The sequence below is a fragment of the Anabas testudineus genome, chromosome 19 (assembly GCF_900324465.2).
Source record: "Anabas testudineus chromosome 19, fAnaTes1.2, whole genome shotgun sequence".
NCBI classification, from domain to species: domain Eukaryota; kingdom Metazoa; phylum Chordata; class Actinopteri; order Anabantiformes; family Anabantidae; genus Anabas; species Anabas testudineus.
The window spans coordinates 12,495,282-12,783,639 of record NC_046628.1 but is presented as its reverse complement, the minus strand read 5'-3'; the positions used below and the strand labels follow the sequence as shown (position 1 = coordinate 12,783,639).

At 39.8% G+C, this 288,358-nt stretch overlaps 9 protein-coding genes and 1 long non-coding RNA gene across 16 annotated transcripts in view; 5 read left to right on the top strand and 5 right to left on the bottom strand.

The window, feature by feature from the left end:
* LOC113156457 (proteasome activator complex subunit 4B-like) overlaps nucleotides 1-15,731 on the bottom strand; it is a 28,270-nt gene extending 12,539 nt beyond the window's left edge. The window contains exons 1-23 of the mRNA XM_026351616.1: nucleotides 15,532-15,731; nucleotides 14,840-14,980; nucleotides 12,428-12,544; nucleotides 11,473-11,517; nucleotides 11,129-11,278; nucleotides 10,373-10,436; nucleotides 9,767-9,841; nucleotides 9,530-9,652; nucleotides 9,337-9,429; nucleotides 8,867-9,045; nucleotides 7,923-8,009; nucleotides 7,138-7,324; nucleotides 6,673-6,762; nucleotides 6,236-6,300; nucleotides 5,860-6,010; nucleotides 4,521-4,619; nucleotides 4,040-4,109; nucleotides 3,144-3,208; nucleotides 2,437-2,640; nucleotides 693-850; nucleotides 403-498; nucleotides 249-304; nucleotides 65-121 (exon numbers count right to left, since the gene is read on the bottom strand). Of these exons, the coding sequence (XP_026207401.1) occupies nucleotides 65-121; nucleotides 249-304; nucleotides 403-498; nucleotides 693-850; nucleotides 2,437-2,640; nucleotides 3,144-3,208; nucleotides 4,040-4,109; nucleotides 4,521-4,619; nucleotides 5,860-6,010; nucleotides 6,236-6,300; nucleotides 6,673-6,762; nucleotides 7,138-7,324; nucleotides 7,923-8,009; nucleotides 8,867-9,045; nucleotides 9,337-9,429; nucleotides 9,530-9,652; nucleotides 9,767-9,841; nucleotides 10,373-10,436; nucleotides 11,129-11,278; nucleotides 11,473-11,517; nucleotides 12,428-12,544; nucleotides 14,840-14,980; nucleotides 15,532-15,725 (2,566 nt within the window). The 5' untranslated portion in view covers nucleotides 15,726-15,731. The remainder of the gene's footprint in view (nucleotides 1-64; nucleotides 122-248; nucleotides 305-402; nucleotides 499-692; nucleotides 851-2,436; nucleotides 2,641-3,143; nucleotides 3,209-4,039; nucleotides 4,110-4,520; nucleotides 4,620-5,859; nucleotides 6,011-6,235; nucleotides 6,301-6,672; nucleotides 6,763-7,137; nucleotides 7,325-7,922; nucleotides 8,010-8,866; nucleotides 9,046-9,336; nucleotides 9,430-9,529; nucleotides 9,653-9,766; nucleotides 9,842-10,372; nucleotides 10,437-11,128; nucleotides 11,279-11,472; nucleotides 11,518-12,427; nucleotides 12,545-14,839; nucleotides 14,981-15,531) is intronic.
* Nucleotides 15,732-17,939: 2,208 nt separating this feature from the next.
* Nucleotides 17,940-28,677, top strand: LOC113155848 (thrombospondin-2-like). The gene is made up of 22 exons (XM_026350562.1): nucleotides 17,940-18,231; nucleotides 18,362-18,427; nucleotides 18,585-18,718; nucleotides 19,220-19,322; nucleotides 19,494-19,597; nucleotides 19,969-20,062; nucleotides 20,162-20,326; nucleotides 20,637-20,813; nucleotides 20,891-21,064; nucleotides 21,297-21,427; nucleotides 21,750-21,884; nucleotides 23,213-23,431; nucleotides 23,520-23,627; nucleotides 23,731-23,890; nucleotides 24,388-24,506; nucleotides 24,639-24,873; nucleotides 25,254-25,481; nucleotides 25,571-25,701; nucleotides 25,879-26,019; nucleotides 26,200-26,297; nucleotides 27,674-27,813; nucleotides 28,074-28,677. Exons 1-22 carry the CDS (start codon nucleotides 18,012-18,014, stop codon nucleotides 28,079-28,081), a joined length of 3,090 nt encoding a protein of 1,029 aa, XP_026206347.1. The 5' UTR covers nucleotides 17,940-18,011; the 3' UTR covers nucleotides 28,082-28,677.
* Nucleotides 28,678-29,024: 347 nt separating this feature from the next.
* Nucleotides 29,025-34,000, top strand: LOC113156526 (potassium channel subfamily K member 1-like). Its single transcript, XM_026351741.1, has 3 exons — nucleotides 29,025-29,513; nucleotides 30,160-30,564; nucleotides 31,475-34,000. Exons 1-3 carry the CDS (start codon nucleotides 29,162-29,164, stop codon nucleotides 31,774-31,776), a joined length of 1,059 nt encoding a protein of 352 aa, XP_026207526.1. The 5' UTR covers nucleotides 29,025-29,161; the 3' UTR covers nucleotides 31,777-34,000.
* A 43-nt stretch (nucleotides 34,001-34,043) lies between these two features.
* entpd1 (ectonucleoside triphosphate diphosphohydrolase 1) lies at nucleotides 34,044-48,911 on the bottom strand. 3 transcript variants are annotated; one of them, XM_026351737.1, is made up of 10 exons: nucleotides 48,758-48,911; nucleotides 41,375-41,496; nucleotides 40,856-40,973; nucleotides 38,091-38,241; nucleotides 37,651-37,810; nucleotides 37,341-37,544; nucleotides 36,966-37,223; nucleotides 36,405-36,518; nucleotides 36,169-36,306; nucleotides 34,044-34,669 (listed from the first exon to the last, which is right to left on the bottom strand). In XM_026351737.1, exons 1-10 carry the CDS (start codon nucleotides 48,771-48,773, stop codon nucleotides 34,463-34,465), a joined length of 1,488 nt encoding a protein of 495 aa, XP_026207522.1. In that variant the 5' UTR covers nucleotides 48,774-48,911; the 3' UTR covers nucleotides 34,044-34,462. The 3 variants fall into 3 exon arrangements, with proteins under 3 accessions (XP_026207522.1, XP_026207523.1, XP_026207524.1); XM_026351738.1 differs by lacking the exon at nucleotides 48,758-48,911 and adding an exon at nucleotides 42,510-42,884; XM_026351739.1 differs by lacking the exons at nucleotides 40,856-40,973; nucleotides 41,375-41,496; nucleotides 48,758-48,911 and adding an exon at nucleotides 40,629-40,812.
* On the top strand, nucleotides 34,676-62,090 carry LOC113156527. 2 transcript variants are annotated; one of them, XR_003298307.1, is made up of 4 exons: nucleotides 34,676-35,432; nucleotides 58,793-58,962; nucleotides 61,664-61,800; nucleotides 61,955-62,090. It is a non-coding gene; the product is annotated as an uncharacterized LOC113156527 (long non-coding RNA). The 2 variants fall into 2 exon arrangements; XR_003298306.1 differs by lacking the exon at nucleotides 34,676-35,432 and adding an exon at nucleotides 54,939-55,169.
* Nucleotides 57,523-101,410, bottom strand: ptprea (protein tyrosine phosphatase receptor type Ea). 4 transcript variants are annotated; one of them, XM_026351733.1, is made up of 22 exons: nucleotides 101,303-101,410; nucleotides 80,947-81,233; nucleotides 69,166-69,246; nucleotides 68,545-68,638; nucleotides 68,016-68,089; nucleotides 67,118-67,162; nucleotides 66,054-66,190; nucleotides 65,314-65,404; nucleotides 64,474-64,550; nucleotides 63,732-63,768; nucleotides 63,548-63,645; nucleotides 62,905-63,024; nucleotides 62,419-62,582; nucleotides 61,972-62,107; nucleotides 61,646-61,795; nucleotides 60,715-60,808; nucleotides 60,494-60,570; nucleotides 60,266-60,400; nucleotides 59,900-60,025; nucleotides 58,787-58,938; nucleotides 58,521-58,656; nucleotides 57,523-58,407 (listed from the first exon to the last, which is right to left on the bottom strand). In XM_026351733.1, the coding sequence occupies exons 3-22, from the start codon at nucleotides 69,239-69,241 to the stop codon at nucleotides 58,333-58,335; spliced, it is 2,094 nt and encodes a 697-aa protein (XP_026207518.1). In that variant the 5' UTR covers nucleotides 69,242-69,246; nucleotides 80,947-81,233; nucleotides 101,303-101,410; the 3' UTR covers nucleotides 57,523-58,332. The 4 variants fall into 4 exon arrangements, with proteins under 4 accessions (XP_026207518.1, XP_026207519.1, XP_026207520.1 ...); XM_026351734.1 differs by lacking the exon at nucleotides 67,118-67,162; XM_026351735.1 differs by lacking the exons at nucleotides 68,545-68,638; nucleotides 69,166-69,246; nucleotides 80,947-81,233; nucleotides 101,303-101,410 and adding an exon at nucleotides 68,225-68,382.
* Nucleotides 101,411-102,393: 983 nt separating this feature from the next.
* On the top strand, nucleotides 102,394-103,662 carry LOC113156712 (clarin-3). Its single transcript, XM_026351968.1, has 3 exons — nucleotides 102,394-102,622; nucleotides 103,013-103,198; nucleotides 103,391-103,662. Exons 1-3 carry the CDS (start codon nucleotides 102,394-102,396, stop codon nucleotides 103,660-103,662), a joined length of 687 nt encoding a protein of 228 aa, XP_026207753.1.
* Nucleotides 103,663-122,490: 18,828 nt separating this feature from the next.
* Nucleotides 122,491-124,295, bottom strand: foxi1 (forkhead box i1). Its single transcript, XM_026350610.1, has 2 exons — nucleotides 123,627-124,295; nucleotides 122,491-123,452 (listed from the first exon to the last, which is right to left on the bottom strand). Exons 1-2 carry the CDS (start codon nucleotides 124,222-124,224, stop codon nucleotides 122,920-122,922), a joined length of 1,131 nt encoding a protein of 376 aa, XP_026206395.1. The 5' UTR covers nucleotides 124,225-124,295; the 3' UTR covers nucleotides 122,491-122,919.
* A 10,840-nt stretch (nucleotides 124,296-135,135) lies between these two features.
* dock1 (dedicator of cytokinesis 1) lies at nucleotides 135,136-287,012 on the bottom strand. The gene is made up of 52 exons (XM_026352157.1): nucleotides 286,778-287,012; nucleotides 269,468-269,551; nucleotides 269,015-269,055; nucleotides 268,129-268,184; nucleotides 267,391-267,487; nucleotides 267,000-267,148; nucleotides 266,268-266,403; nucleotides 264,531-264,688; nucleotides 263,787-263,868; nucleotides 261,973-262,108; nucleotides 260,853-260,925; nucleotides 258,797-258,876; nucleotides 257,219-257,344; nucleotides 256,866-256,990; nucleotides 254,245-254,343; nucleotides 253,621-253,693; nucleotides 250,822-250,925; nucleotides 250,083-250,266; nucleotides 245,068-245,165; nucleotides 242,831-242,920; nucleotides 241,499-241,599; nucleotides 241,284-241,412; nucleotides 239,280-239,388; nucleotides 236,269-236,339; nucleotides 233,819-233,925; nucleotides 229,213-229,340; nucleotides 226,900-226,995; nucleotides 186,362-186,463; nucleotides 184,912-185,006; nucleotides 173,222-173,300; nucleotides 172,092-172,192; nucleotides 168,347-168,405; nucleotides 167,589-167,737; nucleotides 166,433-166,518; nucleotides 165,920-166,076; nucleotides 165,167-165,207; nucleotides 164,735-164,825; nucleotides 162,725-162,844; nucleotides 161,398-161,487; nucleotides 161,061-161,165; nucleotides 156,647-156,788; nucleotides 156,141-156,222; nucleotides 154,114-154,198; nucleotides 152,911-152,997; nucleotides 151,130-151,306; nucleotides 149,749-149,832; nucleotides 142,772-142,909; nucleotides 140,265-140,407; nucleotides 139,660-139,858; nucleotides 138,498-138,678; nucleotides 137,335-137,486; nucleotides 135,136-136,008 (listed from the first exon to the last, which is right to left on the bottom strand). Exons 1-52 carry the CDS (start codon nucleotides 286,818-286,820, stop codon nucleotides 135,913-135,915), a joined length of 5,616 nt encoding a protein of 1,871 aa, XP_026207942.1. The 5' UTR covers nucleotides 286,821-287,012; the 3' UTR covers nucleotides 135,136-135,912.
* On the top strand, nucleotides 196,121-221,313 carry insyn2a (inhibitory synaptic factor 2A). Its single transcript, XM_026352164.1, has 4 exons — nucleotides 196,121-196,593; nucleotides 205,671-206,898; nucleotides 211,508-211,579; nucleotides 220,310-221,313. The coding sequence occupies exons 2-4, from the start codon at nucleotides 205,676-205,678 to the stop codon at nucleotides 220,491-220,493; spliced, it is 1,479 nt and encodes a 492-aa protein (XP_026207949.1). The 5' UTR covers nucleotides 196,121-196,593; nucleotides 205,671-205,675; the 3' UTR covers nucleotides 220,494-221,313.
* Nucleotides 287,013-288,358: the final 1,346 nt, after the last annotated feature.

Sequence of the window (288,358 nt, the reverse complement as noted above, 5' to 3'; positions counted from 1 at the left end):
GTGAATTACAAACAGAGGGAGAAGTGAATAACTGGAGTTTAGTGGAGTTAAAATCTTCACTTACGTAGTAGTAGTCTCATCGTTTGGCAGATGGACTCTCTGTAGTTCTCCCGTGCATCATCTGGAGGGGAGGAGACACACAGAAGCCTTGTATGGACACAGAATGCAGGATGAGCATCCTAATCAAACTGCTGGGAGATTTGTGTGTATGTGCGTGTTTTGCAGCTGCTTGCTTGTTTTCCTCTTACTGTAGTCAACACCTATATGCAGCTTGATCTCCCCAAGATTCACCATGGAGGATACACTGAGAGGGAGCAAGATGTAAGGGGTAAACACGGCAAGCTTGCATGAAAATTAATGTTTTTAAATGTGTGTGTGTCTGTGTGTATCTGGAGGACTAACAGGTCAGATACGTGTGGTCCATCCAGAGGGGGCAGCATGCTTCCAGCTCCAAGAAGGCAGTGCTGCACAATAGCAAGACTCTGCAACAGCTCCTCCCTGTGAACCAGGTCACACATTACAGTCATAGGAGTGTTGATTCCTCTACATCAAAGGGCCATTATTAAAAAGAAAAAGTTAAGCATGAAGTTTAATTTGTCAGTTATCAGTAATGGAAGACTGTAGTTTCCTTTGTGTTGTGTCTGCACCTGATTACATCTAAAAATAGAAAAATGAGAAACAGGATAGCACACCTGCTCATTGGCTGATCTCCAGAGATGTGGTCCTTGATTCGCTCAAGCTCAGGGTGCAGGAGGCGGGACAACAGTTGGAAAACAAAGTTCTCCTCCTCCATACTAGGCACGTGCCAACATACAGCCAACGCTGCCACATCTCCAGCTCTGCCCCAGTCCTGGAGAGAGAGAGAGAGAGAGAGAGAGAGAGAGAGAGAGAGAGAGAGAGAGAGAGAGATTTGCTGCCAGTGTTTCCATTGGAACAACTGAGCACAACAGCATAACCAATCAGCCTCAGAACCAGAGGACAGTGTCATCTTCTGGTATTTTAGCATCTGAAACACACGTAAAGGGTAAGGACACCACACAAAGGAGAGAGGAAAATAACTGATCTACTATCAGATGACACAATAGCAAATGAAGCCGACTAGCAGCATACCACAAAATGAAAGAAAATCAAATCCAGAGAATCAGCGACCATGAACTGCTGATGAAAAGAGATCGTCACTTGAAACCGTGGAAAGCAGCAGAGGAATGTAGCTGTAATTATCACCAACTAGACATCAGACAACAGAAACACATTTCCCCTGCACTCATGCACAAAAACCGCACAAAATATTACCAAGGTTTTGAAAAAAAAATTCCCTAGAGGAATAACAGGAGGCCAAACTTTTTAGTTTGTCTCTTGCTGCAACAAAGTAAACTAAACATAAGAGAAAATGACGTAAGCACTCTTAAAGTTGGGTTATGCACCTTTTAAAACGTTCATGATGGCTAAACTTAGCTAATGTTAGATAACGATCGAGTCATTGACTTTTCGCCACTTGTGCTATTTTTACACTATTTGTCATTCTCCCATCTGTCATAGTTTGCTATAGGAAGGCAGGAGCAGAAGAAAAGCAGGGATGAGAGCATTGCAACTGTCCAATGTGTCCGTGTGCAGCGATAATAACTCTTAAATGCCCCTAGCAACACCTACAGGTACAGTAGATCAGCTCCCATGTCAACAGAAAATGGCACTGGGTGGCAGATTGATCATGATATAGCTAAAGAAAGCAAAATAATTCCCCTTCCAACAAAAAAACAGCTGACATGGACACAATGTCAGGCTGAATGAATGAAGTAAAAGGCAATTCAGCCATATTATTAAGCAAACAGTGTCTGCTTCTATTAATCACCTTGAAACTCTTCATATTTATTTAGTGGACCTTTGGAGGGTCCCATCCACTTGAGCTGGGACCACTGTCTGTGCATTTGTTTTCCAATGGTAGGAAGGCTGTATTACTCGTACACTGTATTATTTTCTTTCTTATCCATATTTTTCTTTGCACACTTACAAAGACAATGTGTTTAGTGGGCACCCAAAAAAAAGCAGCTTGAAATTAAGATTGTGATCTAGAGAGCAGTACCAGCCAGTGTTTAATCCAACAGTGTATTTATTTGTGGTTTGATAAATGCTTTCAAATAGGGTTCTGGGAAATCTGAAAAGCTGCACTGTAATTACACAACCAGTAACATCTCATTTAAGAAAAAACATTTTCAAAGGTTCAGCCCGTGGTATTTTGTGTTTCCAAGAAAATCTTATACTCTACTTAAATATCTCTGATTTCCGCCAATTCACTCCTGAGGGGGTTGGTGAAGAAGATAGTTGAAGCTATGCACTTCAGTATTTTCTAGCATAATAAAATAACAGTGGTCACAGGTTCATCTCATGAAGTAATCTTCTTTTGTGCTGTAAAGCATCAGTATGTGTGTATGTGTTTACCCGTATAGGGAGGTCAGTATCAAAGCCTCCAGAGGTACTGCGGTACTCAGTGGGATAAATGAGAGACAGCGACCGGAGAGTGTGTTCCAGCAGACTGCAAGCGAGTGTGTACGCCCGTTTACAGCGCAGACGCACGCACACACACAGGATCCGTTCCAGGTCCCCCTGGTATTTTAACAGCTGTTCACCATCCACACGGGTTACCTAAAAACAACATACACACAAGAGCACATGCACGCACACAGCATGTTCAGTGGAGAGCCGTGTCTTAAATATCGAGATCCTCCAGTAAATCACAGCATCTGGCTCGCTGCTGCTCACATTAAGCTCCCAGGAGTAATAAAACAAAACAGAATGGGTGCCAATAAGTTCTGGTTAACGACAAAGTGCTTTGATATTTATGACTGCATGCAGCTTGCACGCTGAGAAAAAAATCTATTGGTCATCTAAGTCACAACAAAAGTGAAAATGTGAGATGTTTCTCCCATTTTAAGTGATTCTTTTGATTCTGAGGATGTGTAAAAGCAGGAGTTGACTCCTCTGATCAACAACAGGTAAATCACTACAGTGTTAGTGAGGAAACGATGCCTGGCCTGAACTATTCCTTAAACAAATTGGTTTGTAATGAAATCAGGATGCAGACTAGTTAGTGGGATTCATTTCTTCGAGTGCTTAAGCCGTTGGGACATGATAGATTCTTGTCTCACCTCAGAGAGCAGCTGGAGATTCCACAAAAGCTCCTTATCCAGATCGTCTTCACTCTGTAACTCATCTACACATGCACACATGTAAAGAATCTGAGTAATGTACTGTATTCCTCCTCCGACAGGCTGAATTTAGGACCATTTCATTTTCACAGCTGTTAAGATTACACTGTCTGAACACCTATTGGATGATTGCCGTGACATTTTGTACAGCTATAGTCTCAAGAGGAATAATTCTACTGACGCCCTATGCTCTTTTGACAATATGGACTTTTTCTCTTGTACCACTATGAGGTAGAACTATCTCAACAATATGGAATTAATTGCTACGACATTTAAAGGCATTTATGAACTCGTAAGGATGAATTGTAAAAACTTGTTTTCCATTTAGAGCCACAATCATGTTAAAACTTTGTCGTTTATGGCCAAATATCTGCAAAGCTACAGTGTCAGTGTCAGCTGTATTTGATTTAGTGTACAATACCTCATGTTCTTGAGGTTTATTTAATTTTTTTGTTCTACTGAGCCACCACGAACTGCTGATAAGCTGCTATTGCTAGGTAGAAATAATGTCTGATCAACAAATTATTCTCACTGAACACACTTGATTTTTGTTTTGACTATTCTAATGATTTCACACTGTGACTAATAAGGTCTCTTAATTGTTCTGGGATCACAGCAAACTGATAATGTGATAAACCTGAAGAAAGATGTATTTTTACTCTGCAAACTGCAGGTTTCCTTTTGCAGTTGTGAATGAACTTGTGAATGAACTCATTAGCTCATTAGATTCTAGGTGCCTTTGACAGTTTTCATGCAAACACATCACAGTCCTATCTACTCCTCAGACACAGTAGGCTGTTATACACAAACAAACACACACACAGTGTGGTACTGACTGTCAGTAATGCGGAAAATGATGCTGCAGCAGTGAGGGACGAACAGACGGAGAGAGTCAGCGGGATGGCACTGCAAACACAGACGCACACATGCGCACAAAGAACGCATGCACGTAAATACACACAAACGTAAGCTTGTAGAAACAAACACATCAGTAGGAACTGATTTCTCTAAAAAAAATGTGAGTAAAATAACCATACATGTTAAAAATAGTTAAAATAAAATACAGGATGTAAGGACGATGCAACTACAGCGTGAAGTGCAAGTGGAGGTTTTAACTGAAAAAACTATAAAACTGCAAAGTTGCATCAATTATTTTTATCCTCAACTTTATGAGGTTAAAAATAGAACTTTTAACCTCATAAAGTTCTATTTTCTGCTACTACATTAAAACCAACATATGACAATGTTCTTGATTTTGACAAATAAGGATGCATCAATCTGCACCACAGGCAGATACCAACAGCGAGACATACACACCTTTGCTGTGGCTCTGCACATGTCAGCCACCATCCTGCCTGAAACACAGGTCTCAAAGATGTTGGAGGTAGCAAAGTTATACACCTTCTGCAGCGCCACCTGAAATAAAGATTAATGTTTAGGAACATTCAGCACAGGTTCATGTCCATTTTTATTTATTAGAAGTTGTTTTTGACCACATGCTTGTAACTTATCATATTCATAATTGAACGTAACTTAAATATGAAATATATGTTTTATGCTTTTGTCAGTTGGTTTTAACTGTTAATAAAACACTGCTGTACTTCCTAAACAGAACAGCTGCTACTATACTTCAGGGTTTATACAATAGGAGGCTAATACTGTGGAAAGGAAGATGATGTTAGTATTAATTATATTCAAAGCACTAGGTAATATTATGGGAAGTGTGGTGGCTAAATCTGTTGTAGTAACAGCAGTCACATCAGTATAATAATATAATCACTGCTCAATCAGCTCTGCACCTGGAATGTATCTTATTTTGGCAATAACCATTATAACCTAGTAATAACTATTCATCCAGCTTTGTTTGCCTGTTTTTAATCACCACATGCACCCCAGTCGTTCCAATAGGCCCATTTAACAGTGGACATTACTATTTTTCATAGTGGAGCAGCTCTAATTACCTCTTTTTTTAATCAACTTAATTAATTCAAATAATTATCTGGCAGACAATCCAATGACCTGTGAAGTTCACATTTCTCATTCTCCCGCTTGCCTCAAAATGCACTTGACCCATTCAGGTCCATTCAGATTCACACATTCAATAATCGCGGCAGCAAAATGAAACAAAGACTGAGCAGAATCTGTGTTTCAGTGTGTATTATGAATGGACATTTTAATCCTATGAAGATATGGTTTCAGAACTTACAGGTCCTCTATTATAGAACCATGTGACAACAGGTCACAGATGTCCACTAATGGTGTCTGTAAAGTTAGACTTAAAGTTAAACCAATTAGATCAGGGTTTCTGGCATGTCTGGAAATGTGTCTAGTACAAGATCCATGGAAATGACCGAGATACCGCCAACGGCACTTTATGGGAGCATCTGTGACATGTGTGAACTTCCCATCCGGCACTCCTCTTGTTTCCGTGGTAACAGGCAAGGGTGAGGAGGGTAGGGTTGGAGGGCGGAGGTTGTAGAATATGCACCAAACAGGTGTTATTGGTCCTTTTTATATTTTCATATCATGATTTTCTTTCTTTAGTTTGACATTGTACAGAGATATTTATGAATAACATATTCACGGGGTTACATCTTTCTGCCTAGTGCTCTAGGTTGTGTTGTGTTCGGGTGTGTGTGTGTGTGTGTGTGTGTACCTTGTATATTTCCATGGAGCACTGTGTTAAGATGGTGCTAACAGTAGAGGACAGGCCCAGCTCCACCAGGCTCTCCAGATGAGTCTGGGTATCTGTCTCTGTCTCGTCTCTCGTCTGTTCCAGGGTGCTGCTGTCTATCAGAACAAAACACCTGCACAAGCACAGATACACATACAGTTCATAGTGTACATAAGAACACACTAATACAGCTGCCAGCAATAAAAATGTCAACTGTGTTATGGTGAAAAAACAAAGAAAAAGACGGTTTCATGCAGAGTGGTGCATTTCAAAAAGAAAGAGGCACGTTTAAAGTCTACTCCTACACTGACAACGAGGCTTTGGTAAGTGACAGTTTGACTTGTTAATTGGTCTCTACCTGTCCAGGAACTGTAGAACAAAGTCTTCAAACTCAGCTGAAGCAAAACACAGATCTTTCTCAGTCTGAAAGGGAGTAATAGTGAAGATCAGTTAGTGTGTTTCATACGATGACTGTGCTTTAGTTTATGTGAGCTGGTGTTATTCCAAAAGTAAAGAAAACATTTCAGAGAAATGGTTTGACACTGTGGGGAACATGGCTATTTACTTTCTATGCAAAACTAAATGATAAAATGTGTTAAATAATGAGCTTTAGAGGCGCTGGTAGACTGAGCTAGCTGCTTTTTCGCTGTTTCCAGTCTTTGTCCTGAGCTGAGTTTACCAGTCAATGTCAATTAAGTCTGTATAAAAAAGAAAAGATCCCTGTAAATTAATATAAGTGCTTAGAGATATAATGTTTATTTAATCTCTTGTGTGATTAAATGGCTCTGTGTGTACCTCTGTGAGATCACTGTGCTGAGAAGGAGCAGACGAACAATCCACTAAAGGCACCAGCGTGGTGAAGGTGGCGATGAACTGGAAAGTGATCTGCACAGATCAACACAGCAGGAAACAGATCAATTTACATCATCCGACATAAGTTAAATAACTTACCAGATGTCTGTGGTATCCTTTTTTATTTTTTTACTTCAATGTATTCATCTATTCTGGTGTGTGATGGATTAATGTAGTCTGGAGACAATGAGCACACATAAAGAAAAAACCAATCCATTTTACAACCCAAGCAGAAACTGAAGATTAGGCCACATTAATTGCAAGTTCTTCAAACTGAGATATTCATAACACTTTCAGGAATTATTAATAGGACAGACCAGAGCACGGTAGAATTTAATCAGCAAGAGCTGCATTGTCTACTTGTCTAGCAATTCTTCTTCACTACTAATCAACACATCCATTACTCACCATGCACTTGCTGAAGTCGTTGGTGTCCACCCCTGGCAGAGAGCCCATGAGCAGTGGGAGCACGTGCGCACGGCCCTCTGGGTAATGGTTGTTAGGGGAAACCAGGCTGCGAGCCATGCCGATCATACAGCTGAGAGTGGCGGTGAGGGTGTGCGGCTCCGTCAGGGTCTCCATCGCCGCGTAGGTCCTGTTATACACAACAAAATAAGATGATGGCAACATTGAGGTGGCAGAAAGGAGGGAGACGTGACACTGTGTGAAGTGAAAGGCGCAGGTGCACGTTGCTGCTCTGAAAGCAACTGGAAGGTAATTATTAGTTAGTGTAGTTTGAAGGCTCGTTTGCCTGCTTCTTAACACAGTCAACTTTTGCAGTAGTTGCGCTCACGGGTGCAATTAGGGGACTTTAAAACCCTCAGCATGCCATAGCCGCAATTTGACAAAATTCAACCCTCTCAAATCTCAACACACACACACACACACACACACACACGTGCGATACAGGTACTTTCTGATTCAGTACAACTTTCACTTTTTATCCATTCTAAATAAATGTCCATAAATGTGTTTTCAGAGATCACAGAAAAAAAGATGTAACTGTCGCCTGAGAATCGCCACATCTGTTGGTATAATACCTACCGGTACTGCTGGAGCTAATTAAGCACATTTTAAATGGTGCCAAAATGTAAACAATGAAACATGTAGGCTAGGAAGTGTGTCAACACATTGAATTCAAGTTCCAAAGTTCAAAGAATCCATCATGACAGCTATCTCACACCAAGACTTACTTTTCAAGCACAGGTGGTATTGCGAGTTCTGGCGTAAGGAGAGCCAGGTTCTGTAGCGCGTAGGCTGCATCCGTGCTGCCAGTTTTACTGCACATCACCAAAAGAGGACATAGATACACACAACAAGGTATAGTACAACATCAAGAACAACACACAGAGGCAGATAATCGCAAATTACGCTTGTTACACTTCAATCAGCGAGACACAGCAGGGTTTAGACATAAATAACTGGCTGGAGCTGGTTCAAAGGTTCAAAGTCAAAACCAGTATAATGTGAAGCAGCTACTAATAACTCTAAAAAGAGTAATTGAAATTCTTTTGTACTATAGACAATTTAAATTGTACGCAACCTAACATATATATGTCTGAAAACATTCATTTTCTATTCAAATGTATTCCTGCCAATCCCTAACAAGCTTGGAGGGAGTTGGTTTAAAGCTGAAAACTGGGACATGGAAAAAAAGATACAGTAATAATCTAATAATAATTTACAATCTAGCTCAAAAGATGAAGGTCTGAAAAAAATTTTGGTCATTAAACGTGGGTTCCCAGGACCACTGATTGGCTCTGAGAGTGCAACAGAATGCTCACACCTACTCCCACAGTGACACCTGTGATTTCTATTTCTGCCTTGGTACAAAACAGTTTTGGTCTTCCCACTTTGCATGAGGTTGACTTGCACCATGTTAGTTTTTAAATGTCATCCAATTGCCTATTTTTACCTGCTAATATGTTCTATTTAAATCTGAATCTCGGTTTTGTTTTTTTCCTACATTTATATGTGACACTGTGTAAATGCACAGGTGTTATCTTCCTTATGCAGTAATAATGTGTCTGACTATGAAAATGTTTTGATGTTTAATATTATAAGTGCAACAATGAAAGAGTACATACACAAAAACAAGATTTAGTCATTACAGTTAATTACCACCGAAGTGCAGTACCTGAACATAGCCAGCAGGGCGGCTCCAATGAGGCTGCGAGTGAACTCCTGCAAGTCCGCATCGGTCAGCCTTTGACACTCAGGGACCAGAGGGATCCAGCTGGGGGCGGCGTGACGTTCGCGGTGCACGCGGCATACAACACTTGCCGGGAGACGCTGAAGCAGCCGCATCAGTCGAGACTACAGGCACACACACACACACACACACACACACACACACACACACAGTCAGCGTTATCATCCACAGACACTTTCACCCAGTCTGTGGTAAACAGATCTGCGATATCATTCTTCTCTGGCAGTTGTGCATTTTATTATTGTGTTGTTAGTGCGAATAGAGGCGGCCAAGTCCTGAATGACAGGTTATAAATCAAAGAAATGTTACAGCAAGCAGCTGAAAACACATTCACAGCTTGCTCACAGCATGTGTGTGTGTGTGTGTGTCTCTGTGAGTGTGAGTGAGAGACTTACCTGCCAGCGACCATGATTGGAGGGATGGTAGAAGGAAGCAATGCTATTGAAGAGGCAAGTCAGCTCTTTCTGTGCAGGGTTACCTGGCCCTCCCTGTTGGGGATATCATCCAACAATTAAATAAACCCCACAGTTATGTATATGTCATTTAATATATTTGTATATTTGTATGTAAGGTCTGTTTTGTTTGTACCAGAAGTGCTGTGATCCACAACACCAAGTGTCCGATGTCGTAAGAGTTAGTAAGATACCGTGGTGCTACCATCTGACTGACCCCAACTGGAAGGTTGAGACTGCGCAGGATCCTAGTGAAGATCTACACACACACATACACACACACACTGCAGAGTTTCACCTCACACATATGGTGCCTAACAAAACACATTAACAGACACACTTGCGCAGCTACATAATTCTGCAAATGACTCACTGTGGGAATATAAGGGGTCCAGTCCACATAGCCGATGTTATCGTTGGCAAGTCGAGCAAACAGGTTCACTAGGTGCTGCAGAACAACACGAGACAAACAATCACTACAAGCGCAAACAGCATTCCCAGAAGTGAAGGCTGTCATTCCAAGAATTAAATTTAGCGACTTTGAAAAAACAGAAGGTGCTCTCGAAGAGGGGAAGTGTGCAAAGCCGGGCCGCTTTGGGCCAAAAGGCTGGAAGAAAGCAGAGCAGAGGGAGAAATGGAAAGTCTTATCTCCACACTGAGTGGAAACTCTTGTTGCTTTAATACATTTCAACATTTCAATCATAATCATCAGGAAATGTAGAAATGTGTTTCATTACAAATTAGTCTATCCATTCTGGGGAAAATGGAAATTCATATGATCCATTGCTCCATAAATTTAAAAGTAATTTAAAAATCCACCATTTGCTGTTACAGATTTCTAAATGAAATGTGAAAAGTTGGGTTTTCATTAATTTCAATGTATAACTTCCATCAGCAGCAGCAACATGTAGACTTTTGCTTAATTGCCTGAGAGCAATTTTGAAAAATACGTGTCACAATATTTAAAAAGAGAGCTCACCCCTTCCCAGCTCGGCTGATTTTGCACTGACATCCAGAGATTCATTAATTCGTCAAACCACAACCTGCAAACACAAACCAAAAAAAAAAAAAACATTATACTTATACCCACTGCCATTATCCACACACCTGAGGCTGAATCCCCCTCATTTATCTCTAATTCCCCAAAATATGAAGTCATATACTCCACCATAGATTCTGGAAGGGAAAGAGAAAAAGTGAAATGGAAAAACAGAGTATAAAAGATGATGTATTGTGGAAATTGTGTGGAAACCGCTGATGAATCCAAGAGTAAATCCAGACAAATTGCTTGTGAAAGAGTGAATACACTGAATAATGCAATGAATGCTGTGAAGAGGCCTGGCAGCTGGAGCACATCCACGAAGGGTGCAGAGAGAAAGCGCGAGAGGGAGATCGGCAAGTGTTTAACGAGGAAGCAAAATATTATCAAAACAAAGAGAGGGGAAGTACTGCAACACCTGAAAGGAACACTTATTATCGAAGCTCACAGGTGCACTGAAAATGTTAAAGCAATGCATTTTAAAGGAAGTTTCAGCCAAATGATTTCATAAAAGTATCCAACAGAAAGATTTTGACGACCTACTGCTATGTCAGGACTAAAAAAAGGCACAAAAATGCATTATAGAGTATTTTTCGTTTTCCTACAGGTATAATTTATTGTGCTGTGGCTTAGACAAGCTGCGCTTGGCTTATAATCCTGTGTCTAAACAAAGCAATTCAAAGTTGGCCCGCTTACTGGAAGCCCTGGCTGTGTTCCTGCGGGGGCATGATGGTGGGCAGGAACAGCTCCATGTTGCTAACGGCCTTCTGCATAACCACGTCAAACACACACAGCAGGGGGCGCCACTCATCCAGCATCTCTCTGGTGGATGACGCCGGGAAATACCTGGGAAATATCACAAGAACGCACACGTACAGTACACACACACTCAGGAAAGACAGACATTAGTACAAATAGATGCAGACATGCAAAGACAGCGGCACAAAAACAACTCGTTGATCTACAGAACACGGCACAGCTGGAGATCAAAGCAATGAATTATCAGGTGCATGGGTTTCATTACAGAAGATGAGACTTACAGTCTGCAGCTTTTGATCAAAGCTTTCAAAGTGTGGTCCACTGAGCTGCAAACAAGCAGAAAGAGGAGGTGTGTGAGCGTGTGTAGGACTTCTGCTTTAACAATCTTCAGCAGTCAGGGTGCAATTATAGGATTAGCATTTCATGATCAATTAATCTGTTGGTTTTATTTCTCAATTAGTATTTTAGTCTATGAAAAATCACAAAAAAAATCTCGAAGGAGGCATCTTAAAATGACTTGTTGTGTCTAAAAAACAAAAAAACAACAGAGATTGCTATCCATTATTTATTGAAACGTGTTTTATTGAAAGAAAGTCTTTCTTTTGCAGGAATGCCGTGATCACACATTCATATCTGAAAACTGCACCCTACAATCCGTGGACACACAAGATGGCACCCATTCATCTGAATGAAAACACTGCCCGGTTCATGAGGCAAAGATGATTTCTCTCTGTTGTCCAGCCCACTGCACATGTTTATTATTGTTAGTCTCGCTGACCTTGCACAGTCTTTACACTGGGACGACATCTCATCAAAATCACTTTTCTCCATCTATTTTGAGATAGATTTCTATGGAGACCACAGCGCTGCCTTTCTTGCATCCATGGAGCCACTATAGTCTGTCGGCCACTGGAGCAATAGGAGACTAAGGGCCTTTCTCAAGAACAGTTCACTGACGGCAATGTATGAATGGTAAGCACTACTTTTCAACTTTTCCGCTAAGAATTACCCGAAACATTTGAATTTTTGACTTCTAGACTGGCACCTAATCAATAATCAGAAATTAATTGACTAACTGCTACTATCTGACATATAATTTGACATGTTCGCTTTCTTTAGGAAAGCTTAATAAATATGAATCAATAGTAGTTGGAGGAAACAGCATTTAGCATATGCATGAAAGTCTCTTCTCATCTAAATCTCACAGCAGGTCATCATAAAGGTAAAACTACATACTTGGGGAACCAGATGAGTCCAAGGTGCTCCGTTTTGGAGTAGACAACCCTCTCGTAAAGATTATATAGTGGTCGCCATGACAGCTGAAGGTCATCCCTTGACAATAGCTCCTTCTTCCTGTTAAAAACAAAAAAAGTCAATTATCATCTGACAGGCTTTTAATAAGGGCTTTGCAGGACTTCAGCCAGGTTATTTGAACAACTGATGAAAGCAGAGTGACAGCAATAATATTATACTGAAGAGAGAAACTATAGGTTGTCTGAACAAGTCTGTAATCACAGCGTCAACATAATGACTGCCAGTTTCCAGGCATGTCTGCAAACACGACAACGTGATTCTTTATAATCAATAAGGCGAAACTGCACTGACAGTTGCAAACAGTAATAATTTACAGGTGTCACAAAGCTTCTCTCCTATAAGAGGAAAATGAAGACTTAAGATCTGAACATAGACAGAATTGTCTTTCTGCAACCATGCAGTGAACCTTTTTCTATGATCTTTTGATTTTTCAAACACCGTGTTATGCTTTTAAATTGCACAGTAGCTGGTGCACCACTGATGAGTACTTTATAAGCTTTAAAGCTGAGCAGTTTTTTAATCCTCCAGAGAACTTTCACATTGCCGCCTTTGTTCCGTATTACTTAGTTGTACAATCACAACTTTTATGGGATTAAACCCCATTGAAAGGCTGAGAGTCCCCGCACTGGAGAATATGCACAATTTCCACAGCCTCAGATTCCTCTTGTCTTCTCTTTCATTCATCTAACAGCTTTGGAACAGACTGTCTTTGGGGAGATTTGAAAAATGATGGAAAGAAGAGACAATCGGGGAAAGCGTATATTAAGACCTGGCACTTAATATACGATCTATTGCTTTTCATCTAATAGAAAACACTCAGACAAATGACATCTACATTAAGATGATGTTTTGTAATGGATGTGAAAATCATGGCAACAACTGGAGAAAAATAAGAAGTGATGAATGTGATCGTGTTGGAGAATATCCTGCAGTCACTGGGAGGTGACAGATCTGATTTGAGAGACAAAAACAGGGATCTGAGCTTAAAAAGTAATAAATGTACTCTTAGGCCAACATAAGTCACTGTCCTCCTTCATCTTCTAGTATCTGGATGAGCGCGTGTGTGTTAGTGTGTGCTAAATAAGTGCATTTACTCAAATACTGCAACTCTGGTCTTGCTTTTTACAATTGTAATTAAATTGTGTTCAAATATTTCCTTTTTGGCGTTAATCGACTACATTTAAGAAGGAAGTACCTTCATTCCTCCACATTTAACTGGAATTCAAGTTTAAGTTTCATTTCAGACTGAGATTTTAAATAAACAAAAATATCAGGCTTCGAAAAACATTCCTTCTTTGACTTATTATACAAAAAAAAGGCATGTAGCTGGGGAACCCTGCCACTTTTTTTTAGCTTTTGAGTTTTTTGCTTAGTTCACCAAACTGAGATTTGCCTTTATCCTTCTCACATGGTTTCGTTTAAAGTATTGAAATAAATAAAATACCCAAAGAGGTACAAGTAACCAACACTGATCCAAAAATCCTCAAATTAGAAAAAAGGACAAATAAGTTCAACCCCTGTGTTGAAGACACAGGGGTTTGTTTTTCTTTTCTACCACATTAATCAAATCATGACAACACAGATTAACTGCGTGTCCCGATGGAGGTGGCCTGACCCTTAATTTGGGAACCACTAGATTAAATTACTGAACTTTATACTAGTTAAAACTAAATCAAACTGTTTCTTATGCACCAAATTACCTTTATTTTGGTTTCTCAACACTGCTGAGGTAGTTTTACATTCCAAATGGCAGCGTTGCAAATGGCAGCGTTGCAAATGGCAGCGTTGCAAATAGCAGCGCTACAAATGGCACAGGGGTAAGTGAAAAATCCACTTTAGCACATCATGTGACTTGCCATCAGTATAGTGATGTTAACCACCTGGGCTGCTTTGTGATCTCATTAAACTAAAGAGTACCAAGGACAAGAGGGCCAGCTTTCTAGGTTCCAGAGCTCTCACTGCTATAAAAATGTTTGACTTTCATTGCTTTTCATAATGGAAATTTACATTTCTGTATGTTTCATTTGTAACTGTGTTCTACTGGAAAGCAGATCTCATTCATCCAGCAGCCTTATCTCCATGTCCTTCAGATCCTCCTGAGGGGATTCTGAGGCATTCCCAGGCCAGATGGAGTGTATAAATCCCTCCAGCATGTCCTGGGTCTGCCCCAGGGTCCACATGGAGGCATCGGTGGGGGAATCCCTGTGATCGGAAGCCTGAACCATCTCAATTTATTTCTGTTAATAATAGTAAGGAGCCAAACTCCATCCAGATGTCTGAGTTAAGTTATCATATATGAATACGAGCGATTGTGTGCGTGCCTGTCACACCCACTTGAGAAGGTGAATAAGCAGCCTGGCGAAGCTCTGCATCATGTGAGGCTCCAGGTTCGGCATCACGACCAACTCATACAACAGCTTGATGAAGAGAATATGGTCCTCCTTACTGAACCTCCGGCCATACAGCTTCAGAAACCTGAGGGTGAGAGGTGACCATCACAGAGCCGCTGATCACTTCCTGCTTCCTGAATCTGACACACATTCCTAAATTAGGACATGAAACCTTGATGACCTCTCTGAGTGAATAGAGCGACCAGGTTAGTGGACAGAACATGATGAACTGATGCTCTGTTGAGGCAGAAGTTCAGAAACGTCAGAAACACCACATGGTCGTGGCTTTAAACATGACACTGATATTTTTGTAACTCCATATCCTGTTATTGAAAGCGAACCAGACTAAACATCTAGTAATGAATGTGTTACTGCTTTTTTAAGATGTAAGGAGAATAATATTGCATAGCTTTGAATACTGTATATTTGTTTTTACTGGACTAGTGAGGTGTTGGCTTACTTGCAGGTGTCACAGAATAACTTTCCTATAAAGGTCACCATAGAGAGAAATGAAGATTTAACTGTAACCATTGAATAACATATAGTTTGTGGATTGATGGTAGGTGACAAAATAAACACAGTGTCCCCAACAATGACTAATTATGAGTAAGAAGTTTGCTTTGCTCCAACACTTACGAAAAGAGTTTCCTGCACCAGAAAGTAACCCCTGGCCACAGCTCTCTGAGGAGAACAGCTCTGGACAGGTTCGCTTTAATCTCCGCCAGCAGCTCCGCGGCCTCCTGGTCCAACCGGTCGGAGTAAGGCAACAGGCCGTTATACACGATCTCCTTCTGAGGGACAAACGCAGCCATATCTCCATCCACAGTCATAACCCAACAGACAGCCGGGCCACTTTTACGCAAATGTAAAGAAAAGCGCCCCTGTTCATTCGGTGCGTACTGAGCCCTGTGGGAAAAGCGAAGTAAGTGGGACTAATCCGCTGTGTCCAGCACACGGGCGGAAGGCAGGCGATCACCAGGGGAAAGTATGTCACGCTAATTGAGCTGTGCAAAGCCCCGAGCGCACAGGGACGCTCGGTTCCGCTCTGATCTGCAGCGTCAGGCGCTGCGTCACCTCTCGCTTCACACCTCGCTCACAGAGACGCGGCAAGGTGCTGCGCTGGGGATTGTGCAGCGAGGAAAATGACTAGCCCACAGGTTGCTAGAAAAGGTACATTTAGGCCGAGGCCAGGCTTTGATTTCAGCACCACTGAGCCTAATAGGAGAAGGCTTTGTTATATGAAGGCTTTCATGTATGGGGACTGGGTCGTGGACAGAGTGGAGAATGGGAAGGTATTAGTGTGAACTACAAGTCCCAGAGGTGCTGCAGCCTGTGTGCGATCTGAAAGCTTCTCTGCAGAATATTAACACGATCTGATAACAGGATTAATGCCCCTGTTCTACTGACCCGCAGTGGTTGTTACTAGGTTAAACAAACGGATGCAGAGCCTGGCTGTTCAAATGGAGTCTTCCTGCTTGGAATTGAATTTTTTTAACTCTGCATAGATGCTCTTGCCTAATGCAACAGAAGAATTTATCTGCCCACTGAAGTGTGCCAATAAATGCCAGTTCATGACTCCTCTAACTGTCTTATGCCACCTTTTTCACTCTTCTATAGCAGTGCACACTTGTAAATCATTTTACTCTAAGCTGGTATAATTGTGTGCTTAGTGTGGTGCAGCAATTGCAGGATATTGTCTGGCCTGCCTGGCCATGAGGTTCCTGCTCACGCCAAGGGCTTAGAGCCTAATGAAAGCCCTTTGCGTTCTCTGGCGTAGTTACTTTTAGAGAAATGGGGCAAATGCTGCGACTCCACCTCGGCCTTTTCTTAAGCTGACTGATTGCATAAAGTGCCCTGTTTCTCAAACCTGCCTCAACCTCACTAGAGGTCTTCCTAATGCTTTTGCAGGTCTGACTAAAGCCCATGATAGCCCTGCAGACTTTGATCAGCTTCTCCTTTCTGAGACAGCAAGAAGAGTACCCACTTTAAAACTATTTTATCTCTATAAATACACGGGAAGAAGGCAGACTTTGAGAGCGATCCCAGAACAGAATGTGCCTTCCATAAGGCAGATCAGTCCAAGAGTGTCATGCCGGACTCTGCCAAGCTATCTCACCCAAGTCTTTACCTTTTCTATTATCGCAGATTGTATTACTTCTTTGAGCTTTTTCTGACTCTGCGAGCGGTGACAGCATCTGCCGTCGCTGTCTCCACCGCTGAACCACATCCAAGAAGAAACATGGTGTCTGTTCCTATTTGTTCTTCGTTGTGATGTTTCTAGGTATCTGGAAAGAGAGAATTTGTTGGAATTTGGTCTGTGTGGATGTGTTTGTGTGGGCACAGGAGTTTGCGTGCGTGCGGACGCATGTGCACACATCTGTGAGATTCATTATTCCACAAGTGGAGTCTACAGATGGAAACTATGATTCAGGATGATGATGCCTCTTTGACTCAGCAGGGACAAGTAGAGAGTGAGAGAGAGAGAGAGAGAGAGAGGAGAGAGAGAGAGAGAGAGGGATAGAAGTGATGGAGGAAGAGAGAGAGAGAAAGAAGATGAGATGAAGATCCCTATGGAGGTAGATGTTTTTGTATGCCAGCAGCACTCTCATCTTTAGTTCACCATCTTCTGCAGAAATAAAGAAAGTAATCCCAAGGACACACACACACACACACATCAAGCTTCTTATTTTTACCAGCGGTTTATGGCGATGCCAGTTTTCTCACTCTTAAAGTATTGGAACACTTGGGCAGCCAATAAGTGTGTGTGTGTGTGTGTGTGTGCGTGCGGTTTTATACAGTGCATGCAACATTGATTGCATATTTTTGTGTGTCTCCGTTTAGAGGACGAAGAGTGGAAATGATGTGTCTGGGAAACCTGCAACGAGATGTCAACACACACACACACACACACAGATACACACACACATGCACACTCACATGCACAGAGTTCCTTCCATCCAGCTGTGTTTCTTGCTGGGAGATATGCAGCCTAGTTCATCGCCAGACAGATGGATAATATATGGCCCCTGCTCCTGCCTCACACACACGCACACACACACAGCTAAACACACTCTCAAACAAATACATAACCACATTAGAACTTTGCAACAGTCCGCATGTTCCTCGCTCAGATTTCTCTCTCACCAACTTGTTCTTTATTTCTCTTGGATGCTTCAAATTACCGAGGAAGCTGTGGTAAAGGAGAACAAGGAGGCAAGGAAATGAAGAAAAGGAGACAGACGTTCAATCACAGCCTCTTTGGAGCTGTGGCAGGGATAAGCCTACCAGCTGTGGTTTCTAATCGTGAAGAAAGGCAGAGCGGCGAGGGCTGCGCAGGTATGCAGGGTTAAGTCCCTGTTTTTCTTCTTTATCTCCTCGGCTGCAGTCCTTCTTGTATTGTGCTCTGATGTACCACTATAGTGGCTATATTTCATGATGACTACCTACATAATTTATGTGTGTCCAGGAATGAGTCCGCCGAGATGTTTCCCCTGGCTTTTGATTTACCTCTGTGCAGCTGCGGTGTGTGCAGGTACCACATGGCGCTCACATGCGTACTTGCTCAGAGACACAAACAATCTACATGCATTCAAATTTCTGTCACGTTTCTCCACCTCTTTCTGTATCGCTAATGCAAACTTAAGTATAATATCCAGCACAGACCACCCACACTTGTACCTCCTCTACAGGTGTGGGTGGGGCAAAAGTTGACAATGTGTCAGAAACCTGTCGCTATCCATGTGATGACCTGCTGGATTTGCTTACTGAGATCCATGGCCTGCGTCTTGTGACCAGCAACTTACTTGAAGACCTGGAAAGAGTAGTAAGACACACAAATACATGTATCTATCACATGCAAGCTGGAATGTGTTCAATGTATTTAACTTTCTAATTACTTTTTCCTCCATTATGAAAAAGAAAAGGATAATTTCAGATATGTATTTATTTCTATATAAAAAAAAAAATACATGTAAAAGTCCATTTGAAAGATGTAGTTTATTGTGAATTAATCACTATAAAATAATTGTTCCTTTTTTAAGTATACATAATTTTCTATGCACTTCACATTAAAAATGAACGGGTTGAATTTTGAGGGACATATGTGTAATGAAACCAATAGTTTGTTCTTCCAGTACAAATGGAACAAGTCCTTTTCTGGCAAGTATCAGTGTGGTTTGTGGTAAATGTCTTGGTAATTTTGGGGAAAAACATGCAGAAAGAATAACATCAGTGTTAATATGTTGGCTACTAATCACCTCACCACAGTTCTGGCTTTATTCATCAGGTCTCAGGAGCACTAATAAAAATGCTGTTGTGTTCTCAGTCTAGAGAAAATGAAGAGATGCGTATATCTTTGACTGAGCTGAGCAGCAGCAGTAGTAACAACAACAATAGCAGAAGCAGCAGCAGTAACAACAACAACAACAACAACAGTAGAAGCAGCAGCAGTAACAACAACAACAACAACAGTAGAAGCAGCAGCAGTAACAACAACAACAACTACAGCAGCAGCAGCAGCGGCGGCAGCAGCAGCAGCGGCGGCAGCAGCAGCGACGGTAATGACTATGGCAGTGGCGATGGCAGTGACGACAATGAACTTGACAGAGACAGAGATGGGGAGATCTGGTGTGTGCAAGACGGGCGAGTGTACGAGCAGGGGGAGGACTGGGAGGTTGACAGCTGCACCTCTTGTTCTTGCCAGGTCAGTGTTGAACAAATCTATTGCTGTGAGACTTAAATACCTTGATTCTATAAAAACTCAAGTTAGCCTGGCTCTTTCCAAAGGTAAAAACTTAAATAAATAACTAAAAAATCTCTTCTGTGTATATTTATTCTTGTTCAAATATCCGCACATAGTCTTGTCTTCCTCAAACAATATCATTAGTTTTGTCAAAGATGGATTGAGGGGGTAACTATCTTAATATGACTCATGACAACAAACCATTTCTCTGCAAGTACTGGAAGAAGGACAAGTACTGCAAGTACTGCAAAACATCTGTCTCAAATAATATGGTTGACTAATGATACTGTTATAATGTCTGTGAACATCTATGTCTCCTTTACATCACTTAGGAAGGTAAGGCGGTGTGTAAGCAAGTGTCTTGCCCTCCTGTATCCTGCATCAATCCATCCTTTATTGATGGCAAATGCTGCCCTGAGTGTCTCAGTGAGTTCCATTTGTCTGCAGCTATGGTTTAATGTTGAAAATGTGAGATCGTATTATTTTAACAAGAGGATACCAACATGTATGTGTATGTATATATAGAAAATGAAGATGGCTGGTCCCCCTGGTCTGAGTGGACTCACTGTTCCACCACCTGTGGACGTGGGGGACAGCAAAGGGGTCGATCCTGCAATGGGATCATGCCGTCCTGTGCTGGCCCGTCAGTTCAAACCCGCAGCTGCACGATGATGAAGTGTGACCGCAAGGGTAGGACATCGCTCTGCACGTCTGGTCTGTTTTTGATTTCATTTGTTTTTCGCAAGTGATTCAACATAGTCGGTCCGAGGGAGTGTAGTGAACACTCTTCACAGAAATATGGAACTTCGGACAAACACATTTTTGAGATTGAGATCATAATTTGAAACATGCTGTTTTGGTTCTGTGTATGTATACACAGTGTGAAGCTGTGGTAGTTGCCAGTGTTGAATGTTACGGTACTTACTGTAGGGACTTTTCCAGGCTACTACACTGACAACCTGGGCATTTTACAATCTGCGTGTGCTTGTTTACTGTGTAGTCCACACTGGTGGGAACTGGGGCCTTTGGTCTCCTTGGTCTGCATGTACCACCACATGTGGAGGAGGCAACATCACACGGGTGCGTCTCTGCAACAACCCTCCACCAAGGAAGGGGGGCAGAGGGTGCATAGGCAGTGCCATAGAGACACAGTCTTGCAACAATAAACCCTGTCCTAGTGAGTATGAATCTGGCACAAATGGATAAATAAACTGCACTATAGCACAGCTAGCTCACAGTAGTGTTTGTGTGTAGTTGCTGGAGGCTGGACAACCTGGACCGTATGGTCACTGTGCTCAGATTCATGTGGGGGAGGCCTTACAAGTCGCCAGCGGAAGTGCTTGAACCCTGCTCCTCAGAATGGTGGGAAGCCTTGTGCTGGAGATCCAGTGGACTATGAATCTTGTAACAAACAACCATGTCCTATAGGTAAACCTAACTCCACAAACCACAGCATATATGCACATTTCCACTGTGTAAGCAGATATTATACTTCAAGTAGGCCAAGCCTCACATCCGTGAATAAATATTAATCCTGTTTTATTTAATTTTATAAGAAGAAATGTGTCAAATAAAAATAAACAGTTAATTTATTGTTTTCCTTGGGACTGTGTAATAATACTCATTCACTTAATATGTAGGCGCGTGTGTGTGTTTTCAGACTCGTGTTTGCTATCTAATCCATGTTTTCCTGGGGTGAAGTGCACGTCACATAGTGATGGATCATGGGAATGTGGCGGCTGCCCGTTGGGTTTAAAAGGCAACGGCACTCACTGTGAAGATGAGAATGAGGTAATGACCATGCAGCTCACTCCCTTTAAAATTCGTAGATGTATCAGGCTGTCATGGCGGGCAGACACAGGATCCGACTACACAACATTAAACCAGAAATAGCACATTGTCAGTCTTCATGTCAAAGTTCACAGGGGTGCTGGAGCCAATTCCATCTGTCACTAGGCAAGAGGCAGGGTGCACAGTCATGAATGAGCCTTGTCTGATGTAGTGATCATGCTGAAAGTCATTAATGCTCTGTGGTCTGATCCTGGCAGAAAGTTCTTCTTGTACAAAACACCTATAACACATTAGTATTTATAGTTTATGTATATTTCTGCAGTGTGAGGTGGAGGGTGTGTGTGTTACAGAGTGTGTGAACACAGACCCTGGGTTCTACTGTCTGCCCTGTCCTCCTCGCTATAAAGGCACACAGCCGTACGGTCTGGGGCTGCAGGAAGCACAAAACACCAAGCAGGTATGTTTTTGAAACTAAAACCTAATAACTATTTTTTATAATGGATTCCTATGGGAGAGTCTCTTCAGCAACTCTTCAACTTCTTCTTCTTTCAGCTTTAACTACTTCAGCATACTTTCAGCTACAGAAATCATTCAGGTATCAAAATGTTCAGCTATTTCTGCTCTTTTAATCTTCCATTCAGTTTTTTAATATCTTTTATAGTTTTTCTATAATTACAGTTTTTGTGACTTGATGTTTTTGGCTGATTTTGGACTTTATAATGGGAGTGAATGATGGAACGTTGGTGCAGCTAGAGTGGATGACGTCACAGCTTAGAGTGGAGAGGCCGATTTTTTAAAAACAAAATCTTTGTCAATAAACTGTCAGCACGGCCACAATTTTTACTCTTTCTGAATAATTTCTTCATAATATTGTAGATAAACTTGTCCTGATTCTGATAAGATATTTGTCTAAGCTCAGAGACAAATCGTTTTTTCCCTGTGAGCCTCAGAGTGACGGGAGTCCCCCTCCGCTCTCCCATTAGCTCCAATGTTAAATTCGGTCTGAGATTCTGTCCGACAAGCTGAAGGATCCACTTGGATCTCTCGCTCCTGTGACCACAATTTTCAGTCCTCTAACATAAAATTCACACTAGTGGTTCATTAAAGTCTTAGCTCTCACGTAGTTAACTTTTTATGACGGTACCTATCGTAGTTTTGCTGAAAAAAGCCTGTTTGTAAGGGCTCCAAATCAGTTTTCACGAGTGAAAATCTTGGCAGTTGAAGTTTCCCGCCTCTCCCCTACAGTCTCCGTGGCAACGGCTGTGTCGGGTCACGTGATCAGGGCTGTTTATAAATCAGCGTCAGACACTTGTACAGGCTCGTGTGTAGTTAGCATGTTTATGCTAGCGGCTCTTTGCTAACCTGCTTCAGTTTCTTCTACTTTCAGCTCTTTTTAACAAAACTGTTTAACTTTTCTTTTAACTTTTATATTTTAGATAAATTCAGCTATGTTTTATCAACTTCAGCAAATTTATTTCAGCTTTTTTAACTAAACATTTAACTTTAAATTTAAATGTTTAGATAAATTCAGCTGTTTTATGAACTTTAACAAATCTATTTCAGCTTTTTTAAGTTAACATTCAGCTGTTTTATCTTCTTCTTCATATGTTTATCTCTGTTAAAACACTTCCTGTTTCTCTTCATCAACTTTCAGCAGTTCTTCATGAATCGATTCAGCGTTTCAGCATTCACAGTGCATTTTCTTCAGGAAATGCTTTATCTAGTTATCTTTGAGCTATAAACATAAATCACTGTAGAACTCTGAAAGAGCTGCTTTGGTTGTAGGTGTGTGAACCGTATAATCCTTGCAAGGACAAGACGCACACCTGCCACAAGTATGCTGATTGTGTGTACCTGGGCCTAGCGTCTGAGGTCCTGTACAAGTGTGTGTGCAGTGTGGGGTTTGCTGGTGATGGCTTCTTGTGTGGTGAAGACTCTGATCTGGATGGCTGGCCCAATAACATACTGCCCTGCAAACAGAATGCAACCTACCACTGTGAAAAGGTAAAAATACACTCACACAAAAGCATTAAAGATTGCTATAAACGTATTTGAATGGTTGGATCTAATCCCATGTTGTGACTGTCCATAGGATAACTGCCCCATGCTCCCAAACTCTGGACAGGAAGACCTGGACAAAGACGGACAGGGAGATGCCTGTGATCCTGATGATGATAATGATGATATCATAGATGAGAGGGTGAGACTGTGGCTGCTAGAAACATTAAGGTTGCAGTGACTGAAAAGAGATGCTCACATCCCCTTTGTCTGTGTGTGTGTGTGTGTGTGTGTGCTTGGCATAGGACAACTGCCCACTAGTGTACAACCCTCGCCAATTCGATTCTGACAGAGACGGGGTTGGGGACCACTGTGATAACTGTCCATTCGATAGCAACCCTCTGCAGACAGACACTGATGACAATGGAGAGGGGGACGCCTGCAGCTTTGACATTGATGGAGATGGTAGCAGATACTCAATTAAACTTGGCCAGAAACATGCAATTAACTATCCAATTACTGTATTTCAGACTAAGTAGAGCTCTCCATAAATATATAATGATTCATAGCTACACTAAGATCATTAATTAATCATAAGATTTCTGGTGCCATGTTTCTACCTGTCCAGCACAGAGAAGTGATTAAACTTTAAAATCTTAACACCTTATTTTAGCTTGAACATGCAAATTAAAAAAAAATGCATTTAACCCTGGACTGGGTGGCGGTGAACATTCTTATAATTTGGGGGAATATGCCACAGTGTATGTCATAGATTTTTCACATATTTATGTGGACGGGTCTAAAGTACAGTGGAAATGAACTCCACAGATTCACACTAAGTTTGTATTGTAATAAAAGTACTGTGCATGTATTGTGATAGAAGTACTGTGCAATTTACTAACCTAAAGAAAGTGAGTTTAGTTAGTTAATTTACACAGTCTCATGGATTTTATCTCTTTCAGAGATTCTGAATGAACGTGACAACTGTCCTTTAGTCTACAACACTGACCAGAGGGACACAGATCTGGACGGTGTTGGAGACCAGTGTGACAACTGTCCCCTGCTACACAACCCACTGCAGGTTCCTGAAAAACACTTTATTAGTGTTATTAGTCGATGTCAATCAGTGTTGGAAGGATTGGTGATTTTAATACATTAAACAGAAGCCCAGAGACTGTGATTCAACACTATTTGCACGTGTGTGTTCCTGTAGCGTGACTCGGACAGTGACCTGGTCGGGGACATGTGTGATGATAACGATGACATCGATGAGGACGGTCACCAAAATTCTCTAGACAACTGCCCCTACATTGCCAACAGCAACCAGGCGGACCATGACAATGACGGGAAGGGAGATGCCTGTGACCATGACGACGACAATGATGGTATCCCTGATGACCGGGACAACTGTAGACTGGTTCCCAACAGGGACCAGGTGGACTCTGATGGTCAGTGTCAGGTTTAACTCTACTGAAAATCTATCAGCAGATGTCTGACAACATGATACAGATGTGAGCAAAAGCTAACTAGTCTGTGATCATACTGGGAAACTATTTTGTTGAATGATAAATGGATAAATGATTTTGCAGTGATATAGTAAAACCTTTTGACTATTCAGGTCATGTTTATTTTGGACATCCACATAAAGCGTTTATGCCTCTCTGTAGTGTGACTAATCATACTTTAAAGATTGTTTAATCTATTCACCATCATACAGGGCTTTCTTATTGCATTTGCACTTTATATCCTTGGGTCAATTTTTATTTCCCTCTTGACAAAGAGGAAACTACATTGTTACATTTGCTTTACTTATTGCTCTCTTTTGCAGGTGATAGCAGTGGAGATGCTTGCTATGATGACTTCGACAATGACAGTATTCCAGATGCGTTGGATGCCTGTCCGCTGAACCAGGATATTGGGTCCACAGACTTCAGGAAGTTTCAGGTTGTTTTGTTGGACCCTAAAGGCACCACGCAGTCTGACCCTCTTTGGGTGATCCGCAGCCAGGGTACAGAGCTGCTACAGACGGCCAACTCAGATCCTGGGATCGCTTTAGGTGAGGTTGTCATCAACCCCAGAAAACTTATTCAAGTATGATGAAATTTGCTATTGTAGTGTAAAAGAAACGAATATTTGTATGAACAGGATTTGACAAGTTCAGCGCAGTGGACTTCAGTGTGACGTTTTATGTGAACACAAACCGAGATGATGATTACGCAGGCGTTGTGTTTGCCTACCAGTCCAGTCGACGCTTTTATGTTGTCATGTGGAAACAGGTGAGATAATAATGCCGAAAGCTGATGGAAACTCCTACTGGCTTCACTAATGATAGGAGAAAATTGGCTTTCAAAACCTTTGATTTTGGTGTTTCAATCCAAAGTTAGACTGTATATGTGCCAACTTAACCTTCACACTCCTTTTATCCTCCGATTTCTGCCCGTCAACATGAGCAGGTGTCACAGGCCTACTGGGAGAAAAAGCCATTCAAAGCTTTTGGCTCGGCGGGAGTCTCCATCAAACTGGTCAACTCCACCACAGGACCAGGGGAATATCTACGTAATGCCCTCTGGCACACCGGAAACACCAGAAACCAGGCACGGATGACTCATCACATACCCTCTCTGCCTGTTTTTATTCTGCTTGTTGTATTATATTTGGCACAAAATGCCTTTTTCAAACAAGTAAACCATCCTCTGCTAAACTGATGCTGTAGATCAAACTAACACTAACCTTAAAAGATTTAAATAAAACAATGTTGGTTGTGTCTATTTCAGGTCAGAACACTGTGGCATGACCCCAACAAAATTGGCTGGAAGGACTACACAGCGTACCGCATGCACCTTATCCACAGGCCCAAGACCGGGTTCATCAGGTACAAACTTGCAGGAACATTTCCCTTAATCTTACTTCATCTTTTGGCTGGAAATATGGCTCTGGTAAATGGTGATAGATATCAACATAGACACGGATAGTCATAAACAGGACTATTGATATGTGAACTTACATGTATTGAGTTGAAGCATTTTTTCTTTCGTCGGTTTGTTTTGACTAAATTTATATTTTCATATTTAGCTGTCAGAAACCACGGTGGAATCAAGATAATTTAAGTCGCTTGACTTTTTAACTTATAAAAATAAAATCTGAAGGCTTCCTTAGGGAAAGAACAGATGTTTCTCTGTCTTGTAAAAATAAATCTGCAACAGCAGGAATGTTTATTTTTACAGTATTAGGTATTTTAGACTTGGCTTTTAAAATAGTGTTTTAAAGTTTATATTTTATCTGGCCACTGATTTTTAATTAGTGTGGACATGACAATTAACTTACAGGAACTTAAGATGTACTTCTCCATTTTGCTGAGCATCATGCCTGTGTGTTTAACTTATAGATACCCAGTTGTGTCTACTTTTGCATCTACTAACATGAAACTACATTAAATCAGCAACAATACAAGTTCAGTTGAAGTAGGTTTTAATGGTGCAGCAACATTTGCTGAATAACTTCTTGAATTTGTGAAAATCACATTCAGCACCAACCTCGAAGGAATAATTAACCCTCAAGTGTCCTATCATCAATCTCCAAGACTTACTTTATGATAACAGTGTAATTCACTTTCTTTGTTGTACCCAGTTCTCCTACACTTGCCACATATACTTCTACTTAGTCGTACTTCTCACTAATGGACTTTCAAAAAAACCTCCAGGCAATGAGTTCCCTGTGCTTTCTGCAGTTTATGTGCAGATGCAAAGACCAGGAAAAGTACTACAGTGATGATTTCAAGCTGAGAAAAACTGAGGGGAAAGAGAACAAAGTTGTTATGTGCCAAGCACTGTTGAAGTTCTAAAAAAACTCTTGGTGAAGACTATTTTTGAAGATGCAGCTATCGTCTGTGTTGCATTCTGGGCATTGAATGATCGCACTGACTGTACAACTGCACACGTATTGAATGTGAGCCTGAAAAGACTTGCTTGCTCTTTGATTATGAAGGACGGACTCACATTGATATTTTGGATCGCTGCTGTGAAGCTCCATTGTAGCTGTTTTAAATATATCTCCATTTGACGTCATGTCCTCCTTAAAATCGTAACCTTCAAATGAACCATAGCTGTAATATAAATGCAGTGAAAGTGACTCAGAATTGTACTTTTAGTGTTTAAAAGTGTGTAAAAGTACTTAGTGTAGATACATTATTTTCTACCAGGTACCCACAGTAAATGGCTTTCTTTGATTAGTGCGTTGTTTCCAATGCAGGGTGGTGGTCTATGAGGGCAGAGAGATTTTGTCCGACTCAGGTGCGGTGTATGACCATACCCTGGCTGGAGGCAGACTGGGACTGTTTGTCTTTTCTCAGGAACACGTCCTGTTCTCAGACCTCAGATACGAGTGCAGAGGTGAGACTTTCTGTCCTTTCAGCAAAGATTATTAATCTGTGCTGAAAGAAACACGTGGATCCTTTAATTTGTAATAATGCGTTGTATATTCACTTTAAAATCCTATGTTAAAAATACATTTTACATCTGAGATGTTGTGGAGAAAAAGAACGAGGTAGCAGAAAACAGAAGTAATCAAGTAAAGTACAAGTATGGCTAAAAAAATCACTGTGCTGTGTCCCTGATGACTGCATCTGTGTTTTTGTTTACTGTTTCTGCAGATAACTGAATTATTTTGCTGGGATATTCAGAAAACTCTACAACGACCAACCAGAGATGCACAATAATTTTATAAACTTTTAATATGCATAACCTAGAGAGAGAGAGAGAGAGAGAGAGAGAGCTCCAGAGGATGTGCCAGACTGATGCTTTTGTCCAGCCAAGACTATTAATTAGTCAACACCATCTATCTATCAGCTTTTAATGCAGCACTATTGATTTCAGACTGACTCTTTCGCTGTATATTACTGTAGAACTCTGATAGCATCCCTAATGACGAGAACTTCTTGTTGCTTTTCATTAGTGCTTTCCTGACGGTTGTAAATAATAATTTATTGCCACATGCCAGATATGAAAGGGAGAGGGATGTGAGGATAAATTGATGATGGAGCACTGTGCAGATGCCTGGTGGTAACTTATCAATAAAAGACCTTTTTTCCAAGTGTTCCTTTTTCTTTCCTTTTCTTTTCCTTTTCTTTTCTGACTCTGATTGAGGCGACATATGGAAACATAGTCTCTAGCGCCTTCAAGTGGTGGAATGAAGCATTACAAATAATGAATGGGATAGATCAAGGTTAGTTGGTGACGCTGAATAAATTGACTTACTTGACTGCAGATAATAACACACTACAAAGACATTACATCTTAATAAAAGGTTTTGTAATCAAAACTGTATTTGTCGGTAATTTAATAGTTAGTAGGTTTACTTTTCTTTATGTGTGATGTCATTGTTGCACTGTTTGAGTTCTGTCACCCTAAAAAAAACAAATCTGGATTACCAAAGTAACCAGACCCTGAGCCTTAATGATTAAACCTGTTAGACCAGCTGGAGAGGAAAGTGCAGCAATGCGCACTAATGACGCTCAGGTACACGCCTCTCTCTCTTTATCTCCATCTCTTACCTGTTGCGGTGAGTGAGCGACGTCACATCCCGCCTCCAATCAGGTGCGAAGAATGAGGAAGACGACTTTGCCATAAGCTACAGTAGAGAAGAGAAAAGTCTTCCACACAAGTTCAGTCTTTCTGGTTAATTAAACCTAGTTGGGTGTGAGTTTTACTCCAAGTCGTTCGTGGATCTTGGGGGGGGAGGATGGCGCGCAGTTTCACCGCCGGCTGCTGCGCTCGCTTTGTGGAGGGACGTCAGTCAGCGCTCAGCTTTGCGCTCTTGGTTGTCGGATACGTCGCTTACCTTATAATCGGCGCCGGGCTCTTCTCCGCCATCGAGCTGCCCTACGAGCATGAGCTTCGACGGGAGATGAAGGCGGTTCGGATGGAATTTCTGAGCAACAACACCTGTGTGTCCGAGGCGCGTCTGGAGGAGCTCCTGGCCCGAGCGCTGGAGGCCAATAACTACGGAGTGTCCATGCTGGGAAACAGCACCAACCGCAACTGGGACTTTGTGTCCTCCCTGTTCTTCACCAGCACCGTGCTGACCACAACAGGTGAACACATTAGTTGTAATACTCCTCCTATATTCAAACACATATTGCACATATCTCCTGCTTTAATGAAAAGTTCATTCTTAGTGTGTAGTGTTTCATATTTCACCAGGATTATGACACAAATCATGTGTATCAATATCAATGTCTATAATTATGTGGAGCTACAAGCAGCAGGAGTTCATCTTGTAACTTAGGTGTTGAAATATTAATGTTGACAATATTAACATCTTGTTTGTTTTTAGCAGTTTTAATGAGAATGCACAAAAGTTGTTTTACATTTGCAAAGTGTCTCAGGACAAAACACTGAAGCTGTCAAAAGCTTTGCACAAGTCAGTGCACGCTGAGGCCCAGCAAATAAGGGAGGGTTGCCTCAAGAAGAACGAACCTGTGTGAGGTTAATGTGGATCAGACTGTTTGCTTTGGCAAGCTGGGATAAGACAAAGAAGAATTAAGAAGAGTGCATTTCTTATGTATGCAGACTATTCTTCATTTTTAAAAATCCTTCTGTCTTGCTGTCCTTCCTAACTTCTAATTATTTTTATGTATGTGTAAATCTTCACAGGGGCTAAGTGGCTCCTGCACGAGTCCCTCCTCTAATTATAATGCTGTAATTAAGGCTGTGCTGCATGTCTGGATGTGTTTTCAGGTTATGGCCACAGTGTTCCTCTCACAGATGAAGGGAAGGCCTTCTGTATATTCTACTCCCTGTTTGGCATTCCTGTTACCCTCTTCTTCCTCTCTGCTGTGGTGCAGAGGATCATGGTCCTCGTCTCTCACCGTCCAGTGTCTTACTTCCAACATCGATGGGCCATGTCTAAATCGAAGCTAGCCACCATCCATGCCGTCTGCCTTGCCATCATCGTCACCACTGTCTTCCTCATCATCCCTGCGTGGATTTTTATCACCCTGGAGAAGGACTGGAACTTCCTGGAGTCTTTGTATTTCTGCTTCATTTCTCTGGCAACCATCGGCCTTGGGGATTATGTCCCCGGACAGGAGCAAAGTAAAGAGAATAACCCACATCCACAGCTTTACAGACTGGCCATTACAGGTGAGTAACTTGAAATGGCTACTACCGCTGTTGTTACACAACATGTACAGTGGACCAAAGTGGTGTAGTATGCTGACATAAACAGTTTAGAAAACATAATTACAGCTCTGAATAACAGAAAAGCCTTATTGCTTAGTACTGCTGCTTCACAACAAGAAGTACACAGGTTCAAATCTACAGCTCGGCCCATGTTGACTGTAATTTGTCCATAGTTGTGAATGTTTGTCTGTCTCTACATGTCAGCCCTGTGATAGACTGGTAACCTGTCCAGGGTGTACCCTGCCTCTCACCCAGTGACGGCTGGGATTAACCTTGAGAGGAATAGCAGTAAGGATGATGGATGGATGAACTGTCTCATATTAACATTTATTAACCCACCGTGTTGGGAGTCACTGCTGCAATGTAAACACCTCAACTGATATGAAAACCCTCAAACCACACATACACTTCCTGTACAAATAAATCTCACACTCTAATGTTTCGTTGGAGCGCCTTTAGCTTTGATTATGGCACACAACGGCACCAATCCATTGATTAATAACCTGGTCATTCAGTATGTTCAGGTCGTCAGCTGACCTCATTCTTTGGACACATAACGTTGCTGAACCTAGACCTGACCCACTGCAGCAGCCCCAGATCATAACACTGCCCCCACAGGCTTGTTTTCTTTGCTTGATGCATGCCAGTAATTAGACCCTTCTGAAACAGATTAAGACATGGATTGTCATGGTTGTAGTTACATGCAGTAATTTTTCAATAAATGTATTAGGATACCATTTGTTTTTATGAACAAAGTTAAACAAAGCATTGACTGTTAACCACCACATCCTTTATTTGATCTTAATAGTCACAATCTGTTGGACTTTGTTTGCATTGCTGCCATTGTTTGTGTGTGTGTTTGCTCTTCCAGTCTACCTGCTGCTGGGCTTGGTGTGTGTCCTGGTGGTTGTGGAGACGTGTTGCGAGCTTCCCCATTTCAGACGCCTCAGACAGAGGTTCTACCAAGAAAATGTGCGCGAGCTGGACTCAGAGACCACCCACATCATTGACCAAGATCACCTGAGCGACCAGCTGAGTGACCCCTCGGAACATATAGCTGATCGCCTACCGGTCATACCATCTGTGTCAGAACAGGCAGCGTCCCTAAGACAGGAAAGCAAGTCAGTTCCTTACACTCCAGCATCAGGATCAGCTGTTAATAAAAAACAATGATGACAGATGGTCTGCCGCATACAAGTTTTAAAGGACTTGTTTGTGAACTTTTCTCCCATGTAAGACTGTTCAGGACTCAGTTACTGGCTAATACATAACTAAACGTGCACAGTAGTAGTCAAGTAGTACTAGAAGTAGTCTCTGTGTGTGTGTGTGTCTACATTTAAGCTGACTCAGTCAAAGTAATTTCTGCCATTGCCAAACCCAACACGTTGTGGTGTAAGAAGGGGAACCACCCATTGATATCAGGATGCTATTGTTGCTTTTTCTCCTGTTGTTCTATTCCCTGCACATAACCACCATATCTGTGACACAGAGGAAAGGCTGGGCGTCTGGAAGGAGGGAAACTCCATGAGTTTCCACTTCCTGTCAAATTCTTGATGCTATAATCCATCATGGCACAGTTTTCTCTAGAGGATTTCACAGTCACTTTAGCACATTATGCAATCTATGATAGCATTTGCATATGAAATTTGCCTTCTTGGAAGTTGTAAAGCAGCAGCAGGACAATGAGACAGTAGCATCAGATAGCCTATTGTGCATTATGTGCAAGAAGTCCGAGTAGAACAAGAACAAGTAATGGCAAAGAATAAAATGCATTTGTTCCAGCGTCTTGCAGGTAATTGTTGGCCTTCAGTTCCTGCCAGCATGTAGAAGTCTACTGTGGAAATCATATTGCAATATGCACTCTCTCATCACTAGAGGGCAGCACTTTCACTTTATATGCAAATACTGCATAGGTTTGGATTTCAGTGGGGATGTATTATTGTAGACTTACTTATAAATACTGTATAATGTTACACCAATATGTATTTGTTACAACTGAAAGTGAGGGAATGTTTGTTTAGAAGAAACAGTTTTTATTAGTTTTTATTATATATACACTACTGCTCAAAATTTGGAATGACTTAGAAATGGTATTGTTTTCCAAGGAAACACACTGAATAGGCAATATAGCAAAAGAGCAGGACATGCAGAAGTCAGAGTTAGAAACAATTATTTTAAAGGAAATTATAAATGACTTCTTTAAACTTTGCCTTAATCAACAAAATCTAACAAACCAAATAACACCTTTTGCAGCAATTACAGCCTGGCAGACCTTAAGCGTTCTACCTGTCACTGAATCTGATGATATTTCAGCCCATGCTTCTTGGAGCATCTCCCACAAGATGAATTGGATTTAAAGAATCTTCCTCCATACCATATGCTCAATAGGGTTCAGATCTGTGACTATGCTGGCCACTCCGTTACAGTTCTGACTGTAACGGAGTGGACTGCTTGTTCTTCAAATGTTAATGACACATTTTGGAGGTGTGTTTTGGGTCATTATCCTGTTGTAGGATGAAATTGGACCCAATCAAGTGCTGTCCACAGGGTATGTCATGGTTCACGCTGCCTCCACTACACTTGACTGATGGCATTTTCCACTGTTCTAGCATCTTTTAATTTGCTCTGCGTTTCACAAATGTTCTTCTGTTTAATCCAAATGCCTCAAACCTGGACTCATCTGTCCACAACACCTTCTTCCAGTCTTCCAGTGTCTAATGTCTGTCCTCTTTTGTGTTTTGTTTTTTTGGCCAGACTGAGATATGGCTTTTTCTTGGCAATTCTACCATTAAGTCCAGCATCCTGAAGTCTCCTCTTCCCTGTTGATGCTGACTGATTTGTATTTGCTGTGTACTATTTAGTGCAGCTGCCAATAGAGGACTTGTGAGGCGTCTTTGTCATAAACTACACAGGACATGTTGCTGATGTTCAGATGCTACACTAACCTAAAGAATGCCATGCTCCCTTGTTTGCTCCATTATTACAATGGTACTGTGCAACACAATTGAGAAAGGGTTTTATCACAATCAATTAGTCCTATAAAATTGTTAAAAATCATGTGATTGTTTGTGAAATGGATGAATGAAGTGATCCCAAACTTTTGAGCGGTAGTGCAATTTGTCAAAGATGTCCCCTATAAACTAAACAGAATATATATCTAAGTACAGTATGGATGTTTGGTGGATGTTTTAGGTCTGTAAGTCAGACTCACTTTTATTCCTTTGCCGGTTCAAAACAAAGAATATGTCTTCCAACAATAATATTTTCACAGCAATTTTTCTGGTTTATGGGATTTAATCAAGAACAGATCTGTCATGGTAATAAATAAATCATTAAAATCCTTCTGGAAATGTGGAAAAGTGTAAATAAATCATGCATTAATAAACATGATATCATAGGTTATGTTTTCACAAATGTATAAATGACAAACAAATCAAACATTTTATATAAACATGTTATTTTATTTGTGTCATTTTCACATTATAATTAAAGACACATACGTGCAGACTGATGTTGGTACAATGACACATTCGTGCATGCATTCAAATTCAAACATGAAGCACAAACATACACACTCATGCACAAACACACAATCTGTCCTTCACCCAGACAAACAGAGGTCCCTCCTCAGTGAGAGAAAGCATTCATCATTCAGAAAAGTCCTTGAGTTTAGGAGCTGCAGGAGTGTTGATGTGCAGCAGGTGTTGACCTTTGAACTCTTCACATAGGCTGGAAAATGTACAACTATGTAAATCTTATTCACAAATGAGTGAAATAGTCCAACATAAACTCACACAACTTTTACAGCGTTCTCTCATCACCAACACTCATACAGTGTAAACACAGTACGCTTGTTTGTTTATATAATCCGTGGATGCTTAGAACAACGACGCCAGAGAGGGCGCAAGCTAACAAGAAAGAGGATGAAGAGAAGTATAGCCATGAGAGTGACTATGGAGACGTAGCCAGCGTGGGGCAGAGGGGGGGTGTCAGGAGCCTCAGCTGGAATCATGTTAGTCAGATTCAACATGTAGCCCAGCGTCCAGCCTGCATCACTGCCTTTTATCTGGATACAACACAGGATGAGAGGAAACAATGGCACAAATCATTTACTGATGTACTACAGGTCCGTACAGTTTACAGGCATCCACATGTCATTGAATACAGAAAATTCAAACCTAAATAGGTAAGTGGAGAAACAGAATCAGCCCTGTATACCAAATTAAATGTAATGTGTAAAAACATTTAATACCACATAAAATGTAATTTAGTACTTTTTCACAGCTGTACAGTTTCTGTAGGGACAATGGGAAATAGAAGACATTCAAAATCCATTTTTGTCAGCAACAACAATTCTTTGTTACATAAATAATCATTTAATACAACTTGGATCCAGATGATTGTGGGAAAATTGATTGATAATCAACTAGTTTTGCTAATTTAATGATTTTAAGACCTGACATTAAAACATGAATGAAGTCCGTCACATGATACGCTATTTCTTTCTTTCAATTCAATTTCAAAGTATTACGTCATAACTGCTGACGCCACACCTGGAGTCCTCCAGACAGTCGCGCTCGTTTTCACCTGGCCACGCGGACAACCACGTGACGCTCACCGTCCAATCATATTCATGGAGGTGCGCAGCGCGGCCATTCCGACCGGAGAACCCAGAGCTGTCCTCACTGCAGGAATGTCGAGTTTGTTTTTACTCGTCTGTTAATATTCACGCACAGAAGAAGCCGGGGTTTCACAATATTTGCTGTTTTACTACGACCCCTGTTATCCGGCTACTCATTGGACATCCAAGGCCTTTAACCCAGACCACGGTAGGTGTCTGCTGCTTCAGCAGGTTGTTTTACGCACAACCTTGGTGCAGTTTGTGTTGACAGAAGAATAGTTTGGATTTAATTTCTAGTCAATATTGTTAGATTGCTACTGTGAGTTTCCTGTATTACTCCTAAACAAATAATTTATTGTAGCAGATCAACTAATTTCCGGTTTGGCTTTGGAGCTGAATTCATTTTAGTCATATTTTACCTCATGGTGTCATTTTTAGGGGGTTCCTATTGACTCGCTGCATTTCAATGTCTTTGAGCAGGACATCAACATCTGATGGTTAGGGTATGCAGCAGTGTATGTAAATGTCTTGTATGCATCAGGTTAGGTGTAGGAGTGTGTGTGGGATTTGGTGCATGAGTGTTGTCTAAGGTAGTAAACCTTATACAATACATCTGAATTTTAGCCTATTGAATAGACAGTGTTTGATTCAGTATAGAGTAACATCTCTAGAGACAGAGGCTTTGTTAAAGAGAGAGAGCCAGCCTGAAACCAGTTTTAACCTTAATCAAATCCTAAAACCTTGAAAAAACATTTTAAGTAAATGATAATCAGTCATAATCAAGTATTTTTTCCACCATGCCTGTGGAGAAATGTGTAAAAAAAAAAAAAAAAGCTAACCAAGGTGAAGAAGTGCATTAAAAATCAATAGGATATGACATAAATTGGGTGGGGGCTCTGGAGTGTATACAATAGGAAAGGGCTGGACTGTGACCTTCTACTGACCTTCTTGATGAATTTTATGTTGGAGTAGCTCTCTGAGGTGAAGTTGTATCCCTCTGTGAGCAGGGTGAGGATGTATGTTGCACCAAAACAGTACTCTTGCAGATAATTTACTTTGACATCCGGATGCTGGGCCATTACCTGCAGTTCAAATGCAGTGAATATATTCAGTTTTTTGTGCTGTGTACACAGGATTAGAGCCATACTGATTTTTTTGTGTATGTAATTAATTCCCTGACCTGTTTCCAGGGGGTAGCGCAGTAATCTTTTATTTTTTGCCTGACTGCATCCAGTGGGATGGATGTATTGGTCAGGTTAAGGAAATTCATCACAAAGTAGTAAGCTGAGAAAGCCTGCCGAGAGAGAGAGAGAGAGAGAGAAGGGATGAAGCAAGAGGTAATGAACTTGCATTAGTGTATTTACCAAATGAAGTAATCACTTTATAAATACAAAAGGTTTACTATCATCACTGACACTGTCTTTGAAAGTAATTCCAAGGAAGGCAGAAGGTTTGTGGAAAGTGTTCACATTTTCAGTGTCACTCACCTAACAAATAAAATTATAACTGTATGGCAAGACATTATACGATGCAGATTAGTAAAGCACTTGATACTTCTACTGTCACTGACCAAAAAGACAAGTCATGTCTAAAACTGAAGTTACTTTGTGGACTGTGACTATCAAAGCTTACAACAGAGAGCTCTGCATGTTTTTTTTAACACCCGTGGGTGCACATTGCATCCTGTGCATTGCCTGTACGATAAGCTGACAGAGAAACTGTGATATCGGTGTTAGATTACCCCAAATGGCCCCTGCAAAAGTGGCTGGAAGACCCCATTGAAAGAGCATTGGCTGTATTTGCAGGAAGTAAAGTCGAAGACTTTTTTGACGACTTCCTGGCATTGTTGAAAGTTTCCTCGCCCCATGTGAGTGAAGGTTGCAGGCGCTCCCTGGGGTTTCCTGTTTGACACGCAGGGGCTGTTGTAGAGATCTGAGTAGCTCTTTGTCTCATTGTAGCCAGGGTGGAAACAAGGGTCTAATATTGTTTCTGGACCTGACTAAAAGATTACAGAGAAGAGAGGAAGCAAATGTAATTAATACAGAATCCCCTTTTTTTTTGATTGGATTTGAGCAGCACGCTAATGTAAACACAGAAACTTAATTCAGAACTATACCTTAGTCTGCTGTGCAAGCATCAATTTCATTGCTTGGTCTTTCCCGTAGCACAAGAAGCTGTGAGTGTACAGGTTATAGTTATTTCCGTAGAGTCGGAAAGTCACTGAGTTGCTGGGTGACTCAGAACCATTGTAATTACTCGACACAAAGCTAATCTGAGTGGAGGCCCCTCCAAGATCAAGAGCACCTGTGGTTTCCAAGCCCTGCAGTAGAAACGGTGGGCAATTAAGTCACGCCAAAACAGGACCACAGAGACACGCACAAAAGACATCTAAAAGAGAACAAGTTTACAGACGTGTGATTACAGACCTGTTTGAGACGATCATCTAAGTAGTTGACTGTGACCCAGCCGAAGGCGCCCTCCTCCTGGCCACTTAGGATTCTTGCTCCTTGAAAGGAAAATGGGAATTTCTGCAGGGCTCCCTCCACAGCCTGAAAGACTTGATCTGATGCCGAGCCGTTTTCCATACTGCATGCACACACAACACAAATTCATTAGATTGATTCATGTCCATAATGCAGATCAATACAGTGCCACATAAATACTAAATGGACTGTGTCATATTTAATGGATTTGACAGCAACATGTTTGCTATTCCAGCAGTAAAGTTCATGGGGAGATGAATCAAAACCAGCTAGTGGAAAGTGCTACTGACAGCACTTTGACTGCATACACAATTACAGAGTGGGGTAGGTAGTGGGGCAAATTCTGAATATTAGGGGAAATGTGCATTTGTTGCATGCCATACTTAAGCAATCTCATTCCTGCAGTAGCCCCCAGATAAAGAGGTGTCTCATGGTGTCTTTTTCCCGGCACCTTCATCTCAGCCTCCTTCATGCACTCTTTCAGAGACTCTCCTGCCTTCCAGGGATCAGATGCATAGCTGGAGATACCTGGACCTACAAGAAGTGCAAAATGTCAACAGGAGGGTTGAGCATAAATTTTGCGACCGTAAAATATAAATGGAGCCTTTTGTTGAGAGGTTCTAGCCTGCTTCAGAGCTAAAGGTTAACTGAAGAAATGATTAATCCCTGGTTGAAAAACATAACCATAGTATCATTGATTTGGATTTCCAGCATGATTGTGGTCTCTGGGTGTTTGCACAACCCCATGAAAAGACCAAAACCAGCAATGTGTTTGCAAGGTTTCTAGTTGCTTTAGAAGACGTAATTAGTATTTAGTATTGGGCTATTTTCAGTGGTGGATTAATACACATTTGATGCTTTAATAAGTGTTTACTGGAGAAGGATAGTCTAAGCGGCAGTAGACTGAAAATAAATTACAATGGCTTTGTTCAGGGCAATGTCACCATGGGTGCACTGATGATTATCGAGTCGTTTTGCACAACAGAATACAGTGGAGTTAGCTACAGTACTTTTACAGTACAGATTTTTGATAAACACCCACTTTAAGCTTTGGCATTGCTGTCGGTAAACGCACCTTTTCAAAGTTTGGCCCTCTGTCCCTGGCTTAGTAATAATTAAGTAAATGAAATGAGGGAATGAGGAGAGATTGACAAGAACAAATTAAATATAAATAAAAAAAAATGTTTTCTGATTGCTTCATAGCGGGTTTTTTTCTAAAGCTCAGATAAACAGCTACAGCTTTAGACAACACTGCGGGAAAGATCTGTTTTGCTTTCCTCTCTCTGCTCAGAGCAGTGTGTGTGTGTAACCTGCAGTCAAACAGACATGGAACCAGATGCATGTAATGTTTACAATGCTTGGAGTGGAAGAGAGCCTTAACAGCAGCTTGGTTTAAAGAGTCATAGCCCATCTCTACTGCATCTTTATCTCATGCAAAGCTTTGCAATCTCTTGATGCATACAGACGTAGCTGCTACCGAATTACTGTTAGCTTTCACTTCCCAGCAAGTCATTAAAATTGGCATAATGAGCACCATTCGTGTAAAGATAAAGGCTATTGGCGAAGTGTTGAATCAACAGTTTGTGTATTGATTCTTCAACAGCTTGATCAATTACTCTTATCTCCATCTAAAGCAGTTTTTTGTTACATGTATGATTAATGAGCCCTGTGATTCCCTCAGGTATAATATATTCTTCTCTCTTCTTCCCTTCATTGTTTGTGAGCAGCTTATTCGGAACAGGGAAGGAAGGGCCATTCGAAGGAAAGAGGGAGCGAGAGAGAGTCATACAAGTACTACAAATCCCCATCTACAAAAGGATTTGCATTTCAGCTTTATTTTGATACCGATCCAATAAAATATACCTGCAGCGGTCACGATATTGTTCCTTGGGTGAATGGCTTGGGACGTTCTAGAGTCGGTTTAACAGACTGTTACAGAGTGTGGCATGCTTTAATAATTCAGCAAAACAATTAGCTGCCAAGGATGGCTCCTCTATGGCTGAGTGACTTTAGATATAAACATTTGGATCAACATTGTAGTTCCAGGAAAAAAAAAATATTGGCTGGATCTCCATGTCCTTCTATTGATTGTTCCTCAATTCGCTCTTGACCCGGAAATTGTTTGACACCTTCTTTTTGAAGGACATCCCAAAGTCTCTTATTTTGCTCTAAGAAGTGAAGAGTGGGGCTGTTTGGGGAGAGATAAGCGAGGATACACAAGACCATGCTTGGCAGAAGTCTCCTACCAGACAGGTACACTCCTTTCTTAGGAAATGCTCTGTGGTTGGGACAGTGTAACTGATTGTACTGATCTGAAATGGCTTCACAGCACTAGCACATTTTATACTGTACTGTTTATAAGTACACTGATAACATTAAAAATAAAATAAAACTAAACTAAAAACACCGAAGTTTTTAATATATTGTCTTCAGATTGATCCTCTAGCTTGTTGATCTGTGGGTCTTAGTTATAAGGAGCTTTATTTGGACAAATACATTTGTTGAACATTAGTTTGATGTATCCACGTAACTTATCTTGGTATAAAGAAGCATGGGTTGGCATTTTGAGAACATCTATTTGTTTTGTTGCATGACAACCTCTGGAATATTTGCTGACTAGTTTTTATTATCTATATGACAAATATATGTACAACCTCTGGACCAAAGTCCTTTAATCACTAATTTAACTTGATGACTTACTCAGTACTTTTATGCATCTTATCATTAAGTGAGTCATTATTCGCGTGTTACATTATGTTTTTATTGAGCCATGATGCAGCCATAAATGTAAAGAAATAATTGCCTAGAGTTTCCATTAGTTGTAAATATGAATACATTTCTAATAAATTCTGTCTGTAAGTGGTGAAGGGGCTAAAATGATTTAATCAATTGAGTTGTTTGTTGCAGACATCCCAACTCACCTAGAAGCTGTGGGAGTCTCATGCATATTCATAGCAGCTTCCTGATGTTCTCTCTTTTTGTCTTAAGTGGACCAAGTACTTTTTGTGTAGAAGACGTGCCTCAAAAACATTTAATGTTCATGTGATTATTCTTTCATTCAATTAAATGTACAACCTCTGTGAAAAATTTAGTGCACAATGCATACGTGTAGTGTGTGTGTATCTATGCATGTGGCAGCATACTGTACCTTTGACTTTGCAGGAATGTGTCTGTTCAACTCTTCCAGTGTTGTTATCTTTTTCTGCTGGCCACTCATAAATATAAAGAGCTGTGTGGGAGGATCCAGCATCCAGCACGATCCCATACTGAATTGGAGATAAGAGGAGGAATTCCAGTTCAGTGCTTGGTGGTGTTAACTCAGGATGAATTTCATCAAGACATGCACTTGAAATATTGAGTGTAATAACTGTAGAGCCCTCAGATAAACTTCCCACTACTGTATCAGCCATGTACTGATATGCAGGCCTAGTTAACATATACAGTAGATAAGTTAACTATGTTCTGTTAATTAGGTCCACGTGTATTACAAAAACGTTGATAAGGATTCTGAATAACAGCCCTTGGCCTTATTTGGTGCTGGGTTTCTAAGGGCACAAGAATTTGAGGCTACAGTATATTATCAGGAGGCCATATTAGGATAGTCCGTACTACAGCTGCCTCCCTTACAAGACGCAGTCAAAACGTTTTAGTATTTTCTTTACCATACCTTGTACTTTTGGGAGAGGGGCATATTCTGCAAAACTGCTACCGTCACCAAGGCAACAATCGCTATGACACCAATCACAATGATGATGATGGTCACAGGCCAGGGGTTCTTCTCTTTCATCTCTGAGAGCGGGGGTGGAAAGACAGACAGGAAGGGGAGGTGAAAGGATTGCCGGGCAAAAAGGGAAAACATGGAGGGGGGGTTAGCAAGTCTTGCATCCAGATGTTTGTGACATCACAGCATGTGTGCGTTTGTATGTATGAGAAGCAGACTGTCGATGGGGGTTCCGGAGACTGTTCGAGTGTTCAGTTGTGTTGTTTTGTAACTAAGGACTACAATTAGATTTCTGATTTAGTGTGTCTGAACTCATGCCAGGTGTTTCATTGATTCTAGGTGGGCTGTTATTTCAGCCACAGCATGTTTGAAAGAGTATTCCCTTCTACCAGCACTAAAGTATTTAACTAATGTGGAAAGATCAACAAGATTTCCACTTGAACAATGATCCAAGGAAACCCGTATCAGGTTTCCTGTTAACAGAGAACAAATGGCTTCAATCAAGTTAAAATTTTGTGGAAACGCTGAACTATTAGAGATAAATCTATCAGTGACAACATCCAATGTCCAAGGTATTTTTGTAATCCTGAATATATTTGGCTGTTCCCAGTTTGTTAGGTTCCCATTCCTTCCTAAGTACTCATTGAGTTGCGACTGTTTACTAAAGGGATTTGCACCACACGTACACACAGATGCCATTGCTGATAATATGTGCTTATATGTTCAGTTTATAAAGGAACAAAAACGCTCTGTGTTCACAAACCTATTATTATTTAAAGGACTGATCTAAAAGATACCAGTCTGAATAGTCACGCTTTCACACACTCTTTCACACCATTTCTCTTTCTCACACACCCTACGAACACATGCACTTTGTGGTTGCTATCTGAGTAAGCAAACTGGCACACACTATCTAGGTGTACATGACATCTGAAAGTACGGTACACATTCATGAAAGACTAACACACACAAACAGCTGTGTTTCCACTGCAGTGATCGTAAACCCTGTACTGTGGGAAAACGCACACTGAAAGTTAAGGCTAATTAAAGCTGTGAAGAGCGAGTGGAAAAGAGCACTTACCTCTGTTGTGTTCTACAATGAACCTACCACTGACAGAAGAGGGAGAGCGGCAGGGAGATAGCGAGCGAGACAGAAAGGGGGGGAGTAAGGGAGGGAGAGAGAGAGTGGAAGTGGAAAGGAGAGTAATGTGGGTAGGACAGAAAGAAGAATGAATGGATCAAGCGAGGTAGCAGAGTGATACAACGAGAAGAGGTTTTTCCATCGTGGCCAGACAGTATTAGAATAGAACTGTGTGTGTGTTTCTGGTGGAGTGGCCCTGCATTGAGTTTGGCATTTCCTCCCCAAGCCGGGGCAGCAAACCCAGTCACTATGGAGACACAGCTGAAGTGTGTTTGTGCGTGTGTCAGCGCACCCTCGTGTGCGTGTGAGCGCTTTTAAAAAGGAGTCTCTCTCACTAACACACACACACACACACACACACACACACAGAGTAATGTGAGTTATGACCCCAGCACCGCTCTGTTCATTCTCTGGGATGTGCAAGAGGGAGGGAAGTGGAGACTCCTGTTTGGTTTTGTTTTTTGTTTTTTTTAGGCTGTGATGTCATCTCTGTGACAGATTGGAATCCCCTGTTCTCCTCTGAGTCTGTGTATAATAGCAGTTGCTGAAGAGCTAGTGTGTGTGTGTGTGTGTGTATGTGTGTATGTGTGTGTATATGTGTGCGTGCAGACTCAAAACATGACTCGCATGCAAATGTGCTGATCCATCCTGGTATTTCCGTCTCTTACACGCTATTTATTTTGCACCAGTATTTGATGATGTGTAATTTTTATTATCCCTTAACCTTCTTCCTTGTTGTCAGATATGTGATTACCCACTGCACACATGAACACACACACACACCCACTACACAGTATTCTGTGATTGATTGACTGACTGTTACAATTTCTTTGTAAGAAACCAAAGTTCATGTTTTGTTTTTTGTTTTTTTCTCTTGTTACTTGAGCAGATGCAGACCGCTGTTTATTTATACTGTTTGTTCAATAAACAAACATCATTTCATTTCGTTTCTATCTTTCTGCAAAGTTGGTGTAGCATCCTTTGAGTCATATAGGGAAATTACACTCAGACTAAAAGTACAACTTGCTGGAGCAGACATGACAAATGTTAGTTGGATGACTGAATTATTGCTATTGAGTAAATTCAAAAACTGATGTTGTTAAATTGCATTTACAGAAACAAGAAGGGGAAGTGGAATTTCATGGATCTTCATCCAAGAAGGCCAGATTACACAACACAATGGTTCACTTACTTTTTCTTGCCACGTTAACATTATAGCTCTTAGAAAGAAATGTTTTAGTGTTGTTAAAAACATTAGTATTCCAAATTTAGGAATGATAAAGCTAGAATGTCAACAGTCAACAGAAAACACAAGACAAGATTAGAGTTGGCTTCACTTTTGACGTAGCCACATTAGTGTGTAGTAGAAGACCAACCACTAATTACTGCCCGGACTACATTATAGTATGAGGCCAGCATCTTGCTTCACTGGGATTATGGGATTCATCAAACCTTTCCTAGAAGACCAGCAGCCACATTAAAGTTAGAATGAAACCACTTCTGATTACGATGTTTACTTGTTTTATGATGTCTTCACATGCTATGATTTTATACCGTCATTACTGGAGCTCTTTGTCCAACACATAAAGAATATGTGTGAACATATGTTAACCTCACTCTTCCTTCCGGTTACTGTGAGGTCTCAGAAGTGTTTTACAATAAATGGAACATTTTGTTTCCACTTAAAACCAACCAGCCTTCAGTGGAAACTCAGACCCTCCTTGAATTGCTTTCAGACAACAGTGTGACATTGTATGCAATCACTTACTGATGATGATGTTGTTGGCAGCCAACTAAATATAGACACAAACACACATGTTGAGACAGAAAACAAGACTTACCTGAGCAGCAAATTAAGTGCATGAAATCATAGAGGAATTCCTCGCATGTACACAGACTGCAACACAGGTTTTTAGGTCGCACAAAGGTTTGTGCGGTTCTAGTAGGATTTCTATTGACATTATGCATTCCTTAATGATTACAATTAACTTACCATTCCCCTAACCCTTTAATGTATGCCACAAAATGGAGCAGCAACCAAAATGTCCTCATTTTCCAAAGCTGTTGTCTGCACATACACAGGCCTACACATGCACACACAGACATACAATAACTGATTCACAGGCAGAAATATGCACAAAAACGCATGTCAACACAGACACATTTCACACACACACACACACACACACACACACCAGTTTTTCCATTTTGGTTTTGTAATCACAGATTACAAAGATAGATTATTAGTATTGTCAAGGTAAGGCCAGGATGGTTCAGCCAGCTGCCTTAGGAAAGACAGTGGTGGGAGAAAGAGGGCATGTGGAATCCAATATCTGTTATTGCACAATGAGTTTTTTCTTGATGAGTTTATTGAAATATTTTTAGAGATTCTTGGCAAACAAAATTAATAAAAAATGCTTTAGACACATGTCTAAACTGACTTTTTTTATTTAGAAAATTGCCAGTTAAAAAGCATTACAGGAGGAATATTTGATCTTTATTAATAATTTCTAGGGTGGAAGTGTTGTTTAGCACAACATTTCTGACTTTTATCTTGAAAATGTTTTTATTTTTTACTGTTGACAGAACATGAGGGCCATCGACACTGATATTAATGTTTACCTAAAAGTCTAAAGTTCACAGGTTTAAAAGTAGCAAACTGATTTGAGAGTTTACACCTCTCTGCCTTATGCATCACATTGTAAAGCAGCACAAGCTGCAGCCTCTAAAATGATCATTAAAATAAAAACTATACTTATTGTGCGGCATGTGGACAGGACTTCAGTATTTCTTTCGGACTAATTTTACACATTATGTTGACATAAGGATGAATATCAACATTTTGTCTGGTCACTCTCCTACGTCCTCCTGTCTCATCGTTTTCTTATGAACTGAGACACACACATCAAGACTGTGTCAACAACCTTGCGTCAGAGCATAGGTGATTAAACTTCCTGTTAATACTGTTGTTTATTGCAATTATTTCTGGGGCCATATATCACCCGACAAAGGTACATATCTTGACGTACACACATGCAGTATTTATCTTTGGTCCAGTTTTGTTTGCTTTGTACATGCTGTCTTCTGGGCAGATACTAAGTCACTATAAATATTTTTCTTATCTCTACATCTTAGCCTATCTTACCTTTTTTATAAAGATGATTTAACTTTTTTTTTTCTTTTTTCATTTAAGCCCAAAATTTATAATGTTAAATTTAGTTAATGCAAATGGCCTTTTAACTGGAAGGAATTGAGCTTTTAGTGATTAACCTTACTTAAAATGATGATTCATTTGAAAACAAGTGTGGTCCTGTAATCTATGACATTTGCTGTTTGTGGGTTTAGTTAAACAGCCACACCAACACGTCTGTGTCTCTCCATATTAGCAAGTTTAGTCAGAAGTGCCGTGTGGTGGGCTGCTTCTGTCTTTATTTGCACCTTTTGCATGTTCAGAATTCACTGTATTTATTGAACAAGAACTTAACTAGTGTTTTGCCCTGCACATCTTCCTTCAGACCAACAATCCTCATATGTTGTCGTTGACTTTATGTTTTCCATGTAGTCAGTGCCTTCTTTAGCTGGACCTCCAGTGCTGCTACTGTGATAGACACATCCTCCAGGTCTGAGATGTGATGCTCTATTTTCCACATCCTCTCAATCAAGTTACCAAACTTGTCTGAGAGCTGACTAACTGGTTACTGGTTACTAATTATGTGAGCTAATTTACAGTACTGTCTACCATCTTTGCTATGTTAATTGTTGTCTTGTTGGTGTCTGTTAGGTTCCCTCCTTCTAATTTACAACAATCTTTTAGGGAGACAACATGTTTGTCTGCTCAGGTTCATCCATCACAAAGTCCCTCATATTTTTTTTATTTATTGTGAAGGACCTGTTGAAAACTAACTCAACTTGCTCACTTAATATATTTAAATGCCATGAAGTATAGTTCAAAGCTGGGTTAATACTCTATCCTCACACAAAGAAGCTCACAGCTAAGTTTACAGTATGTAGTATGTTGAAGCCAGTCAGTTCTTTGTTTAATGTTTATGACATAACCTCCACCCCTGTTGATCTAAAGCTTTGTACTCATAAATCTCCCCACATAAAGAGATACATACGTAAAAGAGGAAAAGTAAGACAGTAGTAGGAGGAGGGTAAGTCAAATCAGAAGGTCTCGAGAGGGATTGTCTCTTTACACCTAGTCATGAGTCAAAGAGTGACACAGTTGGTGATCCACTGTGTGATTTCATAATGTTGGCAAGGTAGGAAAACATCCTCGTAAGGCAGGTCTTAAATTTGTTATGCTCTAGTGGTTAGGCTCCAACAAATCACAACCCTGTGTGTCAACAGATGTTCAGAAATGTAGAAGATGTAATGTTACATAGGCGTAGTCACAAGAACTCGAACACAAAACAAGCAGTTAAATCCCCTAGTTATGTAAAACAAAGTTATAGTTTAAAACATAACTTTGTTTTACTTACAGTTCTTTACTTATAGAACTGTAAGTAAAGTGTCATTTGAAGTAAATGTAAGGGATCAATCCAAATGTTTAGCACTCATTGGTGAAGATTTTAGGACAGTTTAAAATGAGAAAGAAAGAAGTGATGAAAGACGAAAGCAATGAGGCAAGAAAGCAAAAATGTAGTGAAATAATTTTAAGATGAGAATGAAATCAGAAATTAAATACTCAAAGTATGATATTTTATTGGCTGTTTTAAATGTAATATCAGAAAAAAGTACAACTGTCTAGAAAGAAAAAGTGTATATGAAGTACAGACTGTCATATTTTAATTCTTTTAATTATAGAATTTTTGTACTTTAGAGAAAATAAAACATGGTTTCCTTTGCTAAAACCTCATTCATATTCTCCCACTTAGGTCAAAAAAATAAGCCGCCACCTTGACCATTGTGTCTTAGAACAGTGTCCTTGAGTTGACATAGATGTCAGAAATGTCGAAGGACAATACGTTCTCCTTTGTTAGCTCTATAAATATCGTTTAAGCTATTGTGAAACAGTATGTCTGTCACTTCCTGAAAAGGGGAACCTCTTGCACATAATGACATGTGAGGAAGTACCACCACAGGGAAGTAGTCTGTCAAGGGGTTCAGGTTCAGTGACACCAGTCTATTCTACCACAATGTTTAGCAAAGAGATAAATCTCACGGCTATTTCAGTCTGAAGTTAGTTGGACTAGTTGGAATGAAATAACCAGATTTATTTTGCTGCTACAACAGCAATGGGGCCAGTTGCCTTATATTCATATTCTCAATATCCCAGTTACTTAGCATAAGCAAATTGTACAAGTGTTTTTAATTGTTTAAACATTCTTCAATCTAAATTGTTTAAAACAAAGTACAATTTCATTTGGTGGTGACATAGCATAGATAATTACTGCAAAATGTAATGTATACATTGTACACTGAGACATGTATCCAGAGACAGATGTTAAAACCTCAGCAAATCTAACTATATAATTGTAATGTCTGTAAACCAGGCTTTTGTCTTTAAATCTGCATAGAGCACCACATGCCGTATCTTCACATTACAGATAAGATATTGGTCAGTTGACTTCAGCAAATTTGACTTTTGCATATATTAATTGTCTGGATAGTCTAAACAGTCTTGCATTCAATTATTTCCTCAGAGCCTAAAACAACACATTATATGCATATAATAACATTAGGCTCAGCTGAAAGCTCTACTGTTACAGCTATAGTGACAATTAAACCTTAAGCAACCCCCTTCAAATGCATTCAATTAATGAGATAATGTTGTGCAATAACCCCTTAGTCACATGCACATGCACTGCCTGATAAACTACCATAAACGTCACATGATCTTATGAGTACATCTGTGACACGGTGTATCCTCAGCAATAACATCACATGGACAGAAACTCAAATCCCAGCTGAATCTCCCATCCAAAACACACACGGGCACCTGCTTACGGTGCCCATACACGCCACCGGGCACATGCTATGGAAAAGTCACACATCTGCCCCACACTGCAACACGCAGTACAGCAGATCACACAGCTGGAAGAGAACACACATTCACCTGATACTTAGTTCTACAGACACCTGGTATGTGCGGTACTATTGCTGGATACACTGGTTGTAAAGGATTTCCTACTCTTGTGTTTATTTGTGTGTGTGTATGTGTGTGTCAGTCATAGCAGTACACCTACCTCTTTGTGCAGACATGGGTTCTTTCTCAGCAGCAACACAATGCTCTTTCTATTCTTTTCCCTCTCTCTCTTTCTCTCTAACTCTCTCTCTCTCTCTCTCTCTCTCTCTGGTAACACAGCTCTCTGCTCAGCCTGACGTTTATCAGCACCTCCTTCCACATACACTCGCTTTATTAGGAGAAGAGAGCTTCCCTCCTCCCTCCCGCTCAGCCCACTCCCCTCCTTCCTAAGCGCCTTTTAGCATTGCCTTCTGTTTACCCCTTTCTTATTCCTCTCTCTCTCTACACACATTTTTCATTCTCTCTGTTTCTGTCACTCTTTTGCTCAGTCTTACTGTGTTTCTCTCCTTTCCTCACTTTCTGCATTTCCCTCTTAATCTGGTTATCTGCCTCAACTCTCCCTCCCTCTTCCCCATTTTCCTCTGCTGGTGTCTTTTTTTTTATATCATTTTCCTTCTGCCTCTCTTTCTCTATGTCATGGTCTCTGTCTCGTAAACTGGGTCAAACATGAAAGCAGTGTTACATCTGTATGAGTGCTGGGGTGGGTATGAGTGAACTTAGTTTCCTGTTCATCCTCAGTAACCTGATATCTTGTTCTTACAGATGTAATCTTAACTATATGACAGAAAGGTCTCTTAATGGTTTTCCCCTCAAATACAGAGCCTCTAAATGTAACTCTAAGAGCCATTATGTAGGATTAATACATGCAGAACAGCACAACGCTTTCAGTTCAGGAAATATAAAGATAAAGAAACATTGGATTCAGGGCTATGGCATTAACATTGTTACCTGTGTGTCGGTATGTGTGTTTGCTACACACTTTTACCAAGGCTGAAAAACAAAGCCTCGTCTGTTTTTGAAGTGATGGTCACAGTCTAATTTGGATTCCTACACCAGGATACACTTTAACCAAAAACCACCAGTCTCGAACAGTGCTGCTTGTATGAAAGAACTGCCACTATCAGCAAAAAATATATAATTTGTAGATGCATAAGCACATTAATATGTGTAGTGCGGGTACAGGTAGTATTGGGAGAATGCTTAGGTTGTTTTGTTTGTGGCATCCAGAATATTTTTTTGAAGACGTGAGTAATATACTGTTTGAGTCTGTAAATGCTCCATCCTTCTCTCACTAAATATGAAAATCATTGTTGGTAATAGTAGATCTCTATCTTTCTAGTGGTTTGCACAGTGTTGGGACAGTGGCACACTGCTACTGCTCACTCCCCTCAGGTATCCATTTGGTCACTTAAAGGTGTCTGTAGAACTAAGTATCAGGTGACTGTGTGTTCTCTTCCAGCTGTGTACTGCTGTACTGCGTGTTGCAGATGTGACTTTTTCATAGCATGTGCCCGGTTGCGTGTATAGGCACCATAAGCAGGTGCCTCTGTGTGTTTTGGGAGATTCAGCTGGGATTTGAATTTCCGTCCATGTGATGTTATTGCTGAGGATACACTGTGTCACGGATGTTCACATAAGATCATGTGACGTTTAAGAAGAACTTTGTTATTCCTTTAAGTTTGGGGACATGAATATACTTGTTTGTTTGTCGACAGAAGATCAATATCACTCACATATATTTACAACTTTATTTTAAAGTCCACCATGTTATACCTTATATCTTATATATGTTAAATCCTTATGATACCCAGACTGTAAAGATGTCATGTTGCATTTTATGGCCGATTATTATCCAGGCCATTTCTTTGGTACCTGTAAAACAACAACAACTTACTTGTAGTGAGCTGTTTGTGTACTGATTAAATATATTAGATATAATGTTAATTTGTAAGCTTCAGAGTTGTTGGTTCAGAAACAAGATAGCTAGTGTGCAAGTTTATGCTAAAACAAGAAAATAAAGCTGCTGGCTGTAGCTGCAGCTTCTTTTCTCTTTGGAAAGCAGTTCCGTAGTTCTTATTTTAAGTCTTATTTGTCTTGTTGGTTATCACGACACTAGTGTGGTTTGGAAGGAAGTGCAAAAGCACTAGGGTGACAGTTTCAAAAAGACACTCTAGGCCCACATGGCCACGCATGTCAGATGCAACTGATCAGCTTTGATCAATGCCTATAAAATATACCTGGAATTGGCCCAGCTCAAGGACATCTCTAGATATCCTATCATATGCTTCACAATATTCACTTATTATCTATAGTAAGCAAAATGTAGATTATCTAAATAAGCAATCAGTGCAGCTTTGCAAGTAAGCATACATAGTCTGCTGACTTGCTTGTTCTTGGTTTTGATATGGGATTGCTCTAATGGATTGAACATGCTTACTGCAGAGGACTATGTACAGACACCTCTACAGGTGCATTCTGTCTGCAACAATCAATCTGTTCCAATTTAGCATGAGCCAGTGTTGGGATCTTTAGGACACATATCAACAGAAGCCAAATGCATTATTCACAGACATTATCAGGGTTATACAGAATAGATTGTGGTAAAAGCTACTGCATTTAAAGATGCTTTGAGTACTTTCAATAAAGCATTACCACTGAATTGCTCTCAAAGATCAAACTTTGAGTTATGATCTTATCATAACTCACAACGTTATGGAAAAAATAGATCAGTCTAATCTATGTCACTTAACATTTCACCTCATCTGTCTGTGTTGTCTTTAGAAACAGAAATCACTTCATGTTTAAAGTGCTGTTATTCTTTTTTTTGTCCTTTGCAGCTCCCATAGTAATGATGGTAGCTTTCCAGAAATAATGGAACATGTTGGACAACCTTCTCAAAATGTATGGCCACAATTTGGAGACAACAGATGCTTGTGATCCTGGTATTGTGATCACTTGGCTGGAAAGGTTTAAGTAATCAAAACATGAGCCGTATTTTTAAGTGTATACTGTAAGTTTTGTGAACCGTAGGCTGCAATAAATGCGAAACTGAAAATTGCTGGTTCAGATAGTTATCTTACAATCACAGCTCAAACTGCAAATGAGGTTTACTGAGCATTTAAGAACAACAAAGTAGTTTCCAGATGTACAAGCAACGTGATGTATTCTAAATTTTAAGCTGTAGACCGGTACAAACGTTATATGTGGTGCAGGTGTTAATTATACTAAAAGATAAAATAACTGAAAACTGTATCTTAATTGCTATCCAAGTGTTGAGAGCAGAACATGTAGCTAGAATTGTGTAGCTTTACACAATTCTCATTGTTTCCTCATTTTGCAAGTTGCTTACTAATGCAACATTCACAGTTGCACAAAACATTTAGCAGGGCAAGTGACTGACAAATGAGAAAAAGGAAATAATGGAGGCCAGGCAACGTTTGTGATATACATACAATGCAACCATCTATCCTCACCCTGCACTAAAGCTTTACATCATTCTGCATTTTCCCATTATCTCCTACTGTCATCATCACACAACAACATGACTGATACATATAAGTTTAAATTAAGAATGGCCGAACACAATGTTCTGCACATTACTTATCAACCCAGATGTTTTTCTGCACAGTAGCTGTTAGATACAGATTCCACATTAATGTAGTGAAATCATGGCTGTGTTCCAAATGAGTCCAAGGCCATCAAAGCTGTGGATATATTTTTTATGTATTTATGTTTTTATATTTCTGCAAACACTAAAAAAAGACAACAGACTGTAGGCTTAATAATAAAATACAATTTATTGTACTCAGTCTTTACGGGAATGGTTGTTTCAAGTTGTAAACAGTTTCCTTGGAAGTGAATTTGGTCTCTGCAGAATCAACAATAGAAGGCCTTTTGCAGTTTTGCAATGCGCTTACTGTATATACTATATTTTGTATGTTTGTCTTCTCACAGTTGCACAGCATTTTCAGAAGCCTTTGGTTTGCTAAGACTTAAAGCATGATTTGTTTTCATTTTTACCCAGTCTGTGTTCAACAAACAATGAGTGAAATTGTTCCACATAATTTTCCCCATGAAAGTCCCTGAAAGGATCCAGTTGTGGCTGATAGCTTTGAAAATGGACTTAAATGTGTCTTTCTGTGAGAAAATTACATATATGTGAAGCTGTTTATCAGAGGACCAGGAGATTTGCTGTGAGAAATGGTCTATAACGTTGGGATAAGGCCTTATGATTACATTACCATCAGAAGCTCATCTATACAGCATTTATGGTAACATATTTATCATATTTTGCTTAGTTTTAGAGATTAATCACTTTAGTTATTAATTTGCCCTTATTCTGCCTTCTTAATTGAAATCCTGACATGTCTGTCCAACAAAACTATAGTTGGTTTGTGCCATCTGTAGTAGAGATCCCTTCACTGCAGCACTGCGTTTGGGTGGGAAAATTGAAATGGTATCTGTAATTGACATTGTATCTGTAGTGACGAAACTTAAAGTAACGTCTCTGTAAAGGCCTTATTAAAAGATAATAAGATAAAAGAATACATAGTAAAAGATAATTATTAAATTATTGTAAATACTGCATTTGCCCGATTCAGGCGATTGTCCATCAACTTCCAGAAAGCTATTCCAGTGTTGTATGAAGTAATTCTATACTTACTTAAAACAATAACTATTTGGGTTAAGACCAGTAAATTGTCTTTAGGGAATTCAGTGTTTTTCAGTGCAAACTGTTTTTTTTCCTCCTGAAATTAACAGTTGCTTCATTGAAATTACCAATCAATATGTAAACAAATCACATCAGTTTTTGAAATTCCCAATACAATGCAGGTGAACAGAATTTAGTTTGTTAGTTTGTTGAATTAGAAAACTGCGTTTAGAAAAAATCTAGAAAATTAGTAAGATATTCTACAAATAACATGGTTCCTTTGGAAAGTGTTGACCATTTGATATGAGGATACATCACCCACACAAATGCTTCATCCCTATTGAACAAGGGCATCTTTTTTCTGCTCACAAAAGGAAGTCAAGAATATTAATATTGTTGTTATTTAAAAAGCACATTGCAGGTCATTTTCTGCAGTGGTCTAAAAGGTTTTGAGTGGTTGAGCAAGTATTGATTCACTTTTTACCATATATGCTCTTGGTCAAGTGAGCTAGGAATGTAATTATGAGGAATGAATGTCATGTGAGGAGAGAGTTGGACAGGGTGGTTCATACAGCATAATGACTAAAAATAGTAATTTCTCTTTTGTGGCATATGCATCAGAGAGATCATGTAATGTCAGACCTCCCCATTATAGTATGTGTCATGCCGCTGTTTGGTTGTTTAAGGCACCTTAAGGACTGCAAGTATCAACCGAGCTTCCTGAAAAAGGCATATTCTCTTGATAGAACAATGGAGGAATAGGATAACAGTTGTGATGTATTCTTGGGGGCATCGTGACACATTAATGTTTCAGTAAGAGCTGTCTGATTGAATCAAGTCTTAGAGCGTCTATTAAGAATGATTTTAGTGGAGCAAGGTACTGTGTTGTGAAGGAGACGAAGAGGGTGAGAGAACGACAGGCAGGATCTGCAGTTCATTCTTAGGATGCTAATTGTGCAGTTCTATCCTGATTAACAATACAGCTTTGTAGGTGGTAAGACCTGGCAGCCGTTCTTCTTTGGTCCAGTCTGAAACATCTCAACTACTGTACAGTTTATTTTGGATTGATAGCGGAGGAAATTGGTTGAGACATTCTTGGTTACCAGTGGATATATGTTACGAATGTTGGTGACACCACGATTGAAGTGTCTTGACTGTTACAAAACTGTAATAACCACATCATATCACATTAATACTCTGTCCAGTATTTAGTTTCATCTGCAAAACTCAAGCTCTCAAAGCTAAGATGGTGAACACGGTTAAGTTATTTTAACTGCATTTTAGTAATGTTCAAAAATTCTCATGTATTCGTGTTGCTTCTTATTCCATTCAAGAGAGAGTTGAAGAAATAAGTCACCTGTTTGGGATAGTGACAGACTAAATAAATTAAAAGACTTAACATAATGGAATATAATCTAAAATTGGTTTCCTAAGCCACACATGAAAGTATTTAATCAGAGGGGTCACAGCTCAGGCCACCCTGCCAATGAATGGCTCATGTTCCATATTACATTTGAAAGAAAATGGAAAGCATTGTGATTGACAAAATATAATTAGTTGGAGGTCAATGAAAATAGGAGAGACACTTAAGGTTATAAATAATTCATATGACCTCTACACTCGTACTGACCCACAGCCCCTCCCACTGGGTAATGTTACCATGGTGCCAGGTCCCTGAGGAAGTGGAAATTGTCAACAAAGAGGCTTTTTGTCGCTTGAGTTTTTCTGCAAGATAAGAAACATGATTGTTTGGCAAAAATAGCTTAAATGTACTGCTCCCTGTTATTGACTGGGTGATGACAGTCAACTGGATGAAGGCTTTATGTAGGCACAGGCTTCTATGGAAAAACGTCAGATTGTTTTTTCGTGACATATCATTTTCTTCTAATGTCAATCTGAAAGAGGAACAATCTTATTCTGAGTAAGTAGAATTGAGACTTGGTGGAAAGCAGTTTTTCCATACAGTAGAGGTAGTTTAGGATTAAGTGGATGTGAAACTAAAAGGATCTGCTAAGGTCATGTTACTAAAGTCAATTTGTAATGTAGGAGGAGGATTGACTTTATCGTAATCTGTCGAACATCTGTCTGAACATTTTTACAGTGTTTGCAATTAATCCTCAGAGGAGCTGGCACTCTTTGCTGGTCAGTTTAAGAGCCCAACACACTGAGGTTACAGAAATGAACAAGCAGTTATTGTTGAATTTCTCCTAATAATAGACCTTGTTCTCAGGTAGGTAGATTGAGGTACACTGCCCCCTGTTGGATGCAACTTGTGCAGATCAAGAAACTCAAAAAGTTAATTGCTGATTGAAGTTGTAACTTTATGTCTTCAAGTAGAAGATGATCATAATGGAATCTGGAACGAAGATTTGGAGACGGGGAAAAAACAGAGCCTCTTTCTTACTCTGCATGTTTTTCTGTTGGTTGTATGATGGCCAGTTGTGGTTTGAGTTGTTGTGCATGTAAGTCGTCTTTCCTTGCTTGTAGTGAATTTATTCACGTTTTCATTGTCTTGCTTGGTAGTGATTTAGTTTTTATTAATATTTTATTAGTTACAACAATGAATAAGCTAAACTCAGGTGACCAGCAGATTCACAGTGAGTAGTCATTTTGTAAAGGAATCTGTTGACAACACCACATCTTTTAAGCACGATATCTGTGTTTGAGTTTTGGCCATAACATAATAGAATTACTTAAGGTCTATGATGGGCAAATTTAGTTATTTATGCCCTGCTATAAACAAGCTTAGTCATTGAAAATTAATCATAAAATTAGCTGTAGTTGTAGCAGCTTGAGTTATCCTGTCACTTCCAAACTTGAAATTACACTGTTGCTAAATTATTTAGATAAGATCACTATTTGTTTGGGTGTAGATTAAACTCAAACTGATAAAATTTACATTTTGGCCTATTTATTACTGAAGGCCCATGTCAACAAATATTTTGTAATTTTTTACAAATTGATTTTAAATCAAAATATCTTCTTCAAAGTGTTCAGACCCTTGACAGTGATGTGCAGCCACTTTTAGTTGTCTCTGAGATGCTTGTAGACCTTGATTGGAGCACACTTGTGATGTTGGACATAATTTAGAAAGAGACGTGTTTTCCTAGCATTTTGTTTTTGTGAAGAAATCCCCTACAGAGGCTAAAATAAACAATAAATTGCGTCTGCTCACCATAACATCTGTGATTATTGGTTTAGTTTACTCTTCAGTGCCACAGATTTCCATTGTGGTCCAAAGATTTCACATCAGTGAAGCGCACAAAAAGAAGAAGATTTCCAAAAGAAAACGGCAAAAATCCATGAAAGATTCCAAATTGTAACTGCGGCCAATAGTAATAGATTAATGGGCAAAAATGTGAATTTTATCTGTTTACACAGTGTGCATAAAGTGAAAGACTCTATGAAGCCACTGTGTGCATAATGTGTTGCATGGTGTGTTTTTTTTTTTTCTTCCCCTAAATGGTAGCAAAGATGGCTATAGAAAATGTTCATTGTACACCCCAAAGCATTTTCAGATGAATTTAATATTGCAACTTGCATTTCAAAAACACTGAGAATCCAAGCAGGGATAGACCACCCACAGAGAGAGCAAAGGCAAAGAGCTGCTGTTTGAACAGACCCTCAATATTCCTAGAAGAAAAGCAGCCATGAGAAAATAGTTGCTTTTCTAAAGTCTCCTCTTTTGCTGCAGCTCACATCTCCCACAGACCAATAGCACACAAAATATGACCAGTCATTTAACGGCTGCTTGATGCTCAGTCACTTTCACAATGTTAGCACTTTGTCCTGTAGTATTTACATACAGCATCGACAAAATTACACTTCTCATTGCGCATTAACGCAGAGCTGGGACAGCAGTTAAACCAAATGTTTGGTTACGTGTTGGAGTACCAGCTGGATGATGAGTTACCATCTCATCTACCAACTACCACTAGATTTTTGTATTGGAAACATTCAAGTTCCTCATTTTGACCTTTAGCAACTGAAAACATGTATTTGTTTTTGTTGCTCTGGCAATAAGCAGGCACTGAAGCACCACATTTATGTAGTGTGGCTTTTGCCATTACAGGCCTCCTGTATTACATTGTTAAAACGGGCTTGTACTAGCTACTGCATTTAGCGACCACACTTACCTTTTCCCAGCATCACCTGTCAATGCTTAGTTTACACTTCAGGGTTGTTCTACTTTTCCGTGTAAATATGGCACAGGTTTGTGAAAAATCTCTTATTATACAAATAAAGCAATAAACATTACTTTTGACTATTGCAGGTCATTTGCAAAAAGCTTAATTATGTGCTTTTTTTTTTAATGTGCAGTCATTTTAGCAAAATACTTTTTGCTGTCTACAGACAAAAGGCAGACTGTAGTAATGTTACATTTCTGTTAAATGCAGCTGCATAACACTCTTTGATAGAAAACCAGTAAATGGTCTTTCATGACCCTGTGATACATCTGTTGTTGAAACTTGGAAATATTGTCACCTCAGTATCTGTTGCATAATTTTACATTTTCCGCTCAACAGCTGAAGTAATTAATTCTGTCAGTATTTCCACAGGAAAGAGTATCACATTCATGGAGGGCATGTAGCTCGAGGACAAGGAAACGGTTTAAATATCGCTTCTAATCTCAGTCATCAGTAAATGAGCAAATGTAACTTTACATTAAAAACGAAACAAAAAATATCTTAACATTCGTTATGTTCTTCAAAATCAACATTGGAATGTCATTGTCAATACATAAATACATTTACAATAACTACAAATTTTCAAAATATTGCATGGTCAATCCAAAATAACACTTAAACATAAAGTACAATATTATACAACAAAACTAAAATAAAAGACCAAATTTGAAACACATGACAAAATTGATACATATTGTGAAATATACATTATTAACCTTTTTTTCATTTACAATTTTCAGTCACCAACATACAGTATATTACAGCGAGGATGGAGTCTGAGTTAATGGTACGACAAGTGCATAGCAAAATAGATCATTTGACCAAGTTAAAGAAACCCATAAAACTGACAAACCAGCTTTAGAAAACAACATTTAAAATCCATTAAGGCAAATCTCGTCACTTAAAATTGGCATAGTCTGAGAAAATGTCAACAAAGTCTTGTACCACCCTGTAGCAGAAGTCATATTGTTCCTGTGGAGGGGAGAAGCAAAACAGAAACGATGGATTAGGTAGAACACTACATCAAGAATCAAGAATAAATTGTATTTTGTTAGAAAATAGGATCAACAGCTGCTAATACTTACCACAGTTTGGACCATATGAGGCCTCTGCATGCGTAAACTCTTCACAGTTTGGAACACATCCAGTAGGCCTTCTGCCTTGACTCGCTCCAAGATATTGCTCAGTGCGATGAACGTACCTGTTCGCCCTGCACCAGCACTGCAGCACACACAGAAACGTGTGGACGTTAATGAAAGCATAAACAATGGCTTCCAAATATAATATGTTCTGTACATACAAATATGACAGCAAACATATAAAATGGCTTAAATGTGTGCTTCGATGTTACCTGCAGTGTACGACGATGGGATGGTTTCCAGACTGCTGCTGTTGTCTCTGCACTGAGGCGATGATGTCGATCATGCCTTTCCCCTCAGCTGGGATGCCGATCTCTGGCCAGCCGTGAAAGTGGAAGTGCCTGATCACCCTTGTCTGCTTCTCCTGTGAGAGGAAATGTAGAGTCAGGTGAGAGATCATAATACCATTCAAATATGATTTATTAGCAGGATAAAAAAGCATAATAGCAGGTGCAATGTCAGTCTAGGTTAAGTGTACACTGGATGAGTGGTGGACTGGTGGGTGCTGCTCGGGGGAAGCAGAAATGTACTACGGAGCCTCTGAGAGGTGATGTGGGTCGAATTTAATGAAATCTACTTGTACGAGATGGGAGGCTTTCACTTGATAATCACTTCCTACACGCCACATTGCTCTCTTGCAGCCAGGAGAGTTGGGGGCGTTGTAGTTGTAGTTGTAGTAGTTGGGGTGGCTGTGATTCAGGAGATAGAGCGGTCAGCTACCAATCATTGGGTTGAATGTTCGAGTCCCATCTCCTCCTGTCACATGTCGAAGTGTCCTTGAGCAAGACACTGAACCCTAAGTTGCCCCCAGTGAGTCAGGTCAGCTGCATGGCAGCTCTCCAATCAGTGTTAGCAAACAGGCGAATTAGACGCAGTGTAAAAGCGCTTTTAGAGCAGTAAAGTAGGAATGTGCTATTAAAGTGGAGACTATTTACCAAAAGAGTTCATGTACTCAACTGTGTTTTCGTTTTAAGAGGTAAGGTCCTGTATCACTTCTAAAGTCAGATGTAAAATACTTCTAAAATGTAATACATGCATATTAAAAAGGTTTGTTTGCATTATATATATCCAACTGTTAGATAAAAATATACAAATTAAAATTGATGGCTTAGATCCTGTATAGTTTGTAGAACAACACTTTATTATAACCCAAATATATAATCTATCACTCATTTTAAGTATTTTATATTCATTGGGAAATAACTAAAACTATTAATGGAATTACATGGAAAGGGCCAATAAAAGGCTTATTATCCTGATATGCAAATGTAATTACATTATATTACATTCACAGTTGTGTGATAATCCTATGTTAATTTGCTTACCGGGGTAAAGGTGAGTACCAAGTCTCGTAGACTGAAGGTGTCACACAGAGTGTCTCCTTTCAGTTCTACTGTGTAATCGCCATACGTGACCGAGTTCTCAATGGGCCAGTATTGGCAACATTTGTCCTGGACAAAGCAAAGAAAAACAAATGGCAAGAAGGTAAACAAAAAACTGTAGGATAACATGAAATGTAAATATTTTATTGTGCAGTAGTTTTTAATAACAGCACAACCATGGACTGATACCAGACCACTTTAGTGACCGAAACAGGAGAGGGATTTAATGGGGTTTAGTTTGCAGTCCTGTAGTGGTCATTTTAAAGGTATCAGCCAGTTTGCCTGCAGTCAACAGCTATCACAGCTTACCTGCTCCCTCTCCTGGACCTCAGTGAGCATTACAATGGAGTGACATTTCCATTCCCACACCATTCTCCAAAAATCCTCTACAGTGTGTTGCAGAGGGCCCTGGGTGGCAATGTAGTAGTCCTTTTGCCTATAGCCCTGAGTCAAAACAAATTTACATGTCAAATTATATACATTACTAGAAATGCCCACAGTGCAGATGCAAAAAGTAATTAGGAAATAAAATCTTACATCAATAAAGGATGCATTGATGTAATCTGTGAATTCTTGGCCTCTTCTCATGGAGAGAATAACTCTGTTGAAGTCATCTGAAATTAAAGGAAACATCTCAGAACAGCACAAACATTTTAAAATATCAGACAGACGCATCCTGGGAAGCTCTGATAGCAACTAGATACTGAATGCCGCAGAGAAGAGAATAAGAGAAAAGTGTGATTGTCCCTCTTTCTTACATGGAATGATCTGCAGGACTCTGTTCTTCTTCATGTTGGCAGGGAGGTTCCCAGTTCTCATGTTCTCCTTCATTATTCGCATATTGGTCAGTTTCTGTGTAGAAACAAGCAAAGTTAAAATGATACAAACCTGCATGTGTTGAATGCTCTTTTTACTTACACATTCATATGGTGAAATGAAGGAAGTCACACGTTGACAACAGTTCCCTTAGTATATTTAGAAAATCGAAGTCATTGTATTACCAACTCAGAGTAAGGAAATGTTTATATCAAAATGGTTTGTGTTGTGTTTCTAAACTACTTTTGTAGCTTGTAGTTTAGATGGTTTTTCTTCTAACAAAACAACTTTTTATATTATTGATAATAGTGCTAACTAAAAAGTTTTATTTTATTAAAGTTTAAAGAAAATAGTTGCAAAATATCTTGTACAAGAAACTACATTAAGACCATGAATAACATGTTTCAACAGGTTGGGCTGTAACATTATCATGGTGTCATAAGCTGTTTTCAAACATGCCCGGAACCCTCAACTTCTCTAGACTAGACTTTAGGAGGAGGGAGAGCATAAACTCTGAGTAATGACTAGACCTAATTCAAAATTTTAAGGCATTGTCTAGAGTTCATATGTGGCAATACACACAATTTCACGTCAGTATGAGTTGCACAGGGTTCGATCTTCCGTGTGGTTAGAAGGGGGTGCCTTATTTAAAAATATGCTGTTCTGTGCGTCCCTCATCGAAAGCATTGACAGAACCTTAAGATAAGTTATTGATTGAATCTCTATAAAAAAAACTAATTATGAAACTTTATATGTAGTAGCTTTAAATTAGTCTTAAAGCTTGTTTTATTAGTATTTGTTCTTAATAATAAAAACTTTCTATAACTCATTCTCATCAACTCATCACAAAGGCCAGAATGTAACATTTCTTACCTTAAACTCTTCCTCTAGGCCGACCCGGTCACCAGTTGCAAAGGTGTTGTGCAGTTTGTGCAGGTGTCCTTCCAGAGACGACACATCCAGCTCCGTGTCTCCATAGAGGTAGTATTCTAGCAAGGCCTGGTAGATGAATGAGTACTGCATCTGGGGTGAGAATACACACACATACTCACTATGCATCATAACATCTGAACATTTAAAGAATATTTAGGGGTGTTTAAAAGGAACATTATATGCATGTTTCACATTAACTGAAAGTTTTCATGTGACATCCTAAATTAAATTTTATATCAATGTCAATAGGAACGTCTCTAACTCACATCCGTCTGAATGAGCTGTGAACGCTGTTCTCGTATCTTGGAAACAAACCCAGACACATCAACTTTCTGCTCTGCATGCATCATGTCGATCATGGCATCTATTACGATGAAAGTTCCCGTCCTCCCAACACCAGCACTGCAGGGACACAAAGCAAACCACACACTCGATGAGCAACAATCCTCAGCTGACACTCGCATTTTAATGGACAACAAAAGAAAAACAAAGGGACGACTGTGTTTGTAAATGCATGCATTACTATAGTCACGCAAAATGTTTCCTGCCTTAGTTTGCTTATACACACAAAGAGGTTATTTAAACGTTAATGTATTTTTCTCCGCAGAAACACATTGAATAATAAAACCATTACAAGTAATGATCACTTAACAAGACTGGAATAGTTGGATCCTGGTAAACAACAAAACAATTAACCCTCTGTTTTCTGGTACCTGCAGTGAACCACTATAGGTCCAGAGAAGGCTGGATTCACCGCCTTGACCTTTTTGAGGAACTTGAGCATGCCGATGGGGGAGAAGGGAACGCCAAAATCTGGCCAGCTGGTGAAGTGGAGCTGGGTCACCAACCGGGTGGTTTTGGCAACATCGGTGGATTGCTATGTGCAGAAACACAGTGTCAACAGCAACTGTTAGCTACTGTTAAGGATAGCAGACATGATCTGGCTCCAGGGCAAGGCTTTGATACAGCTAACTATTATCAAATTTGCAGCAGCACTTATTTACTGACGTAGCTATACCACAGAGCAGTTTCCTTTCCCTTCCAAAGACTATGCAGAAGTTTAAAGCTACTAACAGTGTAGAAGTTTCTGGTTTACTATTACGAAAAAGGAAATGCATCATACAACACGGCAAGTCTCTGTAATCTTCTATGAATTTCTATTAATCAATATAACAAAACAAACAGTTCTTGAAACTTACATATTGTACACAGAACTTGCGAATGGTGTAGTCCACCAGGACAGTGAAATCTTCTACAGCCACCCTCACATTCCCATAGGTCCAACAGCCCTGATCTGGCCAGTACTGGAAACATTTGTCCTGTGGAGACAAGACAACCATGATGTAAACAGATATGTAAAAGAAAAGCACTCAATGAAAGACTTTGCTGGGTGATTATGATACTGCCTTAGAGAATGTATTGCACATGATGAGGCCATTGATTGAACCTTTCCACATACTGATTTGAATCTTCAGCAATTCTTTTGTGTGTTTTTTTTTTTAAGCCTTTGTCCTGTTCTGCTTTTTAGTGAACTCTAGCTGTTATTGTTTACAATGAAAACTTTGCAAAAAGGACAGATTACAAGCGTAAAACTAATATTCCATGGTCACTACTGACCCTAACGAGTGTAATCTATTTGAAGCACATTTCTTCATAAATCTTTTATTGTGAAGCTCCAGAGATCTGACTTTTCACTTCTTCCCCTTCACAGGAAAGTTGGAGCAGAGACTTGGCTGTAGAAGAAACCCTGGAGCTCACAGGAATTCATCATTATATTCAGGGACACTTAAGCTGGGCAGTTGAGACACATTCAAGAAATAAACAAAGCTGAAAAGCACTTACCTCTTTTCTTTCTTTGAGATTTGTAAGCATGACAACAGTTGCTACTTTCTGCTCCCATATCATCCTCCAGAAATCTGCTACAGTGTCTTCTTTTGGTCCTTTGTGGGAACAATAGGATTACATGATTTATTTCAACATTCACAAATGAAGCATAGACATATTTCCCAAATGCAGTGTAGCTTACCTTGTGCTGCTATGAATTTGTTTTTTTCAGTGTAACCCTGTTAAAAAATATATATATATTATTAAAGCTGTAGCACATCTATTATTTATAGTGCTGCTTAATTAATCTAATCACAGTCACGATGTCAATTGTAAAACCACAAATGTAATGTGCCTGTACCATGCTGCTAATAAAGAGATGACCAGTAAATCTGTGTTCAGGCAGCGTGTATGGTGGTAAGCTAACAAAACATAATTACAGATGTGTTTAAGTGTCGCACCATGCAAGTCCGCATGGAGTTGGAAAGAAAACCACGGACTTCGTAAAGAGCTACTTTGCAAGAGACATGGTGCACATGTACATCATTAACAAAGAACATTGGAAGGAGGTAACAGCTGCTTCTATGTTTGAGTTGGGGAAATACAAATTTTAAAAGAGTAATTATAAAATAACTTTTTAAATCATTTAATAATCTGTGTACTTTCATTACCCAAACAGGTAGACTATTATCACAATAACAAGTGGCAGTCGTTTCCAGTATGACTGACCAAACTGTGCAGCTGTAATCACTAATAAACTTTCACAATTCAACTTATAAGACCACTGACGATCATTTTAGTCAAGAGCTCACAGAGCAGAACGTTCACAGCTAATTACTGTTTGAGTGTTTGTTATGTTGATACAGCTAGTGTTGAAATTTGCACTTTAACGGTAATGATAATCAGATTTGTGACAAAAAGATGAAACTTAAAACATAACTCACATTAATGTAAGAAGCATTCACATAGTCTGAAGAGGGATTTCCATCCAGCTGAGTCAACACCACTCTGGAATGATCATCTGTTGGAGAAAATACAGTTGGAAAGAGTTGAGTGTTACAGTGGAAAAACAGCACACAGTGTCTGTGACTTCTATATGCATAAACATTAATGTTGTGCACATACGTGCAACCAAGTTAAACAATAGCGTGACATTTGGGAAATATGATTATTTGCTTGTGTGCAGACATGTCTGCTTGGTAAATGAAGCTGTAGCCAACAGCTTAGCTTGTTATAAAGCCTGGAAAGCTGGGGAAACAACTATCCTGTGTGTTCAAACTTAAAAATCCCATAACAGTAACTTCCTGGAATCACTGCTGCTCACCTGCTTTTAGCCAAGAAATATTCCAGCTCATAAAAAAAAAGAAGCTCAAATGACAAACTGTTGTTTTACACTTCGTGTCAGTTTTATGCTTGTATGATACCATTTCCCCCAGGTTTCTACAATATATGCTGAGCAAACCATTGCTGCTTTCAACCAAACATTTCCTATACACCCTCTATCAGCACCCAAACTGACGTTTCCCAAGATTTTTAACTATTTGACAATTAACAGTGAGTTGTTAATGAGACAGAGATAAGCGATAGGAAATGGAAGAGGGAAGTTTGAATGCTGAGGTGTGTCATTGTGAAGGAATACGTTAGTTGCTAGGCAGAATCGATGCTATCTAGAAGAAAAGGCATATGAAGACACAAAAGCATGTGCACACGCATACAGGAAGCTGTGAGGTCTCTGCATGAGTCAAATGAAAACCTATTTCCTATAGAACAGAAAGTACACTCACAGGGAAGGATGTTGGGGTATCGGTTCTTCTCTTTGTTGTCCTCCTTGTTGGCCTCTTCGTACGTCCCTTGGGCATTACCTCCTGGTAAGGACTGCAAAGTGAAATGAAATCAACAGTGTTGATTTTCAGCAGCACACTACTAATGGATTGTGTTGCTGCATGTACGTTTTAGTAGAATCACTTCCTCTGTTACCTAGAGTGCACAACACTAACAGTTCTCAATTAAATGTAGAGAACTTCAAGTTCCTCTGTCTCTACTGAGAAAATATGTGTATACTTTCATGTGTGACATGAATAATGAATCACTCTTTATATCGACTCACATCCCCAATCATAGGCACAAATAGCTACAAGGGTATTTTTTATGTGTCATGTAGTTTGCCTTAAATACTCACATGCACAGTAAGTCATGGTGTAAAACCTCAGAGCTCTAATTTTAGATTTTTTTAGGTGTTTTTGTTATTACAACGGAAGGACAAAGACACGAGAGGAGACAGGCGTAACACACTATTATTGTGTGTTTTCTAAAGAAAAGACTGCTCTTCACACTTCGTAGATACAAAGTTAACAGTAATGACACTTCGTCATAGACCACACAATTCAAGCCAATATTTGAGTAATGCTATAAATGACGGAGTATGCACACGACCCAACCCAGATGCCTGATGGGAATATTGCTTTTAGCACTTTAGTACTGAAAACAGAACACTTAAAGATGAGGAACAGAGGAGGGGGCTTACATTGTACTCCTCCCTGAAGAGCTTGCCATCATCAGCTGAGCGGAGCCTGTACTCCTCCTCGAGGTGGTCCACTGGGATGGGGAGGTAGGTCTTAGAGGCTGAAGGGGATCTCGGCAGAAGAACCACGGTCTGTTGCTCTGTGGGGAAAACAGACAGTCAGTAGGGTTTAATCAGCCCTGCTGGACTAATAAAGTTTAATTTGATTGTGGATTATTTGACTACAAGAAGGAAAATTACTGATTTAACTTTGCAAATCATCTCAGAGTTTCACAACTCTCCAATTTAATTATATTGCTGTTGTAAATGAGCAGGCCAAAGAAACAGGATCGATTTAATTAAAACAGTGCTCCCAACCTTTTTGTCAAGTGCTTTTAAAACAACACCCACCAAATACATGCATTTGAGTTCATTTCCAACTGAACTGTATTTTAATAAGATGATATTGAGAAGATATTTTATATAATAACAGCAAAACTATTATATTAAAGTAGATATTGTGACACTATTGTCACAATATCCAATCTATTAACACAACGTCCAGTACAAAATTTTTTTTGTCATGTTTCATTCAGACATTAATATTATAATATACAACAATATTTATCATTATTCAAGTCATAATTTCTATTTTACTTTTAGCATACAGTACCCTGCGGGGAGCTGAACCCACTGGAATACAAGTGCCTCTGGTTGGGAATCACTGAATTAGACAATTAGCTCATCTACTCACTACTTCTATGTCTCACATTATCAAGAAAACTATCACTAACAAATTTCGAATATTACAACATATTGCACGTGTTTGCCAGTTGAATTAAAAAAATACATGAAGATGCACAATTATTTAGTGAACAAAACAAAACATCAGGTGTTAGTGAACCAAAGGAGCCCAGAGAAAAGTCACTTCCATCACCCAGTAAGCATCTTTTCAATTAAAACCTCTCCTAAACACCCAACTAAACATTTTGTTAGCGATCGCAATTTGGGAAATGTAGGTTACACAAAAATCACTGAGAAAGTGTTAGTAACATAAAGTCCTGATACCGCCACCCTGTATACCTGACCTGGTGGTACAGTGGTGTATAATGACTCAGTACTGTATCCAAACTCTAAAACACAACACATACCAAATCACATACAGCGCACACACATTTGGAATCAGAGAATCAGTCATTCGAACAGCATCTGGTTCATTTTGACACAATGCACCTTGGACTTGTGAGTTAAAAATATCAACACAGGTAGGACGTCACTTTTAGTAAGTCCGTTTTAGGAGGTACGTATTATTTCTTTATAATGAAGTGTTGCTGCACGGTAAGAATTCTTTCAGGGTTTTTTGAACAAAGTTAAAATTAAAACATAATAAATACTGCCGTGTTCTCCCAGTTTGTGTGCTTTGTTCTACAATTACAGGCATAAGCAGCTCAGCTAATATCTGTGAATCTGCCCATAAAGGTTTGTAGCAGCTACTTGAGGCTGTATAATAACTACAGTAGGATGACACAGTATGTCACTTTTTAAAGAACACTTCAATACATGTTTGTTCCTGTGAAGTCCACAAGTTGCTCACATGTTTCACACATTGGCTCTTAATAAAAAATATGTAGCTGACAGTTCAGTGACAACTACTCCCTCCTTTAAATGAGTAATAGGGTATAATAATTTGACATGCAGTGTCAAAAAACTATAGAACAGTGACAACGGTGTAGTTCATATACTAACCACAGGAAGTCTAACAACCACACAGCAGAGGTGGGACTATCTGCACATAGTTACAAACATCACTTTTATGTATTCTCTTACACCTCTCATGTGCCTTTACCTTTCTTTTTCTCTTGTTTCTGTCCCTCTTTATTGTTCTCACAAATTTTATTTTGGCCAACAGCAAACAACAGCTCTTAAAGTCAAAGTCTACAACCAGTCTGTCTGTTTATGTCAATATTTAATTAATTACAATATTACCTTGTTCGTCCAGGATGCCATTTGGTATCTTCTTGTCAACTGTTGTGACGATTGGTTTTTTCTGGCCTTTTAACCTGGAAAGAAATATAGATTTAAGATCACAACATTAGATAAAGTTGTGGTAAAATAAGATTAAGATTAGGACTAAACTTTTCCACTCAAAGGATCTAGTTTACAGTGAACAAAAATTATATATAGACCCATCCTACCATCTGAAGCTTGAGAAGTTATTCTTTCTCATTAGCTGATGTCTTAGTAAGACAGAAGTCCAGTCTGAATTTATTAAAGATGTTTAGTAAAGATGTTAAATGCTCTCTCGTGTTGCCTCCTTATGTCCACCGTCACAGGCTGTTCGCTTCTTACTAAGCATGAGAGGGAGTCAGCTAGCAGCACTTCCTGACTGGGCTCCACCTCAGTAACTTAAAGAGGAAGTGTTACACTGAGCTCTGCCCCCGAGCCTGGCTCACAGCCAGTCGGTGGCGGGGGGGGATTGCAGTGGGTGAGTTTTTTGCAGGGTGGGAATTTTTACCTTAGGAAGTACCAGGCTAGCAGTCCAATGATGACCAGCAGCAGCAGGGATACGACCAACACGGTGGGGAGGATGTGGGGGCTGCTGGGACTTTCTGTGAAAGAAGGAGAGGCAGACCAAGGCCATTGATATATTTTGCATATATTTGGGGCAAATTCACATTCCTAAGCCATGTGTATATCACACATACTGACAGAACAAAACAGCAACGCACCTCCCATGTTCCCTTCTGGCAACCAGCCTGATTTAATAACTGGCTTAAGCAGTATTTTATCTACAGAGATAAGTATCAGACCATTTCATCCTGTCAGTATGTCTAACAGTAAATGAGAGCCTGTAAGTAGAGACCCAGCCAAGAGTCACAGCCACACAGCCAGCTATTAGGTGTGTTTATACAGACGCACAATAAGCCGTAAATTAATGTCCAGGGTTGCTGAAGTTCATTGTGATCCGGTAATAACATGGCTGTAGAAACGGCTGCATGTGCTGCAAACCATACATAATAATCATGTCTTAGGTAGAAGTGATGACTGCAGTGATTCGTAATGGCATTTTGTTGTTTGTTTGTTTCAGTGTTACTCAGTCTCACACGAGGTGCCATACTCTTGTTATTGTTCTTACCTGGTGTTGATTGGCTGTTAGTGACGGTGGAATTGGGCGCTACTGTGGTTGCCACCCAAAACAGAAGTGGGATCATTGTGACTGCAGAAAAACAAGACGGATATTAAATTTAGTGCTGGACATGCCTCCAAAGTTAAGAGTCATGAGAACAACGCTGGTTGGATAGTATCACCATTCAGGGAACACAAAAGCTTTTGAGAGATGTGAGGCGAATTTCTTTATTCATAATTGTCGCTTTCAGGAATGTGCTCATCGGTGCAAAGTTCATGGAGACACAATGGAACAACACACTCATATCCTGGTCATTCATTTTGGAGCCCTGTCATAAAGCTCCCAGTGTAATTCCTAACACGTCCATATGATGGCGCAATAGTCCTGTTTTTGAAAAGTCAGGCTGCACATGATAACAGCCTTTCTCAGCACCCATTGAGAAAATCATGCACAGATATCATCCATTTTTAAATGGATCTCTACATGTGTATCAAAAGTAAAAAGAATATTATCAGAAAAAGAACAGAGAGCTCGAACAAATACCTTCTACAGCTGATGACAACAGCTGATGTCCTTTATTTCTGTGGTTTTATGGTACGATTTCCAAAATTTAGGGCCTTAATGCGCTGTTTCATGGGTCCCACATACAACACGCAACACGTCCATCACTTTATAAAGACGTGTTTAATCCAAGCTGGGCAGAAAAAGGCTAACACCAACAACCTCATGCTCTGCTTTTTGCCTCCATCACCCCTCTCCTTTGATAATATTACCCCAACACAAATGCTCATTCACATGCACACAAAAGACATGCTGAAGGCAAACAGGCTGACATCTTAATCACCGGGAGCTCCATCCACAGCGCCTATACACAGCGATATCCAGGAGTCTCAGCTGAATGAGTGATCACTCACATGAATGCAAAGGAGGGAGGAAGACGACACATCTCGACAGACCAATTCTTGTATTTGTGCATTCAGAATTGCTCTCACGCCACACTGATTTAAGCACGTCTTTTCTTTTTAAAGCAACCCATTAAAGCCAATAAGCCTCCGAGATGTAGATGCAGTGTTAAAGGTGTGTGTTTTATTTTCTTCATTTTCACTAACACACTCTCAAAGTTGGAATCTCACCAAAGCGCACCTGCACAGAGCTCTTCTCAACCCATAATGAAGCAAAGTGTTCTTTGTCTCCCCAAGGCTGCAGGTGTGTGTGTGTGTGTGTGTGTGTGTGTGTGTGTGTGTGTGTGTGTGTGTGTGGTGCTTTGCAGCTGCAGTGAAAAGAAGCCCAGGCCAAGTGCATAGTCAATGAAGACACTGTGTGTTCAAGCCTCCACGTTGTGCCGCAGTGTCCTGTAATGTGTCCAGGCAGGACACCAGAGGAATGTGGAGGCAGCAGAGCAGAGACACTGACTGCAGCAGGGAGAAAGGGAGCAGAAGGTCCAGGTCAATAATATTTCCTAGAGCAATTAATAAACCCTGACATGTCAAGCCCCCACCCCATGGGGAAGACTCATGAGAGAATTCTAATGAGAGAGGATAGGAGGAGCTCTCCAACCCTTCTCTAGCTCTCCTCCTCCTTTATGGCCCCTCTTTAAGTCTCTCTCTGCAAATGTCAGTAGATGAGGGGGAGAATATTGAGCCGAGTTAATACAGCCTGTGAATCCTTAGGGTAGGACTCTGAGGTCTTTGTGATGTGGAAATTTACTCATGGTGCCATTTGGGATGTTACACTACACAAGCTTCATTGAATTCTATGTATTCTTTGCCCGTTTGTTTGTTTGTGTGTGTGTGTCTGATGGCTCAACAGGGACACCCTGGAGAATGCTCACAGTTAGCCCTAAGGTTCGGTCTTGTGGTAAAGTGTTGCCGCTTGCTTTAAGTGTTCTCCAGCTCCTGACTTCCTCTTCATCACCTTAGGAGATAATACCCTGTCACATTTTAGCCTCCAGCCCGTGAATGGTTCAACTATTCCAGGGGGACCACGGGCTTTTCATCCGCTAGCTTTTCCCACCTTGTCACTGCAGTGGTTTCCAGTCTGACCTCTTCAGCAGCCTGACCTCCTTCTCCTTCCCTCTGCCTTTGTTTAGGCAGAGGGAATATAACCATAACCATAAATAAGACGTCTTTGTATTCCTCTATATTTTCTATTACCCTCTCTATTTCTCCCCACTCAATATAAACCAGCTAAAACCTCTATTCTCAAATTAGACTTTTAATGTTAGTCATCGTACGCTCGGGTCAGACTCTGGGCAAACAGCTATCATCACATTGTGTGTGCACTCTTATCTGTGTATTGTCCTTTCTCCATTTAGCACTCCGCAGCTAGTCACCAACCATCAGCCATAATGAAAATAGGTCATGGGAGATGTCAGCTTGGGGGAAGTTCTGAGGCGTCCTTATTTTCTGATAGAAGACATTTGCAAGTAGCCTTGGGGAAGGGTATTGTCTTGGCCAGCAAGTTATTTCAGTGGTATGTGTGTCCTGAGTTACCCAGGCAAAGAGTTAGCTCTGTCTCATGGTGGCTCTGTGTACTGGGCCACAGAATCTGAAGCCTCAGCTGCTTTGACAATAGAAAGGCAGAGAATGAAAATCATCCTCAACTTAAAGTAGTGCTCACTGAGTGAAGATAAAAAACATCATCACTACATCACAAAATAAAAAAGATATTAAATTATTATAAAAGGAACATCAACTGGAAGAGGCTGCGATGAAAGCCTGGAAAAGCATCACAAAAGAAGAACGTAGTTATTTCAAACAAAGGATTTGCAATTAAATATTAAGTCTTATTGACGTTAATGCATTTTAAGTCTATCTGTTCCAATACTTTTGCTCACATAAAAAATGGGTGGGTTCAAACATAAGGTGCCATCTTCTAAGTTGTGTATTGGATCCTGATGTAAACACCTAGAATTGAAAGCTGAAATGTTGATCTTTTATCTCATAATTATCTTTCCATGTAAAATCCAAATGTTTTCCTCACAGTCACATTACCAGCTTCATCTGAGTTCATTAAAACTCTTCATACTTCACTATAGAATAAAAGATTAGAATCAGACTGATAAATCAACCACATAGGCATATTTAACAATATCTCTAACAACTTTAAACTATTCCCATTAACCTCCTGAAGTCCTAATGTGATATTATGAAACCTCTTTCAACTATCCACCCAGCCTTATTTCTGCTTACATACTGTCTATAACAACATCTCAGCAACTTCAAGACCTCCAGCACCTGGTTTCCACTCACAGCTCTGTCTCATCTGATTACAACCTGCCCCGTCTGAATACCTGCATACCTCAAAGCACGCCTCGAAGCACACAAACCAAAATGTGGAGACACACAAACAAATATTAGCATGTCACATCACACAGACAGACATGCAACAGGGAATACAAGCAGGCCAGTACAAGGCTTCCTTTCCTACTCAAGACTCCTTCTGTGCATACAAGGCACTGCGGGGTTTTTGACTTATGAGGAATCGTGTAATTTATATTCCCAAACCATAAAGCTAGTAAATGTCTTTCCCTGACAGTGTCTTGTTTTGGAGGATGAGCTATCCCTCTCTGTGGACTTGTGTTTTGTTGCTCTGTCATTCTGTCAGCTTGGATTTAAAAAACAAAACAAAACAAACAAAAAAACTAAACAAAACAGACGTGACATAATGATGCCCCTGCAGCTCTCAACCCATTGTCTCACTAATTAGTCCCAGATACCTAACTATCTGAATGAACTAGCTTGTTATATATAGAAGATACGACAGACAAAACGTCTATCTTTGACAGGAAACATGGTCTTCCTTGGCGTAGTTGTCTTCGCAGAGACAGAGCGCTGTCAGTTCCACTGAATGTGGTTTCTCTGGGCACAGAGTCTCTCTGTCTCTTCAAATACATCAGCTGTGGAATTCAGAAAATGGGAGGTGGGTGTAAGGGCAAAGTGACAGGGTAAACGGGCAGAACGTACACGGTGTCCGCTGAGCAAGAAGCTGACAGATTGTTCTTAAGGTTCTTTAAAACTGAAACCTGGAGGATAATGATGAGTAAAGAGTACAATCTGTTTTTGGGGGACAAAGGTGATGACTCTTCTCTAATATCAGTCTGCAGGGCTCCAGGTACAGGTATACCCAATAAAGTATGATTATTATAGAGTAATTATGAATTACACAATGCACAATTATAAATATTATTACTATGCAGCTATACTAGAAAGGCTAAACAAAGATATTGATAGAATTTATATATTGGTGATCATGTATAAATTTTACTGAAGTGAAACTACTGTATCAATCTTTTTTCGTGTGATGCCCAATTAACTTGCACCTTTAGTTGTGGCATATAACGCTTCAGCATGCTCGTTTTAATAACGGGCTCAATTTAAAACCTGAGCATGTGACTTCTTCATTGCTGAGCAAAACAGAGAAGTTTTATTAATAGAGCAAAGCTGCACGAGCTATAGCACATGAGTCATGTTGTGGCTGGATGCTATATTTTCTTTGTTACTGTATCTAGAGTAACAGAGGCAAACAAATTTGTTGTAATGTTTGGTAACCAAGATTCAAAAGGTATAAAAAGAGGGGCGTAAAGGGTGTGTGCGTGTTTCCCTTGCGTGCTGACACTGTGTCCGTTGGCTTCAGCATACTAGAGGCTTAGAAATGTATTTAATGTGGTTTGTAATATTTGACACAGCAAATCTTCAACCTCAACCTCTAATGCATTAGTTTTGACCAGTATCTTATTAGTTAACAATAATCACAGAGTAGTTTTATATTTGTCCATTTTGACCAGAACACTGCGGGAAGTTTAATATGTGCATGCCGTCTGTTTGAGTAGACCATCGTCATATCGCTGCATATCCACCTCTGTGCTCTCTGCGTTTGGGGAGCTGCACTGTGTCAATGTTGAACAGGTTAGCTATTTAAAGGAAAGTGCAACACAGGTAAAGTCTTCACTGTCTGAAATCAAGCTACGCTGTTTCTGATCACAGAAATATACAAGCGCTTCTCATGCAATGTAAGCTAGTTGGACAAGGAGTGTTGGTCTCTCTAAACGCTATCAAGCATTCTTCCTGATTCTGTAGATAACATCCACAATCTAAATTTAGACCGGGCGACAGTGCAGTTCATGCACGCAGTTTTAATATTTAAAATGAAATTGCAGCAGCCATTTTCTTTGGTTTGTAGCACGCCATTCATTATAACTTTTTTCACCACTGTGAAAAACAGATGTGTATACCATTATTTCTCTGTGTTCCCATGGTAACCTAAGCAGAAGTACATGAGTTTTATGTAAGAAAAAAAAAAAAAACATACTCATTAAAATTCTCATAACTTGATATGAGTCTAGGCTTTTATGCGAGTTAACAATTCCTCAAGTACAGTGACGTTTGGTAAAAAAGAAAAGGCAGAAGAGTACAATAGAGTAGGATGTAAAACTAAAAAAAAACTAATAATAACTGGTATTTGGCAAAGTTTATGTCCTTTATGTTAATTGTATGGACATTAATACAATACATCCAACATGCTTGACAAATGGATTAAGTAAAAATGATGATTAGAACTAGCACTGTCCTATTTTGTTACATGATTTAACTCGTTTACTTCAGCTAATGCTGCTTATTAGTGTGCATATGCAATTTAGTTTAGGCAGTAGGTGGTGCTATTTAAAAGGGAGGCTTGTTAAGTTGAGCAAGAAACAAAGCTTGGAAGCTTTATTAGAAATACAAATGCTTTGTAACTTTGTTCAGGTTAAGATGTATTATTACTTCTACTACATGGAATTTGCCCTAAATTCAGGCTACAGTACAAAAAGCCCAAACACACAGACACACCGGGACAATTCAGTACAGTTATTCTGTATGTTTTATGTTCTCTCAGGGTAAACAGTAGAAATGCTGCATTCACGGTTATTTATTAGGGGCGGTTGCACTAAGAGGCTACGTCTTTTTTGCAGGAACTCACATTCATACAATTACACTGACCTGCCGGCCACCAAGCAGCTCCAAGGGCGCTGAAGGGCCTTGCTCAAGGGCACCACAGTGGTGTTGATACCAGAGGGGCTAGCACTGCTTTTTCCCCCTCACTTGTGCAAACCATAATAAATCCTGCTGGTCTGGGGGATTGAATAGACAACACTCCAGGTCCACAGTAAATACTATTCATACATTTTCTGGTTTAATTCTCATTCTTTCTAATTATGAAAGAGTAGATTACTCTTGTTATTTCCATCAGGAGTAGTTGTAGTATTGTGTTATACTGCAGAATCTGTCACTAGTACTATCTATAGCACCATTTTACAGTAACTCTACCTCTGCAGCGCTGCATTATTGCCGAACTTGGTTCCTTCCCGCCTGCGCTTCTAGCATTGTCATTAATCAATTCCTGCCTCCTTCCCAGGGCGCCCAGACGCTGTGGCAGTGGTAATGACCTTGGAGACCCGCTGGCTCTGATCTGCAGTGTCAGCTCTCCACCTCTATGGGAACAAATGCGGCATCTCCCGTAGAGAACATGTGAGAAAGTGTTTATGGATCCTAGTGTTACTGTATGTTTGCGAGGAGAGAAGAGAAATATCTACTTAATAAAAGCCACGTTAGCCACTGGCAGGAAAAGAAAGCTGTGGTTGTTTGTCAGGTTCAGACCTAAACATCCTGTAGACAGGGGCACGGCAACTAGTGCATCTGACCTTGTAAACACAGTCATTATAGCAGTTTTTAGCTGCATATTAGTTTAAAAAATAACACATTAATAGATGAAAAGTGATCATTGATAATCTGACCATAAATTTAAGTAATACCCTTAATGACGTCTGCTCTAAAATTTTTATCTTAGTAGTATTATTATCTGCCTGGGAGTCAGTAGGTGTTTTAATCACTTCTGATCCACAGATTTACATGCCTGCACAAACACACTACTCACATACGTTTCTGTGCTAACAATTGGCATGCAAAGCTACACTGTCTTCCTGTTTGGCATGAAATACACACACATGGGTTCACACACATAGCTACAAATCCAAATGATGCAGCAGGAATCCTTGGGAAACACATGTGCCAGGGACTGTTTGAGGATCAACGTGCCAAAAATTGTTCTGCTAGTGGTCAATCATTCACAACATGCCTGAGTGTAGGGGGGGCAGTCTCCCTGTGAAGGTCTCATCATGTCCTCCCAGCTCCTTGCACCTGCTGAACACAGAGGCATCCATCTTTTTTCCCCACACTGACACTTATGGGATTTACCTCCTCCCCTCTTTGAATTACTCAGAGCCAGAGCAATTATGGCCTAAAATCAGAGCCATCGATAGCCAGCGTAATGCACGGCAGCTGGGCCGAAAATGAAGAAACAATCGTTCTGACATTTCTCATTATTACCCAACACTCCGTAATTACCAGCTCAGTTCAGAGATGAACAGGTATTAGTGTGAGGGACATGTAGAGAGAGAGAGAGAGAGAGAGAGGAAAAGACAAGGTGCTGTGTTCAACTGTGCATAGAGGTGTGAGCCTGACAACATGGAACCTAATTTCAATTTTATTTAGTTCTTGTTTCTTGACATAAATATTTTCTTACTTAACAAAAATTGGATTTAAGCAAATTTAGCCCATTTTGGTTAAAATATTAAACTAAAATTAGATCAATTTTACATATTTATATCTCTCATTCATCCATTATCTTTACCAGTTATCTTGTTCACGGTTGCAGGGGAGGGCTGGAGTCAGGCTCACGGGCTGAGAGGTGGTTAACACCCTGAATAGATAAAACCACTCTGGTTAGCGGAGTCTTTTTCTTTTGCCGTTTGTAGACAAAAACTATCTCGTTGTGTTAATGCCACTCAATCATATTTAAAAATACTTTGTTTTCTTGGTGGAGTAATAATCAACTAACAAAGTCACATTTACCAGCAGCTGTTTTTGTTCCACATCCACAACATCATCAAGTATCTTTGTCTCAGTTACATTAACCACTTCTATATATTGTTCAAACTTGTTGTCTTAGTATGATCTTGTAAGTCTTACATGTGGAACTTCAGAATAGCTCATCTTTTACTCATATCTGCTCTCTGACAGCTTTTATTAGACCGTGCTAAAATATAAAGCTGCTGTATTGTTTTCAGAGTGGACGGTGCTTTCAAAGGTGCAGGTAGGCTAAAACTGTCTGTGTGTTATTCTCTAGCAGCTAAATAGCTAATTGCTGACTAACTCACTAACTAACGCTTTCATTTATTGGAGAAGTTATATTCTGCATGTTGTGTTCCCTTGATATTTACATTTCAATATTTTGGCTGCAGATTCTAAGTTGTGTGGTTACTTTCTAACTCTTCCAGTGCATTTACCAGCAGACAATAATGCAGAAGGCCTCAGCCATTCAGGATTGTTAACCACATCTTTTGTGAATACAAGTCTCTGGAATGGCTTTAATTCAGTTTAGACATGACGGCAAATCTATAACAGTAAACAAAATGATTAGTGCTGGTCACTTTGTGGCCAATCGCCTCTTTAACTGACCAGAATTATGCCACAGGTCCTTTTGAGAAAGTCTGATATCAATAAAAACAGACTAAACAGATTAAAATGGAGTTCTATGCAGAATCATAAGAGGGAGCCTGATTTTATGGAGCTTTATAACCAGCTAGATTGTCTCCCCTGAGAAAGTGTGGCTTATGTTTTTGTCATGTTATTCAAGCATTGAAATAACAGGCAATTGAGAAATCCTATGGGACAAAGAAGCCCACTTCACTCAAACAAATTAAAATAAATTGCAGTGTCAGTGCCTGTTATGATGACAAACCACAAAGATTTTCTACTGGCATGTGATTTATTTAACATCAGCGCTTGTGCAGGGACAGGGGCTAAACAGATAAATCTGCAGAAAAAGACCAAGGCAAAGAGTAGCATCTAGTAAAGAACCCCCTTTTTCAGACATATAGGGAGACTGATTACCACACTCCTTTGGGATCTACACAAGAAAGACAAGATCTACCCCCCCAAATATCCTTTCATTGCATGAGAGGAGGATGTGGTGGAGGGAGGAGGCCAGCAGCGGAGAAGCAAGTGATAAGCACTGCTGCGGAAGAACAAAAAGCCACTTGATTCTCAGAGAGAAAAACAGGAGGAGAAGAGGAGCTGTGGTATCAGAAAGAATAAGGGACCAACCCAAGCTGCAATTAAGAGGAGCATGCGTCTGCTGCTCTGCAAAGACCTGGCTGCTTGGTGCAGATGTAGACTATAAACTCTTACTGTAAGGCTTTACAAAGAGGATATGAACACTCTTTTCAGTTGTTTGTTTTTTTTGACATTTCCCCAGACTGCCTTCTTGGGTACCTAAGTTTAACATTATGCAGTCCTGGTTGCCAAACCACACTACTGCACGTAATCTTACAGAATATCAGCCTCTCTATGCTGCCTCATCACATACCCAGTGACAACAGGTTGGACAAACAAGTAGAAATACAAAACCTGCTATTTTTTACTCAGATTCACAGAGAAAACGATTCTGGATTTGAGCAGCAGCAGAGAAACTAGAAGTGAAACATTCTCCAACCTAACACAAGGTTTCCACAATCCTCTTTTGCAGGATCACAGCCCTTGCACAGCATATTATGAGGATCACTTTGTTGATTGCGATTGTGTAACCCTGTTGTTTGGCCTTTGCCTGAATTCTATAGGAATATGAGTCATTCAGTGGTGCCTTGGGCGCCATAGTGTGCCTCATTGTCCTCTTTTCCTAAGCGGCCTTGTTCCAGAAATGAGGAATAACACATACACACACAGATACCATACGGAGAGCAAATGACTAGTCTAAGTCGAAGGCCTCTCGGAGAACTCGCTGCCCTCTTAGAAAAAGGAAGTGCAACATCCAGTCCTCACACTGCAGACAAAAGCTCTGCATGATAGGCCTGCATGCTGGGGGAGACCCGTCCTCTTGCTAATAACTTTTGACAGGGGCATGGCCCATCAGAAATTATGAAGAAATGTGTCAGGCAGAGGGCAGGGTGATGACATATTGTGTATTACTAAATCTCAACAACAACCAAATGTATTCAACCTTTAGCCCAAAGAGGTAACCCAAGAGTCAAAGTCTCACTTCTGCTAATGTATAAAAGAGCTTAATCAAACTGTGCAAAGTGTAGACAGTATTTTAAAATTATCATATCTTACATAATCTGACTTTTTTGAGTTTGGTGAACAAAACCCTGCCAAAACTCTAAAGCCAAACAGAAGCCTGAATGCAAATAGGTTTTGACCCGTTTGTTTTTTAGTGTTGAATAGAAATGTGAAGGTTACCGTGCCGCAGGGGACTGCAGCGCTACATGAACTTTAAATACAACGAGGGTGCAAAAAAAAAAAAAAAAAAACATAAAATAAAAGCTGTGGCAGAACTTGAAAAGACAAAACAACCTTTCAAGCTAGAAAAAGTCTCATTGCTATTATTAAGAAAACAACTCGCTAACACACTATGGAAACTTAACAGTCCCCACACCTGACTTTTGTTATGTGCAATGTGGGTCACATTCCTAATAAAAGCGACTGTAGTACAGTACTTTGTGAGTGTAGGATGTCATGTGTGCGTGCCTGCTTGTATATGTGTTTCTGCAGTGTAAGCACATGCTGTCCTCCATCTGTTGTTTGATAGAGACTGTTTCCTTTCCTGTGCAGCCAGCCTTCCTGTACCACTCTGCTCCAGAGGGGAAATGGGAGCAAGACTGCCACACACTCCTGACAAAAACTCTGGATAAGATACGTACACAGCTGGACAGACAATGCCCGAGCCACACATTAAAACAAAAACATACAAAGATAGTCTACTCTTCTTTCTCTTTCCTTCCGTCTTAGACTTTAGGCCTTGTTCTCCTTTCTTCCATATACTGTAAGTCATTAAACAGCTTGGTGGGGACTAAAATATTAGAATTATACAACAATGAGGACGATTGTTAAATCCATGAAAAGCAAGAAAAAAGGGGTAATAAGAGACTTTTTCAGCTATTGAATCTCTAAATATCAATTCAGTGAAATTTCTATTAGCCACAGAGCAGGGGTTGTAATAAGTACATGAATCTCACTCATTGCTTTAGATTTAGATTCACTTCTGTCTCTCTCTGCATCAGTTCCCGCATTATGTCTCTCCCTGTAAGTTTACACTCTCATTTATGCCGGCACTTAAATGTCACAATACAAAGCAAAAAACTCATTAGCATTATCATGTTAACAAAAATAGAAAGTGTACTATCAGGAGAATGGTGAAGCCAAGACTCGAGTTAAGGCTCAATGTCTAAAGAAAGAAATATAAAAAGACTTTTCAGAGGTCATGATAATAAAAATCAAACCAAACTATTAACAAGTTCTTTGTTTGTATGTTTGTGTGTGAAACAAACATACAAACCATCATATTTTATATTCCAAACCATACCACTGGATTGAATAAGCTGCATCGTGCACAGTTAATGCCACAGCTAATAGCATTTTTACTGCTGCTCACTATACAGGGCACACACATGCTCTTGCTACTGTTTCACACCACTGGTTCACTTCCTGTTTCTTGGTTTTTTTACCAGCTGACACCGAGTCGGAGCCATGAATCTCCAGACTGAAGAAGTGAATGAAAGTACATAAATGCGCCACATATAGATCTTTGTATCAATATACAAAGAAAACAAAATGTAGTCAAAGCCAACTGTGTGTCCAACTGAAATCTTGAACTAATCTCAAGTGTCTACACACAAGAAACATATCAGCAGTAGTTACACTCAATACATTTATGCACTGTTACAGTATATGTGCAGGTCACACTGTGCTGAATTACCTGGATGAGTGCTGATTCAATGTATACTGATTCTCAGTTCCATAGTAGCAGGTCACATGGTGCCAACCAAGTCCAACGGTCACATTGTGGTCATCATCTTCAGTGGGAAGTTAGACACAGAGTGGAAGTGGGGTGAAAAAAGGTCTGCTCCCACAGCCCAGTAAGCAGAGCTAATCCCAGGTTCCTGGCGGAGGTGAGGTCTCAGTCCTTTACTTCCAGCAGCTCACAGAGCAGCAGCCAGCCTGAAGTTTAGTGACGCAGCACGGAGACAGGATGGTGCTCACCACCTTAAACACAAAGTGAGAAGGATGAACAGCATGTTTATGCTCAATTAAGAACACAGCACAGACAAAGAGACAGATGAAGAGGAGAAACTGGAAGACGGGGAAAGTGTCATGCGCTTCCTGGCTTAAGCACAAACTGTATGTAGCAAGAAGAGCACAGTGTCGTTAAGACAGAGGACAGCTTCCCCAAAGGAGGTGGTGTGGTGTGAAACAGCACGAATATCCTCCTACAGGCTGTCCTTCAATCATGATCATGCAATTTAGCTTTGAAGATAAGTCAGTAGAAAGTATGAGAATGTTTTTTATTTAGCAAAACAACTGTGCAACTTTGTGAAAGACTTCACCATTGATTTCACAATGTACCTGTAAAGCAAATTAGTCTGTCAAATACACTAGAGCACATCGCGTTATATCCAGGCTAACCTTATTAACTAAAGAATTTGGGTTTCCCTGATTTTTTTATTCCGCTATAATCTACTGATATAAAATGTGCATTCAGTATGAGCCTAGTTTTACATAAAGCCTCTTTCTGCTTTGTGCCAACACATTTATTTTGATCACACAAATGTCATGTCACAGATTTTCTGTTCATTTCAGTCTGTTTTTATGACAGAATACTGATGCAAACTGTGCATAAGCTGTAGCGAAGCTTGCAGGTTGGTGGATTCTAAAATACTGTATAATCCCTGCTCTTACCCAGGGAGGCCTGAAAGAGAGGAAGGCATGGGAGGGGGAGTGTGAGAAAAAAGGGGACACAGAGCACAATTTATCTACCTGGGAACATAGAGCCGCTAAAGAATCTGTAGCCGGTGATTTTGTGTGGAAACCTCATACGTGCAGTTTTACTAAAGCTGAAAAGTGCTGGATGAAAACCTGAATTCTGTCGAGTTACATTAAAAAATGTGAAGTCTTAAAAATATAAAACAGTTTCTAAAACAAACATTTAAAAACTACACAATTACTATTTTGACATTTTGGAGATACAGGGTTTACACCTGACAATGGCAGGGAGGCATGCTGACTGGTTGCCATGGTAATGTTCTCGTCTAGCCGAGCAGGAGGGAGGCGGAGAGGGGGATTCTCTGTCTCTCGCTCTCTCCGGTTCTCTATTTCTAGGCTATAAAGATAAATAAATGGACACATCTCGTACAGCTCTGCATGCCATTCCCACTGGTGCTCAAGGAAAACAGGCACTCAATATTTGCTCTATGACATCCTGGAAAATGAGACGTTGTGCTTGCCATGGCAGCCAAATAGCGGCACAAGCTAAAGAGTCCGTGCTCAGAGACCCGGATAAAGTAGAACTTACATGGAGACAACTCTATATCATGAAAAGAGATTATATTGGTATTTCTGTGTAATATCATTTTAGATTAAATTTACACCTACGTTCCTGGAGAGCACAGTGAGGGAGTATAGCAAATCACATATCATCTCAAAGTTCATAAATAAATAATAGAAAGGTCTGACAGTGTGGAATCAGATCAAGAAAACTACTGAATAATAGAAGAACCTTCCTGTAATGCAATCAGGTGCAGAGAACCACCTTCAACAATATCACTGGAAAAATACTGTTTCTGTGTAAAATGTATTTATGTCCCTTCGGTCTGCTATAGTCTACGTAAATATAATTATATCATATATAAACTCAAAGTAAACTAGTTATAGTTATAGTTGTATGACTCTGTGAATGTGAATACACAAGAGAGAAAAGGAGAGAAACTGAACCTGGGGGAAGATAAAGGAAGGTGCTGCTATTTTGCAAGACAGATGTCTCCAACAGCTCCTTATATCTGCAGCTAGAGCACGGTTAGTATGTACTAAAAATGGACTGTAAAAACACATTCACTGTGTCAAATTATGAGGTGAAAATTTCACATTCAAAAATACATAGGTTTTCACAGAAACATAAAACAGACACATCTCCAGTCTCTAAGTTGTTTTAGTGTATGCACCAGCTTCATAGAAGCAATGTTTCATTTGGTTTAATAACCTCCCTGTGCTTCATCTACAGGTCTAATGGCTTGTCCAAATACAGCATGGGCTTGCGTAGGCATAAGATTTATAGCTGCAGGCTTCACACAGGTTCACAAAAACTGTCACACAGCTGTTATTTCCCTAACAACCCCTGAGCATAGCTGAAAATACATAGTACCCAGGTGATGAATACCAGCTAAAGGCAGACAGACAACTCACACACACATACTTTATATGCACACACACACACACGGGTGCACACAGACAGACACAAACACACATGGCTCTTTGACTTATCCACCTCTCCAGGGTTGTGGTCAATCAGATTAGAGCATCAAACAGAGATCACAGAGTGCACCAACACAAATCCATTTATAGGGATAACCACTGCACACACGCGCGCACACATACGCAGAGATGTCACTTCACACCAACTGAGTCATGCTATCAGACCTCAGCATCAGTGCGGGTGTGATGCTTACAGAGGTCCTCTCATGGCAGGTCAGAGCATTCTTAGCTTTTAGCTTTTCTTTCACCCTTTGTTCATCCATTGCTTTTTAAAAAACACATTTCAGGATAAGAAATCAGATCAGAGATTCATACTCAGGCAGTAACGATAATGTTTGTAAATGACTACTTTGTGAAATCTGTGTAATGGAAAAATAATAAGATATACAGGAATGGTGTTAAATGTTTAAAGGTTTAATTAAAATAAAGCAGCAGCTCTAGCAGCAGCAGTCTGCTAAAGCACCGGCTTTACCAAGTGAGTATTAAAGAGATGTAAAAGTGAGAGTGGAAAGCCTCATTGTGATTAATGGTATTTACAGCCAAACCTGAAATAGACAAAATCAGCAAACGAAAACTGCAGCAGCAACAAACAAAATAAATGGTACTGCAAGAAAACAAATCCATGCATTTGGACTTTATATGATCCGATGTGAATAGAGACATGTTCTTGATGACCAGTCCACACATTATCTGCTTATAGGTGCAGAGCAAGAGGACAGAGAATGACAAGGAGCGTAATTCTGTTAGCAGAGACTCTTGTGCACGTGTGCCTCATTTCCAAGCATAACTGGTGTGTCTTGGCATCCAGGTCTGAGTGAATGGCCCTCAGCCAAAGGCACCAGGATGTGAGTGTGATAATATCATATAGCAGCATTTCTAAACTTGGCAATTGCTGTTATAATTAAATATGTGGATGTTTCCTAAAGGACTCAAGCAGCACTAGATCATTTACAGACTGAGTCAATGCAGTTATTTATTTAGTGTGCAGCTAAATGAGTAACCTGGTCAATAACCAATAGAATGATGGAATAAGCCACTGCAATATAGGAAACGTCTATCCATCAAAAATAAAAGTGAGAAAACCACTGCTGGGTCAGGTATATGTAATTTTCATAAGCTTCATATGTTATGCTAACATCATGACTGTAATCATGCTGTGCATGTGAATGATATACTGCATTGATATATGTACGGGAATTGTTGTTGGACTGCTGCTAGACTGGGCTTTCAGTGCCTGGTCCAAGGACACCTCAACATGTGGGAGTCGAACCACTGAGCCTGGGGTCGATAGGCGACCGAGTTTGAGCTGATTTTACCACTTTTACATCATAGCCAGTGGCTCCAGTATAAAGATGATGTTTACTGTATTGCTTGATTCATCTCTGAAGAAGGTGTACAAGTAAAATGCTGTCTCTTTACTCAATAATGTGGAAACAATGTGTGGAGTCCACTGCATTTAGTTGACATTTTAATGATTCAGTCACTGGAGCTCTGTTTAACTTTAGCACATCTAATTATTCTGCATTCTCTATTACAGAACGAGAATGCAGCTGACAGTAACTACATATGTAGACAGATGATTTGTGCAAAATCTGTTATCTTTGTGTCACTTTGCAAGTGGAGCTGACTGAGTGTTTTGCACATCTCACTGGAATCGTATCATCAGACCAGTCATTCTGCAGAATCCAACTTTCAGTAGAAACTGCTACAGTCTGGGTGAGTTTTAAAGTGGGGGAAGACTCTGATCAGTAACAGAGCGTGGTGGTTTAAGTGTACTGCTAGATATGAACGACAGGCATCAGAACAACAACACTAAAGTTAGCATAGGCTGTGGGTATGAAACGAGGGGGGCTAAATACGGGTCTGGTACCAAACTTTGTGGTTGTGGGTATGCAAAACTGGTCCCATGCAAAAGACGCGACAGATGCATTGACACGGAGGGAAAGTTGATATTCAACGTTCCCCTCAGTGTTGGTGTCTCTCTTCCCTTCCTCCTCTTACATCCTTTCCCAAAGCTTATTCTCCCAGGTGCCTGGCAGCAGCTCAGACAGAACAAGGGTAGGATTAAACAGGTCCCCAGCTGAGGATTCCCTGCACCACTTAAACTCCATGAAGCCCATCATAGTAAATATTCAGGACAGAGAAATAGTGTTATTCTAGGACAAGACAGGAGAAACAAATACATCTCCACAGATCTCCAATACACACAAGGATAAACTCTCACATAGGGAACAGCATTAATGAGCATGTAATAAACATGTACACCCACACTAAAGGAAAAACGAGCGCTGTGGATTTCTCAGCCTATCTGTGTGTGTATATCTGGCTACAGCCCAAGGCTACATGTCTTGTCTGTCTGCACAACCTTGTCTGCGAATGGAGACGTTTAACATGTCGACAAGCGAGCCACAAACGCCTCCACTTCTTTCACAGAGCACTGCCAAAAGTAGAGACTGGGTAAGAAATCAAAACACAAAATAATACATAAAAACAGGAACAGGTTTATTATGGGCTCCATTTGTTGCAACAGAAAAGTTGGGCTGTTTATTGGATGATTAACGTGTATATATAAAAAAGAACAACAACAACAACAACAACAACAACAACAACAAAAACTCAATCCCACTGGTCGCCTTATACCCAGAAATCAAAAGTCTTTGGCTACTGGTGTGAGGAAATCTTTATTTGCACACTTTATGCATTTTATCATCGCATGACACTGCCTCAGATAAGTTACTGTTAACAAGAAGGAAGAGAAAGAGCTTAGATCATATCCTGTGTGTGAGTTGTGGTTTACAGTCAAACACAGGGAGGTATAAAATTAGCTGGACTGTGAGAACTAGAAAGAGACAGAGAACATAGGGACAGACTTAACCTCCTACACACATAAGAAAAAAAAGACAAAGGGATACACTGGAACAGCGCACTGTCTTCCTGTCGAGTGTAACTACTGACTACACTATCGCAGATGTCATCGTTTGCTCTACATTGGCTCAGCTTTGTGCCATACTAAGCCAGATTAGAGAAGGAAATGGCACACTAAAACTGCATATGTGCAAGCTATGACCTAGAACATTTATTGTGGATGTGCCCCACACCCATAATCCAAGTATTAGTTTTCTAAAATCACTCATTCGGTAATCAACTTTGAAAAACACCAGACCAGAGCTGGACCCAGATCAGTAAAAAAGGTATATAGCCACACACTATAACACTTTTTATTCCTTAACTAGCCAGCCAGGGTACGATTCGGTCCTCATACATCAAACTTTCCATTTGCAGCTGAATTCAGTGATTAGTTTTAGAGGTAACCTGCAGTGCAGGCAATCATAAAACCTACTTTGAGTGCATGTACAACCTTTAATTGCAATCCATAAAGCAGTTGAGATATTTCACTCTGGAGCAAAGCAATGAGGGCGGATGTATCATCTCCCGTCAATGCAGTCCCATGAGTTACACTATAAACAATGTCTCCTTATAATTACTATATGAGAAATATTATAAAACACGGATTAATTTTGGACAAATCCAGAATGTCTTTTACTGTTGTGGATCCTAACACCATGATATTGATGTCATGAGTCATTTTAATGTTTTTACTTGACAGCTCATTGTGTTGGCTGAGCTAGTCTACTTACAGCTGCAGGAAAAAGTATATGAACCTTAACATTAATTTTTCATAAAACAAGAGTATTCATATTATTATAATATTATATATATTATTAATATAATGTGCCTAAAACAATAACCCAAAACTATTCTGATCTCTCATGACTTTATTGAGAACAACCATAAGAACCTCAGTGCTAGTGGAAAAAAAATATGTGAAAGTGAGCTTTCAGAGGACTTACAATTAAGAATTGTTGATTTACATAAAGTTGGAACATTTGTGTTCGTGTACAGTAGGTAAAACATTGATGCAGGGTTTCTATAGCAGGACACTATAAGGGAAGTTGCTGCTTACTAAAAAGAACATTGCTGCATGTCTGAAGTTTGTGAAAGAGCATATTAACACTCCACAGCAGTATTGGCAAACATTTTGTGAACTGATGAAACTAAGATTGAACCATGTGAAAAAAACATAACACTACATCATATGGCATAAAAAGGTCACTGCAAATCATCATTAAAACATCATGATTTGGGCCTGAATTGCTGCAGCAGGATTGAGGGGGAAGATGAATTCCCAAGTGTATCAATAAAGTCTTTAGGATAATGTGAGAATGAGACAGCTGAGGCTCTTGTCGGTTTGCATGAGTGACCCCTCTCATGTAAGCCACAAGTAGTCATGAGATTAATAAACAAGATACTGACAAATATATAACACTTTCCACACTAGTTTCAGACTGGTGATTGGTGAGATAAATGTTATAGATTTCACCAAAGCTGAACATGTCTGTTACAGAGAGGGGATAAAGTGAAACCCTCATACAGTGCTATTCCTAGGACAGGAAGTAAGAGCTCACTGCAAGAGCAACAGGATATGGATGATTTACAGGATGACATCCACTGCACTCTGGAGCAGTGACCAGCCACAACTGAAATACAGTTCTCAAACCTCTTTAAATCCTTCTCTTCAAAGACATCACTTCATCTGATCTGCAGGCAGAGCTGTGTGTGTGCACGAGTAAACACTGTAATCTAGTCATCAGCCGGAGGAACTAGCACCCCACACCCTACCCCTCTTCCAGGAAGCAATTGTGTAAATACTGTAAATTCTTCTGTGTATGTCCAGATGACGTGTAACATGAGGGCTGTAGTTTCAGATTAGATTTGCGAGGTTAGTGGGAGACACACTTACAATTTTAGTCTTTAGAAACATTTTAACTCAGATTGAATTTGTTGCAGACATGCTGTGTATTTCATGAATGGGCCTTAACATATTAAGTCCTGTTCTTCAGGGCATTATATTACTGTCTGTCACACTTCAAACAATAAAAAAAACAAGATTTGTTTGTGGTTTGCAAATTAGATTACAAATTATTAAGGGTTTGTGCCTGAAATTACAGAAACAAGTACTGCTGTGTGTTATTTTAATCTATTTCCTAGCAGCGTTAGAGCAACACAGAGAGAAATCATCAATTTAAAGAGCAAAGAGAGAAGCCCTGTTGTGGTAATATCTTTTACAGGATACAGGAAATTGGCCATTCAGCACATCATCTACAGTAGCTGCTTAAGTCAGCCAACAAACTGATGGATGGCAAGTCACACTCAGGCTGCGACACTATTGATTTTCTTCTCATTCAACCAAAGACTGCTGATTCAAATTCAGGTTATGTTTTTAAAGGTTTTGCTGTGATATCGTGATGATACATTCGGCCCCTGAAATTAATAAATTATTTTGGGCAATGCTGATAGGCGAAACTTATTTCCAGGGCATTGATTTATTTGTCTAGTTGTGTATATTGTTTACAGCCATTTATTAAATTTGTTCATTCATTTCTGGTGTAGTAGTGCAGTTTGTGCACAAGCAGAGCGGGATGACGTTTGAGAGAGAAACTTTATTTTATCTTCTACATGCTTAATATGGGAGTTTGCAAAATGTTTATTTTCTCCTGCTTAGGCAGTTCAGTGAGGACAAAATCTGCACGGACACAGTGTCTCAGCATGGAGAAAGTCTTTTTTCTAGCTCTAGTTCAGCTATAGTCTTGGTCATCTCTAAAAGTATGACAGGTTGGAGACTTCAGAGTCATGCTGCCTGTCATGGGGATTACTAGTATGGATAACTGGAAAGCACTGTAAACAAAAGACCCATGTTCACAGCTCTGAGGAGAGAAGATAAGAAGGTGTAGGAGGGAATCTGATGGGGGGAGGGTGGCGCTCATCATTGTGCCAAGCTAGCAGCTGTGTGATGGATTTCACACACATCAACGTGTCTATCGCTGCATCTCTTTGTATCGAACAAAGAGCAAAAGAGCCTCTTCTGAGTGCACGCAGTAGAGGATCACCATTTTGCCATTCATGTCATTTGCCTTCACTGCATGTTGTGCATGGTTGAGCAAATACACCCCCATGGTCCTTCAGCACGCTTAGCATTACAGGCATGCAATTATTGTGTTCATCAACCCCACCGGTCTCAGGCTACAATATTTTCATGACTGGAATGCCGACAAACACAAAAAAACACAAAACTGCCAGCAGGAAAGCTGGTTAAAGAGAACGGAGTCTGAGGATATATCTGACAAATCCAGCAACGGCCCAGCATTGTCTGTGCTGGTATCGGACAAGTGCAGCATCTTTGCCACATGGCACACAAAATCTGGATATTATCCCTCGTGGCATAAACCAAAAGCAACCCCTTTCATTTTTAAAATCACTGACATCAAACGAGCAAACAAAAAATTTGCCACGTCAGCCTCTCCAGAGGGTAAAAAATGTGCAGATTAGACTGCCATTAATACTGAATCTGGATTATAGCAATCCTGAGGCAGCTCTACAGATTAGTTCTATCCCAGCCACACCAATGAAAGACAATGGCACTTTTTGTTCCCCCACAACTGACAGTACCGCACAGTAACAAAGGAGGACTCATTTCTAATAGGGTCAGGAGTGATTAGACAAGCGGCAGCCCTGCAAGCCATAGGAGAGGCCCAAGATCCCCCAGAATCAGACCGGATTTGTCAGATTATAACTTTACCAACTCCAATTAGCCTATTACTTTTGTTAGCTATTGTACAATGGGTTAAAATGGTTGTACAGTGCCTTGGATGTGAATGCATTTCACTATAATATAATATGGGCCATTAGTAAAAACAGATCAATATATAGAGAACAGGAGAAATCAGAGTTACAAGCAACACTTGAACCAAAGTGCAACCAAACATTTATGGCACCCAACTGTCTAGACATCTTCATATATATTGGCAGTCTATCTATTGTGGCCATGGGAGCTCCGCTGTGCTTTTGATGTATAATTTATAAGCTCCCCACAAAAAAAGTCTAAGATGTTACACTGAGACCTCTGAAATTGCACCAGTTGTAAGTACTAAAGCAGATCACAGTGTTATTTTGGTATCAGTACTTTAGGTAGCATCACTGAAATTGTTTATTCCACAACAACAAGGAAAAACTCAAGATATAGTAAAGGAAAACGGATCTCCTGCTATCTAAGACAGTTTTTAAGACAGGGTTTTTCCAGAATTTTGCAGTATTGTGTTATTCAGACACAAACAGTACCTGTTTTGTTTTTGTGTTTTTTTGTTTTTTATATTCAAACCCACGATACTAAAAGACACAAAGTAGAGAGACTGGATCTGTGAGACTCACTATAAACAATAAGTGAAGACAGGAAAACACTGGCAAAGACTGAGGAGGTGGAGGGCAGGGCTGAGCAGGGCTGAGAAACCAACAGAGACAGAGGAAGAAAGAGAGGGTACACAGATCAGCCAGCGTGACCTGTCTTTGCCCCACAAAAACAAATGACATCATAATAGCTGCCAATCAGCTGACGTGATGCAGAGAAGGGCTGGAATTCACTCTAGCTTTTTTTCCTGACAGTCCGCCACAACCCTATCAAAATAAGAAAAACTGCTGCATGAATCAAATCTCCCACAATTCACATGAGGTTTAATACAGAAATCACATTCTTCATTGTAACACACAACATGTGCATCCTATTATTCTCCATTTCAAAATGTTCTGTCCATAAAGTGATTCTACAAGACAGTTCAATTTTATTTAACTCCAGACACATTAAAGGGAATCAATTTAGAGAGGGGAATTTAATGGCAATTACAGTGCTTGATATGGAACATAATTAGATGCATTTCTGGTGACAAGGAATAAAGCATCACAAACAGCAGTGCTACAGGCATTTCCACTGACTGCCATTTGGAAGCCAACAATCTCATTATGCCCCTTTCTGAGTGTAGCGCCGTTTGTCATTAGAGCAAAAAACATAATAAATCTACAGTCTGCACTTGACCCAATTAAATATGAAAAACCAAACAGTCCACATCCAGAAAGCCTTTTGTCTCATAATGTTACTACTGAAACTATTGGATTGGAACATCTGGGGAACCTTAGGTTTGCCAAGAGGGGAGAGAGACATGAGGTTGGGGCCCCATTTATGAAGTGCGTCATGTCTGTAAGTAGTTTCTGTTTTTAAAGTCACACAGGGGGTGGCTGGGTTTAAAAACATAATGTACACTACTTCATTAACAAACACAATCTACATTATTTTCCCCCAGCTTGTAAATGCTAGCAATAACATATATAGTGGTCAACAAAGGCCAGCAGGTGTCTGCCAACAGTGCAGAGTGACAGACACTAACTGGGGACTCAAAATTGGTTGATAGCCAACCATCGATTTTGCGCATCACTGAATTTAGTTTAAAGACTGAAGAAAATGCCCATTAATGCCTGAATTCTGTGGCTTTTTTGGGCTTTATTTTTGTTTTATATTTACATAAAAGACACAGGTACTCTTGCTCAGAAGAGATTCAAAAACTGGAGAGTGTTGACAGAAAATCATTATAAATCTGGTGAGCCTCTAAAGGTCGACGGCAGAGTGTTCACCTGCTAATTAACTCTCCTGCTGTTCCAGAACGACAATCTAAGCACTGCGTTTAATCACCTGTACCAATACTATGGCATTAAAATGGGCTGTTAAGGTGCTTCTCCATTACATTCTATGTAGTACTGCACTAGAAATAAAGTATCAATAATAAGCATAAACTAATTTCCAGCAGGTTTTGTGACAGTAAAAGTTTAGACAGTGAGTGAGTGTCCTTGCACACTGTCATCAAAGGGGATGAGTTCTCTAATGACACTCAGTGTGTTTGTCATAGATATGGCTGTTAAGAGATGACAAGTTACAGGGAAGTGTTCCAGACAAAATACTTATAACAAAGTTTTGCAATGAGGCCCAACACAGTAAGAAGCTGAGCTGCATCTTAACCAGGAGCGCACATAGAAAACGGGGACATTATAATGCACTAGATCACTTTGGACAATTGCAGGTTTGTCTCAGGGGCAGCGAGATAAAAAGAGCTGAACCAAGTGCTCAACAAAGCAAATTGGTTTATTCAACATTAGATGATAAAGTATTCCCCTTAAACATCACTGTCATACTTTCATGTGGGGTTAAAACTAACAACTTTTAGCCATTTTCAAGTAGCAAATTCTCACATATAAGAAGCTAAAAGCAGCCAATGTTTTGCTTTTTTTTTTTTAAATAAACAGCGCAAATAAATATTTTCTGTCAAATTATTTTATCAATACCAATTTGCACAATGACGATCGTCATTTCCAAGCTTTAAAGGTACATTTTACAAATAAATAAGTCAGGGACAGAGCTGTGGTTTCACGTTATCACTGCATAAATTACTCCCAAAAAACGACAACAAACCCAAATGTAGCTACGCTGGCTCAGCCATGTCACCTCTGGCAAACATTGTCTGCTTTAGGAGAACAGATCCCACAAGCAGACACCCTCTGCCACCATCACCCCAGCAGGATCTGAAGAAAATCTAATTGGACACATGCGAATGAAATGCAAATGAAAGATTCCTCAAAATTCCTCTTCATCATAGGGGTGGGAGGTGGGAGGGGGAGTATTTTGGCATCAGCAACCAAAAGCTCCCTGTTTCATCTTTTCCAGTGGTGCTTGTGGTTGGATATACTGTACACTCACCCACCCCCCATTTTCTCTCCCTCTGTCTCTTCATTTCCTTTCTACAGCTTACACCCAACCCCCCGATGTATTTCGACAATAACCAATTACAGGCACAGGAATGCAGGGTGAAATGTGTGGCCTGGAGCATGTAGGATTTTATATCACACTCCACACTGATATGATAGGAACAACATGGGTGGGAAAGCTATAAAAACAACCCTCCACTTCACCTCTCCCATATTTTCAGGGCTTGTGGAAAATGACAACCATGGTGGAGGGTGGAGGTATTATTAGTCTGCCACCCGCAGACTAATGAAAACAATCAAGCAGAGTCACAGGACCTCGAGCACTGAAGGACCAACTGCCCGTCGGTGCAGCCACACGTGAGAAAAACTGTGCACGTCAAGCTGGACATGACGAAACATGAGCTGAACATGAGGAAAATTAACTCCAAATAGTGTACACTAATGAGTTTTTGCAATGAGACTGTAGACATCTCTCTGGCTATCTAAGCGGCTAACTAGTCCCCTGCTGTGACACAGCTGCTGAGTGTGATAGTATAATAATGAACTGGTAGTACTACAGAGCCCAGTATTTATTTCCTGTTGTAGTTCATCCAAGTCAAACAGGCATCACTGATAGCTCAGAGCACCGTCCATGTGTCACATTGTATTTAAAATGCTGCCTAGGACACAACAGATTTAACATTTGCCTCGAATCCAATACAACCCAGCACATCAACAGCATAGCAAAACAAGCAGGTCCTCGTTTGGAGACAAAATCCCAGAAATGATGCGCTTCTAAATAAGCCAGCAGCCCCGTCATCTACTGTCTGGCTCGTCATCTTACACTGGTGCATCCAAGGCTGTCATAAAGGACTTCAAACGAGGGAGTGTCTCAGTGTGTTCAGAGAGCAAGGCGTTTTCCCTCCCCAGGGAGAACAGATCTGATGATCAAATCCCTTCCTGTCTATTTGCTGAGCCCCTCTGTGCAGCAAACAGAAGGTCTATTTTTCCTTTTCTCATGTCAGCCATGTGTCCACTCTGTTGCCCACCAGTTTTGATAAAAGTATGCACAGCCCATAGAGAGAGCACTTTCAATAGGTAAACAATAAAATATGTAAATAATTAAATACAAATTCATCATTCTGTGCAGCAGTGCCACTCAGCTGACAGGTCGGATACAACCAGTTATCATTTCTTCGCTTAGTGGTTTCTTATGTTCCTTAAATGGAGAAGAAAGTGATCTGATTTACACATTAAAAAAACACAAACACACAAATGGAGCTATCAGTGGTTGTTTTCTAAAGCGCTTATGTCATTGCTAGCAGAGTAACAGTCATTTTACACAGACACACCAGAGGACAAAGTCCCCAAGGGGGGGCACAGACTCTAAGCATTAAAAATACATTTCTCATAATGTATGTTCTTCTGCTGTTTAATCTCTAAATGCAAAGTAAGTGAAACTGTGGAGGAACAGGACTCAAACTATCTGCAGTTCACCTGTGATAACGATTCATTATTAGGAATATTCTGACCTTTAACCTCTTTCGCCACTGTGTTTTAGTTGTCTAGGAGCAGCAGAAATAACACTCAGGGTTTTTTGACGGCTGCTTGTGATCCCTGCTCCTTGTTATCTCACACACACCCGTCTCTCTGTACAAGGTGCTGTGAAACATGAAGGCTTAGAGGACAAGTGGGCAGATATAGAATGAATTAGACTGTTAGGACACAACTACAACTATTGCTACTAGTTCTCACAAACAAAAACAAAAAAGGGAAAGGATGAATCTCAAAACTGATAAATGCTCCATCATTGTAGGTGAATAGTGTGGACCTGACATCATCTCTGGCTGAGCACAAATAAGGCTGTGTACTTCCCAGTGGGAAGACGTATAGTATGACCAAACGTTTCACTGTGATCACAGACGCTGAAGGTCAGTGTGGCAAAGTCATGGTATGTATTTTCTTACATGCATGAATCGATCCAACCCTCCCCAAGAAGACCGGGCCTATAGTGTTCTCTACTACAATGATTATTGATGACTTTGCTTTAGATTAAAGCAAGATTTAAGATTTATTAAACTATGAACAGGAGCAGGAGCATAATAACATTTAACATATCTCAGTTGTGAAATATAAGGATTTTATTCGAGAGATGACAACATCTCTGATCAGCATTATCAAAATGAAACGCCCCGTTTCATCAACCAGTGTCATTACAGTAGCCACAAAAATCTGCCCTCAACGATGTGAAGGGATAAACAACAGTAATGCCATCCAGTCACTGATCCGACAGCTCCTTATGTGTCAAGATGAGATATTTATGAGATATTCAGACAACAAATCATAGCTAGAATTAAAGCCTGAACTGTTTTTGACATATTGGCTTTATTGCAGGCATTGAAAAAGTGCTGCGCATACGTTTTGATGGCTCTGTCTTAGTTCCGTTACCATTAATACTCTAGTTTGATTAGGTATTTATTTAGCACTAGCATGATATCATCTGATTTATTTAGCACAAAACCCAGCGCAGCAGATTTCACAATGCACGAAAGTACCAGGCAAAATTTGGGCCTTATGATGGTGTTTGATAAAAAAAAAAACTAAGGCCATGGGTTTTACAATTCATCCCAAGATAGACAAATGAATATGTTCGCACAATATTTCATGACAGTCAACTGAGTGGTAGTGAAGACATTTCGCTCAAATCCAGAAATAACAACCATGTTCCTGCTAGGAGTCGTAACGATTCATACTGTGATTCACCTCAGTACATCCAATAGATGTTAAGTCAAACAACACACAAACACAAAACACCTCTGTGCATCTGTTGGGCTTCATAACAATTAGAAATCACAGACAAATATAAAAGTTGACAATGCCTTTATCACTGTTGGCCAGCAGTCAAAGATGCGATATTCCTGCTTATCCCTCCATCTCTAGGCTGTTGTGTTTTGTTTAATCTAAACCACATCCTCTGTTTTTTCTTCCTTCCCCACACAAATAGTTGTGCAATACCATCACATAACAACAGCTGAAATTACATCTTTAAACACTGACAGGAATTCAATAAGATGAAGCATGTTCAAGGTTCTTCCCCTCATCTTATTTCCAACATGCTCCATGATTCAAACTGCCTTTAACCTTGGTCATTTATATCATCCACGACAGCTCTGATTATCTTCCCATACATTAGCACTTTCTGGTGCTTGTCTGAGACTTACATGCCTATAAGCATGCAGGGCATGTTAGCTAACCACTGACCGTGGGCTCACTGCGGCATCAAACAGCCTTCATTTACACTCATTCATCACAGTAAAAAATAAAAAAAAAAGGCTTCAACACTATAAAGCTTCTTAAGTGTCAGAAGTTAAAAGGTGCTTTTAATAAAACAGATTTGACCACACGAGCCACATCGTTTTTAGCTCAACACAAAAAGTGACAACCCAGACACTCAATTAATGCTTGTACTGTAGCTGTCACGGCAGTCCTTTGTGATGTGATCAGAACAGTGGTAATTATTACAAATCTCAAGAATATTGATGTTAAAAGAAAGCTTTTGGCAGAGGAATGAATTAAATATAAGCAGAACTGGACACTTTCTGTTTTCAGTGAATCTACAAATAACTGGTAGTGTGTTAAAAATTGTTGGTCTGTACTTATTTGGGATAAAGATCAAATAAAATGAAAGTCTAGTGTGAAAATGTTCACTGGACTTACTCCAGCACCTTCCAGCAGCATCATGTTACTGAAAACACAATGAAAATATTGAAGTAGTGACATGATAATCGCAAACAACTCCCCGTGTAGCCGTCTTGGAAGAATGGATAGGAAATGGGCTGCTTTAGTAAGCATCCATTATTCATTAAGCTCTGTACTCATCCATGTCAACAACCTCTGTAGTGACACAACCAAACCATTATTCCTCCTTTCGCTCTCCTCACTCACTGTTTCTTTAACACCCAGCTTTCATCTCATCTCATCTCTATATGATCCAACAAAACATTTATAATCCAGCTGCATTCGATATCAGACTTAAAACAAAATGTGATGCAACGTTAACATGGACAGGAGCCGGTGCAGCAAGAAAAATCAATGCATGCATGCTGACACGCTGCACAGAAGCGGCCATCTGACTTTACACACAGAGACTGAGGACAAAAGTCACAAGACTAAGTGTGACCTTGATGTACCTCCAGCCAGGCTTCAGAGTTTATGGTGCTGCAGAAATTCTTCCTTCGCCACTATAAGCAGCATCGCTATGTCAACACAGTCACACACCTGCTGTTTTTGGATTCAATTAAAAGCCACTTTACGTGTTTGTGTGCAATCAAGAACATTAAAATTCAATGCTGTTTCAGAGGCACATTTTAGAGGGATGTTACACAACAGAAAAATGTAAAAGACTTTCAGAAGACAACATTAATTATATGAACAAGTGCAAACGTCAGCTTCTGATTCACACTATTTGCAACATCTTTCAAAGACATCGGTTATCGAGGAACGAGTGGGTGTGATGTCTCATGTGCCTATGAAATAACTGCTTCTGAAATTCACACTAGGATCAAACAAACAGTCTTCAATGAAATCCTCAACAGTTCAATCCTCTTTCTTCCTGGCTGTCAAAGCAATCTTAACCATGTTCCCAGCCTCCAGGTTGCCCTTTGTTCCCCCAGAAAGACTAATATTTGTTTTTCCAAGTAATTTATTCAGATAAAGTAAAGTGGACTCCAACATATTCTAAGCCAGGTCTGGAGATGTTTGCTTTCACTTCACTTAAATCAGGTCACATAGCACAGGGAGTTAATCTGTTCTGGGCTCCACCCTGCTTTCCCTGAGCAGGTCACTAAATTAGGTTGCCATATTTTGACCTAAGAAAAAAAAGAATCTGAGCTTAATACAATAAGAGATTTTATATCAGAAATCACATCTGTCAACACACTGTTCCCACCAGAAGCTCATGTGAACTATGGAAATGTGTGATTATGACAAACGAGCTTTGGCAGCCTGCTGCTTTTTTTTTTTTTTTTTTCCTGAAACCAACTTTTACAGATCTTCAAAATGTGTTTTCTCCTTTGGGACACATGAGTTCAGCAGTAATCCAAAAGTTTGTATGTGTCATGGAACAAAATAAACAGCTGTTCGACTGATTGTACATAAGTGCCAGTGCAGCTGTAGTAATCTGACAACTTTATTGAAAAATTTATAAGACATTAATGGATCCTCGTGGATAACAATGATTGTTTTTATTACCAAATAATCTGCTGATTGTTTTTTTTGATTATTCATTTGATCTACAGACAAATTTCCGTCCGCGTAAAAGTCCATGCTTTAGTGTCTGAAGTTATCAGTTGCTTGATGCTGATGGTGATGATTCTTTAGGGGTTGTAACAATATTTTGGAACGACAGTTTAAAGTTCCCCTAAAAGATTCTCTGTGTTTCGTGTCTCATGTGATTGGCCTTTCTGTTATCTCAGAGGAGCAACTCACAATGCCTCCTTTGAACAGACTGGGGGTGAGTTCAGGGAGAACCTTGATCTCTGCCCAGCTGTTTCCATGCTACAGTAACCCAGCAGTGTCCTAAACACAGCTGACTAAAACACACAAATCTGCACAGCCTCAGTTTGTACATGTATCGGTCCTGCCCTTTCACAGCGACATTAGTGCTGATCCTGAATCTAACGCTACAGTTTGCACAGCTGTACTTGCAGCAGCCGTGTGTTTAATAGAGCCTCCTCTGGAGACACACCCACTCTGTGTCACTGTGTGAGGCTGGGGGGTTTTCCAGAGAGCCAAACGTCCTCCATATTTCTGTTTTCCCTGATTTCTTTATGGTTGATTGTATGAATGTTGCTTTTCAACCACGTCTTCACACATTTTTCCAAATCTAGTACAAGTGACACAAACAACCCGTCCATTGGTAATTTCACTGCCTAATTTGACGAGGGTTAAATTTTAATGTCCTCACTCTGCATGACTTCTAATATTTTTTTAAATAGCATTATTAAAACATATAGGAATGACGCCAAAAGGAAGACTGCAGGATGTGCAGTCTGTAGCCCTAGCCACAAGCACAAACAAGCCTTGGGTTGCACCATACTGCAGCTTAATGTGCTTTAGCAAGCTTGTACTAAGGCGGCGAGAAAATAACAGCTAGGATAGGAATTCTGTTTGTATCAAAAGAAAGATCTTACTATCACAAATCCCGTGCCTAATACATGAGCCCTTCTTCGAAGCTGGCTTTAACTATTTCTGCCGGCAAATGTCTGACAAGTTCCAGGTCAGACCAGACTCGTCTCTAATTGTCGTGACTTTATACCAATTACTTCCTTCTCTGCCTATTTGAGAAAAAAAGCATACCTTCGAGCGTAGTGTAGTTAATGTGGTTACAGCCTCAGAGAGAGAGAGAGAGAGCACAGTGTAGCACGCAGTCTCACCGTGGCAGCTCAAAGTAAAATGGGAGTATTTCTGAGACTTACAGAGAGGTGGTGGATAGATATAGGGTGGCTGAAACCCTGAGATTAACTGCAGGGCTGGCAATTTGAGGTTCATATCCAGCAAACTGCTAGAAACTCCAGGTATGCAGAACATGTTCCCATTCAATGAGGATTTCATTAATCATCACATCTGCTCATTTCACAAGGCACACCCACACTTCTATAATGTACATGTCAATTATGCCAAGATGCCGTTTACATTTCCAATTATAGCTTAAGAAATGCAAAAGAACATTTAAAAAGTGTGAAAAAACTGCAACAGAAATAGCTGCTGTCGTCCTAAACCTGTTGAGGCTTTGCACCACATCTACTGTTGCACGTGAAATATACATAAAATAAATGGCATCACCTGGAGAGAGTTAACAAAAAAGGAGACGCAGAAACTAACATTTACAGGCAAGTGGGCCGAGTTACTTTGATTAAGATCAAGATTAAACTTGGCACAACCACTGCAGGTTTCTTTATTTACGAAAGTAAAAATGTAATCTCAGAGAACTGAATTCAAACGTGAATAGAACTAAAATAAAAGCCAAATCAATCTACAAACACTACTCAGCAGTCAAACCTTATATCTCCCTGGTCTTATTTGTATAGGGGAGCACTGACCAAGGAGTAAAGAAATAAAAACAAAGACACCAAATGTATCTGTAACAGACAAAACAGGAGGCAAAGACAGTAAAATCAAGCAGGGGGGGGTGGGGGGGGTGGGGGGGGGGATTAATCATGTGTCTGCTCTGTGAATATGAAACTAAAAGAGAAACTCAATAAGTAAAATAAGTGTGTTGTGGAAAATTTTGTCTTTTCACTGATTTTTAACAACTGCAATCAACAGTTTAAAGTCAGCAACTGATTCCAGTCAGGAGAGGGTTGACATGTTTGGTCTAAGTATTAGAGTAAAACTTGTGTCTCTGAGGATGCTGATGTACAGATCCAAGGAGGATGATCTGCTGCTGCCCCTGACCTCTGACCTGCCCGAGGAGAGTCCTTTCCTTTGGTGAATAACGTCACGTCCTGTGATTCTTACATTACAGACCACAACTAAATTGTTTTCGCAGCCACCAAATGTATTAACCCAACATTAAACTGTAAATCTCAAGACACCAAAAAATAAAAACAGGACAAGCTCCCACCCACAGAAGCAGGTCTCAGCAGATCTCAGATCCATCCGTGATGTCTGAAGCACCAATATGCTGTACCCTCTGTTCACTGGCATGTTCAAACTGGCTCAGCCCACACACACAAGCAGTTAGCTATCGGATTTAAAGGGAAGAATGCTAATCTTTATAGTGATGTATGCAAAACACAGACAAGATAAGCGAGAGAAAGCACGGACTCAATGGGAGACGAGGGCAGAAACTCCAAACGCGTGCTCCAGTAGCCTAAACCACACTGACGCACCGGGTTGATTTAAATCGCTGCAGGTTGTCAAACCCCGAGCTGCCAGAATACAAGCAAAAGATGAACACTGCGAGTTAACGTGGCATCTAATCACTGCCACATTACAGAGGAGCGCGCACCTGAAATGGACGGTGAACAATCAACCGTGCGCCGCTGTGCGTAATGGGCAGGTAACACGGCGTGGTGTGTGACTGAAAAAGAAAATGACTGAAGAGCTTGACGTTTTCTAGTCGCCAAATCCGTGTCATCACGCAAAAGACGGCGCGATAAAGTGGAGTGATCATATCAACTCACCTTAATGGCTTTAGCAGTAAATCCTGAGCGCGGATTGTCTCGGAAAAGGCGAGGCGATGTTTCAGCGTTGTCGCCTGTCAGTGAGAAGGAGGAGTTTGTGTTTACTCCAACATAACAGAGCTGGCTGTCAGCGAGCGCACACACACGCACACACACACACACACACACTCTGTTTGTAGCAGGGAGGGAGCCACAGTCTGGCCGCAAACTTTATTACAGCATGTGTGCATCCACAGCACTTCGTTTTCATCATGGTTTTATTGAATAAAACGTTCAGTGCGTCAGGATCCGTGTGTGTTAATGTGTATGCTATGTACCTGTATAATGTAATAATGTAAACACTGAAGCTCCACTGGTGCTGGAAAATGATACACTCTTCCTGTATTGTCACTGAAACAGCTTAATTTTGGGTCATAAAGCAATGGAACCAGTCAACGACAGTGTTCAATGGTACAGTTAAACAGGTCCTTTTCTTTTTATATGTAGCATGAACTATGGACCAAACATATTTCTCTGTGAAATGATTACAATCCCTGTCATTACTGTCGTGCTTCCTGGATGACGCACACATTCAGAATGTGCAGCTTGTCATCTTCCTGTAATTCTTTTTAGTGAGAGCGGTAAATCATTAATCAGCAATGTGTTTTATGGGCCTCCAGTTAAGATCACCTAGATCACGGTCAGGACTTTGAATCCAGGGTTGTGAAAAGGCTGTTTCTGATGTGGCTTTGTTCAGTTCAACTCAGTAACAGCCGTTAATATTGGCCCTGCAGAAAGGTTCACAATTTTCACAGTACGTGAAGTGACCTGCGACTCTGTGACCAGCCATGACACAGTTATCACGCTTAAGCTGATGGGAATAACCGGTGTCCCTACCATGACAACTGTCCCTGTCTTTGTCTCCCAAACCAAAGGTCACATTTATAATCAAGAGATTTTATGACCAGCTATCCACATTTCACTCCACCCAGGAAGGTAGCTCACACACTCAGTCTTTAGAGGATCAGAGGGTCCTACCAGGCTTCGGAAATCATCTGAGCTTTAGAAAACAGACACAGGGATTTAGGTTTGACTTTTGGAATACAGCAACAATGCCTTCCATTCAGAAGATGCTATTTTTCATATCCAGTGCGCTGGTCACTGCCGTATCTGTGGGGCTGTTGGGGTACGGCATGTCAGCGAATTGGGCTACGACAACCATCGAATGTGCAAGAAGTGGAAGTGGCCACTTTAATGGATCTGCTAAAATAACTATGACTCTTTTCAATGGGACTGTATTAAGAACTTTTTGCCCCTTTGGAGGCAGTGACAGATTTGATGGTAAGGCCTCAAATGTTGTCAAAAACCCTGTTCATCCAAATTACTTTCTCATTTACATTATCTCTAGATGGGAACAGCTTTAAGATTTCAATCTCTAATACTTCCTGTCTTAAAACATCTCCACAACTTTGTGTGAACCATTTTTGTGTAAGCCTTGGTTCTGTTCATATTGTTGAATATCTGGAAATAAAGTAAATACAGCCACACCTACCTGCATGGGTACAACCAGAGGTAGGAAGGAAGGAAGGAGGAAATATTGCTTGTTTGTTTTTGGGAGGTGACTTTCTCCTTTAAACCAGGCATAATAATTTGCCCATTATTACTAGACATAATGAATGTAAGCTATTCAAAATCACAAACACCTAATATTCCTGTACTGTGTGTGTGTAGTGTTTCCTGCGTTGACAACAAAAGGAGGTACCCCGATCGCCCTGCACGGTTTGGTTTTGTGCCTGTTGGGTCTGTGTCTGCTGTTTTCTGCCTGCACCATCCTTATCTCCCTGTACAACAGTGTCAGTAATCCTTATGAGACCTACATGGGGCCTGTGGGCATCTACACCTGCAGCTCACTCAGTGGTAGGTAAATCACAAAGCACAAAGCACCTGTGAGTCAGAAAAAAACAACATATTTTTTTGCATTTGGACAAATGAAAATCACCAATGAATACGTTATTTATTATTCAGAGTTATTGGAGTAAGTAAACAGAGTTTGTGGTATAGTTCTGTCCCTGTGGTTCATTCGTGACAGTACTGTGCTTTCTCCCACAGCTTGCTTTTCCTTTGCGGTCCTTATCATATTTTTCGTCAATGTCACCGTGACCAACATGGCACAGGATGTGGTAATGAGCTTCGCTGGTGTTGTAGACCTGGGGGACAAGTCTTCAAACATGCTGCAGGGATACTACTTTGTCATCCCTTACACAGTGTTGGCGCTCTTTGACATTGCCTTGATCTTCCTGTACGACCACGCAGCTTACACACATAGGAGAGAACAGCAGAGGCCGACTGAGGATGCACCTAAGGAAATAATGATGTATTAGTGGCAATGGAGAGAATGTCCGTGATGAATTGCTCAACAAGACGTCTGGAGTAACTTACTGTAATGGGACAGTACACACAGGTATTATAGGTATGTATGTAAAAAAGAAAGTACAATAATGTATTGCTTGTTCAATGTACAAAGAGTGGGATTACATTAGTAGAAATTTGTGTTGACATGTTAGAAAAATAGTCCGATAAAATATGGCGATCACAAGATGATGTTTTGAATGTCGTGAGTTTAGAATTCCACTGTTCAAATCTGAGTTTGTGAACATATAAATCATTTTATCACTATCATTTCACAAATCCTTTCTTTAAAGTCAACTTATTGTGAGGTTTAACGTCTACTGGTTTTATATGCTAAATATTTTTCATAGTGACTCTGACAACAGATCTTTAAATCTTTAATATACCAAACTGTCATACTGGTACATTAGTCCAGCCAATAAATAAACAAGGAAACAAACAGATGCAATGTGTTTGATTTTAAATGATGGTCGTGTTTGTATTGTAATGTCCCAGATTTACTGGAAGGATGGATCACAATGTGATAAGGCAGCAGAGGTGTGGTTGAAGAGTGTAAAGGTCAAATTTGACTTAGACACGAGAAAAGTGTTGGAGAATAAAGTGACACAGGGATTAATTGATCTCTGCTGCCCTCTATCGCTGAGATTGTGTAAATGCAAAGTCCGAACAGATTCCTGAAACACAAGTAAAAGAAAATAATTAGCTCCTCTTTACATCATCAGTCATTGTAGATCATTGGAACATTAAGCTGAGAGATTGTTTTAATATTATGGTTTGTCTGTGAAACCATCTGCCTGAAGAAAAAGACATAATGCTAATGAAACACATTTAGTCAAGACCTCCAGGAGGGAGCATTGACACAGCACTCAGACGTTTGGATCCTCGCAGATGTTCCCATGTGTGGGATTTGGTGACGTAGAGCAAGAGAAGCTGGATGTTTGAAGCATGTATTAATTTAAATAAGGTTTTTAATTATTTATTCTACAATTTTATAACTGCAGACTAGGAGAAGCCAGATGTTTCAGCTATCTATTCACGTTCAGCTATTTCAACCATTTATCACTTTTAGATAATAATTTCAGTGGGTTGTTTGTTACTTATAGCTGTGTCAACAGATTGCCTGTTGCATCTGGTGCTAAACATAATGAATAAATGACTCAATAAGTAGATACACTTTTAAATCCACTAATCGTTCCTTTTTCTTTTTCCTTTCCCTTTTCTTTTTTTTTTTTTTTTGGTTGTTGTTGTTGTTTGGTTTTGTTTTTGTATGAGTTGAACAGCTCTACAGTTTTACCACACTGTGTCATGGATTACTTTACTGAGTTTCATCCACCGTGCTTCATGATAGAAGCAGTGCTTTCAACTCAAGTGATGCATTGCTCCTTGACTGTATCCTCTTCCATGTGGGATCAACTTGAAACAGCCTTGATGATAGATAAAGATTAATTACAGATCTGTTTAATCCATTCCAAAGGATTTCCTAAAAAAACATGCTATGCTGACAAATATGGTGACTGAAACAGAGCTTGCTGATTCTGTAGAAACTGAAACAGATCTTGCTGAGAGCATACATCTATTGTCTCCTGGATCTTCAGACACTCTTACAGCTGTGATTCACATGGCTGTGTTGACATGAGAGCAGGAGCGAGGTGTCCTGTTACCGTTTCCCGTGTCCCATCACTCAGGGCCTGAAGTCTGTTTGGACATGCCCTTTCCAGCACCTCTCAGCCCCGCAACGCCTTCTACCTGCCTTCAAAAGAACCACTCTTCCTTCAAGTCTCACACTTCAAGGAACTTGTGGAAGGATGCAACAATTTGCTTTGTGGTGTTCAGTGTGAATATGGATTAAATTTCTGAGAATGCAGTTTTCTACAATGAATCAAAAGCATTTCACGTCCAAGAGACATTCTTTTGTTGAGCAGAAAATTCAACCTCAACTTCAGAGTGACCAAAGTTTCATGTGAAGTCAACTTTATGCTTTTTAGCTTATGGATAGTGTTTATTTATTTTCTAACCTGACGTCACTGAACGTCTTCTGGCATTTTATCAATGGTGCTCAGTGGTTGTGCTTGATTTAACCCTGGAGCTCTGACTGATCAGTGTGAGCGTGGGGCAGGCTGTGTTCTCCAGAGGAGGCCTCGTAAAAAGCCTGTTTCAGTGAAATTGATAAGCTCTTCACAAGAAAGCACAGATCTGTCAGTCATTAGAGACCCTCTGCAATTGACCATTTAAAATTCATCAGTGTCCCAGTCTGACCTCTAACAGTCCCCAGCCACTCATTAAAAGACAATTCTCACAACTCTTTCATATGATTTAAAACATGTAGGCACATACACACAGCCTCGTTCTTTACTTTCTATGAAGGAAAAGAAAGATAAAGCTCCTTATTATCAGGGATAAATTCATTTTGAATTGCTGTAGGATCCATCAGTTTTCAACATCAACCTGTTTAACAGCTGCCAGAGCAGATTTTTTAATACATCCAACTACACTGATCCTCTCCTGTGTGCACTGAGCTGTGAGATAGTTGAACTGCTATTGAGATTGCTCTCACCGTTTGCTGTGCAAACATTGATTAAATAAAATCAGAGATGGGCTGTAAGCACTTCCTCTCTGTAGCTCTCTGTCGCTTCGCTCACCAGAATGGCTAAACCTGGGATTATACAGAAGCTCTGAGCCCTGACCACTCACCCTGTGTGATGGGATTAAAGCGGAAACTTTTGTACCTGTGAAACCTTATCCTTCCACATCCCGCATTACACAGGCCTGTGAAACAGACACCTCCAGCTGCAGGGCAGGGGGGGGGGGACACACATTCAGCCATGTAGAGTCCACTCTAGTGGGGCATAGCGGTTTGGGGGAAGGGTCTGGTCTTCGGATATATTTGCGAGTTAATTTCACATTGATAACTGAAAGGGTTGGGGGGGGGGTGCACGTATGTCTGCAACACAATTTTTTCCACTTTCACAAACACAGTGCATGCACTGATCCACTATTGGAAATATTTCAGTCATGCCCAACAGTCTTTTCATTTAATGTCCTTATCACTGACTGAGTGACCTTCTCCCTCCACAGTGGTGTAAAACATAGGTGTGTGTCTCTCAAGGCATGCTGTTCTATGAGGTAATGGACATTTACGGCATGACTACTGCCCTGTTGTGATTTTATACTTTAACAACGGCTGTGATACAGAAAGTTGCAAGTTTTACACATTCCATCCTCACTACGTAATGTTAGCGGTTATATTCTTTGCTAAATGTTTCGTTGTTGTACAGTATGATGCCTCCTTTATATTGTTTTTGACCAGTTTAAAAAAATAGAGAAACAAAATATAAAATGATGTATGTTGTTGATGGTTCCTTGTTTTTAAACAATTACTACTACAACCCCAATTCCACAAAAAAAGTTTTGACACTACATGAAATCTACATAACGAGGCAATGTAATGATTTGCAAATCTCATAAGCTCATCTCAAAATGAGCTTGACAGCCATGTTTACTATCAGGCCATCCTGTTGTCATAGATGCTGTATGTGGTTTAGCATTGCTCTGCTGAAGTATGCAAGTCCTTCCTTGAATGCTATGCTAATCCTATGCAGCTCTAAAACCTGGATACATCTTTCAGCATTGATGGTGCCTCTCCAGATGTGCAAGCTGTCTATTCCAGAGGCACTGATGCGCACTCCCTCTTGTCTTTATGCAGCTCCCACAGTTTCCAAAAGGAAAGTCAAATTTCAATTTGTCTGACCACAGAACAGTTTTCCTATTTGCCACAAACGATTTTAAATGATCTTTGGCCAACAGAGGCTGGCTGTGTTTCTGAAACATGTTATAAGGCGTCTTCTCTACATCATAGAGCTATGAACTATGTTCACATACAGTTATTTTGGAAGTATTCCAAAACCCTTTCTTTTTAAGATTTGAATATAAAGTATTAGAAGGATTTATGCAAGACAGGTTACAAGAGAAGAACCCAGAGTTCTCTCACCCTCAACATGACCGTGTGATATTGGAAGGTAAGCAGGTTCCTTTACTTATCCCCATCATTAATCTTAATTTGTCAGTGAAGGCTCAGGTGAAGGCAAAGGGAAGGAGAGAGGAGGAGGGCGAGGAGGGCTAAAAGGTAATTGCACCCCTGCTGCTCCATTATGGTGTCATTCCTCTGTTAACAGAAGATAAGATCTTCTCCAAATCACCTGAAGCCAATTCTCCACTTTACCTGGATGAGGCAGAGAGACGGCGAAAAGAGAAAAGGACAGACAGACAGAGAGGCGATCCAGTCTGGGCTCACACAACTTGTTATGGAGACGAACTGAACTAATCGAACTGCGCAGAATCTTACTGGTCAGTCTGTTGGTGTGGTAAAAAGCAAGTATGGTAAAAAAAAAACAGAAGACAGTTACCTGCCAGAGTGATGGATTGAGGGAGGCCACAGCACTTTCTCTGCCCCATGCCGCTTGACACCATTGTTGATTTATGTGCCCCCTGATTGGCAGGTGTGATAGATATCAGAAGGTGCAACATGTAGGGACACACAGTTAACCTACTGACACAGTACACAGCTCAATTGTATTGGCACCATTTGACCTGGACACTGACAGAAACATCAACAACAGTAAATCTTAGATTGCATTAAAAAAGCAAAACTGTGTGTATGTTCAAATCTATTATACTGGTTTGTGGAATAAAACAATGAAATGGGAAAAAGAATCTAACATGAAGTGATAAAGAAAGGTAGCTAATAAATTGCCTAATCAGCAGATTGTAGTAGCATGCAAGAAGTTACTCTGCAGCATAATGTGTTTAAGTTATTTCATGGATGTCCTTGACCCTGAGTCAGTGAGCTGTGATGACAGATTGAACCCAAGTATACCTGCTACCAGACCTAGTTTTAAAATGTTAAAGACTGATATAGGAAGGTTACTCCAATGTTGCACCAGGTGGCACCACTGAATCAGCTAAATTAGTAACAGTAGTTCAGTTGGTGAGGACGTTGTCTACAAACCCCATGATTAGAGGTTCGATTCCCCGTTCCTCCTGGCTATTGTCGAGGTGTGAAGACATCAATACCCCATACTAGCACCAATATGCACTGTTTGGCAGCTTTCCAACCACAATCCTCCCAAGGTGATCAAATAACTCCCTATATCAAACCTGTAGTTCAGTAATAGTTGAAGTTAAACATTTTGGTAAATAAGGCATCAGGAGGCACTTTACATTTTAAGGTCAAGATCTTACAGAGTTATATAGAGAGAAACAATCTCTCTTGCACACACACTCGGTTACAGTGGAGAGGAAAATCTCCCTTTAATGAAAGTTGTTCCATACTCAGGTGTGTGGCCATCTGCCTCAGCTGGTTCGGGTGAGTGGAAAGCAGTGAGGGAGCGAATAAAGAGGAGCAGACAAAGACAAACAGACAGAACAGGTATCTCTGACTGCACAATTTGTTCAAATTCGAGGCCAGCATTCGAGCACATATGACTGTGATATTACAGCTTATTTAATACGCTTACTTCATAATTTTACTTCACATACAAGTTCATATCTTAGTGTTTTCAAGGGTAATTTGTGTCTCCATGAGATAAAAGGCTCCTGTGTGAAGGAGGAGCTCAGACTGTCACAGGAGCGGGACACAAATCCATAGATCACAGACTCGACTGTAACCGAGACACTCAGTCACAGACTGCAAGCTGTTCAACAATCCATATGGCCATAAAACTGCAGAGATTCCAGAAGTCTGCGTTCACGGACAGCACATATAAATTCTAGTCTGCAATGTACAGTGTTTCCTTTGCCCTTGTTTGGAATTTAACAACATGTGCTAATGTTGATGTGTTGATTAAAAATCGGTTTTAATGTTAATCTTAGGGAATGCCATATTTAATACTATGTACTTAGTGAATTTCAGTGATGAAATGTCAGAGCTCTCAACTCTGCGTGTCATCAGCTCCTGTCAAGGCTCTCAGAGCATCTGATGGCACCGAGTGTCTTTTACAGAAGCCAGATGGGGAGAGGTGCTAGAATAAAGTGCATCAAGTGCCCCCTATTGAGCGTCATGAACGGATTAAAGGATTTGCAAAGCTCTGTCATAAGGCTGTCAATCATTCTCACACTCACCTAAAATTTCCAGCGCTGACCGCAGAAGAAAAGAAAAGCCTCGGGGGTGTATTCATGAAGAGTATTACTTCATCTGTCAAGCCATGCACATCAACATCAACACTGGCTGATGACAATAAAAAAACAGAGACTGGAACCACGACACAAGACACTACAAATTACCAAGCATCGCAATACATGAAGTTTACCTTCAGGAATGTCGCTGCAACTCAATCCCTCCATGCCTCTGCTCCATTTATCGTCAGGTTTTCCACTTCTTCTGTGAGCTGTGCCTCTGTGGCATTTCAGCCTGCGATGCAAAGGCCTAAAAGCTGCAATCACCTGTCGTTCTAATAAAACACAGGATTCTTTGAATAGAGCAGAATTTGATATCGACTTTCTAAATCCTGTATGAGAAACAATGCAGCCTCTCTACAGGAGGCAATGTTCAGTGTCATTCAACATAGACGTGGAGACACGGTGTCTGCTGGAAGGATCAGAAGTGCTTCAGGCCTGTTTGCATGTGTATGAAACAATTTGTCAGCCTTTATAACCAGATGACCCCTAAATCACCTCTGGCCTGAACTCGTAACCAGTATTTATTAAATGTGGGTCTTATTTCAGGAGTTTTGGGAATACTGCAATATTGCTACAACAAATAGGACAAGAACAAAGTCAGCAAGTAATTAAACCAGTTTAGTCACATTTGTTTGCCTCAACCTGACTAAAACCAAACGAGTGCTCACTGACAAATGTACACTGTAAGTCAAAGTTAAACCTGAAGTAGGTCTGTAAATGGTATTAGCATGTATCATTAATACTACAAAGACTAATAATACATTGTTTAGAGTCAAGTTGAGAGAACCAGCAGGGGAATGCTGGTGTGATGCAATGATAAAAATAAAGTTTGTTGAAACAAAACAACTCCATGCATTAAAGGAAAGATGTTTCAAAAGGTTTTAAAGAAAAATTAATGCAAAACCCATGATTGTGTTTCTCCTTTTGTCTGGATTCTTTTTAGTCACCTGTTCCCAAATCGCATCAATTAGATTGGCCAGTGTTTTTAGTATTGATGGTAACAGTACTTAAAAAATAATTATTTATTTAATACAATTCAATTTAATTCTGCATACATAATTAGAGCATCACACAAAAAAAAAGATAGGGAAGCTCCGAGGAGATAAAGCTCCCACACTTGTCTTCACCCTCTGCGTCAACTCATCACCTCCTGGTTTGGTGTCAACGAATGGAGGAAGAGGACAGAGGGTTGAGAGGGGAAGGAGGGAGAAGGGGAGCGGCTGGCAAGAGATGGATGGGGGGTGGGTGAAGGGATCACCTTGCCAAATCCGCTGTGAAGGGCTCTGCTCGGTGCACTTAGTGTAGCGGCTGGAGCCAACACGTAGCAGGGTGTAGGTCTCCCTGAGGCGACACTCAGGCCCAGGCCTCCCTACCATTGTCATCTGTCCGTCTCTCACCCTCTCCATCCAGCAATCTGCCTGGAGGAAACTTACTTCCTCTGTCCACATTCTTCCTCCCTCCATTACCCCTAGGAGTAGCAGGGGAAGTTGTGCCGAAGGGGACTCCCAGGAAGGGTCAGGGGAGTATCAGTGTCGGAGTGTAAATGTTGGGGTCTTGCCCCTAATTAGATCAGCGGTCAATTACTATCATACATATAGAAGTGAAATCCTGCACATGGCCTTTGAATAAATCAGATGGAGGATGTGTATGGTTTGAGATGCTGGAGGATGGTGATAAGAGAGTGATAAGCTGTTCACACACATCACTGAGTGGAATGGAAAATATGTCATCATCCCGAGACAGGGTCTAGGCGGACCGTTTCAATGAGTGCACCCATGTCAGGGTGATGTATGGACACAGTAACACAACCTGTGAGAAGGCATAGGGGGGAAATGCAGTGCTGCCAACCAGCCTCTCACATTCTGAGCTGAAGAATAGGGGCAGCATGTAAACATTTGAGACGTGTCACTCATTTCTCCTCTGGTGATTTAGAACAAACCTGCACAATCTGCCTGCCACAGTCATGTGTGAAAATCTGACAAGTCTGACAAAATGGATTTAAATGTCAGATACATTTATCAGTGACGACAAAGAAGACAGACATCAGATAGTTCTGAGGTCAGCCACTCTTCTCTTAACACTATGGATTACAACTTCAGAGGTTTGTCTGACAAAACCCTGCCCTTTGGCTGGTTATACATTTTGTGAAGCTTGTGAAAAGCCTGTTCCAAGTCTCTTAATGGAAATGGCTTGGGAATTCATTTGCGACGAACAGTGAGAAAGACACTAAGTCTTGGAGGAATTTCTTCCCCTGGGGATCCCTAAGTGTTGTCCATCTCCCCTCAGTTACTCAAAGCGCTGAAACTGGAGAACATGACTGACACTTTGAGCTCCCTCACTCAGAACTGCTTAAACGACCTGTAAGAATCCAGTTGTACTTTCGAAAACATATTTTCTCACTTGTCTCTTGGGGTTTTGGGCCAGACACAATGTAAATGGGATTTAGTTTCAATTTTGGTGATGAAAACACTGAAAAGCTACGATGATTTTTATATAGTTTTGTATTTTTAAGGTAATTCCAGTATTTTTAAAACAAAACCATTATGCACATTAATCCTCAAAGAAGAACTTGTAACTCCACATAATATAAATAATGTTAATGTTAATGTTGCTGCTCTATATCTGCTATCATTTCTTGTTTGTGACTGTACTACTCTGTGTGCCTCAAATTGCCACAAATAAAGTGTTTTGAATTGAATTGAATGGAAAATGTAAGATTTTAATGTTGAAAGAATGTTATTGTTTTATATTTTAATTTAATTTTCTATTTGTGTGACACTATAGACAAGAGGTTATAAGATTAAATATATAAGATGTCTTATATTGTATAGATGCATATTTTACTATTTCCTATTACTATACAAATTATTTTATTCTTTCAATCAATAATATTTAATGTTCAGTATCAGTGCTGAAGTGCCACAACCTGCCCAGCAGAGGCCCTCAGTCCCTCTCCTACCAGAAACCAAAATCTTCTGTCACCACACCAAAGTCACATGAAGACAGAGGATCCTAAGACACAATAAAATCGGAGCTGTATGGGAACCATCGAGGTAGAAATGTCTGCAGTGATTTATCCCAGCACGGCTTTCCCAGTATAGAGTCAGACATGCCTACATGTGAAGATTTAAATGTGAGATACAGGTGATGGGATTTGAAAATGACCCTGGCAGAAACTATGAAATATGGGAACATAAAAGTACATTCTGTCAAATGGGTAAAATATTATCTGGGTAACACACACTCTTCTATACAGTGAACCCCTGCCAGCTCCTGGAACATTGCCCACGCATGGATTCTGGAGCTACTTGCTCACTGTAAACTGGTAAAGTTGCTAATTGTACACCATAAACAAATTTGCGGTTCACTGCCTGCTTTAAGGCAATTTCAGGCAGTAGAACTATTCAGTAGGTGATTCCAAACATTATTGCTTGTGCTTTTCAAATGCTTTCTAATCCTTTAAGTGTGACACAAACACTTAACAAAGGAATGCTTCTCCTTGTGCTTAAGCGCAACCTGCTGAGATGAGAGTTCTCCTTGCCATAAGATGTCAAAATAATCAGATCAGAGTGTTCAGGAGCTGGCACGGCCTCAAAGAGGCGGCCATCGTGTATGACAAAGGCTCAGTCTGCCACCAGGACACGGTGGAAAACAAGAGCATGTCTGTGGGTGCAATAGACCAGCAGAGACAAAACAAACAGTGACACGCAGTCACTTTACATGTGAAGGTTAGTGGTTCTTCACCAAAATCCTTATTTACATGACACAGTATAAGACTTTACTTCATTTAGACAGGTCAGCTGTAACGGGAAGGTGAAGGTCACCTGTCTCAGTCAGTAAAAAGCTGGCTGAAGCAAACTTGAAGAAGACTTTGTTCTATGCATGTGTGTTAGGGAAAGCCAACAAAGGCTTAAATATGATATTAAGAAATAAAGAAAAATATTCTGCTAATATTTTGATCAATCAAATCATTTTTCAAGTTTTATAAAATGCCTAGAATTATCTGTCACTAACTCATCCGACAAAAAAAAAAAAAATAGTTAAAACCATCGTCCTGTAATTTAAGAAATAAGCTTTTTTTATTTCAAACACTTTAGTTGCCTGACATAATAATATTTTTAGATTTCATATTCATTTGTTATTTATTAAGAATGCTTAGCGATTTGGATTTTATTGTTTTATTGACTCTGTGACAGTTTTTGTATTTGCACACACACAAATGATAATGTAACCAACGCTGACACCGACTTTAGCAGAGATAAAGTGAATCCAAAACACAGTCTCATCACAGAGATAAGAACAACAATAATGTAGAAATCCTTCATTTGAGGCAAGACATCCCTAATATATTCATTATTTAAAAATCGTGATCTATCCCACATGTGGATGTGCAGTGCTGTTGACTGTAAACAAGAGTCCAACCTGAGCAGCAGGTGCCTCCCAGGAAAAAAAAAGTGAGACAAGAACAACCTGAAAGACAGTGAGGTGTCCTTATATGTCAATGTACAGTAAATCCGTGAAAGGAAATATGAATAAATCGTGTACAAAACGTGTTGAGCTATTTCAAGTGAGTGCCAATTCTTCCATTTATCATTTCCACTTACACGAAGCATTTATTTCCTCATTCATATGAGCTCATTCCCACCCCCTCTCACGTTAGAGTAGATGGGGCTTTGTTAGAAAATGCTGGGTCATTTGATACGGACTTTGGAAGAATAGTCTAATGAAGGATGCATTGTCTGTGAGAGCTGCCTTTTTTCTGTCTTACAGAAACGCTGACAGCTTCCCTGGCTGTGGCGTTAGCTTGGTTTTTAAACAGAAACAACACAGCACACCTGATCAGTCTGTTTACACCATAACCAGAACAGCCTCATGCTGTTACAATGTCACTATTATCTCAGAGATCCTTCTTCCATGAAGTAGCGTAACATAGTTTTGTGTATTGTTTTTAGATATTTGATTTATTTTATATTCTCTATAAATAAGAAACCAGATTTACATGTCAGAAATGACACCAGAAGCTTATCAGACAAGATGGAAAATAAAATTAGGCTGTGCTGAGAGAGAGAGCGTGCTTTGAGCAGTGACATTACACGTAGGGCTTTCATGCATCTGCTGTTTAAAAGCACATTTTATTCTAGTATCTATTATGTCCACAGTAGCATGATTCATCTGAGCTTCATTTGAAACAGTTGATTGTCTCTGAGGTCTCCGTCTGTGCAGGTGGCTCTTTTCATTAAACCTAAATGCTTTATGATTGTACTCTTCATTAAAGGCTGTCCAGTAATATAGGTCTGAGATGATTGCCCCTGCAGTGGCTAAACATAGTGATTGGACAAGGCCTCTGCCGCAGCGTAATGAGAAAAGCCAACAGAGTCAGGGCTATTACGCTGTCTCGTACCATTACATGCCATTAAAAACGCCACAACTCTCTGATTCATCCTCATTATGTTTATTGGATAGATGGCCTGATCTAATTGCAGGAGTAATACAGGCCCTGCGTAGGTCAACATGCATCATCATTTTGCAGCACTCTGCAGGCACCTTTCTTTATTTAACATCAATGAGGGATTAGTGAATTCAGGATTTATAAAATAAAGGTTCAGGTGGAGGAGGTTTGAACGTTTAACTTTATTTTGAACTTGCTGTAACTTTAACTTTTAAAAAGTGCTTAGAGAGGATGATGAAACATCTTTTTCTCTTCATTCAGACAAGAGCACCAAGCTGTAAACTCAGTCATTAGTGAGTGACCCATTAAAGCTCCCAGTGTTGACATGTACGCAGAGGGCTGTGTGCCTGGCTTATTTAACAGAATGGAAATTAACCACTTGTTATCCCCCTCCCTCCATCCCCCTACCCCCCGCCCCGCTTATGAAATTCTTTCTGCAGTGTCCACGGGGTCCAGATTTGGCACAGTTGAACACTCACTACAAAGCCTCTTAGGTACAGTGACAAGACAAAAAGGGGAATGACAACATCCGAGCACACAGACACAGACACCAGTGGAGACGAACAAAGCGTCTTCTCTCTGCTCATTTGTGAGCATCAGTACTGTCTAATCATATTCAAATGGGAACGGAGGAGGCGTCTGCGCAGCCCACCAGTATGCAGATGGAGGTCTTGCCCTCTAGGACTTCTCAAAGCAGCGCTCCCTTCCTGGTTTGAATTCCCTATGGGCCTATGGACATGTCATGGCCCATCACCCTGCAGACAGACAAGTCTCTGAGTGGAGGCATCCACCAGACTGGCAGACTTGCTTGATAGCTACTGTTCAGCCCCATTGTGATTTAACTGCTGGTCACAAGGACCATTAGCATAATGATAAGAGATAGCAACACCTCCCTTTGAATTCTATCAGGTAGCCTGAAAGCTGAGTGTAATGAAAGGGATAATTACACAATTTATATAGGGAGGGGCACTGACAGTTGCACAAAGCTATCTGGCCGAGGCCTGACCCACCTAATTAAGACAGTGTCTCATCAATCTTGATGTCCCTGTCAATGAGCTGGTCCTTGGCAGTTCAAAGTAAATAAAAAAGTGTGTCTCCCAAGAATAATTTTAGCTGTTTAGGCTGCTTTTTAAAAGAAAAGCTTTATAGAAAAAGGTAAAACAGCTTTCCTGGGGTGACAGAGAAACCAAAAGAAAACCTGATTATGCCTCCATAAACATTTATTCAAAAGCCATTTGCCACTTTTTTGTTGCAGTAACAGAGGTTTAAAATGCTGCACCATGCTGAGAACAACACAAGTAAGAAAACCAAGGCTCCCTAATTTGGAGCCTGGATTCTAACAGAAGATGTCTGAGAGGGACAATGTGAATTATTATTCAAACGACAACGTGAATATTTTATTTACCCAAATACAGGCTGCATCATTATTAATGCAGACATGTTTTGTACTGGGTTTGGGGTTAAAACTGTTATTTTATCTTTCTTTACTGTGTCCCTCTATTTTGTATCTTCTTTAAATGAATGCAAGTCAACAAAGAGAAATGAGAGTGACTCAGCGAGTCCCACAATAATCAGAGCGCCTTCTCCATTTCACAGGCTAAACACAGTCCTGCCCTCTCGGTTTTAATTATGCCTTTGTGTACCTCAGATTATCAGAGGCTTGTAAAAACCTATTCTCCCTCTTGGCGAATAAAAAAGGGCCTCTTTGTCAAGTGGGGGCATGTCAACACACTTCTGTGGAGGATGTCTGCTTCTCAGCTGTGCTGTCAGCATCAGCACAGAGTGGATACACACACACACACACACACACACTCACGTATATATATATATAAAAAACATGCATGGGTGCACATGTGCATCCTGATTATGTCACAGCACTGGAATGCATCTACATGACAAAGAGGAGCTGACTGCTTTAAATGAGTTAGAGTGACATGGAACTTGTTTTTATCACGAAAAGCAGCATGAGTAACACTGGCGGAGTGAACGCAGCTCAGAGTGTTAACAGAGGAGCTTTTGCGGCTGCAGTGAGCCTGGAAGCCGGTTTCCCCCGGACAGGGTGTACGCATGCGTGTTTATACTTGACACACAAGCTGTTTGTGGGTGATAGACTCCAATACGAGAGTCATCACATAGAACTTGCTGCGTGCTGTTTGTCTGGCAAATAAGCATCTCCTGTCCGTTTTCCGGGCTGCTGTCGCACAAACCGGGCTGATTTGCAAGTGTTTGCTGTTTTTTTTTTATTCCTAAAATAGCCCCTGTGCTCTACAACTGAATATTAAAAACTGTTATAAAAAGGTGGAACAATGCCTGTTGTGCATTTTTTACAGTGTAGAAAATCCATCCTGCTAATTATTCTAAGCAATAAAAGAATGAAAGACATGACTGGTGCTAATGTTAATAGCTGATTGTGATATAATGACATGCTTAAAGGGTTGATCAGCTTGTCATAGAATTACATCTTCTTGATTAAAGCTTTAAAGTGCTGCCTCCCCTCCTCTTTAAGATGATAGCAGCGGCCTCAGAAGTGAGCCAGGTCATTGAAGTGCAGGCTGGGATTAGTGGCAAACACAAAAGGAGCCTTTGGAGGGGGCATGCCTGTCCCTTTTGAAAAGCCATCATTTAGAGCCTTCAGCCATAGATCATCTGGGGCTTACATGGGGAAAACCTAAATGTTGATCAGGCCCATTATTTGACTCACTGTGGGATGTGTGTGTGTGTGTGTGTGTGTGTGATGACTTAGACTGAGGAGGGCTCCAGAGGTTTCTGAGGTTCAGTCTGTCTCCCCTCTCCTGTCTCTCTATTGGTATTCATCCCTCATAATAAAGGCAGGAGGTAGGGGGTCTCATTAGGGGCCAGTGGAGTGTTGTTTTGGGGAGGGCAGCGAATGAATTCCTCAGGGCAGATGCACCAGCATCACACAGGGCTGAAACTGAATAATGCAACATTGGAGCAGGTGAAACGGCATAAAAAAAACCCACATAAGACCAATTTTTGTTGTCATCTATGATGCAAAACAGCTTCACAACTGTTTCCAAATGACGTGGATCAAGTTGTGTTTCACACAGTACAAAAGTGCTCCAGCTGGGATTCGTCTTTTGACGACAGGAACTTCACCCGACGTAACGTTCACACTGAGAGATAGCTTTAGAACTACTGGCAATGACTGACAAGTGCTACAGAGATAGCTATTTTCAGGATCCCCTGAGTACTGAATGATCTCCTCGCTTCCTTTTTGCCACTAAAAGTCCAGGCTGCAGTGGGGAAAATGGATTCCCTCTGGGTAGTTACTTCCTCTGTCATCTGTCACCACTTCCTGTCTGTGATGAGCAGGTAATGACAGCACGCAGGTGCTGCAAGCCGGGTGGTATCACTGCAAGGCGTCAACAGCACAAAACATGCTATTTACCCCAGAAACGTGTTCTAATGTTTGGTTGTCCTGTTTATTCTCACATTATATAATTAAATTGTTTGTCTCAAACTTATAGTAGTAGAGAAATGACCACAGTGAGATTTCATGTGCACCGACAGGTCAACTGCACCATCATGAGATGTAAGACTTAAAGAGGTCCCTGAACCGCGCTGAAATTATTACATATTGGCTGTTACTCAGATATTCGTTCTGCTGCACTGCACGTTGAAATTGATGTTCTGTGAACCCTGGATATTGTTAAGGTCACGGTTTGGAATTTCATGTAGATGATGAATGGCTGTCGATTTATTAAGGAGCGTATGAGCAGAAGCCTTTCAAGAGAGAATATAGATATAAAATAATATTTCACTGTGATAATAATAATGAAATCTGAAAGATTTTCTTTACATATTTGATTTGATTTTTTTCACAGAGGGTTCAAGCGACTCAGAATGACCCATAACTTGTTAGAAACATCAACCTGGTTTATCTGAATGTTCTTTTCTGGCCTCTCAGCAGTGTGTAAAACCACTGCCATGGTTTGTTATGACAAAGGTCACGGATAACGGATGATCTGCCTACAGTTCGCTAATGTGAGAACAAAGAATTTGTCAAAATATATTCCAGCAATAGGGTGAGTAGGGGGATGAATTACATTGTTCTGGGGATAGGTTTTCCAGACAAAGCGATGTGAAGACAGGCCCTCGCTGAGGATTTACTAGGACTCGTTCTACTCCGTTAATTCTCGTGTCTCTTTGACTCTTTCAGCAGGTTCCTCAGCTGGAAAGCCTCACACGTTTTTCAAGTGGCCTCCCTTCCTGTATCCACTGATCATTTCTAGCCCTGGTGTTCAGATGAACCTGGTTCTACTCCTAGAATAGAGTGGAGATCAAGCTTAACACAATTACTGCATGTACACAAAATAAAAAGAGCACTGTGCTGAATTCAGTTGTACTCAATTATTGAGAAATAACCTAAATGATTCAACTAAAATTGTGCTTTTTAGTTTTTATTTTAATTTAAAATAGAAATAAGATAAAGAGGAGTGGAAAAAAAGACAAGTGATGTAGTAAGAGGTGTCTCCACATTTTTCACATGCTCTCAACAACCAAGCACTTTGCACTGAGTTGGCTCCTGTTCTATCTAAAATAATCCATATGGCTGCTTGTCCGGAGCAGCGATCCCATGCTGTTCCTGGGCCATACATTAGGCTTTTTATGTGCCTTGAATGGGGAGTGATGAAACCAAATCAGGTCATGCGAATTGATAGACATTCTCCTCAGCTATCATGTGCATACACAATCCTTTTAAAGTGCAGGAGAAGAGAGATTGCTCCCCCCCTTGCAGCCGAATAGCAGCTTCCATAGAAGCTGTTATCACATTGTTCTCTTAAATATTGAACTTGCTCACGAGTTCCTCCCTGTAATGCCCACTGACTGCTACAAACAGATGTGAAATTTCAGGGTAGACTCAGACTGTAATCAGCCCCCTCTATGGCCAAGCTATCATGTTCTTCACTGGGGTCAGTAAGTCTCCCTTTTCATATTACCCCTCAGATTTGTCTGTAAGGTGGTGTTATATGGACTGTGAATAATTATCAGGAGCTGGATACATCCTTTTATGTAAAAAACAGAATACATCACTAATTCATCACTGCTGGATGAGACGGAAGCTTTATGTGCCAAACTGCAGATAATTGCTCTCATGTCCTTCTGAACATTAATCTTATTCCTGTGTTTATTTATTTACTCTCTCTAGCAGCTAGATTTGTTCTCTGTCAATAAAATTCACTGGAGATGAACAAAATACACATGCCTGCTTTCCATGGCATCAGATGACTTGCTTAATGTATCTGCAAAGAGAAAGAGGATTAAAATAATCCAGTTCAGAACCACTGTCTCCTACAATCATGAGCCAAACTCACCTTTGGAGGGATGACCCTTTGAGGCTGAACCCGTCATTATGGGTTTAGCCCACCAGGCATATGGCTAGGGACCGGGGCCACCCTCATGATGGAGCTTTCGGCTGGGACTGGGACTCTAGCCCTGGAGGCATGGGCCCTCAAGCAGGTAGCACAGAGACATGGTGGCCCTGACTGATATTCATGTGGGTTGGGTAAACGTGCCCTTCAGGCACAGGGCACTGGAGCGTTACATTTCTGAGAACTGAGAGGCCTGAGTCAAACTGGGAAAGCAAGTGGATGTTCTCTTCTGTTTGCTTACATGCAGGCTTCATTGTACCTTGATATCAGTGGTGGATTCCTACTTAGGGCAAAGTAATAGTAGTAGTGTAGAAACGGCCTGTCACAAGTAAAAGTCCTGCATTCATAACTTTACTTAAGTTAAAGTACAAGAAGTAGAATTGAAATATCTTTGATATACTTGATTCTGAATTGACGTACTGTATCTCGACAATTCTACTTATAGGGAAGGATTAAGAAACGACAGTAATAAGAACATGAACTGAATATGAAAGTGCTCCATTCAGTGGATATGATGAGAAACTGAACAGAAAACGTGTTGCTGTGAGAACCTGCTCCTGTATGACAAAAATCCTCTTTGTCTGATCCGTGGCCCTGCTCCACAGATAATAGCGTAAAATGTGGCCTGAGGGAGATAATTTGTTCCCAGATCTTCAGATCGCAATATTTTCATTTGAGCCCAGGAGGGGATCCCTTGAATTGCCAGCCTCTATTGTGTTCCTACAAGAGGCACAAAAGTCTTATCAATTAATTTTTTCTTTTATTCCAGACCATGAAGCGCATGAGTGAATTCAATTATCAACCCATTAAGAGGTGTTTCCTTTTATTTACCCGCTTTGATTCCGTGCATATCCATATTGTTTGAAAATAAGAGTGGAGAGGGGTGTTAAATCACTTGAACATTTCCTCAGCATGGGCTGTTTAATATTTTCTCCCCAGTAGCATGCTTTCTGTTGTGTAGCCTGGGCTGGGCTGTTGAACTCTTGTCAATTGTTCAGTGGATGCTCTTCCACTACGGTTCCCAATAGAAAAAAAAAAAAAAAGCAAATCCCATTAACAGGATTCACACTCACACACACGGAACAGCCAGTGTTTTGCGTGACAAGACTTATAAACGGAGACAGGTGGAATATTCACAAACAGGTTAACATCCAACAGGCACAGTCTGAGTCAAACCCAGCCAGACAAAACGCTGAACTTCTGAACCTCGTGGAAGTAAGTTAAAGGTCTGATTGCTCGTTGAAATTGGACAATCGGAAGTGACAAGCGGAAAATGTCTCTGTCTTACACACTTTACTGTTTACAGCCACTTGACTTCAGATTTCCTGACAGGCCCCAGAGCATTTATACTGGTTTATTTACTACTTAGAATGCTAAAACATTTTAAAGAAATTAATCTGTATATGTATAAGGCCTTTTTTACCTAAGACTAAGTGAGGATGAAGGGACAGATAATAGAGTGGGGTGTGTATAAAATAGTTATAGGCTGATTTAAATGAAAATATAAAAATAGGTTTCAAAGTGGGGCGATGTGCTTTAAATTAATCAAAATAAATGCACAAAATAAAGCAAATAATATTGTCTTAAGGGTTAAGTGAAGGAGATGATTTATTATTAGTTGTATGAGCTCACAGTACATTGTGTTGGTCCCAATAGGAATATTGTAAGAATAGGATTTTTTCATTTAGAAAGTAGAAGGTAGGTATATAATGGTGTATTGAACTCCTTTTTCCATCCAACACTAAAAAACATAAACAGGAAAATGACACAAAATCAGTCAAATCCATGAGTTCAAATAAATGACTTTTATTCAAACATCCACATGAGTTTAAATAAAACACAAAACACAATTCAGTCTAAAATACAGGTCGTGTTTCTCCTTATGAAAATAATTTCTGTACATATGTCTTCTTCTTTATGGAGTCACCCAACCAAGCAGCTAACGTGAGGATTTCAAAATAAGTGCACCTCCGTCAGTTCAGGACGCATCTCCGTGGGAAGATGAGTGTGGAACCAGGACGGAGGAGAGGCACTTTGGGATCCATTTCTAATACCGACGAGTGGATTTGTCCCAGTTTGGAAAAGGTGAAAAAGACCAGTTCAGTCCCAGTGCAGTTTTACAACGAGGCCTGTCAACCCAGTACATGAGTAATAATAAGCTACATAAGAAAGGAAGGCTAAGAAAGAGTGGTGGTTACTTCAGGCTCCACAGGCTACACCTCTGTTCCTTCCCGGCTGTAGATGAGGTTATTTACACTGAAGTGGTTGGAGAGGCTCTGTACTGATGTGTAGTAGTTCATTCTGTTGTTGTCAGAGTTCAGAGGAGAGATTAAAGTGGGGGAATAGGAGCCCAGTCCAGACATGCCCTCTCTGGTCTGAGACAGTCCCCCGAGGTGCCCGGTGCCGTATTCACGCTCCGCGCCCCGGGACGCGTCGGTGCCGCCGCTGCCCGCCAGGATGGAGTTCACACTGGACACGAAGTTGCTGAAACACGGGCTGTGCTCCGCCGATGGCGGCGGCGACGACTTGGGCTCCGTGGAAGCCGGGGATCCGTGCAGGCTGGGCGGGGAAGAGCTCAAGAGGCTGGCGGTGTCGGACAGCTTGTGCGGGACGTCTTCTGACTTTGCGGGGGGAGACGTGCTGTCAGCTCCGGTTATGTCAGCTCTCCTTTTTCTCTTCCGCCTGAAATTCCCATTGTCGAACATCTTTTCACAGTTGGGGTCCAGAGTCCAGTAGTTCCCTTTACCTGCAAGAGACATAAAAACAAGAGTTAACAAGGTGAAAGACAAACTTTCTGAACTTTACAGCTCGTTTCTGAGTTTTAAGAAATACCAGCTGCCACAAGATTCAAGGAAATCACTGAAGCACATTTAATAAAAATACGTCTGAACAAAAAGTGTCTGCGTAAATGTTGACTCACCGGGGTCATCCTCGTCCCGGGCCACCTTCTTGAAGCAGTCGTTCAGTGACAGGTTGTGGCGGATTGAATTCTGCCATCCAGCTTTGCTCTTCTTGTAGAAGGGGAAGTTGTCAGCTACATACTGATAGATCTGACTCAGAGTCAACTTCTTGTCTTGTGCGTTCTGGATGGCCATCGCTATCAGTGCTGAGTAGGAGTAAGGTGGTCTGACCATCTTGAAGAGTTCCTGCTGGCTGGATATGGACAGCCAGCCCAGGTCTGCTCCACCAAAGCCGGTGGGAGGCGACAAGAACTGCCTCTGGTTCGAACCGTATCCAGACTGAATGTAGGACGCGCCATTGTTCCCGGGAAGATAAGGAGAGGAGTTGATGCTCGGTCCATTCAGCCACAGGTACGGGTTGGTGGACGGAGACGTGTACTCTCCGAGGCCGTAGCTGGAGGGGTGCGTCGGCGGCCTCTGAGAGTGATGGTGGTGGAGGTTCTGTTGGTACACCCCGTAGTTGTCGCAGTACACGGCCATGTCCAGGAGCTCCTGAGCGCTGTGGTGCTGAAGAGGGCTGGTCTGCTGGTTAGATGGTTGGTGTCCAAAAGCGTTCATAATCCACCCTCACCAGATTCCCCAAACCTAATTTCGTCTCTGTGTCTCTCCCTTAAGACTGAGCTCCTCTTCAGAGGGAGGAGTATTTATGCGCGGCGCCCGGAGCCTCAGGTAGCCCATTGAAGAAAACTTTTGAGATGGTCACACCTCTCTTTACTGCCCTGTATTGATCCAATCTCCATATCAATGATGAGCACCGATACTGTCTTTAACTGCAGTACCGAGCTTCAGGTTAACTTAAAAAAACAACTATTCACATTAAGGCACGTTAGTGTTTTATGTCAGTGTTGACCCTTATGCGTAATTACGCAATTAATTTGTTTTAAACGAGACTCTTTAACACGTATGTGAAGTACAAATGAGTCTGAGTCCAGGTTATATGACTTAGTAAATAGAAAAAGAAACAATAAATATTTGTTATAATATCTCAAAAATGATTTTAGATGTTTGTTTGTTTTTTTTATTATTTATAGTTTTTTATAATTGTTCTCTGTTTTGAGGTGGAGTGATCGAAACTTCAAGTCCCTATTTGAACTGAAGCCATGACAGAGGTTTCATGCATCAATAGCGAAAATGTTGTTCAAACTATCAGCAAACAGCACATTATTAACACTGAGTTGGATCTGAAATCCATTCATCTACAGTAAATAAGGGCTGTAACAGCTCTTTAAACCTGAAGCTGTACCACACGCTACATGTTGCGCACTGATTCTCAGCACCGTGTCTGAACTCGCTAGATTTTCTGCAGGACAGTGTCAAATATAAACAAGGAAGAGCTGCGTGTTTGCAAAAAGGCACCTTCCCTGAAAAGAAATTCGTTTGCAATAAACACCTCCCAAGTGCCAAAAGTTTAGTGTCAACAAATGACTCGTGGAAAAATTACCCCCCCCCCCCCCCCCCCCCCCCCCACCCCCCAGCAGACTCCTGGAGAAAAGCACACATGTAAAATAAAAGAAAGTCATACTACGGCATTAAAAAGCCAAATCAAACAGGGTGCTCCTACTTAAAAAATAATTTTAATGTTAGATTTGAGTTTAATAAGTTTATTTGAATTCAGAAAACTGAAATATTTAAACATTTAATAACTTTTCTTTTTTAGTTTAGTTTTTAGTTCATTTTTAAAATGAAGGCAAAAAAAAGGTGATGTCACAACTTTAGCGTCACTTCAGTATGTTTATATTTTATAAGGTGGTGGAAGGATTGTTTTTGTGAGGATTTCATATATTAAAATAACTATATGCCTCAACAGACCTCCTCTATATTTATTTGAGGCCTTTGTTCTGGACGAACCTTCACCAGGTGAATGAGGGTGAAGTGAGAGGAAACTCCATAATAATCCACTGTTACTTCGTCTCTCAGTTTGTTGCAGCTCCTTCTGATATGACTGGTAAACACACGAACCACTTCACTAACTACCCCCTGTTTGGACCTCTCTGGATCTTGCAGCAGGCCTTTAGCTGCTCAGGCTGTGAAGTTATATGAGAAATGATTTAAAAATATTCTGCTGTTTAAAAAGAGCTTTTCACTTTAATACAGTTCCACCAATAGGCCCCAAACAGTTCCGTGTTCCAGGTCTCACGTATCTTAACGACCCAAAGCAGTAAAGTGATGGATTTTCGCCTCTGTCTTTGCGTCTGTGGACTCGGCAGGTTGCTCCCGGACTCCTGCTCCTCTAATCGGCCGCGCATTCCTCCTCTCCATGACCTTGATGTAATTGTTTGGCTCCAAGGTGTTGTCCCGACCAGAGGCGTTACAGCAGCAGCATCAGCAGCAGCAGCAGCAGCAGCGAGCAGTGGGCTCCATGGGAGGGAAGTGGCATTTAACCTCCACATGAAAACAACACAACCTGTCAGGTGTCTAACACTCAGTGCAGCTAATTACTGCTGACTGCACATCTGAATCTAAACTAGTCAAGCAAACATGATGATCCTCCTCCACTTGATCCAAGAATCTTCATAATCCATGATCTCTTCTGATTTAGTGAAATTCAACACTTGAGTGTTTTATGGAGACAAACCTTTTAGTTCTGAGACGAGTCAGGCTATAAATCAGGAGTCGTTCTGTCCGGAAACAGCCACCAATCAGTTTTCCAATGAATTCTACCCTGAGATTAAGTTCACAGATATCAAATGTGGCTCGACATGGCCACCTCAAGCCCCCGTGTCGTCGTAAAGTAATAATTCAAATAACACAAAGACTGTGTGAGTGCGCGCTCTGCGGCGTCTGTCCTCACCCCCTGTTTCCAAAAAGCCTTTTCGAGGTCATGGGAGCTTTTCTGTGGGAGATCAAGTCAATCAGTGCGAGTTCAGAGGGCCTCTGCAGGCCGAGAGCAGAGGAAGACCCCCGCTGCAGGTGACAGGAGGCTCTCCCACACTGCTGCTTGTCCATTTGGTGGATATGAGCACATTTTACCGCTGGATTCAACCCTCAGGGTTGTTTTCTGAAAACAGCTCTGGCTTTAACCGTGCGCCCACATGAGTTAGACATCTGCTAAATGTTTAATGCTCAGACGTAATTACTAGACAATCAGATGCACTTGAGGCAAATAAAGTGATGCGAGGACCAGATAAAATAATTAATTTTCACTGTGTAAACAAAATAACTTTTGCGCAGCCAGAGGCTTGTCCGACTCACAGTCTCCCCCCAGTGGAGGAGAAGAGCAAAACAGACAGCACAGTTTCAGTGCTACAGTAATTACAGCAGAGCCTGGATGCAGAGTGGGGTGTGAAAAAAATAAAAACTGGTCCTGATGAATACTTACAAAGTTAATTCCAGAAAACGCTCTGGCTCTGTGCAGGAGATTAAAAACACTTGTAGTGGTGTGATCTGAAACTTGGCAGGCAGGATCTCAACTGTCTGGTCTCAGGGCATCAGTCATTTCCACACTCGATGGTCTTTATTCTTCAGGGAGACAAAGACGTACTAGAAACTCCAGCCGAGCTTTGCAATTTCCTCCACATATGTGAAGAGTTTAAAGGGATGAATGATGTATATGAACAACAACAACAATTAAACATGTAATAAAAACTGATTATCAATCAAAAATCGGGTAAAGGTACAGTGAATGCGTGTTTTTCTTTCATTAAACACTCCACTTAGGTTCAAATTTTTAAAAGACATGAACTCATTCTCATAATTGAAAGTAATTAAATTAATTGCAGATATTGATGCAGGTGAGATCATGTAGATTTCTCAGTTTGCACAATGAGATCCAAACATCCAGGCAAAGTAACAGAATGAAAAGCATCTTAGAACGAAGGGGACTTTGCTCTGAGGCATGTGGATGTGCAGCCTCAATACAAATAGCAAAAATCATTACTACAAAAAATATCTCAAGGTATTCACCTACCTGCGAAGCTCAAGGGGGAGAATCTGTTTCTTAGTAATTAGATGTTTGTGTCTGTAGTCCCCTCTGACCAATTACTGTTTGGCCTTGACGATCTGTCTCCAAGAGCTAAGGAGGCAGCCCTGCAGACAGCACACGCCGACCGAGGGAGAAATACAACCAGCCAGGCCTTCTGCTTTACTGCTGGTGGTTGTGTTCGTTTCATTCTCTCCTCTGCTGGGTAGATTTACTCCTTGGCTTCTTATTACATCTTTGGAGAGATCAGATGTTTCTGGTCTGTATGAACCTAAACCACACTGTGTTGGGCTTACAGTCCGTTGCAGAAAAGTTACACATACAATATGATCTGTCTCCTATTGTGATCTTAATATACAGAAACTTGGCATAGTCATGAAATGAGATTCTGAAGAGGAGATATCTCAACTTTAAAATCACCCAATAAATAATAGTTGCTAGAATTCACTATGCTATGCTATTCACCATGCAGCAGGGTGCTTGTAGTAGTGTAAAGACAAGAATTTGACCTTAAAATTATACATACACAGGCCAAAGGTCTGTGCCACCTTGGTAATTACTCATGTTAGCACTGTGGTGGGGCAAATAGGGTGCACTAACAATGTTATCCAGATGAAGGCAGCATTGCTTTAGGCATGATACCTTCAGCATTACTCAATAAACCACCAATCCATCCTGCATGTTGTGCAGCTTTCTGGGAGGCGAAATATATTAAAATCAGATCAGTGTATCGATTTTAATCAAGCCGATTTGAAGAACTACAGAGGCTTCAGAAGTTAAAGTAAAAGTGATGAAAGACAGCTTGAAATGAACAGAAGCATCCTCTCTTCTGCAATGCACTCTGCATTATCGTACTGTTTAAGAGTACTGTATAATATTATCTAATACAATAAATACCACACAGCTTTGAAGGATGCTACCATAGTAAAATGTCAGATGTAAGCATTGGTGTGTATTAGTCCCATTTTAACTTTTCACCATTTCAACTGCTTTTAAACAGCCCTTCACTCTCAGTAGAGTTAGGAATTTAAGGCCATATTGGTGGGAACTTTAAAATCTCCATCTATTTTACAGAGCTACTTCTGTAGGAGCTCAGAAATATAGACATGAGATCAAAAGACCAAATTACAAAGATTTAATAAACCGCTGCAAATCAATATTCTGCTATTGAGACAGCATGCCTGTGGCACTTTTTAGTTATTTCCCTGTGAAGCTGAAACTAGCAGGGAAACTCTTCCTCATCAAACCAGTTCTCCACCCCCGATCTCTAGGTATGTTTCCTAGCAACACGTCTCACTGACTGCCTGGGAAAACCCAATGCATCATAATAGCCTCTGCTAATGTAGATCACCACCACTTGGCTGTCTCCCTCAAACCAAGATAATAAGCCTGTGCACGGTGTACATTTTCTATTCAGCACAAAATAACATCTGCTCTAAGTCAGGCTCATTTTTAAAATGCCAACAGTTCTCCTTTGCTTCATAGTCCGGTGTTGATAGTTTCTGCGCTCATAAGAGCTGCTTGTGACAGCCGCTCGTGATAAGACAGTGATGGAGTGTCTGTCTGGAGTGCTGTGAAGTTGGAGGCTGTACAGAAAAACAGCATTAAGGCGTTCAATCAAAGACTTGGCTCACAGCTACCAGTGCAGGTGTTCAGCACAAAGTCTGATTACAAACACGCTCAGGACAGGTTGCTATGTGTAAAACCTCCCCTTTAACACTGTAAAGACATTTTAAACTTCATTAACAGTAACTCAAAATAAGCCCAAATTGCCCATTTGGAGTCCATTTATTATAATCTGTTAATTAATCAGTCAGTGCATTGATTTATTGTGAAATATAATCTAAGACGAGTTCTTCGTTACCCAGCCCATCACTTCTTTTAGTACTTTAGTATTACTGTTGCACTCATGAGCACATCTCAATACAATTTTGTTTTACCTTATATCCTGCGTCAACAGGGTTCCAAATATTTTCTGGACGCTCCACCACCTTCAGGCTGTCAACAGTGGGGACGTGATCTTTATCAAGCAGTAGATCCCATAACTTCAGAGCTGGACCAATCAGCCCGGGATGAAAGAAGCAGCTCAGAGAGAAAGGATAATGGATGCGGTGAGCGGTCAGTACTCTGGCTTACATGATGTTGCCCTGAATCTTACAACTCAGCTTGACAAGGTCACGGCTGGATATACAGCTCACATATCTGGGTGATGCTGCCAAAGACAAGGGGCTGAAAACATCCACAGATGTGGCAGGATTTACAGCGAGGCTACACCAACAGACCAGAGAGCTTTTCAGAGAAGCAGAAAGGTTTGAAAAACTTTGTCTTTTCCTGCCTGCAAAACATCTTTCACAACGCTGAGATTTAAAATGTGGATAAGAAGAACCATGACTCAGAAAAGACTGCCACATACGGCCCTTCAAACATGTCCACAGTGAGATACAGGACATGCTGGACAAAAAATATGTTCCCGTGTGCATTTGGTCATGTTTGTCCAAGATCCACATAAAATCAATAAGTCACAGCTACTTACATTTCAGACCCTTGGACCATAAAATATGAAAATGACTCATTGATTATCAAAATAACAGCAGATTAACTTTCAGTTGAACAACTTATTGATGAATCAACTAATCTCTGCAGCTCTAGTCTAGAATCTCATTAGAGACTGAAACTGTTCCATCACATTAGTAACCGTGCTAATATTGCTTTTACGAGCACAATGTCCGCAATTATTCAAATGACGTGTTGTCCCTTGTGTTTGTAGAGAAACTCTCTGAATGATCATCAGGAAGTGGCAGAGAGTGGTATTAAGGCAAACTGTCGAACAGACGCAGTGTTTAGTGTCATTTTCCTGAAGAGCGATGCAGATGCTCACACAAAAGAGTAAAATAACACAAGCCCCGTTCTCTCCACACAAGTGATGTTTGCTCTGTCATTGAACACAACTCACTGAGTCAGTTTACTAAACTACTCAGTGACATCTCTGCTCAGATAGTAAAGGGTCTTATGGTCCCTGCATGACACTATCTGTGACAGCTACACACAACACTACACTGTCATGTTGACACCTACTGACTGCTGGTGAAGGCCACACGTTCGTTTACAAGCGGCAGCTGTACATTTAATGGTAATGGACGATGTACTGGAAATAGTTTTTCATTTCCATCCAGGTTAGACGGGTAGAAAGTCAAATCCCATACTTCAGGCTAATGTTATCGTGCTTTATGAGACAGTTAACTGTAGGAACAGGACGAACGAACCATCACACTGTTACCACACACATGTAGCTTCAATATTTCATAGCCTCGGATCTTGGCTGTAGCCCTGTTGAAGATAACACATACTATACATTATTATAACCTATATGAATCTTGTTCAGACATTTCTACCTGCATTTAGGCACCCAGCAATAAATCTAAACACACAAACACTACACGAGAAGAGCGTGTATTGATATATCAGACAACTTAAGTGAGAACAAGCCGTGAACGTCAGCCATATTAGAAGTACAAAGCCAATCACTAACCACATCCATTACTGTGAACTTGCAGCGGGTCTCCATTTGGACAGAAAAGCCTAGAAATCCTGATAGACAGCGGTGACTGGATATATGCACAGCTGTTGATTAATGGAAATATCGTCTTCTCCCATTATGCTAAAGAGACATTTAAATAGAAACATGCACATTTGCGAGCCTCCCAGCAAATGAAAGCATGTCAAGAGGGAAGGGAAATATACATATTACTCCAGGCTGAAATGACAAATGACATGGGGATAGAGTGTGTTGTAAACACATTTCTCCAGGAAAGAAGGAGCTAGCTCACAGCTTCCCTCTCACAAAGCCACTGGAAATCCTCTCAATTAAGAGATGCATTTTCCTATGCTTTGAGGAAAGAGAGGGAGATGTGTAATGCCTGAACACAAATCACCGAGAGCCTATTGAAATAGCTGCCAGTTAACTGTGTAATATTACCACCGCTGAAAGGCTTCTCCCTTTATCCCTTTTCAATTGGAAGGCTAGGTACTGGGTATTCTTGATAAGTGAATTATGCCATTGATGAAACTTTTTATTCCCACCTCACAGTTTGGAGAGAATGAACTTATCATTGCAATGCAATAAGCAGGTTACAGTGACGATTAAAAAGTATTTCAACTCCCAGGACTTACAACTTTAAATCGCTATGGATGTAATAAAGCTTTGAGCTCATCACCCTAAAAGTTTTTAATGTCTAGGTAAAAAAAAGAAAAGTATAATGGATCTAAATTAAGCCCAATTTATTTCTTAAATGTATTCAGCACCGTCAAGTGAATATTTACTACAGCTACCATTTGGCAGAAGTTGCAGTCTTAAGTCTAGCATACAGTATGTGTAGTGTGTATTTCTGTTCTAAATTAATCCAACCAGGAGCTTTAGTAAGCAGCAGTTTTCAGCTCTTCTGCACCTTCGTAGTTTTAAACAAAATGTATTTTCGATTTTGACTTTTTTATTGTCCTGTCTTGCTATCCCACACTTTCCGCATATTCAGCTGTTTACTACCACTTAATTGCATCTTCAGTGATCTTTTGAAAAGAGCTGGAGCAAAAGTTTACTATTTTTATTATTATTGCCACAAATATACTGGAATCAGGTCTGTGCTCGACAACCCTTTTGCCTTTCTATTTGCCTAAGCTTCACATTGCTGCTCTTGGTGAATCACAGGTGGATCATTTCTTAAATCTAGCCTCTCCTTCTCCAGCTGTAGCTCCCGTAGCTCCTAAGAGCACCCCCAGACTGTGCCAATTTTTAATTATGTGGGCCTTACCATTGTCTGTTCTTCTTGCAGATTTGTTTCTGTCCATGATGTAGTTTTTGTGAGGACACTGGCTGAGCAGCTGTTGCACATTCAGGTGTTTTTAACTTTGAAATTAAAACCACAAAAATCAATCTTTTTCTAATTATGCAACAACAAGCACCAGGGGTGTCACAGTAAAAGAAGATAAACACTGTTCATATCGTAGAGTAGGAAAAATTAATCATACATAATAATCAGATGAATTGTGGATGATATGTCTGACTTTTCATTCCATGAAAATACTTTTTCTTCTTAAAATTGTAAATGGCCACAAAAAGTCGGGGCAGGGCACGGTGTGTGAGATAATCACTTAAAACTCCAAGAACCATCTTGCAATTTACTAATGTATGCTGCTGATGGCTTTGGTTAGCCATCTGTGTGAGGCAGACACAGCAAGAAATTGCTCATATTTTAATCATGAATTTTCTTTCCAACAGATATGTGAAGATAAGAGGGCGTAAAATAAAATAACTCGTCCAGCAACAGACATGAGCTGCGATTTCTGACAATCACTGGATTTTATTCTTTGATAGACTGAAATTGAAGATAACTGAAAAAAACATAATGAGCCACAAATGTAAGCAAGTAAGAAAAATAAATTACATATTACACAAAAAGGCCTCATAGATAACATGTGATGCATTCTCACCCTTTCCATTCACCCTCAGGGAGGCGCTCTAGACAAGAGCCACCAGAAGTGTATATGGCAAGTCCTTCTTGCTAAACACTATCGGGATGCTGGGTGCATAATTTTGTTTTTAATCATTGAAAAATCAAACCCTTCTCTTGTTGTAATCCATCATTTTTTCATATTTTACATAATTTCAATGTGAAGCTCATCATCATTCTGTATTGGACTATTTTTTTTTTTTAGAATAAAGACAAAGGAAAGTTCCCACTCTACGATTTCTCTCTAATTAAATCTCTAATTAACTACATATTTTTTTTATATCCGAGGTAAATTTGTAAAGATTTTGAAATTAGTTTTTTATTTAATCACCAAAGGAGAATAGTTTTTATAGGCAGCAAATAACTATACATATTTTCTAAAATTACATTTTAATAGTCAGCACCTAGAACTCCACATTTTGCCTTGTAGCCTCTGATTAGCTATTTAGAGAGATGGTCAGTCATTAATCTCATGCTGCATCCTACACACTCCCTTAGCTTTCTACATGGAATTACTTCAAACCATAAACTCCCCACAGTCTGGTGTTCAAGTTACCATGTGTCAACGTGCATTCGCACTAGGATAAAAGATTTTTTAAAGCGGAGAACTGCACTGTACAAACTGTAAAAATCCAGACAGTCTAGCTTTAAAAGAAACTAGAAAATATATCACAGTAGAAGGGTAAACTAACATTTTTGTAAAGCTTGCATTTTCTATTGAATATTACTTATTCCATTTTGTTTTGTTTTGAGAACAATTCATCATCTAGACATATAGTAGATGGGATTTTATGGTGACTAATGTGACTATCTACACATATGAACAAAATTCCACGGAAGAAGGCGTCATTCAGCGTTCCTAATTAGAACAAGAGATCCTTATAAACCCCAACTTTCTTGAAATGTTAAAAAGAAACCTCTTCAAACAACAGATGCTACAGTTGGAATATTTTTCCTCAGGCAGACACCCACTCATAAAGTGTCAGCAGAGAAGAAAACAGCAGTGGATATGAGCCACTTGGGGCAAACACTTGGAGAAGATCCCACAAGTCGCTTTTACGGTGCACACAACAGGGCCTGTAAATACATTCACTAAAAGTGCAGGCTACAATGAAATAATTATGTGTAAGATTAAGGTTCAATAGCACAATTTTATAGCAGCTTTGTTTATAACCGGGTGGTGAAAATCACAAGATTTCCTTCTAATTAGTACAACTGATTGGCACTGATTTGTTTAAGTATCTAAACGGTCACACTTGAGCATACAGCACAGACTGGCAACTTGCAAACACAAGTGCTGTCTATGCTGAAATGATTACAGTGGCTAAACTTTATATTAGTCATGTTACTACACTGAATGCCAAAGAAATGCACACATTCCTAAGCTAATTAAAGTGAAATTCAATCTACAGCTGCTGCACAACAGGTAATTATAACTAACTTAATGGTTCAAACTATAATCATTAATGTAGAGTCAAAATGCATTAAACTCACCAAACGTAGAAAGCTAAGGAAAAAGTGTCAGCACCTGTCTCAGAATTTATAGTTTTTACACAGTAATACTGCATGATGGGTAATACTGCAGCAGTGTGAAGAAACCTCATTTTTTAATGGACAAATTTAAGTATGACCTTCAGCAGTTTCTATAAAAGCACTTAAAACTGCATTAAGCAGGACAAAGCTGACACCTGTGGTTTGTTGGATCATCTATGCTGTTGAACAGTTCTTTCAATAAAGGCCATATTCTGGATTCATGCCTTCAGCCTTGAAAAGGAGAAATGACCGATCAGCAAGCAGACACATTATGTAAATGACATTGCGTTGGCATATATGGTAGTCGTTCTGTGGTGTAACACGCGTTGGTAGAAATGGCTGTGTGTTGATGATGAAGCGGCATCTGTGACCGCTGTCACTCAAGCACACAGGAAGCTTCAGTTCATTTCAGTTCAGTGTTCAGCTTAAGTGTAAAACATGTACAGACTGTCAGTTTATTTGGATTTCCTCGTCTATTTTCAGCCACTCTGACAAAATAATGAGACAAATGTCGTTTGTTTAAAATACATACATTTGAAAGTTTATTCAGAAGTCATGTCAGTAGTGAATTGGGAACAGTCCATATTATTGAAATCCAAGGTTACAGCAATCTAGGACAAGGTGTGAACAATAATAATGCGACAGGAGTTAGTTGTATGTGCACTCCAAACCTTAACCAACAAACTCTGTGATAGGTTCTCACATACCAACTCTGTCAAGTCCCTGTCAAAATAAACCTACAGGCCCTTTTTGTTTCATATAATGCTGATGATACGTTAATAAAAAAAGATTTATGATCAAATCACATACAAAAAAAAAACTAAAATAAAATAAAATCATATATACAAACCTCTGTACATAGTGGGAATATGAAAAAAGGAATAGGAGTAATGCTTTAATAAGCTACGTGCTTTCATATGCTTGAGAGTGGGCTGGTATAGGAAAGCTTCTGGTCCAAGCTTATCTGTCAGTCATGACGTGATATTGTCTTGACGTGGCATGGTGTCAATTGTAGACGGCATTTACAAATTCAGTGACTGCTCATCTGTGCAATATGCTCCCTGTTGCAGACTGCATCATCATCATCATCACACTGAAGGCTAAAGAAAAAAATGTAAAAAGATGATAAGAGGGGGCGGGCTGCAGTGAGGTATTCATCTTGTCAAGCTGGGACAGAGAGTGAGGAATGTGTGGGTAAAAACAACCCGCTTTTTCAAGGGGAGCGCTTATTGTTGATCTTGTATTTGTTGTGTTGTCAGTGTTGTTTGGTCCTACTGTCAGCGTCTTTGTTCACTGTACAATTCCTGAATCATTGGAGGCCTGTTTTCTGGTCGTCTTGGGAGGGGGTGGAGGAGGGGTCTTGCTGGGCAGAGGAGGTGGAAATGGCTGCGAACAGACAAAACAGAAACCAAACCAAATGTTTTCTCAAATAAAGACAACTTGACTTTTATACGAAATCTAAAACATAGGATTAAAAGCTGCTGTCATTAGAGGTTTGACTGACGAGTCCTTTGATACAAAGACTAATGCCAGGATCAGCTTACAACATTCAAATCTTTTAAGGTGGTGACTATGTTAGATAAGGTGATTACATGGCATTAAATTGTCAAACTACATGTTTGTCAGACTACAAGCTGAACATTTCATCATCACGTCTTGCAGTTTGCATGAGATATAAATGAACAAAAGGAGAAACAAACACACTTTCTGGAGCATTCTTGTATCAATCCCATCTATTGGATTGAGCCATGTTTGGGCTGGTATGAGGTGGCCTGATTCTGGCCCAAGACTAAACACGTAAATCTAAAATATAATTTTTTTCTGATGATGGAAATTGCTTTTTTGCATGAACCACAGGAGAGTAGGTTTGTTATCTACAAACACAAAAAGTTCATTCTTCTGTTCAGTTATCTTAATGAATATGCTTCATATTTGTTTTGTATTTTAGTAACTGGAGATACCTGTAATTTAATTCTACTCAATACAGACAGAACTCATGTGACATGCTGTGAGCTTTTCTCTCCATGTTTAAGCCCTTCCTAAGACAGCTGAGGTCACAAAAGAGAAAACAGATAAGGAGCAATGCTCGTCAATGACCTCACCTTTGCCTCCAACAAGGACTGTAAATGAAGAGTGGCTGTCAGTCAGTCTTACAACATCTGCTCTCACTACATTACTGTCAGTCTGCTGCCACACTGTGTGTACACAGGCTCCGTTTTACTACCTGTCCATGAGCCGTGACAGTGGATAAATAAGATTAGTTAACGGAGCGGCGAGGTGAGAGGATGGCTAGCGTAGCCGTCGGAGAGTGTAGAGAGACGAGCTGCTGATTAACAGTGGGAGATCTCCTGATGGATGTGAGAGGTAAAGTAATCATCCAATCAATCACGTCTGAGCGCTGGGCTGGCTGGGGGGAACGAGCATAAATAACAGCAGGGTGGACAGGCGGTTGTAGGCCCTTGCCGCTTTCTGACTGATGCCTACACTCTTCTGTGACACACATTATAAAGATGATGCACAAATGCAGTACAAGCACAGACATGAGTGTAAAATCCATCCAGACATGAAGGCACAGACCTTAGCACAGGACGTCCAGTGTTGGGGGACAGTAAAGAGGCAGACCCGGATGTCAAGTATGTAGTGACCTCTTGTTTCATTATGGGTGCCATGCATCATTAAGGAGCTCCTCTCAGACCTAATTAAAACACCTACCCTTTGATGTGGTGGGGGTGGTGGAGGTGTCGAGGGACTCATCAAGTCTTGATTATCTAGCAGGTTGCCGTAATCAGCCGTGCTTCCTTTGACAGGCAGTGGAGGAGGGGTTTCACCCTTGTCAGCGCAACTCATCCCATTCAGCTCCAGACCTGTGCAAGAGGGCGCTCATCAGCTCACACTCATCATCAAAGCAACAACAGTATTTCTGAAAGAGTAGTACTGGGACCCAGAATAGATCACACAGGCCATTTGTTCTGAATTACCTATGTTTAAGACTAATTTAAGGGAGAACATTTCAGCACATCCTTAAAGTGGAACATTAGTGGAACTCAGGAGCTAGAAAACCACAAAGTTTTGCTACTAACTGGCTAAAAGGGTTTAAAGTTATTACAGTTATTATTATTTCCAAGGTCAAGTGTGAACGAAGATGCTATACCCTGATGATGTCAGGCACTAACTATCCACATTTAGTAAATCATTATATTAGTTGGCTACCACAACTCTATAAGTGAAAGTGAGTGCCTGTAAATTTATGTTATGAGAGCTCATTATGAATAGTGTCCATGGTTTAGATTTAAAACAGATTTTTTGGCCTCTGTTGCATTACTACATCTGATTAAACATCGAAACCTGTGACTTAAAGATATTAATTATTTTAAGTAATAAATAACATCTTTGATCAGACTAAATTTTTTGTTTCATTTTAAGCCTCTAAGAAAAAAGTAAAGCACACGAATATAAAGTAGACTGTATTAAAATGCAAAGAAGATGAATAATTTTGTTGCAGCAGATTTTTGATAATGAACATTCAGGATAAGCGAGTTAACACTGTGAGCCCACAGAGTGATATTGACATCAGCAGTCAGCCCAGTAACAAAGAGACATATTTAGAAGTAAATCTATAGTGCTGACAGCTGCTGGTGTTACGTGGTAATTTAAAGGAATGTAGCTAATATCACATTCAGTAGTGGTGGAATCAAGATCAAACTGAGCATCCTGTGTACCACAGCATGTGGTAACTATAATGCAAAAGGTAAAACTCAGCTAGAGGGAGGCAGAGAGGATCTGCTCAGATTACAGACGCTCCACTCCACGTATAATTCAGTGTCTTAACGTAGTGTGGTTGAATGGGAGTGAAAGGACAGTAAAACTGTTCTTACTGGAAACGGCGTGCAGTGTACTAAAGGACAGTTTGGCCCTGGGTGTGATGGGTGGGGGTCCTGGAGAGGAGGTGGAGTTTGAGGAAGGAGGAGGGGGTCCAGGGGACACAGAGAGGCGGCGGTCTACACCCATCTGGTTGAGAACTTGACTCCTTGGTCTCTGAGGCCGTAAGGGGCTGATCTGTGTGATTATACATAAAGAAAAAAGTAGACACTATCAGAGATTGAATAATTACTAGTACTAGTAATTACCTAAATTATACATTCATCCATCATCCATTATCTAAACTGCTTCCCCCAGTAAGGGTTGTAGAGGGGTTGGGAGGATTCCAGTCCAGTAAAGAAAAAATAAACTGAGGGCAAAATTGACTGTGTGGCAAAGCTCTTTCAGCTTTATTATGGCTGGAATTTGAATATGAAAAGACAAGTCCTCATATATTCAACTTTGAATATATGAGGACATATGATAAACAACTTTGTAACTGGCAAAACGGGGCAGGTAGAAAAAACACACACTTCATTCAGGGATGTTAAAATACAAAACTCAAATTTGTATCGAGAGGGGAAAAGCTATTTCTTGATTTTGTGGTCCAGATTATACCTTCAAAGACACCTTCTTAACACCAGAGACGATTAGGTGCTCCACTCTTGTCCCCTGAGGCAGGGGCCCTATATCACAGGCCAGACGGCTCCACCACTGCTAGGGGCCTCCTTTAGAACCCCATTACTGTTCTTATCATAATGCCATTACCCAGGGAACATTCCCAGTGGGCATGCAGAACACAGTGATGCCTTTTCTGATGTTATGAACACAGCAGTGGTGAAGAAGGATATAAGTACAGCGGAGGGGGTTGTACAAAGAGAATCGGGAGGGGCAGTCAAGTGGTAGGAATGTAATGATGAGAAGGTGGAAGATAAGGGAGAAGAATTAGAAGATCAATGAAAGGTCTGAAGAGAGAGTGGTCACCAAAAGTCTACTAACAAGTGTTGACAACGGTTCTACTTTCTCAAACATGAACATCTACGGAAGAGAGAAATGAAAAAAGAGTGGCAGAACACAACATAGTTCAAGAAAGCAATAGGAAAGATGTAAAAACTAAGGAAAGATTAAAGTGCAGGTCAACTGTAAGATGGAGAGGAACATAGATCAGGTTTTCAGTACCGTCTCTGACAGTATGACGGCTTCAGTGGGCTGCAGTGGGATGTCCATGGTCTTCATCTCTTTGTCAAATATCTCCTGGTGCTTACTGTTCCTCTTCTCTTTCTTCTTATCTTTGCGCTCCCTCTCAGGCTCGTCTCGATCCAGCTTGTCCTGAGATTTGGTGTGAAGCTTCTTTGGCAGGAGAGGCTCCAGAGCAAAGCTGAATAAAAGATTATATGATAATTGTCCAATCAAATCTTTCCAAGTCTGTGCACCTGAAGTATCTTTATCAATCATTTATTGAACTGGGACACATGACAAGTTAGACCTCTTCTGGGAAGGAAGAGATCTCTATATGTACTTGTTTAATTTGAATATGGCCTTGTGTTAAGGACTCACAGTGTATTGTGAGATTTATATTAAGTACTGACTCATGTAAGATAAAAAATCTATAATGTAGACATTTGTTGTGTTATCTGCACATCATCTAAAATGCTGCATTTGGTTTAAACTAATAATAAAATCTCTGTATGGTGTTAATTATGAGACGGTGTATGACTTAGTGAAATGGACAGTAATTCAAAAAACATTTGGGATGACTAAAAGAATTGTGAACCAGGTTTTACCCATCGGAACCAGGTCTGGAGGGGGTGTTGTCAGAGGAGATGGAGGTAACTGAAGCCACCGACAGCGGCCTCTGGGAGGAGGGCATGGTGAAGGAGCGCACCATGGAAGAAGGACGAGGTCCCCGGCGTTCGTCTGCTGCCGGCTAACACCGCAGAGAAGGAAAATTAGAAGTATACAGAAATAATTCAGATTAAAAGTCACTTATTGAAACAATTAAGACTTTTCATTATAAACACTCTATATGGTCTTCATGCTGGCTAAGTAGCATTAAATGGCCGCTATTAACCTGTTTATTGTATACCTGTTAGGTAGGAGAGACACAAGTAGGTGCACATTCTGGATGGGATTCAATTCTCTGGTGTAATTTACAGGGAAAGTGTTTAAGGTGAAGGTCATTTGCAGTATTATTTTCAGCTTATGTACATTTCAGAGCTCAGAATACAGCATTAAAACTGCACATACATTTAGGTGAAAAGAAAAAAGTTTGGTGGTTGTAACAGCAGCTCTAACAATGAATCCTTCAGCATTTAAAGAGTCTTTTCATGTGGAAAAAAAGAATCACACATCTGATAGGATAACCTTATTATCACAACCTGGAAAAGTGATGACTTTTCTCTCGCTTTGAAAGGTCACCACCCTCTCCCTTTAAATTGAGCGAGGGCCCCTTTACCTCAGACAAGATTGAGGTAAAAGCTTGGCCAAGCAACAATTAAAGCTGTAAAGAGAGATGGGAAGTTGTCCCTAGCAGCATTTTAACCTCTTCATACTTTCACATGCCACATCTTCTACTATCTGGGTAAAATACAGGTGATCAAAAGTTGAGAGCCCTGCATAGATGTTATAAATGCACTATGAAGACAAACTGTAAAGTATAGTAATATTGTAATTTTAAACGGAGTATGCTTTACTTATGATTGTAGTCTTGTCATCTGCCTGAATAATTGCTGAAAGTGCTGTTAACTGCTGTGTTAATCATGTTGTTATTATGTGTGTGTGCTGGGGGCAGTGGCATTACATTTACAGGTCCTTCCATCCAATTCTTGTTAATGTGATATCTCTGGAACGTCTTGAGGGAACTTCTTCAAAAATGCCAAAAACATCCACATGGACTCAAGGATTACATTTTAGTGGTCAAAGGTTTAGTTCCCTCTGGCCTGACACTCATCCCATTCTTGTGAATGTGATAGCTCTGGGAAGCCTTAAGGAAAAATCCTTCAAAAATGTCTATTTGACCTGATGGATGAGTTAATTACATTTCTGTGGTAAAAGGCCAAGTTCATTGTGACCTCACGTCCATCCCATTCTTGTGAATATGTTATCACAAAAAAAGCCTTGAGGGAATCTCTTCAAATTTGCAACAAACATCCACGCAAAGGTGAACGTATAAGGTCAACGTAGGCGCCGTCTCATTCTTATCAGCGCTATATCTCACAAACGCCTGGAGGGAATTTCATTACACGTGGCACAAACGTCAAACATGTACAGACATAGATATAAACTGCAACTTGACTTAACCGGCTTATTTGCAAGTAATTGCAACCCCTTACACTGTAAAAACGTGTCTCCTGTAATTTTAAATACACAGTACATAAGATATACTGTGGTCATGATACTAAATCATGTACCCTCTAACTTTGAAGCAGACAAAAAAAACAAATCTTTATATTTTATTGTAAAAGATTTAGAATTTTAAAAATAAATAAATGATTATTGTGCCTGCTGGGGGAAAAGGTAGAGAGAGACAAAGGATGGGTATGTATACTGTATGTACTTTTTTGGAAAACAGTTAAATGATGATTGGTATGTGTGTCTATTCTTTAAATCGTGATATAGGAAATATTTTAATATGTAATTATTTAAGTTAAGTTAAGTTAAAAGCTACACGTGTGAAAGAGAAACTTATTTACCAGAAATGACCCAGGCCTGATTCTCTGTACATTGTCTGGAGTTCATATGAGAAAGCAGCTCAACTTCTATCTTATATGTCGTTGTTATCCTTAATTTTACTGTTTACCAAAACAGGGAGGTGTTGTGAAAGTGCAGTTTTAATTCCTTCATATATGATGTTCTATGATTTTATCAGATTTATCTATGCTAACACATTGTCATGTATGTATGTCCCCGCTCAGACTGCAGTTAGCTTTAAGGTTGGTAATGCCCCCCTCCTTGCTCCCATCATCTCTACGCTGGATTTATGGTCGTTTTCTTTTCTTTTGTCTTGTCATACTTTTTAGATCTCACTTTTATATCACCTTGCTGTGGTGTTGTGTGCTGCATTTTAAATGGGAATAAAAGAAAAATAATGTGAGGAAGAAATCTTAAAACTACTATCTCTGATGAAAGCAGCAGTAAGACAAAACCCTACATAATGGATGGTGAAAAGGTGTAAAAATCTCCAACCGAGAAGAAAAGCCAGTTTCCATTAGCACCTTCTAAAAATTACCACACTGAGCACTAAATTATATTTCATGTAACAGAGGGGTCTCAAACAGGTAAAAGTTCTTACCAGGGTCTTAACCCCATACTGTTTCTCCACCTTCTCCCGCAGTTGTTTGAAGCAGGCCTCCATGCGGTCGTGGAAAGGCCTCAGTGCCTCTGTGACCTTCTCTCCATGGATACGAACACCTTCGGCAAGGTGCGGGATCTGGAAGAACAAAAAAGCAGTGAAAGACATTAATCCCACATACCTTGGAGAGATGAGGTAAGCGAACTAATACTGTCCCACCACATATATCCAATTTAATGCACATGACCTCTGACCCTTATGGTTGTGCATCCCTAGCAAAAGCACTGACTCTACACCAGTGTGTTTGTGTTCACTCAGGAGAAATACCTCTGCAACCGTATCTAGGTGGAAGTAGACTGTATTCAAGAAGGCTGTTGCCATGACGCAACCCCCTCCCCCTCAAAACACCAACGTCAAGACAAGTACATTAAACATGACACTGCTAAGGGAAAGACAGACTTCATGTACAGGCATGTGCTGCATGTGATGAATGTTTCCCTCTCAACTTCTGATGCAAATAAAGACGCAATGCACCCTTTCAGGCTCACTCTGTAGGCAGCTGGTGAATAACAAAATCTTAACACATAACAGAGGCAACTCAGGTAGAAGGAGAGAGAGGGAGACAGAGAAAGCAAGAGGCGAGGGGGAGACTGAAACTGCTGAAAACTAGTAATTAGGAAACCCCGGTGCCACAGTCAGTGTCAGCAAGCTCTGCTGACTAAATCTGGAAAAAGGAGGAAGCGTCATCCCTCAGGGAGCAAGTATGTAGTGATTTTTATGCTCTGCTGGTTGAAATCATAGGTTAATTTTTTCTTCTTTTTTTAGAACCTGGTGTTTCTGTGCTAGATGTCATGTTTGGATGTGGTAAAGCAGTGAAGAATTGCACAATAACTCACCAAACTTGTTACAGCCAGTTGTGTTAATAGATGATCTTTGTCTTCCCATAGCAACTACAAAAATCTTCCCCCGAGTGTCTCACTGCTCTAAGTGAGAAATACTGTTAAGGTGAGAGGAAGGCAGCTTATGCTTTCATGTTTTCCCAATACGTAAAAACAAAAAATAAATCACATTCATAGAAGAAATGTGTGAAGTATTGGGCATAAGGTGAGCGAGCAAAAAGAAGGATGTGTGTGTACTTTACTAGTTTGATACCATTGTTGTGACATTTTTGGAGGTGACAACTTTAAAGGGCTGTTAGTTGGTCATATATAAGAGTTTGTTTGCAGTTATTACAGGACAAACTGTCTTAATCTTTTACAGTGCCTCTGTGTATGCAGATAGGATGCACAGTTGCTGAAAAGTGAACGTCAAGGTTCGGCACATCCTGTTCCTGTTAGAACCACTAGGACTACGGGTGTAGCTGCTCGTGTGCTTTAGTTTGGTTAAGTAACAGGTAGAGAATCAGTTGAGGATTTTAGTTGATATTATTTTGTTATGATCAGTTGTTTAAAGGCTCAGGGTTAGGAGTTACTTTGGGGGTTATTTCTGTCTTTTATTTAGCTTTTTCTTACTGATTCTGATTCGTCTATTCACCAGCCTCTTTTAAATAATAAATAATTTGCTTTACCATTTCCATCTGGTTTGTGTGTGTTTTCACCTCTGATTCCCTGGAGCCTGCCCATCTCTGAGGTTAAGCTGCCCCTCTACAGCTGGCTATAGTACAAACAGACTTCATTCAGCTGGCACACAAAACCAATTCTGTTTTATGATGCAACCTTTTGTAATAATGTCATACAGTGCATACTTATTTATTCATTTGAACACATGGGGACTCATTAACAGATGGTAAAAAACATGTAGAAACACATCCACACTGTTGTAGATTGAAAAATCTCTTAGCTATAGGTTCTGTAAACAGTTTCCTATGATTGGAAAAACACTCAGTGAACAGATCAGCTTAAAAAGAGATGCTGAAAATGTGTCATATTTCCCTAACTTAATGTTAGTTACCGTGCTGTGCTCCAAGAAACCAAAGCTTTGGCTGAGAAAGATAAATGAGAGGAGGCTACAGACACCCTGCAAGGATTTCCCCTGATATTGAGCACCTTCATCATTACAGCTGAGACGTCATGGAGGAGAGAGGATGGAGTGCAGAGGAGACTGAAAGAGAAAAAGTGAAGGAAAGGAAAGGAAAGAGCGGTAGAGGAGGAAGGGGTTAGGAGTAAGAGATAGGGAAGGGGAGGAGGAGTCAGAAGATCGAAGTGTTGTGAGACGAAGAAGACAGAAAAGGGGAGAAAAACAGTGAGAGTGAAAGCTGAGGCAAGATTCACGTCTCCCAGGATACACACATCTTTTTATAGACCTTAGGATGATTGAGTGCAACTGAGTGGCGGCATGGCAACAGAATTCTGTTTGGCTGCACAGAGATAAGCTCATTGTAGAAGACACTCATGCTCAAGGTTGATACACACGTGTTGAGTACTTTAATTACTTCTAATAACTAACACAACGATTTTATTGGTATACAGAGACAGAATGTTTGTGGTTTAGAATATTACTTCTGACATTAAAACATAATTATATCCACAAAATACTATTGTAATAATCACCAAAAAGTAGACACTGTATACCTGGGGCTGCATGAAAAAACCCAGCACAGATGCCGCATGTATAATGGCAAAAAAAAAAAAAAAAAATCGTATGCATTGGGATTTTTTTTCCTGCTTTTTTTGTAGGAGAAAAGGGCGAGTTATGAAATCAGGCTGTGATGGCAATGTAAGGCCATAGCATGCATCAAGGCCACATGCAACAGCACCGGTACCATCTTTAAAAGATGGACAAAAGAGCCAGACACAATAAATTAAAAATAGCAAGAAGGCATTGTCATGGGGACCTTTTGGGCTTTCTTGATAATAAGGAATGCATTACTCAGCAGCGGTTAGGTACTGCTGTTCTGCCCAACCGCACCAACACACAGCTAAAGAGACAGATATTTTTCTCAGGGGTTTGTGGATCAAACTAGAGCAAAAAAGGATTTAACACTAGAATTTTAGTGGTCAGACAGCCAGAATCACAACTACAATGGGATTATCATGCTGTTCTGTGTCTCTGTAAATAGGAGAACTGTTTGCTATGGGCCCCAATACATTGTCAAAGAGCTCACCAACTGTCCATGCTAGTGACTTAACAAACCAATGATTAAAGTAGCTGAACGGATATGTACACCTAGAACCAGAGGGTGTGCAGAAATACATAGGCTATATATACACAATGATATTATAAAGTTTCTGTAACTATGAGCTTTCAATGGGTCAATATGAATTCACTGCAGTTTTTAATATGAAACACTATACTATGAAAACACTATATACTTTCAGAATAAATATATGCAGGGTTGTTGTTATTTTATTCATACACACATTCTCCTCACTATATTCATTTAAACCACAACTTTTAAACTAAACATCCTCTTTTTTAAGCTACATTTTGTGGGCATGCAGTGATTACAAACGAAGCCCCGGCCTCATTTATAAGCAGGTGATTGCCAGTATTATCAGTTGACAAGATGTATGAAAGAAATGGCGGTTTAGTATCAGCTGTGTTTCTCAGAGCCCATTGTTCTTAGCTGAACCCTGTCACTCTTTTCCTCTCTAATGCACAGTGAGCAGACTTCAGATCCACACCCCGAGGTGCTGGGACAGCCATGTTGCCTTTGAGATGCCTGGTATTAAGGCCATGATGACATATTAAGACCTTTCAAGAAGGTCACAAAGGTCCCAGAGACATACACAGCCAGTGGCGAGTCAGACTAATAAGCAGAAGGACTCCACTATATATGAGGTGAACTGACCAAAAGCACAAGAAAAACTCAAATCAAGACAACATAAAGAATAAAGGAATTGTCGCTACAATTCAATTTATATGCATCTGAATATGTGGTTGGTGCCCCATTAAAATTGCCTGATTAGTCCTGCCAATCGATTTATTGATCACTCAGCTACACTTCATAGAGTGGAACATACTGCAATGAGAAGTTTAAGGCACTAATTTAAGCATCTTTCCAGAGCGTCCCCTAATTATAACAAGAAACATCACAGGAAATACCTACTTTGTATATGCCAGGGAGCATTTTACAATACCTAATTTCCTGATTTCCAGTTACTCATTTCCTTTCTAATTACTAGATGAGGACAATGGGTATTTCAAAATAACAGTGCACACTGGCTCATTTCTCCCCGTTTAGTTTGCTCATTGGAGCAGGCGCGTCTTCATTTGTCTCATTTAGACAGATTCAAAGTGTGAGATAAACAAGCATGCTGGCTCTGGCAAGGAGACAGCTGATACAATTTGAAATCAACAACCCTGCCTCAGTCATCTCTTTAAAAGTTCCCTCTGTGCATGTTTGGCGTGGGATCAGTGAACACATCTCTGCTTTCTCTATGCCGTGCGTCTGCGATGATTACAATAAACCACTTAAACTGTCTTTTGTACATATATGGACGATATATAGTCACTGGTCACTTTATTAAGTACACACGTACAAGCTAATCCAATCCAACACAGCAGCTCTGCCATGAGTTCTACTTTTACAAGGTTAAAATTTCACTGTTTTTGTTGAAACTGTCACAAAGATAATAATTCTACTACATGTTTATTACTACGGTTATGCTGAAGAGCATTTATATTAAAAGGTGTGATTTACAACACGTAGTTGAAAGAATATGAAGAACATTTAATCTTGAGCTCCTACTGGTAAGACTGGGGTGTACAATGGAGTTCCTGCTAATTAGTACTGTGGACTGTGGGTGGATGATGATTTCAAAATTGCAGTGTGATTTCTAACACCGTTTTAGTCCAGCTGAAATCTCAAATTGATAGTGAAACGTGTTTGGCTTCTTAATATCTAAGTATTGCACTAGAAGCAACACAAAGCTTTATAACAAAGGGAGTATTGTTCAGTGCCTTTGCCTCAAGATGGATATAAAAATATAATTAGTGGGTCTTAAAGGTAAAATCTAGTTTCATATTCCAACCATGTCAGATATTAGTGGTATTCTCTTCCATCCACAAATGATGAAGCAGCAATGTGTTTATTTTAACTTCTACTTCACCAATTTCCTATATTTTACTATTGTACAATTTAAATGTTTTAAAAAGTTGAATAATCCAAAACTTGCAGAACAGCTAATGTGCAAAAATTAATTATACATTAAAAAAGAAGTCATACCTCTGAGGTACAATGTGAGCAGCAATGTCAACACAAATGACATGACACTTGGAGATGGAAGTGTCAAAAACGCAGAAGCAATACACTGCCTGGTGTATTTCTGTGTGACTCATGGTGCCTTATCAAGACAAAAGGTTTCACAAATACAAAAGATCTAAACTTTTCAGATGTTGAGGAGTTCCACCAGTTTCCTTTTTCCTTGCAACCAGCAAAAGGAAGCAGGCAGCCACACTTGTTGCATTGTACTCAATTCCTGAGTGAGCGATAAGGTAGAAAACCAGGTCATTCTGACTGACTCATAGTTCAGAGCTACAGAGTTAAGACAAAGTAAAGGAAAAAACAAAACAAAACCAAAAACCTACAATGTAGAATGTCGAAATCCCAATGAGGATGTTTTCGTTACTTATGCAAAGAAAGTCAGGAGTTTATTAATCAAAGATGAGCCAAGAATTAACTGAAGATATGTTGAGTTTCATAATGAGTCACTGAATACTGTGCCTACTGCATAAAATATATCCAACCCCCTTGGACGTTTTCATTTTTTAAATTTATTTATATATATATATATATATATATATATATATATATATATATATATATATATATATATATATATATATATATATATTTTTTTTTTTTACAAAACTGAATCAACCAAAACCAACTGTCAGCACCAGTGATGGTTTAGGTGAGTCACTATAAAGGGGAAGAAAACTATCGTAATCACTTATTTTCTTGACTTGAAATAGTTGAAATAGTGTTTTACTGTTAATTAAAACAGTCAAATGAAATCAATTATGATTTGATAATGATAATATAAAAACTTCTTTTTAATTTTTAGGCACTGTAGCATGCTTTGTATAAAGTGAGTGTACAGTATGTGCATTTATTTTCAGTTGTGTGTGTTCTTTCTTCAGGCTTAGTGAGGGTGCACAGCTTGCAAAACCACCAATGCTGGTGTTGCTTCATGCCGTGGAGCATCCTCCCTAACTTCTGAATGTTTACTTCAGCACTCTCTATTATCTCTACTGAACTCTTTAATACACTTTCCCCCCTGCTCACTTCAGCTACTGTCATTGGCCACTCTTAGTGGTGCACTCTTAGCGGTGCAAGTTGTTCAAACGATATTTTATTTTCAGCTGTAACCTTTGAGAGTGAGTTTTTTGCAGAGGCAGTGCTTTAGTAAGGTGACAACATTTCAGACATAAATGCCATAATATACAGAACTGAACAAGTATCTTTCAGCATTTAAACTCTCCACTGCAGATACTGTATGAAGGACTTCAGCTGTAAAAATGCAATGCCTGGCATATACAGGGCGCTTAGCTAGTGATGCATGGCTGACAAATTTCTGGTGCTGGTTCCATAAATAAACGTATCACCTCTGATAAGATAAGTAACTATTATAACTCACATACAGTTTAAGGCCACCATGCTTTCAGCACCACAAAGGCCAACTGAACATCCCGAAGCAACTAGCATGGATTCACATTTTCATGCAGTTTGTTTTACAACAAGAGAGCTCCTCCATGCCATTTAATCCATGCTTAGTGTTTTGGATGCCTGTAGGCTATGTCTTCCTCTATTCATGCACCATGGAAAAGGAATACCATGGAAGATGACAGAATGTCTCGTTTTTTTTATTTAAAAAAATAATTTAATTTGTGAAGAGCTGGTCATGGCACTTTTCCTTGAACCCTGACATCTCTGGCAAGGCACGCTGGTGCGTTAAAACTACAGTATGTTGCTTTACCAAGACCATATTCACCTCACAGTGATACAGATTACCAATGTGATGCCCCAATCTCACCTGCCAGGCGATAAGGTCCTTCAGTTTCTCAATCTTCTCAAGGTCTTCTGGATGTTCCTGCATGTACTTGTCATTGAAGAAGGCCTGGGGAAGAAGAAGAAGAAGAGATCTGAGTTTAAGTTTGATTTGAAGGGGAAAAAGAGGAAGTGAAAGGGAATATGGAACAATCTGAAATGTTGAAGAGTTTCTGATAAATAGAAAAATTGAAAAATACATCTGACAAGTCAAGTGGAAAAGCATCGGGAGGGGTTTTTAAGATGAGAAAAATGTAGTCAAGACACCCGTCTCTCCTCTGCCACCTCAACTATTTCACTGAGATGAAGGAGTGACCTGAGGGCAAAAGGATTTACATCGCTCTTCCTCTGACTCAAACCGCACCATTTCACAAGACCAATATGAATCTATTTCAGGTAGTGATATATGCTGGGAAACCAACAGGCTATCGCTTTTTTATCATCAAGCACAAGTTTGCAGTTCCACATGAGTCGCTATGGTGTTAACACTGAATAGAGTGTGCACCTCATAAACTGGGGAGAACACTAGGAATGTGATAAAAAGCAGGATACCAGAGAGATTGAGTTGAGCCTTTTGAAAGAAAGAAAAAAAAAAGGCCAAGTCACATTAAACAAAACCAGATTTATGTTGACCTTTGTTGATCAGAGGCAAACAATATGTGAGCAAAAAAAAAATCAATTTCAACAATATTATTAATTTATATACAGTCTGACGGTGTGAGAGAGAGCCTCTGGCATTTGGTATATGCACGAGACTATGTTTTGATTGCAAAACATTAAGTCCTTCAATTGGGTTTGATGCATTAGAAATTAAGAAGAGTAACTTTCATGTTGAAATGACTTTACCAAAAAATATAATGAAGATCTTAGGCTTTTTTTGCATTAAAATTAAATGCTACATTAGATACCTCAAGAAATATTACCACAAGTAATACTTATATATATTTATTATAAAGTTAAAGCAACAGTCTGATATTTTGGGAAATCACTTATTTGGTTATTATTAGCTCAGCATAGAAGCAAGCGTGGTTCTGTCCAAAGATAAAGATAAAATCTTCCTACCAGCACATCTAAAGCTCACAAATCAACAGGCTCAAAGCTAAACTGGATGCGTGACTCAGTATAATGTGTGTAAAGAGCTTTAGAGGTGCTGCTAGGCCAAGCTGGCTGATTCTTCAACTTACAGTCTTTATGCTAAGCTAAGTCAATTGCCTCACAACTCTAGCTTCATTTTACTGTACAGACAGTATGGTATCAATCTCCAAATCATGTCAAACTGGTTCCTTAAGGCTTGCGTTAAAGCTTTACATTAAACTGTCTATCAGGACTAGGTCAAAATAAATCTAGCACTTTTTCATGTCGACTACCTTCTCATAGTTGGCAAAACCTCCCATGACAGCTGGGTCCACAATTCCATTCACCAGCATGGAGAGGGGATTGATGGGAAGGTTGGGATCTGCGACATGTCTCTGCACCATGCTGCTGAGCTTCTCATTGGTCAGCTGCATCGTCTCTATGGCGTTCTCCAGTGGACTGATCTCCACCTGTGCAGAACAGGAAGAGAAGATGTCATTGAATTTTCACAGCACTAATTAGGTTATTAGAGGATGGGTTTAGGAACTAAACTTAACTAAACACATAAATCATGTAGGATAGAGAAGCAATGAATCATTTTTCACTGAGTCCATACATGACCCCAGAAGTGTCAAATGAAGATGGATAGTGCATTGCTGATGGGGAATTTCAATTCCCTTGTCAACAAAATATTATTGGCAATTCTGAGAAAAGATGAATAAAATACTTGGAAATGTTGTCATTAATTCCTCTACTATGTGGAATTAAATTCCAAGTTAATCCATGTAACTCAACAAGGGGGCAATCTCATTACTTTGAATGAAAAAAAAAAAAAATCACCTCCTTGCAGCTTGCTAGTAAGAATTTAGAAAAAACACAAGTGGATTGTTGAGTAAATGTCAGATTTAGACCCGAGCCAGAAGAATAAAGATGTTGTGCCAGGGAGACAAATCTCCAATCTGCGCTGGTATGTCTCAGGCCAGCTTGATAAAAAGCATTGTCAGATGGAAGGCTTTGGCTTGGTGAATCTCAGCCCAGTCATTAAGCTTTAAATAGACAGGCTGACCTTGGGGACCTGGCCTCTCCCTGGCTCATCTGGAGGGCAAGCTGCTCCTGACAGTATGTGCCAACCCTGCCTGAAGGAAGAGGCCTCTGCTTTGAATTAGTGTGGCAATGCAGAATAACAGTACATGGACTCACAAGTTAGGAGGGGATTAAGTCTTTGTAGTGAAATGATTGTGCTAAGGATGTAGCAATGAGAAGGACCATTGTAGTGATAAATGCCCAAGCTGCCTAGTGTGTGGGTGGCATGTGGTGCAATTTGACAGCTATGAGTGGGGAAGGAGCAGACTAGTACACACCGCGGCTAAAGATAGTTTAGATACATGAATATATGTAAAGGTGAGTAGTCAAAGCAACAAATGCAGAGAACAGGTAATTATACTAAGTACTGCATTTACTTTGGGACAAACTAATGGAAAGTCTGGCAAAGATGAGGTGGGTGTCTCAGCTCAACTTAATGCTGTACCCAGGTTGAAGAAGATGTGCTCCAGGTTATTTTGCTGCACTCATTCAAGCATCTGAGTCCAAAAAGGGGACACAGGACCAGCATCTTAATAAGTGAAAACAACAGGGCTAAGATAATAAAACTGTATTGCAGTTTCAAGTGGGATGGTGGAGAAATGAGCCAATTCCAATAGCTTAAGTAAACAATAAAGGCATTTGTTGCAGTCAAACCGTTCTCTTATCAATGGATTTTCAATACAGCAATTCAGGTAATTCTATTTCAGGAAAATCAACAGAGAGTGAGTTCTGAACTCTTTTCTATTTGTATTTGTGCTGTGTAGCTATATTCAGTGGAAACAAGCTTTAAGGAGTGCTTGGCGAATCAATGAGGGCCCTCTGGCAGAGGCAAAACGTGCCCTGTCGTTAGTCCAGAGAGTGGCACGCCTGCGTCCGCACAGCTGTCTATACAGCTTAAGTGGACAAATCATATCGATCGCCTCTGTGCAAGGCTACAGATCCTCATCTGATTAGGATGCCTGCTTGACACGCAGGCTTCTCTCATACTTACTGTGGAGACTGACTTCACTTCAAACCAGCGCAGGATGCCTGGAAGTTTGTATGCTGTCGTGTACGTGGTTCTCTCAATCCACATATTCTACAGACAAAATGACAAAGACACAGAGGTATTATGAAAAAGGAAACTCAACGTATCAAGGCACCTTACACAGATCAATTTGCAGCAATTTTGTGTCAAGCCACATGAAAACAAGCTTTAAGATTGTTGAATAAATTAAGTTACCATGATTTAACAGTTGCTCACTGGAAGCCCTTTGAAAGTGGGTTGGTGGTAAGAAGGTGTTTACTACCTCCCTGTTTGAACAGCAGCTCATAAAGTCCACTTAAGGCAGACCAAATTAGATGAAATCTCCTCTAATATACCATCGAGCACAAATAATGACTCTAAATCTTAGAGGGAAAAACATGCACCACTGGACATGTAGATTTCCTATGCAAAGCAATTTTGACATTTAAACCTATTTTTAATAATATTTTCAACGTGCTGGAAGAAAATAAAAATAAAAAAGTAGAGTTTTATCAGTCAGTAAGTGTGCAATAAGTTAAATACATCAAAGTGTGAATGGTTTGAATTGGTCTTCCTTAGATTTTATACTAAAATCAGGATATGACCATAGTAGTAGCAGCAATAGGAAACCAGATTTGTCTCACTGTCAACCTTTTTATTTAGTCTTACTGTTAAACACTGTAGAATAATATCCTCTTTATACTTCTTACATGAATGAGAGCTGTTCTATCCTATTACTTTACTCTTCTTTGTCTGTCTCTCACATACAGATTTAACTAACAATATTTGTGAGGAAGATAAAATCCATGTTATCCAATACATATTTACCTATTAAAGGAAGAATCAATTATTACAATTTGGGATATACATATATAAATTCACAGGATCCTAATCACTACAGCAAAAAATAAGTACAGTTTAACAGCTACATTTTGGGCTAACCCTAACAAAATTACGTAGCTAGTTGGAGCCATATCAAAAATAAAAATATAAAATATATATCTGTAAGATGTAAAATGTTCTATAGTCCAAAACCTGTGTTAAATTTAGACATTCAAACCACCTTAATATACTTTAATTAAGAAAAAGGCATTCAACCTTTTTTATGGTAACTAATATTAACAAATACAACAAACAAGCTAAGTCATAGTGGGTAAAAAATAAATAAATAAATAACATAGCAATTACCGCAAACTCGTTGTCGGGGTCCTTTTCTCCCTTCCTCACTGGCCTGGAATACTGGAATTTATGGACTTCATTTACTGTGTAGAAGCTGGGGAGGAATAAAATTAGCACCTGAGTAAATTAAAATTGTTATGGGCAATCTACAGCTTGGCTCAAAGGTTGATTGCTTTGCTTCGTGTCAAAAACAGGACAGGCCACCTTCTAGGATAGCTCTACCAGGAACTGTGGCATTTAGCATACTGGCCTCATCTACATAACAAATAAATACATTTTTGGGCAGCACACATTACTGGCAACTCATAAAGACAGGCCGACATGTCAGACACGTAGAGAATCTGCAGCATACGTGACACTGGCATATGACTTGCAGGAATGACCTTTGCCAAATCAGGTTAATAGAGTTTTCACACTAGGAAAATGATGGTGTTACATATAGTGGCTGTGGGAGCAGCTGTCTGGGCAAATACACAGCCACCCACATAGACACATAACTTGCTCTTTTTCCATCTTTTTAACTGTCTCTGTCGCCAACAGAAACCCACATTTGCACTCTCCTGGGAAATGAGTGCAGCTCTTTTATCCTCATAGAGCATATTGCATTTCCAGTTCCTAAAACCATGCCATATGGTTCAAAGAGCATGGTTTGTCTTTATTAGCAAACAATTATGAATAAAATATGAAATGAATCACTGCTGTTCCAAAGTCACTGGCTTTTTTAGGTTTATAGTAGCAACAGTAAGTGTATGCAGATGGGATGCTACAGCATTTGAACTTGTGCTAGGGACTGTTAATGTTTTGTTAATGAACAGATGACACACAGCCTTTGGAACATTCACACACACAAAACACTGGGCTCAGGTCTTGTTGGCACTTGGCACTTTATACTGACAATCAGATGTTTCCTTCCGTGCTTGGTCACAAAGGGCAAAGGATTATTTAATGAACATGATGAGAAGCGATCCCAAATTAGCTGAGAAAGCATGGCATTAACCTAAAATCTTAACAGAAAAGAGCAGCTTTAAATCAGCTGTAGTACCCCAATTAAACCTTTTACATGTCATTAACTAACGGGCTAGAGATGACACAGTAGCATGGTGTGGACTAAGCAAGGTCAGAAGTTGTACTCTGTCTGCTGCTGTGACCCTTTGGCTCAAACAGCTCAGTCTCATTGTTATGCACCACTGATCCTTTGCACTGAATGAGAGAATAAATGAGAAAAAAACAGAGTGACAGGGACTGAGAGAAACAATCAGGAAAAAACATGGAGAGAACTGCAAAATGAAGCTGGCAGAGAAAGAGAGACGGACAGACAGTTGGTGTGGCACAGTCCTCTATCACTCTCTAAACACGACTGCCTAATCTAGGCTATTAACAGAGTTACATATTCCAATCAGACACAGTTAGCAAACAAGCGAACAGGCTGCCGTGGGGATCAGTGCAGGAGGATGTGACCAAAGCTGCAGGCCTGCGATAAGATCAGTGCCCAGGTATATTTGCCTAAAGGTTTTTCCAAGTAAATGTCTTCTTTTAATTATGTCCATTGATGCATTGGGTGGCATATCAAAGTGAATTTGCACAGCTGAGTGGTGCAGTGCATGGCTGGGATACAGATTGGGCAAACAAATGGGAGTGTGGAGGCCCACCATTTGCTGTGGCCCTGATGCACAACACAAAGGTATTATTGATGTCAGAGAAACAATGTTGTACTTGGCACAGTGACTAATAGCAGATGGCTGGTCTAAGTTAATAAACAGAAGAACGACAAGGTCAACTGCTGTTTGTTCTACACAGACACACAATTACATCAAGATTTAATCTGCTTCACCGCAGTGGTCCTCAACACAGTGCATTCGAAAAAATGCTAATGCACTTTAGCATGCCATCCCAAGCTCTCTAAATAGTTTTTGAGCGAATAGGGGAAAGTAAATTGGGCTTTGCAAGATTGAAATGCATGCTGTGTGACTTTGATTTTGCAAACACGCTGTAATTGTACGGAAAAGAACGTGTGGGAAATGAGATATCCTGCTTACCTCACAATTTGTTCGGAGACGGGCTTGTTTTGGAACTTGGCGGGCAGTTCTAGGATGGGCTTAACCGTAAAACATTGGAGGTCTTTAGCAGAATCATCAAGGAAATAAATTAAACTGCTGAATCCAAATGAAAAAATTACTTAGAGACTGGTGGTAATTCAGAATTGTCATTAATATTCAACTAAATAAAAGGCCAAGATGTTATTTTATAATAATTTGTAGTCCAAGCTGGTGATTTCAAGCTAATTTAAAAACTAATAATTAGTTACAGAAGGCTTTTAAATATAATTGGTAGTTCATTGGACTTGACAGGGATGTCATTACTATGTAGAGTATTAAAAATGGCATTTGCATATTTGCAGAATTTAAAATGGTAGCTGCAATGAAATTATTTATGAAAAACCCAACAAACTCAAAACAGATCCTCATAAAAAGTAAAAGAAACAGGTAAAAAACAAACAAAAAAACACCACTCAAACTGAAGCAGTGAATCGTGCTGAGGATACATTGTCCAGGAGAACACTTTGTGTCCTCATTAGGTGGTGTGGTTGTCTTCATCTTCTCTGCGTTGGGAAACTGTGTGAGCAGACGAGCCTCAAAATCCTCTCTGCGCTCATACTCCTTCCCACGGTAGATGAACATTTTGTTCTAAAGGACGATAAATAAAACAGTGAGAATCTGAATATGTCGATAAAGGAAGACACACAATCATGCAATAGTGTAAATCTGCACACATTACATAGACATAAGGTATATTGTATATATCAATATGGAAGCATTGACTAAGCATTGACAGTGTCATTTAAGAGGCAGGAAGATCAGGTGCAGCAGATTGCATTCACTGATAACAGTAAGGACTGACATGGGTCAATAACAAAACTGCAGCACTAAAAGAAAGCTACATAGATGAGTGTGTCTTTGATTTGTGAATCGACTTGGCCTGGTATTGCAGCTGGGTTAAAATACATTATCATAATCTCCATATTAAATACTTCAAATAAGGGTGACACTGAATTGGCACCAATTCAGTGATCAGTCTATCCCAACTGAGATCAGTGTGGGCTTGCTTGGAGAGAAGACTTGTGATTTAAACTGAATGGCTACTACCACTTTGCCGGGGGCTCTTTCACAAACAGTTGCAACTAAATATAGCTACTGATGAAGTTGCCTTCAAATCCGTAAAATGGCTCAGACATCTTGCCAATGTCAAATAAAGAGTTTATATATAAGGATGGGCCTCCTATGTGCCCCCTTAACATCTTAGCAGCTTGATCTTTTCTGCAAAATCCTCAAGTTATAGGTTTCAAAAAGGAGTTACAACGAATCACTAGCTTAATTTACTAGCTTAATGGAGACAATTACACTATAAACACAGCCTGAATATCAGGATTCTATCTAGAAATATTAGCCATAGCCATTTTTAGGTTCCCTTCTCTCTTCCATAGAGCATCACTGCTCTATACAGTAGCATACACGCAGAAAGCCCTATGCTCATGCACATCACACATCTCAATCCCCAAATTAATTAAATGAATTGCAGCCATGAAATATGCCTGGGGCCATTTTCAAATATGCTTTGACAGATAAGTTGACAAAAGCGCATTGATTTCCAGAGTCATCCCTTCCAACCTGAGAGTATCTGCTCAATCAGTGCAATACAAAGCTACAATTTTCAGCTGGTGAACAATTGCACTCGATTTCTTCCTCTATATCATTCAAATTTAGTTGAGGACACCTAATCATTTTCCATCTCTACTTATTATTGTGACAATAACGACAGCAGAGTCACAATATGTCGTTGAGCATTCTGGTCATGTACTGTAGACAGTTACCTCCATGTCACAATTCACATTTTTATTAGCCTCAAACCTACACTAGCTGGTGGTGACAAAGAGGATCATGGTCATTGAAATAATGATTTATGCTAAAATGGTCTTTTCTTTCTTGGCTAGTGGGTAAAAAGGCAATTTTATACAGTCAGGAGACAAAACAAAAAAAGTTGATATAACTGTAATGTCATCAATTGCACATAAAGTATATACAGCCAGGGTTTAAGCTTCGTAAACATGCTGGCAGCAACACTGGAAGATTTGTAATATATGAGCAAAAACTGCAGAAAAACTGATGCGATATCAGAGCTTCACCTGCTTGGCAGTGATGGTTTAACAGAAAATGTCTACAAAATATATGGATGCTTCTTTTCAATGTACTGCACAATCAGATAAGGTTGGACTGACACAGAGACAAATAAAAAAGGTCATCTTGTTTATTCCAAAACAAAAATAAATTCTAAGAGAAGGATGCACAGAGTGCTCCAAAAATTGTAGGAGCCCAGCCATTCCTTCATCTCCTTGAATGTGCTCAGGGGTTTGTCTAAGGAACATTTTGAATGATGTAACATGACAGCTCATATCCAAGTGTCTCCAAATGTGGTGTGTTAGGATACATATTTCAAACCAACTTTCACACACCCTCAACTGCTTTTTAAGCCGAGCGCTCACAGGAAACTCAATGCGGGGATTAAGTAAAGTTTAAGATTGATAGGAAGAGAAGGGAGCAGAGGAGAAATATGCCGACAGGATGTAAAGTGAGGGAAACAATTGTACAAGAAATCTGTTTTTGAAATACAGAGCATTTCTGTAATGTGTCTACAACCTGAAAGCAACTCAAGAGTCTTTATAAAGCAAACAAACACAACAGAAGCTTTTTAGTCAGGTTTCACAGCTTCTTGACAAGGTATTGTAACTTTCAAGGATGAAATGATGACTTCAGATAAATAAATCCCATTTCGTAGGAACAGAAACACTTTAAACGTACACACAGAGAAAAATAAACAAAAACCTTGGAGTTATTGCACAGAATTCAGGAAACAGAAGATAACTGGGACCAATCAACTTAGTTGTACCAGCAGATCTAAACAAATAACATGATCTAGAGCAATTTCCAATTAGCAACCACTCTTGTGTCTAACTACATTAATGACTAATAAATCATAAGCAGCTGAATTAAGCACTCGTGCATAAAATCAATTCTTTAGGGAGGCGGATACAAAATGCCTTTATTAAAGTATTGATTTTCTCACATAATTGACTTTTCCCTGAAGACACTGTGATGCTGAAAACAAACAGCAATATTGTGCGTGAAACAAAAACCCTCAAAACTATATTTATCTTAATTAGTAACTCATACATTAATACTTCCATATGTACTCACAGACATCTTTCAACATAATTATGAAAAATAACAAGAAGTAATCCCAATTCTCTGTAACAGCCCACTGTAAGAGCCATGATGCAAGATAATTAACTGATTCTCTATCAGAAAAAAAGCTCATGTACATTAGCTTGTACTTTAAGCAGCATAAGAAATGATGCAGTATAATAACGCCAAATAATAAGTGGCTAAATTAGGTGCAGATTCTTATTGGCAAATACAACCTTGCAACCATACCCCTGGTTATTTCAGGTAAGGTCAATCGCCTGGGAAAGAATAAAAGAGAGAGAGATAGAGAGAAAAAAGAACTCAAAGCTGTTCTCAAAGGCTGTTTAAATAGCCAGTTAGATTAGGCCAGTGCAGCTTGCCCTGTCTGTAATGGAGTTTCTGCCCTGCCAGATAAAAGGGGTTAGGAGGGGCACATGGAGATCGGGAAGTAGCAAAAGACCCTTGTGAAATGGCTGTTCCTCATAATAGAATGTAAAGGGTATGATCAAGGGATCACTGTTCTTGAAACTGGACTTTCACATTATCTATCTTCTTTCACTTTTGGGCTGTTTAGTGCGCTGCCTGTGTTTCTTAGATTTCTCCTAGAAAGGAAAATAACACCTTTAGTATTTTGCCAGATGACAGCCTAAAAACAGATTTAACAGAGAATACATTAAAAGCAAAACAAATAGCTTTTTTTCCAGCACTGCTATTTTTCTTTTTTAATATGAACAACTTATAGGGAAAAAACAAAAACCAAACAAAACAACCAAAACTCTGACCCAACATTTAACCTACTGTGACAAAGCATCACCAAGAGTATTTTCTACATTAGTTAAAAGTTCTGCTTAAATTCAATCTGTTACATAGACAGAACGGGACATCCTTCACAGACAGCACAAAAGAGGTCTGATAGACATAGAATTTGATTCAGGTGAGATATCAGCACCTGTTAAACATGAACTTATATACATTTGTGGTGAATTATTTAGTGATGATGTGTTGATATTCATAATTTTGGAAATCCGCTGTATTGGTATAACTCCTAACCATCTAAAGAAGTCTAGACGTAACTGTACCTAGATAATAGCCAATAATTCTACAGCTGCCAAAAGCAAATCTGGGTGTATGGCTTTTCATACAGGTGCTGATGCAGTACCTCGTGTTGCAGACAATGCTCACAGAGTGGAGAAAAGCATGCTCAGCTGAAGTTCAGGTAATGGAATTAAAGGCCGTGTTTGGAGTGTGATCAGCTTGAGCACTGATATTTGAGATATGAGATATGTAGTAAGGAAAAAGGCTAAAGGAGCTTGGTGAAATCCATGAATGAGAGAGGAGATCTCTGCCTTTTTTTTCTGTGAGACACATTTTTCCCACACTGAAGGGTATCCATCCAGCACATTATCCTGTATTTACTCTATAGCCCACACATGGAACAGCTGCTATGAATCAGTTTGCCTTCTGTGAGTGAGTAAGCAAGTGAAGAACCAGACCAGGTGGGATGTTGAACAAGTGAGTCCCGCCAAAACAACTAAAGCCTGTGGGAGCTAGAAATGTGAAACACATACACTAAGTATTGACAGCTGAGAACGAGAAATAAGTAAGCACTGGCAAACCTTTTGATCATTTGTTTTGACAAGTGGCTCACCCACGCTGTGCTATCAGCCATATGCAGGGTGCTGCGAGTTGTAGGAGATGTTTGTTGATATGAGTACTCACACGTAGGAAGGTGGGGAAACCCATGCCATAATAGCCTACAGCGAAGTAGTCTGGTTTGGGTCGAATGACCTTCACTATGTTCTCATAGAACTGGGCCTGCTTCCGCTGTTGAAAGATACAATAGTAAGCTTCAATGGCATGGAAAACCATCACAGCTTTTCTGTCATTTGAGCCTTACAGATGGATTTAATTATAAAATTACAAATTAGTTGTATTCATCTTTTATTGTGTCATCTGTTTAATCTTGTTAATGATTTCTGACTTTCCATTTTAAACATTTTGCAGGGAACCTTCTCTTTAAAAATAAACATCAGTGAAATGAAAAAATACGACTTACCAAGGATGCACTGAGCTGCTCAAAGTCAAACATTTCATTCTCATACTGTTCAGCCAGTTCCTTTCCCAAAATGATCGCCTCCTCCCACATCTGTTGGGCACATAAATGGAGTAAGTTAGTAAATGAAATGAATTAATTATACAGATTCAAACTGAGATAAGACATTCCTTTTCTTCCAGCTGAATGCCTCTCCCAGGTATTCAATATGAGCGCTTTTGAAAATAAATTCATGCGAATTTAACTTTTTATGTAAATATTATTTTGTTTTTTCTTTGATCTGAAACACTAAAACTGAAATGCCAACCTCTCGGGAGAAGCAGATTTATTATAGTGATGCATTTGCCCTCGAGACTAATCCAGTGCAGTGGAGTGGTGTCACAGATAGACGAGAGCTACTCGAACATGTTGAAAGGCTTCTAAGTGGCTTCCTGACAGACTAGATTGTGCTGAACTGATCTGGGCCAGGCTGGAGGTGGACTGTATCCAGCCTGCTACTCAGATCAGCCTGCCATTAGTGAGAGTGGTGGTGGCAACACCATCTGGGACTGTTTTCTGGATGACTCCAGTGACACTCTCAGAAACTGTCCTCAGTTGATACTGCACTCTCTGGAGTGTTGATGTGTTCTTATAGCCACTGTAACAATTACAGATCACTCTGGTGTTTGTGAGTGTGTGTGTGTGTGTGTACGTTTATCCAAGGCTCTTTCAATTTGTTTTCTTTCTGGTCATATCCTACTGAGTGACAGTTGGCTAGAGAACCAAGAGTGACGACTGTACCCCAACACTGATGACACATGCAAAGCTATGGGACATCATCTCTGAGAAGCTCTGGCTGCAGTCCTGCAGAACCATTCCAAGCTTAGTAAAAAGGCTGAAAGACATTTTTCTCTTCCAGATTAAAATATGAAGAATAAAGAAAAATAGCACAGCAACCAAGTGCAGCTCTAATGCAACTACTAAATGTTGTCAGTACGAGGCCGATACCACCAAAGTGGTAGAAAAAAAGAAGAAGAACGACACTGACAGAGAAAACAGGTATTATAAAAGGTAAGGGACAACACAAAAAGGCTACATTAATACTTGTAATACATGTGGTCTGATGTGTGCCTTCATCCACAAGAAGATCGGCTAAAAGAAGAGGATTATTTACAGTGCAGATTCTGTAGAAAACATAAATAACACCAGCTATTCCCCAGCTTTTCCTGAAAATCTGCCTTTGCATGCCAGAAGAGGTATTTAACAGCTAAAAAATAGCATCCTGGGAGTCTGGGATTTATCATGATTATAACCACTGATGTATGTGTGCCAGTGTGTGTGTGTGACTTACCTTGCCCTTGTCAAAGTAATTGATAATTTGCTGGTAGAGCTGGTCCTTGAGTTGTCCTTGAGTGGTGGCCTGATATCCGTCTCTCTGGGTCAGGTGGGCTGCACATTGCTCATCTGACCACTACAAAGGATAAGTTAGCATTGGGTTCAACACTGTGCAATCCAATACAAAGCAAAAGGAGCACAGATGACAAGAAATCAATCATTGAGTTATAGCTAATGCAAATGGGTTAGATTCATGTGTAATTCTTTTTAAAGCTGCCCTGTGGCAGGGCAAGATGGAAACTGGAGACAGGGGCAATGAAACAGGCGCCAATACATAATGAATGGCTCAGAGAGAACATTAATGAAGTATACAGCACCTTGTGACTAATAATTCTGGCTACAGTATTTAGCGTGGGAATCCCTACAAACCAAAAATACTGCTTGAGTATTGTCATCCCACTAGAAGCCAATCAAGTGAAGTGAAGTGAAGTGGAGCTACAGGAGGACAGAGAAACAGTATGATTAACGGAGGGATGGCCAATCTGATTGGCCTCTGTGTTGAGAAAGCATAATACTATGTGTCCTGCTACGACTCATTTGCTTATCAACCTCTTTGAATTGGGATTTTGTACTGTTGTAAGTAACCAAAAGAATTAAGCTCTCTGAGAAAACCTGACCAAGTTATTCTGATGGCCACATTTGAATAGCAAAGCCAAGACATTTACATAGCCTGGGCTGGAGATGGGTGAAAAAGTAATTGCTTTGCACATTGTTGCTGTGGGATGAAGAGCAATGCTAGGAGGCTTTGAATCAGGGTATTGATTCCTTTACAGCTGGACTGCAGCATTTAGAATCTCTGCTTATTTATGGATGGTCACTGACTTTGCACTGACAAAACAAAAGCACTTATACAACGTTGACAATACAGAAAGTGGTGTAAATTCATCAGGCTTATTATACTGCTGCAGATACTCAACTGGATGACTACTTATTACTAAAAGAGTTTTACTCTAACTGCTGGTAGATGCAGAATTATTAATCATTCATCCTCACCCAAGTTTGTTTACATAAACCTTGGATAGCTTAATGGAGAAGAAAGGATTTGCCACACTTTGAAGCAACACAATTAACCAATTCCCACTATATAACAGTGAGTCCTTCTCTGAATGTATGCTATGATCTGGAATACCACAGCTGCTGGAAGATGAGTTGAATTAAAATAACAACAAAAACAATTCCTGCAAATGTGACTGTGACTGCTCAGCGAGGAAAATGTGATTCAGTCACAGCCTGCTCTCCCCTGTCGGGACCTGTATAAAGGCTGAAGCAGTTTATGCAGCCAGCTATTTATGCAAATAAATATGAGATGTTGGGTGCAACCATTTTGGATAAAAGGCAGAGAGGAGGAACTCCAAATTCTGGATATACCAAACCCCCACTGACACTGCAGCTCTTTGTATGAGGATTTTTGTATGTGTATCTGGTATATTTTTGGCTACAGATAGAAACTCACGAGGCAGAGAGCATGTCTACATAGACAAAAAGGTGTGATCTTGCTTTATGATCGATTTACACCAGGGGGCCTTACACAAAACCATGCGATTTACAGTAGTGGAATCTTTGTTTCCAGGTGACAAAGACGACAGTAAAAGTGCAACCTTATCTTGAAGTGCCTTGGGTGGCTGCAACATTTTTTCGGCTTTAAATGATGCCTTAGCTTTTTCCAAAAAAGATAAGATACTAGCTGTAATTTGCATTGGCTACGCAAGGTGAAAAAGATGGTGCTTAGCAAGTCTGCTCTCTTAGCAGCCATCTCGTGCCATAGTGGGATTAAAGGGAGGCCGACCTATCTCTCAAAGTCCCGAAGACATTAATATTCACACACACACAAATGCATAAAGGCCATCATGCTAACTATAGTATAGTACAGTATAGTACAGTAGATTTGGACTCTGTGATCTAGGATGTTTCAAATATTATTTTAGTCTACTACCATTTATTAGTTGATAATGTTGTGTCTGTATACCTTGAGCAATTTTGCATGTAGTAGCAGAGTGTAGGCTGCCTCAGTGTAGTTGTCACACTCTTTGTGGAGGTCACACAGCTTGTACAGGTACCTGGCAGGAAATAACAGTGATTTATGGATCATGTCTAAGTGGACTTCTCACACTTTAACCACAGACAGAAAGTTAACTCCACTCTATGATGAGATGTGCCTTGATAGCCTCTTTATATGTCAAATAACTTTTGACAGATGGAAAACTCAAACTCAAAACAAAATTGGGAAAACAGAAGGTTATTTTAACACAATAAAATATTTTATTCTGGAACTCTGAAGGCTTATAGCTGGGAGAAAATGAGTCACAATATGCAGTATTTAAAGAAAATCTGCTCAACTTAATGTCATCTGGTCTCCTAAAATAGTGTATGCACAAGGCTAGCTCTAACTAGGTCTTACCTGATGTACATTTCCTCTCTGTCTATCTCCTTGTAAAAGTTCTACAGAAAGGAAAGAGAAGTGCATTAAAATGAATTAAAGATTGAGTTCAAACTTTGCAAATGTGTTCACAGATTTAAACAGACAACAATGCTAATGTTTCAGGTTTAGAATATCGTGCTTTCAGTGCATAACTACGTATTCCTTGAGTTGATTATTTGTTATATATTTTCAATACTGTCCAAACTATGGACAAATGGCAATGTCCTGGTTTGCACCATTCAACCAAAAAGCAAGTTGGCTGAAATGAAAATCACTGTGTAGGCTGTCACACACGATGTGCTCTAGGCCAAAACTTACATTTTACAAAATCGGATGGAGAACTGAGAGAACATGACTCAAACAAACGTTGAATACAGATCATAAGCCAGTAGTTTTTTCAATGCCAGTAGTCATGTGAGACAAAACTGACATTTTCGCGCTCCCAGATGAAATGTCACTTCACAGAGGAGAGGACTTTCAGGTGAGCTGCCTTGTGATAACATCTTAATGCACTGTGACATGTTGAGGGGGATGTTATTGTTTCTTCTCTATGGGTGGATGCATGTCATTACAGTCCCTTTTCGACAACAATGTCCTCACAACAATGTCCTACCGACAATGCCTGGGTGTTGATAATATACTGTAGACATTCTGTTGATTGTATTTTCTATGGCATAATGTGTCATTGTTACTGGATCTGTGTGCATTCATAACTGAAAATAGACATCTTACAAGCACGTTGACAGTGCAGCTCATGCGGTTTTCTTTGTTTTCATCATGCATGATGGTCCTGTAGTCCAGCAGCCTTTCCAACAGACGAACCACGAGAGTGACGAAGTTCTCGCCCGTCTTGGCCAAGTACTTGTGCTTCCTGCAGTGCTCAAGCAAACTAGTGTGTGTTTTATGTTTGTTTTGAGTGGTGTGGTGCAGTTTGAGAGCATGTGGTTGCAGAGGAAAAGAAGCCAGGAGCAGAGAAGAAAACAAACATCAGGCATGTATAAGAGGTTCTTCGAGAGTTTAAAATGTCAAACTTTGGTCGGAAGAAGGATTTGAAGAAACATTCTTTTTTTGCCTGTTAAAGCAGTTTAAACTGTGCTGAAAGCAAATATCACAGTGGCAAGCTGTGACGACAAGTCGTGTGATCATCAGCACACTGTGATTATTTTGAGGAGTGCTATGTTGCAATTAGCATTATCTAACTTGTGAGAGGCTCAGGCGTAATCCTGCCCATTAATCAGCACTTACATTTTCTGAAAGAGAACTTTGTACTGCTCGTCTCCGCGGCCCCCCTCCACCTCATGATCCAGCTTGGTGATGATCTCGTTCTCAAACTGCAATTAGACAGAGCAGGCGTAAATAATCAGTGTAGCTAATTTTTCAATTCATTAACGCCATCTCCCTGTCTCACTTATGCTCCCTCTCTGCATCAAGGCATGGCTGAGGGGACTGTGCTTTGACTTTAATCGGCCTTCTTTTGCAGCCCAGCTGGCTGTGTGCTGGTATTTTCTGTTTGATATTAAAGCCTTCTCTTTATCTGTGTAAGTTGGGTTAGAACACATTACAAGGATACATCAGAAGACACATCTGCCTTCCATTTGCTCTGTTTTTGCTGTAGCTTCAGACAGTGATGCATGGGACTTATTTGTCCGATATTTGTATTTAGCGGTTGAATTTAACACACGTTTTATTGTGCAGAAAACAAGGAACCTATGTAAGAAAAAAACGCTGCTCTCTTTAAATAAACAGAGAAACCACATAAAGGGACTGTTACTGGTTTACTGCATAAAAGAGGTGAAGACAAAGTGAAATTAATCCCATTTCACTAAAAGGGAAAGATGAGGAATAGGGATTCACCTCCAATGAGCCAGATCTTGACTGAGTCACGCAGCTGCACTCCCTCCACTCACATTGCAACACACTATGCTATTGTCAGGGGGGCTCTAACAGAAGGTTGTTGGTGTAACTACCACTGTCTTCACATGACTACAAGGGTCAGCAGAGACATCTGAAGCTTCTGTGTTGCTTTATAACTTGATACATATTCAACAAGCATCACATACTTTGGGAAGCCACATACTTAAAGCATCACAAAGCTGCAAGCTGCCTGAGACATCCTATGGCAGAGCAGCTGTAGCCAAATGGATTTCCTCATGCAGAAAGGCTCAACTTTGTACTGTAACAAGGCATAACATTAAGTTCCACTTACCAAGGTTGTTGTCATAGCACAACAAAATGAGAATTGCAGAATTACAAGAGAGCTTGTGGCTATGAAACTTTTTTTCAGACATCCCCTCTGAACTCAAACACCCACTGATTTTCATAAAGTTATTTTGTTACTACGACTCTTCTATTCTGCCTTGCACTGAATGGCTGCAATAGTTTCATGTTTCAAATGACACACCCGCTGGAAGCTGCACGTAAAGTGGAACTCGCACTGCATCATGTCAAAGAAGATGGGGATGGTAGCCTTTCGCAGCTCGATCTCAGGAACTAGCGTCATCTCCAGGATAGGACCCACCATCTCTGGAATGAATTTTATCTTGTGGGGCCCTTGAAAAGGAATAAAAAAAGGACATGCACGTAAATACAGAGCACACTGCACCTACTGCAATCTATTTATTTGTTGAAACAATATGCTGACCCTAACAGGACATAAATAAACCTTAATAAGCTGCAGATCTAAAAGTAGATGTTACAAGAAATCTGGTTCCCTTCATCAGACTTTTCCATGACAATCAAGCGATAAATAACTTCAAACAACTCAGATAAAAAATAGCAGGGGATTCATTTAAAACCCAGTGAATGAGTCAATCTAATCTGGTGGAAAGTTCTAATTAAGGGATCAGAAGGTGTTGGTTACAATGAGACAACATTAAAGGAGGCACAGGTGCCCAAATCTAACACCCCAATCTCTGTATTACAATCTCGTTCCATTGAGAATTGACTGCCCAGAGTCTCTTTCATCACACAACTTGAAGCTAATTAACGCATGATTGTCTATATTTGGCTGCTGTTCTTTGCTGGGCTGACTTGTAATGACAGTATGGCGATTAGCTGGCACATAATCATAAACATAAATTGTGAAAACAATACTTCAACACTTCAGTTGCTATTGTTTTTGGTCATGTGAAACAATACTGAACAAAGAAGATAAATTACCTAGATTGTACCACATATCCCTGATTTCGAAGCCAATTTGTCTTCTCATGTCCTGATACCTGAAATGCAAACATAATAATAATGTTACGCATGCTCATCTAGGCTCGAAAATAGTCTAGACAAAAAATAGTGGTTGGAGGTCCATGTGTGCAGGAGCTAAGCAAGATATTATACAAACAGTTCATCCTGCAAAGAGTTAAATACTGTAAATGATGGAAAGCAGTTTGTTGAGTCTCTCATGTATGTGTGAAAGACACCCGTTACACAGGCCTATAATGGGCCTGTTTAAATATTTACATTGCCCGGACTATAGTAAGTTCTTTTTTCTCTTTTTGGCATGTTATTTGGAATCCACACAAATCAGTTATTTCTACTCAAGCAGGTTCACAACCCACACACAGACCATATTGTAGCTGTCAGCAGGCTGTCAGCTACGGTCTGTTTTCTCTTCTGTTTATGCATTTGAAAACTCACACGACAGAGGACAGATGACAAGAGGCAAAGTGTTTGATCAGACAGTCTTTGCTGGTACTAGCTCTTCTAGGTCAACTTGATGTGTCTAGTGCCCTTGTATAAAACAATGATTTGCAGAAGAAGCTGGAAGGATCATTCCCACCCTGAATCTTTTTCGAGCCTTAGGAACGAGTCACTGTTGTCCACAGTTTTAGAATATGTTGAAGTATTTATCAAGATAACATGTTAAACAGGCTTCAGTTTAATTTCACCTTATAATTTTTCTAAATGAATTGTAGCAAACGTGTGTAATTGCATTGATGCACTGCTGATTTTAGTTTTTTTAAACAATATCTATTTAGTTATTGCATATTGCTGCACAATCCTGTAGCAAAAGGGAGACATGTTGTGAGCTAATAAATGTGCAGAAATAATGTTTTCTTTGAAACGCTGGTTTATGCTTTAATGGAAATTTTTGGCAACACACTCAAGGCTGCCAAAGAAGCAAAGTAAATTCTACAAACTGTTCTTAATGCAGCTGGTCGCGACACATGCGATTGTGTTGTTTGTTGGCGCTAATGAGGGCACAGTGACAAGCCCTTCTCCTCTTTACAGCACATGGCTGGCATGAACTTTAACTAGTAAAAAAAAAGTGGCTTATGATAAGTTTATGCATGGCAACTTACTTCTAATTAATATCTATTCAGAGACATATTATGAGATTTAAGTTCACCTTGTAGCCATGATATAACTCTGAAATACAATTGATTATTTTGCCAATAGTGTGCAAAGAAAGAGAAAGGGTTTTTACAGAGAGGGAAGGGCCATTAAAATAATTCTTAACAAAGACACTACATCACCTCCTTGAAGGCTGGTTAGGTCAAGACACTTATTACTAACACAATATTTAGCAATCAAAGAGAAGATTGGAAAGTCCAGCATTTGTAGGCAGGGTATTGGCAAGAAGATAAAATATAAATAGATGCCCGTCTCTTTGAATAAAAGTAAAGCAGCTTGCTAAAAAAAAGGAAAAGGTTAGGCATTATGTATTACATTTTTGACCACTTCTCTTCTCATCCACACTTTAATGTGCAAATGCATGACTTCCTTGTAATTTATTCCTGCACACATCTGTGTTTATGACTATGTTCACAGCATGCATATTTGCCGGTGGAAGCATTTTGTTTCTCCACATATGGGTGTGCAGATGACAGCTCAGGAGGCAGCATGTCTTCATCTGGGCTGAGGCAGATGCATGGTGTTGTTCTGTCACACTCCTATAGGCAGCTAGACAGGCAGCTATGACTGTTGGCTGTCAGGACCTACAACGCATACCTGTCAGCTACGGAGCAGAAATCTCTTAAGGTAAGGTTAACTAAGAATAGCATGTCTAGAGAGGGACAGCGGTTAGCGGTAAGTGAACCTGCGGCACTCAACTATTTTTGTTTTGTAATGCAACTGGGTCAGGGGCAAATAGCAAGACTGAGATGACAAAGGAAGAAACAGATGAGGAGGCTTCAGGTGAAGGAAAAAAGGAATGGAGAAAACATATAGGGAGTGTCAGATACAGTAAGAGAGAAAAAACACACACAACTGACTGACAGGCAGTGGCCTGTAAGAATAGATGAGACACAATCAAAGCCAAAGCAAAGGAAGAATGAGATATTCACAAAACCTGACAATGAGACACTCCCTCGCTGCATCACTCATATGCGCATATCATAATAATGACATTGCTGCATGCTCATTTAACCAGCTTGGTATGTGTACGTGAGGCTTCATGCTGATATCAGTACAATGATGTCTGACAGGGCAAGAAATGAGTGTTCATACAATCAGACAAATTGTAAACAAGCCTGCAGTTTGGGCAAATTATCTTAACCACTTAATTTGGAGGTAAACAGAAAATGAGCACCACTTAAATGACAGTAGTAATACTTCATGCACACAAAAACTATACTGTAGATCAAGATTGGTATAGAAAGACGTTTTTTCTCTTCTGGATGAGTTAGGCTAAATTTGGTGTTTAAAAGAGAGATGAGATTCTATGATGTCACCAATTTATTTGTATGTATTATTATAGTTTACTGATAAGAATGATGGCTAAAACTGCACAAATCCTTCCTCTTATTCAGGCTATGTGGTGCATGTCTGTTAGCCTGCTATGAGTGGTTTAAGTATGAGAAGGGAAATGAGGATCATACATACAACAGTGATGGACCAGAGCACTGGGAAATGTGACATCGGAGAAAAGCTGATGCAGAACACTTAGGAGCCGTGCTCCACACACCTCTGATTTTACGCCTCTGTTCTCTGCTCCAGAGCAAGGCACAATGATTGGCATTGCAGGCAGGGCTGACAGTTCATGAGCCAGCAGACAAGAAAATGGGATGCACAGAGGTAGAGGTAAAAGAGAGAAGGTGAGAGGTAGGTGGAGGAAGACAGTGGGTGAAAGAGAAACTGACAAAGCCTGTATAATATCCCCTTCACTTTCTCTGGAAATGACCTGGTTGTATTTCAATGACATATATGGGAATGTCAAATTAACAATCTAGTAACAGCAAGGCATAGATTAGCCCTTTCCTGTGCTTACGCCCGTAAAGTGAATCAAATACTGTAGCGGTTTCTTTCAGGGACAGCTGACAAATTGAAAAAGCAGAGTGGGGTTGGTAACGTCTTGTTTACTGTGTTTGGCTGTTTGTGCTGGTAATAAAGCACTGACCAACCAGAAATCTTGCTCTCAAGCATGCACCACTGTGATGTATGCTTCAGTGACAAAAGCTCTCCCAAATAATAAGAGCCAATATACACCACGTCTGCACAGAAAGCATTTACTTTACCAGATTCTATGGCAATACTAATGTAGATGAATGGTTCTTTGTAGATATAATTACTGAATGAACAGGAATATACAGCATTCTTTAAACAGACGGTTAAGTTTTAAATAATAATATTTAAATGTATAAATGCCATGGAGGTATGAAGTCAAAAGACAAAAAGAAAGAGATGCTCTGAAGACCTGTATCTTATTTCTAAGAGGGCATTCCCAACCTTGGGTATAGATGAGATTTGAGTAAAAACTGCAGCTCTCCAGCCTATTATGAGGCAAGTCCGCTTTGTTCAGAAGGGCACATAACTAGTGCAGCCTCTGCTGGAACCATGGGATGTTGGGTATTCTTGTGAGCCTCTGTGTGATGAATTATATAAATCCCACACATGCTGGGGAAGGACCTTGGGCTGTGACGGTGTGCAAGGAGGACATCCTAAGGATTTAGTGAGCTCTTGTACTCACTTGTGGAAGATCTTGGCTCTTTTGTCGCTTGAGAAGTTCTCCAGCTGCAAAGACTCCTGGGTCAGGAAGGCTACAGCCAGGTGAAAGTAATTGTTCCACAGCTGACATACAGACGGATGGTATATGGTGGTGGTGAAAAAAGAAAGAACATTTAAACCACAGTCCAATTTAACTTTTTAACAATGTCATTGAGCAGATACTACAATATGTGGGCTGGAAGGCTTTACAGTTTCATTAAATCAAAAAGGTTAGATGAGATGGGTATACTTGTGGGGCTGGAAGCTGTCCCAGTGGAGGGAGAGTTTGGTGATTTAGGCCACTGGCCTTCAGAGTGCACCCTCAATCAAACAATGACAGCAGCTAAAAGCAGTGCTACTGTGGCCATCATTATTTACATTCACTGTGCAAATAGCCCAAGCATGCATTGGAAATAAGTATCTCCATTATGTGTTTTAAAGAATATACAGTAGACACTTTCTTAGGAGGATAGCCATAAGGAAAAATTAAGCTTTAACAGTAACAAAATGCCAGATAGGACTATATGATTCTATACAGATGAATTATGTTTATAGGACTGTGATGTAGTTAAAATAAGGACAATGCAGCAGCTTTGTTCCTCAACAGCACTCTAATTGCTACAGGTCAAACTAAAAACACTGTTAAAATGATCAATTCATAAATGCTTTAAAAGCTCAGAGCAGTTTAGTTGTTGACAACATTAACATTCTTCCATATGTCAGACATTTAAAAAGCAAGAAACAGAAAACGTTGCTTCATTCCCAAGGGGGAGCAGGTTAAAATATTCAGAAATGCACATTAAATTGACGGCCATTACACAGTAATTGATGTTCCCTCTCCACAATTTTTATGTCTACTGCCGTCAGTGATCTTTTTCTAATCGGAGGGACCAAAAATGTTGCATCTGGAACATTTAAACAGTGTGAAACTGCAGTGAAGGGATGATTTACAAAACGCCATCCAAATCTTTTTAAATAGTACTTCAAATGATAATCCAATGGCACCTTGAACAAAGGAACATAGTGTTTGGCGGTGTGGGGTCTGGTATCAAGGTTAAGAATCAAATACAATAACAACAACAACAACAAAAATAAAATCGATGCAGCTCTTACCTGAAGCTCAAAGTTGGTTTGATCCAGAAATTTCTTGTTCAACACTGCTGCATACTGACTAATGGCTCGTAGGAACACTCTAGAAAGACAAGAAGAATGTGTTTGGATGCAGAAACAATACCAATCAAAAACTTTTCCCCCACCTTACATTTTATAATTTCTCATTATATGGGCTAAAAGGTCACTTTCAGTGGCCCTCAGGTTTTCATATTTACTCTCCATACTAACAGCACAGTAATGAAGATTTGAACAAAATGTCAAAGGCTCAGAATGAGTCATGTATAAGTAAACAATTTCTGTAGGCTAAAGTTAAATGCATTATGTTTACATTTCAAAAAAGAAATAATAAAACAAACAAACAAAAAAAAACACTGAGACATATTACCTAATGGATCAGACCTCATATATTGTTGCGGTACTTCATTCATATATATACTTGTGTATTTATATATATATATTGTATAAGTACACTAGTTTGAGAAATAAGACGTTTATGTTGTGCTTTTTAGGACCTGTTCAAAAACATTCATTTCAATTAAATGGAAGAAAAGCTTTGTATTGTACAGCTGCTTTGCAACAGCGGTCCCTGGAAGGATAAACACAACAAAGATGCAAAAATAAGTAAGTAAAATAAAGATACCAGATGCAATACATAATAACAATTAATTGGAGAACTAAACAGTAGTTTTAAAGCTGCAGCCAGACAAGAAAAAAAAAAGAAACATGTCCAGTAATTTGTACATTCACAAAGAACTAATGCTCGCCCTTGTGAAAAACATTGTATGTGCTTCAGAGTTGAATGCACTCTTTTCGTCTGGCAGGCTGAGGTAAAGCAGGGCCAAAGCTTCTCCTGAAAAAAGATGTGTTGAGTAGATCTTAATGAGAACATTGTCTGATGGCTTAATCCACTCTGATGGTGGAGAATTAAACGTTAATAACTTAAGTGGCATGAAGCTTTAAGAGGGGAATTATGATTGCTGCTTACGGAGTCAGAGGCCCATACGCTATTTAACTTCATTCCCTGGCGAAACCAGCCATGCAACAATGTGTGTACTAATCTCTAAGAATTACCCAGCGAGGAAAAAGAGTCATTATCATGAATGTAGGAGAAAAATATCGAGCACAGCATTTTCAATAACCTGGCTTATTTTACAAGAAACAATCACATCAGGTTCTTGTGATTTCTCAGACTAAGTCCCTGCTTCAGAGTGAGTGTTTTCCACACAAGTACTAATCAGTAAACATACTGCAACAAATTACTGCCCAGGGCAGCGGAAAAAGATACATCAGACTGTACAATAAAAAATGGCAAGGTGAAAAAAGGACATTTGTTGTGCCACGTGAGTGGATTGCAATGAGGGTTTCACAAGCAGGCAATAATGCAGAATTAAGATGTAATGCTCATCTTACTGATGCTGGCAGGTGATCTGCTACACAGGCACCTCCTGGATAACCATCAGCCTCTGTCAGGGTCCAAGCTAAATCCTTACTGGAACTGGGTCCCCTATGGGAATCGGATAGTCCTGACACATCATCTGATTTTATGTATTCAGCAGCATGGACCTTGTCTCCTGAGTGTCCTGGAAAATTTAAATTCTATTGATGTGAAGAGAGGACTGGGGATTCCCTCAGTGCCTTGTCTAACTGACCTTGAATGAAAATAACCATCACTGTTAAGACTACAACAGTGTGGAATCTTTAATCTTGGAGTATTTAAAAGCTTTACATTATTCATGTCCCATATTTATCTCTGTTGCTAAATTACATGCCATTTGAGGCGTGATACATATTAATAGTGAGCTTAATCATTAGCTGAAAAGGTTAACTGTCATTGAACACCTTTGGATCAGCCATTAGAAGTCTATTTCTCTGGCTTTCTGGCCTTAGAGTGGGACACCCTCCTCCCATCACTAAAGCACTCAGACAGCCTATTACCACCATCCTGTCTGCACGAGCATAGGCTCCCCCTCTGCACAACTCACTCAATTTTCTGCAGCTGTGAACATGCCAATATAGTTGATACGCTTAACACTGGACTAATGCTAAAATGTGTTTCCATCCACTGCACCTGTTGGGTGAGAAATATTACAGTTCAATATATGGGGCTCATTATTTTCTGTATTACATCTTCTGAAAAAAATACATAAATAAAAGAAGGAGGAAATTTCTGGTTTATTTTGAATACTAAGTGCTAAGTACATGGCCATTTAAAAATGCTTGATGGATCCAGGACTCACTGAGTAAAGTGATACTAGGTGGATGGTTGGGTTCTAGTGTTGTTCTTTTAGTATTAATTGGTGATGGCTTTTGTGATGTGTATGAACAATGTTCTGAATTAGTTTTGAGGTAACGTGCTTTCAGTAAGTAGCTCTCTTTAACTGTTAAACCTTTTATTGAGTCAAACTGTGCTTCACTGGCAGGAAAACGACGACTTTAAGACAAAGGAAACACCTGAGCATTATTTACGGTGCTTTAAAGCTCAATTAATGCACAAAACAAAGGCTAGCTTCAAGTGGAGGGTGTCATCAGTTCAATTATACTGATTTCTAATCACCAATAGCTGTAATTTGTACAGACACAAAGCAGCACACCATTCATGCTGCTGTTTCACAGTGAGGAAAGGAGCAAGATCAATACCCCTCACAGCTTCTAGCTAAATATGACTCAAAGGGGAAACGCATCTGTAATCAACCATTTCTTCTTGATCTCCATTTCCGGTAGAGGCACTGCACCACGGTTCCACCACAACTGGTTGATGATCCGGGCAGACGAAATCTCCTGCGCTCTCTACATGACTGATCTGCAGCATTTTGTATTCCATAAACATGCTTTATGATTTTTTTCCCTCTCACGTTGCCTCTCACATGATCATGTAAACTCCACTATCTAAGAGACTATTTGAAGCCAGCAGACTGCCTGAATGCAGACATATAATGGGCTTTAATGAACAGACAGAACAGTTCCTCTGTGAGCACATCCTGTCATTAATTAAAGTGAAAAACTTAATGAGGCGGATGAAAATAGAATATACTCTCCCTCACAGTGGGGTCTCACTAAGACACTCTAAAGAGGCCATTTCAAACAAGAATTAATCCATTCAGCACTAATTTCTTCAACTTGTAAAATATATATTTTAAATGTTTCTTGAACTTTGTAAATTGTTTATAACATTTTTCGTGAATCGTGACTTAGTAACAAAACTTAATCCTGAAATTATTTCACAAATAAAAAAATATAAATAAAATACATTAGCATTGCTCAGCTTATAATTAAAGAGAAACAGCAGCATGAGTGTGAATCAAAGCTGTCTGCATAGAGACATGAACACGAACTGTATATTATATAGTCTCTTATGTCGCTGCTCTTTTAAGCTTATATCATTAACAAAGCCAAAGATGGATTTCTACCTTGCAACATCTGTGACGGCCACCCATTATGCTGCAGAGGTAAAGCAGAGGGAGTACATAAATGCTAATGACAGGGGAATTTAATCTGCTAATATACTGTATACACCCTAAAAATGTATAATTCCTAAGAACAGCTTGCCCTCTTGTTGCTTCATTTTTGTTCAGCAGGGAAATCAAGGTATCTCTAATCATCTCCAGAAATCTGGCTTCCCTATTTTCTGCTTAGGAAGTCAAAAACACAACTTGGAGATTCTTTAACTTTTTAATTAGGCAGTGCAAGAGCAGCACAGCACAGCCTACACAGAGTCATTTCGACACAGTACACATATGGCATCATTATGATACATAAGCTCTATCAAACTGTCAGTGTCTATCAAATCACCCCATTACTGCTGGCTGTATATGTACATTTCTTTATTTACAATAAAGAATTTGTTTTTCATACACTTGTTGCTTTTCAAAAAAATTAAACCAGCCGACTTCCTGCAGCCATGGTTCACAGGCTTGAGCTCTGTCAGATGATCTGCATCGCAGACACCTAGCATATATGCTAATGAAAACAATCAGCAGATCATACTTGCTAATTGAGTTCAGAGAGCATTCCTGATAATGATCACAATCTATTTGCATATCATTGCTCAATAGTTGGCATATCTACTTGTGCTCAGAGATAAGGCAAGGTCAAAAACCATCATTATCAGACCAGTTTATTAAATTATATTACCATTATTTCACACCTCATGTCATATTAAATAAGACGATCTGTCAACATACCAATGCCACCCTAAATCTAAGTGTGATAACCTTCTTGTAATACATCTTAAATAAAGTTATGTTTATAGCTATAAGAATTTATAGTGAGAAACACACCCTAGGGAAACATAGGAAAATATATCACTGGGGTGAGTCTCATCTGTTCGACTTTCCCATTTACACTGATGGTTAAAGAACTCGTCACTCTACTTTAGCATTTAAACTACTTCTAGCAATAAAGAGATTCGTAGCCCTGCTGGGATGATGGTGCCTTTGCACCAAATACAAAATGGGCCTTATATCTTAAAGTTGAAAACCCATTATGTCTTTTCATCAATCAAAACATCTTAGAATGTCTTGTTTTACTAAAGCCCTTTGGGCAGCATATTATTAAACGAGGTGGTATGCATATTGTATTAGGTCATATGTAAGTACATATACTACCTAATAAAAAAGGAAACGGTAAAAAGAACACTAAAAGACCTTTGCCTCCTGCTTATGATATGTTTTTAAAAAAAAAGATGAATGGATGACAGAGCCAAGTACACATTACTTCAGATATGATGTGTGTTTTGAGGTAAGACACATAATCTGTCTGTGAGACTGTACAAAAAGACAATGGAAAACATATAATTTGTAAATGATGCCAGACGCCGCCCTGTATGTCATGTGGATGATGTGAAAGATGCTGCAGTCCCTTTAACTTCTCCGTGTCTGGCAGTGCGATGCCAACGTCAGAGCTAAAGTGCGCAGCTTCCGCCAGAGTATAAACACAGAGATCTGAGACGTGACAATGACAGCAAAGGCTGCTTTTCATCCGTGCCAAAAGTTTGTGAAGAGGTGAACAGATTTCTAATGAGGCAACACAGGCTGATTTAGACACATCTCCAAACACTGGCAAACAGGAAAACTCCCACTTTCTAAACTGGAGTCAGAGTGCTAGCAAAGTTCATGTTGAGAAATGGCTGAAATAATGAGGCATATTCAAAGATATAAGATGAATCATGAAGCAATTAAAAAAAATTCAGTCTGAACCTTTAACATTGTTTTTTCTTTTACAATTTCTTTAAAATACAAATTATATGTTCGTAGAAAGTATAAAAGGATATGGAATTTGCACATAATATATAAATTATTAATTATTTATTAAGAACATTTCATTCTGAGAAAAGGTTTTAATGAAGATAGAGCCATGTCAACTGTTTACTCGGTTTCATACTGCCAGGAGCACTTGCAGTTATTGATGATAATATAGGGCCTTGGCATATTAGCAGACTGACATAAATGCTATGAGTGCTCTTTTAGTCACTGTTGATTGTAGCATGCATCAATGCTGATTTGAATACCAAATTAAATCCACATCAGACATGCAGTGATGAAATGGGGATATTTGGTTTGACATACTGTTAATCTAAAGACAGAAGCAAATGGGTTGTCAAAATGAAAGGAGCACTCACTGGGTGTAGTGCAAACATGTTATATTATGTACAGGGAGCAAAGACAGGAATAAGCTGCAGCATATTTACTAAGTCTCCAATGAAGCATCAACCTCAATGCAGTAAATAATCGTTATTTTAGTCATGTCTTATCTGCAAGCACTGAAAAAGCAACTGTCATGGTCATCTATAAACAGAGGTTGTAGAGAGTAAAGTACTCTAAAGGTCTTTTATACTTCTCTTACTTTTTGTAGGAAAATATTGTACTTTATCCTTAGGTTAATGCAGCTGTAATTTTAATAGCTATTACCTTAAGTAAATCAATTCTTCCAGCGTCTCTAATGTAGTACGTCCGGTTTTCCCACAAAGTAACCCACCCTGCTGCTGCTTGATAATGACTTTGACTTTGGTAAAACCACACTGAGAGAAATCACAGTGAATGTTATCACTCTTCAGGGGGAACTACTTAATGGCCAACTGACAGGGTGTGATTACAATCACTCAAATGCAAAGCAATACTGTAGATGAGGAAACATGTACAAGTAGTACACAAAACTGGTATGATTTACATTAGAGTTCATTGAGGGAAATTAGCTTGAAGCTTATGTATGCTGGCATGTGGAAAATAACATTTCTATCCATGCAGCAGCACATGGTCACGCAGTGAAATATGCAGCACTATGTCATAAACCATGTTCTCCCATGGTTTCTCTGTAAAGCTGTGTCTTAATCTCACCACTGCAGAATTACCAATCAGGTTTCCAACATGCAGACACAATCCAACCACAAGAGAGAAGGGACAACTGTCACCATATTAACAGAGTAACACTGCTGGGAGGTTATTTGAAGGTCAGGTCTTTTCTTTCAGCTAACAATACAAAAATATGAGGCTTCAAATAGACTGGTTGTGTGCATATTGTCAGGGTAGGACATATTATAGTTTTCCTTTTATGGCATGTGTATAATAAAGCTTTGGATAAATAAACTCCTACCTTAGAAAATGTATAATATTTTGTAGAAAACTTAATGCTTTTGTCAAATTTTAGGTTTCATCATGCTTTTAGCACCTGATGGACAGGGAAAAAGTAATGTATAAAAAGCACTCTTATTTTTATGTTAACAATATGCTTCATTAAAATTACTTCATGGAGCTCTAAAGGATTTTAAGGATATTAAGATAAGACGCCGGGAATGACGTAAAGTCTCTGATCGTAGCCTGAAATCAACGACTACAGAATTGTTTAAACAGCATTCTCCTTGAAAGGGGACTATGGTAAATCAGAAACCCAAAAGCCCACAGGCGCTGTTTGTTTTAACTTGGCAGGTGGTAGGTTGTATGGGGGCAAACAGGATCAAAATATTATTGGTAGTCTTTTCACTCTCTGCGAGTCTTCCTTCCATTTTGCCTTCCAGACCTGCCCTCCAGGTCCTGGATTAGTCAGGGAGAGAACTCCAAACAGCAGCCATCCAGCTTCAGAAACCCACTCCTAATGAGTCTGTGAGGGACTGATGGCATGGGTTACCAAGTTAAAGAGCTGCTTCTTCAACTCGCCTGGGCTTTCATCTTTTCATCTGCCATGCAGGGCTCTCTGAGAAGTCCCCATTCATCTCTCAATCTACCATTCTTACACATAATTAACAGCGCGGCAAGAAACTTTAGGTGTTATTTGGGGAAATGAACTGATTCTGAGAAAGGCCATCTGATGTTAACTCAAATCCAATATATTAAACGTTTGATCGCATGTGCCAGTATGTCTGCCAGGTATAAAAAGGATTTTATGTCTCTATTCTATTGCATCCTCAAAAACAAATACTTTGACAAGAGGAAGACAGCTATGATTCCTCTCCATATACGATTCTTCATTTAAATAACCTGTGTTATGATTAAGGATTTCCATTTAAAAAACCTAATTTAAACAATACTTGTTACAGGAATTGGAGAGGTTAAGACTTTCTATATAATTTTTTTATATGAAAGATGTCAGTCAAGCTGACATAATTTTTACTCAATCTGTTAAGCAAGTATTTTAGTTGCTGCTACATCCCTGGCTGTTCAAATGTTTTGCCTTACAACTGGAAAAGGAAATAAAACAATGTCAATGAACATTGTTCAGATTGATGATGATGACTGCACTTAGTGTGCAGTGACTCAGCACATCTCTGACTATGAGGGTTAAGAGTGCAGGGCTCTTGAAAAGTTTACTATGCAAATCTGTAAGGGAGAACATTTAGCTGACTGTACAAAGCAGCCAGCAGCTGTTGTCTTGTAAAAAATGTGATGCAAGGTTTTTTTTTCTCCCTGGGAGAAACAGTCACTCTAGTGTTTCCGCAAATGCCAACTTGTGCTATTTCAATAAGTGCTCTTTAAAAGAAAATATAAAACAAAATCAACGTTTACACACATCAAGGGGAAAAACTTAAAAATGCAATCAAAATCTCAGTGTGGGGTCCTAAAATATCCAGATACTCTCAGTATGATGCATGTAAGTCATGGTATGACAATACTGTGTAATTGTGTGCGTTATGTTCACCAAGTAAGACATACATTTATAACTGAACAAATATTTTTGTCAGAGGCCATGTAATAAAGTCCTTAGTGAGCAAATATGTTTCCTGTCTTTTTGGAGAACAAGTGTCAGTCCATCTCTACAGCCAATTAGATGTCACTATTAAGCCATGGCCAGTCTGTGTGGGGAAAATGGCAATAAGGAGCTAACCAGTCTGATGCTGCTGTCCCTGGGGCAATTAGAGCCCATAAATCAGTTTACAACCTGGAGAAGTAAGAGGTGACGGGTGAAGATAAACAAGTGGGAGGAAACGAATGTGCTACTGCTGATGCCCATCTCATTAGTGATGCTATCATAATGTGCAGACATGAAAGAATCATCTGCTGATGCTGTGAGTGGCAATCTATGTACCGAGTGTGGCATGTTTGAATCGGCCACAGAAACAAGACACTGTGCAAGGACTGCAGGATACATAGATGTGACTCTTCCAAATGTATATTAACATGTTTTCAAATGAGTCGAGTGACCTTTGACATTAGTAATTAAAGCATTAGATAAAAACAGAAGCAGTCAATTACTTGAAAAACTAATAACTGAGATTTTTATATTAACATTTATTTTATTTAGGGCACTCTGACTACATCATTTAGTCGTGTTCTCTCTCACTGACCCTTTTTCAAAAGGCCAAACTCTGATAAAGACATAGTGCAGTACATGCCTATCAAACAGCAGGCAGACAAAGGGAGCAACTAGCTGGTGAAAATAGTACAACTCCTAAAGCTTAAGAGCAATATATTTTCCTTAGAGACCAAAACATAACTAATACTGCTTCCACATCTGCAGGCTTTAGTCCATTTGAATCAAATTCAAGTTAATTTTCCCTCTTGCTGTGGTTTTGTCTGGTGTGAACACAGTAATTGCACCCTGGTGCACACCAAAAAACAACCACACTAAGACCAAAACAACGTGGTCTCGAACCGAATCATGTAGCAAACTCTGTAATTAGTAATAAACAATCACATGGGAGACGACCAACCAGTGTTAACATACATTGTGTACTTGTCTCTCACAGAAACAGGCACTAGTGCACAACACAGGACCTTCTTCCTGTGTTTACTTTTTTTTGTTCCCATGTCAGACACATCTGACCAATAAAGCATAGAGGAATTTCTCTGTGCGAAAAGAAACTGAACCAAAGTGGAAAAACTTCAAGTTCAATAAGTCATCAAGTGTATCAGACCAAAGCAAATATACTAACGCCCTATAAGGCCTCAATGCAAAATCATTTCATGAGGTAAAATTTAAATAAATAACTGTCATTTCAATTCATTTAGAGGTTAGCCCTATATGGTCAACAACAAAAACTGAAATGGTTTTAAACATCAACATGAAGTGACATTCCTACTTCAATGCTACAGTTTCAGAGACATGACACTTTTATTTAAGCAGGATAGAAGTGATCAATCACACACTGAGCGTTGACAACAAACGGTTTTGATAATTTGTTGCAGTCAACACGTGCCGTATTGAAACAGGCTCAAGTATAAAGACAGTGTGCAATGAGTCAGACTTTGACAGGCTTATTTTTCACTGAGGTGAACAGTGATTTAACTCCTGCAAGTGGCTGAATACACTAGACTAGAATGCAGAATTAATCTCTCAACTGTCACAAACAAGTGCAAATAGACAAAAGGTTCAATTTGGGAAGATTTGATGAGGCATGAGAGGTGATACATTGGTTTCCAGTCTGCAGGTAAAAACAACCCATATGCTACTAAGCATTGTGTAAGAAGCACAGTGAGGGAGTGTTCACCCCATCCCTAAAACTGCTCCAAAAAGTAGAGGATCACAATGGGTACGGGGTGTTTGAACAGGCTTGTTAGTCCAGAGCAGGTACACGAAGGCAATTGTTCTGTGTGTGTGTGTGTGTGTGTGTGGCTGAGGAGGGTCAGGATGCTATGTTTCTGTTCCATGACATGCAGCTCAGCCTAAAGCAGAACAAATACGATTTACACACCCGCAGGGCACAGGGGAAAATCATCACCAGTGTCTTCTGCATTGTGAGCCGCATGGCTGATGTCTTGTATCTAAACTGTAGAAATCAAATTAACTGATAAAAGCAATAGAGCCAAAACAGAGAGCAGAGAGGGGCAATATGATTTATAGTCAGATATAGTAGCTACTGATGATGTTGGAATAATTTTGGAAACAGTTGGTGGGGAATCAAACTGCTCATGGTCAACTGGGGGCCACCTCTTTTAGCTCTGCGCCTGCTGTAAATGGCCTTTATGAAGCCTCCAACAGATGCAGGCCCATGTACTCTGTTATGGTGAAATCCTTGTTCTTTCAATTTTGGTGACCTTTATAGTGTTTTGTCTGATGCATCTTCCATTAAAGTCGATTTTACACATCACAGTGTGTTTACAGGTCTTGGTTGGAGCGCTGCATATGTGAAAAAAAAGCTACAATTGCCTGAATTGCTGTAATTTGAAGTTAGGGTTGAAAACTACAAGTTTCAGAATGAAAAAATCTGAGGGTGTGGAGAGAGCTAACAAGCTATCAGTAGCTCACTCTGCTCTGTTTGAAGGTAGCCTGAAGATACTTTCGGTACCTTAAGTATTAGCATTGGGTTCTGGTGATGATGAAGTGGACATATCCAAGATTTAATTTAAGTATTCTTATTATTTATGAGCAGCCCATCACAAGTCTGCCAGTGTTGCAAAAATGCAATTCAAAATCGATGTAATGCTCTTTTAACAAATATATCAATTCCACAGTGACAGTAGATCTTTGACCATGTGTAAATTCAGGGTAAATAACAAAATGCATTTTCTAGATCTTTTTAGTGCACTTGTACTTAGTATTTTACTTGATTACAATTTAAACTGTTAAATAAGAAAGTTTTCACTGAACTTTTACTTGGTAAAAATAATTGAGTACTCTTTTCACCACTCTTGGAAGTACATTCATATCCAGTGAAATGATGTATGAATGCTGATGGAGAAGAGGAGTTAGCTGACTTTTAAGTTTTCATCTGACAACTGCTGCTTTGGCATTGCATAATAAATAATACTGCACTACATATCCTAGTACTTGTCTCTTCTGAAAATATATAAATAGAAGCTGAAAAAAACATAAATCACAAAAAATGCTCTAAATACTTTTTTATTTCTAACTTCTTCTGACAAGTGCAAAAACGAGCAGCGCTTGACTAAACGGCAAAGCACATTTCATCTTTTTTTCATATTTCGAACAAAAATTAAATCAGGCAAGGTTCACATTAATAAAACAGAAGGCCGCAGCAGCACAACAAGCAACAAAGTAAAGAGATGCTGAGACTAAGTTCGGAGATTAGCAGGCAGCATACACCCGAGCATCTATAATTCATGTGATTGTTTGCGGCTGCGCTGACTGCTCATCTGATTGCTACACTGCTGAGGCCTTGTGCTGATATTTGCATGGAGAGAAAAACATTAGAAAATACCCTTACCCACTTCTGACTGCTGTTCCTTAGCAACAACAGTGTAGGGAGTTTAAAGCAGCATGGTTTATGTGTGTGCATGTGTGTCCAGCAGTGTTGTACTTACTTATTTTGCATCATGTTCATTATGACCCAGTCAGAGGGGTAGACGTTTTTCCCAATGAGATCTTTAAACATGATAAATGTTTCCATTAGGAAATCCTGCAAGAGAGTGAAAGTATTGAAAATGAACTGATGAACTGTTATTCTTCCCACATACAAGATAAGAGCAATCTGAAATGAACTGTTTCAGTTCGTGGCTCTCAGGCAGAAACAGCTTTTAGATTAGTTTTTAAGGTCAAGGTGACTCATGTATTTCCCTTTGCAGGTGGCTCTTGAGGCCAATAATCCAACATGCTCTTAATGCTTACATATAATAGTACAATGAGATTACAACTTCTTACTGAATAAAATCCTCATATAACATTAACAGGACATATATTTATAAGACACTAAATAACATGGCAATGTGATAACTAGGTTCAGTTACATTACTAATAGATGCTTAGCTCAACAACACAGTTTCAAATTCAACCAACTTCATACAATGTCATAAGCTTCTCCTAAAGTCACTCCCACAGCAGCTTTCTAGCTTTAATATCAGTCCCAGCTGAATACTTGAAACATGACTATGCATGCAAATCTATTCCTGGCTGTAGATGTTCACTCCTGGATAATTGTGCTTTGTGCTTTGGTGTGTAGAGAGAAGGAAAACTATAAAATGACAAGGTCCCATTCTGAAGTCTGGATATGGGTCATGTCAGCTTCAGCAACCGTAATCTGTGGAAACATCCAGCTTCATCGTAGTGACTCTTTGCTATTAGAATGAGGCAGGTAGACTGAAACAAGCCCTATGTACAACCATGTACGTGATATTTGTATTTGTATTTATTTACCTGAAGACAATGTTAATACATAAAAAGTGTTTTTCAAACTGAACCAAAGTAGTAATAATACCAATTCTATGAACTGGGGGCATTTATTCATCATATATCACATAAAAGCTGTGTGCAGTACCAAATGTCTATATGAGTTTTATAAAGCTTTAAAAAGCTTTACCTGCAAAATAAATCAGATTTCTTCCTATTATGCTGAAAAAGTCAGTAAACACAACTTGCTTCCACTTGTCAGGGTAGAGTAACATAATGCTAATCCTGCAGCAAATACTACTATACATACTGCTTTGAGAAAGGAATTATTCAGAGCTGAAATCCATAACATCAATGGGATTCACCCCTCCTCCACAACTGGGTTGCAACAAGTGATCTGCTTCCCTTAGGACTTACTATCATAAAAACCATGCTGTACATGCAGCAGCCCAAGTGCAAAGACTTGGAATTCAATTTATTTTACTTTATTTTAACAAAAAACATTTTTCTAACAGATCTAATCTAACATCTGTTTTTTGGAAATTACATAGCAAATAGCTGAGCAACTGCATTTTAAGTTACTGCATGATGATGTAGGCTGAAGTATCTGATCCAGGAGACAGAGACAGATTGAAAAGGTGTACTCACCACCACATCACTCCTTATCTTGCCAAAGGTGCTGATCAGATGAGCATAATGATAGTCGTCCATCTGTCTCAGTATGGCAGTCATGCTGGCCACAAAGCTCCCCTGAGGAAGAGAAACAAGCGCCTTCAATACACAATCAAGTTCAAATTGAGGGTTGAGGACAGAATGACTCTGTGCCTGTGATTTTGATGGATACTGACTGGGCAAGCTGATTGAATCTGAGTACCAAAGCAAGCAAGCCCCCGCCCCCCCCAAGTTTGAAAAGTTAGGCAGCTTCACTCAGTGGCTGATCTTATTAACCTACTGTCCTACACTTGCCGTTTTCACTGATTATACTGCCTGTGAGGTCCCTAAAGTGATGTCTTTACTTTGCAGTGTGCTGTCTTAGCTCTGGTTAGTACAATGTACATATGCTGCAGAGAGAGAAGGGAAATGTGTGGTAGCCTGGGTGGAGTGAGGCTGCAGTTGCCAACAGCTGTCGAGACAAGGACATGTATGGACAAAGACATGATGCAGAAAAGAAATGTTAACTGGAAATTTTGCCCTTCTTGACCTGTTGGGAGACTGATTGTAGTTTGTATGTTTGTCCATCAAGAAAGATTGTGAAAAACCCACAATTCTACCATTAGGCTCATTAGGATGTTATTAACAAAACTGAATATGCAGGACTTATTAAAAATAAGTGTAGATTACTGAATTTGTACCAATACTTTTGATGAATAAACACACACAGTACTATTACGGGAATACTTTCACTGATGCCCCCACACAACTTTACCTCAACAAGCTCATCACAGAAAAAAAAAAGTTCCTGAAGTTTCATCACAGCAACTCATAATGTGGCTAAATGTGTATCATCCCCGCCTGCCTGTTAACGCCCCCGACAACATCTGTGCCTGCTCCTGATGAGTCAGTAGATGATGTCCTGAGGGATCTCGTCCCAATGCCCTGATCATCCTGGATCTTTCATTTGCACCAAAGCAGGTTCACAATAACTTACTCAATGCACAGATCCGCCTGGATAAGGGCATCAGTGAGCACCTGTAGTGGTACTTGGATAACTTTGATATAAAATATATCCCATTCGTCATTGGCATCCAAGCCTTTGTCATCAAAGAACTGGCTACACACTTTGCACTCAGCACTGTCTTGCTCCAGCATCAGGTGGAGGAGGATTTCATCTTGGTACCTCACAGCAGTCAGGCTACTGTTGGCTAGCATGATCTGTGTGCTCCTCCAAGGTTGTGCCTCTTCAAACCATCGCTGACCCATTACCACACTGGCAATGCTAGATGATATTACAGGCAGCATAATGTTTATCACAGCATCTGCAAACTGTTTCACATCTGTCACATGTGCTCAGTGTTAACATCTGTTTTATCTGTGATCAGAACAGGGAACCAAAGGCAGACCTGCCAATTCTGGTGCTCTCTGGGAAATGCCAATCAAGCTGCGCAGTGCAGGGTCGTGAGCACAGGTCAGGCCAGAGGAAGTCAGGCCCCCGCACTGGAGTACCTGTGCAATCTGATTGGACCACATACAAAACTATTCTCTTAGTGGAAGCCGTCCTGCGTTTGCCTCTCTATTGCACGTTTACTTTCATTTGCACCAAAGCAGGGGAAAGTGCTTAATTTGTGCTTACTAAATAGAAAGATTGATCTGTGAAGTGTAAATAACAGTTAATACTGTGATGATTAAGTGTTTCTTTCATATTTTTTGAGCAGTGTATTTGTAAGAGTTTAATTGGACTAATATTGTCACACAAAGGCAGATGCACATGTTGGTTTTAATACACGTTTTGTTTTCATTCATGCCATCTGTAAACCAGACAAAATGAGAGCTACTGCAAGTGGGCATTTATTTTGAGCATTGGGCATTGGGCATTCCTGACCCACCAAAACACAGTCGAGTAGATACGATGCTGAACACTCACACACACTCTTATCTTAGCTGGGTTCCCCCCCAATAATGCTTGTGGTTATCATTTTACTGGTTTTCGACAAAGGTTAATTATTTAAAATAATATGTATAGCAACAAAGCTTGTCACACCAACAGTAACATTTAGATATGCATGCAAAAGACACCAAAACACTCACTAATTCAAAGATTTATTATTCATGTTTCCTTCACTTTCTTTCTTACACTACACGCAGCCAATGACTTCACTTCCCTCTCTGTAATGCTATACAGAAACTGTGACTCATTTAATATTAATATGGACGTGTTTTTCTAAAGCGCAGAGAGCAACTCTCTTTTATCTGTGAGGGCATGTAATCCTTAGTTAGCCTGAGTTCTTCAGCATTAAAAATGGAGAACAAATTCAGACATAGGCTGATCAGAGGTGGGGGGGGGGGGGGTATGGTTCATCCTTAATGGTACAACTTAATGTTAAGTTCCCCAACGGCAACATTATTATTGAAAACTTGTTTGAGGATGTCGAGCTCTTTCTTCGTTGAAACTCCGAAGATCCACAAATGTAACTCGTATGAGACATGAGGACATGCTGCTGCTGCAATTCCTCTCACTTTGGGCAGTCACTTTGTAAATAAAAGGGGTGAGTGCTTCAAAGCAGGCAGCAGTCTTTAGAAGTCACTACCGCCTGCTGCAGCAACTCTCCTAACCATGCAGACTAGAGAGGCTGAAGGGTATCCCACACTCATTCATTCTTCCTATCTCTTCAGCTGTGAATGAATCCCCAAAATAAAGAGTCTTCAGAGCTGTAACTTTACATGCTGTAAGCCTCAATATGGGGCTTTTCACAAGGCTCCAGCGCTGCATACAGTAGCATAAGCCCCTTAAGCTCGCTCCCTATGTTCAATCAAGACTGCCAACTGCACAATCACACATACACCAATGTTACTATTGATTTCATTTGTGTAATGTGTTGCTTGTGAATGAATCTTAAGCTTAAAAAACAAATGTAATTGTTGCTAGAAGCACTGGGATCAGCTGGAAAATCATGATGAAATTAAATACAGGTGAAGGATCTTGCTATCATATTCCCAGCTGGATGCAGTCTCAGAATGGGACATACAGACAGATTCTCTCCTAGAAAAAAAAAAAAGGATTCAGATCTTTCACTGTGCAGCAATTAAGATCTAAATGTGGAACAAGAACACATGCTACACCAGCTGTTATGCATAATGTGAGAAATAGAGATGTGGGGCATGACAGCAAATGGAAAAGTTCAGGTGTGCTCTTCTGAGGTCTATAATTTCATGGGTGCATAGTAACATGGTGGGACAGCCTTCACGGTCATTCAGCTGACTCCACAGGTCTATCAGAGTGACCGGTGGTGTTTGCGATGAACCAGAAGAACTCAAAGGCCAGCCTGTTGTCTCATGGTTCATGTCACCATTTGTTATTGCTGGAATGGACCCGGTACCATTACCATGACAACTCCTTTATGTGTTTTTAAAGCAAAGCACCAGAAGAAAACATAAAGAATGCCACTATAAAAGGGTGCAGAGAAAGATAACAGAAGTCACCTCATCACTAGTCACAAGCAGGCCTATCAATGCTAATTTTAATGTGCAGCGATTGAGGACAGTGAGAAGCTGCTGTCAGGGGTGCTAATAAAAACTAACTTAAAAACTATAACAGCACAGAATAGAAAAGAATAACAAATCCTAAATTGCCAGTTTATGTGTTGCTTTCAAGGTTACTTTAAGATTGACTGTGTGATACATTTTGTTTGTATACCAACTTTAAGTATTATGTTATTATAAGTAAATCACTCCAATAAAAGCAGTTAATCAGTGATGGAATCCTGGCATTAGACAGAGAAGTGTTTGTCAAACAGAGTCAAAAATGGGATTTTAAAAAATGAATTAGGTAAAGCACACGATCTCAAATAAAAAGGTCATGAGCAAACAGAAAAATTCTACTTTTAACAACTAAGCTGCCAAAAGAAATGATAAAGCACCTAAAGGGCAAGGTAAAAAATATCAAGATGCTCATGGAAGTTAATCATTTAATGGCCACCAATGGCTCTGTCATCAATGTCAAGCAAGGATCTACCAAAACAATTTTTCAAGCTAAACAATAAATTGAGACACTATGATTGATCTAGTAGCATATCATAATGTCCAGAAGCTGTAGATTTCCAGAACCCCGCCTCCATATCTATTTTATGCTTGAAGGCAAATGAGGCAGAATCTTAGCGAAAATGAAAAAGCAGTGATTAGAGAGCAGCTTCAGATCCATCATACGCTGCACTCTAGCTTACATCTCTCTGATAATTCATCTCACTTTAGCGTCTGACAGCAGAGAAGCAAGAATGTTTGCTCTAGTGGTGTAGGGTTGCCCCCCAAGCAGAACATTGTTTAGGCCTTTAATTAAGCCAGTGGGGAAATGCCCCGGTGTACTCTGAGGAGGACACTGAGCCTCAACCCATCTCCAGAGGAGAAAAAATTGACACAGTAGAGGAGAGAAACAGGAAGAAGTGAGGTGATGACCAACATGGACCGAAATGGTTCCTCCTCCTCTCTATTAGCTTTAGATCTGATGCCATCTAAATTTGCTGACCCATTACAACGAAAATTACACAAGCACACAGAAAACTGTGCATGGGCACGACAGCCTTTATTCTGAGATGAATGAAGACTATGCAAAGGCAAGTAGTCTTTTTTTGAACTCATGATAAGGAATGGAGCACTGAGCATATGATGGTGGGTTTTGTGCAACCAACAGCACACAATAAGCTCTCAATTTGTATTCTCTTCAATTTGCCTCCTCACTCAGAGAGAGCATCATTGGAGCGGAGATTGAAAAATTTCCACTGAGGTGATTTTCAGAGCAGAACTCAATTGAAAAGGTGAATGGCCTCAATACCCCCTGAGAAGAAATGTGAAAATGAAACACATAGAATATATGAAAAGGGATAAACTAGCTATGGGTCAGCCACCTTTAACATGTCCAAAGATGAATCTCTACTGCTGTTATGTTTGTTGTAAAGTACACAAACATATACCTTAAATATATAATTATACTTTGCTTAACAAAATTTATTTGTCAGCTTATCAATATACTATATATAATAATATAGCAAATGTATTTTTGAGATATACCAAACCAAAACCTTATGTGACTTTTATTCAAAACCACTAAAACAGATTAGAATTAGGCCTCCACATAATAACAACTCCTTTTTTGTGTTTAATTGAATTAGTATTTGCATGACTCTCAAGTTGGTATGAAATTGTTATGGTCATAATATATATTATTGAACAGATAATATATATCACACACCCTGACACTGATATAGAATATAGTATACAGTATACACATATCTACACAGTATACTAGAATACAATAATAATTTACCTTTTAGACAATATGTATATAAAGTAACACACATTTGCTCTAAACTTGCTGTATAGTGTGCTTAGCGTGCTTTTTGCTTCTGTACCAGAGGGATAAATCCATCTATCTGCTTTTTCTCTACACACACACACACACACACACACAAAGAAGAACAGAGAGGCTGGAAAAGCTGCAGCACTTGAGCACTTTTCACACTGGCTTGTCAAAGGCAGGCAAAGCTGACACATGCAAGGTGCTTGGCTACTGCTGCAGGATTCAACAGCGAGCCCACTTGGCTCCAACATCAGGCCAACAGGGTGGCAGGCAGGCAGGTCAGCCAATGGAAATGAGTGGAGGACCTGTTAGAGGCCAGCTGAAACCATTCACACTTCATTTTCTTTTTTCAGCAACACTTGGCATAATGCATTGTGATGTCCAGATAAACACTTCAGAATACATAAGGATAAATAATAGCCACAGAAACCTGGGCAGCCAGCCATGAAAGTGACCCCTTATGCCATTCATTCACACAGCATCCAACTTAGACAAGCTTGAAGAACACTTTCACACTCTAACACATCAAAGCATTATACTTCCTTGGACAGACACCTTAATATATACAGAAAACCCCATTCAACTCTGTTTCAAAAGAAAAGCTCTGTGTGTCCAATATCCAGTATCATTCACTGGAAAGGAAACAGATGTAACTGACCATTGCTCAGTCACTGTGACAGATTGCAGGGATGGACTAAAGGGTGAGGGGTATTGAGTAGGTCAATAATGTGTTGTCATCTCTTGAAGCCGTAACATGCTGCAGAGTCTGCCTAGACTTTTTGTTACTAAAGGTGAAAGCCAGCTTTTTAAATATTGTAGTTGGACATGTTCTATGTTTTAAATGAGATCTTGGTGGTTGCTCGGCCTGAGGCAGAACCAGAAACTCAGAACATTTCTGACATGTCTGGGGAAAGTTGTACAGTTAGCAATCACAAATTTGCTTTAAACAAATGCTCTGACATTATATTTCTAGAAACTTCAACCCCTTTGTAAAATCTAATTGTGACACTTAATTTCAATGATAAGCATGTTCTGCACTTTACTGCAATGCCATGTTTTAACCCCAGTCATACTGAAATTTATTTTTGTACAAGCAGAGTCAGTTTTTTATGCACGTTGACAAAAAGACCAAAAGACTGCTGCAGACGGGGGCACGCTCTCACTGACTGCTAGGCATATTTTCAGCTTTTCTTCTCACTTTGAGACTTGCTGGGGCAGTGCTACTGCACAACAGACACATCATATCTCAGCCTGTCAGCTGAAATACACAGAAACACACACACACACACACATATATATATATATATATAGAATATATACCTGCATGTATGTATGTATGTGTGTGTAACTTTTCCTTTCTTTTCTCATTGAAAGATCTAAGATTTAAGCTCCAATAAACTGACAGCTCTCTTCTCCTTCTAGTAATTTGTTCTATACAGACATGACACTAACTCTAATGTACTCTATGTGGATGAATGCACTCAGAATGGCGGGGGAACAGATTGGATATGAAGTGGAGGGGCGACAAAATTATTGTTGAATATGCACTATATGCAATATGGGAATCTGCTTTTTACATAATAGTTAAGACTAATTTGGGCATTAGGTAAAAAATATTTTTTTCTTTGAGCACAGCACTGTCTACCATACATGCAGGGGGACAAGGACATCAAGCAGGAGTTCCTTGAGGGCTTGGCTTCATGGTAATTAAATCAATAGGAGAGGACAGTCACTCCAGTGACTTGTCACAGCCACTGGTTTATCTATCTGAGAAACAGCTGCTTACACAAGCAGATTGCTGAGCAGAGTCTATTACAATTCCACATAGAGTGGACATCACCTCTCATAGAAGATCTATGCATTAGATAAATGTCGTTAACCCTTGCTCCAAAATATAAGCAATGCCAAGCAATATTGTGTTCCAATGTCAAAAGTCTAACATTATTTAGCTTTATACTGTGTTCAACCTGCAGCTTGTCATTTGGCTGGCAGAGCAATAACAAGGCAGATGTGTTACTGCCACTCTAAAACAATAAGCCAGTCCCAAAACACTGTGTTGTGAGTGTGAGCTCAGTATTCAGCACCTTTAAGGTGTAGTCAGTCAGCCAGCGGGGGTATTCTATGTCACGTTGTAAAAATGCAAGATGAGGCGAGGGGGTGAACAAAGAATAACAAAACTTTCTGTTATTCACGTGTCATGAAAGACTCGGCTGACAAAGTGAAGTGAAGACTAAGAATAGGAGGTCTAATGGATTTAACTGTGAAGTGAACCTGGGCCTTAGCTGTAAATCAGTCACATCTCCCCTTTCATTTTCTAAAACATTTTTAGCACTTTCTTCCATCAGCTGTACAGCTGACTGCAACTAAACTGTTTATTTAGCAGCTACAAAGCAGTTTTAGTTTGGCTTCTTTTTGGTAGTATTTGATTCATGAGGTTAGAATTATCTTTTAACGATCCACAAACTTCATTAAGTTTATCTAGGTAGAAAGGCACACTGAAGATAAACATAATCTGTTTTGTTTTCATATTTAAAATTATATATTCTAAGCACAGTATTTGCTTTGTCAGAGCCTTATTGAAGCTATAGTATGTTAAACTTGCAATACATCATCTGAAATGCAGAAATATCAGCTTTCCGAAGGTCCAAGATTATTTTTACATAAAAAGCAGAGGGAAACCCTTTGAATATACTGTACAAAATTTAGCAAGATCTATAAGATATTTGTGAATCATTCTTTTCACAACATCTGTCAAAAAACACGATCTAATTTTTTAGAATGAGTTTGGTATTTAACTAACAGGCTGAAAACATGCTGCAGTTTTATCACCCTGTCATAATGCTGCATAGGTTTTAACTTTATATTCAGTGTTCAGTGATTTAGGGTCAGTAACATGAATGAGACCCTGTGTCATTAATCTGTGTAATACTGGCTAAAAATTGATTTCGTTTACAAAAATCAATAACAAGACCTCATAAAAACAAGCAAGACAAGATTTCAATGACAAAAATAAATAAATAAATAAATAAGTCCAATAATAAGCAATGAGCCAACAGAGAAAAGAGTATCTACAGGGAAATAAGCTAAATGCGAAACAACATAATAATGCAATTGTCATGAAGAAGATGCAATAACGATTATGTGTTATATCAGGAAAAGGCAAGAAAGCTCTTATTACGTCTAAGGTGGTCACTTATGCATTAATGATGCTGTAGGGTTTTGTGTGTATTTTTTTTTCTTGCAGACTTAAATTTGATGAATGTATTTCATTTTCAAACAAAAAAACACTTAACTTGCTTTAAATTACTAAATTCTGGTTTACACGAATCCTCAATAATTAAACATAAATATTAACATCCCAGGGTTCTGAATGGTGAATGATGCTGCTAGTTTTACTGCATGAGTTATGAACATCTGCGCATTGTTTATGTGCTGCTTCGCAGGTAAATACCGTATAAGGTATAAGAAAAAGTTCATGTATATATATATATATATATATACTACCACACACACAGTAGCAGCAGCTGTCTGGAGAACTGCAGCTCATTACCATGGTACCTGAGGCTTAAAGCAGAATGAGGGGTTTCCCTGTGAGAGAATGAGGGCGAACTACGGCTCTGAAAACATCCAGCCAGGCATTAGCAGCTCCTGTTTTCATGATCAAGGTTTCACCGACTGTGTTATTTCCCTCTATCTCTGTTCCGTTCATTAAACACTACAATGGTATGCTACAAATCCAATTAAGTTTAAGAGGAAAATGCACATTCTAAGATGAGAAACAGGTCTTCTCCTGCACAAACACGAACTATTAACTAGCCTGTGACAGACGGATACAAAGCTCAGAGGAGACTGGACAAACACGCTTTTTAGAGACAAGCACGTGGAATCTTCTTCCCCCAGATAGAAAAGCACTGTAATGACTAAGGGAAACTATAAACAGACTTAAGATTAAACGCTTAATATTGAATAATAAGGAACAGATTGACGAGTTTCTCTTTTTTAAGGCAAACCCTTGCACACCAGGCTGTGGAGCTACAATGAGAAGTGCACACCGAACAGATGCATTTGCATTGTGAATTAAAATTCTTCCGCTCCTGACAAACTGAGTAAAGCAATTTGTGATATGCATGTGGTCTCAATGGAAGTAAGGTCACTGATAAAACTACTTCAACTAATGATGAGATAACAGGGTGATATATAAACCTGCCAGATACCGGCAAAACTAGAGCTGGACTTTCTCTACAGCAACCTTTCCTCCTCTCTGTGGTCTCTTTCTCCTATGCTCCCTCCCCCTCTCGCTTAATCTCCCTCTCTCTCTCTCTCCCTCTCCCTCTCTCTCTCTCTCTCTCTCTCCCTCCCTCTGTCTCTCTCTACAAACACGCACTCAGATGAACACACACAGAAAAGAGGAGAAAGCCAGAGTGGAGAACTGCAGCGGCACGATGGGGATATTCTGCCTGCGTGGGCTCTGTCGCTGAGGTGTCCGGAGTTCAGCTACAGTGTGTGTGTGTGTGAGTGTGTGTGTATGAGTGTGTGAGTGCGTGAGTGAGTGAGAGCCCCTGCCGACCGCGTGCGGAGAAAGGGGAACAGAGGAGAACGGTTGGAGAGGAGGAAAAAAGAGGGGGGAGTGTGGACTCTGACTGGAGATTAGAGGAACCTCACACCACTGGATCAGAGGACGCCGATGTGCAACAACTACTCGAACTACTGCCGCTGCTGCTCTGCCCGTGTGCTGCTGCCTGCCTGTTAACTTCTGTCATGGCATAGCCCCCTCTTCCAGCTCGCCTCTAATCCACTGAGGAAACAGGCATGCAAGGGCACAACCAGGGATCTAGGCTATCGCATCCTTTACGTCAGTAATTCACAGTCTGAGGTGAGTCGCTCCTCTCTGCTCTTGTCCTCTCCTGTATTTCAGCTCTCAGTCTCTAAGAGGAAAAAGTCTGTTCAAATAACCAGATCAGAGGGATCTGCTTGCTTTGTGGGACTGAGCCTGGGATAAGCCACGGTGAATGTTTTTACTGAAGATTCTCCCTTTTAGTTGGCCGATCAAATATCTAATACGTGTGGCAGATGAAAGCGGCCAAATCTCTGATTGATTTTATGCTTAATTGCGTCTGCCGGGGTGAAGTGGTTCAAGACAGCGGTTGTGGAATGTGCTTGTGCTGACTTTAAGAAATAACTTTGAATATGAAAAACTGTTCATGTCTAAGTTAAATCTCGAGATGGGGGGTGTGGGGGTTGATGAGGGGGAACTGCTAGCTGACATTTATCAGACCTAGCAGCTCAGTTTTCTGTGTTTGAGAAGATTTTGATCCAGATTGAACCTGACTGGTTCAGCATACATGGCTAAAACAGTGCCTGCGTACAAGAGCTTGCATGATGCTGCATTTCCTGTCAGTTTTGCAGCTGAGTGAACGTTACATAAAACACACGGATATCTAAACTAAAAGCAAAACTGCATAATTGTTGCATGAAACTCTTACCCTATGCATGGAGGCAGCATTGTACTGAAGGCAGGTCGCATGCAGCACAGATTAATATGTAGTGAGAGCTGGACATCAGACAGTTGGCTGCATGTGATGAAGACCTTAACCAAAGACTAATTTAGATTAATGGACTGGGTGAACTCACCATCTCCTTATAGACGATTGGAGCATGGGTGTGTGTATGTATGCAGATGTGTGGGTGTGTGTGTGTTTGTGTGAGGGGGGCGGAGCAAGAGAAAGAGAGACTATGGTCTGCCTAGAACCCTCACATCTCAACTGTCCTTCAGTTGCCACACAAAATGCATGTCACTCCCACTGATCCCCACAAACCTATTGCCATCACTCTCTGTCTCCTCTTCAACCCTATCTCACATCAACGCTCTGATACAATCTCCCCTCTGCTCTATTTCACTTTCCACAGACACTGAGAAAAGAGCTGAGGGAAACAGATGAAGATAGATAAGGACAAAGGAGGAACAAGGGAAAAAGAGATCTCATTGTGAGAAATAATAGAGAGCGCAAGACAGGACAGGATATTGTTTTTTTTGTTTTGTTTTGTTTTTTTACATAAATGAGGGTTTTGTGTACTGACACTCAAGTTTGACACAAACAGTAAATATCTGCTGTCACAGCCTTAGTTAGATATTGTAAATACAATTACAAAAATTACAGGGTAGAGATGAAAGTAGGATGTCTCTCAAGAAAGAAATGACTGCCTGTCCTCCCTTAACCCTAAAGCTGCCTCTCTGAGTGATGGGTACAGTGGTCCAGTAGTGATGGACATGATGATCCAACACTTCAAAGGTAATTTTTACTTTTAAGAACCGGTGATGTCAGTCTGCTCTTTACCCAGTGATGCTACAGAGAGAGAGAGACGACTGACTATTCTGCCACATACGCACACATAGAAAGCAGTATGCGCACGCCACCTCTCTCTAAATGAGAGACATACACGGAGATGGAAAGGTACAACATAGCTACAAAACGTCATTGATGCACAGAGGTGTTATGAGCACAATTGAGAGAAATGGCAGGGAGAAAAATTAGAAAGTTGGCCAACACAAATTGCATTTTTAGGCACTTTCGTCTTCTGCAACACACCTGCCTTCCCAATCCAAGCAAATATGGCAGGCGGTGTGAGGGTGGGATGGAGTGAGGAAGAGTGCAGGGTTTCTAAACAAGTAGTGAAGTGTGCATTCACCTCCCATGGCCCTGCTCACTGGGAGGGGTACTCATTCATCCAGAAAACAAATTGCTCTCCTATAAAAGAATGACTGCTTTTGGAACAAGCCAGATGTTACCTTTCATGTGCTAATAGGATTATTCATTAACAGTCTAATTTTTTCCCTGAGAATGCCAAAACAACACCACACAGTGGAGGTGAATCTCGTGCGTCTGTTGAGGAGGAAAAGGTGTGTGTATATGTGTGTGTTGTTGTAGTACGTCTGTTGCATACAGAAGAAGACGCTTTGCACCTGATTCCACCTGGGTGTTGTTACCAGTGTGCACTGGTGTATGTGTGTGTAAAGCATGTGTTCCCCACTGCTTTGCAGTAGGGGACCAGTCAGGTGGGGCTTCAACAGGCCCAGAGGCAGAAGAACAGAAGCGGAAGAGTTTACTGTGGGAAAGGGAGAATCTATCTATTATTATTATCACTTTCAGGGCTGCAAATAACAATTCTTTTCACTAAAAATTCATCATTTTCTCCAATTGACATTGCCTAAAAGCCCAATCTAATGTTTCTGAGCCCATGACAACTTGTTTTGTTCCACCTCACAGTCCAAAAACACAAATTTTGAAAATCCAGCCAAAGCTGAGAATCTAATTTTTCCACTTAAGTAGCTAGAAGCAGCAAATGTTTTTCCATTTTTTCTACATGAATGATGTAACAGAAATTAATAAATGATTAAAAGTGTTGTCACAAGTTTCTGTGGACTGACCTATCAATTCACCACCAATTATATGTAGCTTGAGGTTCTCAGAAACAACATAGTGACTACTGATCTCAACAGGTGTAGATCAGAGGGCAGGGACAAAACCAATAAAAATAGAAACTCCTATATATTAGTTCCTTTAGTTTATTGTAAGGGGGATTTAGAAAACTGTCCCCCAACTATATTGCTTCCACAAGATTCAGTTGAGCTGACAAAATGATATGTTACCAACAAGACTGAGCCTGGTGAGGATACCCTCAGCGTGTTCATTGAGCCTTCTTCATGGCTGCTTCTTCTCTTTTCATTTATATCTCAATCGATTTTACTCCCATTCAATCCTGGTCCATCTAAGCACAGCGAGAACACGTCATTCTTTCATCATTCACCTGTTTATTCAAGTCTTTTTCTCTCTTTTTCTATCACTTTTGTGTGTGATTGTGTGTGTATATGGCTTTTTTTTCTTTGCAAGGGAAGACTAGGAGGAATCTGAGAACAGCAGGGGAGTTCTCTAGCTACCCATCAGCTTTGAAACCCCGGGGTGTCTAAAAGGCAAAGAGAGCGATAGTAGACAGAAAGACACAGAGAGAGAGCAACAAAGGGGAGGAGAATGAGAGGAAAAGAACAAACAAAAAAGAGTGACAGAAAGAAGAGCGATATAACGTTCTGCTGAAAGACAAAGAACGAAGTAAAGGACAGAGTGGTCTGATGCATTCTGATTAGAGCAGGCAGCCAGCAGCATACATCTTTAATTGAGGTCTGATTGTATGTTCACCGACATAAGGATTACAGGCTTCCTGTGAATTCAGCATGCTCCCAAAACCCACCTGGGTGCAGGCATAGCACACAAAGCCAACTAACTATAGCAAATAAGGAAATAAAAGAACACAGGTACAATTCAGTAGGGACAAAGTGAGTAAAAAATAATAAGGCTAATGTCTACAGTCCAAGGATAATAAATGCTCCATGAAAACAGCAGCAGACCGACATTCTGGATACTGGGTTGTTTTATGATAGTAATTTCTAGCTTCATACACAGTAGGCATGGGGAAAAATCTCACAAAGTGCCTAGCACACATTCTAAGCTTTGAGAGGTTGTTATATTGTACAAAGTGCCCCACTGGAAGCAATTAAGTATAAGATATGAAACAAAACATAATGCTCACATTTTCTTCAACAAATGCAGTTCATATTAGAAACTTAACATATTCTGTGCTGTGGATTTACAGTAAATCTGGAGTCATCCCATTGCAATATTGTATGATGTCATAAACACAGCTTTATGTTTAAAAGAAATATTAATTTTAAGTATGACGGAGAACATTTTGACAATGTACAAATATCTACTTTGTCAATATGTTGATGCAGAATCTCAGTGGTATTAACATGCGTCCCAATGTGTAACCAGGATTCTTCCCAGTTTATAATTAGGAAATGTCATATTGCTACTATATGCTATGATACTGGTCTTATTTTGCCACTTGGCAAAACTACACGGAGATCTATAAAGTGGTGCTCAGCAGCAGAGCTGTGGTTCATAATGACTGAGCAACAATTACTAGAAGGACAATCCTTTAAAATCCTGTGATTTCCAGTGTCATTCCATCTTATGGCATTAAGCTACCATTAACTGACAAAGGATTTGCTGTGTTGGGTGTTGGTCTAATGCACTGTACTGCTGTTATCCCTCAACGCTGAACTGTACAGTCAATCATTTGGCTATATATACCCTCACATCACACCCTAAGAGCATTGGTGCATCCAAGCTTGACAGCAAAGACAGAGAGAAAATAAAAACCCAACAATAAACCCACAATGTCAAATGACCTTACAATACAATCCTAAAGTAAACTACAAGCCTGCATATCTTTTTACTGCATAATCAGTGTGCTTTTAAGAGACAGATCAAAGACTTTTCAAAACACTACTAAGCTCCATATAATTATGAGCAGAAACTGACGGAGGAGAGAAAAGAGAGAAACAAAACACAAGCAGATAAAGCTGGATTACAGTGTAGTTAGGAACCTCTATGACTGTGATGATACAGCCACACGCTCACTTGTTAAAGCAGTTCAAGCGTTGAGCAGCAATAATTTAAAACTGCAGTGATAGGACAGTAAGAAGTTTTTGTTGATCATGTAGCACAAAGGCAAGCTTCAAGCACATTTAAAATTTCAGATTTTTTCCCCCCAGTAAAATACACATTGAACTATAGTTGAGACATTTGAGAAGTCTAAAAGTCAAAGTACACGACAAGTGTCAAAAGTGCACTCACTTTGTGATAGTTAAACATCTGATTATGAAATGATGGGAATTAATATGCTTTTACGCATAACTGTCTCCACTTAACTATGGTGGTCGAGGTGGGGTCCTTCCCACAATAGGCAGCAGCGATGGTGGAACAATGATGCTGATGCTGGCGAGGAAGCCAGGGCTATGTGCAGACCACGTTTACACCAGGTCTTCTCTGAGCTCAAACTGCCACAGAGTTCATAGTACACTCTATAATGTCACCAGTATGCTGTAGCATTAAGATTTTCCTCAGTTGGAACCAAGAGCACAGAAAACAGTTTCCCATGAGTATGTATGCTACATATATATGTATATATATGCAGGATAATGTATGTGGCATATGACACGAAAAGGATTTAAAATCTATGATCTGCTACCTAAAAACTTTCTGCTGTACCATTTGTTCTAAGATGCCAATCATAGAGCTAAAACATACAGTACACTGAGAATATATTTAAATAAAGTAAAAGGATAATGGAAAAGCTTAATTTGTCATAGTTAAATGCTTAAATGCAAAAGACTGTATGGACTGCCGTTGCTAATTGACATGTATATTCATATTTTCAGGGTTTATTCAATTCATCAGTTTAGTGATGCATACTGTATAAATGAATTTCCCCTTTAGTGGAACAGAAGTAATAAAATAAGATACTGTAAACGTTCAATCCCTAGGTTATATCAGGACTCAAAATTTTCCCCTTTTAACCGCAGGAATCGAAAGTTCAATTATGCAACTGCTGACTCACACAAAGTTCAAAATAAAGCAAGTTAAGCGGACTCATTTTAAAATTCAACATGCATTGCATTAAATGAGCATGTGCTCTGAGTATAAAGACTATTTACATTAAAGAATAATGAACTGCATTACTGCAGTAATCTGGATTGTCCTTGCCGCACTTCAAAGAATGGCTGAATTAGCAGAGAAAATCTTCTTTAAAACCAGCTGTGCTCAACCAGCTCTAAATGTGAACAAAATGCACTTGTATCCTTAGAAATAATCCAAATAATGACCCATGGTGTCAGTATGACAGCAGTGTAAGCTGTCCTGCTAAAACAAGGTCAGATGTGAACATGTCTGATGTGCTTTGGCTTGAACACATGACCCTGTGAGGTCTGTTTTTGGTCTGTCCTTGTGGGTAAAAAATAGTGGGTCAGTTCACTTCACTTACTTGTCCCTAAATTAAAAAAAAGAAAAGAAAGATCAGGACCACCCTAAATAGGGGCAGTTGTCACAGCCTTGCATGATGATGAGTCATACTGTTTATGTAAGAGGCCGGGAGATGGTGTTCCAGCCAGAAATGAGATACAAGTGCTGCTACAGTAGCCAGGGTCTGAGCCCAGTGGCTAACATCTCAGATATGTGGTCCATTCAGCCCGAAGTCTTGACATGTCAAAAGGGCTAAAATTTAAACAAGGATTATGTTAATCTGCTGAATAAACTTGTCTACATGTTATTAGTTGTCATTAATACAATATTAATAATACACTGCCTGTCAAAAAAAAACACAATTATATTAATATTTCTGTAACGTTCTTTGGGCACATACCATTGCTGAACCTAGACCAAACCAAGTGCAGCAACCCCAGATCATAGCACTGCCCCCACAGGCTTGTATGGTCGATACTAAGCATGATGAGTGCATAACTTCACCCACCTCTTTTCTTACCCTGATGCTCCTTCACTCTGGAACAGGGTAAATCTGGACTCATCAGTCCACATGACCCTCTTTCACTGGACAGTTATTAACCCAGTTTTAGTAGTTTCATCAATCCCCTTAGATGTTTTCTTTCCTTGATTCATAACATTAATTTGACCCTTCTGAAACAGATTAACATCTTTTCCATGACCACAGGATGTGTCTTTAGACAGGGTTGTTTAAGAAACGAGAAGCTGCTCACTGCATCAGTTAGGGTTAAATAACTTGTTGCCAGCTGAAACATAATCATCCATGCAGTAATTATCCAATGGGAGGCTCTTAACTATTTGCCTAGTTAAATCCAGGTGGTGACTTTCTGTTTTGGAAGGGCAGTGTAGAGGGGAGGCTCACTAACAGTGTAATAACAGTGTAATTCCTTTTGCCTTGATAGCCTTGTTACAGTGGGCAGAATATTTTTCATTGCTTCATTTATTTTATATATATTTACAGATGAATTAGCATATAATAGCAATGACAAGATAACCATGAGAGTGAGCAACTGATTATACACCTCTAAACACCACAACAGTTTCATCATTGTCTTCTGTTTCCACAAAAACTGCTTTGCATTCCAGTCCCTGGTCACATTTGGTCACATTCATTACCTATCTTCCTTGTCTATCCACAAACATTTACACACACCTGCCTACACAGCAAGCTGTCATCTCCAACTTGTACTTTACTGTATACAGGTTAGGTTGCTGCATTGTTCTCAGACAGCATTTTTTAGTGACATTAGTTGGAAATGGGGGAGGACACAATCTGAGACACTGCTAGGTTCACTTAAATGGCTTTTTAAGTTTCAAACATAAGTTGTTGTTTTATTTTATGCTGACTCTGTTCAAACATGATAGGATTGCTAAAGATAGAGTAATGATGCCCATAAGATATTTGGCATCTGGCAATTCTGTCAAGTTATGTATAATGCATCGCGTAAGGATATTTATCACTGCAAAAGCGAGTGCAGCTCTTCAATTCAGAACTACTTGAACAAGAACATGATAATCTTAGGAATGTATTTACAGGCAATATGATGTGTTTTATTCATACAGTATATTCAAGTTTAAAAATGTTACTGTTTAGTAGGCAGCTTGCCAAAGGATCTTTTGCAGAAAAAATAATGATCATACCAACATGTAAAATTGCTATATTAAAAGCAAAGGCGTGTAAAGGGGGATATTAATGTCCATAAAGTAGATGAGACTGATCTTAGATCAGACAAAGATATGCAAATATCTCTCACACAGGCCCAGCATACTACAATTTTATAATTTTGCAACCATATTATAAATAATGTGATGGAAAAGACTATGAGAATAAATGCCCATTCTATAGCTCCCAGGTAAGTAAACAGACAAGTTTGAAATAGGAAGTCATTCCCTGTTGACAGAGAGCAGTCATTGCAGATAAGCTGAGAAGGATAATTGTCCTATCTGATTCAGGATCTACATGAGCGTGTGGCATGTTTGCTTATTGTAAATCAGCAGGCAAAGGGAGAATTATATTTCTGTCAGGGCCTCAGAGGCAAACCGCAGAGTCGTGATGTCCCTGCCATACCTGTGGTAGCGGAGAAAGATAATTAATTATCTCTGCTTAGGTTGTTTCTCCTTAGGGGGTTGTTGTACATTTCTCTGATAAAGGTTCGTCTGTTTACAGGTATCGTCCTCCTTTTTTCCCAGCATCCTCTCTAGTGTGTACTTCAATTACAAAATGGTAAATGAAGAGACAATATTCCTATGTATGCTGAGGGATTAAAAAATGCTCCGAAATATGCCTAAAATTCTTTTTTAACTGTTAAATTTGAGAGGAAAAGGTCAGGCAGTGAGGAGTCATGCTGAACCTAATGAGCCATGGAAATAAACTGCCAACCTCAGGCAGCATAGTCAACACTATCCTGCTACTAGTAACTAAGTGCATTTGAGTGTGTATGTTTGTATGTATGATAGCCACAGCTGAAGCTCCCATAGAAGCTGAGAGACAAACACTTTAAATGAGAAAGTTAAGATGATGTAGAAGCAAAATATGCTTAAAATGGCAATAACAAATGATTACAAACTATGCTGAAACTGGATTCACTGGTTTCACAGCGAAGATGATTAAATGTATTATCTGCTAGGATTCTTTTTAGGTCATGTGTAAACCAAATCCCTTAAGGTTGCTCAGTAAATAAATGTAAGCATAACGATTACATAACGGTACCTAATTAAATTAGATATGCAAGGATTTACTTCCACAGATTAATATTGCATACATGCATATGGGAACTTTTGATAACTGCTATATTCAGTTATCAAGGAAAATACTATGCTCCCTTACAATTTGTATTTTCTTTGCTTTTTTATTTTTATTTTTGAATGAATAATGACAACTGTCTGGAAAAGTGCACCTTTCTATGATATTCAGCAAGCATACATACTAAACAATTGACAGGTTCCTCCATAAGCTTGGAGAGTTTTCTGTTAAGTGAGCTGTACCAGTTAGACAAATATAATTGTTGATGTCATTACTAGTGATTTACACAGTGTCTTTCTCTACACTCCTCAGGAAACATGGTGAGCAAGGAGGGTGGCAAATGCATGCTCACCAACTCAGAGTCTGACTCAGAGGCAGCAGCCCTGCCTTCTACTTCGCTGGCACTGGAGGTGAAGTATTCCTTGGAAGCCAATCGACAGGTGAGGAAGAGGAACAAGGCTCTGCAAGTTCGTTTCAAGGATATCTGTGAGGCACAGAACGAGCAAAGGGAGGCAGAGTTGCAGGCAGCAGGGAAGGGTGGCAAACCAATCTCATACAAAGTGGCGTACCGGAAGTACATGACCGTCCCTGCTCGCAGATCCATCCCAAATGTCACGAGGAGCACAGGTGTGCAGACCTCCCCTGACTTGAAAAAACGCTATCAGACCTTTCCATTTGAGCGCAAAAAAGGCCACACTTTTAAACACGTGGTGGCCGTGGAAACTTATAAAGGTCAGAATAACGGTTTTGTCATGGAGGTGAAACAGTCCAAGGGTGCCGAGCAGGGTTTAGATGAGGAGGAGGAGGAGGAGGGAGCCTGCGGAGGGAGTGGAGTCCGGAGGACCAGAGCTCTGCTCCATACTAATGAGTGCATTGCCACAGTGGAGCAGCACACTGCACCTGATGGCCTATGCTCTGACGCTCTGCTGCTCAGTTGCTCTGCAGACACAGACTGCCTTGCAGACACACAGAGAGGAGCACAGGCAGAATACCAGCTCTGCAGTGCCCCATCCAAAGCCAGGACAGGATTACAACACAGGGAGGGAGATGCAGATCGCTCAGCCAAGAGGCAAATACTGAATCTAGAAGGGGGCTCGTCCCAAACCCTGCCGGACAGGGCCTCCAAGGTAACGGGCCCCATTGCTTGGAACTCCCTTACACAGGTGGAGTGCCTGGACAGTCCATCTGTACGGACCAAGCGGAAGAAAGCTCTGCAGCTCAACGGGCTACAGAGTGAGACACTACCACGTTCTAGCGGAGGCTGTACAACACAGGCACAGTGCCACACAGGACAGTTATCTGCCCGGCCTCTACGGGGCATGGAGGAGCCACTGTCACCCTGCAGAGGTGTTGAAGCTGGCGGGGCACCCCCCGACCAAACACAGGAGGCCTGTAAGCAAATTGTGCCTATGAATCAGGATGGGGATGTTAAAGCACAGCTCCAGGCCATGGAAAATCTTATCAGCTCCAGTCAAGAAACCATCAAGGTGCTGCTGGGGGTCATCCAGGAACTGGAGAAGGGGGAGGCCCACAGAGAGGGGTAAGAAATTCCCTTAACTTCCCTAAACTTCCCTTACCAACTCCAATGCTTCTGTTCATGGTACCAACTGATAGGTCAATATCAGGGCAAACACGGATACACTATATTGAATTGGTCCCTTCCCCCTTTTTCACAGGTGTTAAGCATATGATGACAAAAATAAATAAATATAAATGTCAGAAGACTATAAATCACAGAATTACAGAAAAGAGCAAAGTGTCCAGTTAAATTGTGGAAACACAAGACACACAGAACTCATTTTTGATTCAGAATGAACAGGAAAAGTACCTCTTGATGTTTCAGATTATTTCTAGGGATAACTTTGTGGATGTGACAACTCCTCAGCAGCAAAAATAAATAAATAAATAAATAAAGGACAAAATGGACGTGGAATGATGTGGCATTCACAGGGATGTGTCCTGTGATGCTACTACAACACAATGTCCTTTTTTCTGTGATTCCCTTAGAGATGTTGTGCTACAGGCAATTAATTGATGACCTTATAAAGCACTGCTACAATGAATGTGGATTTGAATCACAAACTCAAGGTTATAAAATGGCATGAAATATCCTCATGTATATAAACAATTCTGCCACTGAAAACATTGGGGTGTGCAGCATGTCTTTGAGATCCATATTAGTAATACTGCAGTCAGGAGTTTCCCTCCTTGGAAGTGAAGTTTGAATATGAGAACTTAATTATTAGGATACTGATAGAAATAAATATCACTGTAAAGACCACAAACATTTATGGAGTTTAAGTTAAATACTAAAGTAGATGTTTAACAATTGGCCCATACAGCTGCACCCCATAATGTTTATCTAGTAAGTTCAAGGCGTTTAGAAAAGCCATGGCCTGTGAAAAAGCCATTTACTGTCCAATGGAAACTGAGTATATACAAAAGGGCTGCAGATACAATCTAGCTTGCTGAAATAGAGGATTGTCTATCAAAAGGGATGAAACAAACAAAATGGCCAATTTGTTGAGTGAATTGCTGGGTCTCGGCACTCAGATTCCTATCTGTTTTGACCAGCACTGGGGTGAGGTACGGAGTGAGAAAATCCATATAATCAAAATCATACTGAGCTGAAGTACTCAGGGAGGGAATGGGAGGAGAGGGAGGGGGAGTATAGACAAATTAAATTACTGTTTAATGGTGCCATCTGTACATATACATAAAGAAACATCCACATTGTGATTCCATATGGTAATTAGAAAAGCCTTCAGTACATTTAGTTAAAGTCAGTGAGTGGCGCGGTATAATCCCCTTGTAAGCCATCTGAGCCCATTGAACACTTCTGTATATACTATTCTGTATACTACTCTACATACAGTGGCTTCAGACCCTTAGTTCTGTACGTTCTAGGATCTCCTTTGACAGAAAAAACCCACTTAACTCTTCTTGGCTAATTCTTTACATATTTAGTACATGTTAACGGATTTGGTTAATTTATCCCATTCTTCTGAGAAACCCTCTCAATTTGTAGACAGGAATCGTCAGGTCTCACAGATTGATTTAATGGGTGCGCTGCTGAAATGGTTATCCTTCTGCAGGTTCTCCCATCTCTGCAGAGAACTTTGATCTATGCGTCCACCAGAGGTATATTTCAGTGTAGCGAGAGTTCTTTGGGCTTCATAGCTCAGTTTTAGACACTATATACAGCATTTTGGATTCACACAGGTGTGTGCCTTTCTAAACAATAAATTTTTAGACACATCAAGGTTAATTAAAGAAAGCAGAGCCTTGCCGCAATTTGAAGTGCCACAACAAAATGTCAACTTTTCAATGTAAAATTGAAAAAAATATATTGATAAATAGATGTTTACCCATTGGCCTTATACAGCTGCACCCCACTATATACAACACAAGCAATGTGTGGAAAAAGTAAAGCAGTATGAATGGGATATTTAGCCAGCCAAGCAAAACCTATAATGCTGCCTTAGTCACAGTACATTAGCTTCATACTCCCCTTACATAAATGTCACTGACACAACAAATAGGAGTGCCCACAGGCTATAGGTGAATTGTGAGTGCAATTGCATCTTAGATATAACAGCTTATGTTATATGACATTCAATTTTCATGGAAGGAAATGCAATTCTGCGTGCATTCATCTATACACGTGCATTCACGACATACTGCTCAGACACAAATTTAACTTATTATTTTAACTAATGGTAAAACTAATAAAAAATTTAAAAAAAGCCAAAACACCACAACCCTGCCACACAACATACACAAAGCAAAAAAATGAAATTAATCAAATGATATCTATCTATATATATCTATATCTATAGATATAGATATATATAGATAGATATACATACATACACACACACTTAGTGGCAAGAAAAAGTATGTGAACCTTTTGAAATGAAGGTTCACATCAAATGAAAAGAAGCTCCAGACCCCAAACATCCTTAGACAATCTCAATGATGACACATGCTGTTGCATGCATCAGACATTAAACGTGACAAGAATGATTAAAACTTTCCAAACACAATGCGCTTACGAAGCACACACACAGTACACAGTACAACCCTGCCCAGGACATACAGCTCAGTGCTAGGGGTGTGATGCAGTTCTAGAGTACATCACTGGTGGCATCCAACAGCACAAAGCACACAACAAATTTGCTGCATCATCAGCCACTGTTGGCAGGCCATACCCAATTAATCACACTCATGGGGACTTGTTGATAGCTTGTCCATTAACATTGTGTATGTGTACATCGTATGACTCCCACCCACTCAGTGACCTTTGGGAGAGCACACCTACTGTGGTGGCACAAAGTGGGGTGGGGTGGGTGGGGATGTATAAATATATTATTAATGGCACTTTTGGCTTCGCTGTCCCCAGGGAGGCCTGTCGAAATGAGCTCTGCTTGCTTATTTTCTCTTATCAACTCAGTGCGAGAGAGGAGTGGGGAGGGATGAGAGGTGGAGGGAGAAAGATCTAGTCAGTAGGGGTGAGCGATAGAGAGAATAAGGGTAAGTTTTTCAAAGGATGCGATCCAGTTGCCTGTGCACCCCATTGGCCACTTATCGATCGGCTCATCTAGGTGGAAAGTGAAGGTGGCCGCGACCTTTCCTACTGCACTGCATTGTCACCTCCACTCAAATGGCAAGTCCCTTAATTACAATCACTTCAAGCTGCAAGCTTCCCACATCACTGATTTCATCGTCTTCTCAGACTCCCCTCATTATTTCATTTTTCTACAGCATTAAATAACAATATTGATGTCAACATCCTAATATACCTGTCAGAACATGTACTACAGAAAGGAGTAGATGAGGAGGGGAAATTTATCATCGCGATTTAATTTTTATTGGTGCTGAAACTTAAGGGAAGGAAGCATAACAAGAGTCCCTGAGAGAGAACAGAAAAGTGTCTCTATTACTTCAAAGATGAGAGACAGAAACTAAATGTGCAATTAGCACATTAGTCCCAGAGAGGTGAAGAATCTAGTGGCTTTTGCAGCAATGTTCTTCAATTTCACAAACCCTGATGCTTGACACAACAAAAATATAATGGTCTTACAACAACAGAGGCAATAGACAAAAAGAGATTTTTGGGACATTGTATATACAGTAATTTGTGTGCATCAGGGAGCTGCTGTTAATATGTGGGAAACTCAGAGAATTTCAGTTTCATCAGAACTGCATCAGATTAATCACCACTATAACCAACGATTCTGCATAAACCTGATCAGCAGCGCCATGTTAAATGTGAACTCCTCATCATGGTAGTTTTTCTGGTCCATAATGTGTGAGCACAGAAGGTGAAGATTCTGGCCAAGTAGAGAGGCTGATTAAAACATTTAGTGTAAATCAACATATCATATAGAATTTAAAAAAAAAGTGAGGTAGTGTCTGATAGATAACAGAACAACATAAAGATGTACAAGGATGTTTATGGATATTTTTGGAACTCAATGTAAATTATTCAATTCAACTGTATATTGACTTTTAAGTGGGATGACAACACGTGTATTTTTTTTCCATCTTTGGCTCTAAAGAGATTATCAATGAGTAAAAACTGTTACAAAAACACACACATGCATACACATGAACTGTTATCTGAAAAAGGAACCAAATACAGATTAAGGTGTTTCACAAACTAACAATAAAAACAGGTTAAGACTAACAGTCAAATCCTATTTTATGTAATTATTTAGTAATATTTAAGCAAAAAAAGTCGAAGAGTCTGGGATTTGCACCATATTTTCACAGCTTTTCATGCTTTTCTTAGACATTTTTCTCACATTTCATATTAAAAAACTATTAGGAGACCAACTAATAATGAAACCAGCAGGGACAACATTTGAAATGTAAGTCTTTAATGAAAACTATCTTTCAGTAAAGCTTAGAGAGTGAAGCCCATTCCGTGTGACACTTTGCCTCAGTCAACTATAGCTAATGGCAGACATTGTGCTCTTTCTGCCCTGCCTGCTGGACACAGGCCACTCAAGAGGGCAGCATGACTCCTCATCATTTACTTTAGTCCCACTAACAAGAGACAACAAACAAGATGAGAAAGGAAGGTGTGAGGGAGCTGCTTAACAAGTCCTGTAATTACTCATTCACGACTCTTATCTTGCCCACAGACTCTCCTATCGAACCGGACAGGACACGGCCAACTGTGACACATGCCGGAACAGCGCATGCATTATTTACAGGTTAGTGGCCATTCCTCTTCAAAGACACGATGATCCAAATGTGCCTTGTCCTTGTCCTTGAGGGAAAGTGAACAGGTAGAAAAGAAATGATAGAGAGGAATGATAGCGGCAGGGATGTTGCTGCTAATGAGTACATGGGACGTGTGACATTTACACACTATGTTGTATTTGAATACTACACACATGACCTCCAGAGTCATGAGTGTCCACAAACCTCAATGTACTCGAAATCCATTGAAGGTGCAATTACTATGACCTTGGCCTTTGGCCACCAAAATCTAATCAGTCCATGACTAAGTCCAATGTAAATGTTGTGCTAAATTTAAAGGAATTCCCTCCAGTCGTCGATTAGATGTTGCATTCACTTTGTTGACCAAGTGAGTCCAGTGAGTTGCTTGGCTGTACGGACGGATGGACATACGTGCAACACGAAAACAGAAGCCCTTGGCTATCACCAGTGCATAAAAAGGGCAGATGAAGGGAAAAAGATGAGAAAGAAAAAAGATTTAAAGAGTAGGAAGGTGAGAGGCGATCAATAAAAGTGTTTTTAGTGGACACTGCTGTTCCACTCTGTCAGCATTTCACCTCTGAAAAGCCATTTAAATCATTTTCTATCTACTACTCTCAATAACTGATAAGCCTCTGGCCAAACTTCAATCAGCTCCTGAAAATGAAGGAGCAGGGCAAAGCTTTGTTCCCTCTGATGTTTAAGCTGAGGAAGGTGCATAGTGCTGAAAAGCATAGTGTGTTTAAATTGCGGCAGATCCCCCGAAAAGCCGCAGGGCGGACAACAAGAACGGTTCCTTTTACAACAATTCAGTGACAGCAAAATGAAGTGAGGTGCGCTGAACTAAAGCACATGGTGTGAAGGACATTGGAAGAGCACAACTTGGCATGGGGGGAATTAACAGACAATGGGTTAAAGAATGGATATAATAGGACAGACTACAGAGATGGGAGCTCACTTGGTATGATAAATTAGTCAGCCCCATGTTTAATGCTAACTCTGTGTGACTTGCCCCAGAGGAAGAGGTCTACCTATCCTCAATCTCTGCTCTGCCTGCCTCAGTAAAGACCAACTGTGCTTGTCCTGCTGTGCCAGCTTTTTTTTTTTTTTTTAATCTGTGAGCACAGATTGTAGTGTTATAAATTAAACTAAACTAATACTGCTATTACTAACTACATTAAAGCATATATGATAGTAATAATTATTATATAATAATATATAAGCAATTCCATTTTTAATACTCTTTTCATCAAGGTATTGTTTGCAGCTGAGAGTGTGTGTATACTCATTACTGGCATGTTAGGAAAGGTGTTTCATTTATATATCTTCCTGTGAAAATGTGAAATCCTTAAAAAGGGTTTAATATACAGTGGCGAGAAAAAGTATGTGAACCAATTTGCAATTTCATGGTTTTCTGCATATGAAATGTAATCTGATCTTCATCTAAGTCAAGAGTAATAACAAATATAATGTGCCTAAAATAATAACAAAGAAGTCTGGTGCTTAATATCTTCATTGAAAACAACTATAAAAACCTCATAGTGCCTCCAAAAATTCAATAGCATGCCTCATCAAAAGAAGCCTTCAGAGGATCTACCATCAAGAATTGTTGATTTACATTAAGCTGGAAAGGGTTACAAAGTCATGTCAAAGACTTTAGAAATTCACCAGTCTACAGTTAGGGAAACAATCTACAAATGGAGACACTGAGACTGTGGGCACTATACCAAGAAGTGGGCAGGCAGTCAAAACGACTCCAAGAGCACAACAAACACTCATTAACGAGGTAAAGAAACAACTGCGAAAGACAGCCAAAGATTTGAAGGCATCATTGGAACTGGCTAACATTTGTGTTCATGAGTCTACAGTAGGCAAAACATTGATGCAGGGTTTCTATGGCAGGAGACCATGGAGCAAGCTGCTGCTTACTACTACACTCCACAGCAATATTGGCAAAATGACAAAACTAAGATTGAACTATTTGGAAAAAACCCACAGCACTACATCTGGCGTAAAAAGGGCACTGCATATGATCTTGAAAACATCCTAACGGTAAGGTATAGTGGAGGAAACATTCTAATTTGGGCCTGCTTAGATGCATCAGCGCCTGGCCAGCATGCAGTGACTGGGGTGAAGATCAATTCTCCAATCAGTTCTTCAGGTTAATGTGAGAAAGAAAAACAAAATCTGCATTTTGGAGTGGCTAAGTCAGAGTCCAGATTTCAACCCAATAGAGATGATATGGAACAGCTTTAATAGAGCCACACACATGAGATGTCCAAAGAATATGACAGAGCTAAAGCACTTCTGCAGGAAGAATGGGTTAAAATTCCTGAAGGACTTGCAAGTCTGATCCACAGCTACAGGAAGCACCAGGTTGAGGTTACTGATGCAAAGGGGGGGTGGAGATTTATTCATTCCAAGGGTTTGCATACTTTCCTTTTTACCGGTTGTTATGGTTGTTGTGAATTGTTTTTGTGTTTAGGCACATATTTGTTGATACTTGATGAAGAGCAGATCACATTTTATGACAAATTTATGCAGAAGGTTCACATACTTTTTCTTGCCACTGTATGCAAAATGCAGGCTGCAATAAATGCTACAATTATGTGTGCTCATTTGAATACAAGCCAATTGTATGAATATGTCTGCGTTAGTGACATGTTCAATATATCTGTCTTATCAAAAATCGAAAATCCCCACAGAGATACTGACTGAATATACATTTGCTCACAAACCAATTGAGGTCAGATTCATTCATTCCATTGTTCACACACAATGAAACAATCAGGAATTATATTAACATTAGAAACTCATGTTTGCTTCTTAAACCTGCCACAATAAAGTGAAACTCTTCATCTGCTGAGGAAGTGCATAAAAATGATATGCAAAACATTTTTGAAAAACCTTTCCGGCGCCTGGCAAGGTTTCAAGTTGATAAAGGGCAGAAATTTCTAAGTGAGATGGTTGAAATCTGTTAAATTGACCTGCGTTCTCCTTTAAGAGATTCTCTTGGCATGGTAAATTGTGTTGATTGGACACAGAATCAAATATAGCAGTTGTATTCACACAGGCAGGAGGATTAAAAGGCAATCTAATTACTTAGATCTCCATGAAAACAACCTCTCTGGAGGTGGAGGAACACAGGAAAAGAAGTAGAGCCATGAGGGAACACACAGTGTATGTGGGAGGAGGAGCTGCCTATAATATCTATTAGGAATTTTTGTGAGTATGTTCATTTCTTTGAGCCAGGGCCAAACCTCTTATTCTTTTGTATGTGATGAAGCTGGTCTCATGACCAAAGTGGACATATGGGTCCATAAATTGTTTTAACACAGCCCAGTCAGGAGCCAGCCATGCACTCTTCAGTATAATCAATTTGTCCAGAGTATATGGCATCATCTTAGATACCATCCTTAGCATAACAACAGCACCAAATCAATATGGTGCTGTAGTCTGTGGACATGGGCTTCAAACAGAATACACAAGCTGCTCTAGTCTCTTGTCCTTGTCTAGTCCCACTTTTCTCATTTTAAACCATCTCAAACTCTTTTTTCCCTTTCATCTTGCCTCAATAACTTTCTTTTTCACTCTCACGGTTTCTCCATAATACGTCATCTCCACCAGTATATGTTCAAATAAAACTGCTCATTCAATGCTTAATACAATGTGCATGACATTGAAATAGAATAGGAGAGGATGAAAAGATTATCGCAATTCATTCCATCTTACCAGGTGATGTAATATCTGTTACTGAAAAAGTTGGAGACAGGGGAGGGATGGATAAAAGAAAATAAGTCAAAGAGTAAGCATGACAGACAAAGACAGACACAGACTAAATAGCTAGAAAATAAGACTGACAGGAAGCAAGGGAATTTGAAATGCATTCCACTTATTTCAAGACCACAGGCATTAAGTCGCGGTGCGTCTTGATGCAGAAACCCTGTAATCTCATTTTCCTCACATTGCATTTTTATGGGCTAATGTGATGATCAACAGGGAGATAGATTTAAGTGGTTCTGATTAAAGAAGTTTATTTGGGGAGGGGGTCCCCACCACTGGCTTCCATTGTTCACAGTGGACTACAGTCATATCAGTTAAATTTTGTCATTAGCTTGCATGTCATGCGATTAATTCAGAACGGGGAAAATGCAGCTGATCATTAAACTAAATATCTGATGGTAAAACATTATTTGAATAACACTGTGCAGTTCAAATAGAGACTAAAAAAAAATCAACAAAAGAATGGGTATTTAAAGTGCAGAACAAAATCTCCCATCTATTGTGCAGGGCTATGAAAATCAATTAAGCGTTGCTAAAGGCTGAAGAGCTGATTACATTATAACATATGGAAATTACTGAGCGGCACGGCTGTCCTACTGCACGGCTCTCTGCTGGGGGAAGATATCTCTTTTTGTGCAAGCATAATGTTGTTTTCCAACATGGTGGCAAGCTGGTTACCATAGCTACAAGAGTGATCCTTGGTAGGGCAGACAGTGTGAAGGGACAGTGAGGACAGTCAGGAAGAGCACATTCAAACCTCAGGTAGATAAGGGAACAAAAAGAAAGACGGGGTAAGAATGAGAGACAGGGAGACAAAGAGCGGGTGACAGAGACAACGAGAGATAAAGACCCACAGATGTTTAAAGTGGGTTAAAGGGCAGGTGGGAGGTGTGAATGGCGCTGAATGAGTTGAAGTGAGAGGTTTGGAGTGGTACGGGAAATGGACAACTTTCTTTATTTCTTGTACATACACTTTTTGGAGTGCAAGAACATGACAGGGAAAAGAGTGGGAGTGAGCGAGAGAGAAACAAAGCAAGAGTCAGAACAAGTGGGGGAAAGAGGTTAAAGACTGACAAGGTCCGAAGTGCCTTCTTCAATTTGTTCTGATCCAACAACCCACTCAGAAGAGTGGCAGCAAGGGAACAGGAAAATGCCAACAATGCTTCACTTTTTGCTTTCAGCAAAATATCAAAATGTGGAGCGACACAGCGGGGCCCGTGACAGTTTCATAAGGAGATGCTGATAACTGGGCCGGGTAGAGACTAATAAATCTTTCATTAAAAGGCCTTTTGAGTAGGTTTCAAAGATGAGATGATTATCTTTTCACTCTGCCTTTTTTTTTTCAAATGAATGAGTACTTATTTCTTTTCAGTGACATTTAAGTTTCCTTGCGTTGCTGATCCCAAGCATAAGCCATTTCACCTATGCACTGTATGATTCTCCTAGCAGACTGAAAATGGTATTAATAAAATAATGATTTAAAAATTTTAAAATCTGAAAAGAATTCAGTTTTGAAAAAATAACATGACAAAAAAAGAAAACAGCAAATAGATGGTGTTTTAGAGTTGGTGAGTCAGAGTTAGCTGGACGCTCAATATTACAGTTTGAAAATGACAAAAATCAGGGGGGTGTCTAGTTTGGAAAACATCAGCTTACCAGACTTCTGTAGTAACTGTAAGAAAGCAAGAATCTATGCAGTGTGACAATGTTACAGTGCTAAATGCCAACCATGTTGGTGGCAGAACAGAAAACATTCATGCAATTTGACAGTGGCCATAGGGGTCATTTCCTACAGCGCTGATTTGTTAATCAGCTCATTAACAGTAGTGAATATTATGGCTACACTCAAGCTTTCACTGTGTATGTGAGATCATACTTCATACTTTCAATCATCTCTGACATTAGGAAGCTGTGTGCTGTGTGTCCATGCAAGGAAATAACCTGTAGCCATGGATGCACAGCAACAACAGTCTTAGCAGTATTAGAGGCTTACACTGAAGAGCTGAGAAAATCCTATCAGAGTGTGTGTGTGTGTGTGTGTGTGTGTGTGTCTGTGTGTGAGTGAGTGAATGAGAGAGAGAGACAGAACAAAAGAAAGAGAAAGAGAGAAAGAGAAAGAGAGAGAGAGCAAGAGAGAGCATATTCCACACAAAATGACACGGCATTAAGCTACAGTTCTTACCCAAAGACACCCCAAAAGTGTTAGAGCGACCTGTCTCTTGAATTGAATTAATTGAAGGTTTTTTAAGAGATGAAAAATGCACAATGAAATACTGCTTCACCACCACATACTCATTATAGTCTGACAAATACACTGTCATTGATCACAGAACCCTTTGAAGCTGCTTTACCACACTTATTTGAGCTCCAAGAGGAGCCTGTTTCTTTTGCAGTGCATCCATTTTGCTTAATATTTGATCTTGAGTTTGGTTTTAGAAGATATCATGACCTTATTGTGCATCATGAGGCTGTGGGCTATGTTTACAGATGCAGTTCAGCTCCTGTGACTTCTCAAAACCATCAAAGTGCTTTTATAGAAGGTTACAAGACAAATAAAATCAACAGTAAGAGAGCATAAATGACAGGAATGAGTGGATGTAAGGCAAGATAATAGTAAAAAGATAGTAAAACCGAAACAGACTGAGCAAAACAATCAGGGTAAATTACACAAGATCAGGTAAAAGCATGTTTATAGTAGAAGGTTTTAAAAACTGATTTAGGCAAACAGTTTAAGCACCAAACCTGATGGCTGCAGCTCAAGCTCCCTTCAAAATAAGGTACTTAAAAAAAAAAAAAAAAAAAGACTGGTACTGGAAGGCTTTACGGCACATTCTGGTGGAAGGGGCTTGGATATAGCCTAGAGCAAATTCATTTGTGATGAGTAAAATCAATTCCTAATTCAATTGGAGAGTGCTTTAAAAAAGGAGTAATGGTCTCTTTTCCTGGAACCTACTAAAAGCCTGGCTGCTGAATTTTCAACCAGTTGTATGTCAAAAGACTTTGAATACTTTGGGTTTGAGTGAAGAGAACGGCGACAGTCAAAGTGAAATTGCATGAATTACCTGTACCCTTTGCAGTTTTTCAAAGCAAAGATTCCATTTTTGAGATTTTTTTTTTCTTTTTTTAGCTTAACGAGTTACCTCAGGACAAAAGCCAAACAAAAGAGACATTTCATGTGCAAGGCTTAACATTTGGTTGAAGGCATCAAAGAGGCTGAAGGTGAACACGTCCTAACTTGTATGCACTAAAACCGATTCAGAGGTTTGCATGTATAAACATGCGTGCGCACACATTTTACAGAAGTTAAAGTAGATTTAGACCAGTGTAATTAACAGCCAGTGATTTACTGCTAATAGCTGCAGTGTTCTTGGCCCTGTGTAAAGACCTGAGTCAAACAAATGCAAAGTGCTGAGTGTCTGGTTTAGCACCCAACATTCACTTGAGTCACTGTCAGCTACTTACACATTTACATCTGTCCTGTTCTAATCAATGCCAAAAGTATCAGTGTACATAATAAAAACTGTTGTATTTTACTGTGACACTTTGTTTGAAAGCTTCAAACAAAGCTTGTGAAATGCAGATAGACATGATAATCTCTATGTAGAGCTCACCTGCAATGCTGGTCATTACCAACATGTAGTAGCAGGTGACGGAATCCTATTCCTATTTTATTGGTTGATAAAAAAAGAATGATTAGAAAGATGTCTTAGTGTTGCAACATAGTGTTTTAATAAGAACAGGCAGCCTACTGGATAGCTCACCTTGACACTCTATAATCTCATGTGGTAAACGACAGCATCTAACCAGATAACTGCAGTATTCATGAAGTGGAAGCTGTTGCCATTACATAAGTCTGCCCATCAGAATCCCCCCTCCAGCACAACTCAGGGTGGAGGCTAGAGAAAGCTTTAGCAGATTAAAGCCCCTCTATATTATCACAGCTGCGGCTGTAATCTGAGTTTCACTTAGCAGAACCTAGTAGTCAGATGTGCGCGGGCGTGGGATTACAATGATGACGGGTCCAGATAAATCCCCTTGCACCCTGGGGGACTGTGGAATACACAGAAAAGAGGACCCTGTCTAATCACAGAAATTAAATCATTCTGCAAACCCATTACCTTTTGTTGATGTGCTAATACTGTGCAGCGATCAAGGCAACATCACACAAACTACAAACCTAAAAGGCCCACATCAATACCAACTCTCTGATCTCAATTTTAGCAAAGCAAGTGATCTTTGGTTCAGCATCTCATCAAGTGGCCAAGCGCTCATTACTGGCAACAATACCAACTGGCTTCCATTTCACTTTATGAATCAGAATAGGAATGCAAATAACAACAGTGACAGAAGTGGCAGCTACAGTGAGCAAAGTGAGCAGCCAAACACTCTCATAAAGCGTCCTTTTTTATAGAAAATAAGGATGAAGTAAACAGAAAATGTACATCGCTTTTCCAGGCTGAGCAGTGCTGTGACAGATGCCCGAGTGGGGGTCAAGTGAGAACAGGCCACACCACAGATACTAAATATGGTTAGAGGGGAAATGTGGCAGTCAAAACATGTCAGGATTAAAAGACAAGTGAAGGAGTAAGTAACATCAGTGGTTTCAGTGTCAAGGAAGAATGTACCCCTTAAAATACATTTATTCAATCTGTACAATAACAGTCATGTTTTACCGTTACCACTGCCATGTGTAAGATTATTACTTGCTGACTTATTCATTCTGATCAATCACAGTAAAAGTCTCATTTGTCCAGGTTACATTAATGACAGCAAGAAAAGTAGAATAGCAGAAATACATCGGAGACCCTTCCACTAAAATTCAATAACAAATATGAGAGCATATATTATAATACCACTTTTATGAAGTGGTGCTAATACCTGCCTGCAGCATTCTGCTATAGTGTTTGAGCTGATTGTGTGTTTCTGTTTCTTTGAGGTAGTGTGGAGCTGGACTTTAAGCTGCAGGAGGACAAGCTGCAACCGCTGATGAAGAGGCTTTGCCCTACAGAGGATTCCCATTTTGCCTCCCTGCCTTACCCCCAGGAGGCCTTTACATCCACCCCAAAACGCAAGTCCAAAGCTGACTCCAAGAAGCACGCTCGCTGGAAACTTTGGTTCCTCTGAAAGAAAAAGAAACAGGACCTTCTCCTTCCCTACTAGACATACGCAGGATTTTATTCATCAGTCTGGTTATCCATATTTTATTGGTTTACCCATCACCTTCTGATTTATCACATCTCCTTGGCTTTTTGGCTTTTTGTAGACCTGGTTGCCAGTAGTAATGGAGTTCCCCACCACTGGATACTGAATCCCTTTGTCAGTGATGAAAGGATATGTACTGTGACACAAGTGTGGATTTCACGGAAACTTCTAAATGTCATGCTTACCAAAATGGATTCAGAGTTATTTTGAACTAATTTCTTTAAACAGGGTGTGAAATTACACCAGGACAACATATGTAGGGATCATCAAGGTGAGAAGACAAAAATTGATGTCCCTGTGTCTATTTGCATATATTTTTCTAGCTGAGATCTACGGAGTCCTATTCTATGATAATGATTCAGTGACTGTCATATTTCTATTTACCAGTTGGGACTTTCATCCCAGCCTCCAGGAGAGGTTGGCAAGTCAACCATGATGCTACATCAACAGCATATCACTGTACTGCAAAGCACAATTAACAATGTTCAGGATACGTTTTCTCCAGAATAATTAAATGAACTATTTTGAGAATTCACTCATACAAGTAGATCACCTGCTAAGTATGACAGATTGAAGACTTTCATAATCTCTAAAGAAGAAACCTAAAGGACAAAGAAGTCAGATGTTTAATGAAGTTCTATGATCAACTTTCTATCTATCACTAAAATGTCTTCTTGAATCAACTGACTTTGAAACAAAGAATGAATAAATTACACATATTTTCTTAATAACATTTGGAAAGTTAGACATTAATGTACTTTTTCTATATAAACATACACACACACACACACACACACACACACACACACACACACACACACACACACACACGGGCACACTTAATTGTAGCATTCATTGCAGCCTGCATTTTGAATACAGTGGCAAGAAACATTATGTGAACCTTTTGGAATTTCATGGTTTTCTGCATTAATTTGTCATAAAATCTGATCTGATCTTTATCTAAGTCAAGAGCGCTGACAAATATAATGTGCCTAAAGTACTACAACAACAACAACAACAAAGTTGGATCTTTCATAACTTTTTTGAGAACAACCATAAAAACCTCGTACTACTAGTGGAAAAAGTATGTGAACCCTGAATATCTGGGTTGTTTCTTTACCTCATTGATAAGTGTTGGCCGCCCACTTCTTGGTAGAGTAGCCACAGTCTACATTTGTAGATTGCTTGCCTAACTGTAGACTGGTGAATTTCTTTGTAACCCTTATTAGCTTTATGTAAATGAACAATTCTTGATCGTCAATTCTCTGAAAGCTCCTTTTGAGGAGGCATGGCTCACATAAGCATATTCTTCTTTGCTGCTCTCAAAGTAGTTCTAGTCCACATCTCCAAACTACATTTCTTAAGAAGACTGTGGGTTGCTAATATGGTATGCTAATTAATTTAATTTGGGGTTTGGGAAATGGTTCACACAGTGTGAGGTTTTTATGGTTTTTCTCAAAAACATCAAGATCAAATTTTTTTTTTTGTTATTATTTTAGGCACATTTAATTTTTTTATTACTCTTGACTGCAGATCAGATCAAATTATGACAAATTAATTCAGAAAACTATGAAATTCACATACTTTTTCTTTCCACTGTATATAAACATAAACATTCAATTTCTGATTTAGTGGAATGTATTTATTTAAGCTGCAGTGATGGGGGTTGTGAATTTCAAAAACTATAGTACATGAGAGATAAACAACTTCTGATGCTTAATTCCCTCTCATACATGAAGTTCAGTTCTTACTAACCTCACAATACACATCTTCACTGAAACGTAATGGTCTAAAGAAAGTTCTGGCCCAACACAGAAAAACAATAGTTCCTTTACTTCCTTAACGGTTCCAGTCACATAACCATGTAGGCTATAAAAGATGATGCTGGTCCTTATCACATGTGGGGGGTTGCGTCAGTATTCTGCATCATTTACTGAAGTATGATAGCTACTGAAACCAAGCCAGAAAGATTGAATGTGCCACTTGTTATCACAACCAGGGCTTCTACAGTGCAAAACTACAGTTCTTAGATTTTGCAGGATATTTCCTAGCTTTTCAAAAAAAGAAGAAGAAAAAAAAAAAGGTTTTAAACACAACAACAAAGGGTTTGTCTTTTTCCCTTTGTTACTTTTCATCACTTCCTGCCTACTGTAAAGTAAAAAGTCATATATTGTATACAGGGTTCAAAAACGATGTACAGCCAAATAAAAATTTGCATTCACTATATATAAATACATATAAATAAATATATCTATATATATTGTATAGCATCGAACAGGGCTAATGCAATTTCAGAGAGTGGGAAAGCAGCCAATATCTAACAAAACAACTTTAAGCTAATAGAGCCAGCAGGAGCATAAAACCGATAAACACTGCCCAAAAAGCGTTGAAGACAGGAAATGCGCCAAAGTTGTTTTAAGGGCATAAAAGAAATATCTTTACTTACTGTTATAAAATCACTTTATGGACTACTACAGTAAACATCACTGGTTTGACCTTCACAAGCTCTGACACGCTGCGTTCTGTTGGCTACATGTAATTCACACATACACTCTTGTAGATGTCAGGTCGGTTTCTTTCAGTAGTTAAACTGTAGCATCGAGAGAGAACTAGATGTTTATTTGTACCTTAAAAAGTGCAATTGATTTACTATGTGCAATACTATGTATTTTATACAGTTTCTTTTTATTTAATATGCAAATCTGAAAAAATAAAAACAGACATCTATAGAGCTCTCAAAGTATGAAGTAAACCGAGTATCATTTGCAGAGCTATGAGTAGCATAATAGAATTTTATTTCCATTAGGAGAAATTCCAGTAATAGGTTTGGTTTGCCAAAATTACCAAAATTGATTTTTAATTTATTTTTTAGTTTAGTAATAGAATTTTCACTATTTCTAGAATGACATTAATGTATTTTTCATTTTTAGAATTGAATTAACCTCTACTGCCATGTTTTTGCAGCCAAAATCTTACTAACATCATAATATCTGGAGACAAAACTAGCAACCTTTACATACATACCTTCATTCCTTTCTTTCCTTTTTTGGGTAAGTTAACTAAATTAACCCGGTGAGAAGTAATAAACATGATTTCACTCAGGGCACATGGTTTAAAAGGTCTGTATGCAAATCAATGTATGTGATGAAAAGCAGGACATAAGGCTGAAAATACACATAAAATCTACCTTGTATCTCTTTAAAGAAATAGAGTGACACAGCATAAAAGCAGAATATAACCAAGGGAATAAACGGCAACCTGCTTATGATCCTAAGCTTACACTCTCAACATAGTTCTTGCCTTTGACATCCTTTCTTAAATGCTAAGCGCTGAGACACATGTCCATGTTTTTGTGTAAGTGCATGCACCTGCCTGATGTTGGCACAGACCAGCAATGAGGTAAACTGGGGACAAACCTCTGAGTAAATGCCCAAGAGGTGCATTTACCCTTACATGGATACATGAAGTCCTAGAAACAAATCTTACTTGAAGGCAAAAACGTCCCTTGTCCCCTCACCCATAGCCAGGCCACAGGGCGTCTGTGGATGTTTACAGCAAGCTGAGGGTACAAAAAAGATGCCCAGTCCAACTTCAGATCTCACATTCTTATACCCTTTGTGGTTTGAAGGTGACAAGCATCAAAATCTGATTCCTGGTGGTTTCCACAGTGTTGATAGTGAGCGCATGTCTGACATAAGGTTGTTGCAGGGTCAATAAACATAAGAGGACACTCAGTCAAACTTTCAGCACAGGAGAGGAGTGAAGGGGTGCAGTGAGTGAGTGAGAAGTGCATGTTTGAGGCATTATGATGCAGTGCCATATCTCACTATGCTTCGTTTCTGTAAGAGCTCTGCAGCAGTCTGGCCAGTCAGAGGGAGAGGGTGAGGGAGAGAAAGAGATAGAATGAGAGAAGCATGGAGACGCTCAGAGAAATATTTGGAAAGAAATAGATATAAAGACAGGACGATAAAAACAGTGAGGGATACAGGGAGCAAAAGATACAATAAAGGATTATGGAGTGAATAAACATTATTGAGATAGCAGTGTTGCAATATACAGTGTTTGGTCAGTGAGTACATGCAGCAAAGAGAACACTCTATCCCCTGTAGCCAGCCAGCCCCATACTGTCAATCAATAATACAGAGGCTTTCCCCTGCAGCTTTCCACTCCTTTCCTTCTGCATGTTGCAGGAATATCGGCAGGATATCCACAAAGTACTGCAGCCAACATTCACCTCAAACAGTTGTTCTTTACATATGACATACTAAAAAAACTATTGGTTTGGTTGGACTCTTAAAAGCAGAAGACAAATGTTTCATGCAGTAGTTTCCCATCAATGTGTATCTGATTCAAGTGCAGACCAGGAGGACTCCACATTTTCAGCAGGTGCAGTCGAAACTGTTTCTGCTACTATTCTAATGTAAATGTATTCGCAAGGACTCGTCTCAACCTGTGTGAGGGTGGACATGAATATAAATATAAAGCCCACTAGATTGTCCAGCGATGCAGATGTTTGGTGATGCCATGTCTCTGAGTCGCTAACACGCGTAGCACTGCAGTGACAACACACAACAAAACCAACGCCCCCAAGCAGTGACTCTGATCATTCTCATCAACATTCTGTGTCCACCACCACCACCAGGAGAAAGGAGAAAGGAAAGAGAGAGAGGTGGGAGGCAGAGTAGAACGTTAATGCATAAATCTAAATGTAAGAGGCTGCCACTCAGAGGAACAAGGTCAGTGGTTGGCTGCGGTGTTGTGCGAGCAGCAGCTCACAATGTGCCTGCAGAGTAGACAGCAGTACGCAGAGGCAGCAACAACAGTCCTCTGATTAGAAAGCTACAACATTTCTCACTGCACAAACTAGGTCTCATAGCTGTTAAAAAATTCACACCAACCTGATTGATCATTAAATAATAATTTGGGAACCTGCCTCAAATGCAGCTTCTGTCCCACATACTTTATAATGTATAGGGTTTGAGCAAAAATGCCATAGTGCTTTTAAAAAGACAGGCCTTTGATGTGACCTCTAGCTCTCTCTCTCTCTCAGTAAAGGGAGTTGAGAAAAGCTCAGTAAGGACAATAAAAGCAAGCTGTATCTTAGAGAGCAAGGTAAGGCAGAAGGCAGCTGCTGCACATGTATACAAAGTAGATAGTCTTAATAAGGGCCACAGCAGGTCAAGGGTAGCATTTTCATTAACAAGAAAGCAGGATGGTCTGCTTTAGTACCATTCAGCAGCCACTGCTGGAAGCAGGGAATGCCATTTTACGTACACCACAGGGAGGATGCTGAAATGGATGCACTTAGTGTAATACAGCAGAGAGGCGACCTGTGTGTGCTGCCTTCAAGAGCGTTGATAGCCTTTTATACAATGTCATCTACAGTTTCCATATCTAAAATACATACAAAAGAACCCCACTGGAGCAAAAGAAAAAAAAAGGGAGGTAGAAGGTCTGCCACTTTGGCAGCTGGTTCAGTTTCTAACAACATGTCTTCAAGTGTACAACCTCTTTTCCAAACTCTTTGCCTGGCATAACAATGAAAGGATTGGAGAGCTGAAGAGGGAGAGTAAGTGGGAGTCCTAGACCCCCTCCAGGCAGCTGGCTGAGAGAAAAGGGCAGCAGGGAGGCCTCAGCTCAACTCACAAATTCTTTAGTGTTACATTATGCAGTGTGATTCTCACTGGCGATCTGTTACACAACAGAGAGCTCCCTATCTTCACGATGAGCTTGGTGCATTGACGGAATACCTTTAGACAGAGGGAGAGATCGAGCAGCTACAGAGACTCTGCAATCCTAAATCACTTTACTGCAACACAGATAGATAGGAAGCATGTGAGACAGAAGAAAAAAGAGAGGACGAGAAGGCACAAGGGACAGTAAAGGGGTGTTGTGCATACATTTTCAGTCAGCACTATAAATGTAAAGATACTTTTAGGTGCCATCAGAAAAATCTCCATTACAATAGTATTGTTTCAGACTGCATGTAGCAGTCCTAAACAATACATAAAAATACGCTTTAGTAAGCCAAAGAATCCATGTGTTAACTTCTACTGAACTGGACAAAGCCACTTCTAGATTGAGGCAGGGTGAAAGCATTCTGCCAAGGTAGACTTTACTGTTAATGATAGCTTTGGAATAGAATTGGAGGTGCAGTGGACATCTAGGGGTGTAACTGGTTGTGGTACAAAAGCCTCTGAAGTGGAGTGTACACATGTCCAGCTATGTATGTGTGTGATAAACAGGAAAAAACACAAAACTAACCAAAAAAAACAAAGTAGGAAGAGTTGGTTGTGGACAAACAGCTAGTTGTTAAAGACAGACTTACGATGTGGGGGGATTCACGGCCCATAGAAATGACTGTTCTGTTCACTGTCCTCAGAAGCTTCTCCATGATGACCTGCACATGCCACTGGGTTGGACCCTTACAGAAACAAATGCATATGTCAACATACAAACATAGGGAAGGAAGGACACAATGACATAAGCATTTCAAAGAAAATATCCACCTTTTAACCTTGCGTGGTTACATAATGGGATTTTCTGACTAATGACTAAACACATGTGACAGACCGGACATTTTTTACATAAGTTATATTGCACAAAAGGCTGCATTAAAAGAATTAAATGCCAGGAAAAACAGAGAATGGGGTTTTCACCGCTGGACGTTTCGCTGCATTACAGTCTGTGCTATTGCAGCAGATTCTAATTTAAAAATTGTGGCACCATCTGTTTTAAAATAGATTCTGAATAAATGATTGATGAATGTCAGTGCAAACTAATGAGTCTGCACAGATCCTTAAAACCTCGATTCTTAGAGGATGTTGGTGACCCACATGGACATTAAAGATTGTAAAGTACATTTTTTCAAAAACATCCAGTTACATCATTAATCTCTCAGTCATGTGTTTAGGAAAAATTATTGAGAGATGAGTTCAAACTTTTTTTGCCTACTGAGCTAAATGGGAAAAAAGTGATTTCTTTATTGCCTTTTTGGACAAAACACAGAAGAAATAATACCTTTGTCTTTAACAATAGATATATAAAATGTTAATACTGCTCTACATAAAGATATTTAGTCCCATGAAACTTGACAAATACCTCTGATGCAGCAAATATGGTTTTAATTATACATTGCATTTTCTAGCTTTTGGAGGGGAAAACATCCCTGGGGCAGCTGTATCGCTGTCATAAGTGGGACGATTTTACTTGGACTTCCTTATGAGGGAGCCTGAGTGAACAGTGGTTTGTTTGTTACTGTGTCTACCTGTCTGTGGGGGAAAAACCAAGCAGCTCGAGCTCTGCAGCGTCAACCTAAACATTCAATAATTTACGTATCTCTTTCTGCGGTTGAAGAACTCATGCACCCAAGATTGGGCACAGACGCAGACACAAACATTCATACAATCACACAGAGGAAGGCTGGGGAGAACAAACCATCTGAAAACGGGTTTTCACATATTGCCTTGCAAAGCATCAAGTGGGATGCACACGACTGCCAGAATGGTTTTAGAGAAAAATACAGGTCTATATTAATGTAATGTCTTGTAATACAAACCAAGTGCATGTAGAAAGTAGCTGGTTAAATTAGTCTGAATCTAATTATTTAAGAGGGGAAGGTTCAATTTGATTCTCATTATTATAAAGTTGTTTAATACCTTAAAACTGGACACAATCGTTTTCTTTAGTAGCATGGAGTAGTATCGCCATTCATATTTATGTGTATTAAAGTGCGCAGTGGAGGACAGAGAAAAAAAAAGAGAGATTGAAGCAGAGGAGAGACCAAGACACGAGAATGTGAAAGCCAGAACAAGTAGAAGAGGTGGATAATCCCTAGCAGAGTAGAGTGTGGGAGGCTGGACAGTGTTGATCAATGGCTGGGGGAAGAGTGAGTGGGCCTGAGGGAGGACATCAGGAGTCTGGGCATGGAAACGTGTGAAACACAATGAAGCAGTTGAGTGTTTGTGAGCGTGCGTGTTATTACAGTGTGTGTGCATGTTGGGCTGATGCCTGAGTATGATGGATTTGCTCTAGTGAAAAAGAAAAAAAAAACTGTAATAAAAAGGTAGTTGATTAATATATTAGCTGGTCTACAGAAATATTTATCGACTTTTTAAGTAATTAATCAATGAAAAATGTCAAACCTTTACTCTGCCTTTCTGTAAATCAATCTAATAATGTCTACTGGAGATCTGGCGAATTTCTAGCTAATATCTGACAGTTCATGCACTAAACAAGTAATTAATTAACTGGAAAACTGGAGTAGTGAAATTAATCAATAACGAATAATGAATATTAGATTTGCTACATAACTGTTTTAACAACAATTGTCCAGCTACTCTGCTTCTAAACACACGTTCAGGGTGTTGAAGATGGCCTCTAGGCACCCTGAGCAATGATTTACCGAGCACAGCTAACTCTACAGGTTAGTAAATTAACATTGCCGTACAATGTGCTCCTTTCAGGGCACATAGGACAATAAAATAAATTGCACACAGCACACTGATAATTTGCTATTCAGTAAAAGAACCACAGTTGAAATGTGTTTATTTATGGAAGGACTCCTGGATTCTCCTGTTATGCTATTGTTTATCCCAGAGGGAAATAAAAGCACATAAAACTAAAGAGTTGTGTTGCTCACCACATCCTTCCTGTAGAGCACCTCCAGGATGTCACTAAGCAGCTGGCAGCAAGCCTTCAGCTCCTCCTGCTTCTCCAGGTGGAACTTCAGCTGGTCTGTCATCAGCGGCAGGAGGATCTCACGGCAATCTGCAGGGACAGCGCCAAAGACACACATTCATAATGCCACTCAGCACAAGGAGCAGATGACAGATCGCAGAAGACAGTGCAGCATATGCTCACAACACACCCTTAATGCAGACACATGCAGTTTGTTAATGGCTTTCTCACAGCTAAGATGATTAAATTAAGGCAATGCACATATGAATTTAATAACCAGGCAGTTGAAAAACCTCACAATATCCCAAAGGCAAGAGAGAGTAAGCCAACCAGAGCATCTCTTGAAAAATAAAGCAAGAAAAACAAAAATCCAAACCAAACTACTAAGTTACCTCACCTCATATAATTATTCAGCATCTTGTCAGAATACATAGTTGGACCAAATTAGGCAAACAGGCCCAACATGTATGTGAGTGTGTGTTGGGGAGGATGTTGGGTTCAATTTGAACATGGAAAGTAATAAGCTGCGAGCGGATAGAGGAGAGGAAACCAATCACATTACAGTTTTCTCTTCACTGCTACAAACAAAGGAAATGAAAGAAATGGTGCAACAGAGTTAGAACTATTCAGTGACGTAGACCTTCTCACAGAGTGCTGATTTATTGCCATGGTAAAAGATAAGAAAATGAACAAAAAAGGAATACACTGAGTAAAGTCATCAGTAAAACTGATGCAGACTACAGGGACAACAGTCTATATAATAACAAGGTCGGGAGGCACCCAGTGATTTGTTTCGATTCTAAATCCAAATAAATTCTCTGTACCAGTTTAACATGGAAATTATGTATTGGCCTTCACTGGTTTAGCACAGTTTGAAAACACACACACACACCTTAAATACTACAGGAAATGCAGACAGTGCATAGAACTGAGCACTGGGGTAGTCCAGATCTACATCCCAGTAGCAAGTCCTCCTGTTGATCAGCAGTCCATTCACAAGATCGGGGAGGCTTGTCTATACACAATTACACCTACAGATCAATAGTGATGACCAGGGGAGTATGAAATAAGCATTTCACTTTGGAATTAACTCACTAAACTGGTCAACCCCCCCATTTTTTGCTGCTAAGGTATGACAGGACTGGATCATCAGGTGTAAAGCAGAGACATTTACAGTGTTCATGATGAACTGAATATCTGTCGGAGGCAGAGAGCAGCACTTGTTGTCCACTTTCTTTTTGTCAGCTGCTCTGAGGCATGTGTTGTTCCTGCAAACCACTTAATAACAAGGTAGGGAGGCGCCAGTGATGGGTTTCGATTCTGAATCCATACAAAGCAAACACATACAAACATAATATTACAGTATGCCCATTGTCAATACAGCTTAATGCCAAATGATAAACAGTAGGATACAACCCATTATAAAATATATATATATTATGGTAACCTCTTCATAAACAACACCCAAAGGTACTGAACATAAATGCAACCAGTATTTTATATTATCTTGCCACTTTCTACATATACAAGTACATGTATTATTGAGCAGTATGAAGTGGTTCTATGGAGATAAATGAAGGAGAAACTCTGTGTTTTCGTCCCAATCAAGCATCTTTAAGGTGAGTGTATTCATGTCTTCAGAAGCTGTTTTCATTTTACTTTTAGTATTGCTGAATTAACCATATTAACCATAACAGGAGCTCCACACAAATACCATGATAGGAAAAGGGTAATGAATGCATCATGTAGTAATTAGCAATTTACAAACAAAGACTCCTGAACAATCTGAAATTTCATTTTTAATGACAAGGGCACTGATCAGTGCCTTAATTACACAATTATTCCCTTCGTGCTAAGAATTTTTGCATAGCTGCTGGATGCCTTTTGAGTGGCTCTGTATACAGTCTCCTGTGAATCAGCAACAAGCAGGAAAGGGGACTAACCCAGTGTAGGAATCTTGTAGTGAGGAATAAACATACATTACATATACATAGTGGTCACATAGTGACTCACTGTACACGGGCACCTAAATAGAAAGTGATCACTCTTGGGGGAGAGTGATTTTTCTCAGCAAATGTCACAGTAATTGTTCCTGTACAAGTATTGAAGTATCCTGTCTAAAAAGTTGACAATATAGCCTGAAGGTTGTGCTACAAGACAGGGCAGGATATGATCAAAATCAATATTTATCTTCAGGACCACCATTATCCATTGCCAATTAAATCCAAGTATCTTTCTTAAAATATCCTTTCAAGAACTTCTGTGGAAATTTAGACCCACTGGCGACACTAGATAAATGCCCACAGGATGACCAAAGTCATTAGGATTTATCCTGTCTGTCCAGGGGTTGTCAAGATATTTCACTTTGCACCACTACTGGACCTATTGACTCTGCCATCCCTAGAAACCAATTAGCAATAACCTCAGTCCTTCCAGTATAATGGCTCTACACGTGAGTTGTAGCAGTGCCGATTTTTTGTCTGCCAATGCAAAACCTAGAGTTTAAAGCATGGACAAATGCTCTGACTAAAACTCTGAAAAAGCTCCACAAATCATTAGTAAATAGCCATCTATGTCTGGCTGTAGCATTATGGGAAGTCTGCTCTACAATACGGATTTTATTCGCATAAAGCTTTCACTGGTGAATGCCTTATAAGAAATCTTTTAAGGTATTTACCAGTGAACGTTGTTAAGAGTTTGGCCTGTCACGTGTTGGGTAGTTTTAACACAAAGTGACAACCATGTCTGCGCTGAAATATTTCTGTTGCTGAGAAACAAATCACCAACATCTACCTGATACAGCTTAAAGGGAAAATGTGTGTTTTTAGATCTGTGTGTGCGCATTTAGTAATCCTCCAAGGTGTGAACACAAAAGTAAATATCCTATCTGAGGGTGTCTAATGTTGTGTGGACTGTTTAATGCCTTGTTTTTACAGAGCTTTAATCTTTATTCTCTTCGCCCCCTCCCTCCCGACTAAAACTCTAAATACAGACATGTAGGAACAAACCCAAGCACATGAATGAACATACACACGAGTATACATTAACATACACATACTCATATACTAGTTGTAGGTAGGAGCAGGACAAGCAAACTGGAATTATAGTGCTAGGCTACAAACGTCCAGTGCAAACAGACTTTAGACACTACAGTGAATTTCCCCTTTAAAACAGACCAGGAGAGCAGCTGACAATTCTCTTCCAAAGAGCACATTAGAGCGATTTATCCAAGTCATTTACGTTGCTCTTCTACGGTTTTCTTTACATCATCAACAGTGATGGTGACAGAAAGCTCAGAGTTCATTAAGTTCATAAGTTTTTAAAGTATAGGTAGAACCCTTTAAGAAAGGGATGATATCTTATTGTTTAAAGTTATCATTTTGAACATTAAACCAGCAGGGGACAGAAAAATACTAATTTAGGACATGCCTTTACTCAGCAATAGTTAATATGTTAATCACTGTGCAGCCTGCAGGAAAGAAAACACTTCCATCAGTGAACACATCCAATGCATATTGATGAGGACGTGGCAAGGGAAACTTTCAGGAACCACCTGGGAATCAGGATACAACTAGCAATGTGCCCCATGAGCATATGCACTTACTACAGGTGAACTGTCGGAGTGGACATTATCTGTAGTAAAACGTCACCAAACAGGAGCTCAGCTTGATGCAGATGTGGAAAAACCAATTTAACGTGGAAATTATGTATTGGCCTTCACTGGTTTAGCACAGTTTGAAAACACACACATACCTCAAAAACTACAGGAAGTGTTCAAAGCAACAGTACATAGAACTGAGCACTGGGGTAGTCCAGATCTACATCCCAGAAGCAAGTCCTTCTGTTGATCAGCAGTCCATTCACAAGATCGGGGAGGGTTGTCTATACACAATTACACCTACAGATCAATAGTGATGACCAGGGGAGTATGAACTAAGCATTTCACTTGGAAATTAACTCACTAAACTGGTCAAACCTCCATTTTTTGCTGCTAAAGTATGACAGGACTGGATCATTAGGTGTAAAGCAGAGACATTTATACTGTGATAGGCAGAGAGCAGCACTTGTTGTCCACTTTCTTTTTGTTAAACAACCGCTTTGAGGAATGTGTTGTTCCTGCAAGCCATTACATTACGTCACTGCTGCCATTTTATTGGGTTAAGGACCCTGCATTTAATTTACCACCAGAGGACAGTAAGCAAGTGTGAGTGTGTTTGTCAACTCTAACCTAACATGGCCCCAAAGGATTGCTGCCTCCAGCAAAATGCTTGGCCATGGCCAGCAGTGCAGCAAAGCTTTGCCTGTATGATGCTGCAGGCTAGCCTGGCTGCAAGCTGCAGGGTACAGATTCTCATTAACCAGTTTTACATCCCTCACCTTCTTAATAAACATTACTATGACATGTCCAAAATGTACTGTACAATGTGTGCTGTTGGAATGAGACAAGTAAAGCAATTCATTACTAAAAGACAACAAAGAAGAGGATGGAACGATTATAATACCGCACTGTGTGTGAAGGTACATGCACTGAAGAAGTAAGTGCAGTTTGAGTGTGTGTGTGCTCTCACCGTGATGAGTAAAGAGATCGCTGTGTACAATGTCAATCATACAGTCTAGCTTCTGCTTCACGAGGCGACCCAGAGGAACCTTTAGGATAAACTCCGTGAACAGCTTGCTACAGAGACAGAAGGACAAAATTAGGGATAAACAATATAATAAATATAAAAGTGTGAAAAGTAGATTTCAATATCAAATTTTATTTTATTTTTTATAGCTCAATTCCCAAATTACAAATTAGCTTCATTGGCCTGTACAATCTACACAATATGGACATATGTTAACAATCATATGTCCTTAGATCCTTCATATCTGAAAAAATCCAGAGCAACAGGGGAGGGATCGCTCTCCGAACATAAACATTTGTGCACCAGATGCAATAGATGCTGTGTGTACAGAACAAAGAAAAATATAGTAGATTTAGCTTTAGGTATATTATTGACCTTGGAAATAGCACTTGGATAAACAGTTGTCAACTGTCGTGTCCCAGTTCACTAAGACGGAACTGTGAAATGAGATGGTGGACATGTGTGTCGTAGTTTCAGTCTCAGTTTCTGATCTGTTCCGCCTCTGGTTACACCACTGTCATGTGAAGAGCCATGACTGTTCATGGTTCTTTACATGACCACAGATCATAAAGACCGCAATATGTTGCTGAAAGCAACAACCAGTAAACAAACCATGTGGTATCTGTTTTGTCAAACTATGAGTAAAATGTAAAATGTTTAATTACTATGGTCCATAATTCTTTCTCATTCAACTGCATTTTTTATGATGAAGCTGGCTGAGTATTGCTGCAATTTTGCAAAGGTCTGCAAACTTAATATACATACAACTATTAATTCACTTTTTTTAAGCCCAAAAAGATAAAAAAATTAGGAGGATCCACCAGTTCAGAGCTTAAAATAAATAAATCCACATTCATGCACAAGCATAAAGCTGACAGTTTTCTCCTCAATGAAGAGGCTGGATGCTTATTACTCTGGCAAGCCGAGGATAAAGGAGGAGAGAAAAGGTTCTGGCAGGGGATAAAACACCCCTACCCCCGAGGCTTCAATTTAGTCGCCTCCAGCTCAGCTGTTCTGCCAGGTTTGTGCTAACAACTAGAACAGCTGATGCCACCTTTGCTCAGGTAGGAAAAAGAGCCAGGCCTGTGAATTACAGCTAAGTGAATGCTTCAAAAAGGACCAGAGCTCTCAGAATTAAAGCTAATGCCAAAAGCTTCACTCATGCCGTTTCTTCTGGCACTACAAAAAAAAAAAAAATCTATCGGGCAAGTGTGCAATTGTGAAAATTAATCTATGAAATAAGCAACTTTTTACACACACGAAAAACAATCTGAGAGCTGTGAAACTCAACAAGAGAAACTGTGGTTGGTAGACAGAACCCAAACTGTCTACTACCTCAAGCCAAACACCAGCCGCCCATTCAGGGAGGTAGATAGTGGTGCAGTGGTAGAAGATAGAGGAAGGGACTGGCAGAACTGTGTGGCTCAGAGCCTGCTGTGAAAATGGCAGCTGTCCAGGTGTTGGACGTGGGCAAATGGAAGAGGGTCCTTTCTTCAGTGCTTGCAAATGAACAGGCGAAGCACATTTCAAGGTCTGGAATATAATTACTGTACATATAGTAGCGCTACTTCAGAACTACAAAAGAAATTTGAAGAACGGTGGACAGGTTCTGTCAGGGACAGGGCTCTTCTCTTTGCTTTTGATAATTCTATTAGATGATGGTCAAAATAACAGCATCAATCTCTTTATGGCTACTTTTATTTCATTTGTCTATATATTTGGATTAATTTTACCTTATTCATAAGAAAATTAGGGCAAAATCTGTGTTGCTCATGTAGGATTTATAATTTTTCACAGATGATTGTCCACAGTGGACCAAAACAAAAAAGGAATGTTTTTCCAAAAACTTATTTGCAGCTGAAAGGCATTTCTCTTACTATATCAGAAAAGCTTTCTTCACATATTTGTAAGTATAATGCTCTACAAATTAGGCCATTCCATTTTGTTTTTGTGCGGTGTCCTTTTAGCATACTTGATTAAAGACATTGAAATGGGACAGAAAATCAAGGGCTCACCCATGAGGGATTTTTCATAAATGCAATGTCCTTTGAGTCGTCAAAAATAGTTTTAGAGGACTGCCCCAAAAACAGATGGACATGAGGCTTTGGTCAAAGGTTATGAAGGTCATTTGAAATTGGCAGTCCGTTCATTTCTACGTGGTGAGAAAGACAATTCTGTGCCATTTTAGTTGACATTATTACAAATATATAAATAAATAAAAATATATTGAATTTAATACCATAGTACCATCATTTATTATCAAGAGCTATAGAGTTTTAAGCACTCATACAATTCTCAGTACGATCTACTGAGAGCTGAACTATAATAGTCTACGGCAGGTGTGATTGTAATATCAATAAAGCATGGAAATATACATATACATGTGAAATTACCTTAGTTCCTTGGGATCGAAGACCAGCTTGACATCGTTTACAATGGTGGGAAGGTACTTCAGTGCAGCACCCTTTACCAAAAAATAAATAATATGAAGATTATTATTATCTTAAAATGAATCAGTGGCTGATATTCCAACACAGATTCTGTACCTGAGTATATAATATGTTATACGTGTTTGTATTTTGTGTGTTTAGTGTAAATATGTCTTGTAGCTTTATGCTCTCTTATTCACTTCACACTTTCTCAGCCAGAAGACGTATTTGTTGATGATCAATATGGTAAATCTTTTCTATGCTATGTTCTTTTTACCAACTTAAAATCATATTAAGTCACACAAAACCTGCTACACAATGGCAGGGCCAGACAATAAAGTTCCTGGGTATTCTTTTCCTATGTGAATTAATTTACTTAATTGAGACCAGTTGAGGGCAGGTGGTGACTTCTAATAAACTAAAAGACTAATTTAAAGGAAGATTTCTCCCCAAGATCACAAATACAAACAGATAGGATCTACATTTATCCATCGACACAATAACAAAGTCATCAAGTGTGTTCACCCAGTGGCTGATTACAGAGCCATGCATAAATAATGGGAATGATTAACCGAGCTGACATTTCTCTCTATAACTGACTGCTACTAAATTCCGGCCACGGTGGGTTGGGGTGTTTATACAGCATCTGTGCAAATTAGCAGCAGTTCCAGCCAGTCTCATAGAGACTGATTAGCCATACAGACGAGGTTTGCTGGACGTTGCCTGCTACAATCCACAGTTCGTGATTGTTCATGTTTTGTTTCTGAAAATATGGGATAGGTAATTAGAAGTGTTAAAATGAGGTTGGCCAGAATAAAATCCTTCTGTTACTGACTTCCCTCAGTGAAAACAATTTCTGTTTGACAATTTTACTGTATGTAAAAAAAAAAACAGATTGGGTGGAGAATAACCATGATTAGCGTGATTTTTCAAACAAGGGTATATTTATGACCTCCAAAGATAAAGCTATGAAAATCAGCGGCTTCACCAAACTCACTGAGAAGGATTTTAAATATGTAGTTTGACTTCTATTCAATCAGTAACCTTGGATGTTTCTGATTAAACATCTATTGCCTCTATTTACCCAGTGAAGAAGCCCTTTTAACACAATGACTTTTTTGCTTTGTTCTCAGCAACAACAAAACTCCCACCTGTTGTGCAGGGGCGTGATGTGTGAAGTGCTACTTTAATTCATTCGGGGCTCCTACTCCTGAGTGTGCTTGGTTAGCAGAGGCATGCATTTCTGAGTGTCTGTGTTTTTCAGTCTGTCCAGATGTTCATCAGGATTCAGACTTCACTTATGATGGGACTCCTCATTAGCTTCCAGCTGTCATAGTGCATTCACGAGGGCACACTTGGAAGAAACCAGGATTCTTTGCTTTCATGCCCGTTCCTCAAGATCAGTTTTTAATTTACTGACAGTAAAGCTAATATCTCACCCAATTACACAGCAACTGACTCCTAATTGACTCCTGAGCTTCTACTATGGTTGAGTGTGCACATGGATCTAATGTAGGTGTGCCAAGGTGCATGTACCCAGCAATTATGTTATCTCTAAAAGCATAGATGCACGCATGTGTGGTTCAAGTGTATCTGCACAAAATGACAAAACATAGTTTTTGGTTTCAAATCTGGAGTCACCAAGTTTGGGGGAAGGACAATAAAATGAAAACGTTCTGGGGAGAGCTTAAAGAGGTCATATGTGGGGTTCTATCAAAGTAGTTTTGGTCCAAAATCCACTTGAAGTACCTCCAGTGGGCCAAGCTATAGTATCAGAACTGGTGTGCAATCTCATCTACTTATTACCAGCTCACATTTTCTAACTTTGCTGTTGTTTAACATGGATAGCCGTCATCACAAAAGTAAAGGTGCACCTAAAAATTCAAATTTAAAAGCAGAAGCAGGAAAGAAAGACATGAAATAAATACCTTAAGGAGCAGCTAAAGAGCAGAAGGCCAGAGGAGCCACAGGCCACAGGGCAATCAAGGTGAGAGTGGAAAAGAGATGAAAAACACAAACACATACATACAAGCATAGATAGGCAAGAGAAATCAACAAATGTACAGATGGAAGACAAATCTTGAAGGGCAGGGCTGCACAGAACATTTTTAACGTTAAGTCTCTACCTCACTTCCATGATGTAGATAGATAACAAATACAGCGTGTCACATTGACCAGGATTTAAGATCTGCAGATACCTCAATAATTCACATTAGTTCTAGCGTTTGTTTATACCTGTGCTGGAATTTATATGAAACTTTAATCCAGAGTTGTGTTTTTGGTCAGTGAGTATGCATTTCTGTCTGCACCTAAAAAGTTCCAGACAGATCCTTAATCTTTAAGATACAACATGTTTCATTTATCAAGCCACAGTGGTTATTTAGCTTAGCCAACTAAAAGCTAGATAAGTTGCTGACTGTATCTTCATATTTAACAAGAGACCTAACAGTAGTACTCAAAATAAATAACCATATTTCCTAAAATGTTTATATATTACTATTATCTTCCCCCTGCCTGCATGTTTTCTCCAGGTACCCTTGTTTTTCTCTCACTGTCCAGAAACATGCAGGTTACAGGTTAGGTTAACTGGCAGCTCTACATTGCCCAGAGCTGTGAATAGGTGTGTGAGTGGTAGTCTGTTTCTATAGATGGATACTGAAAGGAATAGAAGATATTCTAATATACTCTAATATACCTAATTTTATTTTATGTGCAGCCATGCTAAATTCACATAGGGACAAAATGAGAGTACAGATCAGGATCAGGAAAATCTAGACAGAGAAACATGACAAAGATGGATGACATAGAGACTAAAATGAATGTCTAATAAGCTGCTGCATTAGTTTACATCTAACCAGACTCATGCATATTCAATTTAAGAGAATGGCATCCAAAGCACATCACAGCAGATGTATTTGCTATTCATGCAGCAGCAGATATTTCCTAGCACTAAACTTGAGCGATATCCAGCCTACCTTCACCATGCCAGTGTTCTCCGAATTACTGTTCATCATGTCATTAAAGGATGTGAAAAGGTTCCTCAAGGATTCCATGAAGTCGGCCTCTCCTTTGTTCTCATAGAGCCTGGGAGGAGATGAAGTAGAGAATTACATTGGCAGATGATCACAAGGCTGTTGTTTGTTTCATCCCTGTGTAAACAGCCCCGCCCGGAGTGGAAATGACAAGAGTTTGATGCTTCCCTGTTAAATCATTAAAAGCCGCCACCAGAATGGCCTGTGTGTGTTATCAATGCAAATATTCTTGGATCAGAACCACAGACATCATTCTTGCTGCCAGCGAGATTAGCATTTAAAACAACATGACAAGACCCTGAAGCACCTGCCTGCTGTCATGTGGAAACAAAAATCAGAGAAATTAATGATCTATGCTAATGACTCTCCTGGAAAACTATACAAGAAACAGAGAGCTAATTTCACATAAGGGTTCACTGACTTTACTTTCTAATCTGCCCAGGGTGCAGTATTTCTTATCTGCTTGTTACGTTATGTAAAGCAAATGCTGCCCAGCGAATACCAACTACAGTAAAAGCCAGTGATCACAGAACAATTGCAGAGAACATTTCTCAATTTCTAGCAGCATGTGAACACTAAGTAGGGCTTCCTCCATAATCCCCAAAAATTAAAATTAGTTTTATTCCACAAGTGGGTATTAACTGTAAATGAGTCATGTTGCACACGCTGCAAAGTAATTAAGTGTGTCAACCACTTATATTTTAAAAAAAGATGTAATTGGTGAGAGAAACTCAAAGACAAGCTGAAACAGAGGGAGGTCAAAGAACGGTGAAGTGTTTAGATTCCTGCTTTCTTCCAGAGTGGTGCCTTTTGTGGTGCAACAATCTCTCTTGAGGCCGTGGGTATTACATGGTCCAGGATAGTCACTGTTGCGGGTTTCCAGAAATCATGGGATTTGAGTCATCCCTCTCAAAGCTCCCACAACAACAATTACTTAAAGCTGCTTCTCACCTGCAGCATCAGGGACCAGAGCACGCTCCAGACAGCTACACTAGTCTCAAGCCACGGGCAGAAATTGTGTGATTACACTGTCTCCTCTACCATTTCATAGAAATGTTCCGCTGGGCTGCAATAAAAAGCTGATGTAAACGTGGCACCATTGAGTCAGCGCTGAATGAAAGGCTCCAACAAGCACAACTTTGCAGTTTAAACGAGTTTCAAACCGAGTCTGAGTCAGCAACAAAAGCCTAACAGAGGTGATCCTGCCAACCAACAAGAAGAAATGCCTCCACAAATACAAAAAAGCAGGTGCACTTTAATTTTGGATGTTGCTACTGGTTATCCTGAAAAAAGAACTACTTGGCACACACTGTCAGTGTGGACAACTGTAGAGAAGACTGTGATGTTGCTTTGGTCTTATATGTGAGGCAAAGGACGTAGCGTCCTCTAGACATCGGACAGAAAACCAATCAAACTCTGCACACTCAATTAGACCAGGATCATACATCAGCCCCTCAGCCGCCAATAGCTTCATTCCATGGCCTGACAAAATTATCATCCATTTAACATCCCCACAGCCAATTATAAACAGATCAATAGAAATTACCTCACCCAAAGATTGCTTACTTTTACCCATTTCAACTTTATTCAACAGCAGCAGGAGCTGTGGAGAACGAAGATCAATGCTGCATACAATACTGACTTTTATTATAAAGGATTTCTGAAACCACAAGTTTATTTAAGGAATAACTGTACTACTGAAGAAATTAAATGTATTAGTATAAAATCAATAAAGAGTGCTTGTTGCCCAAAATAGTCACAGTGCATGTGTGTTGTTTAAATCTTCACTGATCAGCTACAACATAAAACCCACCAGGTAGTTTTAACTGGGTTAGTACAAAAGTAATAAGAGAAATTTTAATCACTCCCTTATATCTACAGGAGTGAGGACAACAATGTCCCTCTTCTGCCACGGTATGTGCATGTTATGTGTGTATCAGTACATACTGGTTGAAGAGGACTCTGGAGCGGACAATGAACTTGAATATGTACTCCAGAGCCTTTAAGGCCTTCAGCAGCTGGTCTGTCAGCTTCTCAGCATTGTCCACATAATTCTTCAGAACTTTGGTCAGCTTCCTAAAAACACATAAAAGTGTGTGTGAGAAATCTGACAATCACAAAACGGAACATACTGTCATTTGTAGAAAGGGTAATTAACTCACGTGTACGCCAGTGTAGCACTGAAATGCTTCCGAATGTAGGTCTCCAGGACAGGGTTGAAGTGCTGGAACTTTCTGTCTGCTATAAGCCCAATTATGAACACCTGCCAGAGAACAAGGCATATTCATTAAAATGTATAACCACATGGGTCATGCAGACAAGCAGGGCAAACTGCATATCTTTCTCAATATGGTGAAGTAGATTGGGAAATTAAACAAGACTGCATTTGAGCAGAAAACCATTTGCTTTCAATTCTGTACCCTGCAGATTATCTAGGACACCCAACAACACAATTTCTATCTCTTTTCTATGAAAGTGAAAAATGTTCTTTTAAAATGTACACCATGTTAGGCAAAGGCATGCAAGACAGGTTTTCTCTGATACGCTGTCAGTTCATTGCTTGCAAATACCTGATTTAGTACATTGCAAAGTTATAGAATCAAAAATCCAGCTAATTTGTTTTTGCCTTTTCCAAAATCGTCTTCATGCTCTGCCTTGCAGGAAAATGAAAACTTAAATGTTAGACAAACAACTTTAATGAAAAGGCTACCCTGCATTGCAAAGTCATGCAAATCAGTGCAGCAGTGAGATGAAGCCTGTGTACCCTACTCTCAGTAAATTATGATCTTATCTATCAACGACAAGGAACAGTTTCTTTGGTTACATGTACAAATCCTTCACAACTGTAATTGCAATGTTGCAGATGCAGGTAGCTGGCACTTTTCTCAGAGGCATAGCCCTGGCATACACTCAAATACTATTCTTGTAGGGCAGTGGTTCCCAAGCATAGTCCTCAGGCTCCCATGTCCTGCTTGTGTTCTAGTCCTTCCTGCCCTACCTATTGCTGATTACATGGATGAGGTGTGTTCTGTGAAACAAGCTGAAAAACAAGCAGGTCCACAGTTGTAGGGAGGTAAAGTGAACACATCCCGTCAGAACACATATGTCACAAGACACTAATGTAAACTAAACTGTAAACTAAGGTCTTCATGCTCAGAACATAAAGTAGTCTACACCTTTCTTACGATACCTTGATGTTTTACACTTTTCTCCAGAATCAAAAACAAACTCAACGTTTACCCAGAACTCAAGTTTAGGACAGAGAGCAGGCAGCTGCAACACTTGTGGCGCAAACAAAAAAACAAAAAGTTGTGAAATCATAGGGGCTAGCACATACAGCAGAGACACTCACCAGAAAGGGTTTAGCATATGAAAGATATGACATGCTACATTTGCATCCGAGTAGAATGTATCTAAGAGTTTATTTACACTGACAACAAACTCGTCTGGCATGAATCCTGCTCTACTGTTAGTGCGTGTGCTTCTTTGCTTACCAAGGCATCAAACACCAAAGTATCAAATGTGTCACTGTCAGAGTTCTCCATCATGATGTTGAAGAGAGCATCCAGAGTGTCTTGCAGAAACTAGAATGACAGACGCATGACAGGTTATTGCAGACAAACATCAGAACTAAAGGAACTCAAAAACAAAACTGCTTTCAATGTTCTTTTCAAGATCAAACAGAGTCAAATGGATTTCCTGGATTTATGAAGGACATCTAACATCCATCTGACATCACAGTAGTCAATGAACTTTAAAACAAATGAATTATCCATCATGTCAGTAGAAACAAGACGTGTTAATCCCAAGTACAGAACAAGTAATAAGAGAAAAATTGTTTAATACAAACAAGTGTGGTTCTTGGCCTACTTCTAAACAATTAACCCAAGTGAAAATATTTTGCTAAAATGCTGCTTTTATAATATATTTTCTAATTACTGGCCTGGCTTTAAAATAAAACGTAGTCCTACTACTGCAGCAAATGTTTTAAATACTTGGTTCACCCTATAGATGATAGACTATTGTGCTACATTATTTAGTAACTTACATAAAGTCGTTGACGCAGTACTGAAGAACTATGTAATATCAGCACACTAATCACACAAAGCAGTGAGTTAGTTGGCAAATAGCAATGTGTACAGCCTGAGGGCCTCAAATCATCTTCTTGTACAATTGCAAATAGAGTGGCTCAAAGTTCTGTACTGGGTTTTGAATTTATGTAAATAATCTGTTTAAATGTGCGTGACACAAGTGTTCATGTGGATGCTGATGACAGAGTTGATTATTGTGCCGCTCCTACTGAGATGCAGCATCTTTCACAGTTCAGGTTGCTTTTAATGTTGTCTGGCAATCCTGATTTGATCTGAGGTCTTAAATGTTAAAATACTAAGTGTATAGTGATATTCACAAAATCTAAAAAGAAGCTATTAAAGAAAGGGGAGAGTACAGAGTACTTATTTTCCCTTTTTATATTTTATGCCTCACAAAGAGTCACTTGTAAAAAGGTGAATCTCAAACTAGGCTTCTTCTTTTTCTTCTTCTTACCTTCTCTAAACTCTGTCCATCATGGAGCACTGATATTTATTACCAACTGTAAGACATTTACTCATCTCTGCATACTGCACCCTCAGGCTGGCTGACCAGTTTTGACCTCTCAGTGGCTTTAACACAAGCACTGCTTTATTAATAAAGCAGGGCTGTTACTAGTCTATCTGTGTGTATACGTGGAAAGAGCAAAACAATTACGCTCTTCATTCATAGAGCCCTGCTATGTACAACCCATTACACAGCCTTTACAGCTGTTAACATGCGCAAACATAGTTCTATGAAGACAGTAATAATTTCTCTGTCAGCAGTACCTCCAAAACACTAACTATACTACACCCTGCCGCTCTGGGGAAACATGCTTCATTTACTCAGACAATTCTGAGGCAATGTGAAAACAGATGTAAAAGTGACAGAAACAGAGCTATCACTCCATACTGTGCTTGGTCTGTCACCTCAGGATGGATGAGATTCATCACATTTTCAACAAGAAACAAAAAACAGCATGCACAGTGTGGAGTTTAAAGCACAATTGAATCTCACAAGCAAGAATAGGGTGACCTATTCACTTCAAGGTTCATGCATATTACCTAACATACAGTATACAGCCATAACAATGTATAACATATTGATAAACTGCCTTTTAAATGCCAAACTGTTATCCAATTGCACACAGTCTTGCTCAAATGCTTTGCAGAGACTGAATGCTAATGTGGTGGTAATAATAATCACCCCCTGTGGTTTAATGAACTGGTCCAGCTGTGGTTGACACATCTATCTAGCCTGATCAAAACTGTCTGGGTGAAGGACTTCCTTAGATGTGCTGCAATATGCCAGGCCCCCAGCCAGCCCACATAAAACTTTCTCTTCAGAGTTATTTTTTCATCTGTCCCATGCTGAGTACTTAAAGAGCCTGCATACATTTCTGGCAGCAGGTCATCTCCTCCCCTTCAGTTCTCTGCATTGTGCTATTTGCTCCCTCTTCAATGTAGAAAAAAAACTGTAGATTTTGGAAACTACTCACTAATCTGTGTTTGGAAAGAGAATAACGTACATTTTAAGGATACAAACTTCAAGCTAGTGAGATAGATTAGTTTGATAATTAGTCAAATATACAATGTACAAAGACACCAGACAAACTGTAGTCAGCACAACGCAGGACAACACAGGACTCTGACCCCCTTACCTTGACAACCTCACCACCTTCCACCTTCATCAGCTGACGAAGGTTCTGCTGCAAAAGGCTTGTGTTGGAGCGCCACTTCAGCAGGCCAAGCAGGTCCACTGAAAGAAAAAAGCTCCAAGTTAATCCTGCCAACGGTAATACAGTGCAAAGAGGGATGGAGAGGCAGCGACAAATTATACTCTAGGTTGAACATTTTAATTTAATGAGTGTTGAAATCAGACATTTGTTAAAGGTGTTTCTCCACAAAGAAGGCAGTGTGTAAATCTCACAAATATAGCATTAGTCATTCTATTAGATCTCTCACTTTAATCATGAAAAATGAATTTGGGCACAATTGGATGAGTCATGATGTGACTGGTCAAACTAATAGGAGCACTCAGTCAGACCACCTTTGGCAGATAATCAAATTCGGAGCTTTAAAACATGCATTAATGTCAATTTGTATATACCAGTCTTGTGAATATTAGGCACATCTCTTCTTAGGACAAAGCATTTGTCTTTAAAAACATTTATTTAAGGCACAGAGCATCACCACTCCGTTTAGAGAACAGCTAAATGTATTGTTAAGTTATTGCCACAACTCATAAAGACAAAAGATTAACCAGGTGATTTCATCAGGTCCATCTTTGCAAAGCCTGGAGATAAACTAGACATTCAATAGTTTCTATGAAGCTGTATAAGATGTTTTGGCACTTAAACCACACGAGATACTAAAGGTCAATATGCAGTATTGCCAGCTAGGTCACACAAATTGACCATTATTTGACCATAGTGACCATTATTTTTGTTCTGTGAGTGTGCAATACAAATTTTCTAGAATACTCAAGCACTGCAACTAATGATAATTTTACTTATCAATTAATCTGCATTATTTTCCTGAATAATTGATTATTTGTTTCGTTTACACAATGCAGCAGAACAGTAGAACAGTCCTACTGGACAAAGTAGAGATAATGAACATTTGGCTTAAAAAACTATATAAATGTTTTAAGAAAGTTGCAGTTTAAGTTTCCATCTTTAATCTTTTTAAAATATAGTCTGGTAAAGATGCAAATAAGAAAGGGAAATATTTTTATAGCAGACTAATATATTATTAGTGAAGCCTGGAGAGAAAGAGCAAATAGACCTACTGTAGCAAAGCAACATCCCTATGAGGAACAGAACCTGTCCCACCTCCCTGTTCTGCAATCCCAGTGAAGAATAGTCGATATAGTGATTATCTGTTATCTATCATCTTCAGAAATCAGTCACAAGACCCCATTCAAATCACCCCTCTCCAAGAAGATATGGTTTACAAAACTGACATCTTATCACCTCAGGCCTGTTGGTAGTATGTTAGTATGTTATTACCACTTAGTAGCACATGGGGTAGTCAGACAGGTTGTGAGAGAGATCTGTTTTGCCAGGGAGTTACAAGAAAATAACCGAGTGCCTTGGACAAATAACATCTGCTCAAGATTGGATGTCTATGCAGGCAGCCAAATTTAAAAGATGCTACAAAACTGACAGATGGTGAGGGGTAGAGTAATTAATTCTAGGAGAACTGATTGCATTGTCATTGCACAACTGAAATGCAAAAGACACATTACCATTTGAATGTTTGTTTACAGTGCATCTACCCTTACAAGATCTGTTTTTGCTTATTTTTTACAAGCAAACACAGCCGCTAAGTGCTTTTAATAGCTTGTTCTTTATGTCTTAATAGAAGCGGCCTTGAATTTGTTTTTAAAGTTACGTTACGTACACTGACATAAGTGCATTTTCAAACACAGAGGAAGCACATATTCCCTTTTTCTTACCAGCCAAGGTAAGAACATGACATTAATACATCTTTCACTAGGCCAGGTCTACTCCCAGCTCTGCTGTCAGTACATCTCTGCTGCTCTTCCAGCCACCGTTTAGTGAGGTACACTGAAAATACCCAGGGATGAACCAGCAGCCACTTCACACAAGCTCCCAGCACTGGGAGACCGCCTGCATAAATCTAGCTTAATTAAAAAGTGTTTTATCTCAGATGTGGGGGTCTGGGATCTGGGATGATGTGTCATGTGTATGAAGTAAGCAGCCTTTTGCAAAGGGGCATTAAAGTGCCGTTTCTTTTTCCTTTGCCAGAATAAGTCTGGTTAAGTTTAGATGGATATGAATTGAGCCAATAAGAGGAGTAGATCCACTCAAGGCTGCAGCTAACAGACAATCAAATATGCATTATTTTTACAATTAATTCCTTATTTGGTCTGTTAATAGTAAAGAATAACTGTTACAATATTCCAGAGCCCAGAGTAATGTGTAAAAGTAGGTTGTCTGCTATGAGTGAAGAGGCGCCCAAGACTGCAAATGAGAATTCATATTAGAAGTAAAACTGGAAAAAAAAAAAAAGGGAAATGCAGAAAGATGAAAGGATGACTGACTGGCTGACTGGCTGACTGGCTGATCTAGTGAGCTGTTTGGGTGGGAGTTTTTTAAGAATTTCTAGGTTTTAATATAGCAGACCGACTCCGGCACACTCTGAGATAGATTGGCTCTGCGTTGCTTTATTAAAAGAACTTGAACCTTTTCCTAGAGCTTTGGCGTGGGATGACATATCCTGGGGGACACACACTGATGCACGATGTACACACACAAACCTCTGTTTAATCAAACTCACTGTGCAGTGACAAGGCATCCTGATCCCCAAGTGCCTATTGGTGCCTTGCAAATTACCACCACAAAGTGCCAGGTAAATATCAGCAGCGAGGCTGCTTGAATCATCTCACAAGAACACACACATTGCTTTCCATCTTCCTCATACAGGTAAGAGGGAAAAGCATAGAAAAGACAGCAAGGAAGACAAATAGAAAGGGAGGGTGGTGCTGGCCAATTTCTTTTTGTGCGTTATATCCTGCACATTTAATGGAGCTAATGACATTACCCCCTGTCTAGTGTAATCAGTGTGTGCAGGTTCTGCCTGGCACCATTACCACCCACTGAGAAGAGGAGGAGGGCACACATAACTTTATTTCTCTAACAATTTATACTGCAAACTAAACTTAATAACCCTGAAAAGGAATATTACTGTAGGAACATGCAAACCCCCCTCACACAAAATATACAGCAGAACAAAATAGAGATCTAACCAAGCCGTGTTCTGGGCTCCACAGTCACTTCATTAAAGAGGCTTTATGAATGTTTGTTGTGTGTTATCAGGGGCTGCATTGAAGAGAGCAACAAAGCTTACTACTCTGATGTAGGTCTTTGTTAAATAGCAATTATTTACCATAAGGTGACATAAAACCAGTGGAATAATGTGGCAGCTGGCAGAAATGACGCAGATGGAGCTGTTGCTTTTCTTCAAAGCCAAAAATTTAGCGTTTCCAAAAATGTCAGCGTGTCAAGATTTTTTTTTTTTTCAAACAAAAATGGACTAAGAAAGTTCCTTAACTGGAATATGCAAAAATATGACCTCACAAGTAGTGTTTTACACTTGATCATTAGCAAACCAACAATGCAACACTGTGTTTACCTGATGGAAGAATGTGGACCATTTATGTGATGCCACAGATCAAACTGTACTAAAATGCAGCAACACTGCAGAAGTACATTCATGCAGGTTCAATCACCTCCACGTCAACAGTGATTTATTATTTAAAGAGTCTGTTGTAAACAGTTTAGAGACTGAACTCCTGGTTCAACTATGACCTAACGTACTTACTCACCCATATTCCCGTGCAATGACAGATTATCATGGCCATTCCAGGTACACTCGCTTTCAGTTTTCAAATAAAGTGGTTTGGAAAATACAGCTAAACCTTTGCTTGATGGATATTGCTTTTGCTATCATTGTCCTTCACCATCGTCAGTTAATGTATTGGGCAGTTAGTTGTTCAGGTTCTCTGTCTTTGTTTCACTGTGAACTGTAAGGCCATATTTTCCTGAAAGAAGGATTTCAAGTATCAAAATAATTGATCATATTTAGCACCTTGGTGGTAATTCTTTATACAGGCCAACATAGAGAGCTGCATCATTATAAGAATTATTCAGTCATTAATCTGATACTGGAAACAAACTGCAAAGTGTTGGACCACACACAATATCAATTTGGTTCAACAGTTCCCTTTGAGCATGTCCATTGAGCATTCTTGTGTGACTATTTCAAATGAATTTTGTGTTATCTTGCATAACAAAATAACTCTTTAAACAAAGTGTTGCTTTGGGAGAATAAAACAATTAGTTTTACTTCTAAAAAATGTTAGTCTGCAGTCAATCTGTTCTTTTGTCATTCCCACTCTCTTTCAGGCTGTGGCCAAAAAAGAATGAGAGGACGGAGGAAGCTTTCATTTAGGCTCAAATTAAAATGGTGACTCAGTCCTGCATACCAAAAAACAAAGAACCACAATGGATCAAGCACAGAGGAAAGCAAAGCAGACATTTGGGATGGTTCTCTTTAGAGTAACTGTGAAATCAGAGCTACAAGCATTCCATCGCTCACAAACAGTGAACCAGCTTCTCACACAATCCACAATGACACAACCAGAATAAACACAGTTTGGAAATACCATCACGTCCCAGAGGTTTTACAGTTATGTCTGGTGGGATTTATAAACATGTATAAAGGCTGTGGGGGGACACAAGAGGCCAAAAGCCTTAATCCATGAGCCACAAGGCAAAGATGGGGATTTCCTTTAGCTTAATAAGTATAGAGCTTCTCAGCACTCTGTGAGGAGGGGGAAAAAAAACTCTGCACCAAATCAACAGTAGTAAACAGAGCAGAGCTGTTGTCCGCTGATGGACTGAAATCTCCTAACTGAGACTGACTGACAGAAGGGGAGTTTAGGAAGAGAAAGTAGGTTAGAGGGAAAAGGGGATGAAGGGAAACCCTTGTACAAAGGCAAGCGTGTAACATAGACACGTGTGAAAGAAACGCGAGACAGCAGAGTTCCTGGAGTCCTACTTGAAGTCACATGTAGTTAACTGTGCACGGCCAATCTGTCTTTCAAAGTCAAAGGCAGTGACCTGCATCACATCAGAGCAGCTCTTACCATTCTGTGTCAGCTTGGTGGAGCAGACCAGGGTGGAGATCTGGAAAGAGTCCTTGCTGATGGTACAGTTCCCCAGGTTTTGGGTGCTTTTACTGATGGCGGAATAGCCCTTCTCCTCCAGCTCCAGCTTGGTGGCTGGAACATTCAGGTACAGCGACGAGTCCTCCAGCTTCTTTGGCTCTGCCTGATTATCCAGGATAAGTCTCAGTCAGTTCATCAGCAAATGTACAATTTACAACACAAGCGGTTCAGGGAGCTTGTTAATTTCTTCAGTATAATTGAAATCTATATCGGTGTTTATGTTGTAATGAAGTGTTATGTTACTGCGAGTTTCGGTGAGATTTTTCTTTTGTATAATATCATCAGACGTCAAAGTCCTTGTGTAAAGTCTTTGCCAAACAATAACAAACATCAATGCAACACTACGCGAAAGGAAAAAAAAATATTTAGGGACTTTTTTTCACAGATTTGTTTTTTTAATGAACATAAATGTGCACCTTGGCACAAAGGTAGCATTATGTGAGGGGTTTTAATTGGAAAATAATTTCATTTTACTGTGAGAGCTGATGCATACCTACAGTGCTGCACAATTCTCCACAGAAAGCAGTGAAGCTATTATTATTATTACTACTACAACAAAGACAACATTTTCCCCTATAACTCATCTCTGCCATGAGTGTGGGCCCGCAAGCAGGTACACAGTCTCTTAATGCTGTGTTACTGGAGATTTTCGATTTACCTTGTACACAATGAGATCATGCTCTCCATCCCTCAGAGTTGTCCCATCATACCTCATCAGCTTCACAAAACACAAGGCAAATATCTTTTCTGATTTGTCTTTTGCTGTGGGAAGAGAAAACAAAATGCATGAAGACAGAAAGCAGCTATCCAGTATCAGAAACTGATTTTATAACAATGCACCAGAGCTGACTTAACGAGTTAGTCAACATTTTAAGACAAAAACAGGTCATCTCAAATAAAAAGCACAGTACTAGATATCCTGAGTCAGGTGGAGTCAAGAATTGAGTCATCAACAATCAAATCATTATTGTTTCTAATAATCAAGCAGCAAGGCCTTGATTAATATCTTGATACCTTGTGTGTTCACTTCCTGTTGGCATGTGGATAAAGACTTCACAGAGATTTCACAGCTGCAGTTGCACTATGGTGGAATATATGCACACACATGTGTGACTGTGTTTGGGGGGGTTGAGAGAAAGCACTGCATAAACAAGCACGAGAGTTATGACTTTGTCCTGTAACCAAGCATTTGGATAGGGCCACATACATCATCATTGTGAATCAACAAGCTCAAATTTACGTGCAGGGAGGCGTGATTCATTGAAGTATCTCGTGCATTCTATCTGCATAAATCCCCTCATTGGTTTGCTGCCTGCAGCCTCGCCGGTGAATAATTGCTGGGCTGGCATGAGAGAAACCGGTGGAGGGAAAACACTGAACGCATGCCACCCAGTTGAGAAAAATGTATTAGTGACTTCCTAAGGAGAGCATAAGCTCAAAACTTTGTATCTGGGGGGGGGAAAAGGTCACTTTCAGGACAGAGTTACTTTTTTTGAGCCAATCAAAGTCAAGTTTGGTGGAAGTTCTTCAGGCGTCCACCTCTAAGCTGGACTTTCACTTCAGATTTATGATTGAATGTACTTTGCCACAATTTAAAGCCTATCCTCTACCCACTCACCAGGTAGTGGCATAATGACAGATGAAAAGATGGCGTGAATCTCTTACTGCCATGGCAGCATCTGATAGCAGCCATCAGTCTGATGAGGCCTGACAATGTTAGGGTGGCAGCCTGATGTACTGTGTTAGAGCTAGCTTTATTCTCAACCGGGGGGCTGAGATACTGAGCACATGAGAGCCGGTAGTGGCCTTGATGAGCTGCTCTGTCACTCTGTGTTTCTACTAATAGTTCAGCACTAGCTAGGAGCAGTGGAGGAAGCAGGAAGGACACAGGCAGATGACAGCAGAGGCAGACAACTCAAACGTCTTCATCTGGCACCATCTCTGCTCTGCCTTTCTTCAGAAACTCTTTACATGTTTTGCCAGCAGAATGTGGACATTGTATTTTAAGCTCCTGCGACATCATCATAAGAAAGTAACTGGTAACGAGTGTGTTTACAGATAGACTCGTGTTCAGGTGAATTCAGACGGCGGCATCTTCCTGCAAACCAATGTGTTTGTACATGTAAACATCCTGTTTTCAGAAAGCTACTTTAACTATGATTTCAGTTTTGGAAACAATCATGTACACATTGACATTAAAGTCTGACACAGGGTGATAAGAACGATAAACTGCATCGGTCTGCACTCTTGTTTTTCATTACTTGTGATCAAATGAAGAAGATAAATCTCACAGTCGTAAATGCAACAGCTTTTCTACAGTATTTACCGGCAGCCAGAAATCACCATCAACTACTGATATAGCTTAGTCAATGCTGGAATGAAAGAAAGTGGCTTGATGCCAAAGAGACATGCTAGATAATAAGAAACTTCAATAAAGTTATACTAATGTGTACAGGCATATAAATATCCAGGTGTCTTATAATGGGACACTGATGTCAACAATAAATGACTGTACATCATTCACAAATCCATTTAATCCAGCCATTACACCTTTACAACATATCTCTCTATTGTCAATTGTCAGTTACAAGTCGAAGTTTGGCGGCATCAGCATGCCAGTGCCGTCACAGAGTCACTTGAGGTGAGCCAGTTTCTAAAGCAACCGTTACAGCAAGATAACGCAAGTCACAGAATTTCAAAGGCATGCCTCGTAACAGCATTAGTCCCCAGAGAGGCAAGGTGCAGAGCATGACAGAAGGCTCTCCAAGTGGATTATAAACCAATAGTGAGCTCTGAGACCCGGACATTTCCTCCAAACCACCTGCAAGAAGGTGGGAAGCAAACAGTGCTGGAGGATTTTGGAACTAGAGGATGAGGGCAGCTGCAGATTACTTTTTTCAATTCTACAGGGGAGAAGGTTTACTTTCCTGTGCTGACAACCTCCTAGTTCTACTTTGTCTTCCATTGATTGTGTTGTGTATGAGCACCTCTACTACTGTGATGGCCTCTACTACCTCTCCAAAACACTCTTCCCCGCACCATTCCTGCTGGAGAAGGGACAGCATTGCCATGCGGCAAGCAGATGGGATGATGAGGCAGCCAGCACCAGGCTTCGCTGCCCTATACACCCCCGAAATTAAAAACAATGTTGAAAAACAGAAGGACATACAACACTGGCTGCATTTAGCTAGACACTGGTCCCAATAAACAAACAAGCCCCCTCAGGCATTTTTCATATCCCAGCTGCAGTCTCTGACAAGCCACTCCAGGATGCCACATTGTGCAATGGCAGACTAATACTTCTAACTAAGGGCGAGCTTCAAAGAATTTATCCTTGTGCAACACATCTGCTTGAACTAGATATCTTCCATTACTTTTACTGTAGATAGATTAGAAGCAAAATGTGCAGCTGGTCATCAGCAACAGAGATTATTCACATGATGACATTTTTACTCACAGTCCTGAGATGAGCGGTGGCGAAAGGTGAACCGTAAGTGGCTCCGGTTTACATCTTCAATAGGAATAGCAACCTGTGATGAGAGACAGAAAGGGATGTGAAACATCCACAGCCATTCACAAAGTCTCAAACAATAACTTAGTGATAATACAAGAACAGAGAGAGCTTTAAATTTCATTCTGAACAGAAAATAACTGAAAACGCATGATTTATCTCACATGTAATTTTGTGGTTTGCAAAATGATTTGTTGTGATGGAAAGTATGGTTGATTTGCAGTAAACAGACCAAAATATGCAAAGCTACTGGTATGGTATTTATGTTTCATGGATCAATAACTTCACATTTCTACTGCCACCACATTGGCCATTTAATCTACTGTGTGGTTTAATATTCATTACAGTCTTTCTATGCATCAAAGCTTCATTGATTATTATTCACCAGACACCACAGTCTTCATGCTACAAATTCCCGGTGATGGAAACCTGTGTCGTGATGAATAATGGATTTAAAAATTATATCAAAGTGTTTTTCTGCAGTCAATGTGAAAAAAAAGACTAAGATATTACTGAGAATGATAACAAAGAAGAAACAGTGAGGAGGTAGAAGTGATGAGGGACACATACCTTTATTGTTTCAAACCAGCGTGGTTGCTTTACTTGGTAATAGATGACAGACTTGTACTCGCTGATCCCCTCATCTCCAGCTCCAGGAAAGATCGCATTCTAGATAACAAGAAAAATATATAAAATAAGTTATCAAATGTTATAGCTAGTAATTCAGTTGAACTGGTTTAGATGTAAGAGCATTCAAAGTGGTCCAAAACATGATGGTTGGGCTATTATCACTCATTAGCACACTCACAGCATGTGGAAAATTGACTAGCACTTTCATAAAATGCACTCCCTCGGGCAGAAAGTCTCAATCTAGTAGAATGGCCTTTAAGGGTGTGGATGCACTTTATGCATGAGCGCATGTCTGTTGGCTACCAATCTCATGACGGCACAGTGGAAATAAGGAATAAATTACTAATAAATTATTTCAGACAGGGGTCTGCAAAAAGAGATCCAGGGAAGGAATGGATCCAGCAATGTAAATTGGTCTTCCTACTGGATCCCCTGAGTTTCTACCACAGGTCAGGGTGCATGTGTATAATATTATTTGCCCCACTGTGGGATTTGGCACGAGGGATGGAGTGACAGCTGATGGAAAGCATGCCTTGTTTTCTATCAATCTGTGCTCAGCCAGCCTACCTCTTTCATCCTACTACACCAGCTGACTCCCTGGCCTGCTAGTGTGCCACTGTTGAAATACTCCAACACTAATGGTTTCTGACAACCAGCAATTATGAGGAATAACAGGGCCCGTCTCCCCCAGCCACACTGAGCAGATCTGGGGGGCAGGTGCTAGCTTGCACAATCTGCCCCTTCACTAAGTGGCCAGGATTCATGACAGCTTCCGATTTTTTGGAGAGATGAAGAGGAGGAAATTGTTGAGGTTTAGCCACAGGTGAGAAGGGTTTGTGGTGGTGTGCTAATATGTCAAGGTGATAAGAAGTCACCGTCTGGACTCTCACTACACAACATAACAAATCCTATTTGAGAAGGAGCAGGGATAACAAAATCCAGAGGCAGAACGGGAATGGACAGTGAAGAATAGAGAACCTGAAAAGGCTAAGAGAGATAAATATCCAAAGATATTTTTGAAGTAGGAGAAAATTAAATTTGCCAGAGTAAACCTATTGACAAGAATCGTGTCTCAGTTAGAGTCATTATACTTTACATTTAACTGTTCAAGCGACTAGTGTATGGATTGAATTGGATTGGCTATTTAATAAATAGCTTTATAGGTTTTGCAAAAATGGCCACGACACATTTACTCACATCTACTGCATGTGATCAATGTGATCTTCACCTGTGTTTGTGGGAGGACATGTGTTTACATGTTTATACATAATATTACAATTTTAAGTTTGGTGGGACATCTATGGTTTACTGTGATTCAATGGATTATATTATTTTGTATGATTTATATGTATTGTGGATCAAGATATCTTTCATGCTACATTTGATAATGTATGAATTTGTGAACCACAGAAAACTAACTAACCTTTGTTACTGATACTAATGGGCATCCCAATAAATAAACTAATAAACAAATATACTGCGTTACTCAGTGGGACATCTAAGCATCGGACTGTGTAATCACATACTGTGCCAACTAACAGAACTGTAAATCACTGCTGCTTTCCGCTACTTCAGAATTATATTTGCTGTATATTTACCACTGATGACTACACATCCTCAGCCTCATGGGCCAGATCACTGACGAAGCCTCTCAATCTATGTTTGTGACTGAGGCCGCCAAGAGTACCGGCGCTCTCTTCTGATTTTCGAAATCACAGAGGTCCCCCACAACCAGGGACCTGTCATCTCAAATAACCCCTCCATGATTAGTCCCCGTGACTTTCACTCTCTTTCTTAAATGCAATGGAATTTAAAACAATAGCCCTGCGACAACTTATTTGCTTTAGCTCAACTAATACGAGGTACAAACATGCATAGACGCACAAACACACACTCCTATGGACACACACCCCTAATATCCCAGTGGCTTCAACATAATCCGACAACGTGTCCAACTGCTCTAAACCTTTTCACATTCAAGAAGACACCTGTTCACTGGTACATGACTATAAAGCAGACAATTTTATCTCTGTACTGAAGGCGGCCAATGTCATATAAACGTGCAACCTGTTGAGACAGCTTGTTCACAAACAAAGGGATGAAATAACATTATCATAACATCATTACTAAAGGCAATTACACTAGAAAGGAAATGCAAATTTCACACATTTCATTACTTGCAACTTTAAAGTGTGCTGCCCATAAACTAAAACCTGCTGCATGTTTGAGTCTGTAACATACACACATAAACATCTGTTAATTATAAAGACTGGCTCCCACTGTGCAGCCACATTTTAAACTAGTCAATCAACCAAAAAGAACCAATATTCCATTCTGTCATTTTTGACAGGTGGCACAGGCGTACAGTCTGCCCTGTGTATCACACTGCTTTATAGGAGTCCTGGTCAGTTAAGCAGCGTGCTGAGCTGTGTGAGATTAAAGAAAGCCCAGTAAATCGCAGACTGTCTGAGAGACTGATTGGCTATAGCACTTGTGCGCTGAATGCTGAGAAGGAGCTGACCCCAGGAAAAAACACCAAAGTTAACAATCATCAGTTGTACCTCCAGCTTCTTGCCGTCCTCATCATAAATGGACATGGTCACCTCAACGTTTTTGGGTGTGGTCTTGCTCCCCTTGTCAAAGTCCCCCTGAACTAGCGTCACATAGATGTCATTTCTCACATCACCTTTAGGGAAAAAAACAGAAGCAGGTCAGATTTAAAAAAATGATAGTATAATTCATTCCATCTTGTCAAATGTAGATTTTGGCACCACATATTTTAGTAACCAAACATTAATGAAGTATGATATGTTCTTTTCTAAGGATCCTCTCTCATTCGCATTTTGCTAAATAGTAGACCTTAATTCGAATTCACTTTCTGTATGAATGAATGAAATGTTTGGAAGCACTCAACCTGGCATGATGATCTCAGGAAAGCCCATCTTGCGAGCCACAGCTGTTGATCGGTCCACCAGGTGAGGAAAGTCCTTCCTTATCTGATGGATGTCTCCGGGAAGCAGCTTCATGGTCACCCAAAGGCCTGGTGATACATTGAAGGCATAGAAGGGCGGGACCAAGATAACGTCAGTAGAAGTTAGCCTGAGAGCAAACTGCCCCAGGAAAATACTAAAAAGAGATTTCTTCTTCTTTCCACTGTCAGTTATTTGAGTGACACCTAACAACTCTAGGGCACAGCACTAAATAGAAGCAGCCCTTGGGGATCTGATTAGGTAAACATGATAAGAGAGGAAACAAATGTCTTTGGGTGTGTGTGTGTCTGTGTGTGTGTGTGAGCACTAAGATGTGCACACGAGGAAAGACTAAACCACAAAAAGTCTGACAACATCAAATGACTAAAAAATTTAAGCAATCAACAGACCACCAATAACCCCGAAGCTGTTTTCACTTTCACTTTATGAGTGAGTGACACATTTCTCACTCGCCTAGCGGGATGCCTTTTGATATGAGCGTGACCGTAACAGCTGCTCTCAGAGCTCTGCTAATCTTCCCAGTGTGGGCCAGAGCAGACCTGACATTTATCCAAGTACATCTTCATAGGGCATGACAATACCATGGAGGCTGTCATGTAGTTTCCCAGCTCCCAGCACAAATTCCTTAGATGGCTAATGTTGTTCCTCCAACCACAGATGTCACACCTCTGATAAGATCTGGTCTTTGCAGAATACTCACCAGCTCAATTAACAGCTGGAGTACTTTGTTCCTGTAGTCATGGTGATGAGGGCAACTATTTATAGTATGAGCAGTGATTTATTGTGTGAGCACTTGACAAAGAATTATGCTCTTATTAGCAAGATGAACAGTTTCAACACTCTGCCAGGACAGTATGCTGGGGATAATGCTAAATTGTATGAGCAGTTCTGAAATGAAATAACGACAGCACAGTAAGAATTTAGTTATAATAAAGTTATTTTATGTGTTTAGTGTTCCTAACATTATTACAATTTAGGTCCATCTTTTAATATTTTATTTATATTGTAAAGTGCTGAAGGACATGTTGTAGTGATGTGCTGGTATCTGTCTAGGGAAGTAGTTGAAAGTCAGACACTCTCAACTCTTATACAATCTTCTGTTGTATTTTTTTTTTTATTCTATTAGCAGTCTGGCACAAGTTCCCTTCCACAGTTTCCTAAAAAAGGCAATGTGTGCCAAAATACTGGATTAAAAATGAAAAGACTGCATCAGCATTATGAGTGTGTCACTTTCAGTTAATTCTAATCAACCATCGGAAGAGATGTCTAAAAGAATACAACATCAAATAAATGCTGCTTTAATTAAGTACTGTTGGATATTTGGTGAAGAATCCTCATCAACATTAGAAGAGCCAAGTTTCAGATGAAGGTTGGCTCTTTATACCGTGAATTAGTACATCATAGACAACAGGAATAAACATAATTTTATAGAAGAGAAGGCAGTAGTGTAGTGAGTTTCCGTTTCAACCCTGGTTGTTGTTTTCGGAACCTTGCACTTGTACCTTGACCCTTGTGATTGACCTCTTTGGCGGTGATAACTTTGTTGATGACTGTCTGGAGAAAGTCGTTCTCCCCTGCCACCCTGGGTGAAAAACGGGAGATGTTCAGCTGCTTGTGGCGAATGGCGTCATCCAACGCTAGCCTGCAGTATGCACACAACAGGCAAACACCACACAGAAGGAGAGATGGCGGAGAAACAGGAAGAGGAGGAGCGGGGCAGGAAGAGCCACAAAGTGATGGTTGTGAGGAGGGGAGTGGGATGGAAGACAGATGGAGAGAGAGAAAGAGAGAGAGAGACATACCGAAGAGTGATGCGAATACCGTGACAGACACAAAGCCACTTGTTAGCAGTTAACAGTAAGGCAGGATGGGTAATGAAAGAAACACACAAAGAAATCACCATTTAGGAAATGTTGCCCAGTCAGCATTTAGCCACTGCAGCAGTGGGAAGCTTGACCTTCCCGAGGGAAGTGGGATACCTAATAAAATCCCTGCAAAACACCAGAATAGATCCAATCCCTCACACACAGTCACCCCACTTTAATGACAAATCAACCAAAAATATAACGTCATGTCATGTGCTCCACAGGGCTCCAGGTGTAAAGAGAATTAATTAACTGAAAGGAGTGATGTTGAGAGCATAAGAAAAAAGCAGATGTGATCTGGGAAGCAACACATGCATGGCAGCTGTGAAAGATGTATGTGACATCTGCAGGGTATGTGACTCTAAACAAGCAGAATAAGCATGAAAGAGAAGATAGTGGTGATGTCAGCATGGTGGAAGCAGTAAAGGATCTCTGTCACTCAGACAGTCTTGCCTGTCAGTGCTTGTAACTTTAAATCCCAAAACCAATCCAAGCAAGAAAATCGAATAAGAAAGCAGAGATTTGTACATTCATGGAACAAAACAATGTAGGACAATAGAAACGAGACCAGCTTCGCCTCAAATTTGCAAAAATCATTCAACAAATTTGAAAATATTTGCAGCATTTTTACAAGAGTTGCACACAATAAGTCACTAAAAAGATACTGTGTGCAGGATATGTTTCAAGTGAGAGCCCAGGCTGATGTCTTCAATTTATAAATTTAGTGCAACTAAGTCTAATCAATTGCTTGATTAGATTGCATATAAACTATTTAATCAATTGCTTGACATTAAATAGTTTATATGATTAGTCCATTATCAGTGTTGCTGTTACCTAACTTTGTCAATAAACCAACCTATTAGTACAACATTAAATTTTCCTTTCCTTAATGTTGTCTTGTTTGATTCCAGACCACAAGCCAGAGATTACATCAACCTAGTTTCAGAGAAAATTACCATTTCAGCAGGATTTTGGTCTATTTAGTCCATTTCTGAAAGCATTTTAACTTTTCTTCCTGAATGCCAAGAGTCTATTCAAATTATATCACTGTGTCAAACCGTTCCTAAATGGCTTCCTCACTTCCTACCTCTGCCAGCCTTGAAAGCACATGTAACAATAGGTTGTGGAACTGCTATTTCAAAACTTCATCAGTTAAAAGTCAGTGGCAAATATTCACACTTGGACATAAATAACCTCTTGTAGATCTTGTTCTTCTCTTCACACTGGAAGGCTCTAATTTCTGTGATTTATGCTCACAGATAAAACCGTTAAGTGAGGTGATCTGCCAGCTAAACTGCCTGAATCTGAAGCATTTCCAATTATGCAGGAAATCACGTTACTGAAAAGGTTAGTCTGGCTCTGTACGCTGTTATACAAGAATGGCAGCAGTTAATGAGATTTTCTTAATTGAGTCAGCAGGGAACTGGGAGCAATACTGTCTTAAAACCCTGTTAATCAGGTGTCAAGTATTCAAGACTTAAAAAAACGCAAGCACCGTCTCACTGACATACTGCAGATACCCAAAATACTGTATGTACGTGTAGAAGCTAAACTACTGTATATCAGCTTTGCCATTTTTTGTGGTAAATAAGTTTAAAAGAACGCTAGGCTCCCTTAAAAAAACTGTGATATAAAGTATTTTAAAAAAGTGTAAAAATGTGATTTATTGTGTGCTGCTGAACGATGGACTTACGGCTGAAATGGTATAAAATGCTGCTTGTCCTCATCGTCCAATTTGCCTGTTATGATGTCAGTGATATCCATTACTGTTGGAAAACAAAAAACAGCGGGGGTTAATCATTTTCAATGTCTGCAAAGTGTAGCATGGCTGTAAAAGAAACACAAATAATCGATGAGGCCAAATCAGAGGAAACGGATCCACTGTTGGCTTCTGTTCAATGAGCACAAATTAAGGCAGAGGCAGAGATGTGAGGGAAGAAGCTGGGTTTTTGCCCTTTTCAGGTGAAATTAAATCAATGGAAAACCACAGAAACATTGTGTAATAAATAAATACTGAGCAGAGCAATATTCTAACCAGTCTAAAAGAGATTTGCTGGAACATTGTACAAAATTGGATGATGTCACACTAGAAGAAAGACAAAGACGTTTCAAGACAATTCTTCTTCTTTTTGCTGACTATGCAATTTCCCAGATAAAAGCTGGCCAAGTTGGAGAACTTGCATCAAAACAGATTATTGAATTTGGCTGTTACACAGGCTTCAACTGAAGTCAATGAGTGAATTTCTGCAGAGATTCAGACAGTGTGTGTGACTGCAGGCCGGAGGTCAGACATGTATAACCCTTAATAATGAAAATTTGGCCGTCCGTCATGCTGTGTACAGCAGCAATGATGAAGATGACAAGAGATAAAGTATCATAAATTAGACTGTCATTTGCATTCTCTTCAAGAGGCACAGAGAAAAAGACACTAAAAGAGGGGCATAATTTTCTCTGTTGGATAACTGTGGGCAAAACGCCAATCTAATTAGTTTATGATACATCTGGAAGCTTGCCAACAGGAGATAAATGAAACTCTAATTCCTCGTTCTGCTTTAGCTGGATATCTCTGAGTTTTAGCCAAAAAGCCAATATTTATTCATCCGGGCAAGGGCTTTGGCACAAAACTTACTTTGAATGGTAACAGACAAAATAAGGGATCTATTCTAAGACTTACACATATTTTGATATTCAAAGTTAGACAAAGTTTAAAGATTATCCGTGCTTCTGAAAAATAACATCTTACTACAGTGTTGCAACTCATGCCTTGCAGCTGTTTTGCAACAGCCGATTAGTTCCTGTGTAGTCTGCCCTACCTGCTACTCCAAAGGGTCTCCTCAGTCCTGACGTGAGCTTCTTGGTATTGTTGTCTCGTAGCTCCATGCGCCCCACTCTGACAATCTGACACACAAAGCTGATTTTCTCTCTTTTCAGATCTTCACTGCCCAAGTCCTAAAGAGGGGAAAAAGAAAGGTTATGTCATCTATCTATCTATCTATCTATCTATCTATCTATCTATCTATCTATCTATCTATCTATCTATAGACGTCCATTTGACTGCTTTTAGCTTTGATTACAGCACACATTCAGTTTGGCATCATTTCATGTTGCACGTCACAACATTTATTCCCGTCCAGAGCTGCATCATTTTTTTTTACCAAGATCTTGTATTAATGATTGGAGAGTCAGAGTCAGCACATCCCAAAGATTCTCATTGGGGCTAAGGTCTGGAGTCTGTGGTGGCCAATCCATGTATGAAAATAATGTGTCAAGCTCCCTGAACCACTCTTTCACATGAGACCAATGAATCCTGGTATTGACACCTTTGAATATTTCCATGCCATCGGGAAAGAAAAAAATCCATGAGGGAATAACCTGGTCATTCAGTATATTCAGGTAGTCAGCTGACCTCACTCTTTGGACACATTATGTTGCTGAACCTAGACCTGACCAACTGCAGCAACCCCAGATCATAGCACTGCCCCTGCAGGTTTGTACAGTAGGCATTAGGCATGATGGATGCATCACTTCACCTGCCTCTCTTCTTACCTTGATGCTCCCATCACTCTGGAACAGGGTAAATCTGGACTCATCAGACCACATGACCTTCTTCCACTGCTCCAATCTTTATGCTCCCTAGCAAATTGAAGCCTTTTTTTAAATTATTGGAAGTCTACACAGCTGTTTAGTCCCAGAACCTTGAGGTCCCTTCACATTGGGTGTGTGGAAATGCCCTTACTCTCACTATTAAACATAGCTGTGAGTTCTACCGTTGTTTTTCTACAATTTAGCTTCACCAAACGTTTAAGCGTTCGTCGATCACAATCTGCAATTTATTTCAGACCACATTTCTTTCTTGAAGATGATGGTTACTATCGTTTTATGGTTTTAAAAAATACGATGGACAGTTCTCAACCCAGTTTTAGTAGTTTCCTCAATCTCCTTAGAGGTTTTCTTTGTTTAATTCATACAAATAATTTGACTCTTTTCAAACAGATTAAAATCTTTTCCACAACCACAGGATATGTCTTCAGACATGGTTGTTTAAGAAATGAGAAGCTGCTCACTGCATCAGTTAGGGTTAAATAACTTACAAACTAACAAATTCATCCATGCAGTAAATATCCAATTAGCTATTTGCTGAGTTTAAATTTTTAATTTTTTTTGGGATGGGCAGTGACAGGCAGAAATATATATATCTGACAACAGCCATTTTTTTTTAGGATACAGCAATGCTAGAGTGCACTACAACAGATCAATTTATAGTCCTTTTAGGTGAAGATGAGTTTGTGTTGAGGAGAAACTTTGTGCCACAAACTGCATCAGCAACATCTGCACTGGTGCCCACAGATTCTTTTCCTGTGGGCAATATCTTCCAAAACTAGCAAAAATGTTCCCAGTGGGTGCCTGCTGACCCTTGCGCCCTTGGGCTTCCATTAGATAGAGGTGACTGCCTTGGTAAATATATAGAGCGAGCCAGGCTCTTTCTGAGAGAGCTTAACAAACACAGGCTCTGCAAACAGGCTCCCACATGCCTCATAACATAGCTGAATAAATAGCACACTACCACAGGTAAGCGTGTACATACACGAACAGAGAGACACACATTCCCATAAGCAAACACACTCACCGTGAAGACCGCCCGTAGATTATGAAGCTGGTCTATATCCTTCACCAGACCTGAACTTGACCATTTTACAAGGTAGTTTTCACTGTAAGGGAGTGGTAACAGAAAAAAGCATGATTATAAAGCATCATTATATTGTCTTTTTTAAAATATTATGTGTATAACTAATTCTTATAGTTGCATTGAAACACCTATAAAACTGTGGATCATGGAAATTATTGGTGTTGGTGGAGTTGGTGGAGCTGCAGATGCCTGAATGTTAATCCAGACACTGATCCGCTTGGAAAAGAAAATGCAAGACTGATGTTGGATGCAGAAAGAACATTTGCAGCTGAGCTGCTCCACTTTTGATAATTTGCTGTCACAATCCTAAAACAATAGAACTGTCCGAGCCAGCAGACTGTGTTGTTTGGTGTGGACATGTTCTCGCAAGGGATTTGTGCATGTGTGAAAGTTAACAGTTCTTAAAAGTGTAATTAATATTCATATATTAAAACCAAACACAAAAGATGAGATGAGAACAGATGAGATGGGTCTGTAAATGTTCTACTTCCAATTCCAGGCACAGGTAGATAATCTTTATGATTTTCCACTAGCAAAACACAGCTGGAATTCTATTATCAATGCAAGAGGGCCAGTGTAAAGGTTAAATAAAAAATAAAAGGTAAGTGAGTAAAGTAGAGGAAAAAAAGACAATTGAGACAATGTGAGAGAAAGAGATGAGTGAATAAGCACCCACGAGTTTACCTGATAAACTTGGACTCCACAGGGTCGTACAGAGACATGAGCACCTCTGCATCCTCACCAATCTTACACACCACGTTCTTTAGAGTCACAAAGAGGGCAAACGCTGGTGTAGAAGCAAACTTTGCTTGTCTGGTCAGATCAATATTCTGCTTCTGAGACTGTTAGAGGGAAACAGCAGTATCACATTTAGTGACGGTCATATTTCCAGAGCTTTCTGTCACATGCAGGAGACCTCAGGCTTGTGTAGCCTGAACGATGAGCCCATCAACAACATCAGAGTATGAAGAAGAAATACTGTGCGGTGAGATGAGTAGCAATTGCACACAGTTGCTCACTGAAGTATTGAATGTCAGCGACTGCCTATGTGTCTTTCTGAACAAGTTAAGAAGCAAGATTTAACAATGTCTCTAAAACCATCATAATCGATAATAGTGTATTTCACATGGGAATATTAAGCTTTGACATTCACTTTATTTCTAGGGCTGCATATACTGTAAAAAGTGGACTGCCCGATTCCCTGGATGGCCTTCAAAAATATGCTGAGGCCACATCATTAATATTTATCAAGTTGACCTGGACACTTTCTTATTTCCAATGCATATGCAATAAAGACCTCTAGATGACAAGGTCACTTAAGATGAGACCACATAACTGCAGGGCACTTAGCGTTTGGCACTCCTACATACTGCCAGCTGACATGCAGGTGAGGGATGCCACTGATACGCCAAGTAAAATAGGAATTCTGGCTGAGTTCATGACTTTCTGAGACTGCGGCCTGATTTTTCCACATTTCTTCACTGAAGTTGTACAAAAGCCAAAACACCTTTCTAAGCCTTTGAACTACAGGGATGGTGTATTTCCTGGTATTTCTCTTACCTCGAAATGCATTGTTTGATATTCTTATTCCTTGTTTCATTATTATATAATAGTTTTTTAAAGCAAAATAGGACAACCCTCTCTAGATAGTTAATGTAACCATATAAAAAGTATCTTCATTCTTAGTTCAGTGGCCAAATCTAGTTCACTGTACCTTCATTAATTATGTAAATGAAGCAAAATAAAATGAAGCAGTAAAATAATGTAACAGACTGCAAGACTACAGCCATATTAGCGATCCCCTGACGTTTACGCACAGTTATGATTTAACATATTTACAGTGACAACACTATCATATTAGTGTTTAGCAAATGAAATGTTTACCATCTTAATTTAGCCTGTTACATTAGCACATCAGCATTATTTGACAGATATTGTCCTGATTTTGTGTCTTGATATTAAAGAATCAGCAAAAAGAATCCTCAGGATCTCAGGGGGTGTTTGTAACTTCACAGAAATCGATGCAGTAGTTAAGATTTTTCAGTCTGGACCAAATTGGTGGACTGACTGACCTACAATGAAGTGCCTCAAATAACTGACTAAAACTAACTATGGATGGGGACAGTGAAGACGGAAATCTAGCAGAAAGCTGTCTCCAATTAAGATAAATAAGGTTTCATCTTCGATAGTTATGATGTATGAAGAGCTGTGATAATTCTTGTATCATGCAATATTGTTTTTCTAACACAAACACTGTGGCTGCACCAGTTTGACCCTGGCTAAGATTTAATGAGCCAGGAAGAATGAGATTAAGATGTGACTACATTCACAGCATCCCATCTTTGATTTACTACCTGAGTAAAAAAATGTTTAGTTGAATGAGTAAAAATGGGGCCAAAGAGACTGGACTGGGTCTATTACCTTCTCCTCTTGAATCCGGTCCTCAATTTGTTTGGAGGCTGCCTCATGCGCTGTGAACAGGCTGATGGTGCTAGTGAGCTGTGGGTCGAGTATGTTTCCATCTTTGTCTCTGACAACAAGATCGAGATCCAAGTACCTTGTATAAAAATAAGGAAGAATTAGCAAGTGGCAGGAGCAGCAAAGATGAAAACATTCAACAGTATATCACAGGAGTCAGGGTAAATATTGTAAATGTATGGTTGTACTTGTTAAAGAGGAAATGGTACACATTGACTGCAGCCTGTCTCTCACTTTGACTCATTGTCTACTCATATAAAATTCCCTCGCCTCCGCTGTTTTCTTTCAAAGCACAGACAACAGCATGGTGCCAACATGTTGTTGTCTGTGTATTTTGTCACCTCGTCTCTGCTTCTGTAAAGGCAAAAGTCATTCCTCCACCTGGCAAAAGGTTTAAAGTTTCATCACAGGAGCAAAATGGAACTTCACAATATTTTATTTTTGAGCAGTTTTCTAGGTCCGCTGCAGACACAGCACGAACTGTCGTCTCATGATGGAATACAGCATGGTTTGCTGAAGCTAAATCCTTCCAGTCTGGCCTCACACTAAGTGATGACCTGTCATTTTCTATTGACTGACACTGCTGACCTAATGCGACAAGAGTCATCTTTCTGGATACGTATGAGGATAAAGGGATATAAGCTGTGAGAAGGCCTTTAAAGATTAGATCCTCACTTGTTGCCGTAGTCTATCTTGGAGGTGACTTTCTGTTTAAGCTCCGTGAGCTCGTCCTGCGGGAGAGTGCCGGACAGTATCTGTGAACGCCATTCGATCAGGTCGTAGATCATGTCACGAACACAGGTGAACATCTCACGCTTGTCCCCCTGTCAGTGGAAAAAGACATAGAAACATGTATCTAAGTTTTTAAGTCCAAGACCTTTGCAGAGTACTTTATATCTTTAAGGTCACAGTTAAAGTGAATATATACTGAATAGGATTTTTTTTTATTAAAGTAATAAAGTAATGGTCCAATATGGACAGGTCAAAATGCCTATAAAAACATATATAAGCTTTACCACATGCACTGTACAGCACATAACATGAAAATATACATTTCCTTGCTCACCACATATAAGTCCCTCCATATTGTAGCCCACTCCCGCAGTGTGGTGGTAACCTCCTGAACCAGGGGCAGCTCAGTGGGGATGACCGTCTCCTTATGTCTGCAGTGACAGTAAACCAATTTGATTCAGCGATTTTGTGTCATTTCTGCCCCTTCCTCTCTACAATGAGACACTGTGTCTGATCACAGATATTGTGGGAGGAAAGAAGGCAGAGAAATCTGTCAAAGACTTTTTATGCAAACTAAATCTTCACCTATCTGCACCTTCCACTGCCAGTCCTAATCATTATATCCAGTTATCCAAGTGAATTCAGATTAATTTCAGAGCGCTGTCCAAGTATATCTTACTTAAAAATATAAGATTCTCAGCTGAATTCTGAGGACTTTGAAGACAGGATTTTTTATTTTTTATTTTTTTGCCGTGTGCAAGTGAAATCAAAGAAGACAGATCAAAACAGAAAACAGTGCCACGAATTGTGCAACAAATGCACGTCACATCATATCAAGGGCAGACCCTGGAACATCCTCTGAGGCTGTCTACATATGACCTATACTTTTATCTAGCCAACAAGGTCCTTGTAGGAGAGTCTTCACTACTTTTTATTTTGGTTGCTGTCAGTGATCATAGCAAGTAATAATTTAATAACCCTGCATACAAATGCAACAGTAGAAGCCACGTTCCTGCTTGTGAAAAGAAAAAAACGAAATGTCATTCAAAAGCAGAACTGTAGAAGTACTAACCCGCTGCCTTCAACCGTGGCCTCTTTCAGGTGAATATAGCAGGCAGGAAATATGCCCTGGAAGAGGAAGTGATGACAATGCAAACAACATTATTCTGTGAAAGGGACAGACGTTAGTTGAAAGTGCTAAAAATCTGAGGCCGTATTCACAAACATTCTTGAGCGATTCTAACTTTAGAACCTAAAAAGGACAAGCAAGGAGTTACAGCTCAGGAATGGTTGCAAGGAAGGGACAGAAGATTATATCTCAGTTAGGAGGGGTGGTTGACCCCCATGTTTTAAAAGCTGTAATTGGTTGGTCAAAAAATACACTGTAATAACCCGAGTGAATTGACTCCGCAATGCAATTTATAAAGCATCATTATGCAATTTATGCAACCATAAATCACACTTTAGCTGTTCAGGGTCAAGTTGTTCAGTTAGTAGTGTTATGAACATATTTACAGTTAAAGTATGTTGTGTTTGGACTTGTGCTGACTTCAAATATGTCGGTGGATAAGTGAATAATTAGTTAGCCACCATAACTGACATTACTGTAGAATTAGTATTGGAGAATATTTCTTCTATATCTCTGTCTTTCTGTCTTTTAATTCTTCTGCTGAAACTCTTAAGCTTCTTCAGTCATCATCCCTACTTTCAACAGTTTTACCTTAGGATCTCTTCTAAGGACTAAGATGCTTTGTGAATAACTTTTATCTTGACTAGGATCTAGTCTCAACTTTAATGGGAAGTTTTTAGAAAACATCACAAATGTCATGAGAATTTTATTAGAATTTCATGACCTGGAGCAACACTCACACTTAGAAAGCTTTGTGAATACGGCCCCAAAAGGCGTTCAGTCGCTTCTTAGTAATGCATATGAAGGTGTAAAACCTGTGTTTACTAACCTTTTTGGATTTTCTCCTCAGCCTGTGCCCTCTATACCAGTCTAAGACAAGAAGAACAAAATAATGTTAGATGGAAGCCGCCTTTCAAATACAAAATACAGAATGAAAATACATTTTAAAAAATCTACAAAACCTACATAAAAGTGAACTTTTAAGAAGTTGGTTTTATTCTTCCTCAATTTAAAATAAAGATTGACGTTTTACTTGGAAATAAAAACAGCAGCGATGTTAGATGAAACACTAGAAGGCAAAGTAAAGGATGTGAGGTTGCTACTGTGAGCATATAGAGGACCAATGAGCAAATGCCCACACCTTCAAAATTGGAACAGCTAATAATGTTATCTTTTTAAACATGTGTACAAATCTTTGACAAATCATAAGAGCTTCTAAAGTAGTGTCCAGCGTTGACTTGTCAGCTCTGATCACGCGTGCAATCACTAAAGCTGTTCTCACCTTCATATGTCTCAAGTATGTGCACCGTGTCTCCAATCTGTAGCGACAGCTCCTCCTCTCCTCGGGCATCGTAGTTATAGATTGCTGGAGAAAGACAAGAGAGGACAAGATAAGAGGAGGACATATTACAGGAGGAGGAAAAGCCAATAAATGTTTGGTTCCCTTGTGGCACTAATTGTGTACCACTGGAATGTGTAGTAGAGGCATCGCACATCCACAGGATGTCCACCCACACTGTCTGACACAGTGATGGTTGGGCCTGGCACTATCAATGCTGTAAAATCAACACATTTCTTCCACCCACTGAAAAGAAACCAATAATGAAGAAGAATGCCAAAACACCAATAATGTTGGCGGAAAACAGATTAGCTCAAAATTACAGGAGGAAGACAACAACATAATAAAAATACCGCAGTGTTTCTGATTTCCTTGGGGGTTCCTTAGGTGATTTTTCTAAAGACAAATCTAACATGCGACAGCAAGATGCTTGCTTGTACTTCACCTCTTAGTGAGGCGCACACAACACTACAAAGACCACTAGTTTACAAATTTATTTTACAGTATTTCAGTACAGTACAAAGTATTCATGAGAACAATTCTTCAATAACCTCTCTCTTACACTATTAAAAAAAAAGGAAAAAATAAATAAACAAAACATTACAAAACATTTATTGATTGGCTCCAAACACAACAACCGGTATTTTAAATATCCTGCTAACAAGCTGAAAACAAACAAGACAGAAAACAGCAATCTCCTCAACAAACTCTAATCAAAAACTCAAATCAGTAGACTGTTGTTACTGTAGCCAACACACACTGCATCTCACATCTACTGTCAGAGCTCCATCAACATGTCACCTTATAACGACAGTAAAACACTGACTGGTGACACTTGTTCTAGGATTCAGTCAGACGTGAACAACATGTTTCTGTCAGACCTGCAATGACCAAAACACCTGTCTTTAAAAGATACTACAGGTGTGCGTACAAACACTCACACACACAGGGGCAAACACAACCTATACACAACTGAGAGTGGAGCCCAAGGTGTTCCTGCTGAGAGGACACCTGTGAGGACAAATGACACAAGTGTGCATCTGTGTGCAGGTCCTGCTGTGGGAATGCATGCAGAGTCACTTCAGCAGAGGTTTCCAGAGGTGAATGGCGGCTTAATTAAAAAAGACCCTAGCTGCGGGCGCTGGGGCCTTCCCAGCATGCTGATGGTACATTAACTGAATCGACCGTTTTCTCCCACAGTCACCTAACATCCGAGGAGCTGACTATACTTCATGATTGCACAAAGCAATGTTTTCTGTAACATTTAGCTCTTAACTTGTAAGGGTGGATTATCAAAACAAAGCATTTCTGTTTTTGTCACTTTTGCTACTGCGCTGCAATTCCACACTCACACATGAGATTACAGCGTGTTTTTCCTGTAACAGATTATGTGAAAGTAAATAAACAACAAATAAAGAGTTTTACTCTGATTAAGTAACCGAAATACCAAAATATTTGGGCATCTGATTTCATACGGGACAAATCCTTGAAAGGATAAGGCATTGGCGTATTGTCCCATCACAGGCTGCTCTACACAACTCATTTGAACTCATTGAAGTAGTATAAATACTCCACAGAATACAAAATGCAGTACAGAATGCATCAGATATAGTTCTTGTGAAACTGTGAAAGATGAGGCAACTCATAAAGGTTACAAAAAGGCCAAAGTTACTAGCTGAATGTTTGGTTACCAGTTGCAAACACTGTGAAAGAGAACATGTCTCTAAAAGCTGAAAAGAAAGAAGATTGAATTGTAGTTGACAGTCACCAACCACAGACTTAAATGGCATTTATAGGATGTTTGCACAACTCCTCAAAGTACAGTTTCAAAAATGTCTGTGCTACATAACAGTTATATCCAAAATTAAGCATGTACAGCATCAGCATCATTTCACCATCTAGTAGAAGGCCTAAAATGCCATGTACCGCCTGTTTTATTCAATCCTGTGTTGTTTTGTTATCCAAGTGTAAGTGCATATACACGTGCATGTTCACAATGCATTTTGTGATGCACAGAACATTCCACAAAGCCCGGCAAATCCACCAGAGCACGAGGCGTGGACTGACAACGAAACAAAGACCCCAGGAAATGAATCGAATGGTACCACGCTGAGATACAAAAGGTACCTACAGTGGGAGAAAGCAACAAAACAATCAAAAGGGAGGTGCCATTAATCTGTGTGCAGCCATTAAAGAGCAGGCTAGCCACTCTACAGCAGGGTATGCTCAATTAAACTACCATTAAGGGTAGCCAGAAGAGCCTGTAAATCCATCAGCTACTGCATCTGTGTGTCTGTCTGGAAGTGGGTCACAGGTCCAGCTGATTCAGCATGTTATCTAAATGGCAGGTGCAGAGAGGAAGCAACCCAATCAACAGCTCTGATAGAGTTATAAAGCTTCATTTTTCATCAGTAAATGAAAAACTGCCCATGTGACCACTTTCAGTGAGACAGGGTCTCAGTTCTAACAAATAAGAGCTGAGTGAAGCGGGACAGATTCACACTGGGCAAGAGGTGCAATTACAAAATGAACACAAACACCACTCTGGGAAGATGCTGACTAAATGACAACCATCAAACACAACCTTGACATGTGAGGCGATGATGGTGCAATTTAACGCAGGGACCAGAATTATTCTTGTCACGTGGGGGTTGAATGACAGCTCTGATTACTCATAAACCTGTATTTGCATACCCAGGAGTAAACTGACGTCAATTAGGAAGCAGTCAGGGAGAAAAAATCCATCAGAGGAAGAAGACGAAAAGGATGAGGAAGTGGACCATATTCTCCCTGGAGTGTGGCATGCAAATGTTTTTCTGGAAATGGGATAAACAGTAGCATCATTTGCCGTGGGCTCATTACCATACATAACCTCTTGCATAAGGCTGTGCAAACTCGGAGAACATTATCATCAAAGGAAATGAGTGAAGAATCAGATTACAGACCTATGCACTTAGCCAGTGCACATCTACGCCCTCTTCACAATTATAAGCAGCCTCGTCTAAACACTGGACTGATTGTAATTCTACACTTTGGGTTCACTAATATCCCGAACTAATTCACGCAGTGTATAACATATCATTACACTCAGATGAGAATACAGTATGCTGATTAAGGAGAGGTGGGGGAAAAGGGAGGAAAAGAGAAGTGCGTATAAAGTGCTCATTGGAAATGGACTGAGCCTCCAGATGATTACTGTAAGGTCCCCGTGGGTTGCAAGCCTGCAGAGAGAGCCAGTCAAGAAATATGAGGCAAGAGGATTCTGCAGGAGAAAAAAAATGAAAAGTGAGACAACTCTGAGTCTGGAGGCTGAGCCTTTTAGGAGACAGACAGGCTAAAAAACCCTGAAACATGCTGAAGTAGGAAGATAATGCCGAAGGCTCTGCTGCAACTTAGTCTGGACACAATGTGAACCCTCACAGTTTTTCCCAGTCCCAGTTTGACTAAACCAACAACGTGCAAGTGAGTGAGAATACATAAAAATCCAAGACATGTGGTTATCAAAGTGGTGTGGTTGCATATATGAAATCCCCCTTTCTCTCACCGCATCGGGAATAACCAGAGTCAGAACAGTTGAGACTGCATAAATGGTGCTGTCAAAGTCCTTCAGTGATCATTCATTCATCATTCATGAAATGAAACTCTTTGACCACAAAGTGTATAGACTGATTTTCACAAATGCCCACTAGTTGACTGTTCCTGAGGCATTTCAATTCTCAGGTCAATGGTGTGTTTGTGGAAGTGAATCTAGCGCAACCACTCATTACAGTCAGTGATTCTGGTCTATCCACTATTTAGTAGACAATTATTTATTATCTTATATAATCACAATCATACCAATTGACTTGCCTTTAGTTTGTGAAAGGGCAAAATAGCCCCAGCAGCCTTATAAGAGACACAGGGATAGACAGACAATCACAGAGAGAAAGAGAAAGACTTGTGGACTGTGAGGAAATTGTAATACTGAACAAGGGAATATGAATTTAATACAGTGCTTAACTTGAATGAGGAGGAGTTCAATAAGCACACAGAATGCCCTTTTCCAGGCAGCAGGACTGAATAGAGGATGATTACACTCCAGCTGCACAATGGGTCTCCAAGGCAAGACGGAGTGTGCCGAGAGAGGCTCCACACCCACACACACACACACACGCACGCACAGAGAGCAAATACTGTATTGTCCAAAAGATGTACCTGACTGTAAAGGATCTGCATGTAAATTTATATACATCTCCCTGCTTAGGAGCGTGAGACTGCATTTGTGTTTTATACACCTGACCATCCAAATAAAAAGAAGCCTTTAGAATATGATGCCTTAGAGAACACAACTGGTGTAAAGAACAAACACAACCTTGCCTGACATCATCTTAGTGTAGTCATTTGTACAGGACAAATTTAAGCTGAGTGAGGTGTTGTTTCAGGTGTTTACTGTAATTTCCCGCTGAACCCTGCCGGTGGTGAGATGATGTTGGCTGCAGCAAGCTCTGCTGTACAGTTGAAAGGTGTTCTTCAGGGATCTGCCAAGTGCAGTTAGGATAACCAAAGGAACATTGGCCTGGGGGCGCACAGGACCTGGTGTTTCTACTGTCTGCGGACAGTACGAACACCCCTGTCTCCCTTCTTGAACTCTAACAATGATGCTCACTAAAGACATGTACGCCCTTAAAGTGAGGGTCTAAACCATTGTATCAAATTGTATTTAAATAATTTAATATGCGTTTTAAGTCAAAATCCTTTGTCAAATCCCAAGTCTTGTGTTTTATTGTAAACAAAAAGTTATGTTTATATCAGGTTTTTCCTCACAAAAACTCACCGTCTCTCCTTGAGGACTATAAATGTGCCAAATTTCATTCCTCATAAAATCGTTTCAATTTGAATGTGGTACGATTGTGAATCCTTGTGCATGGTTTTATTCTTCAGGTTTTACTTTAGCCTATAAAAATACTTAGATACTTAAAATGATATACAGTACATATGTAGAATTCTGTGGGAAAAATATTTCACTCCCTCCTGGTCTGTCCTCTTGTTGTGTCTTATACTAAATTGTCTCATATCTTTACAATAAGTTACAATAAGTTTTGAATAATAATTGTTTTTTTAATACTTTAATTTAGAACTTTTGAGGAATGAAGAAAGTGATTTTTCTATTAATATTATTGGCGATTTTATCAACTGACTAAGTAATTTTTAAATCCCTACCTACTCTTGCTTGGGTGATAAGTAGACCCACATGCTTGTATGCATTTCTGGATGTGGCAAGTGTGTCAAGGCTGTCAATTCCTCATGTCAAACTGAGTCTGAACAAAGCCCATCAGCAGGGGATACTTGCATGAATAAACTCCCATAACTTCCTGTAGCACAACAGTCGAAAAGACGAAATGTGAATTTAGGTGTCAGCAATATGTCAATAATTCTCAAAGCAGCTATCACTCACTCACTCTCTAAGCCGATTTCATATACAAAATCCTGACAATGTCAGAAATCAGGTGTCGAGTTGTGCTTTCACACATCCAGTGCTCAGCAGGGCATTGTCCAAGTCAGACGCATTCTCACAGGGGGAGAAACGAGAAGTGGGGTCCTCAGAGTAGAGTGCAAAGGAGGCACAACATCACACAGTGGAGATCACATTCTGATATTACCCAGACTGTACTGTGGCCTGCAGTATAACCCAGACACTCCCAGTGCATGTCTGAAAGCAGCTATAAGGATCTGATTAAGATAGTGTAAGGATAGTGCAAAGAATCACAACAAAATTAGACTTTTGAGAAATTAAGATAATTTCAAACACTAAAAGAAAGGTTAGTGAAATGTGACATTGCAATACAATATACATACAGTACAGTACAGTACAATCAACTATACAGTTTGTTTTTAACAATCAGATGGAGAAGAGCTTTGTCAGTGATGTAAAAGGCAGGGAAATCATGATAATTAATTTCAAGTCCCTCTCTAATAGGGTTTAATGGGAGGTTTACACATTCTGATGAAAGCCTTATGGTTCTAATTTAGAAGCAAATGCAGAGCGAAGCTGTGTAAAATAGCAATAAAAATCGCTCAGTTTCCTCATAAACCAATTACATAACCTAAAACCTTTTAGCTTTATCTGAAGTTGGAAAGTGCAGATAATGCTATTGTAATTAACCTGCAATTAATATGACAGCAGCTGAGCTGGGAGATGGAACAGCTGAAGGTCTCTTGCTGACTAGTAGGACCATATTTCTACTCACTCAACTAAAAAGCATGCAGGAAATGTCATTTAAGATATTACTGTATTACAAGAGATGGGGCTTTTCCAGTAGAGCACAAGGAAGCACTAGTGCTTTTTATGACAACAGAAAGATTAACAGTAACTCATAAAAATACAGTAGCAGTAAACAGGTTTGGAGCATATAGAGTGAAGTAAGGTAAAGGGAGGAGCAGAACTACAATGTGCCAGATCTAGATGCCAATAGCATTAATACCTTTTGGCAGAACTTCCTGCCATGCGCCCAAGCTCGAACACAGGCCTCAGGGTACAATCTAACACAAACTGATAACTCTGCCTCTGCAGAGCAGAGTTATTTCTTTAATTGAAAATCATCTTCCCAATGCAACAGGGAGAGAGAGCAGAACCAAGCTCATTACAGAGAACCAAGCAGAGCTTTTCACACAGCTTCATACACAGTGGTCTCTGGTGTTATTTGCAGAGGTACATGAGTATCTCCATTGTCTCTGCACAGCAAACCTGTCTGCACTTTGTGCACACACCTCCTGAGCTTCAGAATGAACAAGAGCCTTAGAAACACTCTCTCGCTCTCTATGACTCATCGATGTAAAAGGCAGATAATAATAAATAATAATGCTTGCATATTTTATATCAGTAACATACCAAAGGGTTGCATTTTTTCTATATATACTCCAATATAGAGCAAAAAAAGTAAACTGGCAGAATCTACACAGATTAGCCTTTTGCACAGCAAGAAGTAGCTAATTACCTCCTGCCCTGTGTTACTGTATATCTCTTGTGATATGAATGGTAATGAGTGCATAATTATCTTCAAATATTTGAAGAAACTCAGCATGCAATCGACTCAGCAAGTTTACTTAAAATCCTCTTCAGTGGCACTTTGCCAAAATGTGACTTCACTGACAAGCATATGACACATTACTTGACCTTGATCAAATAGTATCTGCTGCAACTCATAGTGCAAGTAGAGCAGAACAGACACATGCAGCAGGAAATGCACAGGACCTGCTGTTCATGCTGTTATTTAAGATGATGCTAAATGAGGCTGAGGTTACGTTTTACCAAAACACATCACACCGTCACACGACGGTGCTGAAAAAAAAAAACATAATGAAAACTTCTAAAATGTTCCGTCTGTGGTGAATAGCTGGAATAGATTAGATGCAATTAAACTGCAGAATTATCCCCTGGACTTCTCCGGTAGCAGGGGCAACTTGCTTAAGCCATTTTCAGACATGATCTGGAACCCTGAACTTCTCTAGACATCATGTGAAGACACAACTGTCTGATATGTTGGCCCAGACAGGTAATGAATATTACCTTACCAGGTCCCTAGTGAAAAGTCCTAGTAATGTCTAATTGAACCTTTTTGCAAATACTGCAGGAAATTGTCCGAGAACATTCACAGTGAATGAGTGGGCATTGTTTTTTAAGTTGAGCCGTTCACCACAGAAAAGAAAATGGGGGCAACATTTACCATGATATCAGCCTTTCTAATCGTGTAAATAGTTCTTCTTTCATATCCTGTAAGCAAAACACCACAATTTCTGTGGTGTACGTTTTGTGTCACATTGTGCCTTCTGCACATTTTACCTAAAAGCCATCCCTTGTTCTCATCGCCAAGTGGGAACGTGTCTACATGTGTGTAAGATTCACTCCAGACAATGCCCCGACCTGATTCTACAGAACATATCCAGTGCTCATATTTGAACACAACATCTCTCATAACAACAGCAAATTGACTTTAATTGTACTTCTTCTTCTAACAAACCAGCAGTCTAATCAGACTCGTATACATCTGCACAAGTGCGAAAGATTTTTTTTTTTTTAACACAACCACTGAATCAACTGTTTCATTTGATAACCTAATTGGCATAGCAAAGACCTGATGCGAGCAAACCAAATACTATGTACAGTGTTGTATTTATACAACAGGTTATTCTGCAGCCATGTTTGCACCGGCCTATTTGTTTATTTTAAGTCTGTAAACGGCACTGCATGTGGTTTCATAGATGACTGTTTGAGCATCTGATTTGAGTAGAGCGGGATATTTTTACTTGTTCTGTTCTGACAATCGTGTTTTTATCACATACAAATTGCACCTCTAATTATTATGGATCTGCATTTGAATTATGACTTTATACAGTTTAAATGCAGAGTATACAAAAAAAACAGAATAAGATATAACACAATAAAACAATTGACCATATACTTTGCTGCAGCTTCTCTACTACATGTGATCTTATCAGCCATTTATTTGTTAAGTTTTTTGCAGCACATTTCTAGAGGCATGCTTTTACTGTTTTACTGTTAAATCCTTGTTAAGCACCAGTAGCTGAACTTGTTTAACTAATCTTGTAGTATTAGCATAGAGGTGCAAGTTCAAAGTTTAGATAGATAGCATATGATGGGCAATGAAAAACTATTTAATCTTTATCTTTTTAAAACAAAAAGACTGTGGTGTCAGCTACAAGCAGCGAGACAACTTCATCTAAATCCCTAAAGGTTCATCACAGAGTAGAACTGCCACTCACTGAAATTTTAAATGCCTCCAGGGCCCACCAACATCTGAGCCGCAAGGCTCTGACTTTATCAAGTATTTAGCCAGACACACACATACACACATTCAAACGCACAAAAGGCCATTTCATCAAATGCCAGCCGTACTGAAAGGCTGTCTCTTGCTGCATGTGGCAGTCCAAAGCCCGTCTGCAACCACAATCAATGACTGACACCTCCATTAAAAGTCGTCAAAACAACCCAAGGGAGATTTTAAAGGTGACAAATGCAACATTAATATGGACTGCAGCTGATATCAATGTTGACATTTTTGTAACCTAAATAGAGGTTGATTTCTTCTATGCATGGATCTCACCATCTTGGATTAGAAGACTTAAAACCAATACAAGATAATAAGTGGTAAAAATAACTACGGGGACGTTTATTTAGGCAAAATAAATATGTTAATCTAAAGAGATTTTTATAACAGGTAACCCCAAGTCATACCTGCCAACAGCTTACAGCTAGACTCTGTCTTCTGAGAGCTTGGGAAGTGAGTTTCCCCCAGGAGCCGGTCCTTTTAGCCCATGTTTGACACACAGAAACAGACAGGTCATCCAGTGTCAGCTCACCCACCGGCAGCCTGGCACAGCCACAGCTCAGCTGCAAGCTCATCACTCTAGTAGAATAAAGCCTCAGCCAGAGCGCTCATCTAGCTGGTAAAAGAATACTGAATACAGACTGAGCTGACAGTCTTACATTCACTGCTAATTCTTTTCTCCAGTTTTTATTCCTAGACAATAAACTTTGTTGCCACAAGGCAACTGAGCTGCTTATTCTGCCTTAAGCTCCTGTCTCATATGAAGAAAAACATTCATCTAGGAAAAGAAAAGCTTTCTGACTTTTGTGGTATCTGATAAGTGCACATTTAAAAACAGAGCTTGATAGCTTGCAAGCAAACAAACAACAAAACATTAATAGCATTCCACTGGGAGGATGAAATCATGTTTGTTTACTGTCTGTTCTGCACTGAGTTGCTGATGTTAGGAATCCCTCTTGGTCACTTTACCTTAAACAAAGACCACCTCTGCAAACATCCAATAAACACACATGCATCCCTTTTTGAAATATAACATTAACAGTATATGAAGTGATATTTCACATAACAATAAAAAACCAAAACGATGTAGCGTGCCTAATTACTTTTTCTTGGTAATGCTTTTCACTCCTGCTGACAGCCCTGACTGACAGATCTCTCTACTCACACTACTTTAGATATAAGTGCTCAGACTACTGTTACAACAAATGTCATATTTTCTATGGCACCCCAATAAAGGCACTTTGTCAACTATGTTATAAAATAAAAAGGACACCGTCTTAATAAGCTAAAGGGAAAAACATCTCTCAATTCTGGAGGTGACAATGATTTGAGACGAAAGTATTTAGATGTTAAACTAAGCTGAAGGTTATGATTTTGAACCGATGACTTCATTAAACTATGTTGAATGACTACCTAATACAGCATGACAGTGTAAAGGTTCTAGAATATTAAAAGAGGACATACAAAGAGAATATACAAAACTAACTTTTTCTGTGTCTTTGCACATAAATCAGGGTCTCTGTTGGGCCTACAGACCCACAAACTCTGACATGAGACAGGCCAGTTCATTATTTGTGGGCTACCTTTGTGAACAAGCCATTTAGAAGTCACCCACCCACCTAGTGAGTATCTCCCCCATTGCTCCACCCATGTCTGGAAGCTACCACCCATCTGAATCTAAATTATGTCTAAATAAGTGACCTTTGTTTCACATTGACATGTTACACGCCATCAGCCATCTGTCAAGCTAGCAAAAGCTGCACAGCAAGACTCTTTCCAGACAATGCACAAGATGCTTGACATGTTCACAATCAATACTGGAGACCACCTGCCCGTGTAGCTGAGCAATAGGAACGACCCAAATTAGTCCCTCCCACATATACATAATAAATCCCAGTTGTGTGTATTTGCATGTCCTGTCTTCTTAATGTCAAGCTGTCTTTGACGAACTGCCAAGAAGGAACATTGTGGTTCACTGTATTTGCTGTGCTGTGATAAGGTAAACCGAATGACCGGCCTTTCCAAATAGAAAGTATTTTATTTTGTTAACTTCTTAAGTGAAGAACAAAAAAAAAAAAAACGTTCCTGATTTGTCAAGTGATTGTTGCAAATCAAACAAATGATGACTATATGTTAGTGCCACTACGCTGCCTATTTCATACACTGCAAACTTTTAGAATTGCATGGTGTTCTGCAATGATCCAAGTGTATTATAAGAGCATTATCAAAAATTATGTGCTTAAAAAAATAACAAACATAATATTTAATGGGATCTTTAATGTTAATGAGGTGCACTAACGACGCTATAATGAATTCAAATGGTTTTCATATGAGATGCAAACTGCAAAAAACAAACTTAGACTAAACTAGTACAAACTACAGTGTCCTGTACACTTTTTATTTTTTTTTATTAGCTGTTGTCAATGAAGCAAGATAGCTCTGCAAATGAGTAACCTTTTAAGGTCATGAGGGAATTATGTTTGAATGATTTTATTTGGATGTTCAGTTACAGGAAGTTTAGGGGAATCTCTTCCTTTTTTACTGAAGGTAAGGAAATGTTTCTATTTAAACTACTACAGGTAACGCATTCTTCTGTCCTGTGTTGTAGAGGAACATCTTGCCCAGACACGTAGACTACATTCTGATGATGCCATCAGCAGCAAAGGATGTCAACAAAAACTGCTTACCAAGTAAGATTCCTAACACTCATTTCTTACTACTCTCTAGATTTACTAGTTCTTTGTTATGATGTAAAACCACACTTACAAATGGATTGAATTGCACCTTAATTGGAAGTTAAAAGATAAATCCCAAGGTTAACTTGATCACATTTGCTTCACTCTCACTCCCTCGCCTCAATCTATTGAATGATGCCAATTTTTAAAACAAGATGTAGAAGTGTTTTGGCTTTGTCTCAGTTGTGAGGCATGAAGGAACAGTGTAGAACCACGTAGCTATGTACTGATTAAACAGGCCAGCTGCCATTTGTCTTAGTCGCCATCTCACGGTAAGCCGCTGGGAGCTGTACTATTAGAAATGCCTCACCAAGCAGCACAGCCCAGAGTTAATATATAATTCCCTTTCAGGATGAATAATATCAAACTCATACTGACCTCCAAGAAGAGAGGAGAAGATGATGGCCAAACTTTTGACAAAGTGACAACATCTAATGACAACAAGACCATGAAGAGTAAATGATCAAGCATTGGAGTCTCCAAAAATGGTTTGTGCAGAAAGCTTACTATACACACATCACACCTATGAGGGTAAATGTTACAATGCCCATAGTAGGTATTATTTATAAGGTTTAGCACACAGCTACAATAAACTGTGATCCAAGTGAAGTTGATGTTTTGTTTACAGATCAGATAGGACAGGCTAAAAAAAAATGCAGCAGATGGGGCCTGAGCAGAACGATGTCCTCGGATGAGGAGGTAATCGATATTCTGCACACAGACAAACACCACGATACACAGATTCATAAAACTGACAATGAGGACCAAGTCATCCCTTGAGAGACTTACACACTTCTCACGGGCAACACTTGATAAAACCACTTGTCTTGATATAACTGCGCACACCAAAGGAAGTGTGATAAAACATCACTCTGCTCTGCATCCTTTAATTTAATAACATCCCCTGTACAGTATATTTATAAGCATATGTGCTGGAATAATCATCTACAACACCTGGGTGTAATACAGACCAAACAAAGATGAAAAAATTTGTTACGTCCAGAATAAAAATAAAAAATTACCCTCCTGTACTTGTTTCCACAACACCTTCTTCTGTCTCCTGGTTCTGTCCTATTAATCATTTGCTTTATTTCACTCTAGTAAAAGCACCCAGTGCCCAATTTTGTCAGCTCAGCTGTTTTTTCTTGGACAAAGCTTTAGTGCACGCAGCAAGAAATAACGTACCATGTTCTAAAACTGAATTGTGTAGGGAATATTGTTAAATGCTTTGTTTATTCAAAATTAATAGCGACAATATCTATACCAGGGCTAAGTAGTGACAACAACCTTTTCCCCTTTTCATATTTACTGTGCCTCAGACAAGGAATTTTCTGAATGAAATAAAATGAAGACAACTCCTCATCTATAAAACCAAGAGGTAAACTGAGAAAAAAAGGTGTGACTCAAATTTGTCTCTGCAATAATTCACACCAACTAGCATCAACACTTTGAGGGAAACGTACAAGTCAGGGGATTTACACGCATACATATGGTTAGAATTAACATAGTAACCCAGACTGCATTTTAACTGCAACCATATTTGTTAGCTTTCTGCAGCTGTGGGTGGGAGATGGTTTCCTTGGGTTCAGGGCGGAGACTACACATATTACTTATGGCCTCAGTCAAGACACAAAACGACTGTGTCTCTATTTTCAGCTCCCAGTGTGTTACTCACCACTAACCTGTTCCAAGCGACAGTCGTCTCGAGTTGTCGGTCCTGTTGGCCTGCTGTCCGCCACACACCAGTTTAAAAATATGAATCATAACTGCACTAGAGTCAACATTTGGAGCGCACTGTGGTGCGTCTATACGCGCATATTTAATTGTTTAGATAAGCTCAGATAAGTCTTTCATCTGACCTGCAGGAAGTAGCATTTCCTTACTGCCCAAACCTGCAACTGCAAGATAGACAATTATCTGTCCAAACAACTGCAGCACTTTCTCTGTTCTCAGCTGGTATTATGTTACTTTACACAAAGCTAAATTACAAAGGGAGAATCATCAAGTGGTGGAAAACATTTCTCATGACAGCCCATGTTTTATGTAGTATGTGCTCAAGTCTCAACAGCGATACAGTATGTGGACCCAGTAAATAGTGCTGTCGCTCTGTGGTTCCTGGTTTGCTTTCTAGAGCCACAACTCTCTTAAGAAACAGCAACATTCTGATGAAACAGAATTAATGAGACAACACTCGAAATTAGCATCAAAAAGTATTTCTGATAAATTCACAACAGAACCAGGAGACAGCTTAAAAAACATTTCCCGGAGGCACTTTTGAGATGCCATAAGAATAACTAGGCTTTAACACTTTGAATTCCTTTGATTTATACCAGGCTGGTTGGCATTTGACAAGAAAAGAACTGTGTAATGAAATTAGCTCAAGGTCAGGACAGATATGATTTTAACTGTGATTTTAACATTCCTTTGACAAATTAATGGCCTTGCTTGTCTTTCATGATATGAACTGAGTCCCAAACATCAACTTCCATTTGAAGTCTGTCAATATTTCTTTGTGTATGTGAGAGCTTCGAGAATGTTGATGTCTTCTGTCAATTCACCACGTCAGCTCAGTAAAATCTGGGCAGCATTCTGAACATACCAGAAGACATTGTTTGGAGGAGGAAGTTGAGCTAATGCCTTAGGGTAATAGTTATCCTAAGAATAAACGTACAAAGAAATAAAGTTTGTTGCCTCTGATGAAACAGGGAAGCTTCTAGATGCATGCAAGAACAGTTTCTAAAATCAGGTCAAGGTGCTCATATACCAAACCTGGCTCAGTAATCTCAAAATACCAAGTAAAAAAGTATTTCAATCCTTTACTAAAGGAACATAGCAACATAACAAAGTGAGAACACTTCCTGCTATATGTTTTTAAGTTTAGTAAACTTGCGTACTTTACTTAAACCTACAGTATGTACAGTTTCTGCCTAATTATGTTCTAAAACGTGTTAATGTGCAAAGGTGCTCTTGATTTGTCCTGTAACCCATAGAACAACAGAAATATTCGCTCCTAAAAGGGTTTGGAGTGTTCGCTCTTCAAACCAATTAGAGAATTTCAACAATTTCTGCTTGATCAGTACATTTCGCAGCATTCTTACTTATTGTCTTCATGACTAACACATGAAGGGCTGTGCAGAGCATGGCAGAACCCAGCAGACAGAAGTATAACAAAGCTAAGTTTAAGGAAGGACTGGGTGAAGCAGCGGATTCATTTCCAGTTTTGAATGATAGTGCTAGGTTAAGTTTCATATTGTAGCTTTAAATAAAGTATTTAGCACATACTTTAAACACATTTTAAAAGAGCATACATAAAAATAAAACCCTTTAAAACCAAGCACATAATTGTGCAAGTCGACTTTATATACGAGAAAAACACACACTTCAGTTGCATCATGACTAGTGTTGAAACAGCTGATTTACCAAGTAGATGATTACTAATAATGTAATCGGCAACAAATTTTAAGTGTTTCCTGATTCCAGTGTATTCAGAGCATACAGTTTCTGTTTTGTATCAGTAGCAATAAAAATCTGTGTGCCTGTCTCTATTTTCTTCCATTCATTTTTTTAGATTAATTATCATTTAAGCAGTGATGTAATCGGTGAAATAATTTGTACACTAACTAACCAAACAAACATGCTCCTGTTGAAGCTAACTGGGTCTTTGGTCTTTGGTTTCTAAATAGACAAAGATTACAACCAGCAGAGAACTTCGCAACAGAGACAAGAGACAAGCAAAACCATGTATCTTTCAAATATCTGTATTTTTTTAAGTTGTAACTATGACACAAATCTAATTTGGCTGTATTACTGTAATGTAAATCCACTGGTGTTATAAAACCTTGTATTATCACTGCTATTCTCCATGTAAGAAGACAGTAGCATTTATTTTTAATAATTTTGTGAAAAAACTAAAGGGCACGGTTTTCATACATACACCAAAAAAGCTATTGGGACATTATGAGAGTCGAAAATGGCACGACAAAAGTTTTTTTTTTTTTTTTTCTGAAATGGAAATAGGTCCAGAGTGAGTACTGCCAGCATAAGAGGGCTCAGAGAGTGCTCATTAGTGCTACTTGGTCAACACATGAAGTATTAAAAAGTACCATGGCTAGCAATCCCCTGCAACCGTGATGTGGCAGCTGACTTTCTTCCTACTAATGACTCATCCACTCCTGCATCTGTTGAGCCCATGAGAATTGTCTCCCAAAACTTTGAAAGAACCTTTATTTTTGAGATTCCATGGATATCTGAGAATATGTCAAGTCAATGATTACGACCAGAATAGCATACAGTCCATGCACAGCAAACACTAAGTTAAACCACAGTCAACCATATCTGCCAGCTCATGTATGGGCTGGAGTGAAAATATCAGGGCTCATTTGGAAGGTGTAGACTGAGATGCCAATCAAAGCTCTGACATAACCTGCTGAACTTATCCATCAGTCAGCATCAGCATCCCCGGTACAGCTGCAAGCCCACACTCCCACTAATGGACACAGCTAAAATGTTCTCAGTACAAATGTGGTGGGTTAAAAATAACAACATGAAATCAGATTCTTGTTGAAGGCACATATAATGTGCTACATTACCGACTGAACAGGACCGGGGTGTTCCAGGGGATCCCCCAAACAATAAAAAGCTAGTTTCATTACACTATTATGTCAGGAAAAGTACAGCACAGTGAGCATGTTTAACCAAATCCTACAACTGGTTTCCACATTTCTGGCCATCCTTCTATTGTCAGGTTACAAAGGAGGTTGTACTTTACATTCAATCGATCAAATGATATTGCAAATATAATTATAATAAAAATAATAATAATAACAATAATAAAATAAAAGACATTATAGATTACAAACATGTGTTCTGTGCAGGCTATTCAGTTATATTCAAATGTAGTCACAGCCTCTGGCGTTCATGTAATAAATAAACCCTGTGGTTCAATGCAAATTTCTCAATTTCCTTGAAATAAATGGTTTAGTAGCAGCTGAAGTTAAAAAAACAAACACATACTAATGTAAGTTGTCAGTTTTTTCCAAGTGAACTGTAAGATTGAAGTAATTAAAACATGCCCTCAACACATTTGATTCCTATTAATGGCAGCTCTACCTTCACACACAGGCTGCTGCTCAGCAGTAACAGTGGCCACAGATGCTTTTAGTGAGGGTGGGTGCGTTCACTGACCCCCCCTGAACAAGAGAGTGGGAGCTCAACGGGACTGTTCTCAGGACAGGGGGGGGGGGCGCCAGTTTTCTAAATAAATACCCGACATATGTTTTCTCTGGGTGGCAAAACAACGGCACGATAAACACAAGCAAGCAACAAAGTCCGCGGCTACAAGTCACGCGTAGCCTGTTAGGAGCTGGTTAGTTTGTAGCGGAGGCCCCACAACACAGGAAACAGCGCTACAGCTAGGCGCGCCTCTACCCATTCCCAATCCCCTCAGTCCTCTTCCTCACAAAAGACACACATCCTCTGTTTTGCATTTCATGCAAACTGCCTGGCAAACACTCGACCCACGAGGTTTGCATCCCCGCACTTTAAGAAAAGTGGCCCAAACGTGTCGTTTGTCGCCTACATGAGACGCACAGCCACCGGTCCCTTTCCACGCACAGTCCTTCCCAAACTTGTGCAATCTGAGAGCACAGAGCTAGGACGAGCTAACGATGGAGCATGCAAGTTTTCATACGTACCAACACCATACTTTTCCTTTTTAGTGGGCACCCAGCGAGACATTCTCAGTGTCGAGGCTTCCCCGAGTTGCCGTTTCCCCTGTTAGAAAAGCTCCAGATGTGACCCCTTGCTGTCAATGTGGACTTTTTTCAGTCTTCTCTGAGCTTTAGAGAGCTTCTCCGAGCAGCCATTTTCCACCAGTGACAGGACGCTCCGCCAGGGGGAGGACGGGACCGGGAACTTTTCACCGTGTAGGCGTTCACGCAGCCTCCTGAACTTCCAGCGCTGTTTACACTGACGCGGAAACTGCGACAGTCTCTCTGGGTGATTAACAGCAACAGCAACACTAAGAAATAGTTACTGTTGTAATGCAACAGTGATCTAAACGATGGCCAAACTCTGTATTCATCACAACATTCAGTGCAAACACGCACTATGGTTTTACACACTGATTTAAGTCGATGCTTTGGTTTTGTTTGTCATGCAAATAGACTATAATCCACACGAGATAGATAAACACAATGCAATGTGCAAAACTATTAGCCTAATATAAGTGGTGGTTGAAAACATACAAAATAAAACAAATAAGCTTTAGTGTGCTAATAGGCAGTATAAATAATAAACAGGAATAATGAAATGCACTAATACTGCAACAGCACATACTGAGATACAAAGACAGTCAACATGAAAAAAAAAAAAATCTTGAGCTTTACATGAATAAACAGTAAAGACCACACTAATTACACACACAACTTATTTTTATATATCATAATTAATCTGTGTTTTCCTGTGAATGGATGCTTCTTTGGTAAAAAAAAAAAAAAATCTTATTCAATAATATATCTTATTCAAGCCCAGAATTAGAATTTATCTTGTCTATGTCTATTTCCTTCCTCTTTAGTGATGAATCTGTAGGGGTCTAATGTGAGCCGTTACTCTGGGCGGTTGTGTGATGAACTAATAAGAATTGAATGTCAGTAGTGCATGTGCTAAGTAATAGATATCAAAGGATGCACCTGGTGCACGCATTTATACCAGCTTATCTTTATTCATCGTGTCTGCACAAATGTTGCATCCTGTGGTTGTATCTTATCACTCGGACAAGTCTCACTAACTTATGACCCCCATGCCCTGTTTTGTTGTCACTTCCTCTACTTGTCATTTTGGACTATTGCCAGCAGAGGGCATTGCTGCAGTCCAACTTCTGCAGCTGCACAAGAATCTACCTCTTTTGTTCAAACATATTGGGACTATTACTTGCTATTGGGAGGTTTTTATTTGTTTTGACGTTATTTCTCATGCAGCAAAGACAAAAAGATAAAAACATGTACATCATTGCATATTTATTTACTTTGTAGCATGTAGCTCAGCTTTCCAAGGTGTCTTAAAGCAGGTCACAGCAAATGATTTTCAAGACATCACTGTTTTATCTCTGTCTTGGAAAGGCGTTCTGAAAATGTTTTTGTACCTAGTGGGACTAAAGTTGCTTTGAAAGACATCTGGGCACTGTTAATCCTCTGAGAAACACTGAAATTCATTAAACATCAAAGCGACTGCCAGTTCCTTTTTGGAAGAAATTGTATCTTTGCAGATCTGTGTTA

Bases quoted from the DNA above. Each gene is read 5' to 3' on its own strand.
- LOC113155848 (XM_026350562.1), top strand. From the start codon at position 18,012: ATGTTCCTCGCTCAGATTTCTCTCTCACCAACTTGTTCTTTATTTCTC. The intron at 20,814-20,890 runs GTGAGTATGAAT...GTTTGTGTGTAG, and splicing joins CAACAATAAACCCTGTCCTA to TTGCTGGAGGCTGGACAACC. The intron at 21,885-23,212 runs GTATGTTTTTGA...CTTTGGTTGTAG, and splicing joins AAGCACAAAACACCAAGCAG to GTGTGTGAACCGTATAATCC.
- LOC113156526 (XM_026351741.1), top strand. From the start codon at position 29,162: ATGGCGCGCAGTTTCACCGCCGGCTGCTGCGCTCGCTTTGTGGAGGGA. The intron at 29,514-30,159 runs GTGAACACATTA...ATGTGTTTTCAG, and splicing joins CACCGTGCTGACCACAACAG to GTTATGGCCACAGTGTTCCT. The intron at 30,565-31,474 runs GTGAGTAACTTG...TTGCTCTTCCAG, and splicing joins TTACAGACTGGCCATTACAG to TCTACCTGCTGCTGGGCTTG.
- entpd1 (XM_026351737.1), bottom strand. The intron at 38,242-40,855 runs GTACAGTATGCT...CACTTCTTGTAG, and splicing joins ACATTCCTGCAAAGTCAAAG to GTCCAGGTATCTCCAGCTAT. The intron at 37,545-37,650 runs GTCTGTAATCAC...TTTCTACTGCAG, and splicing joins TAGATGATCGTCTCAAACAG to GGCTTGGAAACCACAGGTGC.
- ptprea (XM_026351733.1), bottom strand. From the start codon at position 69,241: ATGATCCCACTTCTGTTTTGGGTGGCAACCACAGTAGCGCCCAATTCC. The intron at 67,163-68,015 runs GTAATATTGTAA...GTTGTGTTTTAG, and splicing joins TGGCATCCTGGACGAACAAG to AGTTTGGATACAGTACTGAG. The intron at 60,571-60,714 runs GTAAGAAAGAGG...CTTTAATTTCAG, and splicing joins AGTCCTGCAGATCATTCCAT to ATGACTTCAACAGAGTTATT.
- LOC113156712 (XM_026351968.1), top strand. From the start codon at position 102,394: ATGCCTTCCATTCAGAAGATGCTATTTTTCATATCCAGTGCGCTGGTC. The intron at 102,623-103,012 runs GTAAGGCCTCAA...GTGTGTGTGTAG, and splicing joins AGGCAGTGACAGATTTGATG to TGTTTCCTGCGTTGACAACA. The intron at 103,199-103,390 runs GTAGGTAAATCA...TTTCTCCCACAG, and splicing joins CACCTGCAGCTCACTCAGTG to CTTGCTTTTCCTTTGCGGTC.
- foxi1 (XM_026350610.1), bottom strand. From the start codon at position 124,224: ATGAACGCTTTTGGACACCAACCATCTAACCAGCAGACCAGCCCTCTT. The intron at 123,453-123,626 runs GTGAGTCAACAT...TGTCTCTTGCAG, and splicing joins CCGGGACGAGGATGACCCCG to GTAAAGGGAACTACTGGACT.
- insyn2a (XM_026352164.1), top strand. From the start codon at position 205,676: ATGGTGAGCAAGGAGGGTGGCAAATGCATGCTCACCAACTCAGAGTCT. The intron at 206,899-211,507 runs GTAAGAAATTCC...TCTTGCCCACAG, and splicing joins GGGGAGGCCCACAGAGAGGG to ACTCTCCTATCGAACCGGAC. The intron at 211,580-220,309 runs GTTAGTGGCCAT...TCTTTGAGGTAG, and splicing joins AGCGCATGCATTATTTACAG to TGTGGAGCTGGACTTTAAGC.
- dock1 (XM_026352157.1), bottom strand. From the start codon at position 286,820: ATGTCTCGCTGGGTGCCCACTAAAAAGGAAAAGTATGGTGTTG. The intron at 186,464-226,899 runs GTAAGTCTGTCT...TCTCTTCCTCAG, and splicing joins GCCGTGAATCCCCCCACATC to GGGAGCTTTGTGGCCAGCAT. The intron at 161,166-161,397 runs GTAAGTCGTATT...ATCTTTCAACAG, and splicing joins AGCAGCTCAGTGCATCCTTG to CGGAAGCAGGCCCAGTTCTA.